Source organism: Camelus ferus, chromosome 35 (assembly GCF_009834535.1).
Source record: "Camelus ferus isolate YT-003-E chromosome 35, BCGSAC_Cfer_1.0, whole genome shotgun sequence".
In the NCBI taxonomy this organism is placed as follows: Eukaryota; Metazoa; Chordata; class Mammalia; order Artiodactyla; family Camelidae; genus Camelus; species Camelus ferus.
In genome coordinates, this window is record NC_045730.1 from 8,649,108 (window position 1) to 8,866,810 (window position 217,703).

The window sequence follows — 217,703 nt, forward strand, 5'->3', positions numbered from 1 at the left end:
GCCATTAGATTTGGGAAAAATAAAGTGATTAATATCTAATCAGTAATTTTTTCATAAAACATGTAAATTAAAAAATCCAAATTCTAAAGTGGTATTAAGATACACAGCAGATCAATGTTTTCTTCAAATTGCTTATTAAATAGAAATCCTAACTATAATGATGAATATATGTCATCGTACATTTAGGTAAACCCATACACGGCACCACCAAGAGTAAACTGTAATATAAACAGGGATTCTGGGTGATTACAAGGTAGGTTCATCAACTGTAACAAATGCATCACTTTGGTGGGGGATGCTGATAATGGGGGACAGGCTGTGTGACTGAGGAGGAACAGGCGGTATACGGGAAATCTCTGCATCTTCCCCTCAATTTTGCAGTGAATCTAAAGCTGCTCTAAAAAAAGGTCTTAATAGTAGTAATTTGGGGGTAGGGAATAGCTCAGTGGTAGACCGTATGCTTAGCATGCATGAGGTCCTGGGTTCAATCCCCAGTACCTCTGTTAAAAGAAAGAAAGAAAAAAAAATCTAATTACCTTCTACCCAAGGGGAAAATAATAATAATAATAGTAATTTTTTAAAAATCCTATGATCAGCATTTTCTTATTTAAAAAACCTCTTAATTAATCAGGGTTTTATAATAGGCCTATACTAGTAGTTATATTTACTCTAATAAAACTAAGGGAGAGATCTTAATTTATACATTAAAGAAAACCTTGGCTCATAGAATCAAAGCACTTGTACACAAGTACCGATCTGCTATAAATAAAAGTCATCACCTCTTCTTCTGGTTCATTGACTTCACTTTCATTTCCAGATTGTTCTTCTGTTTCAGCTCCTCCTTCTTCTTCTTCTTCATCCTCTTCAAGATTTTTCTCCTTCTGGCATAGAGTCTTTTGAGTCTTTGTCATTTACTAGGCCTTGAGGAGAAATGGAAAAAACACATTAAAAAAAAAGACAAAGGCAAGTTTTCCCCCAGTGACTATTATACCAAGTCATTTAAAGTACATATTAAGTAAGAAAACTCAACAGCCATGTTCTCAGAATAATAAAATAACAGAATTCAAACTATTTTGAGAAATATTTTAAAAACTACATAGGTAGACCTTCATTTCAACAAAGGAGCACTGATACATTTCTTAACCACTAAAAAAAAAAGTTTTTCTTTTCTCAGAGCTTCAAATTGTTTACCTCAGTCTCAGATGTACGAAGGCGAACAGTAGCAGCACTTAATGTGCAGCCTCAGCCACATAAATAAAATGAAGCCCTGGTCACACCTTTTATCAAATGATATTTCAACAATCTCTAAAAACTCAAAAGACATCGTTATGTCACTTTAATGGAGAAATCACATTTGGCTGTCAATTTGAATGTCTGCAAATTAAGACCGAGGGAAGGAGGCAGACGAGCAGCTGTGTCACCCCAGATCTTCTTCCTTCCTTCAGTAACAGCGTTTTCCTCCAAACGGAACTCCCCGACTAGCACCTGCTTCCACCTCCCCTCGTTCATCCACATTTCACTGCTGAGTCAATTCTTTATCACCACGAATTCCAAGCTACTCTCCCACTTTCAAGATGCACATAACATGGCCTCATCTGATCCGACTTTCCCCCACACTCCCTAAGCCTAAGCCTTGTCCTGTAGCTGGGTCAGACTCTTCCCTGTCATAAAGCACACTAATCTTGGGATCTTGCTCAATACACTTCTCAATATAGAATATCCTTCAATATGCACTTTCAAATCGTATACAATCTTGAACTTCAGTTTTACCTCCTGCACAAACTCACTGAGTATTACTTTTTCTCCTACTTGCTCCTGAGCGCTTGGAGAACTGATTACAGTTACACTTAAGGATACACCATGTAATCGTTTTTCTAATGATTTCAATACACGTTACATCAGGTTGTAAGACCCTTGAGAACACAAAACTTCTTTTAAATATTCAGAACTTACTAGAGGCCATATATTGATAAATACACAGTAGGTGTTTAGTAAATACTTGTTTATTTATAGAATCTTAGACAATTAGAGCAGACAGAAATTTTAGTGATGATGTGACTTATTACCCCTTTGATTTTTATGAGGTATACTGAAGCCCAGAAAGTCTGAATAACTAACACAACCAACAAAAGCAAAAAATGACTCTAGTGTCTTAAGTCTAAGCAATTAAGAACCGACAAAAATACAGACGCAGAGTGATTAAAATAGGTACCTTTAAGTTTGGAGATTTAAAAAAAATGAGAAAAGATGAATGAAGCTCAGAGAGATCTATTTTAAAAGGAAATAATACTGAGGAGAAAAGCTGCTATCTCAGATTGAGACTCCATTAACTTACTGTATTTTTTAATACAGGTTTTCAGAAGCAAAATATTGGGCTGTTATTCACATTATCAAAGGCAAAAAATTTACTTAAAGTCAGGATCGTACATATCTAAGCATTCTCAATAAAAATACCACAGTGCTGATAAACTCACGTGGCCTAATATATCACTATACCCTTTTTTACAGCCACTTAAAAATATGTATCATGGGAAGAACTGATGGATAAGTAGCTCTATTTTGATAGCCATACTTCTAATTTGTAAGGAAAATACATACTATTTCTAACACATTTTCATGTGCATTGCAAGTTAGTTTCAAAAACAGTTTATATATTTTGCATTTGCTAAACTGTATAATAAACCATTCACTTGCTGACCTCTGGGACAGTGTCAATCTGAAATAAACAATGCAGATAAAAATGTACATATAAAGGATAGAGGGTTAACAACATGCAAAATCCAGACAATAAAATATTTAAAATGTGTTTCAGAATGAAGTGTCCTTGGAGACCAAAATCAATTACCGTTCTCTTGATTTGAGCTGCTTGGTGCCTCGGTTTTCCTACTCATAACAGACAGAGTAACAATTGTCATACTTCCTTTCAGATAGCTTTTATTTACATTTCTCTGTTCACTAGAAATTTTGACTATTTCCCCCACATACTTCATAGTGAGAAAGAGCACAGTCTTTGAATTCTAGTTCGATCGGTTAACCCAGTGTTTTAATTCGGGCTTTACATAATTCACCTGTCAAATATGAGCAACATTACCTGCCACTTTAATTTTGGCAGACAGCCAATACTCAATAAAAATACCAACTCTTCCCGTCCTCCCTCATCTGATTATGTCATGTTCACTTATCTATTGGATGTTCTATTTATGACCAATTGGTCTGTGCTCTTTATGCAAGTGAAAATATCCTGGCACAGAAAGTGTTTTCACTTCAATTCTGGTTATTTTTTTCCACTGTACAAAAGTTTTAAACACCCAAATCGGCCTACGTATGTGTGCTTTCTCCTACCGTTTTAAAATTTAGGAAAATTAACGCCTCTTCAAATATTTGATGATTAGATACACTTTTAACTTGCAAACAATAAATATTTAACTCTTTTCTCCATCTGGAGTTTGATGATGTAAGATGTGGCTGTATATCAACTTCCCTTGAAATGCTAACCTGTTGCCCTCATCCTGTTATTAAGATTCCTATTTCATCATATACTACATTGCTTTGGATTTAACTGGGGCAAATTCTGAGCCTTTTATTCTACTGATTTTATTTCTAATTTATGAAATACACTCTTCTGCTTTAAAATGTAATTTATTCATATGACTTCTTTTTTCACTTCTATTCCCCCAGTTTTGTTCCTTATATTATAATATAAACTAGAGCCTCCAAACTAGAATTAAATTACATTGCCTATTATCATTTTGGCTTTGTTCTTAAATTTAAAGAGAATGTCTTAGAGCCAGTAATTCCATCTATCCTGAGAAAACCAAGATACACAAAAAATATCATCATAACGTTATTTTTAGTGATGCAAAATTGGAATAACCTAAGTGTCAAACAACAGAACTAACACATTCATACAAAAGAATATAGCCAGTTTTTTTAAAAAGATTTAGAAAAATGCATCATGTCAGGAAAAAATTTTATTAAATAGAAAAAAAATCCAGTTATAAAACTGCAAACATGTGGGAAAAACTTTTTAACAGAAGAACATTTATCAAAATGTTAACACATGATTATCCTTGTATATGAAATATCAGAGATTTTTGTTTTCTTGGCATTTTTCAAAATTTCTACCATGAACACCTTACTACTTATAATAATACTAAAAAGGTTTAAAAATATAAGAAAAAATTTTTTAGAGCTTTCCCATTATGTTAGCATTGGGTTGCTATAAAATTAAAAAGATAATGAATTTGCAAGTGCTTGAGAAAAAAACTACCAAAGATGCTATATTATCTTACGGTTTATCAACAGAAAATAGATTTAATATAATTTATTCATACATGTCTTCTCTCTGATAATTAGACTCTAAAACAGAAGGAAAATGGGACGACTTGGGAGCATATTGATTCTAGCTGCCACCATCTTTAGAGTTGCATTCGCAAATGGTGACCTGTTTTTTTTCTTTCCAGGTTCTAAACAAGGACAGACTCCTCAAAAGGAGCCTTAAGTCCTTTAACTCTTCACTCTATAGAGGATAAAGTGTACTGCTCTCTCGACTGCTACCAAACTGGGTGTCAAACTAGTATTTCCTCATGCCCATTATACAGAGAGTGCCGTTCATAAAGGTTTTGGGGAAACAAGACTAAGACTCAACTATTTTAAAGTATATACAGTAAATGAAGTAAGTAAGTAGATAAATAAACACTCTGCTTGAAATAACCATTTTATACAATTAGAAATCTGAACAGGAAAAGAAAGTACATAACGGGACAAAGTTCAAAGAACAAAAAGAACTGCGTATGTCTCTATGGGTTGCACAATCAGAAGTGCCTTTGAAAATAACACTCAAATAGACAACAGCAATCGTATTCTCCAGGAGAGGATTTACTTTTGGAGAAAGAAACCCTATTAATATGCTGGATATAATATGAAATAGTAGTTTTAGAGGAAAAGAATCACCAATGCCTTTGTCATGAAAAGTGGTTTTTCAGATATGCAACATAGTAAATTTATACAATTAGTATAACTGGTCAAGGTATGAATCTCCTAATAATCTCGTAATAAAATGCTAGCTCATAGGATGAAACATGTCACTCTGAAATGACTGCAATACAACATGCTAAGAACTGTCAGCAGAGCAAACCAGACTGACAAGGCCCCACCGTGTTCCAGTTACTTCCACTGGCAAGGCTAGTCCGCTCCTCAGTCCCTGTGGAAGCCGTTCAAATGCTAACTCTTCCTCCAGAACGATCTCAGACGGATACTGAGAAAGCAACCAGACCAATCCTCCTGTAGCGTGTTTCTCGCGTTTTTCTAGTCCTTAGAAATGAGACAACTCCCCCACTATCGTCTGCTTCAAGTCTTACATGACTGTTTTTGGCCAATTTGGGATTATTTAATGAAACCAAGAAGTACGCCACCCAGGTCTCACCTAACACTATTACGTAACACTCAACATCAAAAAATAGAAAGTATACAAAAGTGAATGCTAACGAGAAACATTATAAAGCAAATTCTAACAACAATCTGCCAAATACCATCTTTATTTTTCTCTCTGTAGTTAATTGCTTACCTAGTTTTATTAAGAATTCTCGTTCCAAGTCGTGTACCTGCCTGATGGATTCTTCCAGAGAATTACAGAGTTTGATCTTTGGTCTTAGCAGTTCTAGGGTGTCACTGATCATGTAATCTATGTCAATAGGAAATGGATGATCTTTTGTCCAAACCTCCAAACTTTTCTTCCACCAAACATAACGCTGATAACAAATGAAAAATAAATTTAGCTATAAGAAATTTGTAACAAAATATTTTAAAGTAATAATCTGTATTGTGACATCACCTAGTTATATGTAATAACTAAGCTAGAGTTGTACCAGACACCTACCACTTTTATTAGTGGTCCACAGCAATGATCCTAGGCCATTTATTCCCCTCCATCTATGTAGTTTCTAAGCCATTTGGTGACTTTGTATTTTTTATTATAATGGTCATTATCTTTTTACAAAGGCAAGGAAAAACTATAAATAAATAAAACACCAAATAAATTTTTAGGTTCCGAAAACAGAAACTCTACTCCCAAATAGAGTTTAAATATTTAACAGCAACAAAAAAACCTAATTCAAGGCCATGGTTTTGATAAATTTTAATTATTTTCTCTATACTACCTGCTTTGATTTTTTTAAAGGGTCAATTAAAGTATCTGAAGACAGGTTCCTGAATACATAAAAATCAGTAACCAACAAGCGTTTATTAAACATCTACTGTGTATATGGCACTGTTTAGATACTCTCCCTCTCTTCTCCAGGCCTGGTTCCTTCGATCTATTTCACAAGTTTACCTTAACTAAAAAAGCACAACCCAAGAATTTACTTGCATATAACCAAGTGTTGCTCTGGGTGTTTAATCGTCCTCTCCAGTTTTTTCTAGGTCCTTGCTACTCAAAGTATGGGAACCAGGAGCTTGTTAGACATACAGAATCTTAGGCCCCCACCCTAGACCATAGTCTGCATTTTACAATATACCCAGGCGATGTGCATGCACACTGAAGTTTAGAAGCACCACTGCAGGTGATCCTTTCTATCTGCCTTCTGATACTTAACTGGACACTCTCTGTTACAGGCAGAACACACTGACCACATCTCCCAGACCTCACTCCTTACTCCCATGCCCTTGGTACATCCCTGTTACACGTTCCTGCCTATTAGTCAGTGTGGAAAATACTTTTGTCTCCTCTGCTTCTGCATATTTCTGAGTGGCTCTTTACTCTGCCTGAGGGATCTGCAAAAATGTCATAGGAAGTGCAAATAAGAATACTTTCCTGAAAGGGATTCTGCTTTGGATGCTGATAGTTACAGCTGACATTTGCCAGCAAAATTGTGGTTTTCAATACAGGCAGAGTCGAGCTTAAGGCTGTCCTTACATGCAACAGGGATCAAATCTGGAAAACCCCTCCCCATTTTTGGCTCATCAATTCAGAAAATAGGGAGTAACAAGCTGTCCTCTAATGCAAAAGTACAGTGGTAAGAAAAAGTTAAACAGCTCTTCGCCAAATAATTACCCCTACTTAACAACAGCTAGTACGTGGATATATATTTGATACCTTGTTATACTTTTAAATTTATTTTCTTCAACAATGGATAAATGAAAACAATACTAACAATAGATTATATAGAAAGGAATGATCAAAAAGAATTGCCTGGTACCAGTGGTACTGTATTTCAGTAACATCTGGAGAATTCAACAGTAAGATGGTTCCCCTAATTAGTACATATAATATTGCATTTTATGGGAAATAGTGATTAGGTTTCAAACAACCAACCCACAAGCTAACATTTGGAACTCCAACTGTTGCAGAAATGTCTCTATATTTGTATCTGAATTTAGTTTATACTGCACTTGCCCTAAATCACAAGTTTACATGAGCAACCTAAATTAAGATAGGAAACACAGAATCCAAGAATTTAGCAATGAATGAACAAATAATTCTTTCAGCATTAAAAATAACGTTTTCCCCAAAATGATGGAGGATTTTACTAAAAAAAAAAATCATTTAGAAACAAGAACTTTAGATGTAAAACCAGAACACAGATGAGAAGAATGTTATCAAATGGATAAATATTACAAGTAATTAAATTCATAATACTGTACCAAATACCAAATAATCTATACTATACCAAATTTATAAACTGTACCAAAATAATTCTCAAAATTAATGATCAATAATTACCATTCATAACAGTTAAAACATTATCACAATCTTTATATGACAGAATTCATCATATATTTTTAAAATCTCTAAAGCATTCTTGCAGGAAAAATTAATCTAACTATGAACATATCTTATGCATGATATATAAATGCTTCAGCATTTCTTCTCTAGTATTTCTGTAACACAAGCAATGCATTAAATGATGCCCCACTGCATATTTCAATTTATATACCTGAAAATACACAAGGAAGCAATCGAGTTTTCTTTTACTGGAACCTCTGTCAAAGTACTGGCCGCAGGTATCCAAAATAGTGCACACTAGTCTAATCCTGAAAAGGTGCTCGGGAGGGTCCAGGGAACTTGGAGAACCATCAGAGTTAACACCAAATGAAGTAAAAGAATAAAGAGTTCTAAAAATAACAGCCGATTCCACCATTCGGTAATTATAAAGTTCTCCTAAGAATTTGGCACTGCTGATACGTCTCTGATTAAATTTAGGTTGATTAACCTAAAGGGGGAAGAGAAACAGACACACAAACAAACAGCAGGTTTCCATTAAAGAACAGTACTGTGTTTGAGAAAAGGTAAAATCCCCTCTGTCACTCGACAATCTCACTCACTGAACAGAGTTAGAAGAATGGGGTCTTCCCTTCTTTTCTAACAAGGTGGTCCCTTTGGGGTGTACTTTTTCTCTCCAGAAAATGGCTATCTTTAAAATGTTTCAATAAAAAGGACATGTTAAATATTAAATTTAGTATTCAGTCGTCATTAAATGAATTAATAGTTTATAAAACAGTTGAAAAGTAACCCTCCCCGTCAGCCCTCCATAACATGTTTTCTCCATCATCCATGAATTACGGAGCAGTGAGCCCACAGAGAGGGAGCTGCGTACAGAAATCCTTAGCAAATGATTGTCAACCAGCCTAATGACAGCCTGAGAGGCTAGAAAAATCTGAAAAACAGGGCTTATCAAGAAACCACCGTCTCCAAATAAGTAACAGTAAATAATACCACATGGGGAAGGAAAGTTTCCAAATTCTTATTTTTCAGTAACAGGATTTAGAAGTTGTTCAAATTCTCCACAAACTCCAATTTGGTAACTTTAAAGAAAGTCTCTGTTACCTCCATTCCTAATCGGATGTCTTCTAAAACTCCATCTACGACATGGATTCCAACATCCTCCTGGTAGAGCACGAGCCCTGCTAGGAGGTTGGCCACACAATGAATGCTGTTGTATTTCACGTTCCAGATGTTTATCATACAGCAAATGACATAGTCTTTTACTTCTTGGTCCTGCCAGGGCAACTTTCGCATCTGTCTCAAAACCTAAACAAGGAGAATTGTGTTTAAATTACTAAGATAAACACACAGGAGTTTATCTTACACATACCCAACAATACAGATACTTTATGATGACTGTGCAGTCACAGAATTTATGAAATGTTTTCTCTAACTGCATTTTAGAGACTATCAGCCTCTTCATTTTTAGACATGGGAAAATGAGATTTTTCTAATTATTGGCAAAATGTATTCACATGTCCCCTGTATCTTTCTGTAATGCCCTCAAATTTCCTAGAGTTTCCATGTCTTCAATCAAGCCAATGGTATACACTCACATACTCAGGTCACTGTACAAAATACTCAAGGTTTAACAAAAATGTTTTCTTTTGTGCGTGATTTGATGTAAATAATCTCAGACACTTCTTTTTATAGATGAAAAAATTTCCAATTAAGAAAATAAACCCAAGGTAAACTGGGTAAAAGGTCACTTAAGATGGAGGACACGACATCAAGACTGACATCACACAGCATCTCTTTTCCTCACATGTAAAAGGGGGATGACAGGCCCCTACTTCACAGTCTGTTGCAAGGGTCACAACGTAGAGCGCGTCAAGTGCACAGGGGAGTGTCACAGTACACGCACCCCAGTTAAGTCAGCTATTGCTATTTCAAAAATGCTACTGGTAATGAGATGATCAGCAGAGCTTACTTGTCAAGTTCTAACCCATCTGTATCCTGAAAGCAAACGGGTACCACAGCAGACTACAGAGTAGTCCTCTCACCTCTACTCTATGCCCACAATCCATCTTTCAAACTAAATAGATCAGCTTCACTGGAAATGTTAATGTCATGTCAACTGCATAAGCATGCCATACTTTTCAAACTTCCAGCCAATTCTGAAATAGCTTTCCAAATCCTGCTGTTTTAAATGACTACTATGTCTGGCTCTCTAAAGTTGGCTTCAATTTTCAAAGTTGCACTATCATGCCTCATCACCTTCCACTCCATCTACGTATAATACATGTATTATTCCATGCCTTTATCCTCCCCACAGGTTTTAGCTGTCCAAAAGTTAATTGGCTTTATTTTTTTTTCCTGAAAAAAGTTCCATACCGTATTGTTTTAACTAGCAGGGTTAACCAAATGTTTTGTTTGACACATCTTACTTAAAAAAATGAAGGTTCTAACAACATAACTACAATAACTAAGGTAATATGTCAGTGGTTCTTAACCTTTTCTGGAAACTGACCCCTGCTGAGAATCTAAAGAAAGCTACAGCCCTTCGTCCAGAAAACTACACAGGCCCAAAGGTTCAAAATTATTAAGTTTCAGAAGGTTACAGGCCTCCTAAAACCCACTGAAGGTTCAGAACCCTTGAACTGAAGCAAAATATTTGAAGGCAAATTCATAGGATATCAGAGACAAAGTAACAGTTTCAAACATACACAGCATCAACGTTAGATTTAGAAGAAGAACCACTTTTATTAGAATAAGAAGTTATTATCATGAAAGGAAAACAAGACGTATGTTCCGTTTATTAAGCATCATCGTATGACTCTCTTCTTGGAATGACCTGTACACGATCAGTCACAGTGGAACTTGGGACCTAACCCCGCCTCTCCGAAATTCCACTCCTGGGGCTTTAACAGCTCTGCCTCAATTTCTCCATTTACAAAAGGTGAACAATGTGAGCTGTGTGTATTTCTTACCCTGTGGGGCACGGAAGCAACTCATAAACAGGCTGATGTAGGAAAACTGAAATGTATGTCCCTGGCCTAAAACACTCTGGGGCAGGACTAGAAGGAAAGGGCACTGCTCTCTGTGCTGTTATCATGAGGCTGGAACGGGGCTGACTTGGCTGGATGTTATGCAAGCTTAGCCCCACCACAAATCTCAAGCTGACTGTTGTTCTATGATTTCATCAGGATTTACCTTCTCAGTGGTAACCTTGGAGAGATCCTTGTACAGAAGTTTCCGGACATATTCCTGGAGAGGAGGACGCTTCTTTTTCACTGTTTTTTCAGCTGGGGGTGGGTTGCAGTAGTAATAGGCATTCTCGACCATTGTGACGTATCTCGCATCGAGATGCATGGCTTGTTTCTTTCTCATCATTTGTTCCTAAAATATGAAGTCTAAATTAGTCAAAATACTTTCATCCAAAGGTTTCTTTATTCCTACTTAAACTTCCATTCTCAGTGATAAGGTTTCAGGATAAAGGGCTAGAAAAGGGAAATAACAATCACTAGGTATTTCCAAGAGTGAGCAAGCAGACTAATTATGATGCCATTAATCATGTTTTTAGAAAAAATTTTAGTCCATGACTGCCTGGTCTTAGGCCTTGTCCAATAAAATACTGAGAGAACTTTGCTAAAAATGTAACTTTATGCAAAATTGTAACTCTACCAAATACATGAACTCCAAGTAAAACAATGCTTGTATATGAGTGACTGAAATTAAGGACTGAGAATACAAACGAAGGGGTGAACGCCTCTGGCTGTTCCACATACATCAGCTGAGAATAAATTCATCCTCAGAGCCCGTGCCATCCAGTGTCGCTCCAGGTAAACCCGAGGCATCTCTACAGAACACCCAAGCCCTCAGCATCAGCTTAGAGGAGGTGGTTAAAAGCACGTGTCTAATCAGTCATCACCCACTTCAGGTTTCTCAGCCTCAGCACCACTGACATTTTGGACCGGATAATCCTTTGGGTGGGGAGGGCAGCAGCGGGGGCAGGGGATCCACTACAGGGACGAATGAAGGCCAGGGAGGTGCCACTGGAAAGGTGCAAGATCAGCGCTAAGGGGCGGGGAGCGCGAGCTGACAACAGACTCTGCAGACCGCGGGACAAACGCTGGGTTTTAAGCATGAACAGGGAAACCACTGACGAGTTTCAGGCGGGCGCCTGACTGGGGCGGCGGGCGGAGACACGACTTCCCGTCTTGTAAACACGGCTGTGCAGGTTAAGCCCAGCCAGGTCAAGGGCTGCAGCATTTTCACTGCTGTAAACCCAGCACCTAAGACAGTGCCTGGCCTAGCACATGGGAGGCGTCCAATTATTAATACATGAATTTGTGAATAAACGGTGACGCTTTCAAAAAGAGAGAACAGCTCCCTATTGAACAGGGCTGGAGAAAATGCCCAATTGTCTAAGTTCTTTGAACAAAACATAATGCGTTACTTATCACTAGTACATATGTAATGGAGCTTTAAATCAACATTAGTTTCAACCTGTTATTTAGACTATTTTAGAATCATTTCCCCCAACAAACACACCAACTAATTTTAGCATTAGCTTAGAATAATTTTAAATGCAATTCAGTTAAAAGGTTACATGTGTTCCCAAACAAATACGGACATATTTTAGATTATCCTATAAGCATCCACGTGTCAAACCAAACTCATCATCTCTTTCCTCCCCCTATTCCCTCATCTCTGGCACCAGCATCTGCTCAGATGTCCACGTCAGAATCTTGGGTTTTACTTGAGGGCACTTTCTCTTCCTCACCCCTTATATCTCACCACCAAGTCTCATCAGTTCTACTTACTAAAATTCTTCCTACAGCCAGTTATTGTTCCCCATTCCTCTCACCCTTACCTTTCCTTCACTGCTTTCCCCCTAGGGTTTGAAAACAGCCTTTTCCATCTGGCCTCAGCCACCTCAAGTATCTCCTCCACACTGATCTTTCTGAAAACATGAATCTAATCATACTTTTCCTATTTGCTTAAAATCCTTCAACATACTCGTTGCCATCAGGGGGAAACCCTAGTTTTTTAGCATGGTGCTCAGGGCTTCTCACGTGTAATCTAGTGTGTGCCTGCCTCTCTAGTCTTATCCATGGATGCTCAACTCAACGTGTCTCTCTTCTCTGCCTTTAAGACTCAGGCTAGTCTCTAAAATAAACACCATTTTCCCCAGGAAACCCTTCCTGATACACCAAGACTGGATTAAGCGTCTCCTCTACACATTATACCCTATGCTCACCCCTACTGCTCTGCTGCGTGTCCTCCCCATGTATTCCAATGGTCTATTTACTCATCTGTCTGGGTTATTGAACTGTAAGCTCCATGAGGGCAGGGGCTATCTTTTTCACGTTTATATCTGAAGGGTCTGACAGAAGGGTCTGCACTCAGTGAATACTGTGAAGCTGTTAGGGAAGAGCTTTCCTGACTCATTCCGTCTGGTTTAAGTACTCCCTCCCGAGACCATCACAGCCTCTGCAAACCTCTGTTTAAGCACTTACAACACTGCATTAGAATTAGCATTCAATACGGACCACTTTGAGGACAGCAGCTGTGTTTCATTTCTCTGTACTATCCCTCTCAACCAGCAGCAACACCCCTGCAGAACTCAGTGCCCAACACACAGGAGGAGCCCAAAACCATTAGATGATAAATAAACAAGGCTCCTACCCAGAAAGCAAAAAAAAAAAAACAAAAACAAAAAAAAACCAATGACAAAGGCTAGCTGCTTTTGCTATAAGAGAAGGAAAGATCCACTGAGCCAAGAAAACCGTTCGGGCAGGAAGGACCCTGGTCTTCAGCAATGCAATGTGCAGCCACACCACCACGGCCAGTAAACTTTCCCGAGTGAATAAATTAAACATAGAGAGTTCACTATTATAAATAAAATACAGTTTTCTTTAAAAAAAAAACTGAGCATTCCTGGCATCTGTATCATGTTTTCATACGTAGGGTCTCATTTAACCTCACCAGCTTGAGTTAGAGGAGGAAGAGTTTTACAATAAAATTCTGAACTTGGAGAAAACAAACTTATGGTTACCAGAGGGGAAAAGGAGTGGGGAAGGATAAATTGGAAGCTCAGGATTTGCAGATGTTAACTACTACAGGTAAGACAGACAAACAACAAGGTCCTACTGTACAGCACAGGGAACTATAGTCAATACCTCGTAATAGCCTATAATGAAAAAGAGTATAAAAAGAAATAAATATATATATATAAATGAATCATGCTGTACACCAGAAATTAAAACATTGTAAATTGACTATACTTCCATGAAAAAACAAAATAACAAAGGTCAAAGGCCAAACAAATGTATTTTGAACTTGGAATGCTGTTACATGAATCAGCGTAGAGAGAACGTGGAGATCAGTTCCACTTGATGGTCTCCACATTCATATTTCTGTTTATTAGAAGTAAATTCCCATGGTTTTGATTTTAAGTGTCATTGGCAGAGAAGTATGCAAGCTTACAAATAGATTCTAAAAGAACAGCGCACCTGCAGAAGTGATACAATCAGCACTTGTGTAAAAGCAACACTGAGGTGGTTCCTGACCCAGCGCTCCCTTTAACACCAACTCTCACCCCCACCGCACTCTCTCCCGCTCAAGGCTGCAGGCGAACACTTGGATATTATCAATAAGCATAATAACTTAACTCTTTAATAAACCTGATGGCCATTTTGGCACCCTAATTAGCTTAATGTCGTCTCCCCTAAACTAATTTTTCAAGCTTATATTTTATGTTTTTTTAATCAAAAACTTTAAGCTTTATAATTTACGTGCTTATGGCACAGTGACGATATACCAAGGACATCTGTAAAGACAGCTCTAACACAGCAGGATTTAGAGCAGCTGTTCACTCGCATCATCTGCCAAAAATTATTTGGGGCTGAACTTAATCCCGCCTTACAACAGTGTGAACTCAGCAGCAGCCAAATGAGAAAACTTCCTACAGCTCTCCAGGAACGGCTGGAGTTCTAGTTTAGGTAGAAACATGTTTAGATGGCAGGGCAAAATAACTGGCACTGGTCCAAATGTTTAACCCCTGGAGTACATCAAGAACCTCAAGCTTGGCAGGTAGGGTACAGCTCAGTGGTAGAGTGTGTGCTCAGCATGCACGAAGTCCTGGGTTCAATCCTCAGTACCTCCATTAAATAAATAAACCTAATTACCACGTCCTCTCAAAAAAAGACCAAAAAAATTGAAACAACAAAACAAAACAAAAACCTCAAGCTCTTCCAAGGATCTTCAAGCCCTTACCAGAAGTACACTGGTCCTCAGATGAGATTCTGGAGATCTGAAAAGAAATCTTCCACATGTTTCCAGCAGGGTACATGCCATTTCAATATGGTGATGGGAAAAGTCTGACAGAAGCATCTGTAATAATAACAGGGATGAAAAACCAAACGACACATTTCAATTCTGTTAGAAAAAAAATATTATATGTCTAATGTGTGCAACAATTTTAAAATGTCACTGCAAAAAAAAGTCTACTGTACACGCCAAGTTTTATCACTGGGTATCTTCTGTGTTCAACCACAAAAATTTATCTAAACACTTCAACATATTTAATGTCTTTCCTTTTGGACAGATATATGGAAACTAATACACTAAAGCCCTTGCTGTATTTATTAGGTGATGCTATGCACTTAAACAAATGCCACATACGCAGTTAACATGGTGCAAATAGCTGTGTGAAATCTACAAACACATTACCACCTTGGAGTATTTATCCTCCCAGTCTTTTTCTGTGCACATTTTGTAAACCAAAACAGATTTAGACATATCATTTAATAATTTAATAACTTAGTTTTTTTGACTAACAGGAGTATTTTCCATGTCCTTGTTTATCCTTCTAGGGCATGACAGAAAAGGTACGTAACGCTACATAATATGAACTATACTAAAACTTAACTGATTCTTATTTATTGGACATCCAATTTGTTTACAGTTTCTTGCCACTATAAACAATGGTGTGACAAACATCCTTGTAGATAAACTTGTGCAGACGTTTATGATTATTCCCCTAAAAGGAACTTACAGAAATGAATTTGTGTCAAATAAATGTACAGACTTCCTATATATGTTTAGTAATTCGTAGAAAGAAATATACTAGTATGTTTGTTGTTCATAACGTGACTCCTTTCAACTACAGCATTAAAAAAACTTTCAGTTTTACAGCTGTGTTTGTATCTACCATCTTATTTGTTCTCTATTTTGCTCATCTGTTTAATGTTCTTTTTTTACTTATTTTTTGTCTTCCTTTAGATTACTTAAATACATCTTATTTCATTTTTCCAGCATTTACAACTAAAACTTTAAATCTATTAAAAATGTTTCAAATGATTCAGCACTAACCTTTAAACAATGCAGTGTATCATTTTTTGTGAACATCTTAAACTTAGTAAGTTCTCCAATAAAACGAACAGTTTTGTTCTTTGTTTCAATATTGATCTGGTCCTTTTTTCGCACCTACAAATTAAGAAAAAGAGACACTGCTTAGATAATTATAACATTTTGAAATCTGTGATAAAAATTGTTATTTTAATAAGACTGAATTCACTCTAGATATTTTAAATAAATGTGGATATAATGTCTTGCTATATTCAAACTATTTTAAGTTAAGGCAAAATAAGCTCTGTGGAACACCAGTGCCAGGATATGCTTTGCAAAACAGTTTCATGATCAAATAATTTGGGGAAACAATGTATTTTATCAGCCTTAAAGAGGCTCTCAAATAAAGAAACCTGTTTATTATTAACTTAATTCAATGTTTCTCAAATTTTGGGGGCAATATAAACCCCTCTTTTGAAATGTTAACAACTACTAGTTTGTTAAATTAAATCAATGTTATAAGGAATACACTCTAGGAAATGTTGTTTTAAAAACAGTAACTGCCAAGAGCTCACTTAAGCAAAAATATGAAGGCTCAGTTATTGTATTACAGCTATGAACCATATACTGCACGTTTTATTATAAAGTCACTGGTACAGTGAAAGTTCTAATACAATCACTATTCTTTTTTTATCAACAGTCACAGTCAAAGTTCAAATGATTTGCAAATATAAGCCCTCTACTTAGGCACACATCTCAAGAAACACTGAATACAACAAAATCCTAGTACAACAGTACAATGTAATCAAACACATCAGATAAATATAATTGGATTTAACCTCAGAATTACATTTTCATCAGAAAATCAAACTGACAGTCTAGAAACTCTTATTTGAACAACAATGACAATATATATGGTAGTGCTTTGAACTAGTTTAGTGTTTCTTATTTTTCCAGAATACTATCCTACCTTATTTGCTCCACATAACAACATTCTGAGAAAGGAGCAAAAGCTATTATAATTCTGATTTAATAGTTAAAACAAAAACAATAGAAGAACAAAAGCTCTCAAATGACTTGACCAAGGATCACTTCCAAAATCCCCATCTCCTAGCTCGTACTTGAGAATTCTGCTACCCTAGCATGTGCTGGGATTCAAAGTAAGTCTTACAACCTCATCGGCACCTGGACAATCAATGACGGTTTTTACATAAGCACTAAACTTCTACATACTCAGACAGCTGACACTTAAGCAGAATTTATCGTTTCATTTTTAAGGACCTACTTTCTATTGTAAGCAGAAGTAGGTGTTTAGGCTTTTTAGAACTTCAGGGATAAATTTTGAACAAAACTATGTTCACTCATTTAAAAAAAATCAGAGGAAACTAGAAACTCACTACTAACTACATTCAATCTAAAGCATCAATAAAACTGCAGCAATTAAAGATAAAATAACAAAAACTCAACTTACAGAACTTTAACCATGTGATTTAAAGCATATAAAATAACTTAGAGATTAGAGACAAACAAAAAATAGAACTAGGTTCTAGTTTATAATACTGAATAAACTTGACTATTTTAGTCTTGCAATTTAGAAAAGAGTACAGCCTTCATAAAGACCTTTTCAGAAACAGATGTTTGATAAACACTGCATTTAAAAAGCACCTCTTATCAACTTATTTTTTGAACTCTGAGGCAAATATAATCTACATTCTAGATTAAGAATGTAGACTTTGGATCAGATTTCCTGGGTTTAATTCCAGTTCTATCTCTTACTAACTGCGACAAACTCTGTGCCTCAATTTCCTTGTCTGTAAAATGGAACTAATAAAAGTAACCTATATCACAGGGCTGTGAGGCTTTGTCATTTTGGGGGTATATAATCTTGGACAATTCATTGAAACTCTCTGACCCTATTGGCTCACTTGGTAAAATAAAGATAAAAATAAGGATGATGGTGGTAGCAGTAATGATGAGAACTACACTTCACGTGATATTAAACAATGCACAGCACAGGTAACATGAACTTTAAAATGATGTGTGAGAAGTATTTTATGTGATACTGTAACATGCTTCTGAGAAATAAAAAATGGAAAATTGTACATAAAATATAAATTCATCCATGAAAAACTAGAGGAAAAAAGTAAAAAAAAAAAAAAAAACCACTAAAATATTAAGAAGATTTGCCTTAAGTGATGATATTATGAAGTTCCCTCATTTCTACTTCGTATCTGTCATATTTCCTAAATCACACCACACTAACGTGTTCCTTTTACAGTTAAAGAAATGTAGAAACAAACAAAAAGTATAAAGAAGCATTTCAAAAATGATATACTAACGAATCTTTGAGGGACACGGCTTGGAAATACACATACATGTTTTTAAAAAGTCTCCTTGGGTGAATCTGGATTCACAAGGTCTTAACAACTTGTGTGTGGAGTATCATGAACATAAAAGTTTAAGTATTATTGAGCATCACAGCTTTCAAAACATGTAGCATCGTGTACCATTCACAGCTCTTCTTAAATACTTTGGAGGTTAAGGAGATACAATGTAACTAACATGACAAAATGACAGATGTTTGTTTATTTTTAGTTCAAAAATGTCTCACAAGATTTTGTTTACGTAACCAAATTTAGCAAAAATGGTGCTTATAACTCATGTATTTTTAAAAAATATTTTATTTTTAATTTGGTTTTTTGTTTTGATTTTATTTGGAGGTAATTAGGTTTATTTATTTATTTATTTATTTAACGGAGGTACTGGGGATTGAACCGAGGACCTCATGCATGCTAAGCAGGCGCTCTACCACTGAGCTATACCTTCCCCCTATGACTCATTTATTGGACTGCTAAAATTGAGATTAACTGAGTAACTAAATTCATACACACTAATAAAAAAACTCTTTGGATATATCGACATATAAAAAGTAAGAATTTCCAAAGCTTATCATTCATTATTCCCCTGAAGGAAGAACCCTTTGCCCCAAACTGGATTGGCCCCTCTACAACTTTATCCAAAGATTTTATTTTCCGTCCTCCACTATTTACTGGTTTCACATAAATATTCAATCATTCAACTAACTTTTTGAAAAAATCTACTACACAATAAACACTAAGTAGGCACTGAGTCTATAAATAAGTAAATTTGCCTTCAAATAAACATTCATTTTATTCGATGGAACACTTATCTCCAAAGTAGGGTGGGCAAGGCTCGATTTACTGGGATGTGGGGAAAAAATCTTGAAATTTCTATTTTTGTTTTTGTTTTTTATCTCATACCTCTGAAGTTAACTTTTGTACATTTTATGATGTACATAAAATATGTGGTAGAATTGCAAATGCATATAATTTATAAATAAATATGCCTATATAGAGATACGTAGTCAACTTATTTTACCAACGGAGAGGCTTGATCAAATAAGCTGCTGAAAAACCACTGATTTAAAAAATGTCAATCAGTAAGGGCGATACGGCTATCTTTAAATAAAAGTTGTCCTCTCCGTTATTAAAGAAGTAGGCCCTGTTGAAAATTTGAAGAATACACAAAACTAGAAAGGAAAAAATATTTCTCATAACCCCACTATCCAAAGACAGCCACAGCTAACATACTGATAATTTTTTTCTATTCTTCAATTTCCAAGCATTTTAACATGACTATAAATTTATTATGTGTAAGATTTTATGGCTTGCTCCCCTCCCCTCAAAAGCACTTCTCCATGATTTGAAAGCTTTTTGGTAAATATGACTTTCTATCATTTTAACATTGTAATTATATGACCATTTTCTTTATCTTTCTTCCCTTTTTTTCTTTTTTAGTGGAGGAACTGGGGACTGACTCCAGAACCTTGTGCATGCCATGTGCTCTCCCACTGAGCTATGCCCACACCCCTATATGACCATTTTTTTATCCATTGCTGGGCTTTTAGGTTATTTTCCCTTTATTTCCCTATGACAATTGATTATGTGAATCAAGTTCTTTTGGGTACCTAGGACTGTTTACTTAGAACAGATTCTCAGAGATGTCCAATGTATGAATGCCTCTAAGGATCCTGAAACATACTGCCAAATTCCTTCTCCAAATTCCAACCCCAAGTACATGTGAACAGTCTCTCATTTCTAGTACATTTACTAACCTGTCAGTCAAATTAGCAAATCCATTGTTTGAACTAGGATTTCTCTGACTACTAATTGAAATTTCATACAGTTTTGTTAACCAACTTTCTTTTTCAGGTGAGGTTCTTAAGCAAGGGGCAAACAGGATCAGACTGTGACAATACATCTCTACCTCTGATAGAAGGCAGAGGTGGAGAAGTCTGGTTAAAAAGCTATTCTGTAATTCAAGCCACGGAGAGAGAAAGACAGTGGCACTGCGTGTAAAGAAGAGACGCCAGGCTTGAGGAGGTGTTTCAGAAGACACAGCAATGGAACGTGGTGAACACAGGCTCATGAATGTCAGAGGAGCAAAACTAAAGTAATTAGATAAAATATATTGTAACTTTACAGGAAGCATATAGAAGTTGGTATGAGGAAGAAAAGGAAAAAGAGATTTTTGAGAGAAAATAATAGAGTTTGTTTTATGGACTTATTTAGCGAGAAGTACATGAGAACTTAATGAAGCACCAGGAGATTCATTCTGGCAACAGGTGTGTATGTGAGGTTGCTGGGAAACAGCTGTGAACTGAGCCCCAGGTAAACTGTGTTCCATCAAAAAGGAGGATGAAGGAAGAAAGTCTGGGGGAAGAACAGCAATACATAAACTCAGCTGGAAAAGAGAAGGATGTTCCTGAGGACAGTGGTCATAAATGAGAACCAGGAGAGCGTGGTGGTTGAGAAGGGATAATTATTATGATGACATCTATGTCTGGGTGCTGGGTGATGAGCTTTATATGCATTACCTTGTTTAATCAGTAAGAACAATCCTATTTTAAAAGATACAAACTACCCCATTTAATAGACAAGAAACTGAGGTTTAGCGCTTTTAAGTAATGGCCAAAGTTACAAAGCTAGCCTGTGGCGGAGACAGGATGATGGTTTCCTAAAAGGCGGGAAGCGTCCAGCAGTTCAGAATCTGCAGGGACATCAACTAAGAAGAGGCGACTGGGAGGACACTGGTGGCTTCCGCCAGGGCGCTGTGATGGGAGGACGTGTCAGAGCAGAGGAGACAAGTACACCCTACAACACTCAAACAAGAAGGAAATGAAAGAGGATGGGGAAAGGGAAGCGGAGGGAAGTTTTCTTGTTTTTATTTTACTTTCATTGAAGGATCGGAGTGCTGAGCACATTCATTGCCTGATAAAAAGTCAATGGCAAAGTCTACAGGTTTGAGGGTAGGAAAGGACAGATGCTGGAGGAAGCAGAGGTGATCAAGGACCTCAAGTGCCCTTTCTTCCCTCCCAAGAGCAGCGCTTCCCAAAGTAAACTCTGGAAACCTAGTCTTAGCCAGTTGTAACGAAACCTTACAATAGTAACAAAAATGCCACCTCCTTTAACTCTCACCCCAACCTTCAAAGACAGGAGGGGGAAGTACACATGAACAGAATTTTCTTAATTTTAGGTTTCTCATCAAAAGCACTCATTATGCTTGGTCTGGCGACTTATGTGTTGTTTGTGGCTTTGGTTGAAGGCTGTATCCATGTAACTCAAAAAATACAGTCATACCGCCTGCTAGTGAAACAGACTGTATCTGTATCGTGGGATTAAAAATATCAACAATATCATGATTTTGAAGGCCTCTGTACCTGAACTAGCATTTATCGAAGTGCGTCCTCTGACTGACTACATTCAGCCCCTTCCAGGAGGCGCACAGCGCTCATTACCCTATTAAAGTTTTGAGGACTCTTAAAATAAAACAAAAGCAAAACTGTTTCACTTTCTTTATCTCAGTGTTTCCAAACTTACTTTAACACAGAAACCTATCCTCACTTAATATTAGCTATGAAAATGTGAAACACACTTCAGCAAAAGCTGGCGCAGAAAAATCTTACCCACAAAGCTCATACTGACAATTTAACGCCTACGGCAAGAAGCCTTTAGAGTTTCATTCCGCTCCTCACAGAGACCTTTGCTTCCTCTGGACTCAAGGCACTAAGTCTCCAACAATTCACTTGGCAATTAAGCACATAATTCCTTATAATACCAGATATATTTAGAATTTAAATTTTTATTTCACTCTTGTTTCTGTGAGTATTTATGCTTTATCTTCCCAATTACACTGTGACATTCCTGACCTCAGGAATGAGGTCTGCTCTGAGTGCTCAGCAACACTGCTGATCTGTGTGCAGTGAGTGCAACAAAGTGTGTGTTGAGCACAGCAAACATTTATTTGCATTCCAAGCAACTTGCTATAAAGCTAAATTTTTTAAGCTTAATTTTATCAGCACAATTTTTCCACGGGCATACATGAACACTTGCATTTCATGTCTTTCCCACGTCTACCCATGTTCACTTTCTAACGTGACCTCTGAGGTGTCATTTTACTCCTACCGAGCCTGCATCCACAAGACGATGGGAAACGTGGGTTTGCCGGAACCACTAGCAGGCAGTCTGTTAAGACTCCTCAGACTAGAGGGGGAAGCTGTCTGGTAACAGGTCCCTGGTACTTACCAGGATACCCTGTAAGAAACTCACCACTACCCAAGGTAAAGATTCTTAAGGCAAGAGTCAATAAAAACATGGTCTATGACAGCATTCACTGAGGTCAGAGCATTTATGCAACTTATGTGCCCCAAACATTTGGACCCCCGACACCTAAACGGGCATCCTACAGGCACTGTGGCCTGACTCAACACACAACCCTATGTTTCTTCTGGGAACACCAATGAGGCCTGCTGGCTCTCTTGATCTTGGAGGATAGTTTTTACTTTACAAAAGCAAAACATGCGCTATCTACAATGGGAAGACAAGGTAGCAGCCACAGCTCACCTCCAAATTGGAATATCATTTATCAATTTCAAGCTGTTGAGCAGATTTACATTTTAAAAACTTAGAAGCCTATACATTCTCAACTGTTATACCACCATCAAGTTTCAAAACATGCTTACCAATAAAACAATCATATTCTTAAACTAAAGAATCCTCACTCAACTTATAGGTATATATATATATTACAAAAGAAATGCTTAAATACATACATGAAATCTGAAATCCCCCCTCAGCATGGAACAAAGATCCTCTGCTACATCAGACATGCAGGGATGCAATGTAGCAACCAATCTTGCATAAAATGGGAGCAAATCCAACCTGCAAAAGTTATATGTGATACGTGTAAAAGGAAAGGCACACCAGAAATAACTCATTTTAAAGTTTAAACTTTCTCAGATATATTCACACATTAGATGATTATAACAACTAATAATCATACAGACATGCCTATTTATTGCCACCGTAGTGAAGTATTTGGAAATTCAACTTGCCTTGGGAAACTTTATTAACAACCAGGTATTTTCCATTCAGTGCATTTATTGCACACCTGCAATTTTCATTGAGCACGCAATTTTGATAAAATATAAAATACCAAGAGAAGAAAGCATGGTTTAAATTTTTAATCACAGAATCACTGAGTAAACAAACCTAAAGGTAACTTAAATAGTACAAATTTCTTTTAAATCATTTCTTTCATTTATCCATGGGTAAGTTATTTGGAAACCTCGATGCAAAGTAAAAAGGTAACCATAACCAAAAAGGCATCTAAGGAGTCACAACCACACACGCACAAAAAAATCACAAAACCCACCAACTTATTTTACCCATTACAGAAGCCACCCGGATTCTCACACAGGGCCTGTTTACTCTTTACTCAATAAATGCAAATATGTGGTCACTAACACTGCCACCCCCTTCCCTCTTCAGAGCACTTTCTCATCAAAATTGGGTACAGCTCCAGAATCCACCACTCCAGGCAGCCACAACCAGTCAGAATCAACACACAAGCTAGAATTTATATTCCATTCCTGCCAGGGACATTATTTTATGAAACCTGATTATCCAATAACTCAACACTCAGCAGGTAAGACTCTGAGGATGAGAAGCCATGAGGAACTAACAAGCAGCTGCACTGACAGCAGGAAGTAATGGGAGCTGACAGGAAGGAAGGAAAGGGGAAAACTAGACAAATTCAAAACAAGAGCTCAAATACTACAACCTGAAGCCATTTAGAACAGCTACAAATAACTATATATGTCCTAAACCTCCCTGGATATACCACGATACTATAGAACAGGACATGAAAATGGCTGGATCATCAGAGCAAACTCTGCATACCACGAAAGGCTTAGAATTAGATCTGGAAAACTCCCAGTGTGGACAGACTCAGCCTTAGCTGGGAGAAGTGAAGGAAGGAAGAACGGAGATAAATTTCAAAGGTGAAGTCAAAAAGAGAAAAATGCTCAAATTCATGCAGAAGGGCCTCCAAAACTTTGTACTCCTCTTTGGCCACTATAATTTCTTTAAAAAATTATCATTTTCGGGGGCGGGTATAGCTCAGTGGTAGAGTGCATGGTGAGCATGCATGAGGTCCTGGGTTCAATCCCCAGTGACTCCACTAAAAAGATATTATCATTTATTTTGTTCTTACCAATGTGCCAAGCCCCATTCTAGGTATCTAATATACATTATTTATCTTGCTGATCCTAATATCCACCCTATCAGGTAGATAATATAATCAGCACTTAGAAATAAAGGTATAGATACTGAGAGAAGTCAACAATGTGGTGGTTCTGCAGTAGTACCTTGATAAATTTTAAATGCATTATATTCTTCTTTATAGAAAAGTACACTCTATTATGTAATGAACTGAATCAAAACATTTAATGTTAAGTTTTATTGTAAATGTTTTCTTAAATTATCTTAAAGTTTTATCAATTGAAGGCTAAGCGCCTGTTACACAGAAAATGCACACGTGGGTCACACTACTCCTTGATGATATTACAAAAATTAGGTATCCTGTAATCTCACACATACATAATAATTTTCTTACCGTCTGCTAGTGAAAAAAAAAAAGAAGAGAAAAGAAAAAAAAAGGAAAGCAAGCCTAGGGCAACTGCACACTTAAATTTCTAGCATAATCTACAGATTCATACTAATATCAAATTACTTTCTAAATTTTTCAAACTTTAGTTAGAATACTGTATTTTAATATAGCACTACTATATCTTAGCTAGAACACTAGGTTTTTCATAGCCACTTTAGCAACAATTTTTTTTTTTTTCAGTTCATGATCAATTACAAATACAGGACTTTAACCCTAACCCTAGGTTCCATCTCTCCCACACTACCACAACCACAGGTCAGAAGACTTAATTCTCAAAAGAGTTGAGGTCATGGGATAACAAAGGGCAATGCGCTGGGGGTCAGGAGGCTCAACCTGACCTCATCTCCTACTATTCTCCCCTGCTCACAGCTGCACCCTCACCGGTCTCCCCCTAATCCTCCTCAGAGCCTCAGGCACAAGCTGTCCTCGTTCACTGGAGTACACCTTCCCGAATATCCACGCCCCTTACTCCCTCATGAAGGTCAAATCTTAGTTTCAATGACATCCCCTCGCTGAGATGCTTTCTGAACAGGCCACTGAAACTGCAAATCGACCCCACCCCCAAACCCCCTACCCTACGCTATTTTTAAAAAAAATAGAATTTATCATCTTGTAACATATGATTTACTTGTTACATTTGTTGCTATCTTGTTTGTCACCCTTCCCCATCAGAACATAAACTCCATGGGAACAGTTTGCCAACACTAAAAACAGCGCCTGGAACACAGCAGGTGCTAGACAGGTATCTGTTATATAAATGGATATCTCTGGTTATCTCACAATTAACTATACTGTTAGCTTTTAGTCTAAAATACTTTTCATCATAATGAGGAAGTATCATCCTATTTTTATAAGAATATTAAATTTGATTCAAGTTTTGTATTTTATCGAACAAGAGCTAGTTTATCAATAATTATCTTTTATGCAATTAATGGGAAAATCAGTTTCTTATTTTCCCTACTGATGTTATATATATTAAGTATCTTTTCACTCCCAAGATCAATGCTCTTTGATTACACAGGATTTTAATTTTTAATATACTATTTAATATAATTTGCTAGTGTTTTACTTAGAATTTTTGTATCAGCATTTAAAAATGAGATTGGGCCATACTTGTAACTTCCTTGCTCTTTTTTTGTTAAGATTTTACCTATTTCTTCATGTTATAAAATGGCAAGGTTTCTTACCTATGCTTTGGAAAAAATGATACTGCAGAGAAATTAGTCTGAAACTTTCTACATTTCCTTCAATGATCACTGGCCTATTTAACTTTGTCATGAATCAATTTTGAAAATACATACTTTTCCAAAAACTTATCTAAGGTTTTCAAGTGGTTTTTAAATATTTCTAGCACACTGTCTGGCTCATTCTTAAACTTTTTTGATACTTTTTAAAAAAATTTTCTAAATAGTTCTCCACTTGGATTTTATTTTTTAAAGAACTAGCTCTTGAGTTCATAAAATTAATTTTAAACTTGGTTGTCTCTTTCAATAAAATTTGAGATTATAACAAGCAGTATCAAAAAAAATTTAACCAAACTATGTCATTTCCTTTTTTTTTCTTTCCCAGGCAAGTCACCTATACCTTGCTTCATATTTTTTTCCTTCTTCCAATTACATCAATCTACTTCAAAGCTTTTTCCAGCCCCAAAAGAAAGGTAGGTAGAGCCATCCATTTTAAAGTAAAGCAGCCTATGCTATCCATGAACACAGGTCAGTGCTTTCAGCTTCAATAGGAATTTAAAAATTAGTTTACGAGGTTCCCTAAAAGATCTTAACTCTTTTAATTAAGCCTTTCTAGGTAGTTGTAATTCTGGTTTTTGTTTCTTTTGGAACTGGTCACATGGAAGTAAAGTTAGATACTGCACTTGCTCAGAATCCTCTACTTGTAAACTCACCAAATCCTTTTTAAACTGACAACTTCCTAAAATTCCTTTTTTCCACTGTATCTTTTACAATGAAGTGGATAGCTGATACTCCATGTCACCCTGCCCGACATAAATCTTCAAGTTCTGGGACCATTCATTCATTACTTCACAGAATAAGATCCCCTATTGTAAATAATGTTAAGTGGACTAACACTGAAAAAACATGTACTTTCTTAAGTGTGCTTTTCTACCTTCCTACAAATGTAAGCCCAAAAGGGGACAGAGTGCTAAATGCCACCTCAATCACATGAAAGTTATAAAACACTTTCAATCAACATAAAGAACAAATTCTGTTCAATTTTAAGCTAGTTATTTTATTTGACTTTTCCAAAAGTGAACTAGAAAATACACTTAGATCCTTCCTTTGAAAACTGAATTTTATAACCTTCTGGGAGAGTGATAATCATTTTGACCAACAGTTAACGAGTGAACCACTTAAAAAGAATGCATTTCTAAAACAGTAACAAAATCTTGCTTATAGTTTCAAGGTCTCCTCAATCACACATTTTAAGTATTCTACTAGCAGTTAATGATCATCAAGCAAGTAAACACCTCGTCACTAACTACAATGACAAAACTGCAGAATGACACACACTTCTGTTCCTGAGGGAGAAGAGAGGAATCTTAAACGCTTTTATCTTGTCATCAATCAGCTTTTTAAAAGAAATGTCCAGCTTTTTTCTCTCTTTTAAAATCTAAAGAACTTAACTGCTGAAAACTATTAATTATATCTCTGTGCTCAAAAATGCTTAGGGAAAAATTAATGTGAAAGAACATTGTTACTGGTCAATTAAAGAATACAAAGATTTTTCTTCATAAGAAACACAAACCCGATGATATCCAAAAAAGACAAAATATAATAAACAAAAGACTGTGACCATTTACCCTGAACAGGCAACCAAATGCTCTGCTGACTTTTTTCACAACGTTGATGTTCCCAGTGCAACAGTGCCATCAGGTGGTATACCATGCTAACAGATTTCCCAAAACTCATTTTTTCATTTTTTAGCAAGCGGAAGGGGGTCCAATTAGAGAGTCCCTCACAAAAACTGCAGCAAACGCTAAGAGCTGGATCAGGAAAAGCTGTTCAAGATTCAAGTGAAGCATCCACCTCTGAAGAGTATTCTGAACATCCAACCATCTGCTAAAATGTGGCTAAAACCAAATGGCTTCAGAGTCACAAAGCCAATACCAGGTTCGTCTGTCTAAAACCAGGAACTAAGAGATTCTTAGGTACTTCCCCGATTCTGACTGACTTTAGACACGGAAGTCTGATTAGGTGCGGGAGACTTCAGAGGTCCCGGGAATGCTCCATATTTTGATCTAGGTGGTGGGTACACACATGTACGAAAGATATAAGCACTTCATGTGAAATTTCAATTATATGTGTGGATAATTATACTACATATTAACTACAGAATGGTATGTAAATATATAAGGGGATTGCGAGTAGATTTCATTTCTGTGGAGTCCTTCAAATTAATAGGCTAAGAGATACCATGTCTTCTGAGATTTTTTAAACCACTACTTACTGAAGGAAGAACACAACGGAAAATTAAAATAATGCATCAGATCAGGCCATTAAGAACTGTAAAGACAGAATAAATCAATTTTAAAAACTTTTGTGCAGCAAATGACACCAACAAAGTGGAAAGACAACTCACAGAATAAAAGAAAACATCTGTAAATTGTATCTGATAAGGGACAGTATAAAGAATATATAAAAAACTCACAACTCAATAATAAAAAGACAAATAATAACTTTAAAAGGGGTAAGGGATTTGAGCAGTTTTCCAAAGACATACAAATGGCGAATAAGCACATGAAAAGATGCCCAAAATCTTTAGCCATTAGGGAAATGCAAATCAAACCCACAATGAGACAGAGATGTAACTTCACAGTCACTAGGACAGCTACAATCAAAAAGGGACAGTGACAAGTGTTAGTGAGGATATGGAGAAACTGGAACGTTCATACATTGCTGTTGGGAATGTCAAATGGTGCAGGCACTGTGAATAATGGTGTACTAACGGGTTTAGCAGTTACTAAAAATTTTAAACATAGTTACCATATGACACAGCAGTTCCACTCCTAGGTATACACTCAAGAGAACTGAAAACATGTCGGGAAACTTAAACAGTCACACCAGAATTATTTATAATAGTTAAAAAGTAGAAACAACCCAAATGACAAATGCGTAAACAAAATGTGGTATATCTATACAATGAAATATTATTCAGCCTTAAAAAGGAAGGACATTTTAACACATGCTACAACATGGATGAATCTTGAAAACATACTAAGTGAGAGAAGGCCACATATTTTATAACTTCACTTACAGGAAATACCCAGAATAAATCCATAGAGATTGAAAGTAAATTAGTGGTTTCCCAGGACAAAAGAGAGAGTGGGCAGGGAGGGAATGGAATTGCCTGCTAATGGATATAAGATTACTTCTAAGAGGATGAAAATGTTTTAGAAAATTGTATTGTTGTGATAGTTGCACATACTTAGAACACTAAACTGTACACTTCAAATGGGTTAACTGTATGGTTATGTGAATTATATCCCAATAAAACTTTATTTTAAAGATAAGAACTGTAAAGAACCTTAAAAAGTTACCTAGTTTAGTGTTTCCTAAACCAAACTATACAGATTAGGTAAGACAGCTAAATTCTCTACCACAAATACATATATATGAAACCTTCAGGGCCTCACAGTCATAGGGCACTCAGGTGACTATCAGATAATTCATTCTGGTTTTTCTGGTTACCCAGGCTGGATGGGCTAAACGGACAAGTAGGGAATCCTGGCCAAAGAGAAGAATAAAGACACTCCCTGGATTCATGGCCTTTGGAGGGATAAGGAGGGGAGGAAATGCCACACAAAAAGGGAGGCACCCCTCTTTCAAAAATGTTTGTGGAATGTTCATGAAAACTATACAATAGGCCACAAGAAAAATTTCAAAATTATCCAAAAACTAAAAATAACCTTATTCTCTAGTCACAGTGCAAATATGAATTATTAATAACCAAGTTGGAAAACAAAAGTCCCACTACCTGGAAATTTCAAGCCTCTCTCAAACATCTCCTTAGATAACAATGGAAAAATAAATTAAAATTGAAGAATTTCTAGAAAACATAAAAAGAGAAATCACTACATGTCAGAACTAAGAGAGACAGCAAAAACCAAGGTCAGGAGATACATTAAATGCCCCTCAAAAGAGCCAAAGGAATAAAAGAAAAGAAGAACAAAATAAAGATAAGAAGAAAATAACGATAAAAGTCAAAAATAATGAATAAGAAAACAGTAGAATACATAAGTAATCTAGAAGCTGGGCGTGTGTGTGTGTGTGTGTAGGTGTGAAAAACTAAAATGAATAAACCACTAGCTAACACAACGAAGAGGAGAAAGAAGAAAAGGGGAAGTACAAATACAGAACTGTTTACAATGGCAAAAACGGGAACGTCCGAGGTGGTTAAATATAATACACTCATAAAAAGAAGCACTGCAGCTTTAAAACAAAAGAACAAGGGAAATCTTTATGCATTGATATGAAAAGATGTCTGAGATATGCTAAGTGAAAACAGTAAAGTTCAGAACAATAGATATAAGTTGCCCTTTGTGTAAAAAACAGAAAATACAAGATCTCTAACTGCATGTTCTTATACCTGCAAAAGAAACTTTGGAAGGGTATGCAAGAATCAAGACAGTGGCTTCTGTTGGGAGGAGCAGGAATTAGGTAGATGGAGAGACAAGGACAGGAAGGCTATTTTCCAGCATAGTGCTTAACATTTCAGGGTTCTGAGTCCTGTGAACGCATTACTTATTTTTTTAAACAAAATTTTTAATTTGCTAATGACCAATGTTAATTCATCAAGGATTTTCAAGCATTTACTATGTATCAAATACAATACTTGGTGTCAGAGACATTCAAAATGAAGAGCTCTAGTCCTCTTTTAAACAGCCCATAGTTTTTACAGTTTCATGGGGATACAGGCAGCAAACCAACTTTGAGCTGTACCTAATAAGCCTAATGCAATGTGCTTAGTTCTTCATATTATGAAGACATTATGTTGAAAGTCTATAAAAAAAGCACCCATGTGTATCAGGTTGTACATATGTAAATAAGGATGGTTGTTCAGGGAAGATAATTCTTATGTTAAGAGCTCAAGACTAAGCCAGAGATTTTCAGTGGGAAAATACAAGATATCCCAGATGGAGTAGAAAGCAGAGGCTTGAAAGTAGAGAGCAAAGGGTATTCAAGAAATCATTACAGATCAGGATTTTGCAAGGAGAGTGGCTACAGTGAAGGCTGAAGAAGCTGAAAGGGAGCTAGATAAGGAAGGGCATCAAACATCATGTCGCATAATTTTATCAGCCTCTACCTGTCAGGCACCGCACTAAGTGCTGGGGATGAGAAGTACACGCGGCCTCCTTCCCGCAGCTGAGTCTACACGACAATGCCCATGGAAGCCAAGGAGGCGGTTTCTGCAGTAGTCTGATGCGTGGCCCTTCCCGTCTCTGGCTCTTTGCACACACGGCTGCCTCTGCCAGAAATGCCCTTTACGTTCCCTTTCCTCATCCACCCCTAGCCTAGCTCAGCCCTTTCTCAGGACTCAGATTAAATGACCCTTGTTCCAAGCAGCCTTCTCTGGCTCCTGAGACTGATTCAATCAGTTCCACTTGTTATATACTCCATAAATAATGCTGGAATTCTTCTTGGTAACTGCACTTAAATCCTCTTTTTCTCCCTCTCCAAACCATAAGCTATGTGAGTACAAGAGCTGACTCTGTCTTGTGCACCTCTGCATCTCCAGCACTAATCACAACATATTACAGATCCTTGATGAATGAGTAAGTTTTACAACTTAATTCAACCTTTCTTGATCGCTCAGGCTGACTGCAAGAAACCTAAATTTTTATACTTACATATTTCAGGTGTGTAAGACTATGTGGTCTCCTTCTCATGGCTCCAAGAGGCTACGCATTTCAAGAATTTGCATCTTTATTTTTCTCCTGTCCTCTCAAATCATAAAGTTTTACTTCCTACTACTTTCAAGACTGATTCTAGCAGATTCCAACTACTTCTAATTTGCAGCTGTGAGCTAAGCAGATAAATCCAGTTATAAAGGATATAACTGGCATAAGACCAGGTAAAAGTGTATTGTTCCTGAGCAGCTTTTTTTGGGGTGGGGATGGTGAAGTGGTATGGAACAGGGTTACAGGGAGGCAAAATTCTCTTTTATAAGTAAACTACTTAACTATCGCTGAATAATTTCTTTTTGTTAACAGTGCCTTTTATTTTTGCTAAATTTGGTTCATTTTATGCTAAAAGTCCAGATAACTGTTACTGCATGTTTCTTCATTCAAATAAATAGTTGAAAAGAAAACTATGAAAGTAAACATTCCATTGTATAGGTCAAGAAAAGCATCACTTGAAAAAAATTGGTCCACAATATTAAAAGATATTTGAGTTTCAAAGCAGAATGTGTCTTACAATCAAAGCCTTAAAAACAACTGGCAATATTTTTTTTCTCTCTTAGTTGTACATGAAATAATGGTGCACCTCATAATGCAATATATAATTTTATATAGTAAAAATAATTCATCTATGATTTTCTCAATTTCTGAATTACCTACTCACTACATTAGCACATTTCACCTTCTTTGCCCCACTAAAATGAAAAACCAAATGCTCACATTAATTAATGCTGCTGACAGGAGATAAAACCCAATATAAAAGAAGAAAGAAAAGTAGTGATTTTGTTCACTGAGAAATTTGACCAATAGGAGACCAATGGATGAACCAAATCAAAATTTTGCTTAAGAAACATTTAGTGAAATCCCTCAGGATCCTTATCCTTTGGGGAAAGAATCTAAGCTATGTTGTATGTAATCATCGTAACAGACAACAAAATCCTCTAATTATTCACTGCTGAATAAACAGAGATGGATCTCCTCCAGGTTCCTGAAGTCCACAGTCTATGACCTGTTGTGGTCCTAAAATACGCAGGTGATGTAGGTGGTGTAAATTTAGTGTAACTTGGGAGTATTAGATTCTCTAAAAGCACTATGCAACTGAGTAAGCTGCTTGAATTACTAGCAACATAATCATTAATGAGACTTCCAATTCAAAACTATCATAATTACCAAAAAAACCTTGAAATTTTTCATTTAAAGACAACTCTTGAGAATTAGATACTCAATTTAGTCTGATCTCTCCACAAAATGAAAACTCTCCAAATATATATATATATCATTTATTATTTTTTTCCTCAGAGGCAAAAATGTAAACCTATTGCTTCTAACAATGATTCAGTTATTAAGTTCCTATTATTCTTAAACATTTTCTCTTGAAATAACAGGAAAGCATCAGAAGAAACATTTCCACTAGAGCCAATGAACAAATGAACAAAAATCAATGAGAAACAAATTCTAGAAAATATGCTAACAATAATAATAACTTCTGTTGACAAGGGACATTTTTAAAGAGATAATAATTAAGTAAGAACTTAAATCTTCCAATCATCACTGCAGGGTAAAAACACAAACAAATCCCTTTTTTCTTTAATACCTACCTTTGTCTGGGAACTATAAAGAGTGCCCGTACCAACTTCTTCCTATTTGCTTTTGTGTTCATGTTCATGCAAAAATCCATTGCTGCCTATAGGAGAAAAAGCAAACTTTTTTCTTAAAAATATCTCGATTTAGCTACTGAAAGGAGAAACCCTGCCTGCTACAATGGATTTCTAGTAGTCCTAAACAGTTTAGAATGGTTTTAAGACACCAGTATTACAAACACAACCCAAACTTCAATATATACAGGTTAAGAAAACAACAAGTTTAAGTTATAGTCTAAAAAAGAAATAAACTGTTACCAAAATCCTTTGGGCATCTCAATATTTTCCATCTATAGGTTCACATGACTATTTTATTATTAATCCCAGTCTTTAGGTTGATTTGAGGATCAGATGCAAATAAAACATCCTCAGATTTACCTAAACTATAAAGGATTTCAACTCTTCACTATAGACAGTGAAACATCTCCCATTAGGTTAAAACTTTTGATGAAACAAATGGCTCAACCAATGCTGATTAGATTCAAACCCAGAAAACTAACTCATTGAAAGTTCATTCACCAAGATTGAAACTTTATATCAATATTAGTCAAGAGAGTAAAACTCATTTAAATTTTTTCTTCTTCTTATAAAGGGGGTATAAAATAAACTTTATTAAAATTTATACTTTGTAACAGTAAAGCTTATTAGAGCTAATTAGAATAACAAAGAGGAAAGGTGAAAATACACTAAAGTTCCTTCAAGTAATTCACCCATATGAAACATCAAAAAATTATGGACTAGTATAATAAAAATCCCAAAGGTCATGTATCCAGAAAGAAAACTGATTAACAAGAAAACTTCACACACACACAAAAACTTCTCAAATCAATACTTTTGAAAAAAAATAAAGAAAATATAAAGAAAAAAATTTAATGGCTAATAATGGCCTTTGTTTCAACACAAATTTAGAAACAAAATAAAATGTACTTCAATAACTTTTAATTATCCTTTAAAATGCAAATGTACTTTACATAATCTATGAAATACATTTTATAAAAATAGAGAAGGCAATAATCACTTTTTCTACGACAATAATCAAAGGCCAGTTAGATGGGAAAAAAACTGTAATTCTCAAAACTGCAAAGATTAGGAGCTCATACAATATGTCAATGCCTGGTACAAACACTAGTGGTTCAATAAACATGCAGAATAAATGAATCAAGACTACATGAAAAATCCTGGGAAAACTGCCCAAATTAATAAATTTGAGGAAATTAAAAAGAAAAAAAAATCTTCACATGTATATTAATTCTTAGATTTAACCAGTTTTGCCCTTTGGGGAGAAATGGAAGCAAAGACTTCACTGTGGTGGTGTCTGTCTGCCTGGGTCACAACTGCTGCCTGACAATTCAATAAGCAGTTTTTTTTGAAAACTTATTTCAAAACATTCGAGGTACATGAAAGACAGTTCAAGGGGAGGCTATAGCTCAGTGACAGAGTGCATGCCTAGCATGCATGAGGTCCTCAGTTCAATCCCCAGTGCCGCCATTAAAATAAATATATAAACCTAATTACCTAGACCCCCCACACTACCTCCCCCCTAAAATATAACAAGCAAAAAAGAGTTCAACAATCTTTAATTTTATAAGTAAAAGTAAATTTTTCTGATCATCAAATGCGTGAAAAAATAAGCATCACCATGAATGATGTTACCAGTATAAGTCACCTAAAAGAAATCTTCACTTGGGTTTAACTCAAAGAATTCTTATGGTGGGGGGGTACAGCTCAGTAGTAGAGTGCATGCTTAGTATGCACGAGGTCCTGGGTTCAATTCTCAGTACCTCCACTTAAGAAAAAAAAAAAGAGAAGAAAAAAAAAAGAATTCTCAGATTTTTCTATTTTCAAACTACTTTCCCCTCTTAAGCCGTTTGGACCTTTGCCAATACATATGGAAGAAATTCCTTTCATGCGGAAGCTGACTCCCAGAGGAAACCACTGAGGTCCAACAGAGAAGGGTAGCCTCCTGTTTTCCACTTGACCCTCCAAGAGCTAAATCAGAATTTAACATACGGTCATTACTGGCAAGAGCTCTTAACAGTGCAGGACACTTTACAATCCAGGTTCACATGAGCTCTTCCCATTTGACTTTCATTACAGCACTCAGCATGGGTGTGGGGCACAGCAGGCATGTCGAGGTCTCTCTCTCATCCTGTTTACATCTAATGAATATATGAAAATTTAGCAGAGGAAAGATTCGATCATATCCCAACCTTACAAAAATAAGCAACTGTTTAAGAGGTAGTTTTGGCTACATTCTACATCAGAAAGATCAAAGAGACTCTCTCTTAAAACAGAAATAAATGCTGTAATTACTGTTTGAAAACTATTTACAGACCTAATCACTCCAAAAGGTAAGCCAATTTGGAATCAGTTTCCAGCCTATTTGATTATATGAACAGTTACTGAAATACATCTTAAATTATTTGTAGAAGAGATAAAACAAGCTGAAAATTGAAAAACAGTGTAACGTCTATAGTTCTCTATGGAGGACCTCAAAGCATGATGGGGGAAGAAAAGATAAAAGATTACATTACGCCTTGACCAAAAAATGGCCTAAAGCAATGATTTTCAAACTTGGGTCTCAAGAGTCCTTTACAGTCTTAAAAGGTGTTGAGGACCTGAGTGAACTTTGTATATGTGGATTAATGCATTTATCGGCATTTACTGTTTTAGAAGTTAAAACAGAGAAATTTTTAAAATATTCATTCACTTAAAAATACCAATAAAGGGACAGGGGAAGAAAAGAAAAAAATACCAATAAATCTATTAGTTATTAACACTTTCTGAAAATATTTTTTTAAATGAAGAAAAATCAGTAACAGTAGAGTGGCATTCTTTCAGAGGACAGTCAGATTCTCGTATCTATTTATGCATTCAACCTGCTGTGTTGTTTTGGATGAAGTATATGAAGAAACTCTGGTTTCACACATCTATGCAGCTGGAAAGGGAGAGGTATTTTAATATCTTTTTCAGTAGTTATAGATATCTGATACTTCACCAAAACTTGACAAGTGGTAGTTTCTTCATTGTTAGTTGCAATGTGAAATCTGAAACCATATCAATCAACTTTTCATGGATTTTCATAAAATCCATTAGTTGGGGGAGGATACAATGGCAGAGAGAGTGCTTAGCATGCACAAGGCCCTGGGTTCAATCTTCAGAATCTCCACTGTAAATAAACAAACAAACCAAGCCCCACCCCCCACCCCCAAATCCACTGGTCTGTCTTGCACTCTGAGTGGATTTTTGTTCACTTTGTGTACTCATCATTTACAGCAATGGTTCACTGAGGTATGCAGATCTTCCAAATACTTCCATAATATTTTCAAATTACATTATTTAACATCATCACCAATATCATCAGAAAAGTCTTATCGATAAATTATGTTGGTGGACTTAAGTTTTCCAAAATTCTAATTTTTGTTGAAAACTCAAATTTATTCATTGGCAACGAATATTTTCAGCTATTTCCCTTGAAGTGACAGGCTCACCTTGTTCATCTTAGAAAAATGTTTGCTAAATACCCAAGTTTGAATAACCACAGTTTGTCCATCAGCTCTTTCAAGTAAAAATGGTATTTTATGCAAAAAACAACTAGCTTAGCTTGCAAGTCAATCACACAGGTGGCTTTTCTGGAGACAACCTGAGACAGCAGATGTGCTTTTCATATCTTTCTCATTTCATCAGGTTAAAATGAAGTGTGCTCAAAGGTAGAAACTAAATAAAATCACCAATTTTCATGATTCAAGGAGATTCTTAAGTGAAAGTGGCATTGTTTTTTTAATTGCAAATTCATGGCTACGAAGAACACAATGGCCACTAGTCCAGTTTGCCGCCACTGCATTATGATCCACATTAAAACACCAGCAACTTTACCCATCATCACTTTTGCAAACGTTGAAAACACTGAACAAGCGGCGGGGGAAATCCTAGAACTAGTGTGAAAAGTGTTTTGACTTTACAGAGCCCCTGAAGGTGCCTCAGATGACACCAAGAACCTACAAAGCACACTTTAAGAACTTCCTGGTCTAACAGTATTTTCCAAACCGTGGCATCCCTACATGAAGGGCAGAGTCAAGCCAACAGGATCCTAGAGACAGTTCCACCCCAAACGTAAGATCAACAAACTGGTTCCAACTGTGTGTTTATTTTGGATTCCCATGTAAGATTCCATTTGAAGAAATGGTTCATTCTATGGCCAAAACAGTCCAAAAACCACAGACATTCCTAATTAGAGCTATCCTACAAGGTCTATGTGCTTGAGTAAAGTTACATAGAGACAATCATACCTTGTCTATCAGATCGCGGTTCACACAGTTGGGCAACTGCTGGAGGAAAGCATCTACTATGAGCTTGAGATGAGATCCAGTGCTGGCTTCTTCATCCTCTTGTTCTAACATAAAAGTAGTTTTGAAATAGGTTAAAAAAATATGTAGACAATGTAAGAATGAAAACATCCAATAATAAGTTATTTGGAACACAGATAATCTAGAGCATTTTTCTCACTCATGAAAAAAATGAAGCACTGAGATATTACCCTAGAAAGTTTGGGCATCTCTACAATCATAATTCTAAACTAATCATCACAGTCTTTCAGATATCAAGTATAAAAAGGTAAACTTGCATGAGACACAAAATCAACGTCATAAATTGCATGTAGTTTTATTGTAGATCCATTATTTTTATCTCTCGGGCATCCCTTCTCCCACACTTTCAGTTAACATTACGATCACTGCTTGCCATCAAAGGCAATCCACGAGACTGTGCTGGGGCAGGTGCCAAGCTAAGCTAGTTGCTTTTTGCATAGAATACCATTTTTACTTGAAAGAACTGATGGACAAACTGTCGTTGTTCAAACTTGGGTATTTAGCAAAGCACTCAGTACACCACCACTCCTCTCAGCACAGGCCAGCACGGCCCAGAACTATCCAAGTCCTTCCATGCTGTGCATATACAGACAGTGGGAGAGAACCCCTCTCGTCCTTTGATGTCACCAGCTGGTCTGAGCCTGGGGCAGCCTCCAGCCATGCCTACCCTCCCTTCATGACACGGAGAAAGAGAATCTACAGTAGGAAACAATGAAGCCAACAGAGAGAAAAGCAATACTGACAAGAAGGTATCCTTCTAATAAAGAATTGTAACTAATAAAGAAACCTGATAGGAAGTATGCAGGAAATAATTAACAGTGTGATATTTTTATCACTAAAGACAAAACATTATTCAATTATAAAGACAAAATTATCACAGATGAACTGATACACTGTCTTTTTATCTCTCAACCATTTTAGAATAATTATTAAATATATTTTTATACAGATTATATCAGAATTAATTTATATTAAGGACAATGCTAGAAGGTAGAGTATAAGAAATATCCATTAAGATTTAATTATCACTAAAGTCTGTGGTCACATAATATGGGACATGTAATATTTCTGTTTCAAGTCAAATTCCAAAAAAGTGATGGCCTAGAAACAACAGGAAAACAAGGAATTAAAGAGTAAAGATTCATATTCACAGGCAAGAGCTTTGTGTATAAAAACTAAACAAAAATTAAGGTTTTTGGCAGAAGTGTTTACCTTGCTCATCAAGAAGTTTCTTTGTAAGATCTTCAGCTTCATCTCCACCCTCTAACTCCAAAGCATCATCATTAATCTCTAGGTTCTCCAACTCAAGTTCCAAATCATCAGGATTCGGTACCTCCTTATTATCCTTAGGTTCTTTTGCTTCTGTTTGAAATCAAAGAATCAGTATCTCTGAATTTAAAAGTCATATTGAAATCCTGCTGCAAAAAATACTTAAGGATTCACAAAATCTGTATCATTTGTCTCAGAACCTATAATATACACCTGACAAGAAATTTGATACATTCAGATTTTTAAAAATACATCATGCTCATTGAGAACAAAGACCATAACCTGTTTAACTCTGTATGCCATCTGAACTCCTTAATGAGGAGTTCAGACTTTCTCTTGACACAAGTAAAAAAAAAAATTTTTTTTACAAATAGTATTCTGAAACTAATTTTTACAACACTTAATATAAGAACTTGCCCTCTAGAATTTACCTTTGCAATCATCCTTGTTGGAATCTTTATTCTGACAACTTTTTTCATTATCTTTAAACAAGATGGCTGGAACAAAAGCTTTCAAATCAATGAGGTTTTCATAAAAATTCCGAGCATCTTCATCTTCCCATATACCACCTTCCAAGTCATAATCTCCAGGCTTACCCGGTGTAAATATATCAATTCCAGGCCCATGCTCTACAATAAAATAAATCACAGGGAATTAAAACCATTTCACGTTTGGCAAGCTAAACGTGATATTTTATATTTTCAATTTTATAACTAATGAATCTTGATGGTTTCAATTAACAGAAACTTCTTCAATCACTCTGGATTGTTCATGTAACCATCTTCATCATCAAATCACAAATTGTGTTTTAAGGAAAGCTCTCAACCAGGACAGACTAGAGGAGAACATAGGATAAAGACCAGTTTTTTCTTAAATGTTTTAAGCAAGTGATATGAGATTAAGTAGCCATTTGATATATCAGGCTTATCTTCATGAAACTTAAAACCAAAATAAGAAATATATAAGGCTGGCCATTTCTAAAACATCCAGCTTAAAGTCCCACCTCCCAATGAAGCATTTTTTCAAGACTCCCAACCCTCTGTACCACTTATAGCACAAGTATCTTTGCAAATAGACCATAAACCCTTAAGAAGTATCCTCCTTTTGGTATAAAACTTGGTGTCAGACAGACTGCCGTAAACAGTCAATTGACAAATAACTGGAAAAAAAGGAAAGGAACGATGAAGAAATATATAGACATTCCAGTAGAAGGTGGAAAACCACATATATATTTACATACACACTGTCTACCTTTATGTACAACCATAGATTCTTAAACTCAGAACTCTAAAAGTAATTAATTTCCTACTTCATGCTTGTGAGACCGTTCATGATTTTATCTATTCTCACTTTGCGTCTCTGCAAACTAGAATTGTAAATAAGAGAATAATCATGCATATTAAAAATAACCTTGAAAAAAATCAGATTATTCATTAAAAGTCATCTAGGAAAAACAAAAACAATAAAATGTCAGCTCCCTAACTCACTACCTATATGTCTTACAAAAAATATATTTAAACACAGGACACTAAACCCATTTTAAGGGGAAAGACTGATAACTTTACAATTTCTGTTTAATAAGAAATATAAACAAAAGCAAAGGACAGACTAGAAGACAATATTTATACAATATTTATACAAGGAATTTATACAAACAACAAATAAATACAAATATTTATACAATATTTATACAAAGGAATTAATATCCAAAATATAAAGAGTTCCTACAAACAAACAACAAAATCTCAAATAAAAAAATGGATAAAGCCTCTGAACAGATTAAGTCAAAGAACATATGAAAAGATCCTAACCTCAATCAGGGTAAAGGTAAATAAAACAAACACTTATCACTGAGTATTTTACATATCTGAAAAATAATGTTATCTACACAGTAATTATAAACCATAGGAAAAAACTTCAACTTCTGAGGAAAAAAAAAGCTACAAAGTCAAAATGCAATAGAAAATTGGGGGGATTCAATATCTTGAAGTAATTTATGGTGAAAAAGAATATGAAAACAAATACATGTATGTTCATGTATGACTGAAGCATTATGCTGTACACCAGAAACTGACACCATACAATAAACTGACTATACTTCAGTGAAAACATATATATACAAAAAAAAAATTCTGGAAGAAATATTTGCAATACATATAAAAAAGAATAATCTCTTTAATATGCTAAGTGCTTTTATATATCAATTTTTAAGAATAGATAAATATTGCATTTTTTTTTAAAAAGGAAGGGGTCAAGGGCTCAAGCCAATTATGTCGTAAGGGAAAGAATACAAAGGAAAAACAGTCAATAAACTTAGGGAAAAGATGCTCAACCTCACTCAGAATGTAAAAATCAAAAACTGCAATATGATAAGAATGTAAGGAAAAACACTTATTCTTATATACTTAGTGGCATGTAAATTTCTTTAAAAGAAAATCTGACGTTATATATTGAAATTTAACATGTACATACCCTTTCAACCCAGGAATTCTACTTTTAGGAATTTATCCCTGAAATACTAGCATGCACACAAAGAGCCACAGGTACAGAGATTTTATTACAGTATTGACTATAATACTAAAAACTAGAAATAACTTACATGTCAATCAACAGAAAACAAGGTAAAGAAAGCACAATTATTCACTAGGATATTACTATGCAGCAATGTAAAAGAATGAGATGGCTCAACATGGACTGACATGAAAAGACATCTAAGATACACAGCTAACTTAAAAAAGTAGTCGCCAAATAGTATATACAATTACAATCTCATCTGTGAGGTAGAAAAGGATATTCTGGGTCACTAAAAAATTCAGGCCTCTTCAGGCCAAGATGCAGTAGCAGTGACCTAAAACAACTAAAAAACCAGGCAAACAACAAAATGCAATGGCTGGACGTGAGGTAGCACAGGAAAGTGACTCCTGTGAGAGAAGAAACAAAAAAATTAAGCTGTGCAATTCATTGCCCCAGCTTACTGCCTGCTGAGATGTTCTAGGCCGTGGCCAAGGAAGAAGCCACGCAGACCCCAGCAGTCCCCATGAGTTGAGGATGACAGAGCTGAGAGTCTGGCTGGCAGAACACTAGCCCAGGTGGCTAGATTTTGCAAGACAGGACCAGAGAGGAGAAAGCATCACAAAGACAGATGCCTAAGATCTGCAGAAGGGCCCCTTGAATGTTCAGCTAAATACTGATCAGCCCCTATGTGTGAGGGAACTAGGTGAGATTAGGAAAACAGCTACTCATGAATCTTCTAATTCATGAGAAATTGAGCAGAATAGAGAGGGATATTGCCTCAGTAATAGGAAAAATCAGCCCTAGATTAAAGGCTGCTCTGATCCCAGGGGAAGCAAGCCTGGAAAGGATGAAACTGTTTCCAAGTAATTAAACTGAGCCCCAGAACAAAGCTCAATGATATTCTTAAGAGCACAAAAATATCCAGCACGCATCTAATAAAACATGATCAGTCATGCAAAGAAGTAGAAAAAAATGCCAGAGATGTAGAGATTAATCAATCAATTAAACCAAGGCAGAAGTGACATACGTAATAAAAATCATAGACAAGGACATTAAAACAGTTATAACTATATTCACATTCTCAACAAGCTAGAAGATACACTGAGCATGTCTGAGACCATGGAAAATATAACCAGCTTCTGTAGATAAAAACTACATCTCTATATAAGTGTAACAGTCTATTAGACACAGTAAAAAGAAAATATTAGTGATGCTGAAGACACAGCAACGGAAACCAATATGAAACAAAGAAAAAACTATTTAAGAATAGAACAGGCAACTTCAAACCACCTACTATAGTTGTAACTAAATCCCCACAGGAGGGGGGAGAGGAACAGAAAATATATTTGAAGAAATAGGGTCAAGATTTTCCAAATTTGATGAAAATTATAAACTCAGATTCAAGAAGTCCAATGAACCCCAAGAAACATGAAGAAAACTACACCAAACAACATAACTAACCTGTTTAAAATTAGTGGTAATGAAATTTTAAAGCAATCAGAGAAAAGGTACACATTATTTTAAGAAGAACAAAGATGACAGCAGCTTTCTCACTAGAAACAATGCAGGATAGAAAACAGTGGAATAACATCCCTAAGTACTGAAAGAAAACAAAAACCTCACCCTAAAATTCTATGCCCAGTGAAAATATCTTTTAAAAATGATGGCAGAATTTTGCCAAGCTCTACTATCTCTGGAAAATGCCTAAAATACTTTTAAAATCATTTAACATTAAAAGAAAAACTAGCTTAAATTTCAATAGAAATAAACCAAGTAAATCAGTACCAAAAACACTATGAAAAGATTTTGGTTCTAAAATATAATAAATACACTGAGAAAGTTCTGAGAAACCAGCCAGATTCAACAGAATCATAAATTCTATGGTGGAACTGCTTTTAAAAAATTAAAAAGTCTGAGGCTCACTGATCAAGACACACAAAAATTAATAGGCTTTATATATGTGGTTATATATAAATATATTAAAATAGAGTCAACTCTCTGTATCCTTTGCATCTGCATCCACAGATTCAATCAACTGCAGATTTAAAATATTCAGATTAAAAAAAAAAGTTCCAAAAAGCTAAACTTAAATTTGCCTTAATAGTGCACTGGCAACTATTTACATTGCATTAGGTATTATAAGTACCGTACAGATGATTTAAAGTATATGGGAGGAAGTGTATAGGTTACGTGCAAATAGTAAGCCATTTTATATGAGAGGCTTGAGCATGCTCAGAGGTCCTGAAACCAATCCCCTGCAGATACCAAGGAAGGACTGAAAATGCATTCACAGTATACAATGAGTATTTTCTTATTGAGGATGTAAAATACAAAATATCCACTTGCATTATAAAAGGATACTTTACAAATACTTTACTCTTAAGATTTTTAAGTAAACAGGATTGTGAGATAGTTTTAAGATTAATAATTTATTAACACTTATCTACCTAACATAAGTAATTTTTCAAGTAGTTACCATGACAGCTTAGAATAACACACTAGGAGCCCTACCAACTTAAAGACAATTAAAAAGGAAGTTTAAAACACCTCTGAAATAATATGGGACATAACACCTTACAAAATGATAAACAATTGATCTTACAAAACTGCAAGGTAGGTTTTAGTTCTAAGTAACAATGTAAGATAATATATCATTCAAAACAACTAAATTAAAAATGAAAACAGAAAGATTAGAATCCCAATCTACCTTACTACCTATCTGAGAAATAAAGTAAACCTTTCTAATGCGCTAAGTATGGTTTAAGACAGGCCCCTGTTGGCTACAATCCAAGTATATCTACTACAAAAGAATCCAAAGAAACACATCAGATCATCACAAGTTACTTACTATTTTCCAAATGCAAAGCTTTTTCCGTTCAGAGGAACATTTCAATACTACGTTCTCATTAACAAAAATTTTTAAGACATTTAAAAAAATCCATTTTCAATAATACACATCTGACAAGACTAAAGATAACTAATCAGGGCTTACTGAAAGAATCACGTATCTGTTTTTAAGGATCTCTTACCTTCTGGTGTTGGTTTGTCCTGAGGAAGATCTGGCATATTTTCATCCAAAAGGTCAGCTAAGGATTGAGAATTTGCCAGCAGCTTCTGATAAGACATAGCAAATTCCTCATACTGTTTATGTCTATCTTCACTTAGCTCCCCTTTAGAATGTAGAATACGCCTATAAACAAATGATGAAATAATTTGATAATCTTATCAAGACAGATGTGATCATGTATTATTACATTGGGAATATTTCATAAAATCAGATTTTATCACACAACAACTTATTTTTAATACTCAATATTTTCAAGACATATCTGAAAATTAAAACTTGTATCAAATTCACCTAAACAATAAAATTTTTTAAACAATTAAATGTTAACATTGGTTCTTCAGAGAATATGAAGTATGATTAACAATCATGTTTGTAGACCCAGGAATCCCACTCCTGGGCTTATATCCAGAAGGAACCCTACTTCAGGATGACACCTGCACCTGTGTTCATAGCAGCACTATTTACAATAACCAAGACATGGAAACAGCCTAAATGTCCATCAACGGATGACTGGATAAAGAAGATGTGGTATATTTATACAATGGAATACTACTCAGCCATAAAAACTGACAACATAACGCCATTTGCAACAACATGGATGCTCCTGGAGAATGTCATTCTAAGTGAAGTAAGCCAGAAAGAGAAAGAAAAATACCATAAAAGATGGCTCATGTGTGGAATCTAAAAAACAAAAACAAAAACAAAAAAAAACAAAGCATAAATACAAAACAGAAATAGACTCCTAGACATAGAATACAAACTTGTGGTTGCCAAGGGGGCGGAGGGTGGGAAGGGATAGATGGGATTTCAAAATTGTAGAATAGATAAACAAGATTATACTGTACAGCACAGGGAACTATACCCAAGATCTTATGGTAGCTCACAGAGAAAAAAATGTGACAATGAATATATATATGTTCATGTATAACTGAAAAATTGTGCTCTACACTGGAATTTGACACAAGGTAACATGATTATAAATCAATAAAAAAAAAATTAAAATAAAATTTAAAATATTTTTATTCTTTGTTTTGCATCATGACCAGTGAAGAAAATGAGTTAGAAGGGGTTTTTTTTGTGTTGTTATCTTCTTAAAAGTTATAGAAAATAAAGCAGAAAAACCATGGCTACACTTATTCATCCCTGCTTATCTGGAACAATTTCCGAACTTTCCCATCTTACCCCATTCTTATCCAAATTTTAAACTTTTGTTTCAATGCTTTTAACATTCCAAATAACATTTTCTATCTTAGACTATCAGTTTCCATTTATAAGCACAAGATACATAGTCAGTTACTATTCATTAAATCCACTCCTTTTTTCCCCCCCGAAATCTGGCTTATTGGGATCTAACATGAGAAATTTTCACTTATTTTCTTATTCAAGATGCATTAAACAATATCGTTCTACAAACAGATTAGTAAAATGCCAAGATAGCTTAACCATAATAATCCAGGCTAAAAAGCATTCCTCTAAGAGCAGAGTCTTTCTGTCTTCAAACATTTCAGAGTAACTTTACAGGCAAAAACAAAGTTCTTTCAGTTTTATAAATGAATTTTTAAAACAAAAAATCTAAGCATTTAAAAATATTCATGCCCTAAAAGAAATGACTGATATTATTACTTTGAATCAGCTTGTTACTACTTTTAATTAAAAGTTAAGTCATTTTTTAAGTTAAAAAAGCCATTAAATTGGTAAATGATTTGAATAAATAACTCAAAAGCAAGGTACTCTAAAATATCCTGCAATTAGAAAAAACATTAGTTAATAAAATTTGAGTTTATTCAGAAGCAAATTATGTTAAAAATGATAATAATAGTTCCAAAGTATTTCAAAACTTCTAATGACAACAAAGATGCAAAGTTATTTCAGTACTTGAAAAGAAACTGGAAAATATTACCAAAATACCATAACCTGAAATTATTTCTCTAACAAGTTCTGACATTCTGATCATCTGAAGATCATACATCCAGTTGCAGGTTATATAATATTCACTAAGGATTTATGACATATAAGCTGTAGCAAGGTGATGACTATTCTTATTAGAACAGAAAATGAACACTCTTTTTCTGATATCAACCACTCTTTCAAACATTTGCCTGAGACTTTGAACTGGGTCAATTAAAAGTGACTGAATTCTATGACGGTTCCCTTTGTATGCATTCAGTTCCTGTCCAGTTCTCCTGGGACCAGTTAAAACTTTGAAACTTCAGAGATAATCCTTGTGTCCTCCCTAAAATCTCAACTCCACGATTAAATTTTTAACAGTACTAATTTACCTAACTACTTAACTTATATGTGTTTAGGTTACTATCTAATGAGAACAGTCCTTGGTGGGGAAAAAAGCTTAGAATTTAGTTGGTTTGTTTTCTAATCAACCTTACACTAAGCACTCGGAAAGCAGTACAGGATACCAATGAAATGGCATTAGAAGAGTTCAGTTATACACAAAACTTATATAGTCACATGTATTTCCCTTGACCACTTATTTAATATACATTTCCTAAAATCCAACCCCACGGCATGTAGCAAGACTAGAGAGTTCAAGCAGAGAAAGAACCCATCAGAGATGCCTGAACACTCAAAATCCCTAGAATCATTTAGAGGTTCTAATGAAATTTAACTGAAACAATTTTTAATGAATGTACCATATGTCAGTTTTTTATAAGTTTATAAAGACCATACGAAAAGATTTTAAATTTGATGAAATTTTTAGAAGATGTGTATGAGGGAACTAAACATACTATGTTTTTTGGGGGGTGCAAGGGGAGGTAATTAGGCCTATTTATTTCCAATTATTTTTTTAATGGAGGTACAGTGGATTGAACCCAGGACCTCGTGCATACTGAGCACGCACTCTATCACTGAGCTATACCCTCCCCCTCCCCCCGCTAAGGGAACTAAACACACACAGCACATTTGACCAAGTACCTTTCCGGTACATCAGTGTAAATCTCACCGGACTATATCACTAAGCAAAATCAAGCTGAAGATATGATTCATCACATATCATTTTAATTACAAGCTCTTCAGAAGCACATCTATTACAGAAAGTTGAATTGAACCCATTCTTTTGAGACTGTCTTAAACCAGAGATCAGCAAATTTTTTCTGCAAAGGGCCAGATAATATTTTAAGCTTTGCAGACTATATGGTCTTTGTTGCAACTACTCAACTCTGTTGATAAAGCCAAATGCAGCCACAGACAATATGTAAACACATGAGTGTGACTATGTTCCAATAAAACTTTATTTATGGACACCGAAATCTGAACTTCATGTAATTTTAATATTTCAAAAAATGTTCTTCTTTGATTTGTTTTAATCATGTAAAACGGTAAAGACCATTCTTAGCTCTTCAGCTATACAAAAACGAGTGGTGAGCCTAATCTGGCCTGCAGGCCATGGTTGCCAATCCCTGTCGTAACTGGAGATAACTGAGCATCACTGTTAGAGGTACTATGCACAAGTTCATTCCCCTCATGGTATCACTGCACAACAGGGAGGAACCGTTTTAAAGATATAAAAGGTAAGCAATGAAAACAAAATTAATTCCAAGTCTTGGAACAAAAATGTAAGAAATTAGACCTCCTTCATCTAATATATGAGACATCACGGTCTGGGAGCATCTCTAAGGTACATCAGTCCTTGATTTCTGCAGTGGTTTTTTTATTACTAATTCAATACTGTAAAACTGACAGAAAATCTCAAATAGTCCATTCTGGAAACCAAGCATTATATCTCATAAATAAGCCACAAATGCCTCAGAAAATTCTAGTACTAAGACTTTTTTTCATTTTTATTGCTATTGTCTGAATTTCTTGCTATTTCTTTTATTTCGTATAGTGTCTACTCTGCTGTTTTGCATTATTTTTAAAATAAGCTACGGATGTTTAAGAAGTTGAACATACAAATTTTCAAAATCATAAAAAGGCATAAAGAGAAATTCTCGTTCAAAAATCCTTCTCAAGGACTGAGCAGGCAATATGCTGTTGACAGCAAACATTTCCTGTAAACTTACAATGTGCCAGATACTGTTATTCAGCACCTTTACACGTATGAATGCACGGCATTCCTCACATTTACTGCAGAGGTACAGTGCTACTGTTATCTCATTTTGCAGAACAGAAAACCAAAGCACAGAAATGTGAGGCAACTTGCCCAAAGTTACAGAATGAGTAAAGACAGATCTAAAACTTGAATCCAAGCAGTCTGGCTCCAGAGCCCATGCTCATAACTACTGGACCACACTGCCTCTCAAATTAAAGTAAAATTATCCACTTGGTACCTTATATTGAAATTAGATTGTCTCTCAAATGCATACATTAAAGGCAAGCCTTCTCACATCAAGGTGCTTGTTTTATATCCTCTTTTGGGTCCCTCTTTTGTTTGGATTTGACTTTGTATGTCCTGAGTAGCTAATGTGTTTACTAGACACTTTAAAACCAAGTACCAAATGCAGATGGAGGTAAGCCCTGAGGAAGATGAGGGAAACAGTCTGAAGAAGTAGGAAAGAACCTGATTCTGTAATCTGCTATCCAAGTCACACTGGGCAAACCTTTAATCACTAAACTTGATCTACTGCCTTCAAAACAGGTACTTCTTTCAAGGGCACTATGAGGCTCATTTAAGACCACACGTCTGATGTGCTGTTATCAACATGAAACACTACTTTCATGAGGGGAAAACAAAATGACAGAGCCCACTATAGAAAAGGCAAGAACGTCAATGAAGTATTATTTTGATCTTCTATCAGCCAAGTTAAAAAAGAAAAAAATCTTGGAAAGAACACAGAAAATCCATTATAGCTTTGTTCTTATGCAGTCATGCAAAATAACACAGAACACATGGCCAAAATCTTGAAAAATAATCACGAAGCAGACCCATGAAAAAATACGAGGTTTCACTTTTCATCTCCTTTAACACTCTGTCAAATTCTCATGAGAACTTAAATTTTCTGGTGGTTTCAATTTAGAATTTGCTTATGAATGTCTTATAATCTTAAGTGAAAAGAGACTAGAGCACAGTTAAGCATAACTGAACCCAAAGATTTCTCAACAAACTATGTTAAAGTCAGACTCAGACTTAGACACTATCTGGAAGGAGGTAAACATTTTTGAGCATGGATTAAGTCTCTGTAAGTCCACAGCACGGTGACATAACATTTAATAGTGCTTAAACACTTACTACGTAATTTATCAAACAATCTACCTGTAGAGGCAAGGTACAACCCTACCTGAAAGGAACAATCGACACTATTTAATTTCAGGTGAATGTGTTTTTAAGTTTCAACATTATTAAAGTAATGCCTCATGAATTTGCATTAATAAAAGAAACCTCCCTGATTTTATTCATGAGACAAAAGCCTACATTCTACTCACATTTTTTCCCTTGCTAAACTCTAAATCAAATTATTTACTGCTGTTGAACTGAGCATGCATCATGAAGGTCATAATTCACTGGTACTGAAAGGAGAAACTTGCCAACACTCCCACCAACTTAGGAGGAAAATAAGGAATTCAGACATTTAAGAATTATTCAAACAAGAATTCTGACTTATTATCTGAATCCATGATTTCACTATATTACAAGAAACAAACTGTCACATGATTAAGTTATATCTAATAAAATTATTTCTTCAACCAATTCTTATTAAATGCCAAAAGAACCTGGGTAATATTACCTCAGTGAGAATATCTCAAAATGCAAAGCACTTCAAACATAAAGAGTACTGAACATAATAAAAAGCAAACTTAACAAGAAGTAAAGCTATTAACTCTAAATTGGTAACTAATATTTTTAAATGTGCAAATATTAACTCCCCAATCACTTAACCAAACTGCATTAAAAAAAAATAAGATTTTGTATTTAAAGGGCAAAAAGCTTATAAACTCAAATTTATTAGAATTCACCCAACCCTAAAGTCAACTCTATTGCTGGCTGATGACTGTAAATCCCGCAGGGGCTCAGAAACAGAACTAGCTAGTACCTATCAGCCCGGATCACAGGAGAAAAAAAACACCTGAAATTCCTAAGTCTCACTCAGTCACTGTGTTCATTCACTCATCAGAGTGTTTTTAAGAAAAGACCAGAGGTTTTATTACTCTATTTTTTAAAAATTAGTTAAGTGAATTTTTAAGTAGAGACTTTAATGAGGTTGTACTAAGACTTCACAACCTCGAAGCACAGTGCCATCCAAGTTAATTAAAACCACTGAGAGCATTTACAATCCATAGACAGAAAATACAGAGTACTTCACTTTTCTTTTTAAAGCATCATTATTATGATATTGAATAAAGCCTTAAAGTCATTTACGTATGAGTCTTAAACATCCACTAGCTAGTCTGGCACTTGGATTTCTAGCATATCGTGCCTTAGAGAAATCTTACTGGGAAAAATGATTGCCAATGAGTTATTACTATGACGCAGAAAAACCTCAAGACACCTACTGGATAAAGACTGGGAGGGAGAAACTTTTGGAAACTGGTCATTTTAACTGTAATGTACCCTCTTAGAAGGAGACTAACACTAGGCCAAGTACGGGCTCTGCACTAATCCATTCCTCATGTCTTCTTTGCTCAGTCAGGCATTTAGGTCTTCACTACAGAGGCTGCTCAAACTAAAGCTCTCTAAAGCATGAGTGATTTATTAAACTGTATGCCAATTATCTTCTATCTCGTGATTAAGATCCTCACATCCCCCAAGTTATTACATCTAAGTGTACAGTCTCCTGTAATAAAATGACTACTACCATGGCTAAGGTCAATTTACACTAAGTAAATAACCTCCTCTAATAGCCACAGGTTAATAGTTCTGTATTTAAATGAGTAAAAGTTTCTAGGAAAAAGGCCACAAAGCTATGCTCTTAACACTATATCCTGCTCAAAAATTTCTTCCGTGACTTCCATAACAAAAAAACCGGAGGTCTGCTTATCTCAGCTGAATGTGACCAGTGGATAAACACAATTAATAATATACACATCACTGATGTTAGTAATTACCATTAGGCTAACATAATATGTCAAAACTATCTAAATAAAGTTTAAAAGAGGAAAGTCTGTATCACATATGAAAAATTATTTCACTAGTTTCAGGTGAAGAACTGGCTTGGCAGTAGCTCATTTGAGAAGTTAGTCTTTAGGTGTAACAAAAAGTCAAAAGACTGACAAGGCAGCTATAAAAACTAATGAACTGTAGGTCACAGGCAGATAAGAATGCATCCAAAATAAACGACCTAAGGATAGTGAAGTGTCTGGAAATCATGGAGTAAACTGAAAGAATCGGAGTTGCTAGCCTGGAGAAAATGAAAGGGAAACATCTCAGCAGGCTGCAAATATTTGAGACTTTATCACAGTGTAAAATAAGAGACATGGGCCATGCCAATGTTTCTCATAGACTACGTGCTATAACAAAATAATCTTTTTTCCAATCACTGAATTTCTATAAAGTACAGCTGCAATATCATGGCAATGGAAAACTGCTATCAAAGTATATAAATGTTTAGTCTCAGTTCCTCAACTTAATTCATTGCCAACAGGTAAGCTGTTCACAGACCCCCACTCTGAGTAGCTTTATTCCATCTGTATCAGAAAAAAAGCAAATCAATGTATGGGAAGTTAAATTTAACAAATAGATGTGTCCAACCTATTTCGTGGAAGAGATCAGAGCACGAAGCTCGAGAAGTTTTCAGAAGAATAATTTATGTTAGATAATCTGTAGAATGGATGGACTCCTGTGTTGGAAGGGTGACTGGATTAAATCATTACAGAATCTCTCTGCTCTCAAAGCTTACATGAAGCCAATCAAAAACAAACACACACACAGAACCCTTAAAGTAGTCAATAAAAAGTAATCAAAGCATACTTTCAAAATCAACTGTGATGTATGAGGTAGGACATATGGGAAAAGGACTCGAAAAATGACAAAACACTATGTAAGTCATAATTAAGAAACCTTAAATATGTGAGAATGTTAACAGAGGACCACTACTTTCCTTTTTAACCCATTACTGACTATACAAATACATTCTGAAGTTGCCTCTTCAAAGTTTAAAACAGTCTTCGCTATTCAAAAGCACAAAAACCAGGATTCTTTTTTTAAAAAACATTAAAGAGCACCACTGCCATCTTAAACTCTCACCTCTGAGTGGTCTTCAGCCCCCAGGGTTTAGCCATATAGTCTCTGCACCTGCCTAACCTGGACTTAACTGAACTACTGGCTTACTCTACTGCAGTCCTTTCTGGTAAGTCAATCACCTTCTAGAGGTAACTACTTAAACGAGTCATCCCAGCCCAACCACAGGCTTAGGAAGAAGTGTATTCCCCCATACATGCGCTTTAAATAGTTGCAAAGTACTCAGCCAAAGGGTACTGCTACTGCCTTTCTGTACCCCGCCAGCCCTCCTCCAAATCCAACTCTCCATAAAAGTTGATCTTTTACCCACAAAGTGCATCACCTTCCAGCTTGCTGATGCCTTCTAGGTACGGGTGCTACACAGCAGTCTACAGTATCAGACAATCAAAGGTGGCCTAAATCAGGTGTCTTCACCACAGGCACATATGTTACTCATTTAGAATTTTGAATGGACGTCCCCAGGAGACAGACTTCGGTAAATGCACTTCACATAGTTGCATTTAAAGAATTTTTCACTTTGTACACTATTCCCCAAATTTCTGATCTAAAATACCACCAATAATCAATGACTTGTTTTCTTAAAAAGTATCAAACAGCAACATCAATAAACTGAAACACAAAACTATAAAAGCAAACCTGTTATAGATAGAGAGGGATCAGCAAAACACACAGAAAAATAATAGAATATAAGTTAAAGTGACAGAAAAAGAAAATTTATCCCTCAACATTAAGGAGTTTTTAAATCACAAGAAGAAACAGATGCACAAGGCAGAAATCACCAGCCACTTGCCAGGTTTCTTTTAAAATCAGAAACAAAATCTATCGTAGACTCATATTAAACATAAGTACTTAGACAGTTACACTCTGAAGTTTTCCTAGAGGTTAAGAAATCACCTGCAACGAGCCCTTTCCCACAAGTTCTTTCAGTGGCATGAAGACTCTAAAATTTTTTAAGTATGAGCTCCAAAATAAACTCTCAAATCTGAGAAACATTTGAAAATCACCTGTTTTGTCTCTCAGTATTCTGTAGCTCCCTGTGGTCCCTTTTCAGGTGTTTGGTCAAAGACGTAAAGTATTCTTTTAAAAGATTCTGGAAAGGTTGCTGTTTCTCTGGACTAATGATCTCACTAGGAGGAAAACTCAAATTAAACTTCTCTGCGGCACTCTTTACTTTCCTTGGTACAAGTCCAGCAATATCATCTCCACAATGTCGACAAAAACTAATCACCACAGAAACATGAGTATGGGATTCCCGGTCAGCATTAATAATATTTTTTAGCTGTTCATAGATTAAGGAAAGACCTTCCTTGTCAGTGAAAATCCCAACTATTGTCAACTCTGCAATGAAACGCAAATCGGTTCTTAACTTGGTAATGTTAGGTGTTTTCTCTTCTTTCCTTGCTTCAAAATGTTTTTTCCAAACCTGAAGAAGTGATGGGGCGAAGTCGGCATAGCGCTGGTGAAAGAGAGAGCATAAGTGCACAGCACAATTCACATCAGAGATTTTCAGCTTCGCTTCCACAATAGAAGCTACAGCCTCTGCAATGTATTTGCTTAAATTTAGGCCATTAAAATCATGGGACAAGGAGTCTCTCTGTTGTTCTGTAATAGTTTTTAACTTCTTGACAAAAGCAGTATTTTTCTTCAAACTTGAGTCTAGTCGGCTAAAGAAATTTTCCTCTGGCCGGTTATCTGGAGCATTTTGGTTTTTGCTACGAAATTCCTTCCTTAACTGATGGCGTTCCCAAGCTTCCTGATGAAGCTGAACGGATTCTTCTTTCTCTCTACATAAAAAAACAAACACACAAGTAAGTAAAATACCCTGTATATTTTGAAGCATCACTGATGAATCCTCTAAGAAAGCCAACGAAAAAGTGACAAGTTAAGCAACAGAATCCAAGAGGAACGAAAGATGCAAGAGGCCCTTTCACTACTTTAAAGACATTTGATTAATAACAAGATAATGAGAACCCAGTCTACTGATAACACCAAATGTGGCAGAGTGGAGGATTTTGAATAACTAGATTAAAAATCATTCCACCAACTGGCAAGTTAAATGGACAAAACACTTTTGTCAACTATACCTCAATAAAGCTGAAAAAAATAAATGGATAAAACACATGATGCTTAATATGAATAAACAAAATAATATTCTTAGGAAAGATATAAAACCTAAAACAAACAAAAGCATTGGGAAAACAGAAAAAAAAAGGTCCACGAAAAGTACTTTCATTAAAGAATAAACATTATAAAAGAATTCATTAAAATGTTTTGAAATGTTTTCAAAGTACCATTTTTCCATACTTCAGCATTAAACAACCTATATTACTAATAAAGTACCTTGCTAGTTTCAGGTCTTATAATTCAAGTGTAACTAAGAAAACTTGTAAAGGAACCAGAGAACTGTAAGATAAAAGCCCTTTAATAAAAGGTTAACAGACTCAGCTTATCCTTAAAAGAATAATTAAGAACAAATTACCTACGTTTCCACTAAAAAGATGGAATATGTTTAAACTGCATAAGTAGTAAAGTGCCTTGGGCTGAAGTGGGAGAGTGGGGACAATCTGATGCAAAATACGTAACTTTAAAATATAAATTTCTTAAAAAATAGATTTTCATCTTTCTGAGATAACCATCCCTGAGCTACCCTACAATTCTCTAGTTTTTTTCTGCTAAAAGCCACAGTATGTCAACAGAGACTGGCATCTATCGCTGGGAACACAGACATGTGAGTACCTCTTGAAGTCTCCCAGCCACACACACACACACAAGATTAGCAGTGAGAGTATACTTTAAGAAAGCATAACTCGTTATGTATATGCATTAAATAACTCAACCATCATCTTAATTAAAAAACACTTGGATATATAATGAATACATATATATATTTACAGTTGAAATAATGTGATGCTTTAAAATACTCCAGAGGAAAAAAGTGGGTAATTGTTGATGCTGGGTAGATGGGGAGGAGTGGTAGGTTTTTCCCAATAAGAAGTTGGGGTTTTGGTTGCTGTTAATGCTTTTTTAAGCTGTTTATTTGGCGCAGCGAGAGAACAAAAGCTATAATGAAATTATATATCCTTGTGATTTTTTTTTAAAGTAAAATAGAAAATAAGCAAGGAACTCTTAAGAATCATGGTTCTGAATATGCCAAAACTGGCCACTACTGTTGCCTTTCAGACCTAAGGCTCCAGTTCCTCATTAAAAACAGAGATCCTAAAGAACTTCAGTGAGAAAGCAGGTCGCTAAGGGGGAAGGGATAGCTCAGTGGTAGTGCATGCCTAGCAGGCACGAGGTCCCGGCTTCAATCCCCAGTACCTCCACTGAAATAAATAAATAAACTTCATTACCTCTCCTCAAAACAAACAAAACAACAACAACAACAAAAGAAAGTGGGTAGCTGAGCTGTTTTGGAGATTCATGAAAATTCATGTGTGCAAACCGCTTTTTAAATCACACATATGAAGAGAAAAGCTCATGCACTAGTCAAGAACTGTCACTTCTGCTACATCCTGGTAGTCTTCCCATAAGGACTATGTCGTTGTTTCCCAGTTTATTATATCATTTGCACAGATCTACAAGGTTAAAAATAATTTAGATAAAGATAAAAATGGGAGGCATTATGGAATTGTGCTGAAGAACAAAGGTTTTAAACTCAGCCAACCTAGCTTCAAATCCCAGCTGTTCAACTGTCTACTGTGATTTTAGGCAAGTCACTTAACCTCTCAAAGTTTCGTTTCAGTAATCTGTAATATGAAAATCATAAAGCTTACTTCATTAGGGCTGCCTTAAAGACATGTACTGACACAATCGTAGTGCCTGGCACATAATAGGAACTCAACAAAGAGCAACCATTAAGAACTAAAGATTTTCAACTTAGAAAGATGGTGTATTTTACTGTGAAAAAAAGCTTTTTTAAAAAACAAAAACAACCCAGATTGCCCTACACATCAACAAATATTTATTAAAGATTAATACTAATTAATTTAAAGAATGAAAGCACCATAAGCATGCCTCTAGTCAGTGAAACTCACAGAACAAGTAAATTAAGACGCTCTCAACTCTCAAGAAACTGCACCCTGGAAGTTTTATTTCAAATAATCACTGTTTTTCCAAAACATTCGTATCTTCCCATTCCCTGCACATCAGTAATTAAAATAAACGTTCTTACTTCAACTGGGCAGCCTCCTCTTCCTGCTGACGTTTCACCTGCTCTTCTTGCTTCTTTCTCTCTTCTTCCTCGTGTTTCTTTTTCTCTTCTTCCTCTTTTTTCTTTAATTCCTCCTCTGCCTTCACCTTTTCTTCTTCTTTTTTCTTTCGTTCCTTGTCATCTTTTTTTCTCTTATCTTCTTCCAGTTTCTTCTTCTTATCTTCAGGGACCTTAATAACCTCCTTCTTGGTGGTAAGTTTGATCTCGTCTTTTGGTTTCTCCCTGCTGCTCACTGGCCGCCTTTCACTGCAGTCTTTTTCCTTGTTGTTTAGTAAAGATTCTTTTTCTTCCATACTTGCTGGCTTTTTACGCTCAGCTGGCATTATGTTACCCAGGAAAATCTGTAAGAGTAAAAGAATGTCAGCATTGTAGATGCAATGACTTTTTTTTAGTGATGTGACACTATTTTGCTAAGTGGAACATATTAATGCAACTTGGCAACTGTGGGAGATTAAATAAAATGCATACAAAATGAATACTAGCTCTGTGATAAAATAATTCACTGGTTACATTCCATATTCTATCATTATTAGGTACGCCTATGTCTAAGGACTTTTTTTTTACTTTTTATTGAAGAAAAATTCAAACACAAAGGTAGAAAGCACAACAGAAGGTATCTCCACGTACTCATTACCCAGATTCAACCACTATCAACTTCAAAACAACCTATCACCTAATCATAAACAGTTCAGTATGTACCTGAGAACATTTTGAATTAGTTTTCATCCCATTTCACAGCCGTTAAGAAATACTGGTGATATGATTTCATATAATATTCAATACAAATATTTAAGTGGGAACATAAACGAACTCTTGCCTCCTATAAAGCAACTGACAAAATGGACAAGACTCACAGATTTCACTTCATGCTCTAATTAACCTCATCAAACTTTCAAACACAAAAACAGTTAACTAACACAACTTAGACTAGGTTTTTCATCTCTTTATTAGTATTAGTCAAAGTTAATTTATAAATAAACATGATGATAACATCTGTATATTCTGTTCTAATACCTGCCAATACAAAAACCACCAGCCAGGATTTCTCAACCTCAGGAGCAGACATTTTGGCCATGACAATTCTCTGGGTGGGGAGGAGGGAGATACCATCCTGCACACTATACAAAGTTTAAACACAGCATCCCTGCCTTCAATCCAGTAAATGCCAGTAGTATCTCCCCAGTTTTGAAAAACAAAAATTATTTTAGACATCACCAAATGTCCCCTGGAGGCAAAATTACAGCCAGCTGAAAACCACTGCACCAGCCACATGTGGCTACTCATGCTGTAAATTAATTAAAATCAAACAGAATTTGAAATTCAGTTCTCCAGCCACTCTCCATATTTCAAGTGCTCATTTCCACATGTGGCTAGTGGCTACAACATTGGACAGTGCAGATACTAAACATTTTCCTTACCGTAGAAAGTTCTATTGGACAGCACTGCTCTACAGTACAGGCTCCATACAGTTAACTGGAAATAAACTCTGGAATAAAAAAATGTATTCCTCAGCAAAATGTATGGTTTTCTTTTCTAAAAATACATCTCTACTTAGAACTTAGTGTTCTAATATAATTTATTTTATGGACAGAGCTTCATGTTTTACTTAACTCCTAAATCATCTGAAAGTTGTATACAAGAAAATCAAAATACTTCCACTTAAGAAGTGTAGGATTACTTAAACTACCTAATTTTTTATTAAAAGCTAAATACAAACATAGTATTCTTAAGTATTTTCAGACATAGGTTTTAAATTAAATCAATAAAAACTAGGTTAGCAAACAAACCATTTGCAATAATAAGTATTTTATAAACACAAACCATTTATTTCGGCACTCTAATAAAATATCACAGAGACAACCTAGGCCAATAGAAGCACATGCCATAGTCTGTCCCTTCTCTTAGCCACCTCCTCCTCCCCCTTTTTCTGTTTTACTCTCTTACTCTCCTCCACTTCCACATTCTATGCATTTACTCTGACAATGACACCCTAAGGCTTTGGTTAACCCCATCAGTGGAACTCTAACAAAAAAGGCTGTTAATTCTGTTTAAACAATCATTAAAATATATAAGAGCAGAATTACTTATGTTGCAAGATAGTGTTTATATTATCTGGGAACTGTAGTCATCAATTCTCATGCAGCTTCGATTAAATACCCACCTTTGCCCTAAAGCAAGCAAACTTTCAAAAGAGAAAATACTAACAGCTGTTACTCACTGGTACCACAGTAAACATGGTACATACGTTACCTCACTTAATACTAACATCTCTGAGGCAGGTATTATTTTCCCTTTTTTATAAATAAGTAAACTGAGACCTGACCAAGTAACTTGACCAAGGCCTCCACCACTGGTGACAGAGCTGGAATCTGAACACATACTCTTAACCAAAGTTGTTAAGAACCTTGAGAGTATGAAATCGTCAGCTGAAAAACTTGATCACAGATACTGACTACAACAGATCACAGAATTACGTATCTCAGAATAGAAAGAGTCCCTGATGACAGCTAAGGAGTTTTTATATTACATTTTAACTTTTGGTGGATTCTAGCTAAAACGTATGGGGACAAGTTAATTCTTAACAATACAATCTTACTTTGGGATATTTATCATTATGTGCAAAAAATAGTAATAACGTTTATATAGAATTTGTATTTTTTGATACGAGGCAGCAACAAGTGACATTTCCACTGATACAAGAAAGTACAGTTCTCAGAATATGAAAAGAACAGCATTTACCACAATAAAGGTGTTAAAAAAAAGAACTGCATCAAAATTTATAATTAATATCTCATTTATGAACATGAAATTAGATATTAAGTTCTGTGAAAACACTAAGCAATTCCCTTAGAATCTGACAAATTCATAAAGAATCATCATTTATCAGTACAACAGGTCTCCCAAATTTCTGTGACTTCCTGTGTTATTCATTTATTCAATAGATTTTTAGGTGCCTTCTGTATCAAACCATAGGAGGCATCCAGGAGTTAGATTCTGCTCTAGAGCATAACAAAACAGATTCTCAATAAAACCCTTAAGTCCTGGTACTGGCATCTTCTTTGAATGACTTCATCCTTATATTACAAATATATACCCAAAGTACACTTGAAACCAGATTTCTGTGAACAAAAAATATGATGAAAATCTAAAGGTTCATGGAAAGGCAGCATGTGAAAACAACATGAGCATTAGTTAGTGAGATTTTAAGGTTGCATCCCAACCCTGCAAACTGCTAGTATGGAAACTGAGCAAGGTAACTTCTATTCATCAATAAAATGGAGACACTGCCACCTCTCTTACTTCTAGTTAGAGTTCTGCTAGCATAGCAGTAGCATGAGGGACGCAGTCTACAAATGTCTATTCTCTTTCACAGAGAACACCGAAAAGTTCCACCTAAAATGAGAGATTTTTAGAGTTCGGAGAACTAGATTTCATCTACTCCAATTCTCCATTTTTACAGAGTGACCCACCCAGAATTATACAACTAGTCTAGTGGCTGAGTTGAGAATCTATGTCCAAGGCTCTTTTCCACTATACTCCCTGACTGACCCTGAGCTTTAAAAAGCCAAATAAAAGATACGAACAACATGATTCAGATTAGTATGCATTTGTATAACATCAATTAAAAAAAATTAAACTAAGCATTAAATTATATTTAATGAAATGCTAAAATTTCTGTAAATTATTTTAATAAACTTATGTTTTAATAAATACTTCACCTCAATTGTTTTCAAAAACCAGAACTTTTAAGTAAAATAGGATAAAAATGAGTGATTTTTAATTGGAATATGATTAGCTCTGACAAGTTATTTTACTGAGTGTAATTACACTCACACAGTCCTTAAAAGGAAGTCATGCTTTAAAATCACCTTCTTAGCTCCCAAATAGTGTCCTAGCCCTTGGGCTGTATATTTTATTTGGTTTTCTAAACATACTCTGAACTTCCAAAAGAAAGTAAAACTGCTTTACTGGTAAAACAGGTACTCCCAATGGAGTGTACTGGGGGAGAAAGTGCAGAGAATGAGGTGTTTCCCTTTTAAAGATATCCCTGGCAAAGTACCATATGGACTATGTGTGAAGTCACAATGAGACTGCTCTGAAAATGCTCCAGAGAAAGAGAATGCTGTTTTACCTTTTATTTCTGGGTTATTCGTTCAAATTGTTCTAAGGGCAGAACCGCACAGGGGCATTACCTCCCCTGAGTCTTTGAGTTTAAAGAACGTCCTTATATAGAAGACTCTTCTAAAGTTTTTACAAATTCCACCAGAATTCAAAAATGGTTTTTCTTGAGTTGTACAATTCTAATAAACACCTGAACACCATGCTAAATGAGAAAAGTGAGTGATGGCTATATTTAAGTCTGATGCATCACTACGAAGAACAAGTCCTAAAAGAGCAAGAGAGCTGATGGTCCGGTCCAGGGTGTACCCCCAAACCTATAAGGAGGCTCTGCTTGGCCAATGTGGAGACAAATACCCCGTGATCATCTCCTTAGTTCAACAGTGCTAACAAGGAAAGACTAGGACCCTTGGGATGAAGGCAAAGTAAAGAATTATCACCCCAAGAAACTAAAAAAATTACTCCAAATAATCCATGCCCACCATTCCCAAATACAGCCAAACCCCTTCCCCTACACACACATCTCCCACAAACCCCTGCTCTGGCTCCACACGCCGCGACCCAACACGCTTCCCCACCACAACCCCCCTTCCCACGGGGATCCACGGTCACCTTCGCGGACCATCCCTGCCCCAAACCCGAACTTCTCACCCCACACTCCCTCAGCACCGGAGACCGGTCTCCCCGCTCCACATCCTCCCACACACGCACCCTCCCCGCTTCCTCGCCCTCGTTCCCCTCACGGCTCCCGAAAAGCTTTCCCCAACCTCCCCTCGCTCTCCTCCACACCCCCAAATCCCTCCACCCCGCCACGGCGGGCCCCCCGCCTCCAGCCCCGAGGCCCAGCCCGGGCATGTGGGGCAGGCACCCCCCTCGACTGCCCCTCTTGCCTGCCCCGGGGGCTCCCGCGTTGATGGGAGCCTCCAAGAGAGAGGGGTCTGAGGAGGACGCCGCGGGACCCGCGGTCGGGCTCCGGCTCGCCGCCCCCGGAACGCTGGGGTGCGGAGCTGCCTCTTAGGTCCCTCAGGTAGTCGGAGTCCAGGCCGGTGCCCCCCAGCCCCACTTCCTCCCGGTCGTTGGAGCGAAGGCGAAGGAGGTTCCCCGGGACTCACCTCGAGCCTGTTGTCAACATTAGCCCCGGGTTTCCCAGCACCAACTCCAGCGCTCGGGCTCTCCCCTCCCCTCCCCCCACCTAGCCCGCAGCCGAGGGCCCGCCTTCCCTGAGCTCCCCCTCCTCCCTCCGCCCGCCGGCCCTCCCGCCCGCCACTCACCAGCGCGGCCAGGCTGCGAGTGGGGGCGGGGCGGGGGGAGGTAGAAAGGAAACAACTGTCCACGCGATTGCCAGATAGGAAAACAGTCCGGCGCTCCCTACACCCAGCATCCGCACGCCTTTAGCTCAGCTCAGGGATGGAAGATCGCGAGCAAAGTCTCAGACGGGTGCCGCACGCATAGCGGCGGCCTCAAATTGCCCACTTGATGAGAGGAGCGAATTTTTCATACAGGCAATCTGTAGGGCAGCCACAATCAGCACCGCGAGCGAGGGCCTCAGCTGAGAAGAGGAGCGTTCCGAGGACCGGAGGCAGGAAGTGGATTGGTCGCCAGGAAAGGGAAAGCGCCTGAATTGGAGGTGCGCAAGCGCAGGCACTGGGGGAGGGGAGAAGGGGGGGAAAGCGAGAATGGGGCGGAGCGGAGCTAACAGGAGGTAAGGAAGGGCGGTGAAACAGCAGGCGAATTACGGAGCGCCATTAAGGACAAATTTAGCCTCCTGAGTCTCTCGGGAGTTTCCTGGAGCGAATATGAGGAAGAGGTCTAAGAAGGGAAAGTTTGATTGGACTAACTCGTGGGGTGAGATTTGAGATTTAGGAAGTTGGAAACTGGAGAGGCTAAAGAATATGGCTGGTGAGGAAGGTACAAGTTGGTTGGAAAGGAGTCTAGATTTAAGAGTGTCCTGGAAAGACTACGAAAGTCCAGTGGGGGAAATTCCCGAAGCAGCTTGAGGTATTCGAGGTAAAAGAACCTCAGGGTGAAGAAGAATTAGGCTTTTGCCGTACACATCTTCGAAAGTACCCTGTTCTAGCAAGCAAGTATTTTAAATTACAATGGAATGGTTTCCCTGAATTATTAAATAAAATCACCAGGTTAAGAAATTGGCTATTTTTGCCATTTCTTCCGAATGTGGAGCCAAGTGTACTTTTACAACTGGTATTGGGGAAGGGTGTAGCTCAGTGGTAGAGTGCATGTTTAGCATGCATGAGGTCCTGGGTTCAATCCCCAGTACCTCATTCCTTCCCCCACCCCACCCCTCAAAAAACCCAAAACTAAGATGGTATCAGCTTATCCACACAACTTACTTTCTCTTAAATTGCTGAATTCGTGCCGCTGGCCTCCGATTTTTATCGAAACAGCGCTAGGGCTTGCAACAGGATCTGACGAGGCGTAAATAAGTATTGGACAGCTCCGGCTGGTTAGGCTGGTCAGGTTCCAAAGGAACAGAGGTGTAAAACTGGTCTTGATTCTTGCTTGACGTGCGGCGCCCTGCCCACAGAATGAGCTACCAGCAACCTCAGATACTTGAGGCAGGTCTAGATTCACTTCTATTCAGCTTTTGCCCATTTGCCTCTATTTACTGTTTTACTTACCATTTATAATTTTTTTTGTATTATTGTGGTGTAGTTGATATACAATGTTATATAAATTTCAGGTGTACAACATAATGATTCCCCATTTTTAAAGATTCTACTCCATTAATAGTTATAAAATATTGGTTATATTCCCTGTGCTGTATAATATATCCTTGTAACTTATCTATTTTATTATACATAGTAGTTTGTACCTCTTAATACCCACCCTTCTCCTTTTCTCAACCTTGCCCTTCCTCCTTTCTCTCTCCCCCACCAGTAACCAGTAGCTTGTTCTCTATACCTGTGAGTTTCTTTGTTATGTCCACTAGTTTGTTGTATTTATTTATTTTTTAAGGGGGGGAGGTGATTAGGTTTACTTACTTAGTTTTAGAGGAGGTACTGGGTATATGAACTCAGAACCTTGTGTATGCTAAGCATGAGCTCTACCACTTGAGCTATACCCTCCCCCCTAGTTTGTTGTATTTTTTAGATTCCACTTATAAGTGATAACCTACAGTATTTGTCTTTTTTGTCCTTATTTCACTAAGCATGAAACCCTCCAAGTCCATCATGTTGTTGCAAATGGCAAAATTTCGTTCTTTTTTATGGATGAGTTCATAGGTGTGTATCAGATTATTATGTTCATCCCTTGAGGAACCAGGACCCAATCCCATAGCTGCACTATTGTTCTTGACTACCTTCCTTTTGTTTCTGCATTCCCTCACTCCTCCAATTAGTCATTGAGAGGGGGAAGGAGCATGCACTCCCAACCCATGTCCATTTACTTAGATATAAAGTGTGTATATGTGTAACACGACTATAAATATGTTATAGTACACACCCTGAAGTAGAAAAAATAAAAATAGAAGTTCTAACACTTTTGCCTGAATCATCTTGCATACCCCCTCCTGCCAAGCCACTTTAGAAGCCACTGACATACAGGGTAAAATTCAGAGTCCTTAGAAGCAGCCCGTACTACTGTATAGCTCTTGCCTATATATCTAGTCTCATTTTCTGCTGATTCCCCACGGGACTTGAGTTCTGGCCATAGTTAGTAACCTGCATGGACTGGACCTCCTCTTCCCCTAGTGTACATATTATGACTTTTCCCAGAATGCTCTTTCTCCCAGGAAAGTTTTCAGACTAGTCGCTCAAGCATTTATGTCCTTGGGGAAACCATTCCTTATCACCACCGCCCCACATATACCAGCTTAGGTCTCTTCCTCTCCCTGGGTTCCCACAGCAGCCTCTGAACAACTCACAGCAGTCACTGTATTACATTAACTTGTTTATGTTTGTTTTCCTATTAAGACTGTGAGCACCTTGAGGCTATGATTTGTAGCTTATTAATAATCTTTGTGTCCTGGGACCACAGTAACATTTTGATGGAAGAATTAAAAAGTGAACGAATACAAAGGGGATTAGAATATGCTGCCCCCAAATATGCCACTTCGGCATGTGCATTATTTTGAGCCGAAGGCAACTGAGAATCAGCAGAGGCAGAAAGAAGACTTCTTGGAGCTCCCTTTATCTGACTAAAAGCAGAAGCTTCTGAGAAATGAGGATTGCCATAAATATCCTCTCTGGAAGATTTATGGCTATGAAGAAGACGGAAAGTCAACACCAAGATGAGACTGTGCAAACAAACCTTATTAAAATAACCCTTATATAGGTTATTTATATAGATAATATATCTTATATGGGTTCCATTAGTTACCTCATATATTTACTTCCCGTAATTTTCTACTTCTTGAAGCCCAAACCCTCCTTTCCTTTGTCTAGTCACTTCTCCATAATTTATCACCCTTTGTTAAAATAGTATGTAAGCTTCTGAGTCTAACTGCTTCATTGAGCTTTCACTTCTGTATAGCCCCATGCATGCAAAATTTAAAACATCAATTAAATTTATATACATTTCCCCCCTGTTAATCTGTCTGTTGTCATTTTAATTCACACACCTCAGGTACTGAATCTAAAAGGCAGAGGAAAACTTTTTTTCCTTTCTGACAACTGTTTCTTGGAAGGGAAAGAAAAATCTGTGTACTTAGGCAGGATTAAACGAGAGTAAAAAGAACAGAATATTTTAAGATTGGAATTTCATTTTTATTTACCAAGCAATATACCAACTCTTAACTATCCAAATGTAGAATTCCATATCCCTTTTTGTGATTTCCTTTAAAGGTAATTGAAATTTTAAACACTGGGTGGTTGAATGGATGAATAGAAAGAAATAAACAGACATCTCTTTCTTAAAGTGTATCAGGCCAGTGATATTGGTAGATACTGTTTTCATTGTTTATATAAACGGGGAGACTAGGGTAGGGCTTAGCCTAGTTTTAAAAATGTGCCCAGGATAACACAGCTACTTATTAGAACCTCCACTCTGGGCTGTCTGATTCCAAAGTTCATGGTCTGATGTAATACTTCCTCCTATTCTAGGTTTTTCCACCTTAAACAACTGAGTACCACATACTTGTTAGTACAGATTTTCCCTTTTACACAATCAGAATATAGAATAAGAAAAGACATAACTTTATGATCTAGTCCTAAAAAGACCAACATATATATATATATATACATACACATATACATACACACACACACACACACACACACACACACACACACACACACAAGAATCTCTGCCTGGGTCCCTAGTGTGTTAGTAAATCCATATCCATGAAAGCACAAAGGAAACAGGACTGGTGTTTGGTCGTCGAGCCCTACTAATGCACATGGAACAGAGTGAAACTAGGGCAAGCCGTTTGTAACCTGAGACTTAGATGCTTCATTGTAAAAATGAGCACATTAGACTTTATGACCCGTAACTTCATTATCTTAATTTAATACTGGCAACACACCGTGTCATGATTTCCAAGTGTTTTAAGTATTCAAGAGAAAAGTGGTTGCCTTTGTAACCCAGGACAATATTGTCACACTGAGAAATATAGCTGGAAAGAAAAGAGGTATTACTCGGAGACTCTCTGGCACCACCTCACTTCTTGTGTCAGTTGCTAAGGGAAAAGGAAAGGAATGAGTGTCATTTCTAGCTCATTTTTCTTCTGGAAGTTTCTATACTGCAGACATGATGCTATATATGTTATACTTCCCTAAATTTTCCCCATGGAAGCTGTAGAAATAGCTATTCCCTTGGGCTTTACCCTCTTTCTTCCAATTTAATGAAAGATTCAGTTAAACAGAGAGGTCATTTTATATTCATATTCTCATACCCAACATTCAATATCAGTTTAATAATAATAATAAGCTAATGACAATAGTTATCTTTTGGGCAGTGTGTCCTAGCTGCACGTGGAAGAGTTATGTGACAGAGCACATGACTGATAGGCCAAGAGGATGAACACTGCATAAACTTCTAGTGAATATAATACAGCAGAGGTGATGGGTGTTAGTACCAACATTAGTTCAAAGACTGGTTCATCTTGGCCCCCCTGCCCCCTGTCTCATTCTCAGGGCAGTCACGTGAGCTACACTTTGGGGAGGCCCATAGGGCAGAGAACTGTGGTTGGCTTCTGGCCAACAGCCAATGAGGAGCTCAGTCCTGCCAACAAAGAAGGGAATGGAATGAAAGTTGATTCTCCCCATTTGAGCCTTAGGTGAGATGTAATCTCCTCCTGCATCCTGACTGCAACCTCATGAGAGGCCTGGAGCCTGCGGCATTGAGTTTAGCTGTGTCTGCACTAGTGACCTACAGAAACTGTGAGGGAAGTTGTGAGGTAACACAACTTAATGTGGTACAACAATAGATAACTAGTATGATGATAATCATTATTATTTTAATATTGCATGTTTTACACACGTACTTAAGCAAATATATTTTATAGGTATGGCATATTTCAGACTTTAAATGTGGCCTATGGTCTTCTTCATAAACTTTTTTTTTAACCCCATTTGACATCAACAGATTGCTGAACTAACCACATTGTTTGTTATCATTCATCCATGCATCCCTCTAATTTTTTTTTTGAGACTTTATATTTTAGAGTAGTTTTAACTTTACAACAAATTGGGAAGAAGGTACAGGGATTTCCCTTATACTGCCTCCCCTACACATGCACAGACTCCCCCATTATTAGCATCCCTCACCGGAGTGGTACATTTGTTGCAGTCCATGAACCTACATTGACACGTCATAATCACCCGAAGTCCACAGTCTACTGTATGGTTCGATTTTTTTTTAATACATTTTTATTGAAGTACAGTCAGTTTACAATGTTGTGTCAATTTCTGGTGTATAGCACAATACTTAAGTCATATAGGAACATACATATATTTGTCTTCATTGTATGGTTCACTCTTGTACATTCTGTGGGTTTGGTCGTACACCTAATGACGTGTATCCATCATTACAATAAAATATGTCTTTTGCAAATACTTTCCCCCAGTCTGTGGCTTGTCTTATTCTCTGGATTGTGTCATCCACCTAATTTTGAATGTGTTACTATGTATCAATCACTGTTGTGGAAATAAAATACAAAAATGAATAAAGCACTATTCCTGGCCTCAAGGAAGACAGGCAGAAACTGATAATGACAAAATTGCATAAAAAGTCCACTATTATTCTAGGCCATTTTATTGTCCATAAAGAAGACCCTGTCCTGCATCCTAACCTCACTGGACCTTAACTTTAACTCTGACAGTTTTAACCTCCACTTCCTCTTTAGCACCATGTATAACTCTAACTTCCAAATCACTTTCTTACTTAACAATAATAATAACAATAATAGTGATAGCTACCATTTATTGGGCATCTATTATGTTCTAGCCCCTGAACTTTGTGTGTTTTACACAAATACTTAAATATTTTACAGATAAATATATGGACTAAGAGTTAAAGGAACCTGCCTAAGGCTTACGTAGTGAAGGGGATCAGAACACACTGCCCCGAAATATGCCACTTTGGCATATTAATTATTTCAAGCTGAAGGCAATTGAGAAATTGCCCTCTCCTTTTATACCTAAAAGCAGGGCATAAATTTCCCTTTGTAAAGATGACACAGAACTCCATTTGTTAAGATGACCTAAATATCCCAATTTGGACGTTTGTGAAAGCACAGCACATGGACATTTCTGGCTAAAGAAAACGGAAAGATTAAGCCATGTTAAGACATTCAGACTTTATCCAAAGAAGAACAGAGAGCCATGAAAGGGTTTCAGGCAATAGTGGTATAAATCAGATATTAATTTAAAAAAATAACAGTGAGGAAGAAGTAGGAGTGTCCAAGGAAAGACCCAGGACAAGCAGGCCGTTTAGGAAGCTGCTGTGGAGCTCCTGGAGAGAGGGGCTGCTGGCCAGGACTAGGCAACAAGATGCAGAGTGAAGAGATTTGAGAACTACTTTGGATGTATTTAGGGTCCCAAGATGGGATCTCTATCATCATTATTCCCAGTTGCTGTCTACTTCCTGGAAATTTCCCTGCTGATTTGAATCCATGCATTTGGGCTGCTGCCCCACACCTGTCCTTTCTCAGCATCATCTGCCAGTTTCCTAGTGATTCACTGAAACCTTTAACCCCTGACTAGGAGTCTTCCTCTACTTCGAGTCCCACCATTTCCAAGGAGATATTAATGTCCTCATGGCAACTCGTCTAAAAACCTGTCCTCTGATTTCCTTGACTTTCTCACTTCTGATGATCTTATCCCCCACGCCACTTTAGCCAAGCAGCTTCCTGGTCGTTAAAATTTGCATCACCACTGCAATGATCACTTCAAACATTCTGCTTCCTCTCTGCAACCTTCTTACTAGGCATGCGCCGTACCACTGAGCTACACCCTCCTCCCCACAAAGTCTGTATACTTTAATACTCTTAATACTCTACTCTTGCTTTTTTTCACTTAAAAATATATCTTAGGAATTGCGCCAACTCAGTATACAGTGAGCTGCTTCATTCTTTTTCATGACTGTATAGTAGTCTGTTGTAGGGAAGGAGTATAACTTACTTAGTCCCTTTTTTTAATATTTAGGGTACTCAAAATCTTTTCTGGGTTGTAGACAATACAACAATGAATATTCTTGTACATTCATAATTGTGTGTGACTGTGCATATGAAAATCTATCTTTGGACAAATTGCTAGAGGTGGAGCCACTGGGTTAAATGAAATACTGCATTTCTAATTTTGTAAGACAGTGACAGTTTTCCCTTTACAGAGTTTGTACCATTTCACATTCCTCTAGCAGTGTATGAGAGTGTCTGTTTCTCATTCTTTACCAACACAGTGTGCTATCAAGCTTTTTGAAACATTATGAACTTTGCCAATTGACATCAAGGATTCCTATCCAAGGTCCACAGGTCTCAAGAAATTGATACTAATTTCTGCCTTCCACCCAAAGTCTCAGTTTCAAGTGTTGCTCAATCTGTAAGTTCACTTACACTAGAATCCCTACTCCAACTACTCTTTTCCCCGTGGTACATTCAATCCCCTGATCTAATCAACTTTTCAATGTGAATCTCCTTTCTACTTCTTGGCCTAGATTCCATAGCTCAATGTAATGAATTCTCCCTTGCCCCGTTTCTCCATCACACCTGCCAGGCAAAACTCCATCCTCAGTTAAATTCAACTCCTGCCAACTTTGTATCTGCAAAAGAAGCTGAACATCTGGAGAAAAGCTCACAACATTTTTGACTGGTCTGAGTCAAGTTCATAACCACAAGCATCAGTTTACTGTTGGCATCCCTCAAATCTTGACATTTCTGAGTCTGTTCACTTTCCCAGCCCACTATTTCATATCTTTTTTTCCCCCATATCTTTTCACTGTCACTTTCAGCTGTCAATCTTGCTTAATATCACACACACAAAAAAGTAGAAAGGAACTTCCTCATCCTCCCATGATCAAATCTATCTACCTACTTGAATAGATATCCTTTTGCTCTGCCTTTCCTCTTTTTATATTTTATGAAGTGCCTTCCTTCTGTCCAAGTCTAATCTTGTCACGATGCATTACATCTTCTCTGGGATATAAAGGGTCATTGATCCTGTAATTACTTCCTTTTCTCTCTTTTCTCTTTCTCTCTCTCTCTCTCTCTCTCTCTCTCTCTTTTAGCCTTTTGGGGAGTGATTAGGTTTGTTTGTTTGTTTATTTTGATGGAAGTACTGGGAATTGAACCCAGGACCTTGAGCAGGGTAGGCATGCGCTCTACCACTCAGTTATACCCTCCCCCCATTTTCTTCTCTTCTACTGAGAGCTCTTTTAATCACCCGGTTGTCCCATATCTACCTTTCCACCCTCATCTCTTAATACACACCTAGTTTGCCAGACTCGGAATCACTTGCAGTGCCTTACAGCCTCTCTCAGGCTTCTGTGTCCATGCCATCCCCTCTTCTTGCACACTTGCCTAACTCCTCAGCCCTCCAGATTATGTCCTAGTGTGCCTTCCACTTGGAGGTTCCCCTGACACACCTGTCTGTGCTTTCAGGGCACCTGCACATGCCTGGATTACAGCGTCTCTCATAATACGTGTTGAGATCAGCTTGCAGCTGGACTGGGAACTGATTAGAAGCAGACATGTCTTATTAATCTCTGTGACCCAGCAGAGGGCTCTGTGCGAATAGTGGTTGAAAAAGTAAAGTGTAAAGATATATTAGGCTCATATGTGTAATGTTCCTAGTATGGAGTGCAGCTGCCCAGGTGACTGGCATGATGGATGACTGAATGGGAAAAAGTCAGACCCCCCTCCCCCACCGCACTGGCAAAGTATAAGATGAGTCGTGGAATAGAAAAGTTTAGGAAACTCAGTCAGAGATAGACCACCTGAGAATCTCAAATATCTCTGCACTGCTGCCAATTTCTCCTCACTACTATTGTATCGCTTTCCTACAGGCTCCTTCTGCCCCATTTTATTTCTCCCGCAGTGTTTCTTACAAAAACAAATGGAGGGGGGTATTGGTTTTCTGCTTCCTTCTATGACCTTTTCTTCTCGCATCTCTTGGACTCAGTCCCAGCCACTTTTCATGCACCCCCGTCGCTAATTTTTCCTTTCTGTTGGAGACGACATCGTGTGTGCAGGCAGGGGTTGTGGAAGGGGTGATCTTCCAGGGGAGGGTTGGTGGCTGATCACTCCTGGCGGGAGACTGCAGCATATACAGATATATCAAGGTTTGTACCAGAAAGCCGGTAACGCTCGGCTCACCACTCCCCACTTGTCCAAACCCTGGGATACCCTCAGCCTCTAGGACCGCGAGTGTCCCGCTGGACTCCGGGGGCGTGGCTTTGCCCTGAGGGCCGCTGACCTGGATTGGCTCAGAGGCACGAGACTGGCCAATCAGAAGTGGGGACGTTGTCTAGGAAGCGGGGCTTCCCCTCGGCTCCCTCCTCCCACCTCGCCTCCCACGCGTTGGGTTCGGAACAGTCAGGTGGCGCCGGAGCAACCCTCGCTCCTCCCAGAGGCTGCGGCCCCTCGAGCTCCCGCGGGTCTCTGGGCCCGGGGCCAGGGGGACATGGCTTTGGCCACTGTGGCAGCAGCAAAACTGGTCCTCCGCCGGGCGCCTCCGCTCCTCCTCCAGCGTGGCTACCAGACGGAGAGGGGTGTCTACGGCTACCGGCCGAGGAAACCCGAGAGCCAGGAGCCCCAGGGCGGCTTGGCGCGCCCCCCAGGTGGGGGATGGGGCCCGGGCTGTGGGCGTGGTGGGCTGGGGAGTCAGGAGGCCTTCTTGCGGGGCTTGCGGGGGTGGTGCTTTTGCGGGGGCGCGGCTTCTGGGGGCTTCAGTGTATGTGCAGGTGGTTGGTGGAGAAGAGGGGGCCCAGGGAGACAGGTGTGCGTATTGTCACTGTCGTGGTCACGCCCTGTCCATAACTGTTTTGTGAATTCTTGTGTTTTCCATTCCTTTGTTGTAAAACGTGTGGAAACTTAGCTCTTCGCGGAGGCGGGGCTGCGGGAAAAGAAGAGTTCTAAGTTGTGCCGAACTCCTGGAGTTTACCCAAGGACTCATTTCCAGGCCGTCTCCAAGGCTGGTGTCAGCGGGGATGTGTGGGGATCACGACTGTACCGCTAGGGTGAAGAGGGCAATTAGTTAGCATGGTATTTATTATACATTGATCTCCTCTGTCTAGCCTCTTAACTTTAATTTCAGAGTTAAGAACTTTGCTGAATTTAGAATCATGTTGCTGGTGATTTTATTGCATTAGGAGACACGAGTATCAGTTTTTGAAACCTCTGTTGCATTGTCATGTGCAAAAGACTAATTTTGAGTATTTGGTTTATGCTCCTAAGTTATTGTACCTTTATGCATCCTCACAGAATAGATGATAAATACAGATTGATTATTAGAGGAAGGTCATTTGGCATTTGCTCCAGTTATTGGATAACAATTAAGATCCCCTTCACCGTCTAAGCACCTGACCTTTGAATGGTACATCACGCACTGGAACCTCAATATGTTGCTCTTGATCTCAAGACATTTAGAATAAAACTGATTTCTCTTTCTCGAGTGCTCCAGGTTTCTTTAGGGACAGCATTTTTGCCAACTAGATTTTGTATTCCTTGAGAGTAAGACTATCAGTATCTTATTTCACTTTGCAGATTTAGTGTCTAGAATTTTACATGTCAGTTGTCCTCAAACTGAAGTGTGCATTCAGATCACATTGAATGATGTTTAAAATGCTAGCTCCCAGGTCGTCCTCTCCCTCTCCTCCCAGGTTCTCCTTCAGTGGCCCAAGATGAAGTTGAAGCCCAGGTGATTCTCTAGCAAGAGGTCCCTGGTCAGACATCATTATTGTCATAAGGGATTAGGGCAGGTGCACAGGGTGTGTTTGACAGTCTCTTCTTCATTTAACATTATATTAGTGGGTGCTCAGTGCAATTATTCTGCTCTTATTTGAGGTTTCCCCTCACAACTGGGTCTCTGATTCTTGTTAACAGCCTTGTAGCTGAGAATTAAGCTTTAGCTTGATGGCACTGGTGGTTCTCTGCAAGACTATATCCAAATCATCCAGGGAGTTTTGGGCTGGTATGGTTTGAAAAATATCTCTGGAGTTGATTTTATTCATATATGATCTTCTCTCTTCCCTCATCACTAAATTGTGCCCCCCAACCCTCCCCTAGTAATGAACTTGCTCTGTTGTGAGGTGCTTGGTGAAATTTTAAAGTTCAGTACTGAGTTAGAACTGCAGGCTAAGGGTAGAGTCTTGTGTTCTACTGGAAGGAGAGAGTAAAATCAGTATCAGGAAATAGTTGTTGCACAGTTACAGGATCTGACTTAAGGAAGTTTTTTCCTTTTTTTTTTTTTTAAAGTCTTCTGTTTCTTTTGGGGGGGGGGTGTAATTAGGCTTATTTATTGATTTTTTAGAGGAGGTACTGGGGATTGAACCCAGGACCTTGTGCATGTTAAGCATGCGCTCTACCACTTGAACTATTCCCTCCCCCTATATTTTTAATACTTTGAATAAAACTGAAAGGTGAATGGGCCATTTTGTAACTTTCTTCAACATTACCATTCCATGTAGATCTGTGACAGTTCTTTCTGTTTCAGAACTTATCACATTATTTTGTAAAAACTCTTCTTCTGTAGATACTTACCTCCTAGTAGTCTGTTGGGGGTGGGAGGAATGGGGAAGGAGATTGCATACATCACGTCCAGTAGTGTTAGACTATGTCTATACGTACCCTCAAGGGAGATTGGAAAGCATAGCATGGATTCAGGGTGACCATATTCCAGCTAAAGATTATTTTGAGAGAGAAGACTAAAATAAATGTTAGAAAATAACTAGTAATCACACACTTTACCCCTGTGGCCATTCAGATTTCCTTAGGTTTTCTTCCCATACATGGAATGTATTCACCTCCACTCTCCTCCATTCAATGTCTGAGTCCAGCTCAAAGTCCATTATCTCTGGAGAATGTGCAGTCCTCTCCATCAAGTCGGGCTGTGGCTCCCAGAGTCCGGAATTTAATGAGCTGCGTCCACCCCTATATACACATTCAATGTACAAAGGAAACTTGCATCCACCAAAGGAAAGAATGAGGAGTCTCTAGCAGCCACTGGTTCAAACCAGTTAACAAATCCTGTTGAGGAGAACTGGTAAAGCTCCTTGATGTGGCTGAATGCTAAGTTCACTAGATTGTTTGGCCCCTCAACTCTGCCCCCGTCCATTCGCCTGATTTTGCCTTATGGGTTCTTCTTTAACTGTTATCTTCTGTGGGATCTCTTGTGAGGGCACTGGGGATCGTGCCCTCCTTGGGGGTGGCACATCTTCCATGCTTTATTTTGATAAAGTTAGGAGCCTGAGAGTTACTGTTGGTGGTCATCAATTACAGATTTTTTGTTATCTGGCCAGAGTTGGGATTTCTTTAGCAGTTCAGTTTTTTAACTAAACTTCGTAGGTCTGCAGTCTTTCTACTTCTAGTCATTCCATGAGCAAGTTGCCCACAGTCAAAGAGCTTGTCTAGGGATCCATCCTAGAGCGCTATTTGGCAAGATGTTTCAGGAACCTTGGTTCATAGTCTCTGATACAGTAATTCTCAACTTCTAGGAAATATTTCAGAATGTCAGAAATATCTTTGCATAAAGATATGCACCTTGGCATTGTGTTTAATTGAGAAAATTTAGAGCCTCAGATATCCAACAATAAAGGAAGTGTTAATAAAATTATGTCTAAATTACATGCATGGGGAATTTTACTGATAAGGATATTTCTATGATAAAAGACTAAATAAATGTGTGATTTCAAATTTCAAAAAAAAAAAAAAGAGAGAGAGAGAAAGAGAGCTCATCTAGACCTAGTTTGTTTTTAAGCCTGAAAACTCCAGTCTTTTATTTACTGCTTCTGTGCTCCACCCGTTTGGCTCCCTAAATTTAATATGCGCTAGTGGGAAGGCAACACCCTTTGTGTGATCTTGAAGGCTGAGCTGGCTTTCATGTCTAACAGAGAATGCTTCCTAGAAGGTGGTTGAAAGAAGGTTTCATCTCTTCTCCTATCTCCTGCTAAGACAGCCTCTTCAGAACCACCTTTACTACCTGCTTCTGCTCTTCCAGCCTTGCCAGGGTCCGCCTTCCAGGCACTGAGGCCATAGGTGGAGACTACTTCCCATTAACAGAGTGAATTTCTTTTCCCTCTTTCACTTCTTGCTGATTAGCTAGACCTCACCTTTCTCCTGAGACTTCCCTGAAAATGACAAGAAACAATGAACCCAGACTACCGAGCGACAGACTCTGTAGGCAACGTAGCCTGCCTGTCAGGATATCACAGGTGACAGTTTTACCAAATGTTTTGTCAGATAACGTAACTCTGCTCGTCAGCTTTCTAGTCTGAAATATCTGGGTCCTTGGCACCCACCGCCTGACTGCTAAACCAGTGTCAGATACAGTTTAGATTCTGTTACGGCAGCAACCCACCTGCGGTACCAAATTCCATGTTAGATAGGATCAGTTCAGGGGCGGTGCCGGAGACCTGGAATAACAATGACTTGAATAAAGTAAGTAAAAGTCTGAGCTAGGATGACAGCTCTGCTCTGCAAAGTCATAGGGGTTCAGACATCCTTCTAGGTTGTTCTCTCACCATCCTGTGGGTGTTGCTTTCAGCTCTGGTCCAGGATGGTTTACCACTAGAGCCACATACTGGCCAGCAAGGAGGAGGAAAGGGCGAAGGGAAGAGAATGCTGTTCTTTTAAGGGCAAGACCCAAAAATTGCAACGTCACTCCTACTACCTTCTGACTGGCCAGAATATAGTCACATGGTCACCCTGGCTACTTGGAAGGTTGCAAAATGTATCTTTATTCTGGGTGGCCACACACTCAGCTATCTGTTAACACCAAACGGAAGGGAAATAGATAACCAGTCTCTGCTATAGATGGATTGTAAAAATCTGAGGCCAGCAGTCCACCTTCAACTTTTTCATCTCAAACTTTCTATCAAATTATGATTGCTCTGTTTCTTAAAGCCTTGCTTTCTTTGTATTGTCGCTAACTGGAATCTTAGTCCGGGCCTTTAATTCTGCTCTACTCCAAAAAAAAAAAAAAAAAAGCTTAATTGAAGGGTTCTTAACCTGCGTCCATGGACCCCTATGAGGTTTCAAGGGGTCTGTGTACTCTGCACAACTCTGTGTGTGTGTGTGTCTGTTTCTAGGCAAAGGGCCCATTGCTTTCATTACAGTCTCAAAGAGATGCGTTACTTCAAAGAGGTAAACCTGCTAGCCCAGCTGGTATTACTTAATTTATAACCTAGTTCCCTGCCAGCTTAGTCCAGTCCTTCTAGAACATTGGTTTAACTGAGTCACTTTCTTACTCAGGTCTCTACTTTGCCCCTCTAAATAAAGCCCAGTTTATTGGGCTTGCTACTCCATCCCCTTCGTGTTTCTTGACCCATTCTGCCTCCAACATAAATTCCCCCACTTTCCAAAGCTGTTCTTCTTCATTCTGTGCCTTTCCACTTTTTACCCATTTTCTGCAGCCCAGCTCCATTTCCATCTCCTCCCTGATGTCCTTCCAGACAACTTCAAGCTGTCCTAATCTGAACTCCCTTACCTCTCATCCTGAGACCAACCCCTTGGACGCTGTTGAACTTTTTCTAAATGGGTGCGGTTTCGTGCGGGAACCATCTTCTCATTTACATTGCAGGATTCTGCCTTGTCAGGCCCTTGTCTTAGGTCCCTTTCAGCTCTACACTTAACTGAATACTTATTAAATGATTTATTCTCACTAAGAAATGGAAGTAGGGGTCTGTATATGCAATTTACTTGCGACAGTTAGTACTGACTTTTGCAAGTACAACCATAACACCAAGAATTAAGAAAGGAAGCCCTTCACATATAGGGTGATATCCTACATGACTATGTCCTAGAATGAGTAAGAACTTCTTTTTTGCTGATATAGGCCATTAAGGTTCACTGGGGTCTTCCTTAAATTCTGTGTAAGTGTGTAGTTATGGTCAGTTCCATTAGCGGCCGTAGGCTGATGAGGCCTTAGTCTTTTTCATGATGCCTGCCAGCTGTCCTAAAAGGTACCATCTTGAGGGGGAGGGTGTAGCTCAGGTGGTAAAGTGCATGCTTAGCATGCATGAGGTCCTGGGTTCAATCCCCAGTACCTCCATTAAATAAATAAATAAATAAATAAATAAATAAATAAATAAATAAATAAATAAATAAACCTAATTACCTCCCCCCTAGACAAACAAACATAAACCAAAAACTAAAAGGTACCATCTTGGTTGAGAGGAATGACTGAGTTAGTGGGATGATCACGTACATAGCTTTTTAGTATTGGCACAGTAAATCAAAGGACGAACATTTCTGAAAATAGACACATGGCATCCTTCCACATCAAAGGTGACACAGGGAAGTCGGGGGAGGTATGGTCAGAGTAACGGTGCCTTTCACCTCTTTGCCCTTCATCAGTCTTCTTTCTTCATTTGTTTATCTTGGCCAAAATCAAGGCCTGCAACTACCTCATTTACTAGGATTTTCACTGCAGTAAGTCTTTTTAGAGATACTGAATTTGTTCTCAGTAACTTTTTGGATGGCAGTGGTTTTCACCAGTTAAAATTTGGCCTGTGATGAATATCCTTTGGAGCTGGCTATTTGCAACAGCTTGTACTTTAACCTCTGTAAACTTCAACTTCCAAGTAAACTTGAATGTATTTATCAACAATCCTAATTTAAAAGGGAGATGGGTTTCCATACAAATTTTAAAATTGTTTGTTCTAGTTCTGTGAAAAATGCCATTGGTATTTTGGTAGAGATTGCGCTGAGTCTGTAGATTGCCTTGGGTAGCATGGTCATTTTGACGGTGTTAATTCTTCCAACCCGACAGCATGGTGTATCTTTCCACCTGCTTGTGTCGTCTTTAATTTCTTTCATCAGTGACATAGTTTTCTGAGTACAGATCTTTTACCTCCTTGGGTAGGTTTATTCCTGGGTCTTTTATTCTTTTTGATGCAATGGCAGATGGGACTGTTTCCTTAATTTCTCTTTCTAATAGCTTGTTGCTAGTGTATGGAAATGCAGCAGTTTAGGACTGGTGATTCATGGGTGTAAATTTCATTTTGAAGGATTTGGGTTATTAAAAAATAGCAGAATTTAGAGCCCCTCAGGAGATGGGAGCCATAAGATTCCAGTGTTTAGCAGTTACTGATCTTGGCAGTGAGCTTTAGTAGTTGAACTGAGGGTGTAGGTATGTTGCATATTAGAAATAATAGGAACCTTTACTGGAGGTTTAGGGAAAACAGTTGGGGAAGATCTTAGAGATTTTTTTTTTAATTGAGATGATTTTTACAAATGTTTCAATGACTTCTAGGATTCTCATCCCTTTTGTTGTAGGCCCTGGACTTCCCTTTTCAACTTTTGTTATGGTATAACGGTAAAACACTGGATTAAAATCAAGCGCACTTGAGCACAAATAGTTCAAATTCCAGCATTTTCATGACCTGGGTCGTCTTTTGCAAGTCACTTAACCTCTTTGGGCCTCAGGTTAATCTTCTACAGATAAGGGCACCCATTTCAGAGTTGTTACAAGGATTAGGTGAGATGATGTGTACGAAAAATCCAGCACAACGTGTGGCAAAAGCTAGTACTCAGTAAATCATCACTAATGTTTATTATCAAATCTGTGACCCTGACTTGTATATCTTGATGGTGATGTAAGAAAGGAATAGGGAAAAACAGAAAGAACCAGGATGAGATTTCTGGTTTTCTGCAGGAAAGAAGTATCTGGTGAAATAAATTTATTTTATAAACATACTGTGCTTAAGATGGGAAGAGAAGAGAAGGGAGGTTTGTTAATTGTGGAACACAATTCCAAAGGTCACAATGGAAGGATCCAGGAGACAGAGAGGAAAAAGATACGGGATTTGGTCTGAATCCTGGGCTTTGAAGAAACCAGAGCAATGAAATGAGGGTCTGAGAGAAAAGAGATTGTCAGGATGGGTGCAGTGTGTGCCCCAAGGTGGGAGGGGAGTAGTCCTCTGTCTGGCTCTTCCAGAATAGTAGGTGACCTGTGTTCTTCGCAGTGAACAGCATCCTTTTGTGCCAACTCCCCTGCCGGTGTTCTAGGAATCATTAAAAGCTGGGCTGTTGATCACTTAGAAATCGAAGCAGTGATCTCTATGAGCTGACGTGGTTCACTAAGAGAATGTTTTCAAAAGAGGGCTATTAGATTGTTTGAGAACGGTGGCAATAACCCTATCTATTTACCATTGGACTTATCCCACTAAGGATGTAGTTTTGTAGATGATACTGGATGTCACTGATGAAATCACCTGGAGAGAAAGTAGACTGAGAAGACCCAGGGCAGACTTGGGGAACACCAATATTTTAGAGATGGACAAAGAGGAGGAGTCTCTGTGCATCCCCCGAAAGTGACTGCGGCTGCGTAGCCAGTGAGTTAGGAGGAAAACCAGGATCTTCAAGGTCAGAGAGCCAAGGGAAGCAAGTGTTTTTAAGGAGGAATGGCCAACAGGGACAATGCTTTAGACATAGTCTCTTTATCTGAATTTTAGCCAGAAATACAGAAGTATCCTGCTTCACAAAACAGCAGCTGAGAATACAAATAAGGTTCAGAATAGAACCTATGACTAACCTGCAGCCTGAAATCGGTTCATTTATGCGGATTGTTTGATTAGTGTGCTGGTTTTTTAGACACAGTGTGAATCCTCCTAACTGCCATATTAGTGCAAACACATCTTTTGTATATTTAATACATCTCTGTTCTTTCCTCTAAGCTTGTGACAAGGGGTACACTTCACGGTAACTGAATAAAAACCCCAGCACATTTGTATGTAGCTCTGAAATCATCGCACGGCAATACATGTTCATAAAATGGTCATTCGATGTTTCAAAATATGCTAACAGTTTTCTTTGGGTTCTGAAAATAAAAACGCAAAATTTTTAATTGTTCAGAAAATGTGTGCCCTTAATAGCAGATTTGCTCATCTACAGAGATTGTGTTTGAACAAGACCACCTTGAGGAGCTGAAGGTTAATTGAGTGTGAGCTTGAAGAATTTTTTCCCCAAATTTTAGAAGGACTTTCATGTGGAAAAGGGAAGAAAAGCAGCTTTGGGCTCAATATTGAATCATCTAGATAGAACTGAAAGATTCTCCTTTATGTAGAGACTGAGGAATCACCCATTTAAGACTCTACAAATGAGATTTTTTTCATTATGCGGGTAACAAGATCATTTCTAAGGTCTTTCCCTAGTTGATGATTTCATGAGCCTGTGAAATAAATATGTACCTGGGATACTTAAGAAATAAGGAAGGAAATGTAACATTGATTTTGTAATTCAACTTTTCTCTATTTTTTATGTGCGATATTAAAAAAACTCAAATAGTACTTAAGAGGACTATAATTACCCATAACCTCAGCATTTTAACAGTTACCTTCAGTTTGGGGTGTTTCCTTTTAATATTTGTCCATGTGTATAGTTATTTTTTCAAATGTTCACCTATAGTTCTGTTTCCTTCCTATTGTTTTTAAGTGACTTTCACTCTCGAGATAAATTTAAGGAAACATGTGTTTTCCAGAATTCTGTTAGTGTTTAATCCTGAAAACCACTGGCAGATGTGGTGGGTAGGAGCAATGTGTTAAAAATGCCTGAGGCCAAAAAGGCTTCTTTGAGAAACTGATTTTGTGGTTTGTGGGCATTTCCAGAACTGCTTGTATTTGTCTATGTTTTTCCCCCCGAATTAGTTGATCACGGCCTTGCCAGGCTTGTGACGGTATTCTGTGAGCATGGTCATAAAGCTGCCAAAATCAACCCCCTCTTCACTGGCCAAGCCCTGCAGGAGAATGTGCCCGAAATCCAAGCCCTCGTGCAGACCCTGCAGGGACCCTTCAATACCGCAGGTAAAGCCGTTCACAACGTACTGTCCACGTGACGCTTAACTGTCAGCAGAGATGGGGCTCCTTTCTCTGTTCTTTTTTTTCCTTTCTAATTTTATTTAGTTTTTAATTTTTTTTATTTGTTTAGGAGGGAGAGAATTAGGTTTGTTTGTTTAATGCAGGTGTTGGGGATTGAACCCAGGACCTGGTGCACTTTACCACTGAGCTACCACCCTCCCCGCCTTTCTCTGTTCTTGAAGAACCCATATGCCCGCTGGAGCGGAAGCTTCCGAGGGGTGTGAGGAGACACTGAGGGACACATTCGAACACTGTCTGAGAGGAGCAGTGTTGAGCTTCTAGAATGGTTTTCTGATAGGGCCCATTTCCTGTGTTCAGATTGTATACACACATGGCCAACAGGTACCTGAAAGGGCGCTCAGCATCACCTTTTCAGCTCATCGGGGAAATACAGATCAAAACCACAAGGAGCTACCACCTCACACCCATTAGAATGGCTATTGTCAAAAAAAACCCAAAGAAACAAGTGTTGGTGAGGATGTGGAGAAAAGGGAACCCTTGTGCACTGTTGGTTGGAATGTGAGTTGGTATGGCCACAATATGGAGGGTCTTCAAAAAGTTAAAAATAGGGCTACCATAAGGTCCAGCAATTTCATGTCTGGGTGTATATCTAAGTCAGTTAGTTGAAATCAGTATCTTAAAGAGGTATCTGCACTCTTATATTCATTGCAGCTTTGATCACATGAAAGATGTTAACGTTTACCGTAAGAAACCATACATGAGGTCAAGTTAGTGCTGGTTTGTTAAATTCATATCGTAGGTTTAGGCAAATGACTGATTACTGATTTGGTGCTGAGCTAATGACATATTACAACCCTTCCTTTGGCTAAGGTTCAGGAAGGTTTCCTTTTACCTTAGAATGTTGCAGTGTTGTCAATATTAATTCACAGTCAGCCAACTGTTCAGTAATAGGCATTGCTTTATAGATTATATCAATAAAACTTGAACATTTTAGTAGCTAGAAGTTTCAGATAAAGGTAGTGCATATGATTTGTGGTTATAAAGCAGATGAAAGGCAGGTTTCAAATTTTAGTTTGAAATGACTATAGAATCAAAATTTGGCATAAAGCTGGGTGGCTCTGTTTTGGGGAAGAAAGATTTTTATTACCTCTCCTATTTTTACTACGCTGTGGCTTTTGACCTTATTTTTAGTTTTGCCTTTAGAAAAATCTGCATGACCACTGATGATGCCCCCATGTTACTTGGAATGAAATGCTCTGGGTTGAAATAACAATTTTGGCGCATTCTGTAATCAGTCTCACGGTTGATTGTTCTTTAAAACGATCCGTCTGATTCCATTTTGTAGGATTATTGAACATGGGGAAGGAGGAGGCCTCTCTGGAGGAAGTCGTAGCCTATCTCAACCACATCTACTGTGGGCATATTTCCATTGAAACCTCCCAACTTCAGAGCCAGGAGGAGAAAGACTGGTTTGCCAAGCGGTTTGAGGAACTGAAAAAGGAGGCCTTCACCACAGAGGAGCGAAAACACCTGTCGAAACTAATGCTAGAATCTCAGGTACAGAAGGAGCAGCTAATGTCAGTGGAAGAGGGCTGCTCACTTTCTACAAAGACACAGGAATATCGAAGAGAGGGAGTTAGGACGTGAACTGTCTGAATGTGGCCCCACTTACCGCCGCAGTCCCAACACCACAGACGGTGTGACACGCGCCTTATTCTAAGTGGACAAAAGCAGGTCGCCACACACCGGAGCTATTGGTTCTCCTCGGCGTCGGTGCATTTTGTGTATTTGTCTGTTCACTCTGTAGAGGACTGCCAAATCCTTCAGATCTGATTTCTCTTTTTATTATCTGAAGTGATTTAAAAAAAAAAAAAAAGGAAGCTGTCAACATAGATGAAGGGGTTTGGAACTCTGTCAGGGCTGTGATCAGGACTCAGGCATATGAAGATGACAGGCAACCTGTCTCCAGTAATTCGGGTGTTGGCTCATTGGCAGCCCAGATGACAGTGCTGTAGAACCTTACACTAAAACCCAAGTCCCGGGAGGGGCCTGGCCCCTGTTCTAGAAGGAAACGCGTTCTAAGGGGATTCCTGTTGGGGTGAGCTATTCGACCTGTCAGGTTATTTTCTCTGCATCTCTGCTGCTGTTTGGTGTCCTCAACAGGGCTTTCCTGCCAGGCCCTGGGTTACTTCTGTCCGTCCCCAGGGGTCTGTAGCAAAGGGACCCTGTTGCAGTTGCTTGAATCAGTGTAGGGTCTTAACCACATACGGAAACGTGCCTGACTCTGACCAGAGCAATCCACTGTCCTCCTGTAACCAAGGCGTCTGACATGATGTTCCACAGGAGTTTGACCACTTTCTGGCCACCAAGTTTGCCACGGTGAAGCGATATGGAGGCGAAGGAGCTGAGAGCATGATGGGCTTTTTCTACGAGCTGTTGAAAATGTCGGCCTTCAGCGGGGTGACCGATGTCATTATTGGGATGCCCCATCGCGGGAGGCTGAACTTACTAACAGGCCTTCTGCAGTTCCCTCCGGAGGTAGGAGACTTCCTGTGTTTCCCACCAGCAATGTACAGTTGACTGTAACAGAGTAAAACTGATGGTAACATTCCTTTTGAAAAAAAACAACTCAGCAGTTGAGCCGTTGGTCCAGGAGACAGCTCAGTCTCTTGATGAAACCTGATGCTGCTGGAGGGCACTGACATTTAGGCTGATGTTCTGCATCTCCAAACAGGGGTTCCTTCTTCTCTCAGGGAGGTTAAAAGTCAGTTTGTTTCCTAAGGATGAAATTTATCCTGAAGAGATAAATTCTGTTTTTCAAAGCATGCTTTCCCTAGTTAATAAACATTGTTCAAACAAACACAAAGATCTGTGTTTTACCTTCCAAAAAGTCATTTTTACCTCCTGCTTATTTCCAGAGTTTATAGTTACTAGATTGTATGAATCTAATAACACACTGTTACCGTAAGAGATCACCCAAGTGAGTGGTTTTAGAGGTAATTGGATCCTGTGTTCCCATTCAGTCCCAACTCAGCTGCTTTGTAAGTTTCAAAAGATTTGAGATTCAAGACTGAAGATTCGATGTCAGGGAACAGTAGAAGGACTTATTGTCTGACAAGGCTGTGTCCATATGCACAGAGAAACCTCACTCTAGTGAGTGTTCTTGGCTGGGAGATTAAAAATAGTTATAAATGTTAAAAGACTTTTCAGAGTTAGATGGAGTGAACAGAGCATATGGAAGAACGTGTTATTCTTAAGAATATAAGAAAGTACATGTGATGGAGGAAAGGGAACCCTGTTATGCTGTTGGTGGAAATGTAAATTGGTGCAGCCACAATGGAAACAGTATGGAGGCTCCTCAAAAAACTAAAAATAGAACTACCATATGACCCAGCAATTCCACTCCTGAGTATTTAACCAAAGAAAGTGAAAACACTAATTTGAAAAGATACATGCACCCCCCCAATGTTCATAGCAGCATTATTTACAATTGCCAAAATATGGAAGCAACCTGTGTGTCCATCAACAGATGAATAGATAAAGAAGATGTGAGAGATATATTTATGGATATATATATATATATAATGGAATATTACTCGGCCATAAAAAGGAATGAAATTTTGACATTTGCAGCAAAATGGATGAACTTGGAGGGTATTATCATTCAAGAAATAAGACAAAGATAAATATGTTATCACTTATGTGTGGAATCTAAAAAACTAATCATTATAACAAGAAAGAGACTCAAAGACATAGAGAACAAACTAGTTGTTACTCGTTGGGGGGAGGGAAAGGGGGAGGAGCCAGATAAGAGTAGGGGATTTAAGAGGTACAAACTACTTCATATAAAATAAATAAGCTACAAGGATATAGTCTACAGTACAGGGAATATAGACAATATTTTATAATAACTATAAGTGGAATATAATCTTTAAAAAATGTGAACCACTGTGTTGTACACCTGAACTATATAGAATATTGTAAACCAACTATGCCTTAATTAAAAAAAAAATTTTAAGTGTTATGTCTAGGGGCCAAGCTTTACCTTTATTAGTCATGCCTCAGTGTTTCTTTCTTTCTTTTTTCTTTCTTTTTTTTTTTTTTTTTGCCATTTCAAATGAGTTAGTTTAATTCCAGGTGGTACAGAATTCAGGATGGAACAAAGACTTAAGAACACATTTTGACAGGATTCTGGGCTGGGTTTATGCTGATTTCACAGCCAAGGTAGAAATGACTGAGATGAACTAAAGAGAAGATGAGGCACTGTGTGATTTTTTTTTTTTTAAACAAAAGTTTATTCTTAAATGTACAATAGGTTCCAAGACAACACTTCATTCTAGCTACAGGTGGCAACAGATGTTAGGGCAGGGAATCCAGATGTTTAAACAGGAATGGAATTAAAGATCATCATTGCCTCAAGCACAAGGAACAGCTTACTTTTTGCCAGATTTCTTAATTGCACCTGTGGCCAGGGGACCTTTCCGCGCAGCCTTCGCTTTTAGCTCCTCGAGTTTCTTCTGCTCCTCTCTCTGCTTCTGCTTGAATGTCTTGTCTTCCTCGTCCATCTCCTTGGACTGCTTCTTGGGCTGCTTCAGGGGCTTCTTCTTGCCACCTTTGCAGCCGGACATGGTGCCTGCCGCCCCTTCCCCAGACCCTGCCACCAGAAGCCGCCTCAGTGTTTCTGATGCTAAGAGATTGATAATCAGCTTTGAAAAGACACCTTAGAAAAGGTAGAATATGACAGAATAAAGTGATTGACAGATGGAGATGTGTGCTTAGATACCTGCAGAAATTCTTCAATCAAATTTATTCTCACAGTTCTGGAGACTAGAAGTCCGAAATCAAGGTGGCAGCAAGGCCATGCTCTCTCTGAAGGATCTAGGGAGGACTCCTTCCTTGCCTCTGTCCTAGCTTGTGGTGGCTCCAGGCCACCTTGACTTGGGACTGCATGCCTCCAGTCTCTGCCTTCATGTTCTTCCACAGGCAGGAATTCTTAAACCAAAAACTGCATTCCTAAAATATCCCAGACAAAGCACTTAAGAGACACAGAAATGATTATCAGTGGTTTGTGAGAAACACATCTGTCCCAACACTGTATGTTCCTGTTTGCAGATGGGAGCATAAGAGGCTTTTGTGAACTAGAGAAGCTGTGGGGTCATTCAAACCATTTGGCCAATTGAGAATAACGTGTCATTGTTGGTAAATACCTTGGTTTGAGACCCAACTTTGCTACTTACCAGCCAAGGCCCTTCAACCATTTAGTTAATTTCTCTTGCTTGTTCATTTTTAAAATGGGTAGTAACATCTCTCTCTTAGAAGACTGAAAATGAGGTGACAGAACGTATGCAGAGAAGTCCTTTGAGAATCAGACAATGTAGGTTTTTAGATGTGACTTGAACTAAGCAGTGTATGTCATCCCCTGGTTAAATGGAATTAAGTTCTATTATTTTCTTCTCTATCTTTAACAAGAATAATACAAGTTCTTTTGGAAAATATATTCTAACGGGTGCCTTTAAGAAAAATATTTTGCTTATTGCCAGGCAGAGGTAAGTTACCATGCGTCATGCTAGACTCTTCTCAAAGTGTTGGAACGTCATTTGTGAACATCTGCAAATAGTTCCCATTCATTTGAGCAGTTAGAAGTTTGGGCCTCTCTACATACGGCATGTTAACAATAGTTATAAAAGCATGGTCATAAAGTCTTTTTTATTGTATGATTTAAACTAACCACCTCTTCCTTCATCTCCTATGCAGTAAAATACTCTTATTTTTCTTGTGCATTTATTCGGCATAGCTGATGTTCCGTAAAATGCGAGGTTTAAGTGAATTTCCGGAAAATGTCTCAGCCACTGGAGATGTCCTGTCTCATCTGACCTCCTCGGTTGACTTGGACTTCGGTGCGCACCTTCCCCTCCACGTGACAGTGCTGCCCAACCCCTCGCACCTGGAAGCCGTTAACCCCGTGGCTGTCGGGAAGGCGCGTGGAAGGCAGCAGTCCAGGCAGGCTGGGGACTACTCTCCAGACAGTTCGGCTCAACCTGGGGACAAAGTCATTTGCTTACAGGTACTGGTAGCTTCAGGAAGTGAGGCCAGAGGTTGGGAAGACCGGGAAGAGAGGTAGTTGTGACAGGAGATGGCAGGCATTCAAGATGAAACCGAGGTGAACTTTTGGGAAAAGAAGATTCTGGGGTTGCTTTAAAAATTAATAGCAGATGTAGAAGTCTAGTCTCAAGGCTGACATACCTGCTCCTGCTAAGAGGACAGATGTCGCAACTTCTCCGAAAGAATGACTTCTCGGAAACAGCATGGTATCCATGTATCTAACAAGATTGCAAGAGCCTGGATTTATTTTGTTTGCTTGTTTGCTCATTTTACAATGAAGGTCTTTTACAATTAAGCCAAACAATACATATTACTAGTTTTTTGGTTTCCTCTGTTCCTCAGGTTTTGGTAACTTAACTGGTATATTTTAGAGGTTTGGACTGTGAGTCACATTTTTCTTATGCCAAGTATTCATTTAAATGTGAACCTTTAAGGAATCTAGATAATAAAACAAACTAGTGAATATAATAAAAAAGAAACAGACTCACAGATACAGAGAACAAACTAGTGGTTACCAGTGGGGAGAGGGGAAGGGGGAGGGGCAAGATAGGGGTAGGAGAGTCAGTAGTTTATACAAACTACTATGTATAAAATAAATAGGGAGGAAGATAATAGCTCAGTGGTAGAGCACGTGCTTAGCATGCACGAGGTCCTGGATTCAATCCCCAGCACCTCCATTAAAGTAAATAAATAAATAAACCTAATTACCTCCCCCACCTCAAACAAACCAAAAATTCATTAAAGTAAATAAGCTACAAGGATATATTGTACAGCACAGGGAATATAGCCAATATTTTATACTGACTATAAATGGAGTATAATCTTTAATAATTGAGAAGCACTATGTTGTACACCTGAAACATACAATATTGTAAGCCAACTCTACCTTAATAAAAATTTTTTAAAAAAGAACCCTTAACTATTAGAGGATAATTAATCGTGAATATCAGTAACTGAGTCTTCAAACCCAGTGAAAATAGATAAATCCACAGGGCAGTATTGAGCTGCGTATTCAAATAATCACATGATCCCATTCATGTTAATTTTCCATGGGCCAGAAACTTGTAGCAGATAAATCGAGGGTGAGCAGGACTGGGTTTGATTATGTTATGGTACTTCTCAATAGCAATCTTCAACTCTCTTTACCTTTCCCTTGACTCAGTTTGTGGCACTCTAAAGTATTTCAGTCGTTCACGTTGACTCAGTACACGAAGCAGATCTTAAGCCTGATTTTGGAAGTAAGAGGTGAAAATGGCATTTTCTTTAAAGCGATGAGAAACTGCCTTCTTTCCTCTACTTTGTGTTCTGCAGATATTTTGCCCGGCTGTGTCTGCACGTGTCTTGCCTCGCACAAGCTCACAATTCTGATTTCTTGTGGGAACTCTTAACGGTGGCGTCTGTGAAATCGCCCTGGGGGAGATCCTGGGTGCTGCTTTTGCTGTGTTTGTCCTCGTCCTGGGCCCGGTGGAAGTGGATTGTCATTAGGGATCTTTCTTGTGTGTCCAAACCCCCTGCCCTTTGGCTGAGCAGTTTCCACCACCCCCAGCATTTCTTGGGGCTTAAGGACCTGACCCCCACAAAGCTTTATGGGCATTGCTGAGTGTTTTCTGGTTTTGTTTCTGTTTTTTTTTTCTTTAATTATTTTTAGTTTTAGACTTTTAAAATTTTTTGTTAGTTTGCATGCTTTTTTTTTAATGGTTTTAAAAAATAGATTTATTTACTTTATTTTATTTATTTTTCCTGGGACCTCGTACATGCTAAGCACATGCTCTGCCTCTGAGCTAGCCATTCCCTCCCCACTGTTCTCTATTTTGATTTAAGAAGGGAAATAAAATTAGCAGATGACACACAGCTTTTGTGCCAAGAACCCTAAGACCATGCTAACACGACACAGGCTGTGAGCAGAGGCTATGTTCTCATCCATGCCTCTCCTGTAACACTTTCGTAAAGGAGCAGCAGAGGCACACATCTCTCTTCCTGGCTTTACGCGTCTCCTTTCCACCATTATCCTCCAAGAAATCCCATCAGCAAGGAGCCCAAAGGGTGAGGAGTATTCAGATGCTGGGAACCCCTGGACCCTGTGCGGGTCCCTGTGCGGCTGAGGGTTGGATGTCACCAGGATCACGGCCGGGAAAGACAAGGGTTCTGGAACCACGAAGACCTGAGTTCAGAGCCTGGCTTTGCTGCCTTCCAGCTTGGCATGCTTTGTTCTCTTCCTCCTCAGACTCTGAATCTCAGAAATAAATGGGAGTTAAATTCTTCATAGTGTTCTGAGGATTAAATGAGAACATAGTATGTGCCTTGACCCAGGTGTAACGCTTGGGGCTGGGGGGTGAAATAAGTAGAAGAATTGGAGGCATCACAGAAGGTCTAGCGTTCAGTCTAAGCCATGTGAAGTACACGCTCATTCTGAACCTTGGTTTCCTCATCTGCAAAAAAGGATACTAGCGATTTCCTTACCGGGCCCTCCACGCCTGGCTGTTGAATGGATGGATGGCAGGTGTCTGGTGTGTGGAGATAAAGTGATGGTATGTTAGTACTAAGCACAGATACTCCAAAATGTCAGTTATTCCTACAGAACCTAGCAACGGGAAGATGTGGGCTGAAGATTTCACTAAGCAAAGGAGCGCTGCTTTTCTTAGCCAAAATGTTCTAATTACACAAAAATCACTCTTTTTAAGGACATTTTCTGTGTCATTAAAAAAAAAAATCCACTTCCAAGGATTCTTTCTTCATTTATATTTAGGTCTTTTATTTTTGCTGTTATTAGAGACACAGTGGTTACCAAATCAGGTCATCTTACTCTTTTTTTTTTTTCCCCAGATCATTTTATTCTTTAGTTCAGCATTTTGGCTGTTTATGATAATAGCCTTTTATTTAATTAACTTTTAATTAAAATACATTTATCATGTAACATCATGTAAATTTAAGGTGTACAACATTGTTGATTTGATAGATAATCGTCTTTCATTCAGTGTGAAGTCAGTGGAGCTTGTTTTCTCCTAAGATCTACAATCCCCTCACTATTTGCTTTCAAATTCTCTTTAAAAAAATTGCCCTCTTCTCTACCACCTGCTGTCCACCAGGCTTTGTGATATTATGTGCTAGCAGACTTCGAAAATTCTGGAAAAATAGCACATTTCAGAGATTCTCTTATAATTGCATTCTGCTTTTTCCTCAAAGCCTCCTTTCACGTTTGTATGATGGACTCTCCTCCCACACCTCTTGGCTGCTGTCATGTCACTCTCTTTAGTGGTGGCCAGCACACCAGCACACCCCGGTGGGGATTAGATGATGCAAGCGGCACATGCTCCCTTTTTGGGGAGTGAGATGATTGGGGAAGAGTGAGAGTGCAGATCTGTGCCTCGTTCCTTGTGTCTTGCAGGCTGTTTGCATGGTTGCTTTTACTAGAGCTGCCTGTCCTTCTGCACTGGCAATCGCCCTTCCTTCTCCGGTGCTGCTGTCCGGTAGCCTGTAGATGGGAGTGTGAGAAGTGATGGGTATAGGTGACAATGTGGGGTGGAAGGAATAGGTCAACTGGCGTGGCTACAGGAGGAAATGGGCTGACTTAGCATCTTTGCATGTTACTTGGGATCAGCCGAACCATTCTAGAAAATCCTATAACCAGCAGATTTTTAGGAGGGCAGGGGATCAGTGGCAGTGTGGTTATTTTTATTCATACTATTATTTGAAAACCTGTTTCTCCATTCCTTATGTTCATACTCTTTTTTTCTGCCCCATGATCTAGGTTCACGGTGATGCTTCTTTCTGTGGTCAAGGGATTGTTCCTGAAACATTTACGCTCTCTAATCTCCCACATTTCAGAATTGGTGGGAGTGTCCACTTGATTGTCAATAACCAGCTGGGGTACACCACTCCCGCAGAAAGAGGACGGTCTTCCTTATACTGTAGTGATATTGGTATGTAACACAGGGAGGAGTTGGTGGTGTTGAGTCAGACAAGGAATTCCTAGAGAAACTTCTAGTTCACTCAGAACAGTGAGCCTCACTGGTTGTCTCGTTTTAAATTTGGATCAGGTATGGTCAGTGGTCACCAACAGTGTTGTTCCTTTAAAAGTCTGAGTGTGATCTTTAAATCAAAGGAAATAAGACAAGAGCGGAACTTAGAGGATGCAATCCCAAGTTGCTTAAGTATCCAGTTGAATGATCTGGTGGCATCCAGAGATGAACACAGTTAGTACCACTGGAGTGATTGTCTTTAGGATATGCAAGCTCGGAGTACCCAAGATCTTAGTCAAAATGGATGTATTCAACTGGTAAATTTGGCCAAGTAGCCTGGTTAGAAATCAGATGTGAGGAGCAAAGTCAGCCTGTTTTAACCTGTGGAAATCGGTAGCATGAAAAGAAATGCAGGGCTTTTATTACCTATTCCCTCTTCTGTAGAGTTACAAGATTTGTCAGATGGTAGAAAGCACTCTGTTTTTACACCCAGACCTGGCCTGGATGTCTTTTGGGGTTATCTATGTGAATTTTTTGTTGATTAGTTAGAGATTCTGAAAATTCAATTTCAAACTTCTCTTTGGAGAAAACCCCCCTTTTTTTTTTTGTCTAGGATGCTTCGTTTAATGACCCTTTGACCTCAGGAGGAAAGATAATAGTAATGATAACAATAACAAATAAGTATCCGTTATTATGTACCAGGCCCTGTTAAGTACTTTATATGCGTTAACTCACTGACTCCTTGAGGCATCACTAAGGGGTGCCGCAGATAAGGAGGCTGAGATTCATACCTTTACCAGGATCACACAATTAGTCACAGAGCTGGGACTTCAAACCATTTTTGTCAGCTGGACCCCAATGTGTGGATTCTTGTTAAACTTTTTTGGGGGAGGTAATCAGGTTTGTTTGTTTGTTTAAACATTTTTTTATTGAGTTATAGTCATTTTACAATGTTGTGTCCAATTCCAGTGTAGGGCACAATTTTTCAGTCATACATGAACATACACATATTCATTGTCACATTTTTTTTCCGCTGTGAGCTACCACAAGACCTTGTATATATTTCCCTGTGCTATGTAGTATAATCTTGTTTATCAATTCTACATATGCCTGTCAGTATCTACAAATTTTGAACTCCCAGCCTATCTCTTCCCACCCCTTCTCCCTCTTGGCATGTTTGTTTGTTTATTTAAATGGAGACATTGGGGATTGAACCCAGGACCTCATGCATGCTAAACAAGCACTCTACCACTGAGCTATATCCTCCCCGACACAGCGTGGGTTCTTAACAACCAAGCCCAACTACCCCTGAGGATGTTGGCTGTCCCCCCAGGCGAGCGATGGGACTTGGAGGTAGGTTCATGGGTTGACTGGCTAACTTCTTCTCTGTCTTCTCTGCCTCAGGGAAGCTTGTGGGCTGTGCCATCATCCATGTCAATGGAGATGACCCAGAGGAAGTGGTCCGGGCCACACGACTGGCGTTTGAGTACCAGCGCCAGTTCCGGAAGGACGTGATTGTTGATTTGTTGTGCTACAGGCAGTGGGGCCACAATGAGCTGGATGAGCCTTTCTTCACCAACCCCGTCATGTACAAAATCATCAGGTGTGATGCTCAGCCTCCATTTAACATGCCCTCTCTCCCACAGTGCTCCCACTTTTATTTTTATTAGACGTTCTCTGATTGGGTGACCAACTTTCCCTGAGTGCCTGGGACGTGAAACTGTCGGTGCTAAAACTGGGACGTCCTGGGCAAACTGCAGTGGTCGCCCCCTGGGTCTCAGGAAAGCTTCCCAGGTTCTTCAAACTCCATGTGTTTCCCTGAGGAATAGACAAAGGGCAACTAAACAACTTCACTTAGCAGATGGGAGGACTGGATAGGAGGACCTAGGCAGAGCCTTGCCCTGGCACTGACAGGATCAGAAACAGAACCTACCTGATTCACTTCTGCAAACCATAGGTGAGGACCTCCTTTGTGCCTTGGCAAGAGGTTACACGATGGATTTTAATGAAGTTCAGAACTACGCTATCCAGTATGGAAGGCACTGGCCGTAAGTGGCCACTGAACACTTGAAATGTGACAAGTCTTGATGGAGATGTGCTGTAAGTGTAATGTGTACACCAGATTTCAAAGACTTAGTATGAAAAAAAGGAGTGTAGACAATCTCAATAGTAATTTTGATATTGATTGGACAATGAAGTGACAATATTCTGGATATACTGAGTTAAATGAATGTACGATTAAAATTAATTCCACTTATTTCACCTTTTCTAGTGTGACCACTGGGAAATTTTAAATTCCACATTGGCTTACATTATTACTTCTCTGGGGACAGCCCTGAGCCAGGAGGTTAACGTGATGGAGAGGAATGTATTACTTTGGGATTTCCTTTTTGGATGCTAGAAAGTAAAATAGATCCCTCTTCCCTGCTTTATTTCCTCACGGACATAGATTCAAGGAGAGGAATAAACTTGGTGACATTTTATGGGCTTTTCTAATCATAGGTGACATTTTATAGGCTGCTCTTGGAACAACAAATCTGAATTCTCCATTTATCTCTGAACTTAGCAGCTCAATGACTTTATGTGACTCAGGATCCAATTTTTAAAAAGCTATTCTGCCTACCTCCCATTTTTGTCAGGATTACAACCAGACTTTAAAGTATTACGCAAATGCAGAGGAGCATCATTATTACTGTTGTTGTAAAACCAGGTGCTGAAGAGTTACAGGCTTCTTAAAGCAAACAGAAACAGATGTTGGCAACTTTGGGTGCGATGCTTTTTGAAATAAAGCAGTGTGGAATGGGGAGATGGTACAGGTCAGCCTTGTAAATAACAGTCCAGAATTTACTGATTCAAAGAAAAACCCCTCTGCTCATTAACCTCTACCTGACCATAAACAGATGCTTATAAAGATAAATTTGTTTTCTCTTGCTTGCCTGGAAGAGGTGGTTACTCACCACTGCCTTAAAAAAAAAAAAGGAAGGAAAAATTTACTGGCATGAAAGTCACATGACATAAAACGGACTACTCTCAAGTGAACAATTCAGTGGCATTTGGTACGTTCACGATGTTGTGCAAGCACCCGTTCTGTCTAGTTCCAAAATATTTCTCGTGTGTGTTTTTATAGAGAAGACACTCCATGAATACCTTTGACACTGACTGTATCTGTCTCTCTTTGATTTTCACAAATCAGGTTGATTTTTGTTTCCCTCTTTCTTGGACAGAGCCCGGAAGAGCATCCCTGACACATATGCAGAGTACCTCACGGCCAGTGGACTCATGACCCAGGAGGACGTGTCGGACATCAAAGCCTCCTACTATGCAAAGTTAAATGGCCATTTAACCAACATGGCCCACTACAGCCCCCCGGCCACGAACCTGCAGGCCCACTGGCAGGGCCTGGTACAGCCGGAAGCTTGCATTACCACCTGGAACACAGGTGTGCCCCTCGACCTCCTGCAGTTCATTGCCAGGAAGTCTGTGGAGGTGCCGGAGGAACTCCAGATGCACAGTCACCTTCTGAAGATGCACGTCCAGGTAAGGAGCCCAGAGACCTCCGGGTACTGTTTGTCCATCTTGCGCAGCAAAGGAATTGGTGTGGGTCTGGTCTTGTTGATTGGCTAGTGCATTCGGCAAAGATTTACTGTGTGTCATTAGGTTCTAGGAACCAACCCTAGTGGTGTCTTGATACCGATAGTCAATTAACTTGGATTTTGCCTATGTGTAATTTTCATCTACTAATTCATTCATTCATTTATACATGTTTCATACATTATGTGCGACATACACATTATTAAGAACCCAGCCGTACAAGTCTTGCTTATTCTGACCAGTGAGCAGAAGACAACTTTCATTTTGGGGGGAATGGCTCAAATAAAATAAATAAAAATCAACACACATTCTCCCAAAAGGCAACCATTTAGACCCTTAAATATATTGAGGTTTTACATACTGTCTCATATTAAGTGTGGATTGACACACTGTTGAGGTTTGCCTGCGGCTTGGTGGTTTCCTGGAATGAGGGACTTTCAGCACTAAAAGCAGGAGAGCAAGGAGATATGTCTTGAACACAGTGGATGAAGAAGACACTGTGAGCTCTAGATTATTTTCAAAACGCTAACTTCATTTGTAAGTTTCTGTTATAGGTATAGAGGCTGTTAAAACAATTGATGCACTCACCATCTGGCTGAGGAAGTAGAATGTTACCCATGTGGTTCCCCACAACCACTTCCTGATGCCACCTTCTCTCATCCATCCACCGGGTTAACCATTAACCTGACTGCCTGTTTGTTTTGCCTGCTTTCAAGCGTCATATAATTTCTGTCATACTCTCATGTTTCCTTCTGCACTTTCTGTTGTACTTAACGTTAAGTTTTTGACACTTAACCATGGTTGCATTACCTTTTTTGAACTCAATATGGAAACAGATGTGGACTCTTAAAAGTTTCTTTTTCCCTCCCCTTCGATTTTACAGTCCAGAATGGAGAAGGTGATAGACGGAACGAAGTTAGACTGGGCCACGGCAGAAGCTCTGGCCTTGGGCTCGTTACTTGCTGAAGGTAGGACATTTCTGTACAGCCGCACAGTGGGGAGAGGATGCTTTATATGACATTTGTTGTATGTGACGCCTACAGTTTTGAGTTACACCTACCTCTTACCATTTTCATCAACAAGAGAGGTTCTCTAATGTGTTCATTTTTATTACCTGAAAACATTATTTAATCTTAGTATAAGTTCTGTTGACAACCTTCGTCAGTGAATAGACTATGAAAGAATTATTCCTGGGAAACAAAGTACTGGATGTACTGGAAAGAGATTTTCCTCTAAAAATGATGGGGTGAATGGTGGGGACTCTCATTCCTATACAATCTCACCTTGACTACAGAGCGTTGAATATAGGACAGGTATTTTTTTAACTTTATCTATATATGTATTTATTTTACAATATTGTATTTTTAAAATTGAAGTATAAGTGATGTACATTATTATACATTACAGGTATACAATATAGTGATACACAATTTTTAAGAGTTATACTCCATTTATAGTTACTATAAAATATTAGCTATATTCCCATATGTACAATACATCCCTGTAGCTTATTTTATACGTGACATTTGTACCTCTTAATCCTCCAGCTCCATCTTGCCCCTCCCCCTTCCCTCTCCCCACTGGCTCACCACCAGTTCCTTCTTTACATCTGTGAGTCTGTTTCTTTTCTGTTATATTCACCAGTTTGTTGTAATTTTTTAGATTCCACATATAAGTGGTATCTTACAGTATTTGTCTTTCTCAGGACAGGTCTATTTTTAAGAAGAAGAATCTATTATCCTAAGGACAGTTCTGGGGATGAACTGGTATATAAGAATTCAGGGTCACCAAGCCTTGTTATTATGTAGGTTATTCACGGGAATCTGTTTTTTTCTTCTACTTCTTGCCTTCTTAAGGTTTTAACGTCCGTCTGAGTGGCCAAGATGTAGGCCGTGGAACTTTTAGCCAGAGGCATGCAATGGTTGTTTGCCAGGAGACCGATGACACCTATATCCCCCTGAACCACATGGACCCTAATCAGAAGGGGTTTCTGGAGGTAGGAGGTTTTATTGTCGAGTATAAAACCCAGGTGCTGATGATTATAGCCTCAGGCTCCCCAAAGCAAACAGAAACAGATGCTGGCAACGTTGGGTCCAGTACATTTTGAAATAAAGCGATGCTGAACAGGTGGACAACGTAGGTTCATTCCACTTGGAATGGAAGTAACACCCGAGGGTGTCAACTTGAGCCGTCTTACTTTGGCTTCTTCCCTGTGACCATGTCAATTTCAAATGGACGTCCACTCTGTCAGTACAAAATTGACATTGTAATCTGCACGTTACTGAATTCACCAAAGTCAGCTGAAGACATGGATAATAAGCGAACATTTCTTTCCTACCTTAAAAAAAAAAAGAGAACACTTTCTCAAGGTTGCCTTACTCCCTAAGGTTTAGCAGGCTTGATGAATATATCCATTACCGTTTATTTCTGTGTGCCAGTCACTGAGTTAGGTTCTCTAGGGTCAAGGACGGGGGCTGGGTCTTTTCATTTTTGTTTTCTCCAACAACTAGCATATCACCTGGCACCTGAAGTTTATTAAATTATCCTTTAAGTTACGATCAGTGGCGGGGCGTGATTTTTCCTACAGGTAGCCATTTGTTTGAGAGTACTGGGTTCACTGATACCCAATATTTTAAAAATTCACTTGTCAAAGGCGAGATTCCAGGACAATTACTTAAAGGACATGCAGCTCATCCTTAAGTTAGTCTATAATCCCCCCTTAATCAGTATCTAGATCACTAGTCACTAAGAACGCTTAGTATCTCTCCCACCCAGTGTCTTTTATTGATGTGTGATTTGAGGCATAGTATCAGTTAATTTTGAATATTGCTGTTTAGAAAGCCCCAAGTAATGGCCTTGCATCTGTTAGGAGGATGCTGTGGAAGATGTCATTTCTTATCTGATACTGTGTCCTTTATACGAAGGCCCTGGGAGAAACTCCTGCTCAATCTTGGTATTGAGAGTAGTCGTGGTTCACTGAGCAGCAGTTCAGCTTAATTGTGTGCACCCCATGAACCCTGCAACTGATGGACCTCCCCTTATCAATAGTGGCTTCCAGGAAGGGGTGGAGGCCATGACAGCCTCGAGAAAGTAGGTTATCAGGTTGTGTCTTTTCCCTAACCCTATTCAGTGTCTCAATCTCTATTTATCTTCTTTCCCTTCATTCACATTTACAGTATCATGTTGTGCACTATGTATATCTATGAGCCATCTTAAATTTTTTTCACAATAATTAAAAACATTAATAGATTCAACAAGTGAAGGTAGATAAGTGTATATAAGTATGCAAAGTACAAAAGACGCACAGAAGAAGCAGCAGCCAACCTACTTGAGGATCATAAGGAAGAACTTTAGAGAGGAGGCCAGACTTGAGCTGGGACTTGGACACTTGGAATTGCCTTGTCTAGTAATGTAGGGAGAACATTCTAGGTGGACACAATAGCGTATGTAAAAGCTGTGACGTAAGAGGCCTTGACCTCATGCTCAGGGAACTACTTAGAGCTTCATGTGACTGGAGTTTAAGCTGGAAAGTGGATATAGGAGTAAAAGAAGAGGAAGGTGGGGAGGGCATAGCTCAAGTGGTGGAGCGCATGCTTAGCCTGCACAAGGTCCTGGGTTCAATCCCCAGTACTGCCTCCAAAAATAAATAAATAAACCTTATTACCCACTCCACCCCCAAAATATAAAGAAGTAAAAGAAGAGGAGACGGAATAGACAAGATTCCCCACACTGTGAAAGTCTCAGAACATTATGTAAAAGAGAAACCATGGGGGAGTTGTGAACAGGTGACCAGATTTCCGTATTAGAAAGAGCTTTCCTGGAGGTGCCTTGGAAGCCATGTTGAAGAAGGATGAGAACTAGGACAATTTCTAAGGAGGCTTCTCGGTCGTCTAAACAGGAAGTCACGGGGCTGTGAATTAGGGCAACAGCAGTGTGGTGGGAGATGGGGCTGGGTTTGAGAACGATTCGGAAGACAGCAGCGGTGGGACTTAGTGGTAGAGGTAGAGAGTGAAGAGAAAAGACCAGCCCCGGTTCTCTCCTTGCTCCCCGGCCAGGACAACCGGTGTCATGGGGATGGTGTTTGCCCCAGTAGAGAGTCAAGGAGAGGGAGCAGGTTTGGGGAGGAAAGATGATGGATTCAGTGTTGGTCATTAAACTTGGAGGCAGCTGAATGGCATTGAGATTTCAGGCACTTTGATGTGTGTGTATATATATATATATGGAGTTAATGAAGGAATCTGTTCTTGGGGTGTAGATTTGGGAATCATCAGAGTGTAGGTATGTTTGAAACCACAGGGGTGGGAGAATCTCCCTGAGAGACAGCAGAATGAGAAGAGATAGGGTCATGGGGAAAACAACTTTTAAAAGGCTGGAGGAGGAAAAGTTTTCCCCAAAGAGCATCCAGAAAAGCAGGAGGAAAACTTGGAATCTCTGTGTCCTCAAACTCAAGGAGGGAGGAGTCAGAGGAGAGGAAGACTACGACGTGGCCATCGGATTTAGCCACAGGAAGGTCAAGGTTGACCTCCTCCAGGGCTATTTCAGTGGAGTGAGGGGAACAGAAGCTAGGTGGTACTTGCTAAAGGACACACAGGAGTTAAGGAGGTGGAGACACCTGGATTAGATAATTCTTTCTAGAAGTCTGACCGTGAGAGGAAGCAGTAGCTGGAAAGCACCGGTCAGAAGGAACATTCTTTGTTTTATTTTTAAGTCTTTTAAAAAAATTTTTAAATGGAAGTACAGTTGCTTTACAATGTTGTGTTAGTTTCTGGTGTACAGCAAAGTGATTCAGTTCTGTATATACGTATATATTCTTTTTCAGATTCTTTTCTATTGTAGGTTATTGTAAGATACTGAATATAGCTCCCTGTGCTGTACAGTAGGTCCTTGTTGCTTATCTCTATTATGTATAGTAGTGTGTATCGTTAATCCCAAACTCCTCATTTATCCCTCCCCACCTCCATTTTAAAGTTTTTGGTTGTTCATCTCCTGACAGGAGAAAGCCAGTGAGGAGAGGTTCAGGAAAGAGGAGTTAGTTGATGAAGCCGGGTGAGGAAAAGAAGCAGAAAGAAGGGACGGATTAGAGTAACATCAGCGGGTAGGGAAGGGAGATGAGGAAGGAGGTAAAGACACAGGGACGCAAGTGAAGTCGGCAGGAAAAACCGCATTGACAACACACATGTGGGCCTTAGAAGTGCAGCAACCTTTAAAAATTAATGTATTACATGGATTGTAACTGAAATCAAACAGAAATCAGAAGAGGTAAACTGCACAATCCCGCCACACCAAGAAACTATCTGTTCATTTTTCATTGTTGTCACTGAGTGTTGAACCCACGTTTTATAGGCTGTAACCACAGTAGGGAGGAAATTTTTTTCCAGAGTTTTGTTTTTTTTTAATAAAAGCTTTATTGAGATAAAACTCATAGAATCCAGTGTTTCAGTGTGCACAATTAAGTGTTTTTTAGTGTATTCAGTTATACAACCATCCTTACTATCTAATTTTAGAACATTTTTCATCTCCCCCAAAAGAAACCTCATACCCACCAGCAGTCACAACCCATTCCTTCCTCCCCCAGCCCCCAACAACCACTCATCTGTTTTCTGTTTCTGTTGATTCACCTATTTTGGCCTTTTTATACGAGTAGACTTACACAATACGTAGCTTTTTGTCACTGGGTTCTTTCGCTTAGCCTCGTGTTTTCATGGCCCATCTAGTCATAGCGCATGTCAGTATTTCATCTCCCTTTATTGCCAAATAGTATTTTATAAATATGTAAATTTTAAAAATATTTTTTAGAAAAATTTGGAAACAAACACAAAAGTACAAAAAAGTTGGATGTATAATGCAAAAGGAGCTTTTCCTCATTCTGAGACAATTGTGAGATCCAGATGGAAACATCAGGTTGGCAACCTGATGTCCTAAATGTGTATTTCCCACAAACTAGGTCATTCTTCTACATCACTCCTGCGTCAGCCACGTCAGGACAGACAGGACTCCATCTGGTCCGCAAACCCAGTTCAGAGTCACGGCGCCTTTAACGTTCACATCTCTTTAGCCTTCTCAGAGGTGTAATGTTATGTTCTGCTTTTTTAATCTTAACATATGGTGATAATTCTTTTGCTTTATCACGCAAACAGGATATTAGAATAATGGATTCTAACCCAAAGTAGGCATTTTGGGATAACTTTTCCCCCCGCTTTGTTTTGTGACATTTTTTAAAAAGCTCGAATGACACCATTTTACTCTCAGCTCCAAAGGTGGGTCATCAGAGAAGTTAGTTTCGCTCCTCCTTCAAGAAAATCTGTAATGCCCACATTCCACCCTTTTTTTATGTCTCCCTCTTTTTGCCCCAATTTTTCTCACACATCACTCACAGAGAGTAGGTCTCCTCTCTCAAACGGACGGACGTGGGGATGACATACAGCTGCCCTTGTGCCCCTCCTCCCTTTCGAGAGGCCTGTACCAACGTGATGCTTTACCTCTCCTGTCCCGCTCACACCCCCTCTTCCCCGCATGACGGCGTCTTATTCTCTCCCTCCGCACCAGGTCAGCAACAGCCCGCTGTCGGAAGAGGCGGTCCTGGGATTCGAGTATGGGATGAGCATCGAAAGCCCCAAGCTACTGCCCCTCTGGGAGGCTCAGTTTGGCGATTTCTTCAATGGCGCCCAGATCATCTTTGACACGTTCATCTCTGGAGGTTGGTGTGGACCCACGGGTGTGTGGCACCAGCCTCACTGGGATACAGGACTGAACAGGGGCCACAGCTGTGTTTCACAGCATCCCCAGCCACGAGAGCTGGGGAGGGATGTCCTCGCTTCTGCTGGGGCGTGGCAGCTATCAGACAGGTACGGAGGCTGCTGGGAAGAGCATTTCAGTCCTCCGTCAGCAGAAGGGCTGTGTCTCCTGGGGGATGTGCTTGTCTGTAGGGAAAAGGGTATGTACTTGCCAGCTCCTGAGAGGGCTGACTTCGGGGTCTGCTCTTGGGGTACGCTGAGTAACCACTGCATGAGTAACAAGCAGGCAGTGTGACCCCATGAGGGTTTGTGATTAGAGCGAATGGCAGCTTTGAAAATCAGCTTCCCTTAACCCAGGGACACTCAAGTATCTGAAAGTTGGAAGTTGTGTGTCTTTAGTATTAACCATCACTGACCTGCTTACTGTCAAAATCCCAAGGATAGAAAGTACAAGTCTGAGTCTCCTCCAGACCTCTCCCCATTTTCCAGGGGTAGCCACTCTTGGATTTTGAATGTGACCCTCAGACCCTTCCTGCGGTTGCTTCTCTATAACTTGGTGGTTGGGAGGAAGAAAAGTGCAGAGGCTGTTCTAAAGAGTCTGTGCCCTCTGTCTGAGGACAGGGGCCTGTGTTGCAAGCAGTGCTGTGAGACAAGGTGGGAGCTGCCCAGAATGGTGCCCGAGGTGGGGTCACACCTGCCATCCTCCAAGCTGGGACATTCACCCTGTAATTTGTCTTCCACTTACTAAAGCCCCGCGCACAAGACCCTAGAGGGATCCAACCAGGATGATGGATCCAGGCAGACCTCACCTTACTGCACTTCGCAGAGACTGTGTTTTTTTACGAACTGCAGATTTCTGGCCACGCTGCCTCGAACAAATCTGTCAGCATCATTTTTCCAACAGCATTTGCTCACTTCGTGTCTCTGTGTCACGTTGTGGTTAATTCTCACAACAGTTTAAGTTTTTTCCTAGTATTATATCTGATGGTGATCCCTGATCGGTGATCTCTGATGTCACTATTGCAAAAAGATTGACTGGCTGAAGGCTCAGGTGATGCTTAGCAGTTTTTAGCAATCAAGTATCTCTTCATTAATGTCCATACACTGTTTTTTTCAGACATAATGCACTTGCACACTTAATAGACCATAGTAAAGCATACACATAAATTTTATACACGCTGGGAAACCAAACCACTCATGTGACTCGCTTTGTTCCGGGGGCGTGGACCGGAAGCTGCAGTATCTCCGAAGCAGGTCTGTATTTTCCTCCTAAGTAGAAAGAGCGTGTAATGAAAACGGCTGCAGGGGTCCGGCAGCAAACCTACGTGCATCTCCCAGTCAGTCGCACCGGGCTGTGCTCCTGTGTCACGGCGTCCTCACTCCCACTGCTGCTTTACAGGCGAGGCCAAGTGGCTCCTTCAGAGCGGCATCGTGGTCCTCCTTCCCCATGGCTACGACGGTGCGGGGCCAGAGCACTCGTCCTGTCGAATAGAGCGTTTCTTGCAGGTACGTCCACTGCCTTCTGGATTCCAAGGAATGTTTTGGACTAGAACTGCTTCCTGCAGATACTTACTGGGCACCTTGAACTGTAAGACATTGCAGCATTTGAAATAGACTTAATGCGATTATCAATCAATATTCCTTGGAAACTTGATGTCTCGGGTATGTTCATGTCACCATTCGTTTTATGGCAATGAAAGTTGTTTTTTTCTTTTTTTTTCTTTCTTTCCAATTTCCTTCCCCCTTTTTTTTTTTTTTTAAGTGGAGGTATCGGGGATTGAACCCAGGAGCTTGTGCATGCTAAGCAAGGGCTCTACCACTGAGCCATACCCACCCCTCAAAAGTTTTTTTTTTTTTTAATGTATTGTAATGGGCTCTGCACAAAATGGGAGGTGAAGGGTGGGGAACATGCAGGAGACACAGGAACACGATGACATGGCCAGGGCCACAGCTTCTGTCGTGGGGGAGAGGGGTGAAAAGAAAAGGCCAGGGCTGGAGCTGGGGTGGAGGAGGGAAGGGGGAGACACTGCGGCTGCATTCCCCCCACCCCCAGGAAGCACCTCTAGTCCCTGGATCCCCCCACTTACCCTGGCCCCCTAAGATTCCATCTCTTGTCCTGTCTCTGGCCCTTTTGCTCCCCTTGACTTGTTTTCCACTGACAGATGCTCAAGTAGGATGATGTTTAGGGCCTGACCCCAAACAACCCCACCTTATGAAGGTACAACCTTTGTCTTCCCTGCTTCTGTCCCTTCTCAGATCTCACCTTTACCCTCTCTGGGACAGAATCTTTGCTTCCCCTCCTTTCTCTCCTCCCTCCCCCTTGAAAAAAAAAAAAAAAAAGCACCAACTCCCCCGGGAGGGGCAGCAGACAATGGGGGTGGGCACTGGAAGGAGGAGAGCAAGAAGGACCACCGAGGCAGGTGGTTACAGAGAGGAGAGGGAGTGAGGGAAGTGGCTGCTCCTGTCCTCTGCCACCCCTGCCCACTCACTGTCCAGGGGGCTTCAACACAACCGAGGGGACAGGTGTGTGTGGGGTCAGGTCTGATGGGGAGAAGAAAGGAGCAGGAGAAACAACTCGTTAAAACCTAGTGAATTCCCCTAAGAAAACACTTCTTCCTCCCTCCCTTCTGGAGGCTCCGCGGTTGGCGGGGGGGGAGTAGTGAGGAGTCGGTGAGGAGAGAGAGGGGAAGAGGAGATGGTGTCCAGGAATTTCCCTCCATCCTCCCCGCCCTCCCCCCCCCCCCAGCTCGGAGCTCAGCGGGGCTGGGAGGGGAGTGGCTGAGACGCACGAGAGGGAGCCCACGGCCGTGGGGGCTGCGGCCGCGGCGGGCTCCGGGGCGGCGGCGAGAACCGGGAGCACGCCCACCTGGAGGGGCCCGGGGCCCGGGGCCGGGCGGGGTGGGGGCGCGGGCGCGGCCTGGAAGGGACCCTGGGCGCAGCCCTGGGGGGCAAAGAAGCGGGACTGGAGCTCAGCCCCGACCCGCAGGGGGCTCTGGGCGTGACCCTGAGCTGGCGGGAAGGAGTTCAGGAGGCCGCCCACCCCCCGGGAATCCAGGCCCGGCACGGGGGAGGGGGGGCCAGCAGCGTGCAAGGGAACACGGGGAGCATGGCCTCGGCCACGGCGGGGGCCCCGGGACTCAGCGGTCGGGGGCTGGGGGCGCGGGCCGCCGCCCCCACCGCTGCCCCACCGCCCCTCCCCCTCCCCGACCCTCCCCCTTCCTGCCCCGGCCCGGGCTGGGCCGCCCCGCCGCCCACGCACCCAGGCCGCCTGGAGGGAGGGAAGGAGTCGAAAGTTGTTCTTCTGCGGCAAAGATCAGTGTTTCCTGAACCAAGCTGATCATCACAATCATCTAAGGAGCTTTTTATAAACAGAGATACAGGGACCAACCCCAGATCCGAGTAATGACAGTATTTTTATAAAATGATCTGTGACTATTAAAAAATTTTAGGTAACAACCCAGAAATCACCATTGTTACCTTTTGGTAAGAATCACTACCATTGCCTCTTTATGCCTATTACTTCCTAATGTTTTCTTATGAAAACTTTCAGACCGTACAGGAAAGTTGAAAAATTGTTCAATGAATATTCATATGCCCACTCTCTCCATTCTACCATTAATATTTTATTGTATTTGTCCTGTCACATACCTGTCCATCTACCATCCCTCTGTCCATAAGGGATTGGATCTGCTCTAGACAGGAGCATGGCACGTCATCTGTGGTAATAACCTGAAGGCAGAGCTAGAACGTGGTGGGTGTTGTAGTAAAGGTCTGAGGAAATACTCTTGGGTTATTAGCGGAAATGATGATGGATGGAGGTCCTGGGTTTATCGGGTGAAATAGTCACCTGAAGAGGAGGAGAATGAGTGAATTAGGGAAACAGAGGATAGTAAGTCTAAGGGCATTGAGGGCCTACTTAAGATTCTTTCTTTAAAAAATTATTTTTAGTATTTGGTGCCTGTCTATACTTTTATTAATTTATTTATTAGATTTTTTTTGCGGGGGAAAGTATTTAGGTTTATTTATTTGTTTGCTTATTTTTTAATGGAGGTGCTGGAGATTGAACCCAGAATCTTGTGCATGCTAAGCATGAGCTCTATCAGTGAGCTCTACCCTCCCCGCCCTCCACTTGAGATTCTTGGTCAAGATTTTAAAGTGAGATCCATCTGTGTGCTTGTGTGTTTTCTCCAGCTTCATTCCCTGCATAGGGGCAGATGTGGGGCAAGTGGGAAGTTGGGATTAACTAGGGTTGTGGTTTGGCTTAAGAAAGGGTCAAGGGAGTTAAGGGTGTACACAAAAGAATGATTGTTCATGACTGACTGGAATTTTGGTTAAGTAAGGAGGAGAGAGGAGACATAGGGTAAAGGCCACTGAAAAGGTGCTAGGATCCTTGGGTTGGAGGCATTGATGAGGTTGAAGGCTTGATGGAGTCAGAGTGTTAAAGGGGATTGAGCTGGAAAGGTAGGAGTGGTGTTCAGAGTGGATAACATAAAGCAGAGCTCATGTAGAGGTCCCTGTTATTGAAACCAGAATATTGCAGTGGGAGGGGCTGTTGAGGTAGGAGGGAGGCCAGACTGATTGGAGGACATGAGTTTAAGGAATCAAGAAGCCAGGCTGTTGGAAGGATCACCTACATATACATTAAAATTACCAAGTCCACATTAATTTTATCAGACCTACTTCATAGGATTACTGTGAGGCATCAAGAGTCAATGTCTATAAATGCTTACAACAATAATCCACACTTATACGTGGTTGCTGTTTATTATTTTTATTATCATCCAGCAGAGAGCCAGCAGACCTCTCCTGGTGAATTTGTCACAGGTCCTAAATTTACCTTCTGGTGATTTTTGTTTTTTTTTTCTGTAATGAAGAGATACATCTTTTCTCCCGCTAATCGAGAGCCCTGGGTTCCCCTCAGAAGAGTATGTGCCGTTGTGATGAAGTTAGCTGAACGTCCTTCCTTTCTCTTCTCTCCCAGATGTGTGACAGTGTGGAAGAGGGGGTCGACGGGGACACCGTGAACATGTTCGTGGTTCACCCCACCACTCCTGCGCAGTACTTCCACCTGCTCCGGAGACAGATGGTCCGCAACTTCCGGAAGCCCCTCATTGTTGCTTCTCCGAAGACCCTGCTCAGGCTCCCTGTAAGTGAAAAAGCTGGTTAGTCAGTCTTTCTCCTCTCGGCATCTTTTTTCTGCCTTTCCTCTATTTTCTGTATCTAATTGTAGTTCTAAATGACAGAAACATCCCTTTCTTTTAGTGGGCTGTGCTGTTTTCTCTCCCTCTTTCTCTCTCTTTTATTTCTTTATTGAAGTATAGTTGATTTCCAACGTTGTGTTAGTTTCAGGTGTACAGCAAAGTGATTGAGATATATATGTATGTGTGTGTGTATTTATATTCTTTTTCAGATTCTTTTCCATTATAGGCTATTACAAGATATTGAGTATAGTTCCCTGTGCTACACAGTAGGACCTTGTTTATCTATTCTGTATATAGTCGTTTGTATCTGCTAATCCCAAACTCCTAACTTATCCCTCCCCCTCCTTAGGCAGCTGTGTCATCTCTTCAAGAAATGGCACCAGGAACAACATTCAAGCCAGTGATTGGTGATTCATCTGTGGATCCCAAAAAGTAACTTGATGTGGCTCTCTGTTTTCATACTCTGCAGTAGACTTGTGATTAGTGGGAAAACTAGTTCATGTTAAGGAACCCAAGTGACCCAAATCTCCTCTGTCCTGATATGTCCTGTAAGTCCATGGGGTAGTAGTTAGAATATGCACGGAAGAGTGAATTTTGGAGGCATCTGTTGCTGAAGAAGGTCTGGCAGGGCACAGCATGACTGAACCCCACAACACTGCCCCACTCCTTTAGTGGTGAAGCATTTAAATCTCCGGGGTCCCCTCTTTCTTCTGATACAATTCTTTAAGATATTTCTCCCCCACCCTATTGTCCCTTTTCTACCCAACAGGGTTAAGAGTCTAGTGTTCTGCTGTGGCAAACATTTCTATGCCCTGTTGAAGCAAAGGGAATCTCTGGAGGCCAAGAAGCATGACTTTGCCATCATTCGAATAGAAGAACTCTGCCCCTTCCCCTTGGATTCGCTGCAGCAGGAGATGAGCAAATACAAACATGTTAGAGGTAAAGGGTCCTTCTTGTTAGGCTCTTTGGTTTTGAGATCCCTGCAATCTGTCTGAATGATCTCAAATGAAAGATGGTTTGAGGGCAGTGAGAGTTATTAGAGAGTTGAATCTCATGAAATCTGGAGATATGAAAAGACTACAACTAGAGCCGATGTCTCCATGTCTTTTTTGGAGTCCCTTTCAGTCTCCCCTGCTCTCATCTAAGACATCTAATTTCTTGTGTTTGGAGGGGATCAATGCTATACTATCACTTATGGTAAGTCCAGTATATTTGTAAAACATAAGCCTTTTCAACAAGGGAGGCTGCAATAATTGGATGCCTAATGCACCTTATACAGAAATCAACTCAAAGTTGATCATAGGCCTAAATGTAAAACTATAAAACTTCTAGAAGAAAATGGATGAAAATCTTCGTGACCTTAGGTTAAGCAAAAAGTTCTTAGACATAACACCCAAAGCATGTTCCAGAAAAGAAAAGTTGGATTTTACCAAAATGAAAACCTTTTGCCCTGTGAAAGCCACTGCAGAGGATATTAAAAAAAGACAAGCTTCAGCCTGGGAGAAAATATTTGCAAATATATATCTGACAAAGGACTATCTAGAATGTTTAAAGAGCTCTGGAAACTCAATGGTGAGAAAACATATAATTCAGTTTTTCAAAACATGCAAAAAAGACTTGAACAGGCGTTTTACCGAACAACCAGATGACAAATATCCTTGACATAATTAGTGACAGGGAAATGCAAGTTAAGCCAACATGAGCTATGGCTACACGCCTATTAGAATGGCTAAAATGGGAGGTCGGGTTGGGTATAGCTCAGGGGTACAGCGTGTTCTTCACATGCAGGAGGTCCTGGGTTCAATCCCAGTACCTCCACTTGAAAAAAAAAGCCCACCTTGGCTAAAATGAAGACAAAACAAGTATCAAGGACTAGTGTGGATGCAGAGCAGCTGGGACCCTCATTCACGGCTGGTGGGAACACAAACTGGTACGGCCACTCTGGAAAGCAGCTTGTCAGTTTCTTACGCAGCCACACTGACAGTTACCATCCCATTCAGCCGTCCCACAAGTAGGTCTTTATTCAAGAGAAAGGCAAAATCCATATGTGAGTGTTGATAGCAGCTTGATTCATAATTGCCCTAAACTGGAAACAACCAAAACTGCTTTCAAGTGGCGACTGAAGAAACGATCTCCTTGTGCGTTCCTACGATGTCGTACTCCTCCACAAGAGGAGAGAGTGAACTACGGCTGTTGGCCAAAATCACCGATGGATTCTGCTAATTCTCGGAAGCCACACCCAAAGGGCTACCTGCTATATGACTCCGTTTATCTGATGTTCTGGAAAAGGTGAAACGGTGGGGATAGAGGAAAGATCAGTGGTTGCCAGAGGTTGTGGGTGGGAGGAAGCGTTGAGTACAAAGCGGCAGGTTGAAGGAACTTGTCGGGTTGAAAGAATTATTCTCTGTCACGACTGTGGGAGTGGATATGTGACTATGCATTTCTCAAAAAAGAAGAAAAAGGCAAAGGTATTGGAAAGGTATACATTTACTTGAGGAGATATATATATATGTATATGTCTGTGTATACATACATGTGTATATAAAATGTATATAGTAAATATGTGTGTGTGTGTGTGTGTAGTATGTTGTATGTATTTACTTGAGGTACTGAGATGAACTTCTTTCACAGATTTTATTTGGAGTCAGGAGGAGCCTCAGAACATGGGTCCCTGGTTTTTTGTTTCTCCAAGGTTTGAAAAGCAACTGGCCTGCAAGGTAATAGCACCTTCTCTCTTGCAGTGTTTTGTGTACCTGCCTCGTTTCTCCTGGAGTGTCAACAAATGGATTTATCCCCTATCATCAGTCCAATGCTCCTAAAGATAAACCAAAATAGAAACCCTAGTTTTGGGCTCTTTTTTCAGAATAAAATGCTGAGTGTTTCTCAAACTGTGTAAGTGTACCTACTAGTGTTTTGTGAAAAAAGAAAAGAAAAGAAAAGATTATAGTCAAAAAGCTAGAAGCCCTACGTGTTGGCTACCTTTCCTATTAGCCTGTTCAGCATTCGTGTTCCAAAGGTCAGCATCCCAGCCCTGGGCAGGGAACAGAGTGCTGAGTGGGCTTGTTTCATAGTTACACTTGTTCCAGACCCACCTGCAGAGCTGGCAGACATCAAAGGCCAAGTTCGTGGGTGTGCTTTAGGAAGAGAAAAACAATGAGAAAAACGACTGTGCTTCTGTGTATCTTTTTACTCTGCTTCCATTAGATCTCAGTTCACCAGATAGCAGTTTATGCCGCTCTAATCATTTTCACTTGTCAACAGTTCCAATTTGGGAAACCCTACAGCTAAAGCCAACTAACAGTCACTTAAGAATGGGAAAAATTCAACAATCTGTCTCACCTTATCATGCCTGGAATTTAGTTTTTCATTGTGACATATATCTCCCTGCAGTCTATTTTACGTTAAGCCATTGTTTTCCCAAAGGTGATTTATGGTTAAACAGGTTCAGAGAAATACAGGCCCCTCCTTGGGTAAGCTAAGCGGATTCAAAAATGTCATTTTATGTCTTTTCTGCTCCGATGATAGCTCCGTCTTGTGAGCCGACCCACTTTGCCGGTGCCCGCCGTGGGAGTTGGCACTGTTCACCAGCAGCAGCACGAGGAGGTCCTCACCAAGACCTTCAGCAGATGATGTCCTTTGAAGAAATACTACTTCCTTTTAAGAAAATTGCCATAAAAAGAAAGGCCTGCTCCCTCCACTCTCTCCTCCATCCACAAGGTACCACGAAAAGACTGTCTTCCTCTGAGATGTTAGGATTGATGAGTACAAAGGAGAGTTTAATCTGGAACACATGGAACAGCCAGAGGACTTGTGCATCAGCATGTGAATCCCACAAGTAACTTTATCGTCCCTAAAAGTACAATAATGTTATGCTTTGGTGAGGCCTTAATGCAGAGTGGAGTCCTGATCCAGATTTTTTTCAGACTCTATCTAATTAACTGTCTCTACCCAGGAAAAGTTCTTGAGTCTGAACTGATAGCTGCCGATGGATTACCTCAACATTACCTCCCAATTTTCTTGACGCATGTCACTTCCATTAATTTTCCCTTCTTTATTCAAAGTCCTGTGACTCCCTGTATTTTCTTGTTATGTCATCTCTGGTGCTGCCTTCCAGCCATTGTGAAAAACGTTTCAACAAACACTGTAGCAAAACTCTATTATTCCTGATTTGTGTTCTTCAAGATCAGTGCTTAACCCATTATCCTCAAGTGCAGGCCTGCGCTATTAAATACAGCCCTCTGGGTGTACGATCCTTTAGCGCAGTATTATTAAGTTAAGGAGTTGTATCGACAATGAAATTGATTTGTGGTCTATTTGGCCACATTATCTTTTTTTTTTCTTTCAAAATTGTTCTTGCAGTGATACCTTAATATTTTTAATGAACTCTGGGTGTTTGACACGGGGATTTCAGTCCCCTGGTGGATCAGCTTTGCCGCTAAAAGTCCCTGCTGCCATATGATGTTATTTCTCTGTGGTACTTACGGAGCACTTTAACTTTGATAGCAGGAACTTACCGACACCAGGGGCTTTGGGGATATCTAGAGATCACCAACACACTCCCTGACTCTGAAATTAAGCTTAGTGCTGGAAGTATAACTAAATGGCAGCAAATCACATAGCTTTACGCAGTTTGCTGCAGAGGCTCTCACATCTCCCATGCCATGACACTGTTTTTCGCAGAAATGGGGCAAGTACCAGGGCCCCAGGACACCCTTGCCACTTTTACTGGCAACTCTTAATGTCTTTCAGAATCAACTTATAGGTTGTTCTGGCCACAGCAATAGATTTGTGATTCACATCTGAAATGTGTGCATGAGGGTATTGATTTACCATTTCTGTATGATTCACATCCCTTTTATCCATATACATCTAACGGCATCCTTCCTTCCTTCCTCAAGCCTTATAAATCGTGTAACTTGGTGCTACTCCTGTAAATCAATAAAATTACAAAAGTCTGTTTAATGGGGGCGGCTACCAAGGTTGTATATTGAACTGGAAAAAAAAATAAAAGCACAGCGTCTTTTTTTCCCCTAGATCTCTTGGTTTCTTTCTTTCTTTCTTTTTTTTTTTAAAGGCGGGGGTGGTAATTAGGTTTGTTTACTTATTTATGTTTGGAGGGAGTACTGGGGATTGAACCCCAGACCTCGTGCCTGCTAAACCTGTGCTCTACCACTTAAACTGTTTCCTCCCGTCTAGAACTCTTGGTTTCTTAAGTTAAAATATTTCAAAATCCTAAGTACAAAATAAGATGGAAAACTAGATTTTTTCTTGGGGAGGGGTTAGTTTAGATCACTCCAGATTTCAAACTTCACACCTCAGAAGACTGTTTATGGTTTCTTGTTACCTCTCCAACTTGAGCCTTGAAATGTATGTATCTTAACCTTCTTAATCTCATCTCCTGTATCTTAACCTTCTGACTTTCAATCACCACTGCAACGTGGATTAGCATTTTGAGTTCCTTGCAGGAAGGGACCATTTGAAGAATTCCAAATCAAACACTCCCATAATAAAGTGTGGGATAAAAATAAAGTAAAATATTTTAAAAATAGAAAACGTGATATTAATATCCCATTAATATCAATTTATGCTAAATTTCATAATCAATGAAGAATAGAGCTCAATTGGGTATTCAGGGAATAGAAATGTTAACAGCCATTTAAAATTTTTTATTTTGTTTAAAATGACACATTATTCTCAGTAAAATAAAAATTTTTATAAGAACCATTTTGCTCAGTTTTCCTATGTTTTCCATACCCATATTATAAGCAAAAATATTTTAAACCATAGCCTTTTTTGGTCTGACCATATTACCTTTGAAGTTTTACTATTTAAAAAAATTCCTTAGGGAGGAGGGTATAGCTCAAGCAGTAGAGTGCATGCTTAGCATGCATGAGGTCCTGGGTTCACAATCCCCAGTACTTCCTATAAATAATAAATAAACCTAACTACTTCCCCCTGCCAAACAAACGAACAAACAAATTCCTTGACTGACGTTATAAATAGTATTGCTTTTACAAAATTGAAGAAACTTGGTTTAAAGAAATTAAGGGTTACACAGGGAAGGAAGTCCAAGATTAAGAATCAAGACTTTGGAGTCTTGAGGTTCCAAAAGCTTTACCTAATTTCTCTTAGATGTACTTGGATATTTGGTTTACATTTTTCATCTTTTCATGGGATTCAGGCTAAAACTATTACATTTTGGGGAAATTGGGACAAAATACTTAATATTTGTAACACACTATTACACAAATAACAAGTCCTACATTACTCTCTGGAAGTAGTAGTTCACTGTCATGATTGTATTTAAATCTGAGAAAGCACAATCGAAAGCAGACTGTTATTTCCCCACTGCCAGTTGCAAAATCAGTTAATTTTAGAAAATTTTAATAGAAGTACATTACTTTAATACTGTTTCCCTGTGTCTTATCTGACTCATATGAAGAACCAGCTGTAATGGAACAAAAATAAGAAATGTTGTCCCTGTTATCCAGAAGTTTATGGTGTAGTTGGGGAGATGAGACAAGTGGGAAAATGACTAAAACAGTAGAATGAGATAAGAATGAAGTCGTAAGATACGTGAGGACTATGGCAGATGGCATTTTCCAAAACGGCTAAAGCTGTCTTTTGTGTCCCACAAGCTCTTGCAGAATCCTGCCACACCCAACTGCAGGTGGAGTCTATTTCCCTTCTCTCTTGAAATTGAGCAGGCCTTTGTGGTTGCCTCTGTAAATGCAATGCACTGAAAAGTGATGCTGGGTCACTTCCAAGGACACACGTTGTGGAGCTGCCATGTTGTGGAGAAGCCCAGGCCACACAGAGAAGCCACTTGGATATGTCTGAGCTGACAGCTTCTGCTAAGGTCTTAGCTGACAGCCAACATCGAATGCCAGACTTGAGAGTGAGAGCGCCTTCTGATAATTCAAGTCCCCAGCCTTGGGTTTCTTCCAACTGACCCCTGGTGGAGTAGAGACCCATGAAAGCCCAACCTAAACTGCCGTCTGTGTGTGCGTGCATGTGTGTATGTATATGTATATATGTATGTGTATTTATATAAGGGTGTTTTTGTTAAAGCTAAACAAACCTGAACATTAATTAAAGTGGTAAGGGGAGATTTTAATCAGTCATAAACTATGCACTGCAGTGGGGGAAAGAATCCAGCATGAACTGAACTCAACTTTGACTTGTACAGAGGTGACTGGCGTTTTACCAGGAGAGTGAGAGAATGGGAAGAGAGTGGTGAGTGGGCTCAGTGGAGTCAGTGAAGTGAAAAATTACAAAAAGCAGGAGAGTTTGGTCCATGTGAACACATTCAGGTGTGTTAACTGATGCCAGCGGAAGTTAGGCTCCTATCCCTCCACAGAGCCTGGGAGCCGGAGAGCGTTATCTTCAAGTATTGACTGGAACAAACAGTAAATTCTTTAGGCAACCTTGAGCTTTCCCAGGCAGGTGCCTAAATGGGGCTAGAGTCACCCTAGGGGTGGGCCTGTTAGGAACTATTTAGTGTTTATTCAGCTCTTTATGGGCCAAGGTTAAAACCTAGTGGAGAAAAGGCTCAGAGGAGCCTGGCTAGAGTGTGACTAGGAGAGACTGTGTGTGTGTGTGCACACCCAAGTATTTTGCTTCCTTCTTGGACACAGATCTAAGCCTTAGAACAGATCATTGGATTTGGTGACTATAAGTCATTAAGTGACCTTTGAAATAGCTTGTTTCAGCAGATGTTAGAGCAGAAGTTCGATTGCAGACTTAGAATTTGAGTAAGGAAAATAAATTTGAAGGCCTTCTATGTGCCAATAGTTTGTTCATTTAGTTTTCACACCTGTGGGAGGTGGCTATTATTATCCTTAATTTACTGATGCAGCTCCTAAAGATTAATTGCCCAAAGCCATTAAGTAGTAGGAGGGATTAAAATGTAGGGCCAGCAGATTCCTAGGACCATACACTTTCCCTTATACTACGCTGTCCAAGAGGGGGCAAAAGAGACTAGCTCAGAGGGACAAAATCCTGATCTCTGTATTTCAGAGAAGCTAAAGAAGGCATGTAGGAAGTTGACAGAGAAAAGTTCGTAAGCTATTAACTATAAACCAGCGTCACAACTTTTTGAAAATTTTCAAGTGGTTCCAGTAAGATCGAAGCAAAATAAATAGGCTGTTTGGGTCACGCCGGCTCTGGGGGCGTCTCAGCCCCAGTCCTGGGGACCGAACACCCCGCCACAGACTTGGGGTGGCCGCTTTGGCCAGGTCTTGACCGGTCCTGCGGGGCGCCCGGCGGCCCTGGGCGGACATAGCGGTCGAGGAGAAGGCCTTTGCTGGTCACTGAGCTCGGAGACGTGCTCACAGGGGGAGGGCACCAGCCGCCTGGCCTCAAAGGCTCCCAGCCCCGGGGACGCACAGGAGCACGCCCACCTGAGCACCGACGGTGGCCATGGCAACGCAGCGGACGTCAGCTGCGCCGGCGGCCAACAGCCGGGGCCTCGTCAAGGGGCGGGGCCGAGCGTGTGTCACGTGGTCCTGGGCGGAGCCTGCGCCGGGCTGGCCGGAGCGCGTCGCGAGCGGGTGCTGAGGCCCGAGCCGCGGGACCCGAGCGAAGGCCGTGCCGAGTCCGCTGGGCCCCGCCGGGCCTCCCCAGCCGCCGCCATGGGCAGTGAGTAGCGGCGGCGCGGACGCCGACGGGCCGCGCACGGTGGGGCAGGCGCCCGCTCGGGGTTGCCCCCCGCCCTCGCCGGGTCGGGGAGGTGCGGGCCGCACGGGGCCGCTGCGGAGGGCGCGGGCCGGGGGCCTCTGCCGAGGGCCTCCGCCAAGGCTCCTCCAGCCACGCGAAGGCCTCGCCCGGGCCGGCTGCGGGGCTGGGACCCGGAGGCTCGGGGTCTGCGCTCGAGGGGTGACTGGGAGCGGAGGACACTGCAGGAGGCCACAGGCTTTGGGGGCGGGGAGTCAAGGAACCGGGCGAAACCTGGACCACTTTTAATTTTTCAGGAGCTTAGGAAACTCATATTTTTATTCCCAACTCAGCCTTCCTTGGCATGTTAGTTGTGATGAATGAAGCTCCTTGACTTGTTTCGTTTTTCAAAAAGTGATGCATGGCGTGTATTTTAGGGGAGGAAAGGAGGCAATCGGTGGCATAGCGTTTTCCTTAGAATTTTCATTTCAGCCATTCTGTCGTGTTTACTGAAAACTCAACGTGTGTCACGTTGTATAAGCCTTAGGGACCAGGCCTTGTATAATGGGGATCTTTGGAGGGCCCCCTCCCAAATCCTCAGCACCGCATCTCTTCACAAATACACTTACAGAGCTGTTCAGGTGATTGCTGGGCGAATGGTTTACCGCAAACCCAAACTGCACCCATTGGCCAATTAACAGAAAGGAAGCAGAAGAGACCCTTGGCCTTGAATTTGCAGTATAAAGAGTTAAATTCTGCAACAGAATGGACAAGTGGCAGACTGGAGCATTGCTTGAACACGAGTACTCCAACACATGATCACAAGCCAAGAAATCTGGGAGGGTGGCTTGAGGTGGGAAGGAAAAGAAGTGAAGGATTCTAGGAAGTTTCCTGATGTGATTGACATTTGTTTTGCATTAGAGATGAACACTTTTATAATTCAGATCTGCTTTCCAAATAGTCTGAAATGATGCTAGGGTAACAGACATCTGCCCCTGAGATTTCCCGAATTCTCCTGTCACACATCAGTGGCTGCCGTCACTTTGAGAGGTTTCATAAAAAGAGAGCATAGTCGGCTTTTGGCTAACTGCCTCCGTGTAATTACCCAAGTTTGTTTTAAAACAATTTCATGATGTTAGTATACAGAATCCAATGTTGGTAAGGGAAGACGATCATAACTAATAGCTAGCTGTGTCTTCTTGTTTTTCTGCACATTACAAACGCTGGCAAAGGCTGAGAGATTATCATCTTCATCCTCCAGTTCTTTGGCAGGACTGGACTTAAGCCATGCCATACAAGAGTGTCTATCCTTAAAGAACCTTGGTTTATCTTACTTTGAGATATTATGAGTTGTCTGGGAAAACAGTTCTTTCCTCATGAAATGTAATGGTCATTCTTTGGACTGATTATTGTAAATAACACAAGTACTTTGAAGATCCTTATGTGGAAGAGCGACGAAGCAGTGAATTCGGTGACTTAATGAAATGAAGTAGGGATTGTATACAGTACTTTAAAAACCTATTTATAGAAGACTTCGTGCTCTTTCTCACTGACGCATGTCAGTATCTTTCAGTCCCAAATGGTCAGTTCTGCAGTTTCTGCCCCTTCCTGTTGTGCTTTCCTCTTTCCTCCTCTGATGTGTTCTGTGTTCTTGCATTGTCTTTGGGTAACGTAGTAGCTTGTGTTTGCTCTTTCTGCTGTCATGATGCTCACTAAAGGATCACTCTTCTGTGTGTACAAGGGGGCTGGGATTCAGGCGTGAAGAAGCAAAGTCGTGGTTAAAGGCGTGCTTACTTGTTACTTGCTTCTACTGACCAGCCCTTGAACCTTTGGATTCATTTGTCGCTTGAATTATTTCTCTTCCCTTCTATATTTGGAATGGAGAGCATCATGATTAATTCATTTTGTGGGTGGGGATGGGATGGATTGCCATTAAAAGAGAACATTTATATTTGATTCTGTAAAGGGATACAGAAAACTTTAAAAACTTTGTAATAGGGGCATTTATTCTTTTTTTCTTTTCAACAGTCAAATTTCTAGAAGTTATCAAACCTTTCTGTGCTGTTCTACCAGAAATTCAGAAACCCGAAAGGAAAGTAAGTAGACTGTTTTGGTAATCTAGAGGGTAGCTAAATGACTAACTCTGTGAAACTAGCTACAATAATTTATTTTCCTCAACCTTTTTCTGGTTGTGTTTGGAGAAACACTACCTGTTCCTCCTCCTTTCAAGAGGAACAACGTGAATGAAACTAGTATAGACCTTTTAAATCTAGATGGACTGTCTCCTGGTTTCAAAAATGACTGTTCTGTAAGTTGTAACATTTCCAAACCAAGGGTTTCTTTGGCCTGTGTGTTGGGTAAAATACAGAATTCTCCTCTTGTGATCGACCGCGCTCGGAATGACCCGGTCTGCTGGGTTGTTTTACATAAATGGATTGCGGCTGTGCAAGTATGTATCTCCCATGTCTTGATTCATTCAGTGCAAAGAAAAATCACAGCAGTGCATTCAGAATATATTGTGACCACATCAGATTGTCTCTCCATCATTGTAAGCTTTTGGAGCTGAGGCATTTAAGTTCCAGAAATATTGTTAATCCCAAACTGGCCAGTTCCCAGACATTCCTCTTCTACTGTACTTGCAATTTCTCACAAAACTAACCAGAATAGGGACATAGAGAGGAGCAAAACTTTTGTTAAAATTACTGTTTCCTTTAGAACTATATTTCTTTTTTTTTTATTGCTTTGAGGTTATAAAAATACTTGTTCCAATTACATGTAAGGCATCCCAAGAAACTCTTGCTTTTCATATTCTGTGAAATATCTGTATTACAGGCAGGCCTAGCTTTGTACGATACGGTGTTAACTGAAATGTGTGCATTTTGGATCTGTCTTTTCATCCTTTTTAGTTTCAGTTAAATGGTAAAATGCATTGAGGCCTGCCTGTATTTACATTACCTAATTCTTGGAAAAGTAAAGAAAGTTATGTTTGAGAAGTTCAGCTGTTTGCTTTAGCTGCTACTAACTAGGTTGAGAGTATTTTAAGAGTAAGTAATAGGAGCATGTCATGATGTGGAATGTTGGTTAAGCTTTAATACGGATTTTTGCTTTGTATTTGCTATTTCTTGGTTTTGAGTGATCATTCTTTGTGTTTTGTTGCACAGATCCAGTTTAGAGAGAAGGTACTGTGGACTGCTATAACTCTCTTCATTTTCCTAGTATGTTGTCAGGTACGTAACCATAATATTATATAAATGTCTATACTGTTGTTCTAAGTTCTTGGTTGGTTATAATTCAAGAAACTTATTTTAGTTAAAATAATAAGTATACTGGGGGGGTGGGAGGGGATAGACTGGGATTTCAAAATGTAGAATAGATAAACAAGATTATACTGTATAGCACAGGGAAATATATACAAGATCTTATGGTGGCTCACAGAGAGAAGTGTGACAATGAATGTATATATGTTCATGTGTAACTGAAAAATTGTGCTCTACACTGGAATTTGACACAACATTGTAAAATGATTATAAATCAATAAAAAATGTTAAAAAATATACCGAATTATTTTAAGCATCATTCTTCTTGATCTGAGTTGATAGTGAAAATGGTTATCTTTTTCTGCTGTATATTTCTTTCGGTTTACTGGTGGGTTTGAATGTTATTTCCTTTTTTTCCTTAGTTTTCTGTTAATGATCCTTACCCATTTTCTTCTTGAGCTTTTTAAAAATTGATTTATGACAGGTTTTTATATATAAAAGTGTTAAACCTTTGACACGTATAGTACAAATATTTTTTCATTTTGTTTGCTTTTAATCATGTTGTAAATAACAAGTATTATTTAGAAATTCCCCAAAATCAAATTCTAGAACCCCAGGGATATACTGTGTTTATACATTAATAAAGTTCAATGATTTTTTAAAATAAAATTTTGCAGAGATTAAATTCATAAAATGAGGATAAAACGTGACTTTGCCCATCTCACAGGGTTGTTGGGAGGAATCAGATAATTTAGGTAAAGTTTTAGCGGATTTTGAAAAGTACCAATATACATGTAAGAAAGTTTTAAAAAATTATATTAGGAAGCAATAGAACAAATAAAGTCTATGAGCTGAGGAAAAGCCAAATGTATTTTTTTGAAAAGTGAAATGATTTGATCATTAAAATATTTTAGTATCTACTTAGGTGAAAATTCTTCTGGGTGGTCAGGGAGAATGAACTTTTAAAGAAGTAGGAAAGTAGAAAAAAGAATCATCCACATTCCTACCATCTTCTTTTGGCATTTTGGACATTCCCCCCTTTATTAAAAAAAAATTCAACCTTTTCAAGGTGTAATTTTTGTACAGCAAAATGCACTCATTCATTGCTTTTTTTCTTTTTTATGTGTTTTTTCTTCCTTTTTTTCACTTTTTTAAGTGCACACCTTGAAGAATTTTGACAAATGTCCAGACACCTATGTACCTACTACCTCAGTAGATATAGAGCATTTCTGTCACTCCAGAATGTTTCTTTTCATCTTTCTTAGTCCGCACCTCAGTCCCAGGCAGCCACTGACACGCTTTCTGTTTCTGTGATTTGATGTGTCTTTTCTAGACTTCACGTAAATGCAGACTTACAGCATGACTCCTTAGTGTCTGACTTCTGCATCAGCTTTCTGAGACTCATCCATGTTGTCCCTGTGGCAGGAATTCATTTCCTTCTCATTCTCAGGAGTATCCTGTGTGATCATATCAGTTTGTTCATCTTGTCACTTGGTGGACGTATGGGTTGTTTCCAGATTTTGGCTATAACAAAATAAGTTGCTGTGAACATTCTTGTACAAGACTTTCTGTGGATATTTGTTTTCGTTTCTGTTAAGTGAATGCCTAGGAGAATTGCTGGGGTTTATGGTAAATATATGTTCAACTTTGTGAGAAATGAACTCTGTCCCAAGTGGTCGTGTCAGCAGGTATAGGAGTTCCAGTTGCTCTGCATCCTTGCTTACTCTTGGCATTCCTGAGCGTTTTAATACTAGCCATTCTAATGGGTGAGGTGTTTTTGTTTTTTTTAATTGAAATATAGTTCATTTATAATACTATGTTGGTTTTAGGTGTACAGCAAAGTGATTCAGTTATATATATATATTTTTCAAATTATTTTCCATTATAGGTTATTACAAGATATTGAATATAGTTTCCTGTGCTATACAGTAAATTCTTGTTGCTTATCTATTATATGTATAGTGGTTTGTATCTGTTAATCCCATTCTCTTAATTTATCGCCCTCTTCCTTTCACCTTTGATAACCATAAGTTTGTTATCTGTGTCTGTTAGTCTGTTTCTGTTTTGTATGTAGATTCATTATAAATCAGTTTCAAACTTAATTTTGGGGGGTGGATTAGGTAGGTTAGTTGGTTTGTTTGTTTATTTTAATGGAACCCAGAACCTTGTGCATGCTAAGAATGCACTCTACCACTGAACTATACCCTCCCCCAACAAACTTCATGTATATAACACAGTTTTATAAAATACTTTATGTAATCTTACAGATACCACTATTTGGAATCATGTCATCAGATTCTGCAGATCCTTTCTACTGGATGAGAGTCATCCTTGCATCCAACAGAGGTCTGTGCTGCTATTCTTTTTCCCCCGTGCTAGTACTGACGTCAAATAGATGTGGAAATGTGGAAACAACTGTTTTTTGATGTCTGTGGGGGGGATATGGTAAAAGAAACTCATTGCCTCAGAGACGAGACCAACATGGAAGTAATTACAAAACTGTGTATTTACTGTAATAATAGAAATACGCACAGAGTGTAAAGGCACAACAGAATGGAGTGAAGAGTACTGTCTAGAGCTTTGTGATGCGTTCTCTCCCTAGAAGAATGCAGGTAGTACACACTCCTACGTGTGGGTTTTTCATAAAATCTCAGGAGATCTCGTGGACCCTCTGACACGTAATCTTGGGTTTGTCATGGGACTGAAAGACCCTGATGTGCAGTGTCAGGGAGGAGGTGATGCTGGGAGAGCATTTGAGGTGGAGTTCAGCCTGTGGACCGATGGGAGAGAGACAGACACCCAAGTGAAAGCGTGAGGCCGCAGGACACAGGCTGGGTGTTTGGGCAGGGGATGCTGCCCTGTGAGGCTAAGAGACAGGAAGGGGCTGGATCAGGAGGGGCTTTTTGAGTGATTTTTTTTTTTAGATTGAGAAAGTAATATTTGTTCGTTATAAAAAAAATACAGTGACATTTCAGATTGATACAAAGCTGAAAATGAAAGTCTCACTTCTCAGGGGTAACTCCAGGGAAAATGACAGGTAAATATCCATCCAGACCTTTTCTCTCGTGTGTATTCACATCTATGAGTTTATATACTTTTTTTAAACTAAAAAATAAGATCTACTATAACTATTTTGCTACTTGCTTTATTATTTAATATCTTTGATGAGATATTTCATTGATGGCCATATACATACCCATTATATGGATATGCCATGATTTATTTAATCATTCCTTCAGCAGGTATTTGTTGAGTTCTTACTATGAGCTCAGCTTTGTCTCAGTACTGAGATTAGCAGTCGTCAAGACAATGTCCTTGTTGTCATGAGGTTATCATTATTCTACCTGAGTCTACATGAAGTGTGTCTTGAGAGAGGTAAGGGGCACTTGAGCAGAGACCTGCAGGACAGAGAGAGAAGGCCATGTGAAGATCTGGGGAACATTCTAGGGATAGCAAGTGCAAAGGCCCTGAGGTGTGAGTTTGCTTAATGTGTTCCAAGAACAAGGGAGAAGACAGTGTGGCTGGAAGAAAATGAGGGAAGGGGGAAATGTGGTAGGATGTGATGCTGCAGGTGAGTCCAAGAGCCAGATCATGAGGGCTCGCGGACAAAGTAAGGAGTGCAGTCTAACTATGACTCCAGGCCTTCATGGTCGTCTTCTGTCATACATTGCATTTTTCTCCCCCAATTTTATATCATAACCAATGCTATCATGAACGCTATCACACTTCTGTACATTTTTACATAAGTTTAACTGTTGACAAGGAATGTACACTTAAATTTTTGATAGATAATGCTTAATTATCTCCCAGAAGCCTTGTATTATCTTACACACTCTGCTCTGGTGTGTGAGAATGACCGTTTCTCTTCCACCAGCGGATGACATTTGTCCTTGAGTCTTTGTGTCAGTCAGACAGACACACACTGGCGTCTGCTGTCTTATGTGCTGTGAGCTTGAACGTCCTCTTATGTTTTGGCTAAAGTTTCAGAGTCACATAGTACAGATTTGGGGGCTGGGGTCCTCTCCTATATCTTCAGTATTTTCCTGAGAAAGAGCATTATTGGGAGTGACCACATCATTTATCTCTTTTTAAATTTTTCTATATTTCTGTGTGTTTTTTTCCCCTCTGTTTTCCGTGTTGTACCATCCATCCTTGAGCCTGTCTTGGACCCAGTAGTTTGTACCTCCCACACCCCCATCTCTGTATCGCCCCTCTCCCCGCTCCCTACTGGTAACCTCTGTTGTTCTATACATCTGTAAGTCTGCTTCTTTCTTGTTATATTCACTAGTGTGTTGTATTTTTAGGTTCCACATATAAGTTATATCATACAGGATTTGTGTTTCTCTGACTTATTTCACCTTTGTTGTTTGTTCATTTTAAAATTCATTTGTAGGAATTCTTTGCCTGTTAGAGATCTGAGCTCTTTGTCGCTTGTGTTTGAATATTTTTCTTTTACCTGTCCTTTGCCACGCAGAGGGTTCGTAGTTGTATCTAGTCAGATCGTCCATCTTTTTCCTTGTGGCTTTTAGATATCTTGTCATGTTTAGAAAGGCTTTATCTTTTTCAAGATTAGAACCATACTCACGTCTAGTACTTCTAGTACCTTTGTTTTTTGTCTTTTATGGTTAAATGTTTTTAAATATCCGGCCTTTATTTTGGTGTAAGTCATGGGGTAAGGAATCTAGGCTTAATCTTCTATAAATGGCCAGTCATTTGTCAAGGCCCATTTATCCTTCTTTTCCCTACTGAGTTGAAGTGCCATGTTTCCTAAGTGAAATGTTTATTAAAGCTTAATTGGATTAATTTTTAGACTAGATCCATTTGATAGTTAGAAATTTTGGTGATTTGATGTAAAAAGAAATCTACCTACCTGCCCACTAGCTTTAAGAATAGAACATGTTTTTATCTTTTACCACTGAGGAAGTATCTAAGAAGACATGAAGAATCCTTTTAAGATAGAATCTTTTCTCACATTAAGGGCACCTTTTCAGCATTTATAAAAGCCAGGATTCAAGGTTGTAATCTGAGTGGGGAGGGTATAGCTCAAGTGGTAGAGCGCATGCTTAGCATGCAGGAGGTCCTGGGTTCAATCCCCAGTACCTCCTCTAAAAATAAACAAACATAATTACCACCCTCTCCCTACCTCTCCCTCTCCCAAAAAAAGGTTGTGCTCTGACAGAATGACCACATGGTCTTGGCTGTGTGGAATTACTTCATTCTGCATAGTGTCTTACACACTTGGTGTATTTGGTTTTCTTATTTTTTTAATTAAAAGCATAGTGCATGTTTTTTGTAAAGAAAAACTTAGAAAATAGAAAGGCAAAAAAAAGTTTTTTGTCCATAATCTCACTGGGTAAAAATAACAATAAAAACATCTTGATAACCAGACTAAAATAACAGGAAATGATTTTCCACTTAAATATTAAATGAAATCAAACTGTACATTACTGTTTTTGAATGTTTTTTCCTATTTACAGTGTCATTAACATTTTTCACACCTCTAAATATTCTACAATATTGATTTTGATGACTTTATAAGTTTAGATTTTATATTAGGGGAATGACAAATATTCTTAAATAGAATTTTTTATTTATTTAATTTTTGGGCTTATATGTAATTTTAAAATTTTGCGTTAAAATATTTAGTATAAATTTCAAAAATACAGTGATATGGATGGAAATCTTGGACGATTTCTTTCAAAGGATTTTTTTAACAGTTTAAGTTTAGATTTTACAGGAATTTAAGTTTTTATAGTTTTTATAGTAATTTTGATTTGTTGCTTTATTGTGAGGTTGTGTTAACAAATAAGAGGGTTTTTTTTAGCAATTAATATTCAACAGATGAAAATTTGCTTGTTAACATTTAAGCATGTATTTCAGTAGACATGATTAAGGGCTGGGACACTTTTAAATTAATCTGCATTGGGTATAGTAAAGATTGTTTACTTCTTTCCCCTTCCTTTCCAGGAACCTTAATGGAATTGGGGATCTCCCCAATTGTAACATCTGGTTTGATTATGCAGTTGTTAGCCGGAGCCAAAATCATTGAAGTTGGAGATACACCCAAAGACAGAGCCCTATTCAATGGAGCCCAGAAACGTGAGCATTAACACAATTAAATAGCCTTTTCCAAATTTGAGAATTTCGTGGTTAAGATTCTTCTAGTCCCTTTTGTCTTTGATTGTAAGCGTGTACTCCTTCCTCCCCCATTTTTGTCAGTGTTTGGTATGATCATTACCATTGGGCAAGCCATTGTGTACGTCATGACGGGCATGTACGGGGACCCTGCCGAAATGGGCGCCGGGATCTGTCTGCTCATCATCATTCAGGTGAGGAAGCCTGCATTTTACATGCACGGGCCGGAGACAGTGTGATCCTCTTTTCTTTTGTAACAATTCTTTAGGCAATTGATATGTTCCTTTTCTTACTTCTGAATTATTTTACTCATAGTGTTTTGACTGTTGTAAAAAATTTAAATTTATTGTAATAGCCTTGTAGATGTGTAAATAAAAGGATTACAGATCAGCTGTATTCCACTGATTCTAAGATGCACGTTCCTCACATTTTGATGTCTCTGAAATCAGGATGTTTTGTTAGAGCTGCTAGTGTCCTACAGTTGGGGTCAGGTGGCAGTTGTGACAGTCACGATTGCGGTGTGTGTCAGCAGGGTCACAGCTGTTACATTGTTGGTATATGACACATACACACATACATATACTTGAGATAACGTGTCGGTGAGTTTAATTGCTGTTTAAAATGTCTTCCAACAATCTGCTGTAATTTGCTATTGAAATGAAAAGTTATTGTGTATAAAGGCACAGAAAGAGCAAGCTAGATGGTAGACATCTATGTCTAACTCTAAGCTTTTTTCATAAGTAGAAAATAAAAGTTCTTTGTAATAAGTTACTGTGTCATAGTTAATTGGCAGTATTTTTTTCTTTCTTAGTGCTACACAAAATAATGGCATTACAAATACTACTACTTTATAGTCAGTGAAATACCACATAAACATACCTACATCGAGTCTATGGAGTTTTAAATGGGTACTTTGGAATGGAATTTTTAAAGGCCAACATAATTTTCCCTCTACTAAGTATCTTAAAATATGTAAAATTTGGAAGGTATTTCTCTAAGGTATAATCCTTTAAAAATCACTTAGAGAATTTACCCAAGAACGGGTTGTACTTGAGTTATATAACAGTTATTTATTGGATTTTGAAAAGAAGTTTGCTTACGTTAAACACAACATCTAGAGTCCTGGTTATCTTGGAAATGCCTCTTGTTCACGATACGAAATTAAGATTAATTTAGGAAATTTTTTTTAATGATCAAAAGGATCAAGGTCAGAAAATAGTTCAAAATAAAACTAAAATACCAGTTTTTTAGTATATATATATATAGAAAGAGAAGTAACAACCATTTCAGACTGGCATGGTTGACTGTCTTTTTTTCATAGGAAGCAAATCATAGTAAGAAGATCATTGAGTGAGTGTGACTGAGAGCCAGGAGAATGGGATTGTTGAAGTATTTATTGGACATCATATCAGTACAGAGGGCTTTTCTAATGAAATGGAAATATTTTTGTCTTTTGACTAGGGGGGATTTTTGAGGGACTATTTTATTAGGTAGTTTTCTGAGTCCCAATGGGTTCCCATTTGGTATACATTACATTTCTTTAAGGAATGACATTATCTTACTTCTCCATTTACAAAATACTTGACTGGCAAATTTATAACCCTTCTAACAGGAAGCAGAGTTGCAGTGGATGGGGAGAGCAGACCCTCTGAAAGCTGGCTGTGGTGTCTTTCAGTGCTCTGGCTCTTTTCACATGCTTGTGGGCGTGTGAGGAAATTGATATACCCGTTGTTGGCTTATTTTGTTTCTTTCTAGCATTTGCTTTATGACTCTTGGTTAGAATAACCCAGATTTTTAAAAGACATTCAGAATTGGCATCTAGCTCTTAGAATGTTACGCATCAGTAAAATTTCTGTAGAATTTTAGTAAGGTATGTCTGTAGTCTTAAGGAACCTCAGCTGATTGATTTCTGGGTTGGTTAGTTCAAGTCAAGTTGGTTGACTTCTTGTGAAGTCAGTTACGCATTTGAATTGCTATAAAATGGAGTTAAGCTGTATTTTTTTGCAGTACTGGAAATGAAGGAATAGTTAAGTACCAGGAACGTAACAAGTCGGGTGGATATGTGCTAGGCTGCGTAAGTTCCGGTGCACAGATACTTGTCTTGTGCTTGCTTCTTTGTTAACTACAGAGAGATCTTTCACGTTTGATCACCGGTGGGTAGTGACCTGCTGCGCCTCTTTAAGGCCTTGCTAACCTCGACAGTGTGTGGATACACAGCAGACATATGATTGGATCAGTATGTTTTCACCTAGAAATTTTGAAAACTATTTGCATGCTGTTATGTAAGGGACTTTTCACCTTAATTATTCTTGTTTCATGCACATGGTCAGTGTCTTCCCACTAGTGAGTTTTGAAATCAGAATAGTGGGTCTTGATTAAAATTTTTAAAACAAATAGAAAGTGCCAGTGTGCACGGCACATAGTAGAGGTGAGTATTGTTTTGTCAGACTGGGTCATGTGTGTGCTGTGTGTGTGCTCGCACGCATGTGCAGGGTTGAAATGTAGTATTATTTTTTATACCTTTAGAGATGTGTATGTATTGAACATTCTAGAAAAGCAGAGTTAGTATTCAGTTTTTTTTTTTTAATCACTGGGTTCTAGTCAAAGAGATGCTGTCAGTTCCTGATTTCTCATTCCTCTATAGACATGCATGCTTTTTTACGGTCCTTTATCTTATTTATTTAATTATAAAAACCATTTCTCATTTAGGTTTCTCTATAATTCCTTTGTCCAATTAGAAAAGCATGAGTTTGATTTTCACTGGATATACACGAATCACTCTATAGTCAGATGGACATTGATGTGAACAGGGGTTTGGAGAATTACCATTGTTTCACAGTTACCTGTGTGACCTTGGACAGGTCATTTAATCAGAAGCCCATGGTCACACTTTTTGCGTGGCCGGTAGTTTGTGGATAGCTGTCAACGCACCATACAGGGCTGGGTGTCCATATTTATGACTGGGAGTGTGTACTTGTTACATAATTGTCAAAATAAAATCTCAGTAGTCAAGTCCTACCTTGTCTTTTATCCTGTCAAAGTGGTAAACTTGGTTTTCAAACAGTAAAGGGTTCATGAGCTCTCTTAGAAGTTTTGAGAACTTAGAATGAAGGTGACTATATGTCTGTCTATGCATGACTGGGACACTGTGCTGTACCCCAGAAGTTGACACATTGTAACTGACTGTACTTCAATTTAAAAAAAAAAAAAAGAAGTTTTGAGAATTTTACCTTTTTTACAGTCCATTGAAAGTCAAACTGAAAGACTGTAAGTAGACAAGCTAGGCTCTGTACAGCCATTGAAATGAATTAAGGGGAAAAAAAACCCAAACCCCTGTAAGGTAAGCAGGTTTCGAATGGTGCGCTGTACTCCTCTCTCCACGCTGGGGTGTCCGGTGAATAGAGTAAGCGATGAGGGTGGGCAGCTTTGGAGCTGGGAGGGTGGGCGTGGCATCTCCTCGCTCCTGTAGGAGGGTGTCTCCGAGGTGGGACAGTTGAGGCTGGGGGCATAGAAGCACATTTTCTTCCCCTCTTCATTAGGTGACGCAAGTGCAGGGAAGGAGTCACGTGACCGGGGAGGTCCTTGCAAGGCTGTGGATTATGTTTAATTGATGCATGCTCTTAATGAAATGTGTTCTCCACAAGGAAAGTTAAGAATTTTCAATTTCACATAAAGTTAGTATGCTTTCATTTCTTAAAAAACATTATGAGCTTAACCTGGTAAACCCTTAATTATCTTCAAATTTACATTCAATTTTTGTCACTATATGCGTCGAATGCGTTTTTACATTGTTATAATCTGTGTATTTGTTTGTGCTTTAGTTTTCGCCTTACTCTGTATGTGTTTTATGTTATGTATAACTTAAAAGTATCAGCATAGTTCACATGCTCTTCCTTTAATGGCCTATGAAGTTGAATCTTGTTATTTTATCATAATTCATTTGGCCTTTCACTTACTTGAAGCTACTTGGAATGCTTTCAGTTTCTTGGTGTCATAAATGCTACAACTGAACGTTTTTGTTTTAGTGTGCCTTTCAATAGGCCTTACTTAACCATTGTTAAGAGAAGCTCTTTAGATGGTGTATAAATACACTTTAAAAGTCAAAATGTCTGCTTTATAATGTAACAACATTGCCAGCCCTCTGATTCGCACACTTGGCTTCTGACTAAACAAAAGTCAGGTTAAAAGATGCAGGGAGTCATCATAGTGATGCTGCACAGTGAGGTTTTAATGTGGAAAGTGCCCAAACTTTGAAAACAGCCAGTGGTATTCCCCTCCCCTTTCTTGAGTTTGTTCTTGCTTCCGCTTACTTGCCTTTCTTTCCCCACAGTTGTTTGTTGCTGGTTTGATTGTGCTGCTGTTAGATGAGCTGCTACAGAAGGGTTACGGCTTGGGGTCTGGGATTTCCCTCTTTATTGCCACCAACATCTGTGAAACCATTGTCTGGAAGGCCTTTAGTCCCACTACCATTAACACAGGCAGAGGTACAGTGCACGGTGCACAGTGGCTGCAACTGCTGAGCGCGGCGGGCGGGGTGCTGCGCGATCCGGGGGTGGGGGGAGCAGGGCGCGCCCGGATATGTCCTGGTTTGCTGTCCCAGGCGACAGCGGATGCCAGTCGTCCCAAAGCCAGTAAGCAGAGATTGGTGGAGTATGAAATACTACTTCAGAAAGAGGAATATCTAAATTTTACCCTCTGCTCATTTGAAATGTCAGTGGTTGCAGACATTTAAAAAAATTTATTTGCCTAAGCCATTGCTGTAGAAGTCATTGATTTTGACTGATTTCAGCATTCCTGGGGGGACAGAAAGGTAGTGGATTAAGATTTTTCCGATGAAAACCCTGTTACTGTCCCATCGGGGAGCACTAGTACTTCTGCTGCTGTCCTTGGCTTTGTACTGGCGCCTCAGTTCTGAAATGTTTCCTTGTCTTTCCCTTTATCCATCTCCACTTCTCTCACATGCCATCCAGGATTTGTAATGGTTAAAGCCGAACCTGGTCCCAGAATAGCAGTGATGGTTTATTGATGTACTTGGTAAAATAAACTGAAAGGCAGGCTGGATAGAGTAACACAGATCTTTTGGTTCTGACATCTTTATTCTCTTTGCTGCTGCCTCTCCCCATCTCCCCCCCACTCCACCCCCAATATTCTCTTCCCTTCCCTAAAGTAAAAGCAAGGCAAATCGTTATGAACTAAATATTTGCTTTGGTTTATTATACTTTGTTTTCATCTAGAATAGTCTCTTGAGAAAACTTCAGATTTATACTGAAAAACGATACATTGCCTCAGTGGTCTGAAAAATACCTTTCAGAAGCTCCTCATGTGGCTGTATTGTAAACATTGATGAATTATTTTGACTCATATGTTCTACCTTGTACTGGAGCTTCAAGGTTATTTGTTTTGATCTTTGGAGCAGCTTTGGGTCATGAGGCTAGAGCTGATTGCTGTCTCGCTTTGCCAGGTACCGAGTTTGAGGGGGCAGTCATAGCGCTCTTCCACTTACTGGCCACCAGGACAGACAAAGTTCGGGCTTTAAGGGAGGCTTTCTACCGTCAGAATTTACCCAATCTCATGAACCTCATCGCTACAGTTTTTGTGTTTGCTGTTGTTATATATTTTCAGGTAAGCATACTTTCTTCACTGAAGTGGGGTGTGGTTTTTGCTTGCTCTTAAAGAGGAGAATGCCATTTGAAACGTCAGTAGCTAACGAATCAGTGCTTCAAAATCTAGTTAAGCAAATAATTCCATTGTTTAGACTCTAAGGTGCAAAATCTTTGTGGTTATGAACTAGAAAAGGATTTCTATTTTCGTGTGTCTGCCGAAGGGAGAGTTTGTTAGCGTTGTCTGTGTATGTTCCCTACCGGTAACTGTTTTGCGTCTCACCCGTGTTGATTGTACAGTTCCTCTGACTTCCTCTGAACCTCTGTCTGTCAGGGATTCCGTGTCGACTTGCCCATCAAGTCGGCCCGCTACCGAGGGCAGTACAGCAGCTACCCCATCAAGCTCTTCTACACGTCCAACATCCCCATCATCCTGCAGTCCGCCCTGGTGTCCAACCTCTACGTCATCTCCCAGATGCTGTCAGTTCGGTTTAGTGGCAACTTTTTAGTAAATTTACTAGGACAGTGGGCCGTGAGTATTTTGCTATTTATTCTAAGTATTCAAACTGATCGTAATTTGCGTTCCATGCTTCTGTTCTTCACGTGAAGAGATGAGCCGTAATTGAAGCAGCAGCTAGAACATTTTCAGACTCACTCACCTGTAGCAGAGTTCATCGTTTATGTGGAAGGGTTGTAAAACTGCTGTGAGACTAAGATTGGCCAAGTACTGTTCATTATTTTACTGTCTAGGAAGCATGTTCACATCTCACGTGAGTGACCATCTAGGTGAAAAACGCAGTTGCTCTTATGAAAGTGATTCCGTTTTGTAATCTTACTCCGCTGCTGTCTAGAATAACATTTTTCTCAAAGAAGCTATTTGCTGATCGTATGGGATACTGAAATCATCCTCTCCTGCCTGCCTCGTGGTTTCCACGGCCCAAATGGCAGTCAGCTATTTGCGATTACCTGGAGAAAGGCATGTAATTACTAGATTGAAGAGAGAACAGAGTTGTTAGAAGTAGAATCCAGTGCGTCCCGACTTCCTCTTTCACATCCCCTTCATCACGGCCTCCCCTGAAGCGGTCCAGCCACATTGCAACCGAGGTGTGACTTACTGTAGGACTGCATTTTGATTGATTTAAATTTTTTCACCTGAGCAAGGAGCAGTTTCTTTTTCCCCCCTTAAAACTGTAGAATTAAACAAGACTAAGATCCTTTGCTTTGTAGAATATGTAATTCTAGAATTTGTATTCCAAGGAGTATTCGTTTTTACAGTCATCCCTGAAATACGGTGCTCCTTCCATGCATTTATCTTAATATGCCACCTGTTGTGTTTTAAGTTGTAGCGACATATCTTTCTGCTTTCACTGAAGGCCATTTTTTTTTAATTGAAAGTTTAACAGGATAAGACGGTAACTCTTGAATATGAGTTGAAGGAAATGGGATTCCCTTTATCCACAACACAGCTGACCCTGAACAACATGGGTCTGGGCTGCACGGGTCCATTTAGACACAGATTGTTTTCAGTAGTAAATACTTGAGTACCACACCATCCACGGTGGGTTGAATCCTGCGACGCAGAGCCACGGATACAGAGAACTACGTACAGAGGGACGACTGTAAGGTACCTGTGGATTTTCCACCTCGTGGAGGGTCGGCGCCCCAACCCCCGCGTTCTTCAAGGGTCAGCTGTGCTGCTTTTCCGTTCTCGTAACAGAATTTGATTCCCTGTGACCATTTGCCCTTTTTATTCTTGTTCTGTAGGATGTCAGTGGGGGAGGACCTGCCCGTTCCTACCCAGTGGGGGGCCTTTGTTACTACCTTTCCCCCCCTGAGTCCATGGGCGCCATATTCGAGGACCCCGTCCATGTGGTGGTTTACATCATCTTCATGTTGGGGTCGTGTGCGTTCTTTTCTAAGACGTGGATAGAGGTGTCTGGTTCCTCAGCCAAAGATGTAAGTATTCGTTTTATTTGAAAATGAGAAAAGATTCATAATTTTTGTGTGTCAAATGGTAATTGATACACTCAAGTAATTTAAACTATAATTCATACATTCTTAATGAGGTGATTTCACCCCCAAGGGGTTAAAAACTAGTTCTTGGAAAGTGAAAAATTCTTGGATTTTACAGTGCTTTGTGACCCTCCAAAGCTCAGCCCCTACCCAACAGAGTCTTACTCGTTTGTGTTTAATTCCTCTTTGGGGAGGTGACAATTAAAAAAAGCTTGTGAAACCCTGGGTTAAGGTATGTGTGATGTGGTTGTGCCTCAGGGAAGGCAGTTTTATACGACAGGACCTGCTTCAGCATCTTGTGTTTCACTTGTCAGAGTGCAGAAAGCACTTCGCACAGCCTGGTTGATAGTAAACAGCGCAATAGTAGCGTCTGATTTCAAAAATTGTTTTCCTCTTCGCAGGTCGCTAAACAGCTTAAAGAGCAGCAAATGGTAATGAGGGGCCACAGGGACACCTCTATGGTTCATGAGCTTAATAGGTAAGGCCGCCAGACTCTCCTTGATACGAGTGTGTGTGTTACGTACTTGGTTTTTCAACCTATCTTTCATTTACTATCAAAGTGATAATTTGTTTAAATTCATATTTGAAGCATTTTTTTCTTCTACTTAATACAAAAGAATGAAAATTTAACACAAAACTGAATTGTTCTCCACATCAAAATTAACACATAAATTATTATTTTAATTGAAACTGTGTTCCCTTCGCTGCTCAGGCCAGGGTTAAAATGCTGTAGGTAAGAGGTTCTCATTGCTGGCTGGCTGCACGTAAAATTACCTGGGAGCTTTCAAAAAATACTGATATCCCACCTCTAGGAACTGTGATGTATTGGTCTGGGGTGGGTCCCAGGCGTCGGTTTTTTCATGTAGCTTTATTGAGAGATAATTCACATATCATTTTATTTACTCATTGGAAGTATATGGTTTAATGGCTTTTTGGGGTTTTTAGTATATTCTGAGTATGTAATCATTACAATAATATTTATTTATTTATTTATTTGAATTTATTTATTCATTTGTATTATTGGGGGGGGAGGTAATTAGGTTTATTTTTGTTTGGAAGGAGTACTGGGGATTGAACCCAGGACTTCTACCACTTGAGCTATATACTTCCCCCACTACAATATAATTTAAAAAACATTTCATCACCAGAAAGAAACCTTGTACCCATCAGTTACTCCCCCTTCCTACCCAGCCCTCCTACCTCCCAGCCCCAGGCCTTTTATCGTCTAGATTTGCCTATTCTGGACATTTTATATAAATGGAGTTACACGTGATCTTCTGTGAATATCTTCTTTGACTTAGCATAATGTTTTCAGGGTTCATCCACTATTTGTGATTAGTATTCCACTGTTTGGCTATATCATGTTTTGTTTATTCATCATTTGATTAGAATTTGGTTGTCTCCACTTCTTGGCTGTATGAATGATGCTGTTGTGAAGTACGTGTTCGGGTTTTGTGTGGTCGGATGTAGTTTTCATTTCTCTCGGAGAGGACTTGCTGGGCTGTGTAGTAACTCTGTGTTGGACGTGCTGAGGAGCTGCCAGGCTCTTTCCCAGGGCAGCTGCCCGTTCTCCGTCCACCAGCGGCGTGGGAAGCCGCGGCACGCCCCACCACTGCGCTAGCCCCCTCCTGGGTGTGAACTAGTGTCTCGTTGTGGTTTTGATTTGCTTCTCCCTGATGAGTAATGATGTTGAGCATCTTTTCATGTGTTACCCATTTGAATATGTTCTTTGGGAAAATGTCTCTTCAATTCTTTTGCTCATTTAAAATTTTTAATAGGGCGGTCTCTTTGTTACTGAGTTGTAAAATTAAAAAGATATTTTGGATTCGTCTCTTGTTAGGCACATGATTTGCAAAAAGTGTCCTGTTCTGTGGGTTGTCTTTTCTCTTTCTTGATGATGTCCTTTGATGCACAAGTTTTTAACTTTGATGAAGTTCAAGTTTCCTATTTCTTCTTCTTTTGCTTTGTGCTGCTTTTCATTTTGTATATCTAAGAAACCCAGCTCACAAAGTTTTATCCTCTTCCACTTAGGTCCGTGATCCACTGTAATTTTTGCGTTTGGTGTGAGATGGGGTTCAGATTCCTTCCTTTCCGTGTGGGTATCCAGGTGTTCCAGAACCATTTGTTGAGAAGGCATGGTTGTTTTAAACCTTTTATTTAGAACATAGACTAGATTGCAGGGAGTAGTACAATGAACCTCTGTGGCCAGCTGTGTCTAGCCTTAGCAGTTACCATTCTGCCATTATTGTTGCATCTACCGTCCCCCACCCCTCTTTGTTTTTCCCTCACTCTGGAGTATTTTAAATACAATTCCCTTATTTTTTGACAGCTCTCCAGGTGAGTCTAACATGGGCCAAGGTTGAGTTACTGTTGAGGACGATCATCCAGACCTTGTCACACAAATTTGATACCTAGAAAGCATTTTGAAATTTACTCTCCATCTACAAGAGGGAGCTAAAGGTTACCCAATTACAGACAGTATTAAACATTCCAGCACTTAAATCTCAGTTGAGGAGTCTCCTCTTCTGCCGTGAAAATCACGTATTGCCTTTCTTGGCTGTTAACTGGTTTCTTGCAATCAGGGAGTCAAATCACTCCCTTAATCACCAAGTTTTCACCAACATGTAACTGTATGTGCTCTGTCCAAGCCAGCAGTCCCGCAGACTGTCCCTGCTGGCGGAGTTTAGCTACCCCCCACCTGCCCCTCCTCTGACTCCGGACTCTGTCTTCCAGGTACATCCCCACGGCGGCCGCGTTCGGGGGCTTGTGCATTGGCGCCCTGTCTGTGTTGGCCGACTTCCTCGGGGCCATCGGCTCTGGCACTGGAATTCTGCTTGCAGTCACTATTATTTATCAGTATTTTGAAATATTTGTTAAGGAACAGGCTGAAGTTGGTGGGATGGGTGCTTTGTTTTTCTAAATGTTCCAGTATTTCTTTTTGTGTGTGTGAAAGGGAAAATATTTTGACACGTTGTTTTTGTCAGATAATGCTGGTCCCCTTTCTTTTCTCTCACAGTTTGTTTTCAAGTGTTAACTGTCCCATTTCTGAAATGGGCACGGAGCTAAGCCTGTGTGCAGCGTTAGTACCAGCTGCCTTAAAACCGAAGTTTACATCATTCATTACAAAACGTACATGCAGTGTTGCCTGTGATGCTGGAAACCAGCGTTCCCGCCTCGCCGTGTTCAGCTGTGACGGTGAGATGGTGACGTGGATCAGTTTTGCACACAACATTCAAAACACTCAGTATTCCCCCGACTTGCTTAAAAATAAAGAGTTCAAATTGCCACTTTCCAGTATTTTTGTGCTTATTTAATGAGTTCTGGAACATTTATATCTAATCTGTATTTTAGATATAATTGCTTTTTATACTTTTTTAACGCACAGTGTTCACGTTCCCACCCTCCCTTCCTCCTATTTGTCTTTCCTCAAAGCAGCCGTGTAGCCCACGTGGGCAGAATTGAGCTTTCCGTCACATCTGTCATGAGAGATAACCGCCTCTGATTTCCCGACCTCCAGTCCCCCCTCCTCCCCAGGGACAGCACCGTCCGTGCTGTTTTGCTGTATCGGCTATGCCTTGAATTCCAACACGTCACTTGAGAATACTCTTAAAAGATCCTATGCTCCAGTTTTTTTTTTTTTTTAATCCCTAAAGCAAAGATCTAATTCTCAAGCAATGTCTGTACTTCAATGGGGGTGAACGACGAGTAATTCGTGCTAGAATCTGTGTCTGCTGTCGTACTTGACAGCAGCAACATAAGTGTAAACAGTAGACAGTAAAATTTTATTTAATAAAACTTTCGGTTGGAAAAATAAAGTCTGATATTAAATGGTTTCTAAGATGATTTGTCTGAGTTCACTGCATTCACACAAAATTCATCCTGAGATACATACTGCAGATGTATTAGTTTGACCCGAAAAAATACGGAGGGATAGTGACCAACATAAGGGTACTCAGTTTTGTGACTAACATTTGGAAAGAACAGAAGAACAGTGGTCTCAAACATCTTGGCCTCCATTTGAAATAGTACATTTCTTTATAAACAATTCATGTTTTCAAAGTAAGTGCTTTATTGTCCAAAGATAGCAAACTTAATTTTTCAAAGACATCCTTTTCATTTGTGTGGTTTTCTGTCATTGTTTAAGTGCGGGAAGTGTATTTTATTTAGCTTAGGCTCACAAGGCCAGCTAATTTCAGGAGCAAGGCAGAGAAAACAAAGGCAGGCAGGACAGTGGCCATGGTCACTGGAGAGCATCTTCTGAGGTCCTCAGACTGTTGTTACCATGGAAACACGGACCCAGTGTTAGAGGTGTTTCCTAAAAGTAGGTGGAAATATGGCTTTTATTTTATTTTGGGGGGGTGGGTGGGGAGTAATTACATTTATTATTTTTTTAGAGGAGGTACTGGGGATTGAACCCAGGACCCTGTGCATGCTAAGCATGTGTTCTACCTCTTGAGCTATATACCCTCCCCCCAAAATATAGTAATAATTTTAATAATTCTTCAACTTTTAAATGCTGATTACACCAACAGCGCCAGCCAACAGACTGCCAGTTCTCAAACTGACTGAATTTCCAAAGCATAGCCTTGAGTGTTTATAGGTAACAAAAACACCTTAGGGGACGTTCTAGGATTTAGCTGTCACTTCTGCATTTCACTCTTAGAAAGAGAAATGGCAGAAAGGACAGGCAGGGGTTACAAATCTCTCCTTGGTCAGCATTTAAGAGGAGATTTCTCAATTACCATGGAGACTGGTTTTGGAAGGGCTGGTCGGTTTGGAGACTAGTCTCTGCTTCAGTCTTATGTATGCCTTGTCTCTGCCTGATTTTGATGGAAAGTTAGTAACAAGGGAAATTACAGGACATGGGCCTTGAGAGCTCAGGGAAAGGGGTGGCAATCTCTGGAGAATCATGATGCCGATGATTTATAACAAGGATTTTTTTTTTTTTTTAAAGAGGCATAGGGGAAGGCTACTGTTAGAGCAAGTTGTTGGGGCTGAGTTTTACATATTTATGAGAAGAGTTGATCTTTGTCCTCTTGTTCCATAATTCTGTACATTCTTGTTTAGGAAGTACAATATAAAGATCTTGTATTTTTGCTCCTAAAAATATATCTAGGGAAGACAGTGACCCTGTAGACAAACAAAATATACTGCAGCCTTTCTGGCATTAGTCCCCCGATTCTCTCTGGCTCTGAGGGGCCTGGCTAACCCCTGGATCCACGGCTGGAAGCATGACAGAGGCATGGCCAATGAGAACCATCTAGAGACTTCTGCTCGGGGCCACACCGAAAAGGCAGTAGTCCTGGAGCTGCTGGAGGCCACAGAAGTCCACACAAGCACCAAGCTCAAGAGGTAAGAAAACAGCCAGTGATGCTGGTGGACCCCTGAGGATGATGGGGTTTTAGGCACAGCATGAGCCAGACACAATCCTTTTTTTTCCTTTAAAAACAATTGTATTGGGTTTCCGATACGTGTTATGTGGCTGTACCATGGCTTAACACCAAGACAATGCCCCACATCACGTAAACCATCATGTAAACCTTATTCCTATGGATTTGGTTTTTAGAAATTTCAAGTACTCTTTGAGGTAAGGACAGGAAATGAGATTCTAAAGTATATACACGTGCTTGGGGATGGGCTTTGTCTTTTCATTAGCCTCTTAACCAACAACCGTTTTTCTAAGAGCTGGTCACCCTCCCGTAATCAGCTGACTGTAAGGACCCTCGCTAACTGGAAACACTTGCTTATCGCAAATGTTACTTTCCATTTTATACCCTCGCTACATAGATTAACTCCATATAGTGGGTAACTCAATTAGGAGAGGCCAAGAAAGTCCCTGTAGGCCTGTCTTCAAAAAAACAAACAACTAATGGCAACAGTTCCTTGCACACCTTGCTATTTTTTTTTTTTTTTTGGAGGAGGGTGGTGGAAAGAGTTAACCTAATTTGCAATTCAGGGCTTTTTTCCTGTAGAAATACTGTATTCTGGACTAGATCACAAAAGTAACAGCTGAGTTTTTTGTGTTGTTTTTTAAAGCTGGATTAAACATACATGCATTTATGTTCTTCTTTAATATTAGCTGTAGCTTAGCATTTAAACGAAGGCTGCAACCTCCCTGTAATTACAATTCCATACTACGACATGCATTCTATGTTGCTTTTATTTTATGAAAAAGCTAATTTCAAATCTACATTAAGACTAAGCTGAATACAAAGTCTTAGTGAAGGAGGCCTGGTGGTTCTGTGTATAAAAACACAGCCACTGTCCTTTGGCCTTAAAACTTCAGGAAGGGCACTTCGAACGGCTTCGTGTTTGCATGTTTCAGCGCCAGGGCGTAGGAATAGACTCTGGCGTCCACTGTCAGCTGTTCTTCAGCCATCAGAGCTGGAGGACGTAAAGGGTTACAAGTCAGGTAACGAAGCTGACACCGGCTAATCATACCCCTTCTCACTTGCTCAGTGTTTACTGAGCAGCTAATACGCACCAATTCCTGAGCTAACCTGCTGGTCATACAGTGATGAACAGGACATTTTCTGCCTTCAAGGATCTTACTTCAGTGGAAGAATAAAGGATCTAAGAGCATGGCTACGTTTGCAGCATGGGACAAGGAGGAAGAGCGCATGTGTAAAGTGATGACTTTATGCCTTAAAACAGCAAGGCCGTAAGTTGATGGATTCAACTGTTACTTCATTTACAGCTCACTCCAGGGCTTGGCTACTCTCCACCCACACAGGGCTGGCGCTTCCCGCATCTTCTCCTCCTCAGGGGACACGCGTTCCACATGCAGGTTAAACTGTGCGCAGGACACACTGGAATCGGCCTTACCATCAAGAATGAGGGCTGAGAAACTGAGCACAGGGGCTCTCATGAGAACGCCTGTTTTCCTCAGGCCATCAGACTGCCACTCGGCCCCCCGTCTTACAGCCACTTGTTCAGGAACAAGCTCAGAGACGTTTTGCTCCTGGAAGGCAGGGTTATGTCCTGCTCCTCCCCGCGCGGCAGGTGCAGGTAAGTGCTGAAAGCTGTTCCTTGCGGCAAACTGAACTCCCAGGCCTTCCTCCTACTTCTCAAATGTTACTCGTCCAGGAATTAAGTAGATTACTCCCTTGTGAGTCTAGTAAAGCTAGGACGACAGCTTCTTCCGCCCTCCCTCCTGATATGTCCGTATCCCCTCCCCCTTCCTCCCTCCCTCCTCGAGGCCCTCTCCTACGGCCAGGAGGGAAGTCAGCTGGAAGAAGGATTTTTGTTTTTCTCAAAAGATACTTTTCTAATATAAAAAACAAAAACACAACAGCATACAACATTAAGGGTCTGGGTGCCAAGGTTATCCCATTTAACTTTACTCCACCTCCTCAGAGGTAGGGGCTCCTAGTTTAGGAGAAGAGCTAAGGAACTCGTTCAGAATTGTCACTACCACACAGGCGGCTGAGCCTCCAACCCAGTCAGACCTGCCCACTTCGAAGCCGCACTGCCCGCCCCGGTGGGCCCTGCTGTCCCCAAGAAAACGCCCCAGAAGTCACCGCGTCTCTTCCTGGCCAGTACTCCCAGCTCCGACCTGAGACCCTGAGGTCTGGTTTCTAGGAGGTAATGCAGGGATGGAGGCTGTCTGGGAACCTGAAACCACAGCAGTTTCTCAAAGATTCCTCTTGACTTTTTGAACACAGACATTGGAAATAAAACTGTGAGCCACTGGTAATCAAGGGAGGAAGGGAGAGCTCTCAAAAGCTTCAGGTCAAACAATGCTCCAAGCTAATTTTTAAAATAAAAACTTATGAACATCCACTTCTTTATGGTGAGTGAGTGGGGACCGACCCAGCTGACAGAAGAGCCCCCCGAAGGCCCTGCCACGCCTTCTGAGTCCCTCCTCATGCAGGGACACCAGAGCACGTCGGTCCACGTAACCTTCCTTGCTCAGATCTACAAAATCCTGAGATGGGCCGACCAGGAGCCGCACGGCGTAACTACGTGGCGAGTAACCTACCCAGGGGCGCACTGCTGGGTGGTCTGCTCCCTGTATCACATTACATCACACGTCACACTTGGTGTGTATCAGTATTTGTAGAATGAACTACTGTTAAATTCTCCTTTAACTCACACGCCACACAAAGAGTCACCCAACATACTAGCACATTTGAGGATCAGCTGAGAGATTTACCACACCTCTGGATGGATGGGTCAAAGATTTAAGCTACAGAACAGATCTGGCTAATCAGCAGAAAGGTAATCGTGACTGTTCTGTAGAATAAACAAAGCCCCTAATGAAAGCCTGACAGAGAATGTCTTGCTCCTATTCTCAAACTCTATGCCACTCAGAAAGGAATATTATTATAGGCCAACTGCAGTCTTACAACAGTTCCTAGGTATCTGCCTTTAATGCGGAAGAGCAGAAAGAAGCAATTCTATTCAGTGCCCCGTTCGTTGGGCACGGGGACGGGGAAAACAGAGCAAGGTGGGTAGCTGGTGATCAAGAATGCTTACCATCAAGCCTCTTCAGCAGGTCGTTCTTTGGTAAGGAAATTACCTCCACAAATTCTAGACAAAGTCCAAGAAAAACAAAGCTGAACAATGGGCGAGCCCCCCAGAGCAACTCACAATGCCTGCGGCCACTCCCACTGCACCAGAGGTGGACAACGTACCTCCTTCTGCTGAAAATAAAACAGAAGAACATTTCAGCAAGGCCTGGAGTGGCAAAACCCCCTGGAGACTTCTGTGCAAGACATCAAAAAGGCTGTAAGAGTTTAACAGAAACCTGGGGCTCTACCAATTACATTTATATTCATGGTAAAAAAATTACAACACTATAAAGTTACTGTTCTCCAAATCAAAAGTTTAATCGCCAAATTTTAAGCACGTATATATGTATTTTATTTTGGGGGAGAATTTTATTCAATTTATTGATTAGTTGATGTATGGATTGATAGATTTATCAATTTAGTGGGTTTCAGTGGCTTTTCTGACAGCTGCATTACTTGAGGCAGGTGTGTCTGCTATGACTTGTTTATGGCAGGCTCTCAGGCATGGTTCCTCTTTCTTCAGAATTTTGGTAGCACTTGGTACAGCCCTCCTCATATTGCACTGTGATTTTTTTTTCTTTTGTATCTTTTCCCACTCACAGGTATGGAGTTTTTAATGCAGTCACCTTGGTCTCCTCCATGACTTAAATAACACAGTGCAAGTTCACCTCACTATGAAGGTGACTTAAGAACTAAGACTGTAGAGCTCAGGGACTCATGAGAACTGTGCAGAATCTTACTCGGTGTCAGCTTATACCTGTAAGAGTTGTAGACCCTCCAAATAGGAAGAATGCAGAGAATTCAGAATGGACTCAAACAGTAAATAGATGTTCTGAATCCAGTCTAGGGTTGCTGCAGCCTGAGAGAGGCACTAAAGCTGCTAAAACCAAACTTGCAAAGAAATACAAAGAATTCCTAAAAGCTTCACTAAGTATGGAACATAGTAAAGAATCATTAATAAGGTGCTCTCCTATAACTGTCCCGTAACATTCCTGCCATTCTTACAGTACAGACGGGGACAGAAATCAGAACGATTTTGACGACTTTCACTGTTTACTCTTGAAGGCTTGTAGCTCTTACTACTAAGTGGGAATAAACTATACAAAAAAGAGAAATACAAAATTCAACATTTTATATAAAGAAAGAATAAAATCAATGAAGTGCCAAGAGAAAAATGCTAAAATACACAAGATTAGGAAAACAGCCAAGAGTACCAGTGAAGCATCTGTGAAAGACTATCCCTCTTTCAACAAAAATCAAACTAGTAGGAAGTAAAAAGATATTTACTACAGTGCACCCACCTTACACGCAGCCAACGCACCCTTACCTGGCTTTGGCTTCGGCCTTACGTTTTCAGCATCATCTCCGTTGATAGTCACTGTCACGATGTGTGTGGTGCAGTTGGACAAACCCGGATCCATGCATACGGCTGCAGAGACAAGCACTTGTTTCATTACTTAAGTGCCTCTGGGAGAAGACTGGGCCAGTAACTCAGGTAACAGAGGTCATGCAGGAGAGCCAGCACCCGCTGTCGGGAGGTGAAGCACCCATGCAGTCAGTTCCCCCGTCTTCCCCAGGGTTCCTGGGTACAGTATGGTAGATCTGAGGGGGTCAGATGTTGTCAGAGCCGTTCTCCACACCAAGAGCAATGCTGTCCAGTGAGGCGTGAGGCATGTGGATGAGATGAGTCATAAGGCTCCGGCCGTGGGAACCTGGAAGGCAACTTAACTTCCTAGCTCTTCTCCTATTTCAGGCCCTTTGTGCTCAGACGTGCTCCCGTGGGGAAGGGGGATTCACTGACAAGTGACCCGTCCTCACCCGGGCTTTCTCCTCAGTGAACGAGTGAAAATAAAAGCCACCTGAATTCCTGACCACAAAGAACCACCTACTGGGGGCTGATTTTCCAGAGCCTGTCCCCAAGGGCACACCCAGAGAGCCGCACGAACCTGGAGAACATTCAGCGACTTCACCCTTGTAGCCAGTCTCCTCCTCCAGCTCCCGCAGGGCGGCTGCTTCCGGGCTCTCGTCGCCTTCGAGGAGACCTGCAACCGTGGCGGGTGTGAGGCGGGGCTGCGGCCCGGGACACACAGGCTGCGGAGCCAGCGGGAGGCCTCGAGTTGGGAAAGGGGTTGTGCACACGGCACTGACCGAGGCTCTGATCTTCTACAGGGAAGTAAAAGGCAGAGGAACACCCCCCGGCAGATGTAGTTGGTTCTGCTCCTCGTGCAGAGACACAGATTGTTCTGAGCATCCCAGCAACAGGGGTTCCGCACAGCACGGACCTCCTGCGTGGGTGAGTGGCCTGGGGTGGCCCAGGCCCTGGACCGGCCCTGTGACTACAGCCCAGGATGGGGTCACCTACCCTGCCTTTCTCCCTCAGGGCCGTGCCGAGGGAGTCACCCGGGAGGGAGAAGAACGGGAAGGAGGGAACCCAAGGCGAGGGGACCTGCAGGAACGACCCGCTCTCTGAGGGGGTGAGCAGAGGGGCCGCCTGGGAGGACAGTGGCATCGCAGATTCTTTTTCCTGAAAGGAATTTTTAAAATGCATAGAAAAAGTGAAACATAGCCTATTCAATTACTATCTGTATATACTTGTGTGTGTGTGTGTGTGTGTATAGTTTTTTTTAAATTGAAGTATAGAGTCAGTTTACAATGTTATGTCAATTTCTGGCACAGCACAGGGAAACAAATTCAATTACTTTTAAAGTTACTCATTTCTTCAGTGAAATGGCAAGTAAACGAGAAAGAAAGCTATTGAAATCGAATATATCTGTATGTCCACGTATGACTGGGGCATTGTGCTGTACACCAGAAACTGACACAACACTGTAAACTGACTATACTTCAATAAAAATACATATACACAAATGCCAAAAAAAAAGGGCTATTACTTATATGCTACTATGGCATGGACTTTAAATATACAAAACTGAAACCACTAATGATAAATAAATGAGATCCAATCTCTTCAGATGGAAACAACCCAATTAAGTCATGTCATGATGCACTGCACTGAATTCTAGACAGTTCTGCTTTCTGTACAACTGAAAAAATATTCCAGCTGCAATTAAGACAATTTCCTTGGCCTGTATACATACAGTCCCGGAGGATCTTTTCCATTCACAGTTTTTGGAGTTTAGAGTCAGGCCTAGTTATTACTATAAATGTGTCAGAAGCAGACCACTAGTGACGGAAGCTGAAATAAGCTGAAAAATTACAGAAAAGCAATGACCCGAAAGAGGCTGTAATATTGCGAAGAGGAGGGCGGCGGCCTGGAGAGGCAGATGGATGGAAAGTGTTAAATGTCTAAGCGCCGCCGTTCACAGGCTCTGCCCTGCTCAGCCCCACAGCCCTTGAGAAGCAAGAGAGGCTGACTTACTCACCTGCGGGGAATTCTAGGCAGTAGCCTCCCATGGGTGGTCGGAACTGCTTGACCAGAACGATGCACTCATAATGCAGAGTTCTCTGCAGCACTGGGATGACCGCCACACCTGTCCTCAGGAAACACAGCCAAGGAAGTCCCTGATGAAAGGCTGGTAACGCCAGCAGTTTACTCAGAGCAATCTAACCAAAATCCTGTATATTAAAAAACGTTGCATCCAAAATCTGTCTTATATTTGCCATTAGCAATAAGAAGCTATTTTAAACTACAACACTGGCAATTAACTTTGGAAATTACTCTCATTAAAAAAATGCAAGGAAAAAAATCATCACACTTCCAGGTTGTTTTTCTTTTTCTAAAACGCTTGGTTTTGTTGTCACAATTTCTTTAGAATCACATCAAAACTAGAAGTAAACATTCAGCCCAGGGCCAAGGACACAACTGCAGTCTACACTAACGTCTGCAGAGACCACTTCTTAGCCGCGGTGGCCGGGCTGCTGGGGAAGCTACGTGGATCTGTGTGCTCTCGGACTTCCTTTCCGCAAGAGATTGAGGAAGTTCCCCTGTTTGTGGTATATGCTAGCTAGACTGAACTGTACTGTTTCAGGATAAAAGGCCTTTTCTCCCAGGTTACTTGGCCTTAAAACAAAACAAAACCAAAAGGCACTGGATTCTGGAAAACACAGCTGCCCAGGAAGGGGCCACTTGGCTCCTTTCACTTTCCCTGGCGGGAAGACACAGTGGCTGCGGCCGCTACTCTGTCTGCTTCCGGTCAAAACCGGGCACAGAACAAAATGGAAAAATAAAAGGGAAAAACAAGAAAGACTTATTGCCCAACTCCACCTGGACCAGAGGTGGTTTTCAGGACTGTTTCTGGGATCTTTCAGTCAAAGAACTCATGCCTGGAAGGGAAAGTGAACTGAATGAACAGTCTTTTCCTAATTCGTTTCCTCGTCAACTTAGAAAGCAAGCGGTCAGTAAGCATGAAGTAGTGCCAAGGAAGTTTTCCAAACTAAAGGCTCTCACCTAGATCCCCTAAGCAGAATACGAGGGATTTCCAGAAGGTATATAACATGTCTAGCACGGTATGTGGCGTAAATCTCACCGATTTATGTTTGGCTTTAAGTATTATTACATCTTCCCCTCAGAAACACTGCTCTGAGCTTAGAGAACAGAAGCCAGAAGTGATTTAGAAAGAAAGCCTGACCGAGTTACACAGCAATGCAACACAGAGCGCCAGAGGTAAAGACAAAGATACTTGACGGTAGCTCTGCTCTGAGGTCTTGGTTATAGTAAAAAACCCTCCTCCACCCGGCCGCCTGCAGTGAAGTGTGAGGACTTCCTTTCTGGAGAATTAAAACAGGTTTGCATTCATACCATCAGCCGACTGTCCTCTCCTGGTTGTACGTTTGACAGTTTCCCAAGTTCTGTTCAGGCAGACAAGAAAAAAATCAAAACCATTAGTGCTGAAGAGACCGTTCTTCGGTTTTGTGTGTATAACCAGCACCTTGCAAATGCAAAGCATGCAAATGTGCTAAAGGTAACAGCCAAGAACACCAGGCAGTAAAGATCTGTATGTGAAGAAGCCAAACGTGCTTTCCTAGAGCTTCTAAAAACTACCAAAGAACACCCCTGCCAGCCCGATCTAACCCTCTACATCTTAACTGAAGGCCTGCTCATCACCTGAGCTGCCTTTCAAATCAGCTCTCAAATCATTTACTAGAAACACTTCAGTCTGGACCATAAATCCACAGGGAGCAGCACAGCTGGTGACCGAGGCTTCAAAGACCATTAAGCAGTCAGTGCAACTGAAGCCGCGACGCAAATTCCAAAGGATACTCCGCGTAACGTGAACCGTAGAGATAGTTATTTACACAGTTCAGATTTTAAAATCCGTGACCTCAAATACACAGTTTAAGAAAGTAGGGCCCTCCTGTTTATTAACTGAAGAGTTATTACATTTAGGTAAGTGCTCTGCTTTGCAGGCCCCACATCCTGTCTCAGGGGAAAATGGTCCCCAGAGGAACATGTTGGGTAATGGTGGCAGGCTCCCTACCCCATCTTCCAGCTTTACTCCTGGTCAGATGCCTGTCTCAGGGCAGCATGGTACTTAAGTCTAGTTACTGGAACAATCATGCTGTTTGAAGGGGGAGGGGCATACGAGGGGATTCCCTTCTCACTCTCTTATCCCTTAAACAGAAAAAGGCAGCGGCAAGAGATGGGGGTGAAGGAGCCAAGAACTGTGGATTTCAGAGAAGGAAGACATGTGAGTGACTCCAGGGAAAGAAAGAAAGGCGTCCACATGCGACATCAGTCTCCGGACGGGAAGAGGGTGCTGAAGCGGCTCTACATGGAGGAGCCCTCACACTTTTTGTCTGGTCGTCCTTAAGGTCTGGACTCTGCCATGCTTCTATTAAAAAACATCAGCTATTTAGTTAAAAGGGCAAGTATGTCAGAGTGAACCTATGAGAATCAGACAGGCTCCTGTGACAAGTCAGCTGCCAACATTCCTGTTAGTAGCAAGAAGCCAACCCACAAGCCATTCGAATCAGTCAGTAACTGAGGTCGCAAGAGACACAGCACCTTTCAGCCCAGCTTCCGCTGCTGCCTCCTAAGGTCAGTCCTAAGGACTAAGACAGCAGTGCAGGGAGAGCACCGAAGGGCCCATCCCGAGCGCTAGGAAGGAGGGAAGCAAAGAGGAGCATCAGCCCAGTGGTCAAGCTGAAGTAAACAAGCAGTCCTGAGCCACAAAGAAGAAACGTGTTTCTAAGAAATACCAGAACAAGGACGCCCCCCGAGAGCTCCACTTGATGGAGTCAGAACAGCTGCGTCTCCACTAGCCTACCAGCCGAGCCCACGGCCACGGCCTCCTGGAGACTGTGTCCTCGTCTGTAGAACCAGGGAAGGGCCAGTGTTCGAGGGCTCTTGTAGCTTGAGAATCCTGACTCTGGATGAGTTACCCTGCTTTTTAGTCTTTGTTACAGGAAAGCCTGTTTTACTTTCTTCATCTTGTCAACCTGCAGCAAGAGGCAGGCCAGGTGGCAGAAGATGAGTTCAGCTCTATCCTGAACTCAATAAAGGGGCACCCAGCCAGCATATCTGCACACTCCTAAGATCACTCTATGTCGTCTTCCACGAACAAGATGCTGGAACAAAGGAATTCTCTACTGCAATTTTATTGTTTTGTACATGCAATATTTTATAAATGTAAAAACCATAGCCTACTGTAAAGTACTGAGATTCATTCTTCAAAGCTTGACATTCTGGTATGAATGCTGATGTTTTACACAAGACCTCTCTGGAGGCCACAGGGAGGCCCTCTGTATGGACGGATGGAGAAGAGGCCACACAGGGTGGTGTCCGGGAGACCTCAGAGCCCACCCCCAGCCACTGAAGCCAGCTCTCCGGAGCTGAGACAGAATCATGAGTTTCTAGAAACAAATCCTCAGGTGATTCTGATGCACACCCCTGATGGAAGGAGAAGCACTAGAAGGGGGGCCAAAGAGCAGGTGCAGAGCCACATGGGCACCGACCAACACACACTCTTCACCTGACCAGCACGAAGGGCTAGACTCCGTTATCAGCTCAGCCTGATGGGAGAGAGAACCTAAGTGTACCACGGTAAGGCGGCCTCATGGCTCTGGCTCTGTTTTCACAAGCACAAGCCCAGTGCACACACTGTGTTCCCGAAGGCTCGGGCCTCACCACGTGTCTGCAGCCCAGTTCTGCACACTCAGCACTGCACACACGTGACCCTCTCCCACTCTGTGCATGGGGCGCAGGCACTGAGCTGACTCTGGGGTTCGCCGGTGCTATGGGTATCTTCACGGACGCCAGAGCTCTCCAACACCTGGCCTCGTTACTACTTTTGCTACTTCAGTCGATTATAGTCAAATGCTGTTTAAATTACTGGCCATGTACTTTCACACTGATGGGAGATGCATTTATCTCCTTATGAAGAAATTCTATATTCTTACTTGATCACTTAGCAGTTTTTATGTTAATGAATTCATATCATATAACCTGGATACTAAACCTAGTTATGTTTTCCTATTTCCTCATTCTGTTTTCCTCCTTTTTGTATTTCACTAAGTAAATGTTTAATCTATTTTAACATATTTTTTCCTGATAGTTATTTGTAATATACAAAAATTACTAAGCAGAAAAGCTGGAAAACAGAAGAAAATAGGTTAATCCCACAGCTGCCATTAATATTTTGTTATTTTTCCTTCTTGACTTTTCTTGCACATTATTTGGCAGTTTAAAAAGCATATATACAATTTCCTATTTTGTTATCAGCTTATTAACTTCTCAAACTGCTACGTCTTCATGACCTGCTTGGAGATGTCTGCACAGATTTTACCAAATACATTATAACCTACAACCATTATTTCTCTATTTTAAAGACGTTTAGGTTGCTTTCAATTTATCTGTCTTTTAAAATTTTGATGAACATTTTTCATGCATAAATCTGATTCCAGATAGTTTTCTTAGCACAGTCTCAGACACCGCAGGGACCTGGCCCCAGGAACTCCCTTCCTGCCCCAGTATGTCTTTATGACAGTTGATACACAGTATGAAATGCCTTACAGAATTTTTTCCCCACAATTTAAATTTCCATGAGCAAGGTGTATGCATGTCAATTTTATCCCTAGCCCAGCAGTGTTTTCTCTTACATCCTAATTCAGAGATTAAAAACTGATTTCATAAATGGGAAAACCTGTACTGTGAATGATTCTGCTGCTTTATCAGCTTAAATTAGGCTTGTCCAAAATAACTTAGGTTCACCCTAATCTACCTGGGAGAGTGGTGTTAAAAGAGCTAAACTAGATTCTTTATTTCAGGCAGAGTTACAATGAGGAAAATACCAGTTTATGCCAAACGCTAAACAGAGACCCTGAGAACCCAAACACTAAGCATTTTACAAAAGGAAAAAAAAATAGTTTACCTTGTTTTACCAGTAGGATCCCTGTAAGTTGTTTTTTCAAGCTTGACCCATTTTCCTTCTGAAATTAACTAAAAGGAGATCAGACAGTAAATTGGGAAACTTTTAAACCATGTTGTTTTTTGGTTTTTATTTAGGTTTTCTTCCTTTCAAACTTCCTCTATGAGGCTCTCCTAGTGACTATTATGTTTCCCTCCCCAAAACTGATGTGCAAGTTTTCAGTTCAAAGTAATAAAAGTTGTTTTTCTGATGGGTGGGTCTACTGCTTTTTTGGAGTTTGGGAGACAGTACTGGAGGTGAAAAGAAATGAGAGTTGGAGAAATTCTTGGGCCGGGGGAGGACTAGGGGTGTCTGGAAGAGAGAGGAGGGCTTCTCTGGGATGCTCCTGCCACGCTGTCCTCTGCTCTGCTGCCTGTCACAGAGCTGTGGTCCGTGCGTGAGAACTCAGTGCCATGTGACTGTCCATGACTACACAGCACAGCTGACTGCGAGGACACCGTGGCCAGTGACCACGTTCTCCATAGTAACACGTGGGTCTACCACCCAGTCGGAGGGGCACCCAGCACCGTTCAGCCTAGACGCCGAGAAGTTTTAGTTATCAGGACTAACTTAACCTACAGCACTACACTGACTGAGAGCAAAGTTCACTCTGTACGGAAAGCAATTAAGTAGGCTTTTCTTACTATTCTCTCTCTCGCTTCTCACCAGCAGCAACCTAATAATTATCAGCAGATCTGGTCACAGACAACATGGAAAGAATTTTAAATCAAAAAGAATTCCAGAAAGGTATCAACCTCGGGGAGGGGGGAGGGTATAGCTCAACTCGTAGAGTGCATGCTTGACATGCCCGATGTCCCAGGTTCAATCCCCAGTACCTCCTCCAAATAGAAATAAACCCAATTACCACCCCCGCATAAAACAAGCCGAATGTGTACTTTGATATTAAAAAAAAAAAGGTATCAACCTCAGAGTTCCAAGATGAAGGATTTAAAATTTATCCGGTGCAATGGTTCCTGTAGGAAGAGACTTTTTAAAAGGTAAACTGGGTAACATTCAAGACATTTATCAGTTCTGGAATTTAGACAACAACTGACAACTACTAAAACTAGGTTTTCACTGTTCTTACACACACACAGAGTATAAACAGCTAACCAAGATGTGCTACCTAGGCCTAAGCCCTAAAACTCACAAATGATTTATTCTTCTACCCAGGGAAACTTTTAATAAAAATTGAGAATTTTTTTTTAATCAGCAGTCAAAATCCACTTTAAAAATAGTCTCACTTTCATTAATACACACAATTCAGAGAGAGAGACGACTGCTCCCACACAAGAGCAAAAGGTCCCTGAGTCCTAAAAAGGGAGCAGGAACAAGGCTTTAAAACTGTCCTGCAGCATTAAAAACAGGCATCTGAAACAGCAAAGAGTGTATACATTTCTTTGAAACTCAGCTTTATGTGGGGAAGAAGTAAGAAACAGTTCATACCTCCTCTGAAATAATAGACTGTTTGGTATTTTGAGATGACTCTGCTGGTTCCTGTTTTTCCATTTTCCAGCTCGTTTCCCTTTGGAGTCCCCGGGCAAGTTCACGCTGTCAGAGAATGAGATTGGTTCAGGCTACGTACATGTTTCTGAATTAAACGTCTGCCTGTAGGTCACTGGTCAAAGCACTTAAATGGCGGAAAAACTGATGTCAGCAAAGCTGCTTTTCTCACGTGAAGATCTGAGAGAACTGTCCAAAGTGGAAGGGCCTTGGGGACACCCAGGAAAGAGCTCAGAGCTCCCCAGCGAGACCCCACCCACGCCTGCAGGTTCCTGCCGGGCGGACCAGGCCCTTAGACGCAGCCTGACTCCACAAGTAAAGAACCTTCCGAGGGGAAAGAGAGCAAAGATGGTAAACCTCGCCCCACGCCCACCCCTCACTGCTGTCCCTTATCAGCCCCGGACAGCTGGACTTGACGAGCTGCGCGGGCTGTTTCTACCCCAGTTGTCTTTACCGTGTGTGTGTGTGTGTGTGTGTGTGTGTGTGTCCACGTCAAAGTTTTAACTTGTGTCAAGAGTCCCAGCGCGGGCCCCTCCGGGTGGCCGCGGGCTACTACTTCCTCTGTCTCGGCGTGGTCCCTCAATTCTGTGCCCCGAATGTTTGAAAACCTCTCTTCTACCGTCAACGTTGACTGGTAACCTGGCTGCACAGGACTTAAAATCGTTTTCTGTCGGCCGTTTGGAGACACGGCACAGCGCCGCTTCTCAGAAGCAAGCTTGCTGCTGCTGAGAAACGGAAGCCACTCTGGGTCTTGGCCCCCCGTGACCGGCTCTTGCTCCGGACACCTGCAGCTATCCGTGTGCCTTCACGGCGATGCTCCTGCAGGGACCCCGCGGGGCCTTTCAACCCGGGAACTTCGCACTGTGCTTCCTGAATTGCTTCACGGGTCACTTCCTCCCGTCCGTGCTCTCTGTTCTCCGGGAAGCAGCGGTTAGCTGTTGGACTGCCTGAATCGATCCTCTTTATCTCTTCACCCCCATTTTCTGTTCCTTGTTATTTTATCTACGTTTCTCAGAGGCTATTCCAGCCCTTGACTGCTCTTCCCTGGGCCCAAGGACTGACGGAGCCCAGGAGGCTGGTTTGCGGCCTAGTTTTCTGGTTGGGCCGCAAGAGCACTGTTACTGCGCTGTCTGCGCTGCTGCCGGTTCTACTGACCTCTGGGGCTGCGTTCCGCCTGAGGCGCAACACGTATTTCTGTTGTGTTATGAAAACGTTATGAACATTGTTGCTTGCAGACTATTTTGTGGGCAAAACTAGGAATTACTTTGACACAGAAGCAAAACTTGAGGCCTTAGGTAAAAAAAGATGATATGTTAAAGAAATAAAAATAACCTCTTAATGCGGATGAGAGGAAAAAAAAGCCTGTATATCTTCACACTCAGTGCAGATGAATGCTAATCGATACGGAGTGATCAGGAAAGGCCCCTAATTTGGTGACATCTGAACGGAGGCATGAAAATAATAAAGAACGTGGATATTTGGAGACAGACATTTAGCACAATAATTATATGCACACAGCATAAGATAACAGGCAACTATTTCTTTGAAAGTATCCCAGATGGTAATTTTTAGGTAAACTTTTAAGTGGCACTGGTTTGTATTAGACAAATAGTTTACATTATATTATTATAGGCAATCAAAGAAGTGTGCTGCCCCCGATGAAAACTTTGAGGTTAGGTAAACCACGGGCTGGGTACCTGTCTCTACCTGCGAGCTCTACACTCAGAGAAAAGAAGTTTGTCCATCTAGATTTTTATCATCTAGATTTTCGATCCCTTCTATTAATAACACATACGCAAGAGAAGGAAAATTTCCACAACCTTCAGATCTGACATTTAAGAGAAACTAAACTAGGCAACCAAGCAACCCCATTTACTGCACAATATAATCTGCCCAGAACAATAGTACAAAATGCTTGGATTAAGTCAAATTTCTATCTCCTTCTAAAGTGACTCTCTGACCCCAAATAAGTTTTCTGTGCATACCCACACTTCTTATCCTTATTTTTAAATTAATTTTTTGGAGAGGGGAGATAATTAGGTTTAGTTATTTATTTTTAGAGGAGTACCAAGGATTGAACCCAGAACCTTGTGCATGCTAAGCATGTGCTCCAGCCCTTGAGCTATACCCGCCCCCCTCCAAAATTCCTAAACGCAGGGAACTGTAGTCCTTAAAAAGTACAAGCACCACCAGGAGAAAAGGTAGGAAGAACTAGATGATCCCTGATTTTCCCTATGAGAAGGTTTTAAATCTGGATTCCCACTAGACAAAGTGGTCTGTAACAGCTAATTTAGAGGAGCAAAGAGGTCCTCCTCCTAAGCCCATGTGAGTATCTTTAGGAGCAAAGGGGCATCTGGTTCCTTCAGATTTACATGCAGCTTTAAGGCATTGAGATTATCTGCAAGATTCCCTTATGTTTTTATCTTTACAGCTGTCCTCAGATTTCCGAAGGGACTGTTGACAGCCAAAAGGGTGAAGCAGCACTTTTCTGAAGGATGATTCCTCATCGACTGCTCTTCATCGAACCAAGGTTGCTCAATTCAAGCACAAAACAGTCCCAGGAATCAAAAATCCATCCTCGGTCAGCAAATGTTAAACTATAAGGAGTTGTTTCAAACACTGTACTTTTAAATGTTTAAGCTAAAATGTTAGAGATCTAGAAAAACAGAAAACGGGCTCCAGATATAAATTACGAAAGAAAGATAGAAGAAAAGAAAGAAGTGGCCAACAGAGCCAACTTCTCTAGGGTAATTACCTGGAAAGCAGTCAGCCCCAAGGGGGTAAGAGTATTCTGTAGTGACATATCCACAGTATAAGGGACAAAAATGGGATGAAAGAGGGATTTCAGAAGTATACTGTTTACTAGGTAATCCCCAAAATGTTCAGGATTATGAAGGCACCTCGAAAATACTACTGAAACAGAAAAGGATGATTCTTTTTAGCACCATTTCAGAAAAAGAAGCAAAAAGGTGCCGAGGGGGCTGTCACTCCAAGGACAGCACTGCGGAAACCAGGGTCTCCGTGCCCCCTGCTCTCCTGGCTCTATTCCTACCCAGACAGAGCTGGCCTCTGCTGACTTCACACTATCTTGAGATTTAAAAGTAAAGTTTACTATGAGTTTTATCCACTTTAATAGCTAGAACTTAAGGTCATCTACATTTTGCTGCTAATAGGTGTACATTATATGTAAAAACAAAAACAAAAACAAAAAACTCCTGTGTACATAATGTTGAGTGTTCTGGTTGGTTTTTTTTTTTTTTTTTTTGAGTGTTCTGTTTTAATTCACATAATCCATTTTAACTTAATTCAGCTTGAACACCGAAGGTCTCTGATGTATGGTTTTTCCAGGGCACAAAAAACTCCGAGGAGGGGAAATGTCACAGGATTCCTAGAATTCCTCACAGTGGCAGGCAGCAGTGTTCAACTCGCTGTGTTAGCATGGGCAGTTCACAAGTTCGAGTATAAACCAACTGCCAAGTGAGCGTCATTCCAGCCCTGGGGGCCCACGTAGTTGAACACGTAAATAAAAAACCAGAAGGGCAAATGCAGAGAGTGTGCGAACACCAGGCTGCTTTAAGGGAGGGGCAGATGACATCCACTTAGGAGGCAGGGCAAACAGTAAAGGCTTTTAAAAAGCTACTATTAAAAGGCAGTTTGATACGATAGGATTTAGAGACCAAGAAGGCAGAGAAAGCCTTCTGAGAAGGAATCAAAGAACCAAATCGGAGATGTTAACTGGGGAAAGGGTTGAGAAATCACGGGACAGTTTGGCAAGCCCTGTGGCTCTCACTCAACCTTTTCCTCCCCACCCCATTCCAAAACACCAAAAGCAAGCCCCATACATAATGGATGATGTTAACATTTACAAACATATTTCCAAGGGTTTCCACAGATTCAGCTGGATGCCTGACCCTTCCCGGGAAAATCTGCAGGCAAATAAAGCACTCAACAACCCTAGCTGGCAGGCTACAAACTCTTGCTGCCTTGAGAGTTCCTCTTCGGGTTAGCACTTACGTTCTCTGCTAATAACTTGGGTATTTCAGTATTAGAATCAACAGCTGGATTCGAGCTACATGGGAGTTCAGATTCAAGAAATTAAACTGAGACACTCAAAAGCCAGGCTGCAGAGTTTGCCCTCAGGCGCCTCATGATTCAACCATTACCACACCCGAACCCCTGCACTTTGCTGAGGTTGCAACAAGAGGCAAAAATCACAATAAGAAATCATCCACAGGTTAGTCTCTCCTGGCAAACAGTTGAGTATTGTAGTAACCACCACCTCAACCAAAAAAAAGAAGTAGGAGCTCCAATCACAGGCAAAACTTCTGATTGACAAGTGAAGGTCAGGCAGTTGGAAGAGTTTAATAGGAAACAGAAATCAGCAAGGCACCTTGAAAGAAATTAAGTGGGAGATCAATTTTTGCAAAAAGTAACTATGCTCGTGGTACTGAAGTCAAGCATCCCTCGCTCAGGCACGTCTATGACGCCAGTCTACATTCCTTCCAGGACAACTGAAGGACAGGTGAACAACCAAACAACTGTGCAGAAAAGACGCCTGAATTATAACAAAGAATCAATTAGTATAGCTATATTTAATAATCTTGGTTATAATCGTAAGACTTCAAAAATTTTAGTCTTTTTAAAGATAATATTTTAATCAGTCCTTCTTTTATACCACCTATGGTAAAATTCTAGTGTCCACATTAAATGGGTTTCACTTTACCTGAGCTTTCCTTTGCTAGCAACAATTCTCCTCACTAATGAATACTTCCAGCAGGTACTTTGTGACAGAGAGCCACTGAAAGTTTTCTTCTTTCTTTTCTGGTAGGTGTAAGGGCTTGGACAGGCAGGGAGGGAACTAACATTTTACTGAAATTATACTACTTAGTGCTGGAAAGTTAATTGGTTACAGCCACACAGTAACAAGACCAGTAAAGAACCTCGTGTGATAGCCCAGGAAAGAGATAACCTACGCTGGGACTAGGGTGGAGCAGCAGCGAGCAAACAGACTTAACTCCTTGCAGGTGAGAGTTTACTACTTTTCCTAAAACAGTTTGTGGGGGTGGGGTTTCCAAAGCCAATTCCAAGAAGGCGATGATCTCAAAGGACATGGGGAGAAAGGGGTGGTACAGCTTTCAAATCTGGACACAATGAATTGAGACGTTGGTACAATATCCAAGTGCAGAAAACCAGCAGGGAGTTGGAAATACTAATCTACAATACTAATCATATTATGAATTCAGAGAAGGAAATGTTTTTTCATTGTGTGTTTTGAAATTGCTCAGTTACCCCTGCCCCCTGCCAATCCCTTGGCTACCAATACTTTTTTGGCAGACATGAGAAAAAACAATTATTTCCACTGTTGTGAAGGTTTCATTGAAGAAACTTGAAGAGTATAAACACTTCATGGCCAAATGAAGAAAAGATTAACACAGTGGCTAAAAAATAGTGAAAGTGAATTGAGCTGTACCCATTCAAAATACTGAAGCATCTGTATTATTTGATGCTGGTTGGATGTGTGACAAGTTACTTAAAATCAACTGTGAGTACTACTACAGTGTCACACACTACTCAAGTATATAGACTAAATAAAAGACATCTGCATCAAATTCCTTCCCGGTAGAGTCTCTAAGTTTACAAATTTAGCTGCTTCTCTACAAAACAGTGCAATTTAGTACTAAAGCTTTGCAGCTGTCTCAACCTCTACATGCATGTTTCCTGGGATGTTAATGTATTACTCCTCCCAGAGTGGCTATCTTCCGACTTTCTCCTTTCTCCTATACTTCAATTAATTCCTATCTTCAACAGAAAAAAACCTTACCCAAATTAACCCCACCAGTGCTAACATTTCCCTCAGCTACTTGTTTATTTCTAGGTCAAATCAAAACAAATATTCGAGAGACCACTCCATCCGGTATTAAGTATCTTTTAGACCGGGCAGTCTGGCACTGTTATCCCAGCATTATGGAATACTGTTTTCTTTCCCCCTCGGAAACAGAAGGCATTGCATAATCCTGAATCTCAGACGTCCTGATGATCCACTAGCGCCACCTCTCCTCCAACATACTCTGCAACATTGTACTCTTATTTACCTCTGTTTAGAAGGTGTATGTTTAAAAGCAATGCTCCCAACTAAGCCACTCAGTAACATTTTTTTAGCAAAGCAAAACAAAACAGGAAACAGTGCATATGGAGAGGGGGGTGGAGTCCCGTAATTATCCTAACGAATATATTTAAGAGGGCTGTAATCGGTGGGGTTCTTACCTCTATTTTATTTATTTATTTTTAACATTTACCTCTTTCTATTTTAAAACGACTTAAGATAGGCCAGTTAAGAATGTGCAATTTTAAGGAGCTATACAAAATGTGAGTCCATAGGCATAGGTGCCAGGGACAAGCCAGAGGCATATAACTGTAAGAAGCAAGGCTAGGTTTAAAAGGCGTTTCTAAGCACGCAGTCATTTCTCTTAAGTCATTTAAAGAAATAAATAAAAGTGAAACTTTTTTTAATACTGTACTTTTGGTGGCCATCTGATACGTCATTACGGAAGTAACAGGGAAAACAGGTGATCGGAGACAGAAGAGGGAAAAAGAATGACATGACAAATTCGACTAGAATTCCCACAGCCTAATGAACCCAGCATGGCACGGATACTGATGCAATCTGGCTGTTTTCACAGGCTGCTACTTTGCGAAGCTGGAATAAATAATAAACTCAACGCTCAAAGGAGATGCCTCTCGTTTCCTCTATGCTCCCAAATTTACCACCTCTACTACGTCCAAAGTCGAACTCCCCAGGATGGTGCAGAGGGGACCCTTAGCTCTCTCTCATAACCCTCCCCCACGTACCCAGAGGGGCCACCCTCCCCTTTGCAGATGCCTCAACCGCTGCACTCACGCTAAGATTTCACTGTGGTGTTTCCTGCTTTCTCTTCTCCGAGTAGCCCACCCCTTCAACCCAGTCCCTGGTTCGCCGCTGAACCTGCGCTCCTTTCCGCGCCTCGCCGGGCGCGAGCCGGGTCCGCAGCCGGGGACACGCGCGCGGCTGCCGGCACGCTCCAGGTGTGCCTCCCTCCCTCTTCGGCTAAGAGACCCTGCACGTGAATGGCCCGCGCCCAGTTACCTACTCCAAGGCGTGGGGCGAAGGGATGGGCACTCCTCTAAGAAGGAGGAGGAAAGAGAAAGCGCGAGTCCGAGGCGGCAGCGATGCGGTGCTACTACACTAGCCACAACCGAGCCTCGAGGTGAGGTGGTGAGAGGGTGCGCGCTCGCCCCCTCCCGGCACCTTTAGAATGCCCGCCGGTGACCCAGCCGCACACGATTACCTTCCGGGGCAGTGCGCGGCTGGGCGGGAAGCGGGGCGGCGCGCTGCTTAGAATCTTTGGCTCAACACTTCCGGAATTCCTGTTCCGCGGCCAGAACTCTATGCATGCGTGTGTTTGTGTGCGTGTGTGTCAGTGTACACTAAAAGCACTCCCCACGGTTCTTTCTCTCGGCTCCCTTTTCGCTCCTTCCTCCTTGCCTAAGGGACCGGAAGTGTCCTTGAACCAAACCAGCTCGGCGGGCACTTCCGGGACGGGATACCAGGGTTCCGGGAGGGTGCTGGGAGGAGAGGGAGAAGCGGCGGCGGCGGCGGCTGGAGGATGAAGAAAGAGCATGTGCTGCACTGTCAGTTCTCCGCATGGTACCCACTGTTCCGAAGCCTCACCATCAAGAGGTGAGACAGGAGTGGGCTTCGCCGGCGCGAGGGACCCAAAGGACTGCGACATTTGGGGCGAGTCCCACCTCCGTCCAGACGACCGTGGGCCTGGATGGGAGCGCCGGTGCCGAGATTTCGACTTCCTAGGGATATTTCGTCGGGGGGACGGAGGGGGGGGTGAATGAACTCGATCCATATTTGCTGTGCGTCCTATTGCGCGATAGGGAGGCTGCTGGGGAAGTAGAGGGCGCGTCCTGGCTCACTGAAGGTCAGAGAAGGGCTGAGGAGCAGATAAAGCTGGTTTAGGCTCGGGGGTTCACCATCACTGCTTTTAGAATTGCCCGAGTCGGGAGGTGACCAGGAGAACTGGGTAGTCTGGGCTTTGCCACTGACTAACCCGCCGCGGGACTTAAAGGCTTTCGGTCACCGTCAAATGGGAACAAGGATACAGACCCAACCTCAAATTCTGTTCTGAAGCCCCAGTAGGATAGAGTACGTGGAAAGCATTAGTAAAGTATACTCATGTATTGTTAGGGATGGAAGCCACCTGGAAGAGAAGTGGAATAGTATTTGTTTAGTTCCCTGGCCCACGACAAGGAATCCATGCCCGGTTTGCAGGGCAAGCAGAGGATTAACTGTTTCATCCTTCACCCGGTCACTCAAGGTAATGTAGGCAAGGCAGCTAGGAGAATATCCCCAAATGTTCAAAAGCAGTCTTAACATCTGGAGCGTGCTGCAAGGATAGGCTTTCCCTGCACTAAGACGGATAGATAAAGAACTGCGAATCCGTGGATAGGATTTTCTGTATTTTGCCCGCCCCCCTTTTAGACCTGGATTGCCACTTATTTAAATGTCAGCCGTCTGTTCCTTTTCATTCTTGGTGCAGAGAGTGTGAATACACAGAGGGAGACTTTTGAAATCCTGAGGATTTGGAAGAGCATAAAGAGATGATTCAAAAGGCAGTTCTTTTCTGTCCTGTTATTCATACACTGAATCTGCTTCTGGTTATCCAGGGTGTGATAGAGGTTAGAGCAGCTCAGAGGAGGATGAGCTTTGCATTTGAAGATAGCTGAAGTCACACCAAATCAGAAGGAAGAGCTTCAACAACTGCTGCAGACGTGACTTACTAACATAGACGTTACCTGCCAGTAGGACATGCCGGTCCTCTGTTATCTTGCATAATTGAAGCAGGCTTTGGGTTTGAGGTGATACTGGAGTTAACTTATTTTCTGTTGGTGTGACAGAAGGTATATTTGGGAACCTGTCAGACATTTTCACTTGGGTTTCACTCGAAACCGACATGTGCTTGGTGTGCAGATACCTTTGTAACCTTTGGTGTAGTATTTTTTCTTTTCTTTTAAAAAAAGTGTATTTATTTATTGAAGTGTAGTCAGTTTACAATGTTGTGTCTGGCTTAGTATTTCTTTGCAGTAAAATATAATGTTTAAGAATTGGGCTCTGGAGTCAGAGCCATCTGTCTGGCTTTGAATTTTGGTTCCACCAGCATCTTGAGCAAATTGCTTAATCTCTCTGAGCCCCATCTGGAAAATTGAGAAATAATAGGATTGTCATGGGAATTAAATCAGATAAAGCATTAAAAATGCTTGCTACTGTTTCTGGTGTGTAGTAAGCACACCCGAAGCTGCTTGTTGTTAATATTTTGGATTTAACCAAAGCTCCATTGAAGCAAAATAATTTTAGTTCACTTAAAATGTGTACCATTCATATGAAGCTGGAATGAGAAATAAACCAAGAGGTGAGGTTTTCTTACCACTAAGCTGTGTTGCCTTAAAGTATTCTTTCCTCTGTCTTTAAACTGTAACTTCAATCTAGTTAGTTCTGTGGTGATACCACTGGAACCCAACATATGACAGGGTTGCGCTCCATCCTGGTGGAGTTGTGTTAGATTTGTCATTGTCATTGTCACCATTAATGCCTAGAGACCATATTCTGGTTATTGGCTCAGCTTTATTATCTGGTGTTTATTAATCATGGTTCAGAAGTGATTACGCAGCTAAGAATACAGAATCATTTTTTGATAAGTTCTAGAACTTTGTCTGAGGCTTAAGAATAATTAGCTAGATGACTGTGGGCCATCCACTCTACCTTTCTAGATATTTCTTTCCTCAAACACGGAAGTTATATTAAATAATCTTTTAAAGACCCCTTCAACCTCCATTCCGTTAGAGTAACTTGTCTGTGTGTATAGAATTATATCCACTTTCTAGGGTGGGTACTTTGTCATTAAATTCTTCTACATCTGTCAGTCAGGCCTCAGTGGATTCTTGGCTGCACGGTGGGTTTCAGTGGCTTTTCTGACAGCCTCATTACTTGGGGCAGGTGTGTCTGCTACGACTTGTCTATGGCAGGATCTCAGGCTTTCTTCAGAATTTTGGTAGCACTTGGTACAGCACTTATCACATTGCACTATGATTTTTTGTTTTTGTTTTGTATCTTTTCCCACTCATAGCTATTGGGTTTTTAATGGAGTCATCTTGATCTCTTCCGTGACTTACATAACATAATGCACGGTCGTGCCATTAAGAAGGTGACTTAGAACTATGACTGTAGAGCTCAGGGATTCACGAGAACTATGCAGAATCTTACTCAGTGTCAGCTTATACCTGTAAGAATTGTAGACCCTCCAAAAAGGAAGAATTTGCAGAGAATTCAGGATGGAATCAAACAGTAAATAGGTATTTTGAATCCAGTCTGTTGCAGCCTGGAGGGAAAGCCCAGCTTCACATCAAACTTGAGAATTAGTATAACTCAGAAACAAAGGACACAGACTCTGGAGTCATCGATTTGGGGACTTGAGAGATGTTCTTGACATAGAAGAGGGCTCTGCTCTCACTGTGGTCAGGAAGATCGGGAGAATGTCTAGGAACCAGCATCCTTGACTGCATCTCTCAGTCTCAGTCCCTGAGAAGATAAACTTCCCATTCTTTTGGGAAGTTCATCTCTAATTCTCTTGGGATGACATTGTTGAGTCAATAGCTTTAACTCTGGGAAGAACTAGGGTTATAGAAGTGAAATAATTCAAACTGGAGATTTTTTTTTTCCTCTTAAGTTTATTTAATATCCTTAAGAATTTGCCATTTTGAGGCTAAATGAGCATATATAACAGATTGGCCTTGTGTTTCCAATTTAAATCATGTAATTGGTTTAGAATCCATAATACGTTAAAATACACAAGAAAAAATTTCAAGTTTTTAAATAGTACTGGAATGTTTGCAGGAACCTTAGATTCACTATACTTATAGTTTAATTCACTGGCTTTGTAAGAGTTAAATACTTGGAAAGGTTTATCTGTAATTAGACAGTTGACATATTTAAAAAGAAAACTGAATAGATTATTTTTATAATAGAGCTAAAAAATTTAAAGCAACTGTTAAGTTTCAAAGACTCACTGGAAATTGGTTAAAATTTACCAGATTTACAAATAAAATAATAAGATTCAATTAGCTGAACTTAAAAAGCCTGTAGAAGTAGGCTTTTGAATGTGAAACAGTAACTTCGATAAATTAGATAATTAATTAAAAAAACCAAAGTAGCCCATGAATAATCTTTTCTGTGCACAAAAACCATCTGTAATGTTCCAAAAACCTTATTCAGTAAATAAATGAAGCACAGTGTTATAAGTCAGTGATGTTCTCTCTGAAAGCAGGCCATACTTGTTTTCAGTATTTTAAAAATATATGCCTCAAGATCAAAGTAATAGCATTACTTTCAAGTTATCTGTGTCAGGACTTTTTGATGATTCATTTGTTTATGACAGAGGAAAAAGCAAATTATCCCATACGTTTTTCAAGTGATACCAGGTGTGGCTTGGCCAGCGGTCATTAGGGTTATCTGAAACAAATTAAACTGAAGCAGGTCCAGGTGAGCAGCTGTGTAGCTCTGGTGCCCAGGTGAGTAGAATGCCACCACAGCTCATCCGAATGTATCATGAATTCTTAGCCTTATACGTTTATTGCCAACCAGAGAAAGTCTTCCAGATCTTAAGTCTACTTGCATCCTGTATCTTAGAAGATGGTCAGATGCCTTAATCTTCTGATTCTTTTCCTGCATTTCCTGTGTTGAAGCAAATACCTGCGGGTCTTCAGTTCCTAAAGACATATCACCCCTGTACTCACAATTCTTTAGAGCTTGCTGCTTTCATACTTTGATTTCACCCCAGTTCTTTGTTGTTGTTGTTGTTTTAACACTTTCTTTTTTTATTGAGTTATAGTCAGTTTATAGTGTTGTGTCAATTTCCAGTGTAGAGCACAATTTTTCAGTTATACATGAACATACATGTATTCATTGTCACATTCTTTTTCGCTGTGAGCTACCACAAGATCTTGTATATATTTCCCTGTGCTATACAGTATAATCTTGTTTATCTATTCTACATATGCCTGTCAGTATCTACAAATTTCGAACTCCCAGTCTGTCCCTTCCTACCCCGCTCCCCCTGGCAATCACAGGTTTGTATTCTATGTCTATGAGTTTGTTTCTGTTTTGTATTTATGTTCTTTTTTTTTTACATTCCACATATGGTATTTTTCTTCCTCTTTCTGGCTTACTTCACTTAGAATGACATTCTCCAGGGACATCCATGTTGCTGCAAATGTCAGCCCAGTTCTTTGGATTTGACTGGTTTTTGTTTCTTTACCACAAAGACAATTGGGATAATTACATGCACCTAATTTAGTTTACTGCAATATTTATTTATATTATTCTGGTTTCTAGTCTGCCTCTACCAAATGTGCATCATTAACATTCCCCACTTCATATTAAAATAAAGGAGAGAAGAAAAAAAATATGTATAACTGAATCACTATGCTGTATGCCAAAAATTGACACAACATTGTAAAGCAGCTATACTTCAGTTAAAAAGAAAAAAGCTTCCTACAATAAAGAAAATAAGCAATTCAGAAATTAACCGAGTTTGGAATTTTTTCTCTCTGCTTATGGTTGGTCTTTTTAAGTGATGCCTTTTTTGTTATGTGTATTTTGTTTTTTAGCATCATTCTTCCACTTCCTCAGAATGTGAAGGATTATTTACTGGATGATGGAACTCTGGTGGTTGCAGGAAGGTAAAGTATACCAGAAAAAAATCTTTAAATTTTATCATGAAGAAACGTTGTGATGATTAAATCTTAATTACCATGAAAAATAAATACTTTGGCTTTGGCCCCATCCTCTTCCATTTTTTTGTCCTGTTTGAAGTTGTGTGCTGATCTCTGTCCTGTATCCCTTGTCAGTGCTCAATTAATAAGATTTTCAAAATTGAGTACTTCCTCCTCCATTAATTACAAGTTGTGAAATTGAGTAATTCCTCTCATCTCTACCTTTAGAAAATGAATGTAACCGTTTCTTCTGTTCCTGTAGTTCCGTGTTTAAAAGGAAAGAAATTACCATGCAGTGTTTTTTAGTGCAAACTTGGAAAAGTTTAAGAATTATGTACTTTAATGATGTTCCTGTTTTTTCATTCGCGTCTCTGCTCAAAAGTCATGTTAAGTGTTCGTCATTCAATTTCCTTTCTAAAATGGCTTAATGGTAACCCTTGCTGGTACATCACTCTTTTTTCTTTTTCTTTTTTTAAATAGAATTCTAGGTTGGAAATAATTTTCCCTTAGAACTTTTTAAAACAATTTTTTTTATTGAGGTAAAATACACATAACATAAAATTTACCATCTTAACCATTTTAAAATGTGCAGTTCAGTGGTATTAAGTAGTTATAATGTTGGGCAACCCTGACCACCATCCATCTACAGAGCTCTTGTCATCTTGTGAAACCAAAACTCTGTATCAGTTAAACACTAACTCCCCATTCCCCCTCCACCAGCCCCTGGCAACCACCCTTCTACTTTCTGTGCCTATGGCTTTGGCCCCTCTAAGTACCTCATGTAAGAGGAATCATATTTGTCCTTTTCTGACTGGCTTATGTCACTTGGCATAATGTCCTCCAGATGCATCCACGTTATGGTACATGATGCCATGGTATGTGATGCCATGGTACAGGTAAGAATGTCCTTCCTTTTTAAGGCTGAATAGTATTCCATTGAATGGACTGACACATTTTGGCGCATCACTGTTTATTCCCTCACCTCACCTTAATTTTTTGTGGAACATTTATTTCCATCTGATGTCATTCCCTCAGTATTTCTATTAGAATGGAGTCTTCCTGAGAACAGGGTCTTGGAGAGCTCTGTTCCCAGCTCTTGGAACAGTACCTGATACATAAGAGAAGCTTGGTGAACAATTGCTGGATGAATGAACTTAGAAATACAGTTAGAACCGCATGTGTTTTCAACAGCACTGATTTTACCCATATGTGTTTGTATGGATATATGGGGTAAATTTTGTGTCTATATGTATGTACATATGTACTTGTACAATGGGTCTTCTGTGTAGATCTGTGATGGACCTTTCTGGATGATATTTCTGTTTTTGGTGTTCTCAGGGCCTCCTTGATTCTCGACACTGGGCGAGTCCTCTGTCAGTCTTGCTGAGGTCACTCGTGCAGCTGTAGTCATTTGGTGGCTCGACCTCACTGGGTGGTTACAAGGTGGCCTCACTCACGTGTCTGGCAGTTGATGCTGACTGTCAGCTGGGCGTCTCTTTCCACGCGGTCTCATCCTCAGACTCACCTCAGCGCCTTTGCGCAGTGGTGGCAGCATTCCAGACCCGTGAGCTCAGCGGCTGGAAAGACCTTTGACACCGAGGCTCAGAATCATGTGGTGTCCCTGGTGCTATATTTTGTTGGTCACAGTGAGTCTTGAAGACAGTCTGAAATGACAGGGTCGGGAAACAGATGCCGTTTCTCGATGGGAAAAGTAGCAAAGTCACCCAGCAGGGGTCAGTGAGATGGGAAGAATTGTGGTGACAGTCTCTGTACATCGTCTGAGGTTCTTGTTCTTGTTTTTGTTTTTTCCATTCATTGTGACGTGTAGTTGGTGGGTCTTTCTTTCTCAAGACTTGTATTTTTTAGTTTTGGAACAATTAAAAAATATTGTCTCTGATAATTTCCTCTTATTTTCTTGCTTCTTTTTCTGGAACTCCTATAATTTAGATACTGGATCTGCTGGATTAATTCTCTGAATTATATCGTTTCTTGTCTATTGTCCTTTTAGTTCTGCTTTCTGGAAAATCTCCTTGGTTTTGCCATTCATTCTGTTGAATCTTAAAATTTCAGCTGCCATGTTTTCAGTTTCTACAAGTTCTGTCTTGTCCTCTGTTCTCTTCGTTTATCTTTCAGGATACTTATGATTTTTAAAAATGTTTTTCATCTGGTTCCTTTATTGTCTTTATTTCATACACGTACCTTCTCTCTCTCCTTTTTAAAAAGTCTTTTTTTTTTTTTTTTTATCTTGGAGCCTTTCTTTAGTTTTCTAATTCTAGACCTTTATTCATATTTAAGAGTGAGGGACACACATGCACGGAAACTTTGTGTACCTGGGTGGGGCTTGTTGGCTAAGAGTGCCAACTGTCAGCAGGTGTTGATGGAAGAGTCTCAGATGATAGTCATCTGTGGTTCTCTCTTCTAGGGTTGTCCGGTCTCTGCAGAGAAGAATCCTCTAATCACTCTGTGTTGTGGGAGCAGGGGTAGAAGGAAGGGGACTAGAGGCCGCACTGTTAGTATGACTTCCATGGAAGACTTTGTCATGTTCTAACATGTCCCCTTACAGTTCTCTGGGGCGTTGTGGACTTGAGTCTTGCAGAGGAGGATTTAGTTTACAGAGGAGGATTAGCTGCTGGGCTGGGCCAGGTGAGGAAGACTGGCTGAGTCTTCCTGCCCCTTCTATGGGCTTTAGACAGTCACCCTCTTCGGAGCCCAGAGCCATGGTCCCCATCATGCATGAGAGAGCTCTGGGTTCTACCTGTCGCTCACGGGTACCCCTCATTGGCTTTCTGTTTTGCGGACTTTGGTTATTGTCTCTTCTCTGCACTTGTCTCCTCTTTGGGCCTTTTTTTCCCTATGGGATCTTTTAAATCATTTTAGTAGCATTTCAGGAGGGAACATGGGGATAGATAAATGCCCCTGCTCAACCAGAACCCTCCCTTTCCCTTTTTCCTGGCATAAATCGTGTCCTGGTCCTTAGTCTGATTAGCATTTGTCTTGGATGACGTGAGTGAGTTCTTCATCGATGAGTATTGATGGGGGGCGAGCAGGGCCCTCCCTCTGAGGTCTTTCAGCCTTTGCCCCTCCATCACCCCAGGCAGTGAAGACCGGCTGCTAAGTGGCCCTTTTCAATGCCTGCTTTGCTCACTGGCTTCTTCTAGGACAGCGTACCTGAGTATTTCTTTCTCTCTCTCCCCGGTGCCCTCCTGTGGTGCTAGTCCAGATCCAGGGTGATTCCTGACGCTGGACGCGCGCGCTGTTCTCGCCGTCGGAGCTGGGCTCCGGGCTGTGCCCGCGGGGGTGTTCCCGCAACTGCGTAGACCAGCTCCTCAGCCGATCCCTTCTGCGGCTTCCTTCATCCCATCTGAACTTCCTTGTCTTGGGCAGCTCTTCCTCTTATATCGGGATGCAGACGTGAGTCTTAGTGTCCTCAGAGGTGGAATTTGAGCTTTTCTTTCCCTTGTTTCTAGTTATTTCTGAGAAGAGGGCCGAAAGTTTTTATTCTGCCATCTCCCTTTTTTTTTTTTTTCAGTGGAGCTTGAACCCAGGACCTACCACTGAACTGTATCCCTCCGCCTCTCAACCCCCCCCCCCCCCCAGTTCCGGCGTCTCTTATCGGACGTGTACTCTCATTAATTTCAAGTTAGATTTTATCAGTTTCTGTCTCAAAAGATGAACTTTCCCCAACATTACCCTCCAGTTCTCAGGCAGTTTCTTTAATATGTATACAAAGCACGCCTGAAATTATGACTCGATGGGACCAAAGCTTTTTCTTGCTCAATTTTTGCCTTATGTTCTTCCAGGGAAGACCCACCAACACGTTCTCAGCCAGACAGTGATGACGAGGCAGAAGAAATACAGGTTGGTTCAAAATAAACTTATGTAGAGAAGTGCATTCCGTTTAAATGCTCTCTGAAACAGTTCCGGCGTTAAAATCTTAGAGTACGTTTGGTAAAGTGAGAAATTACACAGAAATCTCACTTTGACATACCGTCTCCCATGTATGTGTCATTTTTAGATGGAGCACTGCTTTTGGAAGCCCTTGCACTTTCCACATTTAACATTTTGTTTCTGTCCTCTTTTGCCTGCAGTGGTCGGATGATGAGAACACGGCCACGCTTACGGTAAGAGCCGCTCGGTGTGGGGACAGCTGCGTGCCGACACAGGGGCACTTCCAGGTGTCAGCACTGATCTCTCTAAATTCTCATTTACTCACCATTTCAGGTTTTTATTCATTATTTTGAAAAATAACTTAAATCTCTGTTTATAGGCAAGTACAGCCTGTTCTTTTTTTCCCCTTTGATTTCAAAGGAAACATTTCAAGTGCTTGGTTGATGCCTTGACTTGCTTCTGCTCAGCTCTGAAAGAATCAAGCCTGACATTCAGCTCTGAGGTTCCCAGATCTGTGAAGCCTAACTCAAAGTGAAAATCTATATTCACTTTTTAAGTATATTTAAATGGCATAAAAATTGCAGTTTATTTCAAGTGAGAGATTGTGGCTTTAACCAGTATCTTGTATCAAAATGTAGAAGTTGCTCAAGCATGTTTGAGTCTTTCAGGATAAGTGTGTTGTCAAATTCAACTTAAAATATGTTTTAGTTAAAATCTTTTTAAATGAATGAGGTTATTTCCAAAAATATGATAGGTCAATGAAGCTCCTCATACGTTAAGATAAAAGAGAAAGGTTTTTATAAAATTCCCTACAAATAAATGTAAAGGCATAATAAAGGAAATTATTAGGGGCGGGTTTATTCTAATACAGTTCTAAATAAAGAGGTACTTCTGTTAATGTTAATGGAAGAGATATGATGTCCAGGATACAAGAAAAGAAAAGTGGAGGTGCCTCAGCTGACATTTCCTTAGGTTTGAAAAGCACACCAACACACGCAGGAAGGGGAGTTTTACATGTTTTGTTTGACTCTGGGTACCACTCAGATCAGTCACTCTCCTTTTATGAAAATTCTGTTCAGTTCAACATCCATGTTAGTTATCGCCCATATTCAGTGCCCTAATAGTCGGTTCTGTGAAGTAAACAAAGATGAATGTGATTTGATTCCTGACATTAGAGAAAGGTGCCCCAATTTGGGTGCAGAAGACAAAGTGCTGTCAGAACAGCACAGCCAAGAGAACAGTTACAACCAAGGGCATCTAGAAGTACTTCCGTATGGGAAGGATGATCAGTATCAACTCACGTTTTCTAGTATAGATAGATAGATACAGAATATACATGTGTGTAATTACCAAACTCTTGTTTGCTAAGGCCTGGAGTGACATAATGACATCGTGGTGGCAATGAGCACACCTAGTGCCCTGATCATGGTTTGTAAGTACCATTCTCCACTCAAAGGAATCAAAACTTGGAGGAATTCAAGACTGGGGGTGGGAAAGTAAAGATCAACCTGTACCAACTTGTGTCAGAAAGTAAGAAGGATGCAGACCTGACAAAAAGGACCCGGAAGCCAGCCTGAATGGGCTCCCACTGTCTGAATACTTGAGTATCATAACAAAACGATAGTAATGGAGTATAACCACCGACTAAAATTAGAATCCATGACCCCGTACTGACACAAGGAAATGATTAAATTAGGTAAGTGGAGCAGAAGAGAAAGCCCTTTATAGTAGAAAGGATACCAGCTAATAAATGTGGAAGGAATGGTAGCATTAGAAATCACCATTGGGCAATCATTATAGTAATAATTGATAAATAAGTGTTAAAACTAGTGGGTGAGTATTGGATGAGGATATTTGAATATTCTCAAAGTATCTCCACCAAAATTATATAGTTATAAAGCTATAAAGAGAGGAAAGATAACCTTCCAGTGGAAAGACCTGCCGGCAGCATGATCAGAGTTAACCTCATCCAAGATGGGACAACTGACATCATGTGCCTCTTTCTAGCACAGAAGGACACATCACCTGCCAACAGCGCGCAGCCGGCCTCCGGTCATGGGAAGCATCCAACACACTCGGCGTTTTGGAGATTACATGGCATTACTGCCCCATAAGTATTCCATAATGTCAGGGTCGTGAAAGATGATGAGCAGAGAGAGGAACTGTTATGGGTGGAAGGAGATTAGAGAGACACAACAGCTGAACGCAGTGCCCTGTTCTAGACTGAATCTGGGCCAGAAGAACATGTTCTAACTCTCTTTCACTGTAAGAGACATTATTAGGACAATAGGCACATTTTGAATAAAATCTATAGATGAGATAATGTTATTGTATCAGGGTTAGCCCCCTGATTTTGATCATTTGGCTAGGTTATGTAAAAAAAAAGTTACTACTTTTTAGGAAATATATATTGAAGTATTGTACTTAGGGGTAAAGGGACATCATGACTTCAGTTTACTTTAAAAGAGTGTAGGAAAAGAAAATACATTTTATACACACACATATATACATATATGGATACACACATACCTGCATAATTATACACAGAAAGGGGTTAGGGAGGGAGAATCATAAAGCAATGTGGTAAAACACCTGAGTGAAAAGGATACAGAAATTCTTGTTACTCTTCTTTTAATGAAAGAGTCTGAAATTATTTCAAAATGATCCTAAAATTTGTTTATTTTATTTTTAGAGGTTTTGTTTGTTTTGTTTTGTTTTTGGTAGAGAAGGTAATTAGGTTTATTTATTTTTAGAGGCAATACTGGGGATTGACCCCAGGACCTCATGCATGCTAAGCACACACTCTTCCACTGAGCTGTACTCTACCCCCCGAAATTATTTCGCAGTAAAAAGTTAATTGAAAAAGTGATTGGATTTCACTGGTGGAACTAGATGTTGCTGGACAGGGCAACAAAAGGAATGTGAGCTAAGATCCAAGGTGGGAAAATTACCTTTGGTGAGTGGTAATAGTCCATTGGTAGAAACAGAAAAACCCCCAAATTAAAAATGGAAATAGACAATCGAGATGAGTACATTTCAAAAGCACAAATGGTGAATTTCAAAGGGCAAGTTATCAAAAGTGTACAAATCAAGTGACAGCAGTTGTGTTAGTTTTATAGAATGTTATACTTTATGGACAGGTACACATATCATAGGTGTGAAGCTGTGGCTCTAGAAGAATTTGTTCAGTTTTGTGATGATGGTTTCCTGTGGGGAGAGGGAAGGACTAGGGGGAGAGCAATGAGATTAGGAGCCTCTTTGGTATCTGTGATGCCTTAAGAAATGGTCTGGATCACATATGCCAAATTGTTGAATGTATGTATCCAGGAACATAAGTATATATTTTTGTGTATTTGAAACATTTCATGATTATATAAAAAAAATTCTTTTAAAGAGATGCCCTTTCTGAGTAGGGGGCTGTGGTGGGTAGAGTTGGAAAAATAGTGAGTCTGGATCACAGAAATTCCACGGATATGATTAAAAATGTGGATTTCATCACACTTAAAACAGGAACCTTTTCTCAGGCAGCTGAGGTGTTTGGCATATTTAAAATTGACTCGTTGAGCTATAGGCTTTAAAAGAACCCTGTTACTAGTTAAATCTGTTAAAATTTTCAGGAAAAGGTAGAATCATGACTCCCACATAGATATAAAACTCTTTAATACATGTTGAAGATTTTATTTAACTCGAGGGAACCAAGCAGATGTCATAACTGGCTCAAAAGAGAGTCCAAAGGACAGACATATTTATAGGTTAGGACTGAGGTAAATGTGTAAATGAGGCAGAACTGGTTTTGCCTTCCTGAGAGGTTGGAGGAAGGACAGTCAGATTCCTGTCAGATAGAATAGAATTTTCACGTCCATAAGTAATACTTGGTTATCCCTTCCTGTAACAGACCAAGTTGTAAACTAGCTCGCAGGCCCAGCTAGAATCGGGTAACCCAGAAGGTGCGGTATGTATACATACCACTGAAGCACACATTTTTCTGTACAGTGCATAAACTGTTTATCATTTCAATTTGTTTTAGGATCCTTATGGCAGGATTTCTTAAAGTTGAATAATTTGAGGATTTGAGAGAACCTCTTTTAAAATGTAATACAGAATAGCCAATATTCTGTAATAACTAAATGAAGTATAATTTTTAAAAATTGGGAATCACAGCATTGTACATCTGTAACTTACATAATAAAGAAAAAATAAAATGTAATTCAGAAATATAAAGGCAATCCTTATATGTGAAGCGTTATGGAATAGGAAAATTATATTGTTTTGTCTCCAAAGATTGAACCCTTCATATTGTAAAATTTGTGCAACTGTGCCGTTTAGTGAAAATACTGCTAATGTAGATCGTGGATGAGGTTTCTATGGGGAGAGCTTTAGGGAAGCCAAACCAGCAACTTCAGGGGATTATAAGTAAATTACTGGCTTAGCATAAATCATAATTCCTTTTGATGGGGAGAGGTGAATGGAAAATGAAAGACTCAAGGCTGTAACTCGCTTTGAAAGTCTCTCAAAATGGCTACAGTGTAGTTCCCTGTATCTAAGCCGAGGACGTGGAGCAGAAGGTAGAGACGGCGGCTCCGAGGACGTGGAGCAGAAGGTAGAGACGGCGGCTGCCTGGCCGAGAACGAAGGGACAGCTGCCGCTGCAGCCCAGCGGAAAGAAGGGACGTCCAGCGCCCTTGACCTCTCCCTCTACTCGCTAGTCTGTTCCTTAACGCTCATATCTAGTTTGGGGGGTTTATTACCTTTTTTTTTTTAACTTTCATATTTTAATCTTCCAATTCTTGTCACGGTTTTTTCTGTCATAACTGGCTCAGGTCTTGGAGGTCAGTGTAAGCCATTTGATTTATATTTGCGATATGTACTTTAGCTTGTTCTAGACCTATTCTAACTTTTTTCCCCCTTTTGGAAGAACTTTTCATTACTGGACTTTTTCAGTATTTGTAGTTGCCCAATAGGGGGCAGCAAATATAAAGGGATAAAGTAGGGGAGGGTATAGCTCAAGTGGTAGAGCGCATGCTTAGCATGCATGAGGTCTCGGGTTCAATCCCCAGTACTTCCTCTAACAACAGATAAATAAGTAAACCTAATTATTTCTCCCACCCCCCAAATAATTAAATAAATAAATAAATTAATTTAAAAAAGGGATAAAGTGGCTACAGAGAATCAGTGTTAGTATTTTTGTATTCTTGTCCCTCCTGCAGGTCCCTGTGCCTTATTCCTCTTTTCTCTACTTTATGTCCATGGGCTCCTTTGCTGGTGACATAAGGCCCAAGGGAGAGCATAATAGTAATTAGGTTTACCTACACTCCTGTGTTTCTATTTACCTCCTGGTGGAAACGACCCTGTGGGTTTTTGGGTACTTACCATTATAAAATATGCATTTTAAAATCGACCAAAAAGGAAAGAACATTTTTAACTTCACCAAGGTCCTGCTTTTTGAGTTTTGTTTATATTAAAACTTGTCTGGAAATAGCCATGTTTAAATACAGTTAACCACATAATTTATTTCTCACTCTTATGAAGCCCTTAGGGGATGGGTCCAGGAATCTTTTCCTGCAAACAGAAAGGCTTCTGGCCCTTTAAATCTGAGGTATTACTTCTAAGAGTCGGAGGATATGTACAGGTGATACTCCGCTCGTCTCTTTTCACTTAATAAATGCTGGTTTCATGTATGTGTTAAGAGCACCCTTCCTTCCTGATATCCCCACATCCCTGTTCAGCTTTGTGGGTCTTGATTGCTTTGGAAAGCGTCATTTTAGCACTTGTTATTCATTTCCGTTTCTCATGTTATTTGATCGCTGTGTTTATTTAGCTGAGTTCAGAAATTCTGATGGTAGTTTGTATTTTCAATTACCTTTTAACACCTTGAAGAGTTGGACCTTGAGATTTTGATCTGTTTTCTATATTTATTGTGAATGATACTGACTTGCCTAAATGATTTCTTCCCTCTCTCTGTAGGCACCAGAATTTCCTGAGTTCACCACCAAAGTCCAAGAAGCTATCAATTCCCTGGGGGGCAGTGTATTTCCTAAGCTTAACTGGAGTGCCCCAAGGGTAGGAACATTTCAGTAAATCTCTCACTGTTTGAATATTCTTTGTTCTGCTCTTCCATTTCATTTTATATCCCCACGGAGGGTCCAATTATATTCCTAATTCTAGGGAAAATACTATGGAGTTGATTTTCACTCTCCCCCTGTTACTTTATTTTCCTTCATTTTGCAGTACACTTTCCTGGGTCTGTGAAATACTGTATATTTTGCCAGAAGACAGTTTCAACCTCTTGTGTTGCTGATCACACTAGAAATCTGAGGAAAGCCTTTCTCTGCTCTTTTCAAAACTTCAGCTGTTCAGTTTGATGGAGACACTTTTCTCTATTGAAAAGTAATAAAAATTAAAATGTCACAGGATCTAGAAATGGAGCAGTTTGACAAATCAACTGACATTTTCTTAAATTGTGTTTTATTGTTTCAACATTGCATTGACAAGATTTTTTTTTTTAAGTGGAGGCCTGGGAAAAAATTCCATTATTTTTCCTACACCAGTAGAAAACAGTTTTATGTCAGCAAAGCTCATTTGAGGAACCAAGACTTATTTGCATTTTCACAAATCATGTCACGTGTTTCTCTTTTCTTATTCTAAAATGAATGATAAACTGCTTAATCTGGTTTTTATTTTGACTTATTAAAATTAGTGACACATATACATAGTTTAAGTTTTCGAAAGATCCGGAAGCTTGCTAATAAAATCAGCATGCCCTGACACCTGCTTTGCTTCCTCATTTCCCACTGCTCAGAAGCAGCTGCTTTCAAATAGTTTAGTACATTCTTTGTTTTTTTCTTCTACTTCTTATTTCTTCTGTCTCACGTATTTATTACTGACTTCCTAATTTCAAGCAGAAACGTTCAGCTCTCTTTCATCTTCTATCCCTCTGACTTTCTGTTCCACTGACCTCATAGGAACAGCACACATTGATTAGATCCGTGTTCCATGTTTCTCCTGTTACATTTATGCAAACACCATGCACACATCGGACACATACCATACATTGCTTACGTTTTTTTCTTCAACATTTTGTATTCCCTGGAGTTAGTGATTGTCGTTGATTCAGTTGCCTGGTTTTCTGTGCATACACTGTCGTTTCAGTGGAGTTAAATCTGTGTGTTCAGTATACCACCTCTAACCAGAAGTCCATCATCTTTTTCCATTGGGAGAGATTTTAAAGAAGTTATTGTAGCTTATTTTTAGATTATGAGCATCGTTCTTTACAATTGATCTGGCCTGAGGCTTTCCAGTTAAGATGGGGAGATTATTTGTGGTTTTAAGTGATTCTTTTGTTCATTTATTTATTTCTTAAGTGCCGGCTGTGCGCCAGTGCTTTCTTTCATAGAGCATGGATAATTGGACATTTTTTTTGCAGTCATTAGTTTTCTCAAAATTATATTACTGTCCTGTGTCTGCTCTATCTATGGGAGCAGTATATTTTTTAAATGACTTATTCTATCATTTTTATGCATGTTTCACTGAGATTTGTGCCTCCTGTGTCTGCTGTCCTTACCCATTTGATTCCTATGTATGAGATGTTCACTATTTTAAATTGCAACGGTTCAGAATATGTCACCTCTTCTCTCACAGAGTCAATAGACATGGGTCTTACCTGCTTCAGTCACCAGACTTCAGTGTTCCAGCTGTCTCTCCCAGAAACAGGAAGAAAGGAAAGCTTCTCTATTTTCTTAGAGGGGAGCTAGTCAGGCTATCTCTTTATACCTGGGTCGTATCACTGAAGTATCAGCATTTCTGATACCTCTCTATCCCCTTCTTTCATCATCTGTAAGGAAGACATAGGGGAGTGCTTGGGCACCTTTCATTTGAGGACCTTAACGCCTCAGTTCAAAACTGAGTGTCCAGCATGCAGTAGAGATGCTAATCCCTGTGTGGAAGTGTAACTTGACATTTGACAGTACAGCTACAATTTCTTACCTGACTTTTTCCTTTAAACCCTTGAAATGACATGCATTATTGAGTCTGTATATACGCCTGAATGCCATTCATGGCAACTAACTTGGAATATATACTGAGCAGCACATGCTTTATGATTCAGGATGCGTACTGGATAGCAATGAACAGTTCCCTGAAGTGTAAAACCCTCAGCGACATCTTTCTACTGTTCAAGAGTTCTGATTTCATCACCCGTGACTTCACCCAACCGTAAGTATGTCCCTTGTTCTCTTACGTCAGCAGTTTCGGTGCTTGTGAGCATTTTTCTACAGGTGAAATTCCATTAGTTCTAGTACCGTTATAAACAGTTCCCCACAGCAAGGCTGTTTCATTTTCTCAAATAACCTATTAAAGCAAACCTTTCTTTTCCTTTGGCAGCAAATACTGTTCAATGAATGAATACATGTAAATATCAAGGGCTTTCTATATATCTGCCCATTAAATATATGGGTAATTTTTTTCTTATTATAAAACCACGGGGGAGGGTATAGCTCAAGTGGTGGCGTGCACGCTTACCAAGCATGAGGTCCTGGGTTCAGTCCCAGCACCACCATATGAACAAACAAACAAACCTGTTACCTCCCCCTCATAAAACAAAACAAACCCCCAATATATGCTTATCATAGAAAAATTAAATTAGGGACTATAGCCAAACAAAAACAGGAAATGTAAACGCATTCATTAGCTCACCACAATCAGTTTTACATATTTGCAGGATTCTGTCTATGCATAGGTATAGTACATAGACCTATGTCTAACTATTTCAATTTTTTTAAAACAAAAATGAGATCGCGTCGTTCATACTGCTTAGCAGCCTGCTTTTGCACTTCTCAGTATATAGCAAACATCTTTATGTGTCATGAAATACTTTTAAGGCATCGTTGTTTTAAACTTCCTGAAGACTTTTCTCCTGGAGAGCTGTAGCACCATTTGGATCGCCAGTCCTCTCTTCTCACGGCAGTTGTGCAGGGAATATCCTTGAGCTTAAATCCTTGTGCACCTTCCTGATTTTTCCTCTTGGATAAATTCCTAGACCTGGACTTACTGTTCCCCTTCCCTTGCCGGTTACCCCAGGTCTCATCCTCCCTGTGGACAGACGGCACGTTCCCCTCCCCTTGCCGGTTACCCCGGGGCTCATCGCCGGTTACCCGGGGGCTCATCCTCCCCGTGGGCAGACGGCCGCCCACACTGCTGAGCTGTAGGCCATCTCTTTATGCTTCTTTTGTTCTGTCACCAAACAGCAGTTGTTCTTCTAGATTTCTTGTCCTACCCCACTTCAAACCCGAAATCTCAGTTAAACTAACCACTAAACTGACTTTTAAAATAAAGCATATCAGAATGTCTAGAAACTAAGCAGGTAGGTACACAGGGCTGGAAATTCTGTGTACACTCGCCGCGTCCCCCCAGCTGCCAGGTCAGTTTGCCCTGCGCAGTCATGCCCTTTCAGCCTGGGATCCTTTCCTGAAGAGGAGCCCGGCATGAAAAAACTGCATTCTCTGCAGGTCAGCTGCGTATCACCTCTTCTGCATCTGGTTCTGCAGCTTGGCTCCATGGTTTTAGTACTATATTAATTAAACTGAAGTTAAGTAATAATAAATAAGTGTGATTGTCCTCCAGGTTCATTAGCAAAGGATTTTACCTGTATTGGTTTTTCTGTTCCATTTACAGAAAAAGCTTGCTGTCGTTCTGACATTTAGGTATCTGCCTTTTAAGGCTGTGTTGGCACCAGTGTTGTTAGGTGTTTGCTTTAGTAAGAACACAGCAGCGTTTTCATTCTGGGAGATGCCCTCTGAGGAGAGGAAGTCGTGGCTCTCGCTTTTCTTTTTTTTGCCATCATAGGAGCTTTTGGACATCAAATGCTTTTGTAAAGAAACTGCAGAATATATTATATTAAAAATACTCTGTACCTATTAATTCACTGAATACCATTTTTATATACCTTTAATATTAGTTGCAGTGTATGAGGACATTATTTCCTGTCCAAAAATGATAAATCCCTCCTAGTTCTCTGTGGCTGACAGTTTTTAATATCATCTTTGCAGTCTAGCGACCTGCAGGCTCCTCTTGGCCGGCCTCTCCCTCTTTGTCTTATGTGAATTTAGCCACGGTTCCAGCGAAGGGTAGAAACACCAGTCAGCCGTTGTTTTGCCTTTTGTCATTTTTCATTTTTGTACCGGAAAGAAGTTCAGTCAGCAGGTGAATTTTGAGGCCTTGGAATAGAAGCATTTATCCCCAGAGCGCCGCCCTTCTCCTTGTGTACGTGGTTGGGGGTTGGCAGGACAGACCCCAAGCCCTGAGCTTTCAGCCTCTCAGATGGGCAGTTCCCATGGTCACCCTTTTCTGGAAAGTTCTGTCAGGCGTCAGTGAGTTGCATAACTGTAAATCTTGCCACTAAATGAAAATCCCTATCGATCGGATCTTTACTGAAAGATAAACTTTCGTCACAGAGGCCTTTCCCAACCCCTTAAAGATTAAATTAAGAGTTTAATTCTTTAAATTGGATAGAATTCCATCAGTGATTTAATCTAACTCTTCTGTCAGTTAGAAAATGAGGCCTAAATCTGTTCAGTAATTTGCTCCCATAAACTAGTTAATGGAACCAAAGCCAGAATATAATTTCAGTAATGCTGTTCTAAACGATCTCTGTATTTTCACTTCAAAAATTCCTTCTTTTATAAATGCTTCAAAGTAAAACATTATAGAGTGTAGTAAAAGAAAGAATATTACAGTATGTAATTATATGTGTAAAATTATGTAATATGAAAATTCTGTGATATTTTCCTATTTGGGGGGAGAAAAAACAAAGCTGTTTTTGTTGGGATTACAGGTGAACAGGATTACAGGTAGAAGACCACCTAAAAAGACAGTCTAAAAATCACACACAGGGGTTTTAAAAATACATTATTGAACAAGGAGTCTGGAGATGGAGTATTTCTAGGGTGAACTGAGCCGCTCATCAAGGTCACCAGGGAGCAGGTGCCCTCAGCCTCTCCCTGCGTCATCCTTGGCTTAGGCTGTGTTTGGGGTCATCACCTGATGGTTACATGATGGCTGCTGCAGGTGTGGGTATCATGTGGCGATGATATGTGAATCACAAGCAGGCGGGGTGGGTGCATTCCCTCATTCTTCTCTGGATATGAGCAAGTAGAGCATTCTGGAAGCTTCCCAGGAGACTTCCTGATAGGTTTATGGTCACACAGACGGTTACTCAGCCTCATCCAGTAGTTGGCAGAGGAACAGAAATGCCATGATTGGTGTAGACCTCTGGCCCTCAGACTTCAGCTTGCATCAGAATCATCTGGAGAATTTGGCAATACACGGATTGCTGGTCCCCACGCCCAGAGTTTCTGATTCACTAGGCTGGGAGCGGAGCCCAAGAATGTCATTTCTAACATGTTCCCAGGTGGTCCTGGTGCTGCAGGTGTGGGCCCACAGTCCTTGAGGAATGTGTCCCTAGGCGTACACGTGCATCCCTGGGATTGCGGGGGCCCAGGCGTCCGCATCTGAACAGCCCCAGTTCTGTTCGCATGGCTGGGGGTTGGGAATAGCTGGCAGTAGATAGCCAGGACTGTAAGTTGACATGGAATACTGAGTACTCTTATTTTTCCTGTTCGTCACATGGTTATTGTGCACAAGAAGCTTTAAAAAATGGAGATCGAAATATGAGAGTCAGCATAATCTGCCTGCATTACACTTGCTGAGTGGATTGTCCACATAAACATTCTATGTGACTAGACTCGTCAAGTCACAAGGCTGCTTTCATTAATTATTTTATTGATTGGGTGTCACATCTGTAGGCCAAGGCCTGAAAAAACCTGATATTCAACTGGCATTTGGAAGAAAGGGCTGAGTGAGTGAAAAAATTAATCCATTAATTGTGTCTCTGAGAGGCGCATGACTAAGGCTGATTTGACTAAAGGTCAGGAGAGTTCACTTATCTTAGTGATTTGGGCTCAGCTGTGATCAACGTAATTTTTATACATACTTAAGATTATCACAAAACTCATTATTAATCCTAAAATTCAGCAGCAAACGATTTCAGGAGTAAAATTTTGTACGTAAGTTGAACCTAACAGAATCTTTACCTTGTAGTTTTTAAGACCCATCTATTTAGATGACAGGTTTTCTGTTTCAGATGGTTACAGTTTTATTTTGCTTACTTATTTTACTTTATTTTTTAATTGAAGTGTAGTTGATTCATAATGTTTTTTGGGGGGAGGGTGTGTACAGCTCAATGGTAGAGCACGTGCTTAGCGTGTACAAGGTCCTGCATTCAATCCCCAGCACCTCCATTTAAAAATAACAAATAAATAAATCAATCTAAACACCTCCCCCTGCAAAAACAAAAGAACAAAATCCAAGAAAATTGTATTAGATTGTTCTTTTAGATAGCATCTTTTAGCTCTTTTTGAAGAATTCTACGAAAATTCGAATGAACACACCCAATCACCCTTAATTCAGCATCGTATTTTTACCTTTTCTTCACCACTGGTGAGAATCTGTGTGCCTGAACTCTTATTTTGGATCCTGCTGAGTAATGAAATCTTTAGCATCAGAACTTTGAAGCTTAATTTCCCCCTGGTGCTTTGTTTTTCTTTTATATTTCTGCCCATGACTTAAATTTTTTTCCTATATACTTAAGAATTGTTTACCATGAGGTATAATGTCGTAACCTTCCGACTTTTTAGGAAAGCTTGTCCATGAAGATTAGCCCCAGTAGACACCTGGGCGGCGTGCCCCTTTGAGGCAGTCCTGCTTCTGTGTACTGCCGCTTTACAGAGCTTCACGGTGCTGTTTTCTCTTTACAAAGGAAAACGAGCACATTGCGATCTCAGTGGATTCAGGCAACACCTAAGCTGTCTAGTCAGCTCACTGAATTACCATTCTCAGAGTTCACGAATGCTGCAATGTCTCCTTCCTCCATTCCTGCCACATTTTCTGATCCAGATTAGAGAACTCTCACCGTCTGAGTAGGTGTCATTGTAAATCTGTTCCTCCCATCCCAGAACCTCATGCCTTAACCATAACACATAGGACTCCTCTTCATGTGAAGTCTTTTCCGCTAGAGGGGTCCCTTGTTCCCACCTCCGTGGAGCTCTTTTTTATTCAATACGTTTCTTAGTTGCAGCGCAGCTCATCCTATACATATGTCCTTTCCTATCATTTTCCTCCTTTACTTGTAACAAAGCATAGGACACACTTATCTTCTCTAGACCACTTCCATATTTTTTCTGATTGTCCAAGTTGCCCTAGTTCCACACATGTGCATCCTTATCATTGAACGAGCTGCATTTGTTTTCTTTCAACTTGTGAAACAGTTGGAACATCATGATAAAAACTGTGTGTTGATCACAGTTACAAAGCTCACAGAAAAAACTCCAGTCAATCTTAAGCCAGGGTCAGGGCATCATGAATGTGCCAAAAGGTGGCATTCCTGTCATCAGTGCCAGCTAAGCACAGTTCTTACAGTTTTTGGCTTTTTTCTCTTCCTTTCTTTCTTTTTCTTTTCAAAACTTCTGATCCAGAACATTGCTCTCCAAAATTCCTGTTAACTGGGTAATTGTAAAATGTATTAAAAACATACTAGCATAATTTCGTGGTAGCTTTCATCCAAGTAGACCTTTGTTTTTTGTTTTTGGTTTTTTGTTTTTCCTTTTTTCAAAATAAAATTTTTATCATTATTGTCTCTGAAAATTCTTTTATTTTGTAATGCATATTGTAGATTATGTAACGTTAATTACTTAATAACACTTGTGTTTATTTTGACGTTTTAATAGCTAGCTAGAGGAGCTGAAATTATTTGCCAAGAATTAGGAGTTTATCATGAAACATAGGAGCCTCCTTTCTACCTAGACTGTAAACCGATGACTTTGATTTAATACTGCTTTCTCAGGGTACCTTGTTGAAAATTTCAAAGAAACACCAGTGTCGCAATAGGAAACATACCGTAGTGTAACTGCAGAACACCAGAGACAGAAGGAGTTCTTAAAAACGACCAGAGAGAAAAGGCAAATTACATAGAAACAGCAGTAGAAGTATCAGCAGATTTCTCAACAGAAATACTGTTTCATCTAGTTCTGCCTCTGCGGGGAGGCACTGGGTCGTTGGCAGTGGGGGTGGATATGGAGCAGATGTCTGCATTGTTTCTCCTTTACTTCGGATGCTTATGAATCTAGGACGTAGACTAATTCTGGGTTATAACAAGGAATTGTCTAACAGTTGCCCACCTTCCAAAGTGATCTCAAATGATTTCATATTAGTTCATCATTCAGACAAATTTCCATGTGTTATTTAAGGTATTTGTTGAGTTAACACAGGGGAGGTATTAGGTATTACGATGTATTTCTTGCTTTTGCTCATAAATAAATTTATAATACATGTTATAATTTTGTATTATATGCTGAGTTGGAATTTGATAATCTGTACTAGTTCTTACCATGGCTTTTTAGTTATGTGCTTATAGAAACAAAAACTAAAGTAGATTTAACGACTCAGTATTCCTTCTCTGTAAATTGCTTTCCTTGATCAGTGACTTGCTGTTACCTCTCTGAGGTACCTCTTTCTTGTGGCGGTTGGGAAAGTTGTTATTTTTGGAAATGAGATATCAGGTTTTTTCCTCCATTGCAGATGTAAATTTTTGGATCATCTGTGTTCTTGGTTCAGTCAGTTAAGGGAATAATACAAACATTTTTATGTTTGATATGACTGAAGCTATTTTATTGTTCCTGTTAGGAGACTTTGATTTTCTGTGAGTATTGTTTCTGCTAGTATTATCAAGGTGGTAAGTAGCCTTGATTTAAGGATTTCTTTCTTTTTCTTTTTTTAGTGTAACCTGGAATTTTGGAACTTAACTTATATAAGGATTGTAAAAATTTAAGTGTTAATACTAATTATCTTAACTCACTTATGCTTTTTAAACCAACTTCCTCCAGAATATAAATGGAATTTAAATATTCATAGGCAATTCTTTGCAGTATCTCAGCTGAGCTTCTGAAAATGTTACTGTTGACCTTCGCATTCAGTCTTAATTAGATGGCTCTGCACTTTCCTCTCCTTTCAGGGATGAGACTTGGCCATCTGGTTAATCATCTTAATAAGAAAAAGCCTTGTGCAGTAATCGCACATAACACATATGTTCTCACGTCAACCTTTTGAAACTAGTCAAGGTTTTTAAATAACATTAAATATTAAACCAATCACCACTTAAAAAAATAATGTTACAGGATGGTAAAATGCAAGTATGTTTTATAAGGTATACCTATTTTAAAGTAGCAAATGAAGATTAACCAAGGGTTGAAATCAATATTTGTAGAAATGGAGAAGCATTAAAAAATTTAGATAATGAAGACCTGTATTGGAAATGTTCCTTTTGGTTTTCCTGTAGAATTTTTAAACTAGATAGATATAGAGCCTTAATCTACCTGTTCTTTATAGAATAATATATAGTATTAAGAGCTATCCTCTATAATCAGATTTATAAAAAATATGGCACCCACATGGTTAAAATCACATTTCAAGAATTAAAATGGTAGTAGTCCTGTTACATTAACCATTAAGATAGTGCCATGTTACTTTGTTTATTTGAGTTCCTTTGTCATTTTTCTTTCCCCACCTCTCTTGAATATTTTAGATACATTTAAATTAAGGAAAGATAGGCAATTCAGTTTTATGATAAAGAGTTACTGGTTAGTTGGAAGCTAAAATATTAACTATGAAAAAAATTGAGGTGTAATTGTCCAAAGATTATATTAGTTTCAGGTGTACAAGTTAATGATTTTTTTGTATATATTGCAAGATGTGAAATACTAACTTTTAAAGTAAACTTGAATTGCCTGCTTCTTATAAGAGCACTACATGTACACTTTGTACTTTTATGTATTTTCTAATTCTTCAAAATTAAACATCAGAATAAAAGCAATGTGTATCTGAGGTGATAAGTATAATGTTAGAAATCTACAGATAAGCAGCAGAAGAAATGAACAGTCACTGCTAGGAAAGAACTGTTGTCAACGTTCTGAAAATGATCACTGTGTCACGCATGCTTTAAAAGAGGAGATTGTACTGAATGTAGTTTTGTGACTGTTTTTATTGTTTAAAAATGTACTGTATTGTGAACGTTCTTCTCTCCTGTGAAAAATTTCTCTTAGCACATAATTTTTTATTGCGCAAAACAATGTATTGATTTTTGACACATTTTTCATCTTTTCATGGAGAATTTTAAAAAGTTGAAGAAAAATGTTATAAGGATTAGGTGAATTTTTATTATATATGTAATTTTTACAATATAATTTTTTACCAATTTAAATATTTAGGCTATTAAACTAGGGGGGGGAAAGGTGAGGGAATCTTCTAAAATAAAGAAAAATTTATTATGTAGAACTATTGAAAGAGATGATCAAGGTCATATGTGCTTCTCAGGGTCCATCCAGTGTTTGTGGGTTTTTGGGTTTTTTTAAGTGAAATCTGAGAGCTTTCACAGCAGCTCTAGAAGCTCCGCCCCTGAGGGAAGCAGTTCCACGTGTAGCTTAGTGCCCTGCCACCACTTCCTTGACTTCTCGTGTGATGAACGTGGACAATAACAGTAGCACTTTTCTCCCAGGAACTGTTGCAAGGATTAAATGAGGTAGCAAATGTAAATGCTTCCTCTGGTGCCTGTTCACTAATACAGCGAAAACCTGCTCCTTTCAACAAAGCAGCCTGTGTGTTCCTTTCTTTGTCATTCAGATTGTATTCCTTGGTTCTCAACTGTTAATGGCAATGAAAGTTCTTATTTTTGGACGTTCTTACCCAGCCACATTATTTGTTTGTTATTGTTTGTAGCATAAACCATAAATGATTGCAGAGAATTCCAACTTAATTAGATACGCAGGGAAATTTAAAAGCTTTTCAAGCTCAGTTTCACTTGCGAATTGCCGAAGACATCTTTAAAACTACTTTTTGGTTTGCTAGTGTATTTTCTTCATAAAAATGTCCCTTGACTGCCTGTTTTGCTTATTCTTCAGTTGTTACTTTTCCCCAGAATTCTGTCACCTGCATGAGGTGATTGCTTCTGTCTACTTCCTTGACGTTGATTCTTACAACCGCCTGATGGTTATTTCCAGACAGTTATCTGCAACTCCACCCTGTCTTCTGAGTTTCCTTATTCCAGTTGCTTACTAGACATCTCTCTGTGGTTCTGCCAGGATATGTCCCACTCTGGACACCCAGGTGTAATCATTTCCCCTTTTCCTCCCTCCCCCTCCCCCAGCACCTGCTTTCCCTTCTGTCCAAGTAAATGGCCTTTGCATCACCATCCAGCTTGTCCTCAAGGCCAGCCACCCCAGTCGTCCGGCCTCTTTCTTCCTCACCCTGCACTTTGAGTCAGTCACCACGTAACACAGACTTTGTCTCCTAAATATCTTTATGTAGGGCTTCTTTCCCTCTCCCTCTCATGGCCATTGCATTAATGGGACCCTTGTCTCTCCCGAGAACTGTTGCAACAGGCCTTCTGACTGGTCTCTGTCTCCCAACTTGCCCCCTCCGTCCCCAGGCCCCCAGCACCATTACCGCTGTGATAGTCCTCAAGCCTGTGTTCTCTGATGTCCCTCAGATATTTAGAAACTTTTAACCCTGTCCCCTCCACTGTCTGTGTAATAAAGTACAACTCCCTGAGTGGGCCAGCGAGACCCTTCATGATCTGGTGCTACTTCTTGTCCAGAATTTCTCTCCAACCCTCCAACCTCATCTTTTGGCGAATTCTCCCCTCGCGTCCCACATCCCTCGATACGGTCTCCGGTAATTCTCTGCAGCCCCTCCTCCCTGTCGCATGAGGCCTTCCTGACTCCCAGCTCCCCTTCCCCGCACATAGCAGAGTAATCACTTCTCCCTTTGTGCCGCCAGAGTGTTTTTATTTTCATTTGCAGTGTTTTGAAATTCTTTGTCTACTCATTAGTCTTTCCTCACTAGACCAGCCTCCTGAAGGACAAGCGACTCTTAGTCATTTGAGCACTCAGGGCCTGGCCAGCCCCCGACAAGGTGGGGATTTAATAAAGGGTATGAAAAACTCTTCGTGAAGCTGACAGTTTATTTTAAGGGAGAAGCAATATACTTAATGGAGGAATGAATGATTCTATGAATTATTTCTTAAATGGCACACAGGGGAAGGATTAGGTTAACTATATGGCTGTAGATGGCAGAGTTGATGCTGGCAGAGAACCAGATCCCGGTCCAGCCGGGAAGCAGGGCACAGAGAGGACTGCGGTTAGACAGTCTGGCTTGTCTTGGGGACTGTATGTAGTCTTTTCTGGGTCTTAGCTTTTTTTAAATGGACAGAAAACTGGAGATTCTAGTAGCTCACACGGTTGTTTTGAGGACCAATGAAATAACATTTCAGGGTGCCTGGGCTAACGCCTGACCCTGACTAGTGCTTAATTCAGTGAATTTGAATTAGTTTTCTGTTACTGGATGCTTTTAATAAAACCTTACTCTCCTTTTAAATATAAGCAGTGTGTGTTCATAAACTGATGCTATAAAAACAAGATTCAATTGCTTTTTTTTTTTTTGCCTCAAAGATTTATTCATTGTACTGATGATTCTCCAGATCCCTGTATAGAATATGAGGTAAGAACCTTTTTTTAAAGATCTTGATGAAGTTGATAATCCTAAATGAAGATGTTTGGAGAATTGCTGTTTATTCTTAAGTGAAATGAATCCAGTTTTTTGGACTAAATTCTCTAGGAACTTAGAGCCATTAAATTTTTTAATTTATGAAATATATACATAAAATATATATGTTATATATATATATACACATACATCCAGTATATATGCAGTATGAACATACTGTAGAATATTTTATTTTGTAATAAAAGAAACACCTTTATACTAACTGTCCATCTTAACCTGTTTAAGCTTTTTTAACCTGGTTTACAAGGAAAAGTAGTCATCACCATTTTACCATTTAGGTCCAGTGGACCTTTTTATTTTTTTTATATTGTTCACTCATTTTACAGATTACATACTGAAGAAAACAAAAGGATCACGAAAAACTTTTTACTTTTTGTATTTTTTTCAACCACAGTGTATGTGTTACCTATCCAAAATGTTTCAATAAAGATTACACAGATTTTCCAAAACCTTAATGTCAGTTTGCAACAATTGCATGTTTCTTTGTTGTTTTAATAAAGATGACTGTAGCCGTAAAAAATATATTTGTGGGTTTCAGGTTTTAATAGATAACAACAGGATAATTTTTTAGTGTGGGGCTCTTCATTTAATAATTAGGTTCTTCTCAAAAATACAGCACACGTAAAACTTGACTAATACTCACAATGATGAAAATTGAAATCAGTGCATTTTAAATTTCTAAGACATACTTTAACAATAGTTTGGTTTTTTTTTTTAAAGAAAAGCAACTTCCTATCAAAAACTTAAAAATACAAGAAAGTATGAGGAATCTACCACCCGTATTAATTAGCATTTTGGCCTTCAACTTCCCTTGAGATGTTTGTGCGTGTTTGTGTGTATGTGTGTGTGTATACACACTCTCTTCATGAGATGCTTTGTATGCCACTTTTTTTCCTCCACTTCTGGCATAGTATGAGCATTTTCACAGTTCATTAGATGTTTTTTATATCATGATTTTTAGTGACTGCTTAGAGATTTGCCATTTCATTTTTTATTTAACAGACATTTCCTCAGCACCTGCTAGGTGTTCCATACTTGTGCTGGGAACACAAAGTTAAAAAGACCCAGAAGAGAGACTTGTGTCAAATTATCATAGAACAACAGGGATGTATGGGCTTTCTCTCAAGTGTCATGTACGAGAAACTGTGGGAGGCACAGTAGGAAGGGACCGACTGGGCCCATTGGGGGATTCCAGGAATGGGGCCGAGAACAATTCACCATCTCCTAGGTCTTGAGGGGCAGAGAGCTGTGTGCCAGGATGAGGGAGGCTGGGGGCACTAGGCAGTGATTAGTGAATACTTAAGAAGGACAAGACTAGTTTTTTTCCAAAGAACATTTAAAAACAAACTCCGAAACATACATCTGTCATCCATACAATTTATAAATTGCAGCAATATGAGAATTTGCACAAATTAAATAATCAATCACAATAATAAGACCCATTTATGACTTGGACCATTGGTAGAATTGTTTTACCTTAAAATAATGGGAAAATCATAGAAGAGTTACAGTGAGTCTTTGTGATAAGCCATAATAATTTTATCAGAGTAAATAGTACAGAATGATGCTTAAGGTAGATGACTTTGAAGTTATTTTATTTTGTGATATTCGTAAAGGAGTAAGGAACGTATGAATTACAGGGCAGCTTGCATCCCAACAATGATAAGATTTACCTTCGTCATTCTTTGAGTTGCATTATGTTAGAATTCCCCAAATGATAAATAAGTGACAAAAAGGCTCTTTGTCATCAAGAGTTTTAACACAAGTTCCCCTATTCTGTTAGGCTAGTAGATTGTAACCCGATTCCCTGCATCTCATGTCAGGAATGTTTCATGATGCCTTTTTTGAAAAAACCATTTGATAACAGCAGTTAAGACACAGCCTTGACATCAAATTGTCTACTAGACTAGTGAATGTCCTCTAATTACATAGTTGGATTACTTTTTTTCCCTTTGTCTGCAGCTTGTCCTTCGAAAATGGTGCGAATTAATTCCTGGGGCTGAGTTCAGATGTTTTGTCAAGGAAAATAAGCTTATTGGTGAGTTTTTTTGTTTTTTTAATCTTTGTAAGTAATCGTTAAAAAAAGAAAAGCTTTTGATGGAAATAAATTACTTAGTAATTAAGACAGGGTAACAGTCAGTTTTTATCTCAGATGCTGCCTGTAAGCAGTTGGCACTGACTCTCTGGAATGCTCTGTTGACGATGATCATGAGGCCACATTCCCTTCCTACAGGAAATCATGTCTGTCTGGATTCCAGAGGCATAGGTGATGGTCTTCACCATCCCCAGTTTAGGATGCGTATAATACCACCTACCTTCTCTTTGGGGCTTTCCTAAGTATTACTAGCAACGCACTGCTTATTTTAAGCATCATAAAAAGCGCAGTTTTTGAACTTTATTTCTACCCAGAGAAAATACGTGAACAAGTATGTGCATTACTTTAAAAGCCGCCCATTTTCTTTCCTCTCAGGTTATTATTTTGTCTGCTATGATATTCCCAAGTTAAACATTGAAAATAACTTGCTCTTATTTTGTCTAAGCACATTTTCCGTGATCATCAACCAAGAAAGTGTGATTTGAACAGAATCATATCAACACTGTTTTGTTTATTTAATGTGATATTGACATGTATTAACTTACCCAAAATAAACTTGGGGTATTCGAATTTATCGTGTTACTAGATATTCCTGAATGAAAAACTGCAATGTAAGTGCAACTAAAGAAGGGAGTCATGGCAGGGGGCAGTGTAGCTCAGTGGTAGAGCATGTGCTTAGCATGCACGAGGTCCTGGATTTAATCCCCAACACCTCCATTAAAAATAAATAAACCTAATTACCTCCCCCCTCCAAACAAACAAACTAACCCCTCAAAAAAGAAAGGAGTCCTACATATGATTAAGAAATTGGATGGAAGTCCTCCTTTTAGAGTAGAGAACTTTTTCCTAGACGTGGAGCAAACTGAAGGAGTTTTTACAGTACTCCCTTCTGTGTATTTGGAGTATCAGCAAGTCACTCTGAAGAAAGGAATGCTTACTTTTCCATGGCCTGAAACGTCAGGCTTGTGAGGGCGGGACAGCACGTATGAACAGGAAAAACAGGCTGCTTCCGTGCAATGCATTAGGAACACAAAAGACATACAGTGACAGATATTTCACATTTTCTCAAAGAAAATGGAAAAGGATGCCAATTTTTAGAGAGTTCACTGGAAAAAATGAACTGACTGTGTGCAGGTTTAAAATTTCTTTCATTTTTTACCTAATAAACATTTTTATGACTTTGAATTCTTTCCGTTTTACTAAATAAAAGTAACTGCCATTTCTAAAGTAAGAATGCATGGCAAGATGGAACTTCAGGGTTCACCGGTCCATATGAACCTTTATAACTGGTAAGTTTTATATCTGTATAAAATGCTGAGTAATGTATAATGCAGGCCTCATCTGATTGGTCTTCTGGTCTACTTTAATGATTCTTTCAAAAAGAGGTTCAAATCACATTTTGATGTTTCAGAAAAGAATATTATATATTAACAGAATATAAAATATTTTCTTGTTAGGTATTTCTCAGAGGGACTACACACAATACTATGATCATATTTCTAAACAAAAGGAAGAGATTTGCAGAGGCATACAAGACTTTTTCAAGAAACACATACAGTATAAATTCTTAGATGAAGACTGTGAGTATTTTTTACTGACCCAGTGAAATGCATGTTACTGAACCTTATTTCACAGTGGTGTATATTTTAAAATTGGATTTGAAAAACTATTTTAAGCATTTTGCTATATTACAGTATTGCTGATGGATTGGCATGTTGATTTTACCTTTTTTAACCAGAGTCCCTTTTTAATACTGAGACAGTTCTCTCTCCTGTCTTTTGAGGTATTTTATTATACAGCTCAGAGAGTCTCTACAGAGAACCAGATGCTTCTGTTATTAGGACTAAAATTAGCTGGTTGACTTACCTACCTTTCTAGATTTTTTATTTGAATGACCAGATAGCACTAGTTACGAAGCAAATATTTGTGAGTTGTTAGTAAGAACTGAAGGTATATTGTGTATGAGACAGTTTTCATGCATTGTCAAATTATGTCTTCTGTGGTTTACATTTTTCTACTTGCCAAGCCTGGGGTCTATGACAGATTTGACTTTTAAAAAAGATTAATCATGCCATAAGCACAGCTAGATTTTATGCTTTCCTACTACAGGTTTGGCTCATTTAATTCCCCATCAAATAGTAAGTTCCTGATGCACCTTTCACTAGTGTGGGTAACCTGTCTGTAATGGTGAACCGGTTGAGGCAATGTCGGTGTCTGGTTTGAATTTTTAAATATAAGGGATGATGGCTGAGGATGAGAAAAGAAAAGCAAAATTATGGAAGTGAAACATTGCAAGATGCCTCTTTATAGTTTGAAGTTTTGAGATGTAGAAGCATGAAGTCCTCAAGGTCAATAATCTAGTCTTCTATGTGAGTAGCTGATAATAAAATGTATTTTAATTTTCAAAAGGAGACTCAGTTCATGAAAATAGTAGTTCACTGTTAACTTTGAGTCTTTTTCTCCTTTGCAGTTGTATTCGATATATATAGAGACAGTAGGGTAAGTAAAAAATAATATTTGATATGCTTTAAACACATAGGCATTCTATATGTGAAGGGCTCACTGCTCAAAAAATATTTCCTGAAATCAACTAAGGTATTTGACATACACAGTGGACAAGAATCTCCCCTTAAAATATCCTTAACACTGGGAGACACGGTGTCTTCCATCATTACGAGTCGCAAGTTCAGGGATTATTAATGTAACAGACGGCTAAACGCCACCCTCTGCCCTCCTTTTCCTGCGGTCTGGGCCTGCTTAAAATAGTTCAGTTCACACTCTTCGGTGTGGCCAGGAGTTTGTCACTTGATGTTTAGATGGTTATTTTCAATCACCTGAAAGGTGATTGAGTCACTTGTACCTTTAGACTGAAGATGAGGATTTGAGTGATTTATGTTTATTCTGTAATCTTAAAGTGATGGAAACTTCTGTAATGAAACGAAAACAAAAACCTGACCTAATAAATCTTGCAGCAAAGATTTCACTATGAAGACATGCAAGAGAAATTTGGGTCACTGAGGGTCCTATGATGGTGCTCACTGACTTAGCTGTTCAGAGGACAGCAGGTGTGTTTTCTAAGTACGTGACCCGTATGTTTCCTAAACGTTACCCACAGTTTTCTCTTTCCTTCTCCACACCCATGTTGCCTCACTGTTGTGTTGCTTGTGATAGCTTTGAATCATTTTTTTGGACACAAGGATATGGCCTGTATGGTCATGTCCTGAAATAACTTAACTGTTTACTCTCCTCTGTGGAGCTGAAGACATCAGTTACTCTGTTTTCACCTCTCTGTCTTAAAGGGGGATGGCATCTCTTAAGTTAGAAAGGGAGCTATAAATTGAGCTGTGATAAAGAAGAGGGATGTTACCTAGCAGAATTTCAACTTAGTGGAAACAAACCTAGAGAAGGGATGGGGAGCCGTTGTGGTGGAATGGCTGGGACCTAAACTGTGGGATCTCAGGGCTCCATTCCAGCCTCTGCCTCTGACAGCCAGACACCGGCCACGTCCGGTCACTCACGCGCCCACCATTTATCGAGAGCCTGTGATAGGTTAGATGCTGTGCTTCTAACAAGATGATGTCTCGACCTTCACGGAGCTTACCTTGGAGACTTCCACCTGCCAGGGAACTGGCCTGGTCAAAAGCAGGAACAAATCAGTTAGTGAGGGAGTAGACCTAGCCCTTCACCCTGAGTGTGCAGCTCAGAAGAGCTCTATTCTTATTTAATTCAGGACCTCCCTTAGTCCACACAACCCTGTGAAGTATGTGTCATTTGTTCCCATGTTACAGATAACTAAACCTAAAGCAATTATATTTTTCAGTCATAATTTCTTCGAATACGTTTTCCATTCCCTTTTATCTTTCTTCTCCTTCTGGGACCCCTGTTATGTGAATTGGCTCACTTGGTATTATCCCCTAGGTCTCATATGTTGCTTTCACTTTTTTTATTTGTCTTTCTGTCTGCTGTTCTGACCAGGTGATTTCCATTATTCCATCTTCCAGATCACTTACTCGTTCTTCTGCATTATTTAGTTTGCTGTTTATTGCCTTTAGCTCAGCTTTCATCTCAGCAATTGAGTTTTCTGATTTTCATTGGCTCCTCTTCGTAGTTTCTAGTTCCTTGTCACAGTGATCTGCGTTTCTTTCGAGAGCCTTTTTTAGCTCCTTCAGTATTTTTATTACCTCCTTTCCAAACTTGGGATCTGGTAGACTGGAGAGGCCTGTTTCATTGTTTTTTTGAGGGATTTCTCTTGTTTTAATTAGGCATCTGCTTCTTCATTTTACTTATATTTCTCTGACTCTGAATTTAGGAGAAACAGTTGTCTGCTGCAGTCTTGAGGGCTGTTTTCCTGTGAGAGTGTCCCCGGGTAGCCTGCATGCATCTAATACTTTTGTGCGAGGGCTGTTTTTAGTGTGAGTGGCTGCCACGTCTTTCCTCCACGTGTGCTGGCTGTGACCCCCTTGACTGGGGGTGTGACTGGTGCCGTGGTGACCAGAGCCTGCACTGGGTGTTGAGGGGGGCCTCCTCTTTGCTCTCTGGTTGTCACAGCCCTGTTGGGGGCTGGGTCTGCTCCCCAGTTGCTGGAGGAGAAGCCCTCAGATCGGTTTCTGAGCTGCGGTGTGAGGTGGGCAGGACTGGAGCACTTCTGCTGGGAAAGGAGCTGCTAAGTCTTTCTCCTCAGGAGCTGTCCCCCGGGCAGAGCACTCCATGGTGTCACCTGTCACCTGTTGTGCGGGCTCCGAGAGTGCACTGTGGTTGGCGCTGCCCTCGCCCCACCTCAGCTGTGGGAATGCAGGCAGTTAGGCCAGATGTCCCTCAGGTGCTGTGCTCACAAAGCCACCAACACGGATCTGCTGGTGCAGATCCGCCGAAGTCAGGTACCAGGATCTGCACATTGTCACGCATCTAGACCTGCTGTGGGAGCCAAGGGGCCAGCCCAGACCCCAGCCCTGCCTCCACGTGCACACCCCCATGGAGCCCTCAGCTTGAAGCAGTTCTGTCTTAACGCAGTTATATTTAATGGCATTTGCAGATTTGTAGCTTGCCCGGGTCTCTCCCTGTTTCCCTGGCACACGCCCAGGCAGGTCTGCTGTGATGTTCGGGAGGGCCAGCCAGTCAATGGAAATGTGTGGTTTGGTGAGAGTCATGTAGATGTCTTAAGTGAAGTTAGACGTGTCCGTAAGTAATCACTGCTGGGATCTTACAGAACTGAAAGCAGCCATGTGCTTTCAAAGTGGGAAACCTGCCAGTACAAACATCCTGACAGCTTCTGAGAAGAGATATGAGCCATGACGTCAGGCTCACTCGCATTCACTCAGTGCACGATGTCGGACACATAATTTTACAACCATTCTTGCGACAGAACTAACTCTTTTATGGTGGTCTCTGACATGAAGTGTAACTGGAGTGTGTTTGGGCTTGGTGCACGTCGATGTGTCTGCTTTCTGCTGGTGCCTGGGCAAGGTGCCTCAGTATGGATGGGTTCTAACCCCACGTATGTCGGAGCCGTGGCCACCCAGCCAGCAGGGCTGGGGTGAGGCCTTGGAATGTGTATTTTAAGAAGCTCCTTGAGCAATGATAACACATAACTGGAATTTAGAATAACGACCTTAGATACTTGAAAAATGATTCATTCGGGTCCCCTTATGGATTCTTTTTGGTGATAGTTACTGTTTTGTTACTAATTTCATTGCTTTTGGGGATGAATATGTCTGCCCTTGAGTCTTGGATATTGTTGAGAATGGATTTGCAACTTGGTCACTTTTTCATAACTCTCCTGTGTGTGACTGAAAAATGAAAGTACAGTTTCTAATGTGTGAAGTATTTTGTAGGTGTTTTGTTGGATTAAACATATTAATAATGTTAAAATCTTCTGTGTGTTACGAATGAAGTGATGTCTGAGGATACCTTCAAAACAGTACAGATTTGGGGGAACAGGTGGGCTATAGATGAAACAAAACCAGCCACAGATTCGACAAGAGAACTGTGGAAACTGATGGAAGGCACATGGGCTCCTTGTACTATTTTGTCTGCTTTTGTTTATATTTCAACTTTTCCATGTAAAAACTTTTTTTTTTAACTTTAAAAAGCATGAAAAAAAATCTACATCTTTCCTAATTTTGTCTACTTAATTTATCAGTTACTGAACAGGGTATATTAAAACCTCCTGCTTTCTAGTTCTGTCTTTTTTTGTGTTACATACTTTGGGTTATGTTCTTCAACAAATACTAGTTCGTGATGGTTTTGTTTTCCCAGTGAATTCTCATCCTTAGGCAGTGACCCTCTCTGTCCCTAGTAACACACTGGTGCTTTTTGCATTAAAGTGTGTTCTGTCTGATTAATACTGTTGCTAGTTTTCTTTTGGTCTTAGAATGTATCTTTTTTCAGTCTTTTTATTTTTAGCTGTTAGGTTTTAGGTGTGCATTTGTGTCTTGTTAAGTAGTGTATTGCTGGGTTTTGTTTTTTCATTCAGTGACAGTTCCTGGTTTTAACGGGCAAGTGTAGTTTGTATTGATCATGTTTGATATTTGAATGTTTTCCAGCGTATTTTCTTGACTGATTTGCTTTGCTTTCCTATGCTTTTTTTTAATCCTTTTATTTATATTACTGTTTTTTCTTTATTCTTTCCACCCTCTCCCCCAGTTATTTTGAAGTTTGGCTTTTTATTTCTGTTATTTTGGTAGTTATCATTAAATCTTAATATGGGTAATTAATAAGCTCTAAAGTTAATTTTACCTCCTGTCACCCTCATAATGCAAGGACCTTGGAACACTAGTTCCTGGCACCCATTTTGGTCTCATGTGATTTCTGAATTTTCGTTCAGCTTTGGATTTATCCCCCAAATTTCGCATTGCTGTCACTGTTCAGTTTCTTTGCTCACCAGCGCTTTTTGCTTCTCACTGCTTTTTGGATCCAGTTTCTTTCTGACAGCACGTCCTTGAGTAGTTAAGTCCCTCTGCTGTTGGCTGGGGAAGGTTTTGTTTCACTTTTGGGCGTGAATGACGATCTTAGCTGAGTACTGAATTGTCAGTTGACCAGTTCTGTTGCCTCAGCACCTGGAACACACTGTCCCATTGTGGTCGACTTTCCTCTCCTTTCCATTTTTCTCTTTTGTCTTTTTGCCATACTTTCAAAGTCTAAGAATTAATTTCTTTTGTCAGTTATGGAGAATCTCAGGTACTTTTTCAAATACCATGTCTTCCCTCTCTGTCCTCCGGCCTCTGGGATCTGATGAGAGGTGTGCTGGCGCGTCTCCTCGCCACCTTTCCCCCACCCCGTTCCTCTCGGTGCTGTGCTGTGCGGTTCCTCAGGTGCTCCAGGTGACTGGTTCTCTTTCAGCCACGTCTCATTTGATTCTTTTAACCTATTTACTGTGTTTTAAGTCATACCAGCTAGACTTTTTCATTTCTGCAGATTTTGTTTGGTGACTTTTTCAATTCTGCCTATTCCTTTTTTCATAGTATCTTGGTTTTAGGGCTTTGATTTCTTTCATAGTTTCAGTCATTTAAAACTGCTGAATTTTTTTGGTCAGATTTTTTGAGATACAGTTTTCGTAAAGTTCACCATTTGTAGCGTCTGTGAGTTTTGACAGACGCGTCCAGCCGTGTGACCACGGCCGCAGCGAGGACGCACAGCTGCTCCAGCGCCGCCCCGGGCTTCTCGTGAGCCGCCCCAGCCCCTGGCAGGCACCGCTCCAGAACTCGCAGAGTTTTAAAAATTTTAATTGATAATACATTCACATAGTTCAAAAATCAAATCAGTGTGAAAATACACACAAAAGGTCCACTCTCCCCCCGCCCCTCGGCACTGCTACAGGGTGCCGTTTGTTTCTGCTGTTTGTTTCTGCTGGATCCTTGCGGTATTTCTCGATGCAGAACCAAGCAGCATGCTCAGTTTTTTCCCATCTTTCTTACACAAGAGTTAGCATATGATATACACTTGGACCTTGCTTTTTGCACTTTTTTAAAACAATGTATCTCGGAGAGCTTTCTAATTTCTTACATGGCGCTGTGTGTGTGTGTGTGTGTGTGTGTGTGTGTGTGTGTGTTCTGGTCTGGACTGAGCTCTTTAAAGGAGTAGATTCCGTGTTACTGATCTTTATACCTCAATGCCTGGCACCGTGTTTGGTGCACAGAGATTTGTTTGGGTGGATCAGGCGGGTGGTGAGTTGGTGGATATTGGGGAGGTCAGTGTGGCCACTTTGACCTGATGGGTCACCTACAGCAACTTCTCAGGATGTCCTGTTTCCGAGGTATGACATGAAAAACGTGTTATAGGTATAAAATCCTCATCTTGATAGTTTTAGGCCTGATTACAGCTGGTTTATTTTTCTTAGATTAGAGGATGGCTTCTGACTCGCAGAACAGATTCTGCCAGCCATCAGTCCTAACAGCAGTGCTCTTACTTGTTTTTTTCACACTGTGGCAGAGTTTTAGTTTATGGAGTCAATATCCTGATACAGATGCAGCGAGTTTTTTTTCTTTAAAAAAAAAAAGAAAAAATATAATGAGATGGTTTTACTAGTTATAAAAACTCAAGTAGAACGGGTTTGAAGGTTAGAAAATACCCATTTTGTTAAAATAACATGCAGTATACCAAAGACATCAGAGTCATCGCCCAAAAAGCAAAGCTGACATCGTACGAAGGGGTTGATGGATGGCTGACATTACTTCACACATTGAGAGAACGTCTGAGTGGGCACCAGATTGAGGTGAGGATGCAACTCAAGTGGCAAGAAGGAGCTGCAGGATTTCTCCTGGGGATCCTAAAAACTAGGACACTTGGCCAAACAGCATATGGTACAAACTTCCTGTGACGGTTCTCTGCTGCTCACGAGAGGTTTCTAGTTTGGAGCTAGTGCTAATAGATGTGTCATCTGTCTTAAGTTTTTCCTTGAACCCAGATGAGAAATAGTCCTAGGTGTTAGTGGTGCGGGCTCAGCAGTCTAGTTCCTTAGGTATTTGTAATTTTACACACACGTGTCTGATCAAGACAAGATTGCTACATATTTGCAGGAAAAAAAACTACCAACAACAAAACAGTCCAATTATACGAATTTCTCAATGAGAAAGATCAAGAGGTGCAAAGACAGAAGTTTCCAGGAAACGTTTATCTACTAAATGGCACGTGCATCTCTGTGATCAGATGTGTTGGCTCTGATTTCCCAGCAGGATTTTGCAGATTCCCCAGCTCATTTATGGCTGTGCTCTCCCACTTTATACTAAGATGCCACTGTCTCTGACTAACCTGGTCTGACCAGATCAGAGCTATTTTTTCCCTGAGGCTGGTCCTATCACGCTGTCCATCACTTCTCTCTCAGTTGGAGAAGACTGTTTCTTTCAAAGGTTGATATGTTGTTTTAATTTCATCTCCCTTTCCTGTGTCATCAAGTTCTATCACGCAGAGAAAATAGTTATTACATTGAAATTAAAGACAACTGAGCTTTTTCTTACGTCTTTTGTATGTTTTAACAAAAAACAAAAAACAGCCCTTTCCAGCAGCCTCTCGGGGTTCAGGAACGGTGCTGAGAGCTGCTTCCTTGGGAAGGGTAACTGAAGACACCCTCAAGCGTCCCAGCTACCCTGCTTTGGGGGAAACACTTTGTGAGGGTGTCCTTTTACCTGCTTGGGTTTTTGATGTGACTTCCCCCCGTGTCCTGGGGCAGGAGTTGGAAGATATGTCTCCGTCAGGGACCTCTCTTCTAGGTCTCTCCTCTGCCTTCCCTTTGGGTCTGTGCCTCCTGGACTTAGACAGGTGGCCCTTTCTCAGGTGGTACTTGGAGGAACTGCCATTCGAAATAAACGATAAGGTTTTTAAGATTATATTTTGGATAAAATTATACGACCTTTCTGATAAGACAGAAGACTTGGTTTCATCTTATGCTCATGAGACTTTCTGTCTGTGCTGCAGGGCAAGGTGTGGCTGATTGATTTTAATCCATTTGGTGAAGTGACAGATTCGCTTCTGTTTACATGGGATGAGCTGATATCTGGAAGAAACCTAAAGGGAGATTTTACTGAAGGAGAAGCTCTGGAGCAGGTGAGATGATGAAGAGGGTCCACAGCCAACCTCTCAGGCCACTGAGCAACTGCTCGCTTGTCCTTTGGGCAGGAACACAGATTCACTCAGAGACACCGGCCCCCAGCGGTGATGGGAGAAGGGTGTGCTTTGTGACTTATTCACTTAAGTTGGTCTGAAGAAATGAGATCACCTGATAGATTTTTTTCTTGTTGTTTTTCTTTTTCTTGGCTCCTCTGTCCTGCCCACCTGGGAGAACCCTGACCCTGGTCTGTTTACTCTGGCCAGCCCCAGGCTGATAGAAGGGCGTCGCTCTGACACACAGATGGGAGCTCTTCCCCGTCCCAACCCCCGACTTCCCACGGGCTGTCACTACCGCCTGCGTGTCCCTCACCAGCATCCTCTCCCCTCATCCACCATGGCCCTTCCACCGCCTCCACGCCCCTCAGAACTTCCGTCCCGTCCCTCCTGTCTTCCTCCCCAGCACAGGGTTTCGCTTCTTTCCTCCTAGGAGGAGAGAATCCATTGGTGAGAACTCACTCCATCTGATTGTCATCAGACCCACAGACTTGGCTGCGTCCCTCCTCCTCTGCCTCATCTCTCGGGAGACCTGGTGGTTCCATCTGTCCTCTTTCCTTTTCCCAGTCTCTTCCCTCCCGCCGGCTCCTCTCTCTCAGCAGTAACTGTGTTCTGACATCTCCCGTCTCAGAGAGCAGACCTCCTCCAGCCTCTGCCTGCACCCAGCCACTCTCTGCTTTCTCCCCATCTCCACAGCCACACCGTCTTATAGCAACAACTTTGTCTTGCTTTTTTTCTGCCTATAAAAGCAGTGCATGCTCATTTTTAAATTAAATTTGAAAGTCACTCATCATCTTACCACCTTAAGACCCAGTGTTTGTATTTTGTCTGTAACATGCCTATTCAAATGAGGGCACTATGTGTGCAATCCTATCTGCTCAGTGCTTCATTTCCTGCTGTCTTGTGTTTTCTGCCTTTTACAGAATAGTTTTATCTTCACCTGACTACCTGTCTAAAAAGGAACCTACATGGTTCTTTTCTCATCATAGCGCCCTGTTGTTTAGTTTTTATAACCCGTTTTACTATCTGGATCAGTCTTGTGAGTTTATTTATTTGCTTGCTCGCTGGCTTTCTGCCATTCTTGCTGACCAGCTTTTCTCCCATCCTGAGAACAAGGTCCAGCACACAGTAGGTGTTTGATGAGTACTTGTCAGATGGCTGGTCTGTCCCAAGAGACAGCCTGCTTTCTAGGGCTCTGTGGTCCTGTTCCGTGCCAGCTCCCGGCCCGCCTCCATCTGCTGGACTCCAGCCGTCCCTCCCCTAGACAGCTGCCGCCCGGGAAGCCCACACCCAAGGCCTCTGCTCGGAAATTCTTTACGGCACCGGGCACCGTGTAAATAGCCTGTGCAAGACTCTAGGCAAGTATGTTAAAGAATGTGAAGGCCCGTTAAATAGGACCCCTGCATTTGCAGGCATAAAAGTCTGACAGAGAGCCGCAAAGAAGTAAGTTAAATGACATGAGAAAAGAACAGAAGGGTTAGGAGTTCGGAGCCCTGGTTTGCCCCACAGTTATTCTCTCAGGCAGCCCTTCCCAACCGTGTGCCTGCAGAAAACAGTCATGGTGGTAAAGCCTGCTGGCCCGTCTGGGATTGCTCCGCACCGGAGATGAGTAGCCTCGGCCTGTGAGAGACCCCCCCATCTGCACCGCAGCCCTCAGGGGTCCACCTGGCTCCCCTAGACTCTGTCTTCACATATGTTGTATTCTTACATTCTTGTGAGTCTGTGGAGTGTTTTTTAAAAATCTTGGTGCTTGCTTTTGCTTCAGAATTGTGTTTCCTTCCCTGCCTAGTACAAAAGCGGACACAGAGTGGAGTGCTAGGCTAGGCTCTTTTTCAGTCTGGAGAATAGACTTGAAAAGGAGCATTCTCACCAACTCCCCTCTTCCCTTTGTGAAGGACTCCCCAGCCTTCCGTTGCACCAACAGCGAAGTCACAGTGCAGCCGAGTCCCTACCTGAGCTATCGGCTGCCCAAGGACTTCGTGGACCTCTCGACCGGCGAAGACGCTCACAAACTCATAGATTTCCTGAAACTGGTAAAGTTCACGTATGCTTAGTGTGCTGGTTCGTCTCTGCTTTCAAATAGACTTTTTGCTGTTTCATTTCAGCCCTATACCACGTAGACTTTTATTTGATTGGGGACTAAAGGGACGGAATTACTGAGTCAGGTCATTTTTAATGAAAAATGCAAAGTTAGCTGAAGGAATCATTTATTGATTGACAGAAAACCTTTTTATGGTGTGATGCTTTTGAATAATTTTCATAATACTTCTAATTTTGAATAAAGTGTATACAGTTGACCTTTAAATAAGCAGAGGAAAATCAGCATATAACTTAGAGCCAGCCCTCCACACACCCACGGACTCAACCAGTGGGGTCTTGTAGTAACTGTAGAATTTACTCTGGGAAAAAAAACCCGCACGTAAGTGGACCCGTGTGGTTCAGACCCGTGTTGTTCAAGGGTCAGCTGTGTACACTGTTACAGGGCTGAGAGAGCAGGGCTCCCCTGGGCTCCTCCAGGGGGAACGCGAGCATCTATGTCTGCGTGGGTCTCTGTGTGGGAATATTTGTACACAAAGAAGAAAGAGAAGGAAACGTTCACACAGTGAGGGTAACATGCCCAGGAGCCAGAGTGATAAACCAGCCTAGGGAGCTACGGAAGGCATGCTTCTCCATGCTGGTTTTCAACCACATCTTTTGCCAAGGCCTCCGGAAGGTCATAACTCGCCGACAGAAAAAGGGATCTCGGTCGAACAGATGTCCAGCGAGAAGGTGCTGTTTTAATGTCTCGTGGTTTCCTTTGACAGAAGAGAAATCAGCAAGAGGATGCCTGATGACGTGCCAGAGCTGAAGGCCAAGTCACAGCGGAAGCAGCGCTGCTGCTGGGGGCCGGACGCCGTTCACAGCCTCCTATTAACCCGGGGCGGGGGGGCTGGGGGGCAGGATGGAAATCAGCAGCTTTTTATATTCATGTATAAAGCTGAGGGGAAATGGAGGGGCTTTGCTACGTGTAGAAATCACATAATAAAATAGATCTTAAACACAGGAGACCGACCTCTTCTGATGATGAAGTACGTTCTGTGAAATGCCTTCTTCTTTTCTGTTTCGATTCATCTCTGTTTCTTGTGCTGTCGTTGTTTTGTTTTTTATACCTGTCAGGTAGCTGGGCAAGTTCATATGTGTTATACAGAAACGGGTTCTTTCTTAATATTATTTTTCCATTGGAAAAATAGAACCTTATATCCCTAGAGAAAATATTTTTTCCTACTTTGAGGATTTTCTTGTAATTTTTCTGTCAATTTAGCTTCGGTTTGGGTGTAGTTAAAATAATACAGACTTCTCAGACTATCCACCATGAAAATTTCAGTACCTTAACTAACCACCTTCATATATACTAGTGAAACCGTCACAGAGTTAATTATAATTCGGCCTTTTTAACAGTTATTGGAATTTTGGGGAGGTAGGTTGAATTTTTTAGGCTACCATCTTAGCAATTATTCTTCAGGGTCCTACTTGATGACGATACATCCGTGATACCTGACTTACTCAGCACCTCCAACATGCCACGACCCTCTGCTAAGTGTTCTTTATGGGTTATTTTACTTCACGGAACAAGCAGTTTGAAGGAAGCAGACGTTAGTTTCCCACAGTATCTGTCTCATGTGGTTTCAAAGGATATTTTACTAATCAGAGGTACGTTTCTCAGCATCATCAGAGAACGCGTGAGGCTCCCACAGATACAGAGGGGAGTAGCACAGTGTCTCCCCTCCCATGTAGTTAGGGAAGATCCTGTCTGGTGGTGTGGCAGCGAAAATAATCAGTAAACCATCTATAACAGAAATAGAACAGTTTTATTTGAGCCAAACTGAGAACTACAGCCCAGAAGACAGCCTCTCAGATAACTGAGGAATTGCTCTGGAGAAGCATGGTTTTCAGCAGTTTTATGTCTTGTCAGAACAGCCTACTAACCAAGTCAGGGATACCTTCTGTCAAAGTTTCAAAAAGACCCAAATCAGCACATACACAGCGAGGCAGTGTGGCCTTGGCACCTGGGAAGGGAGTCTTATTGTTGAAGGAGGACCAGCGTTGGCGTCCCAGGGAGGGAGGCATTTAATCTTTATTTTTGACATGGACATTTACTTCTGGTCAGCGTGCCTTTTCTTTAATAATTAAAGCAGATGTACCATGTATGTTTGATGGGCCACAAACAAGACAGGTTTAGTTAGCATCAAATTCAACTCATGTATAAGCTAGAATGACTTCCCTGTCCCTCAGTGCGTGAAAATGTTTTTCATCAGATGAGATACCATTTCTTTTTAGGTTATCTCAAACTCTGGCTTTCTGTGTGGTTTCTCAATTACAATCACATGATACTAGTGTTTTAAATACAAAATACGGAGATCGTGTATATCAAATGTCATTTCTGACGCCAGCTGTTTTTGGTATAAGTGCTTCAAAAATACTTTGGTTTTTTAAACTGCGCATGGGTCTCTGTTAACTCATAATGGAGGGATTATCTCGAGGTGATTGAAGCTCAGCTCTGGAAGCTGGCTGTGCCAAGGATGGCACTCTACCATTCAAAAAAGGGAACTGTATTTGATAACCAACTGAAGAAATTCGGACTAGGTATAATAAAAAGGCTCAAGCAAAATTGAGTGAGCAGTTGATAAACAATACAATTCTCAGTGTAAAACTCAATTTTTGCATTAATTTTCCTGAGTATATATGATTGAGTTCATCTCTCACTTTGCTCTTAAAAATGTGATTTTGGTACGTTGTTTCCTTGGGGTATTTAATTTTAGTGGATCATCCTGATAACATTAAATACAGGATAATAGGTTGGAAATAGTCTAAATTCAGATGTCGTTCATGCTGGCCCAAAGACTGGTTTTGAATTAGCCTTTTCTTATGTTGGCATTAGCTGTTCTTTGAGGTCCCTCAGGCTTGTGCTTGAATTTAGAGAGTGAGGACAGGCGAGGTTCCTCGGCCTGGTCCTGAAGCCCCACCTCCTGAAGACACGGCATGACCGCTGTTGATTTTCATGAGTCGGGGTAAGCCGTTTACTTACTTTGTCCTGCAGGCTGTGGAAACTGTCAGCCAAAGAATTGGTCAAGTTAACAAACAAATAGGGTTTAGAAGAATTTCTATGAAATCATGGATGACCTTTTTTAAAAAATTAGAGCTAATTCTCTACCTGTTTCCAAAAATGACTTGAGGTGACTTAGAAGGCATGTTTGATGACAATTAAAAAGACACATAGAAAATAACAAACCACAGGGGATGAGAAATAAGCAGTACCAAAACTCCTGGCAAAGTATCACAAGGAATTTAGCTGTGAATTTCTCAGAAATCAAGATATTTTTTTTTAAAGGGTGAAGTGATAAACTCTAGCGAGGATTCTTAGGTCTTGGTGTAAAATTAAAATCACTGAGAGACTGACTTTCCCCTTGCCTTCCCTTCCCTTCTCTTCCCCTCCCCGCCGCCTTCCTTCATTGAAGTTCAGTCAGTTACAATGTGTCGATTTCTGGGGTACAACACAATGTCCCAGTCATGCATATACACACATATATTCATTTTCATATTTTTCCATTGTAGATAATCAAAAGATACTGAACATTGTTCCCTGTGCTACACAAAAGAATTTTTTTAAAATCTATTTTTACATACAGTGGCTAACATCTGTAAATCTCAGACTCATCTGGCTACTAAAAACCATCGATGCTGGGGAGGGTATAGCTCAAGTGATAGAGGGCATACTTAGCATACACAAGGTGCTGGGTTCAATCCCCTGGTACTGGCTCCAAAAATAAATAAATAAACCTAATTGCCTCCCCTCTCAAAAAAAAAAAGCTAAAAAAAAAAATTTATTTAAAAAACCCCATCAATGCCTGAGTCCCATTCCCCAGGATTCTGACTTAATTGGTACAAGGTAAAGCCTGAGCCCAAAGAGGTTTTAAAACCTGCCCCAGGTGATTCTAGTGTGCAATCTAGGTGGCAAACTACTGAACACAATTTTTATTATCAAACGAAAGCACTCATACTGCTTTCTCGGAGACACGTTATCTTTGGGGATTTATATTGTGAAATTTGTATAATGGAGACTGTCTTCATACTTAGCAATTGTTTAGCAAATGCAACGATATTCTTTGTATTTCTATTTGTCATACTGACCTTTGACAAAAAAAAAATCAAAGACATACCAAAATAAAATTTTGAAGAGATTTTTATGGGAGGCTTAAGTAGATAAGTTTCTGATGATATAACTTGACAGAGAAACTGGAGTTTGTATTTCTTAGAAAATATGAATGGACACATCTGTCTTTGCAAATCTACTTCAGATATCAACCATCTTGGGAAAGTTCGTGATAAGGACTGGTAACAAAAAGTTGAACTCTCCAGTGAGAAGCTGTGATAAAAATACTCTTGTCGAATGAAGGGACAGGATTAAGCTTCATGTATCAGAGTTGATATTATTCATTTGCAAAAACCTACATGTCTACTGTTTTACACCATTTACAGTGGAGATTTGATGTCTCAAGGGAGCATTCTTGACCACTTTGATTTTTAAAATTTTTTTTAAATTGAAGTATAGTTGATTTACAATGCTGTGTTGGTTTCTGGTGTACAGCAGAGTGATTCAGTTATATATATGTATATATATATTTATATATTCTTCATTATAGGTTATTACAAGCTATTGAATATAGTTTCCTGTGCTCTACAGTAGGACCCTGCTGTTCATCTATTTCTGCTAATCTCAAACTCCTAATTTATCCCTCCCTCTCCTTTCCCCTTTGGTAACCATAAGTCTGTTTTCTGATTTTCAAAATGTTTTGATATAGATTCTACAAAAATACAAGCAGCACAGGGTTTATTATGAGATCAGCTTAGTCCTTAGATAATTGCGTTTAAAAGCAAAGGCTGATGATACGTCAGCTCACGCAAGGGGGAAAATGACCCAGCAATGTTCCAGCACTTACAACAGTGGTTTCCACACAGCACTTACTGTGTGCCTAGCCCTGTTCTAATCACGCTTTCTCTCTGTCAACTAATTTAACCTTCATGGTAACGTGTAAGGGAAACACTTTATCATACTATTTTAAAGACAAGAACACTGAGGCACAAAGAGGTTAAGGCTGGCTCGAGGGCACCGTATTAGTAAGTGGAAAGTTAACAGTCCTTGAATGCAGACATTATGGCTTCTAAGCCTTTGAGCCAATTTCCTACATCACACACCCAGGAGAGTGGAAGCCATTGTAGGTGACTATGAGGATAGTCATAAAACATTTGCCGACCTTGGAGAAGCACATTCCAGTGAAGAAATAGATGTGCACATACAACTAAACTTGGGAGAAAGGGAAGGCTTGTGTGGATTGCAGAGGGAGGTCACCAACCCGGCTGTGTGACCCAGAGTCCAGACATTTCTGTAGCTCTTCTGTTCCTGAAGGTGCAAGCTTCCTTCTCTTATAATTTCCCTTCAGTTTGAAGAACTTCCTTCAGCAGTGCTTTTAGGTTTTCTTCATCTTAGAATGCCTTTATTATTTTTAAAATTTATTATCTTTTTTTTTTTAAATGGAGGTACTAAGGATCGAACCTAGGACCTCATGCATGCTAAGCATGCACTCTACCCCTGAGCTATACCCTCCCCTCCTTAAGAATGTCTTCATTTTGGCTTCATTCCTGAGGAATATTTCCAATCGTTGTTCTGTGATAAGGTGTTTTTCACTAGCTGCTTTTGAAATTTTTTTTCTTCCTTTTTTTTTTTTTTTTTTTCCAGTTTCAACAGTAAGTTTCAGTGTCTGTGCTTGGTTTTCTTTGAATTTATTCTGTTTGGGGTTTACTGAGCTTCTTGAATCTGCAAGTTTATACCTTTCACCAAATCTGGGAAATTTGGGGGTCATTTTTTTTCAAAGATATTTCTGTATCAACCTCCCCTCTTCCTCTGGGACTCCTATGACACGATGTCAAGCCTTCGGTTATTATTCTATGGCTTGTGGGGTTCTCCTTCAGATCAGATATTTTTATCCTGAAGTTCGTTGACTCTTTACTCTCCACAATCTTTCCTGAACATTATTTGTTCATATCTATGGACATTTGCATGGGAAGCATCTGTAGACACACTACTTTTATTACCTGTGCTCTCTGTATTCCTTGATGTGTGTTTCCATCAGGGTGGAGTTGGAGGGTTGGGTGGAGGAAGTGGGGAAGCCACAGAGAAACACCTTCTGAAAGGATGCTCAGACTCAGTGGCCTTGACCTTAACAGACCACAGAAGGCCAGCCTTCCAACCCAAGAGTCTTCCCTGCCACCAGACCAGCAGGAAATGTGTTATACACGGTGGGCTGTGACAGCAGAAAAAGGAATAACTGTCAGCTCAAGGAAATTCACTTCCTGGAGGAACATTTGCATTCCTATTTTCTTCCTTTTCTCTTTCCCCAGAGTCTGTTACTGAAGATGGCCCCACGATAATGGATGTTCTCTCTGGGGAATGGAGGTGGGAGAGCAGGGAGACCAGGCCTGTATTTTTCCTCTTATGGGGTGTCCTGTTCTAGCTGCTACTCCATCTAAAACTGAGTTTGTGACTTAATCCTTGACCCGATGATGACGGTGGCTGCAGGGCCCTGCCTGAGTTAAAGGAGGGGCATCGGAGGTGGGGGCAGCTGGAAGGGGTCCCCTCAGGGATGCAAGGGTGTCTTCAGGGGTGCAAGGGTGCCCTCCCACCATAAGTTCCGTGCCTGCCGGTCCTCCCCGATGCATCCTGCCTTCTCCCCTTCCTCCCACACGCTGTCTGCCCCTCTCCCTGAATGACTTCCTAAGTGCCACTTCCAGCTCCTCTCTGGGGCCTTGCAGCTTTTTCCACTGCTTCTCCCAGTTCTTGTTTTCCCTTCTCCAGCTTCCCTCGTGCTGCCTAATGATGCCCTCAGTGTTTCTCTTTGCGTCTGTGTCTGTGTCTTCCCGGGCCTCTCCCCTTCCTTCCAGGTTAGTGCATCACAAACAGGTCCAGGAGTATTTTGGTAACAGAACAAGAAGGAAATGGACCCCCGCCATCCACTCTTTGTCACTATCGTCCCCCCCCCCCCGAGCCACTTGAGCTGATTTTCTTTTCCTTCTAACGTGTTATGTTGGCTGCTAAGACCAACAAAAATGAACATTTCTTGTTTCAGATCCTCAGTCTCTCCTGTCCATGAGCAAGCAGTGAAATGTGGGAGGGAGGGCAGGCGGGAGCTACAGAATCCTCAGATTCGTCCATGTCCCTGACCTCTCAGTACAACTTTCTCCTTTGTTCCGCTTTAAGGCAGCAAAATGACTCTTGCTCCCGGGCTCTCTGCGGCTTCCTTTGATGGTCCTCCCTTCCTGGAATCTGAGGGCCAACTTCCAACGTCTTTCTTTTGATCTCTCCTTTTACCCCACCACATCCTCCTGCCAGCTCTCACCTGAGAGATGGCCTTGTGTGCGGTTTTCTCTGTCCCGCCTTTCAAGCTATGCCCAGCACCTGGCTTCCAGAGAGCCGAACTTAGATGCCCTCCCGACCCCCAACATCATTTTCGGGCACCCCACCCCCCAATTTCCTGAAAGCTAATAGTGATCATTCTCACCCATCACTGCATCTTTCTTCCAGCAGAGTGACTTTCCACCCCAACAATCCATGTTTACCAATTCACGTGGCCTCCGTCAGCCAGGCTGGCTGTGCAGATTTAGCCACAGTGGGAATACACGTGATCATGCCTGGACCACACCAATGGGCATTCAGCAAATGTTTGTTTAATTTTAATCTGAATAGAAGAACTCAGAGTTTGGGCAAGAGAGAATTCTGATTAAAAAAAATTTTTTAATGCCGTCAGCCTTGTGTTTATTTCATGGCCAGTATATTTCAGGCATGGGGCCTTCTGATATTCAGCCAGTCTAGCGCATTCATTGAGCGCCTTCTGTGAACTTGGCATTGTGGTATCTCCATGAAATAAGTGCAGGACTTAAGAAGCTTTTAGGGGTGGGGGTGTCTTACAGGCTGGTGGATTTGGGGGTGTGTTTACTGTCAGGCTGGGCTGGCAACACAAAGAATTTTGATTGTGGCCTGGAGTTTTTGTGGCCCAACTTGACAGGCTGGCCATCTTGCTCAGGTGTCTTGCATGACTGCCCAGCCACAGATCCGCAGCTCTGATTTCATAACCACACAAAATACAGAACTTCACACCCACTCTTAACCACTGTGAGTTCACAATCTAAGTGGAGCACTGAGGCCCACAGCAAAGGCGTGAGATTAGAAATTAGGAAACCTTGGCGCCAATTCTGGTTCTACAGGTGCATGCTCAACTGTGTGAAGTTCTCCTAAGTGAACAGGCTGCCCTTCATCCTTTACATGTAAATTTTAGGGAGACACCGCTGGCTAACCCTTCCTCAAGATGAAAAAAGGAAATAGAAAGATACAGGGTCCATGTGCTCAGGCCATGAGCTTCCTTTCAAGTTATTTAAAACTAATCCATCCATGACCATTTCTGGAAAAATTCCCTTATCTTTGAAATAGTTTGGAAATGAGACAGTACAGTTTAATCTAGAGCCTGAACCTCTGGGTGAAGTTTTTTCTCAAATAAAGAAAGGTAATTTTCAGTAAAAAAAAAAATTAATTTTCTAGTGAAACAGTCAAATTTCTTCCTCAACATTCTTCCTGGATTTTATTTATTTAATTTATTTACTTTTTTTTTTCATTGAAGTAGAGTTGATTTACAGTGTTGTGTTAGTTTCTGGTGTGCAGCAAAGTGATTCAGTTATACATGTATGTATATATTCTTTTTCAGATTCTTGTCCATTATAGGCTATTACAAGGCACTGAATATAGTTCCCTGTGCTCTATAGTAGGTCCTTGTTGTTTGTCTGTTTTATATATAGTAGTGTGTGCCTGCTTCCTGGATTTTATAATTGCTGACTTTGGGGTGGGGAAATCTCAATCAGTATTTATTAACTCTTGGATCCAACAGAAAATGTATCATGAACACTTTTTCATTATTAGGAACTCGAAGCTGTTCTTAGACTAGTAAAACCAGTCTAAACACTGCGCTTCACAAAATTAACAACGTGGGGAAAACGGACGTCCTGTTTCTTTCAAGTCGCTAAAGGGATTCACCACAAGGTGGCACCACGCAAATGGTGGTCAATAAGCTGCTTTCCCCTGCGTGTGCTGTTCTTACAGCAGGCCCTCCTAGTACTTAAGAGGGTGGCGTACTGCACATCTGATAACGCTCTTCTACAGAGGCAAGTGCCTGTCTTGCTTTGCGAGTTTTCAGTGACTAAGGCCTTCCTCTTGTGCTTTTCACATGAGCTCTCCCTTGCAACGAGCCCTCCTGGTAACAGGCCATCGCCACGACAACCAGCCCACAGTTACTCACAGATTTTGAGGAGAAGGTGGCTGAGGTAGGTGGGACTCCGAAGGCAGTGAAGTTTCCCCCTCAGCTCCTGATGGAAAGTGCGAGAAGGCTGTGTTCTGGTTCCTCTCTCTACCACGTTCTGTTGTTGCGGATTTCCTTAAGCACCAAACGCTTGGTGTGCTTCATTTATCTGTAGAAGATCAGCAGCAGGTCTAGGAAAGTCCGCAGTGCCTGCAATTCTCATTTCTGAGAAAGCGAGGATGGGTCTGAACTCCAAGGCTGAGTGACAGCCAGTCCCTTCATGCGTGAGAGCAAACCTCGTATCGTCTCCATGGGATGTTCAAATCTGGGATAACTGGATGATCTGGAAATGAAAGGGGGTCCAATCTTCACATGGTTTTTACAAAGGATGTAGCCTTTTTTATGTGCGTGGAGAGGATGAAGTGTCGGGCGTGTGTCCTTGAAGTTAAATAGAATTTTACTAGTCCTGCCCTGTTGCCATGCAGCTAGGTAAATATTTGCAAAGCACCTACTGCCTCTCTGGATTTGGGGCATGTGTCTGCTGCCCGTGAAGCAGGCGCTGCGGGCAAGTGAGCCTACCCAGGCTTTATCTTTCTCTTGCGGCAGAGTTCACTGATATGACACAACCTCCAGAGGGAAGGGAGGCCTCCCAGCTCTTATCTCATCTAGCAACTGGCACCGGGACATTCTGGTGGCCAAGACCAGTGGGTCCTTTGCAGGGGCCTTGAAGACAGGAGGTTGGCCCAGAGGTTCCTCTTCTGAATAAGAGACACATTCCTGGAATGGGAGTATTTCCTCAGGGCTCGTGTTCACAAGAATTGAGCAGTAGACCAGTTAGGTCACAGGTTCTTTGGGGCCATCCATTGACAAGAAACACTAACATAGTGTGGAAAATAAACAAGATGGGAAGTCATATTTTTCAGAACTCTTCTGAGGGGTAGGAAGAAACACTTTGGTAAAGGGTTTAAGGTGAAGTTAAGATCCCCAACCTCGACCCTACCCCACTCCAGAGGTCATGCCTGAGCAGCAACATTAGCTGCCACCCACCTTCCAAGTGAAGGACCGGTTTGCTAAGTAGGACACACAGTGTGGGGCCTGAGCTAAATTTTTAGGGACAAAAGAGGAAAAACTGAGTTACCAGACATTTGTCCTTCTCTGTCTCCCCTGCTACCTCCCAACCAATAGGCTTTCATAATCATCGAACAAATCCCTAAAGACCGTGGACTTAAAGGGGTGCCCAGGTATAAGCTGGTTAGGGCTCCGAATGTCTTTACCCTGCCCGGGTGGGGGAGGGCCGCTGAGGGGACTCCTCAAAAAATAAGCACCAGAAGAGGTCCCCGTGAGCGGATTATTATCCCAGCGCCCACTGGGCAAGGACCTTGGCTTTTCACACCTGCCTTGTCTCTTCCCCAAGCATCTCAGGACAATAATGATAGTTATATATCCCGAATTTCCAAGAATGGTCTGGTTTTAAATAGTCTGTCCATGCTGTTCAAGTAAGACTATTTTAACTTGACACTCAAGTCTTATGTTCTGACTTTGGGCTCAGAAAATTAGCCACCACAGACAGACTCAAGAACTTTGAAATCAGCAGGTGTTCCTTCCTTGCAGTGGGAAATGCCCTACGAGATGAGCAGAGGGGGGCCACTGGGAAAACTGCCAGGCCAGGGGCAGGACGTGTCTCATGTCACCCCCAGTGGAACACGCTTGTGGATGCTTAAGTGAATGAGTCACTGGAGAGGAGGATGAGACAGATCAGAGACCAGGCTCAATGGAGATAAATATTTTTAGAGAGCTTTGAGTTTTTCAAGAAGGGCCCTCTCTGAGTGCGAATGGACCTACAGAAACAGAAATCCCATCTTTTGGTTCTAGAATTTCACTGTTTGACAGAAGGCTCTCTGAATCGTCCAGATGAATGGCACATATTCCGGGCCATGGTTGGCAGTCCCTCTTTCTTCCATTCCATTTCTTTCCCTTTCTTAAATTCCTCTTCTCTTTTGCCAAAGTAGTGATCTTTCTGTGGGCAGAACCTTCTGAGTTCTTGCATGCACATCTGAGAGTCGTGCATTAGATTGATAATTTGAGCAGTATGGAACTCTAAATTCAAAGCCATTTCCCATGTTTTTGAAACATTGCTTCATTGTCTCCCAGCCTAATTATTTTAAGTTTCAAACATTTAAATAAGAGTTTTCTTTCAGGCCATTTCCTTGGGCTATCAAGTCTCTCCACCCCTATTAACTTCTGCTTCTTAGGCAAAGTGTTTCCTCATAACTAGGGTGGGGTCAGAACTCCCTCTGAGACTGTACGTCTCTCAAGAGGATCAAATGCTTACACTCAGGGTGAAAAGCTATTCATTGTTAGTGCCAGGGGCTGGAAGTGGGCCTTTTATGGAATTTGTGACTCATCATCCGAGAGCCCAGAAAATGGATTCGTTCCTGTTGGGCCCTAACTGTGTGGGCTGAACCTCAGCTAGGTGTCTAAAATCCGGCACCTAGACACCATTTTAACTCACCTCGGGGATTCGTATTTATGATTCGTATTTGTGATTTATGATTCATGTCAGGATTCAGAACACCTGCTTCATGAGTTGTCAACTTCCAGGTCTAAAAAGCCATCTGCCACGTTTGCTGAGTCACAAGGTAAGAGACAGTGAGGACACCTGGATGCCAGCACAAGGGATGGAATAATGCATGCTCTTAGCCAGAGGTGGCAGCTGGCGATAGCTCTCTCCGCATCATTGATGAGTCTGAATTCGGAGTTAACCCAAGGGAGGGGGGTTGGGTACAGCTCAGTGGTAGAGCACATGCATGCACGAGGTCCTAGGTTGAATCCCCAATACCTCTATTTAAAAAAAAAAAAGAACTTATTAAAATACAGTAAAAGTTGGAACTGAATTAGCTGCAGGGAGAACACCTCAGCCAGAGCTGACTGGAAGTGGGATGCGCTGCTTGGGAATCTGTGAGTGCCTCCTGAGAGTTATTCTGGGTGGAGATCTTGTACTTCAGAGCCAAGAACCTACTGAATGGTTGGAATGCTTGACCTTTAAGTTCTTTTCCACTGTGAGAACTTCTCTGCCATGCTCAGTGTAGTGCCTGGCACAGAGTATATGCTCAATAAATCTAAATAAAATGTTTGTGGACCACAATATGCCTCTGCTGCCAAGACGAATGGCATCCCTGTTTCCATTTGCCATAATTCGTCTATCCTCAGCAAGTTATATGGCAACTACCATGAGCTGCATATATTGAAACATTCATTGAATAGAATCTTCCACAGACAGTGGCTGAGTTTGACCTGGGGACTCAGTTTTGGTGCCAAGCACCCGACTGCTTGAAGTCACTGGAAAAAGACTTGGTATTGCGTAGATGGAAGCAAGGCCCAGGGCATGAAGCAGTTAAACAGCAAAGCCCTGCTTAGCCGTCGGGATTAGGGCTTGTGAATGCTAGGAAAGAGGCTTCCAGGCGGCACTTGGCCTGGAAAACACAGCTTTTCTCGTCTGCGAGGGTGGAAGAAGATACACCGCTCTTTTGTCTCCCTGCCTGTGTGGTGGGGTTGGGGGTGGACTCTGCAAGGGTGGGGACAGTAGGGACACAGGTGACGGTGCCCGTCAGGCAATGAGAAAGCTGGAAAAGATAGAGCCTTTCAGATAGGAGTGAGGGAGGCCGCCATGTGAGCTTAACAAAGTCCACACCAGGAGGAGACTGGCCTGCGGGTCTGCTGACCGCTGAGGGCAACAGGCCAGGAGCGGACCCAGCAGCCCGGGCCCACTGCCCTCGCCTCTCCACATTTCTCAACCAAAAATTGGTCTGATAGAGGATGTTTCCTGCTTTGTGAAATTATTTGTATGTACAAAAATAATATTACAGGTTTATAGGAAGATGTAAAAGAAAATAATTTATCTATAATCTTATCATGACTTTTTCAAGCCCATTTAATACTCCCCGGGCTCCCCGCCGGCCCACGACGTTTATTAGAGACGGATGGTAATGCCAATAGCCATGTTTGTTATTGGATTATTTTCCCTACTTTATGTATCCCGTGCATTTTGCTGAATATTTTCTCCCAAATTTTATTTCACACTTTCAGTTTCTTGGGGCTAGCTGGTGTTTCGTCAAGTGGAAGGAATAATAATATTGAACATGTGTTGTGTTGATCACATGCTGAGCTGAGTGCCCTGGGCTTTCAGAGTTTATCTCATTTTTTCCCCACAACTCTGGGATGGTAGCGGGTATCATTTACCTCTTTTTTTTTTTTTTTTTTTTTTGCAGAGGAGGAATTTTGCAGAGAATTTGGTAGCACAGACCTGAGGTTCTGCCCAGATCTGACTCCAGAGCAGTTCCCTTCCTAGCTGGACATTTAAATTGCTTCCTCTCATTTTCTTTTGTTATTAGAACCCACTCTGCAACTAAACACCTTTATCCACAGGCCATCCCCAGTATGTTGTCAACTCTAAACAACAAGAGTCAAAGAGTGGGGACGTTTTGATGACAGGTGACGCCTGGTGCCAAAATGACTTTGAAAAAATTATGCCACTTTATAATATATAAATTATCCATGATCCTTGCCCACATTAGTTATGTTAATTTAAAATGTTGTTTCACGAATTTAGTAGCAAAGTGATAATTGATAATTTAGTATTTTAACTTCGTTTGTTATTTGAACAATTAAACATTGTTTCATGTGTTTGTCCACTGGCTTTAGTTCTTGAACCACAGGTTTATGTACTTTCCCCATTTATCCATTGGAGATGTTTTTAAAAAATCAATTAATAATGACTTTTCTCAGAGGAATAAAGCTATTAACCCTTTGTCAGATTTGGTACAAAAATTGTTTCCTGGTCTGTTTGCATTTTTTAATTTTTTTTTCATTTTGACATGTTTTCTTTTTTTTTTAATTGAAGTACAGTTGATTGACAATGCTGAGTTACAGCGTTGTGTTAGTTTCAGGCATACAGCGCAGTGATTCAGTTACATATACATATATATTCCTTTTCATATTCTTATTCATTATAGGTTATTACAAGATATTGAATACAGTTCTCTGTGCTATACAGTAGGACCTTGTGTTTATTTGATAGTAGTGTACCTCTGTTAATCCCAAACTCCTAATTTATCCTCCCCTCCTCCTTTCCTCTTTGGTAACCCTAAGTTTGTTTTCTATATCTGTGAGTCTGTTTCTATTTTGTAAATAAGTTCATTTGTGTCATTTTTTTTAGATTCCACATATAAGTGACATGTGATATTTGTCTTCCTCTGTCTGACTTACTTCATTTAATAGGATAATCTCTGGGTCCGTCTATGTTGCTGCAAATGGCCTTATTTCACTCTTATTTATGGCTGTGTAATATTCCATTATATATATATACCACGTCTTTATCTATTCATCTGTCGATAGACACTTAGGTTGCTCGCATGTCTTGACTAATTGTAAAGATTGCTGCTATGAACACTGGGATGCATATATCTTTTTGAGTTACATTCAGAGTCATTTCTAACTTTTTAATTAAATATACTGCTTCTAGACAAAGTTATCTCTTCAAACTCTTCTCTAGATATTTCAAAAATAGTTTAATTTATTTTCCCATTGTCTTTCTATTTAGTTAAACGCTATTTGGGATGTATATTGACTTTTGTGCATATAAGCGTGATGGAGACTGTCACATGGCAGAGAAAATTGGTAGCACTGGAAAGGCATCACCAATGCAAAGTTTTGGCTCCACCTCTGAGCTACTGAATCAGAAACGCTGGGGGTGGGGCCCAGCACTGTGTGTTTAACAAGCCGGGCAGGTCCAGGTGGTTACAATGTACACTCAGGACTGAGCACCGCTGGTGGGGGAGGGGGGAACAGAGCAGGAAGACAGGGGCTTGGGGGAGGGGGAGGGGGAGGGGCCCCTACAGACAAACCACTTACGGGGATGTTTTGCTCTGACTCCTGAAAACAGAAACTGGAGGCTATTTTGGTCTTTGGAAAGTGGTCACTCCAAAGAGTGGGTGGCGTTGCTTCGGGCAATGTTTGGGCTGCGGAGCACTGAGAGAAGGCCCGTTTGGCCTGGGAGGCTGAGAAGGACTTTCTCCAGGTCATTTCACTCCAAAGCAGGCCTGCTTCCACGTTCCTCTGAGGGCAGAGGGGCCGCAGAAGGGCTGCCTCGCGCTCCCTGGGGCTTCTGGATGGATGGAGGTTCGATGTTGGCTGTTCCCATCAGGAGCTCAAATTTATCTCCCAGCCTCTCGGGAGCGCCCTGCTTCCGTTCCTGTGGTGGCCTGAGTGTGGTCACCCAGCCTCTGGGAGGGGCTGGCTTAGTGGTCCTGGGAGCAGTCTGGAAGGTTCTGCTGACCTGGCTGGGAGCACATAAGCCTGTGTTATCCTGGGACTCCCTGAGGACCAACCATTTTGTTTCCTAAGCGGAAAAGAACAGAGGGACAAGCCAGAGGAACGCTGGAGCCCACTTCTGTCAAGTCATGGCAAACATATGTGCATTGAAGGGGGAAAAAAAAAAAAAAGGAAAGGTAAGAAAGAGTCTTTGTTTTAGATAGTTTAAAACCACAATAGATTTGGTACAACAAAGAACGTGGGCTTGTCCAGGAAAGGGAGAACATACTCCCAGGTGCTTACTGGTTTCCTAGGGATTACCGTGCTTAAAATCTTGTTGAGACATTTTTGCTACCTGGTAGAACGTTGCTTTCACTGCATCACTCTCTTGCTCAAGACCTCACCCCTGCCTGCCAGTTGAGGGCTGCCTTTTGCTGTAGACTAAAGCCTGGGCTCTTTCCCAGACTTTTAATCCACTTCCTTAATTTGCTCGAATCCCACCTTTCTACACTCATCTCTGAATTCCTACCAACACCCAAGGCTGCCTCCTCCAGGCAGTCTCCCAGCTCACCCCACCCTCCTGCTCACCGCCACGCCCCTGCTTTCCTAAAGCACCTCTCTCTTCCCAGAGCCAAACTGCCCCTCCTTCATGATCTGCAACCCCCTCCCTGATCATGCCAGTTCACACTAGACTCTTATTTCCCCAACTCCGACATGTGTAGGCTTTACCACCAAGTTACTGGCTAAATATATACTGTCTTGTGTTTTTTACTAATTAGCTCTCTAGCTGGTTTGTTCTATGGAAGAGGAAGCTTGAAGTCAACTTCCTTTGGATTCTCCAGGAGAGCTGGCTTTGGGCTGGTCTCAGGGAAAACAGATATCCTGCACCATTGTTTGCTAGAGTAGAGGTTTGGTGTGTTGGGTATTGATGTACTGAATCATGGGGTTTGCAACTGTGCCCCAGGGACCACCAGCTGGGTGTGATGTTAATCATTCTGTCTGCCATATCCATGCCTCTTACCATCTTAGACTGGGGACACCCATCCCAGGGGCAGCAGTTTCTTCTTGTGACCAGTGTTGTTCTGAGTTA

General features: G+C 40.5%; 6 protein-coding genes across 17 annotated transcripts in view; 3 read left to right on the plus strand and 3 right to left on the minus strand.

Moving 5' to 3' along the window:
• UPF2 (UPF2 regulator of nonsense mediated mRNA decay) overlaps positions 1-63,793 on the minus strand; it is a 114,297-nt gene extending 50,504 nt beyond the window's left edge. Inside the window, exons 1-17 of one of the 5 annotated variants that reach the window (XM_032474022.1) lie at positions 63,666-63,744; positions 58,614-58,681; positions 57,157-57,536; positions 53,990-54,769; positions 44,817-44,977; positions 39,705-39,902; positions 39,217-39,366; positions 37,927-38,030; positions 33,596-33,681; positions 23,190-23,298; positions 16,082-16,195; positions 14,984-15,100; positions 10,916-11,101; positions 8,825-9,028; positions 7,935-8,210; positions 5,567-5,750; positions 764-920 (exon numbers count right to left, since the gene is read on the minus strand). In XM_032474022.1, the coding sequence (XP_032329913.1) occupies positions 865-920; positions 5,567-5,750; positions 7,935-8,210; positions 8,825-9,028; positions 10,916-11,101; positions 14,984-15,100; positions 16,082-16,195; positions 23,190-23,298; positions 33,596-33,681; positions 37,927-38,030; positions 39,217-39,366; positions 39,705-39,902; positions 44,817-44,977; positions 53,990-54,769; positions 57,157-57,518 (3,087 nt within the window). In that variant the 5' untranslated portion in view covers positions 57,519-57,536; positions 58,614-58,681; positions 63,666-63,744 and the 3' untranslated portion in view covers positions 764-864. Of the gene's footprint in view, positions 1-763; positions 921-5,566; positions 5,751-7,934; positions 8,211-8,824; positions 9,029-10,915; positions 11,102-14,983; positions 15,101-16,081; positions 16,196-23,189; positions 23,299-33,595; positions 33,682-37,926; positions 38,031-39,216; positions 39,367-39,704; positions 39,903-44,816; positions 44,978-53,989; positions 54,770-57,156; positions 57,537-58,613; positions 58,682-62,426; positions 62,566-63,665 lie in introns of those variants that run through there. The other 4 variants (XM_032474020.1, XM_032474023.1, XM_032474021.1 and 1 more) reach the window with 4 other exon arrangements.
• An 8,489-nt stretch (positions 63,794-72,282) lies between these two features.
• DHTKD1 (dehydrogenase E1 and transketolase domain containing 1) lies at positions 72,283-112,363 on the plus strand. Its single transcript, XM_006174188.3, has 17 exons — positions 72,283-72,546; positions 81,571-81,726; positions 83,087-83,298; positions 84,085-84,279; positions 87,536-87,805; positions 91,592-91,763; positions 93,207-93,405; positions 95,027-95,339; positions 96,277-96,361; positions 97,250-97,389; positions 101,940-102,090; positions 103,527-103,633; positions 107,109-107,273; positions 107,678-107,760; positions 108,098-108,267; positions 109,960-110,045; positions 110,854-112,363. The coding sequence occupies exons 1-17, from the start codon at positions 72,390-72,392 to the stop codon at positions 110,956-110,958; spliced, it is 2,766 nt and encodes a 921-aa protein (XP_006174250.2). The 5' UTR covers positions 72,283-72,389; the 3' UTR covers positions 110,959-112,363.
• Positions 85,832-86,812, minus strand: LOC116661430 (translation machinery-associated protein 7-like). Its single transcript, XM_032473545.1, has one exon. The coding sequence runs from the start codon at positions 86,367-86,369 to the stop codon at positions 86,175-86,177; it is 195 nt and encodes a 64-aa protein (XP_032329436.1). The 5' UTR covers positions 86,370-86,812; the 3' UTR covers positions 85,832-86,174.
• A 3,471-nt stretch (positions 112,364-115,834) lies between the features above and the next one.
• On the plus strand, positions 115,835-136,803 carry SEC61A2 (SEC61 translocon subunit alpha 2). Of its 2 annotated transcripts, none has more exons than XM_032473825.1 (12): positions 115,835-115,968; positions 118,012-118,079; positions 119,145-119,210; positions 121,508-121,586; positions 125,208-125,339; positions 125,460-125,569; positions 129,706-129,859; positions 130,837-130,997; positions 131,310-131,507; positions 132,740-132,931; positions 133,390-133,466; positions 136,005-136,803. In XM_032473825.1, the coding sequence occupies exons 1-12, from the start codon at positions 115,962-115,964 to the stop codon at positions 136,300-136,302; spliced, it is 1,542 nt and encodes a 513-aa protein (XP_032329716.1). In that variant the 5' UTR covers positions 115,835-115,961; the 3' UTR covers positions 136,303-136,803. The 2 variants fall into 2 exon arrangements, with proteins under 2 accessions (XP_032329716.1, XP_032329717.1); XM_032473826.1 differs by having other exon boundaries at positions 135,722-136,275.
• Positions 136,761-158,834, minus strand: NUDT5 (nudix hydrolase 5). Of its 7 annotated transcripts, XR_004317424.1 has the most exons (11): positions 158,498-158,670; positions 151,314-151,418; positions 149,832-149,899; positions 146,261-146,310; positions 144,885-144,992; positions 143,448-143,543; positions 142,829-142,930; positions 141,625-141,633; positions 141,467-141,520; positions 139,473-139,836; positions 136,761-139,372 (listed from the first exon to the last, which is right to left on the minus strand). XR_004317424.1 is itself a non-coding variant. In XM_032473829.1 (10 exons), the coding sequence occupies exons 2-10, from the start codon at positions 151,374-151,376 to the stop codon at positions 139,703-139,705; spliced, it is 684 nt and encodes a 227-aa protein (XP_032329720.1). In that variant the 5' UTR covers positions 151,377-151,418; positions 158,696-158,834; the 3' UTR covers positions 136,761-139,702. The 7 variants fall into 7 exon arrangements, 6 of the variants coding, with proteins under 6 accessions (XP_032329720.1, XP_032329721.1, XP_032329719.1 ...); XM_032473829.1 differs by lacking the exon at positions 158,498-158,670 and adding an exon at positions 158,696-158,834 and having other exon boundaries at positions 136,761-139,836; XM_032473830.1 differs by having other exon boundaries at positions 136,761-139,836; positions 141,625-141,630; positions 158,498-158,671.
• CDC123 (cell division cycle 123) lies at positions 158,733-201,971 on the plus strand. Its single transcript, XM_006174192.3, has 13 exons — positions 158,733-159,087; positions 164,079-164,150; positions 167,984-168,041; positions 168,272-168,304; positions 174,035-174,130; positions 176,175-176,281; positions 186,622-186,670; positions 188,699-188,774; positions 190,289-190,411; positions 191,302-191,330; positions 198,741-198,869; positions 200,822-200,959; positions 201,731-201,971. The coding sequence occupies exons 1-13, from the start codon at positions 159,014-159,016 to the stop codon at positions 201,755-201,757; spliced, it is 1,011 nt and encodes a 336-aa protein (XP_006174254.2). The 5' UTR covers positions 158,733-159,013; the 3' UTR covers positions 201,758-201,971.
• The last annotated feature ends 15,732 nt before the right edge of the window (positions 201,972-217,703 follow it).

Excerpts from the sequence above, each read along its gene's own strand:
- DHTKD1 (XM_006174188.3), top strand. The coding sequence starts at position 72,390 with ATGGCTTTGGCCACTGTGGCAGCAGCAAAACTGGTCCTCCGCCGGGCG. Across the intron at positions 103,634-107,108 it reads GAATAGAGCGTTTCTTGCAG|ATGTGTGACAGTGTGGAAGA; the intron begins GTACGTCCACTG and ends CTTCTCTCCCAG. Across the intron at positions 107,274-107,677 it reads AGACCCTGCTCAGGCTCCCT|GCAGCTGTGTCATCTCTTCA; the intron begins GTAAGTGAAAAA and ends CCCCCTCCTTAG.
- LOC116661430 (XM_032473545.1), bottom strand. The coding sequence starts at position 86,369 with ATGTCCGGCTGCAAAGGTGGCAAGAAGAAGCCCCTGAAGCAGCCCAAG.
- SEC61A2 (XM_032473825.1), top strand. Across the intron at positions 125,340-125,459 it reads ATTCAATGGAGCCCAGAAAC|TGTTTGGTATGATCATTACC; the intron begins GTGAGCATTAAC and ends CATTTTTGTCAG. Across the intron at positions 133,467-136,004 it reads ATGGTTCATGAGCTTAATAG|TTTGTTTTCAAGTGTTAACT; the intron begins GTAAGGCCGCCA and ends TTTCTCTCACAG.
- NUDT5 (XM_032473829.1), bottom strand. The coding sequence starts at position 151,376 with ATGGAAAAACAGGAACCAGCAGAGTCATCTCAAAATACCAAACAGTCT. Across the intron at positions 144,993-146,260 it reads GAGAGGACAGTCGGCTGATG|GTGTGGCGGTCATCCCAGTG; the intron begins GTATGAATGCAA and ends TCCTGAGGACAG. Across the intron at positions 139,837-141,466 it reads CCTGCTGAAGAGGCTTGATG|TTTCTCAGCCCTCATTCTTG; the intron begins GTAAGCATTCTT and ends CCCTGTGCTCAG.
- CDC123 (XM_006174192.3), top strand. The coding sequence starts at position 159,014 with ATGAAGAAAGAGCATGTGCTGCACTGTCAGTTCTCCGCATGGTACCCA. Across the intron at positions 168,305-174,034 it reads AGAACACGGCCACGCTTACG|GCACCAGAATTTCCTGAGTT; the intron begins GTAAGAGCCGCT and ends CTCTCTCTGTAG. Across the intron at positions 190,412-191,301 it reads TAAATTCTTAGATGAAGACT|TTGTATTCGATATATATAGA; the intron begins GTGAGTATTTTT and ends TCTCCTTTGCAG.